The sequence below is a fragment of the Phodopus roborovskii genome, unplaced genomic scaffold (assembly GCF_943737965.1).
Source record: "Phodopus roborovskii unplaced genomic scaffold, PHOROB, whole genome shotgun sequence".
In the NCBI taxonomy this organism is placed as follows: domain Eukaryota; kingdom Metazoa; phylum Chordata; class Mammalia; order Rodentia; family Cricetidae; genus Phodopus; species Phodopus roborovskii.
In genome coordinates this window covers 5,254,802-5,543,159 of record NW_026125489.1, presented here as the reverse complement: position 1 = coordinate 5,543,159, position 288,358 = coordinate 5,254,802, and the positions used below count along the sequence as shown (strand labels likewise).

Sequence of the window (288,358 nt, the reverse complement as noted above, 5' to 3'; positions counted from 1 at the left end):
AACATTGGTTCTATTTAAAGAACCATTCTAGATATGGGTTGAAGATTTCCTGAAAACAAGAGGCTAAGTCTTAAGCTTCCCCCCCAAAAAAGTATTTTATTTACGCTTGGAGAATTTCATTTGTGTATATAATGTATTATGATTACATATACCCTTCCTTTCTCCTGTTCCATCTCCCATAAGACCCCCCTCCCTCAACACATCCTGCTTCCAACTTCATGTCCTTTATTTTACAATCATATTCATGTCTCCTGTTGCAAACACTTAGTGCTGTCACATATATAGGAGTGTGGGGCCATCCACTGGAGCTCAGGAAGCCTACCAGTGGCCATCTTTCCTCTCCCAGCACCAACTGCCACTATCTCCTCAGCTAGGGAAGGGACCTTCATCTACCCTGGATTTAACTTTATCTTATGTGCATTGGTGTGAAGGTGTCAGATTCCCCTGGAACTGGAGTAATAGACAGTTGTGAGCTGCCATGTGGTTGCTGGGAACTGAACCCAGGTCCTCTGGAAAAACAGTCAGTGCTCTTAACCGCTGAGCCATGCTGCTATGAGGTCATGAGTGGCCAGCCATGCCATGTCTCTTCTTTCTTCCACTCTACGTTCTTTCTGTCCCTGCTTCTGTGACGTCTTCTGAGCCTTGCACAGATGTCCCCTTGGGGGCTGGGTACTCACGGCCCCTTAATTTCAGCCCCTTGATGAGTTATCAATCCCTGCGATAATCACTGCCCACTTCGAAAGAAAGCTTCTCTTATCTATGGCTATAAACATAAACGTGTAGAGGCAGCTTGACAGCATGCTTCTTTTTCAAAGTAACAGTAGTAGATGTTCACACACATACACACCCAAGCCCAAGCCCTATGCCTCCTCCTGAACCACAGGATTTGACCAAGTTTACACACCAGAAAGATTGCTTGCAGAGGTAGAGAAGCCCTATTTCTATTCCCAAAATCTCAGTGGAAACTTCCTAACACGCTTTACTTCTATTACCTGATCAGAAACATATTTGAAAGGCACACCAGTCACAATTTAAACCAAACAGTCAGTTTGGCAGAAAACTAGAATCACCTGGGAAGAGAGCCTCAGATCAGGTTGGCCTGTGGGTGTCTTGAGGGCCAAGGTGGATTGTATTTACTGAGGTGGTACACTCACCCATTGTGGTCCTCAACCACATAAAGTAGAAAAGGCCAACCGAATGCTAGGCATTGGTGCATATTCTCTCTCTCTCTCTCTCTCTCTCTCTCTCTCTCTCTCTCTCTCTCTCTCTCCCTCCCTCCTCTCTTCCTCCCTCCCTCTCTTCCTTCTTCCCTCCCTTTCCCCAGCCTCTCTCTGCTTTTGGATACGATATGACTACCTGCTTCAAACCCTTGCCTTAATGTCCCTGACAGGATGGAATGTAATGTGGAATTTTAAGTCCCTTTGTCCTCTGGGTTGCTTCTATCAAAGTATGTTGTCACAGTAACAGAAATAAAACTAGGACCACCAAGGCGGCACACACCAATACACCGAGGAGATCGAGGCGCACAGGGAGACACCTCCTGGCCCTGGGGAAAGGTTGGGTTTTTTGTTTGTTTGTTTGTTTTGAGATAGGGTTTCTCTGCAGCTTTGGAGCCTGTCCTGGAACTCGCTCTGTACACCAGGCTGGCCTCGAACTCACAGAGATCCGCCTACCTCTGCCTCCTGAGTGCTGGGATTAAAGGCATGCGCCAGCACCACCCGGCTCCTGGGAAAAGGGTTTAAACATCATAGTGAAGTATTTGTAAACGGGTGAGACTGACAGCTTCGCTCTTTTTTTTTCAGGGTTGACAAAGGCAAGAGCAATCATTAAAGTCTTATTTCTTATTTGTCTTATACAAAATGAAAACGTTAGAACATTTTCCTTAAAGGTATTTCTTTAGAGTATGCTTCTGGGGAACAGACACCATGTATCAAAACAATTAGAAAAGCATATAACATGTTTATATAGACTTACACATTTCCATCTTTTATGTTTTAAGTCACTCAACTCTACTCTAAATAGAAGAAATGGTGCTGAGATGTTTAATGAAAATCACAAAGGCCCAGCATGGACAAAGCCCTGCGTTTGATTGCTACCAAGGCATACAGCTGGGCACTATGGTATGCCCCTGTAAGCACTTAAGAGGTAGATGGAGGAGAATGAGAAACTGAAGGTCGTCCTTAGCTACAGTGACTTCCAGGGCAGCCAAGCCTACCTGAGACCCCACATAACGCCACCACCCTCCAAAACAAAAGGAGGAAGCCACAAAGGAATCGGAATCTTGGTAAATGGTACTGAATAGCTACTTTGCCAACAATGGGACTTGTCAGCACCGGTCCCCTAATAGTGACACCCCTCTCCCAACATTCCTGCCTGCCCACCACCTCCAGCTAGATAACTACCCCACCACTGTGGAAGGTGAAAGCAGGTGTTTGCTATATAAGGATACTATAAATGATTATTTTACCCAGAGTCCCCTAATCCAAAGAGCATATTTATATTCATTAATTAGCTTATTTATATTCATGCGGGGGAGACATTTGTCGTGGACAGACTTTGTTCCTTTGTCTGCTTTTCCTCCTGTGACGGATGGACAGTTGCTGACTCGAGTTCCTGGTTTTTAGACTTGGCCTTTAAAGCTCAATCCTGGGTGCTTGTCACTGGGAAAACACGGCTCTTCTGCTGGCTTGTAAAACTGTGCTTTATATGGCCCGTGCTGCGCTATGCTCTGTTGTTGCTACGCCTAGACTCGCCAGGGTTCATCCCAATGAGTATCTAGCCTATAATCTCACTGGGGTGGCAGCCAGCACTGTTAAAAAGCAGATGACAGGAAGCCACGCTGCCTTCTCAACCTCCTAACAAGGGTTCTCCCTGATTATTTTGCATCCATGTTTATCATTTGCCAGGACGAGTCAAGTTCCTTTACACCTGTTTAGGTCAAAACCAAGAGAAAATATTAAAAAAAAAAAAGAAAGAAAGAAAGAAAGACAACTTCCCTGCAAGGGTAATAATGACACAGTGAAAGGGAAAACAAATACAAATGTCTTATACATGATTTTTACTCTATTGGGGGGTTATAATACAATTTCAGAAGCCACACCCATACAACCTGACCAACGTGACTGCCTAAACAGACGCTGAACAAGAACACCAGCATGAGACATGCTAAAGTGAAGGAGGGACCTCAGTCCTCCACAAAGAACCACAGGGACTAAGGAATGCTGAGAGAGGGAGACACAGCCTTGCCCAGGGACGAGACCCGGTGCCCCATGCCAAATCGGCCTTGACAACATCCATACAAGTAACACCGTACAGCCTGAGCAGGTTGTATTTAGCAAATATATATCAACAACCAATGGAAAAGGCAGAGGCCACGGATTTGAAAGCGAGCAAGAAGAAGTAAATGGGAGGTTTGGGACAGAGGAAAGGGATTTAAAAAAAAAAAAAAACTTTAAGATTTTAGAATAGTGTGATGTTTTTAGAAAAGTTACGAAGACAGTTCAGAGGGTTCTCAGCCAACCTGTACTCATTTCCCTCTAGTGTGAGCATCCTTAATGTGCCACATTTGTCCCACCACAGAAGCCAGCCAGGCTTACTGTATTTCTGTTCAGTACATTACTATTTCCCAAATAAAGCCCATGATTTGTTTGGATTTCCTTAGCTTAATCCTGCTGACCTTCCTTGTTTTAAGATCTCACCCCTAGTGTCACGGGGTCAACCTGTCCTTGGCTTCTCTTGGCTGTGATGTTTTTCTTGGATCACCCTTCCTAGTGATTGCCTGAGCCTGTGTTTCTCACGATTGCGCAGGATCCATGAGTGAAGGGTGTTGACCACAGAAGCCAAGTACCATTCTCGTCACACGTGATGACAGACCTGTACAATGAACGTGTGTGACTCATCATAACCGCTGATTACTGCACACGTCAGCTCTGATCTGTGAGCTGAGGTGGCGTTGCCCAGGACTTCTCACGGGATGCTACTTTCCCCACATCTTCCCGACGCTGCCTTCTTCGGTAAGAAAGTTCCATGTGTGGCCCACATGTAAAGAGGGTATCATGTTTGAACTCTTCGAGGGGAGGGCACCAACACAAACTGTTTGCATTCGTCTGCATAGAAGAGTGGTTCTTTCTCCCAATACTTAGTCAATAATCAATTATTTATTCATGTCCTTACGGAGATCTATTTTATTCTTTGCCGTGTAATTATGCACTGCCGTCTTAATTATTTTGTTGCTCCAATTATTTAGGCATGCCATAGGAGCCCTGCCCATGGATCCCTTTGACAAAGCCCCCTTCTGTATTTCTTAGTAATTCTTAATTCTTTGCTACTAAAGGCGGATCTAGATCCGCCTTTAGTATATATATATATATATATATATATATATATATATATGTATATACTGTATATATATATATAGTATATATACACACACACATATATATACACATATATGTATATATATTTTGCTTCAGTCTTAGAGTCAGCCCTTTCTCTGAAGATCCCCAGTTCTTTCAATCTAGAGAACTCAAAACTGATTGGTTTATGTTTTAAATTTGACCTAAACCCTGGTTTGTTTGTTTTTCAACTTTGTGCAAGGAAGTCCCACTTTACTTAAGGAGTTTATTAAGACTCAGGAACCTTTGGGACAGGTGAAGTGTAACTCAGTGACATCGAACTTGTCTGCTGTATCAGTTACTGTTCTGTTGCTGTGAGAAAACACTATGACCGTGCAACTTACAAAAGGAAAAGTTCTAGAATTTGTACTAGTCTATGTACTAGCATGTAGACTAAGTTAAGCCATCATCTACTTGTTGTTTACTAAATCCAGTCCCTGAATAAGAATCCGTATTTTACAAAGTTATGCACTTCCTGGACTCGTTCAGTCCCGTTTTCTGCTCGGGCCTTTGGCTGCTTGAGAATATAGGTCTTTCCTCTTCTACTGACACAGCCATCTGCGAACCTCTCCTGGGGTAATTCGCTGAGCTGTGGCATCACTGGGGCCCAAGCTAACCGGACCCAGCATTTCTCTGTAAACATTAGAGTCCACGCTCCATAGAGGAGGTGGAGCTGACATGGCTATATTTACAGGAAAGTACAGAGGGTAACATCAATGAGACAGGCTACAGCCTAGAGTCAGAGAGCCTGTCATCAGAGAGCCTGCCAGAGAGCCTGTCCTCAGAGAGCCTGCCAGAGAGCCTGCCATCAGAGAGCCTGCCATCAGAGAGCCTGTCATCAGAGAGCCTGTCCTCAGAGAGCCTGTCCTCAGAGAGCCTGCCAGAGAGCCTGTCATCAGAGAGCCTGCCTTCAAATCATGACCACCACAACTTTTAGCTGGGAAGTTGCCCAGATTATTCAACTCCCAGCCTTGTTTTTACACAAATGGTTTAATTACGGCTATGGCCCAGGTATAGGCGTCATGAAAGTGATTGAGCTAATTAATATAATGGGCTTCTGAGTGCCTGCCAGAAAGTAAGTCCATAAACGTCAACGGTTACTCTTTCGCTATAGATGACATGCTTGACACCCAGAGAGGCCATGCAATTTTAATTAACTGGTTTAACTAACTAGCTGATTAAGACCCGTCTCTCACTATGGGTGTCCATCTCTAGTCTGTAGGGTATATAAAGATGTGTTAGTCTCTCAACTTAATGAGTTCAATACGCGCACAGCACACCGGGAAGAATGCTTTCGTTGTAGGAGGTAGGATAAAATCCCACAGCTGCTCCTTACAGCTACTTACTCAGCCAGGTGTCAGGGTATTTTTATTACTGACTCAGTTGTAGACTTCATCCAAAAGGACACCGTGTCCACCTACAGGGACAAGCTATATTGTAAGTCTTCATTTCAAGGTCCCCATGAAAGAAAAATAAAAACCGAGTCCTCAGCATGACCACAATTCTTTCATTTTTCTCTTGCCAAAGAGGAAAATACTGTACCAGACAAGGGATATAAATGAGGCTAAATTAAAACCTGCTCTGGGCCCATCTTTGCAGAATTATAAAAATCTATTGAAATTAACAGGAAGTACTCTCAGATGTCACAGAAGTGTTGCTGGTACACTGTGACCTCATCAAAGAAAGCCCTTTTCAGCAAATGACAGAGTATCAGCCCAATGTGTCCAAACAGCATTGCCAATAATTAGTCACAGCTTGCCATCCCTACATCCGGCCCCTCCTGGTGTGAGCATCACTGCAGACATCAACAGCTTAGTTCTAAGGAAGCTGGGAGCAATAAGATGCTGTATTAACACAATCAAACACTAAACTGAATGCAACGCTTTAATTGTGACCCATTAGTTAGCAGTCATGCACAGGGGTGGGAAAAGCATCGGCAAAGGTCGTCCGGGGTCTTTGAGGATTGCACTCAAGTCACCAGTTTCCTACAGTAAGCACTTTTGCCCACCAGGCCAGCCCTCAGCTGTCACGGAGAGCTTCGTGTAAGCATCCTATCTCAGTGTTTTATAAGTGCTGTGTGATTTTAGTACCATGCAACCCAGATGACTTTATGTTCTGCTCGGTCACTAAAAATAGCTGTGTCTGGGTTGGTACAAATTGCCTGATTATAAAGTATGTTCTTGAAGCTTTTGTATTTTTATTATTTATTTAGGTTTTTCATTTTTGTATTTTTTTTTTTTTTTAGTTAAGGCCACAGACAGCCCAAGCTACCCCTAAATCAAATGTGTAACCTTCCTGCCTCTGCCTCCCAGTGTCTGTGGGGGGTGCATGGAGGGAAGGATAAGCCTAACAGTGCACGTCTGTATTTGTGTGGAGGAGGAAAGAACACAGGCAACCCAGTAAAGAACCCCCTCCTGCTCCTCAAAGCCAGCCCAGAAATCTGTTTCCTCTTGTTCAAACTGACTTCGAGGACAATTACGTGGCAGAAGAAAGGTCGAAGGGGAGGAAGGAAGAGGAAGAGGAGGAGAAAGAAGAAACTCTCCCCAAACATTTCAGCAAGGTAGCATTCATAAAATAAATATCGCCTGCTCTATACCAGGCACTGGTGTAGGTACTAGGACTTGGAAGAGGTGCCAGCTACCAAACATACTTTCTTCCCGCTTCATTCTGAGACGGGGTCTCACTGTATAGCCCAGGCTTGCCTTGGAACTCTTGGTCCTCATTTCTTAGCCATCCAAGTAATGAGATTACAAGCATACTACCCTTGGGGGTGGGGACAACATGCTAAATGTTTGTATCAATGTATCAAATTAAAGCTTCAAAACAACAACGACAACAAAGCCAAGGGAAGTTATAGGCGACATTGAAACGCCACCTCATGTGAGTGATCAAGTTAGAGTAGATGGAGAACCCATTCATTGTTTCAAAGGTAAACCCATTCAATCTTCGGATGAAATGAGCAAAGAGGGGAGGGTCCACCTCTGAGGCACGCCTTGCACTTAGAAAAAAACATCATACTTGCAACATGGTTGCTTTCCGGGACCCCAGGCGTAAAGCTAGGCTGGGCACCTTTGAATTTATGTTCCCGTCCAGGACAACTTTCATTTCTTTTTAAAGAATTTTTAAATATTTACTTCCAGAATTTGGCTCTCTCCTTCTACCCCAGAGGACACAGTCACATTGTTAGACTTGGTGGCACGCAGCTTTTACCCACTGGGCTTCCGGACAGGCCCTGGATCTGAGAAATCATAATCCGGAGAGGGATGTAGAAAGGGATCAAAAGGCAGAAAACGCCTGGCCAGTAAGCTTTGGATCAGGCAATTTAACAAGCTGATCTGTTTTGCATAACATCTGAGAGCAAGATGAATCGGCTTGCACCAAAATGACAGTTGAAGAAAGCACTTGCTGCTCTCCAAAACGCAAGACTAAAAATTTGATTTCTGGGGCTCAGATCGCAGGCAGAAAAAAAATATACAGGAATAAAAATGCATTTAGGAAAACAGCCAGCACCAAATGAACATCATCTCCAAGTACCATCAGGTGACCCCCTCCTCTAGAGGGAAATCTTTCCAACAACTAAAACCCACCCATGACTGACAGCTGTCCAGTTCACTACAAGAATGGGAGTCGGGGGACGTTTCCACGTGCTAATGTCTTTGAGAAGACTAAGATAGCTTAGAGGGGTGCAGCTGTGGGTGATTAGGTCTTTGGACTGTTTCTGTTCGTTTAAATGTATCACAGAGAGCTTTAAACTGAAGGGGGTAATCTTCTATTCATAGGCATCTTAATTTTAAACACACACACACACACACACACACGTAAGCACACACACACACACACACACACACACACAAGTCACAGAGCTCACCTCCAAGGGAACAAAAGATAATTTATCTTGGAACCGAATATGAGCAACCCTTGCGCAGGTATACATATTCAGGTTGCCCCAAATGCCATGTTCTGATATGGAAACAGTTTCATGAAGCTTTTATAATTATAAAACAAAAGAGAAATCACAGATCAAGGCACTGTTCCTTGGTGGGAACAGGGCCATCCCTGCTGTGGGGACCAAGGCACTGTTCCTTGGTGGGAACAGGGCCATCCCTGCTGTGGGGACCAAGGCACTGTTCATTGGTGGGAACAGGGCCATCCCCTGCTGTGGCTTTCAGTCGCTATCTCTCTACTTTCTCAGCTTCCGGGGTTGGTGAAAGCTTGTGGTCAGTTAACATACCCCAAAGGTTCCATGAGATTGACAGTCCCAAAGATGCTAGGTCACACACAGAGGTTTGCAAGAGGTCATCAAAGGACCTGAGATAACCCAGTTATTGAGCTCTGAATCTGTGGCTCCCCCGCACCCAGCTTCCCCAAATCCCCAAATTCCAATCAGGCTTGTGCAATCTCCACCAAAGGTATTTGTTGGTTTGTTTGCTTTTTCTGGAAAATTCAGTTGATACCAGCATTAATTTGTCATACGTGACAAATCCACTCACTCTTAAGTCTAAGTCAAACTTGAATTCCTAACTCAGCAAATAGGTTTCCAGGGGTCCACTGAAGCTTCACTGTTGGGCGTGCTCATAAGAAAGCCTGGAGTTTCATTAGATTTTCAAATGAATCATAACTTAAAATCTATAGTCACAGGTAACATCTTGTCCTTAGCTATACAAAAGTTTGACATTTTCTCTTTGTGTGAGTAAGCGTAAGGTCACATGCTGTCTCCCTGGCTCTACTACACATGTGAACTACAATGTTATACATGTGTAAGTTCATGCCCATGGCAGGTGCACACACACTATGAATAAATTTAAAATACACGGAGATGTGTATGTCATACAGAAGCACCATAGTTCATTTTACAACAATTAGCAGGTGCCCCATGACTGAACATACCTTGAAAGTAGAGGCTATGTTCCATTGGTCTCTTACTAGAATCACCTTGTCCGGCATAGATTAGTTGTTCAACAAAATAATTGTTGAAACAAATTTCCATCCAGTAGACTCACGCTAATCGCATATCTTTAAGGGGAAAAAATTGTTCATGGTACTTGAGAACCTGGGTTTTGGAAATTCAACCCTGAACTTTATTGAAATGTGGTCATAAAATATACTCTGGTCCCATCTTTTCTCCCACAAGTTTCATGATTTCATTTTCTTTACTGCTGAATAAAAATTCGCTGCACACGTGGATGGTGTTTTTATTGCCCACTCATTATCGGATTGACATATAGTCTGGTCCCATTTCCTAACCATGGTGAAATAGGCTGGGTGGTAACCCCAGCCCAGAAAGCCAAACATGCATTGTAATTTCTTCCTCATATGTGGATCGCAGCTTACATTTTTAACTTGGAATGGCTGTAGGCCTCCCTGATAAAGATGGACCGTAGGTGGTAGTTGGGGAGATAGCTTGAGGAGAGGATGGTAGAACATACAAGACAGGCAAGTATAGAGAAGGAATACCGTGGGTGGCAAGGTTTCAGTGGGGATGAGAAACGGGGGGAGGGGCATGGCTTAACCAAAACTAAGGATATATGGAGAAGTCATATGGAAACCTACTACTTAGTAAAATAGTTTTAAAATATGTTTTTAAAAATAGTTTGGACATAGGTGGATAATACTAACCCCAGAAGTCATTGGCTTATTAAATGAAAACATCTCTAGGAGTTTTTGATCAAGAAGGCCCCAAAGGCCTCCGACACAATACGGGTCATAGCTCTTGGTTATCAGACCTCAATATAGCCAGACTATATCGCTGAAGACACCACACCCTAAGAGGGATCGGGCTGGAATTGAGCTGGGGTTTCCTCGCTGCTGGCTAGCTTACATGAGGCCAGAAGTTACTACTGAGGAAGCCAGAGGGTAGAGTCATCAGATGCAGGGAGTCACGCTCCAATATTACCCTCTGGGCAACGAGTGCGCCGGCGCAAGAGCGCATGCCTGCTGTGGGAACAATCCGTGCATTCTGATTGGATCGGAGGCCTGCTTCTCAGGAAGCGCATTGCAAGTGAGTCAAAGGCCTGCGGCTGGTGAAGTCATCCGCCCTAGGAGTGAACCTGCCATTTATGTTTTGCATGAAGACAAACTGCCTTCTAAATATCTATTTTTCTGCCCATAGAGCAGTTCCGCCCTCAGCCTTGGCCAGCAAAGGACTGGTCTAGCGAGTGCTCAGCCCCCAAGATAACACCCATATCACCCTTTGTGATGTGGGGGGACATCCAGGAAGATGGAAAATGAACAACGAAAGAGAGGGATTATAGGGGGAAGGGCAATGGAACACTGTCCTCTGGGCATCGACATGACCGTTACATTCATGAACTTCCACAGCTGCAGTTGTCTTCACAGGGCCCGAACACGATCGGACCTATAAATATTTCAACCACAGATACGGGGGGTGGGGGTGGGGGGGTCATGGGTCTCAGTCCCGCTGTGGAGAGCTACTGGCGGGTGATGGCTGTGAGATTAGAGGGAGTTGCCTTCAGTGAGTCACCCCAGATGCAGTGGGTAGCTTCGTGCCCATGCCCAAACCCACACACAAGAGGTGAGTTATCCCTGATCCGGTGGGTGGCCTCACACCCATACCCACACAAGGAGACCCTGGCTAGAGTCAGTGGGTCACAAAGCCACAAGAAAATGACAGAAAAGAAAGCAAAAACTATACGATGGTGGCAGACGTTCTGTTGAGGAAGGTAGTGATAGAAGACAGGCCAGCAGGTTGGGTATGACCAGGAAGTAATGTGCCCATGAAATTGCCAAAGGATAAAATAATTAAAAAAAAAAAAAAAAAAAGGAAATGCATTCTGTGAAGTTCGTTCACTCAATATGTTTCCCTGAGAAATATACTCAGAGTGGAGAGGAGCTTGGAGATCTGCCACATAATCAGCATCCATGGTCCAGAAGTCAATTTTCAGTATGTGAATTCTATGTAAAAGTTAACAGCAGACCCTGACTTCTAATGAGGTCTGACAGTAGGGAGAACAAGATCCCCCAAGAAGGAACTCCTCTGCAAAGAAAAATGACCCTTATTTCAGGAAGTTCCCAGCCTCTGCTCCGGCTCTCGCCTCAAACCTCAAACCCCTTCTCTGAGACAGCACAAAGAATACAACATAAAGAAATGTAACCTATTTTATTAAATCTATACCAAAATTTAAAAATGATGGGAGGGAACTTGAATTGGTAGTTCAGTCTCCTAATTCAAAAGGCAAGAAGGCAGAGGCTTAAGGAAATTGTCCAATCCATGGTTCAACTAACTGAATGAGATCAGAAGTTTAAAAATAATTCGAAGGGTCTACTTCCCCATGGCATTTGCATTACTATTACACAACACACCAGAAAATTCTTTTTCCAGTGGCAACTTTTTAAGAACGCTCGTCTATTTCTTTTCACAAGACACATTCAAGTCAGGGTCCCCTCCTTCTCACCCCAAAGAGGTGCAGGAGGGCTTCTGCAAGATGATGCTTCTCCTTTTGAGACACATGGGTTCCCGGGTTGTACGTAACCTTTTCGTCTGCTCAGGATCTCACGCATCAATAGAAAAGAATGATTTCGGGTTTTGTAAACCAGAAAATTCAGACTGATGCCCCAATAACTACACCAGGTTTGGCAAACATTCCACCAGAATTCACAAAGAGATCTCGAGATGGAGGAGGTGTAGAAGGGCAATCTCGAGATGGAGGAGGTGTGGAAGGGCAAGAGCGAGTGGAAAGAGAAGCACCTTTTGACAGCTCAGGGTAGGGATGGGAAATGCACGTGTTCCGCCATGCTGTGGACTGCAGATCCTTGTTGACTAAACGAATGAGCAGAAATGCAGAGGCTGGACATGACAAAGATGTGTGATTTGGATCAGAGCCACAGGTGAAGGGGGGGTTTATGATGCGTAGGATAATTACACCAGTCTAACACAGAACACATCATTGAGGAGGCATCAGAAGCCTCAGTGTGGTGGCTCATCTCTGTAACACTAGCTCTCGTTAGGCAAAGGCGCGTGAGGATCGAAGTGCGCCCAGGGTCAACCGGCTCTGCATAAATGAGATTGAAGCCAGCCAGGATTTACTTAGCAAGATGCTGTCTCAAAAGAAGGAAGAAGAAAACTGTAGGGAGACAGCTAGTACCCTGTTCTGAATTCTCACCGTGCCTGCTCTGTTGACTCCCACTACACAGGACTGTGAATGGGTTTTGCTCATCTGTCTGTTCCTCTAAGAGGCAAATTCTGCTTTGAGGGAGAGGACGCGGTCTCCATTTTTCTGGTCAAAATTTAGCACAAGGAACAGACCAACAAGGTGCCAATAAAGCTACTAACTGCGTGAAACAATCAGTATGTGTTATCTTGTTATATTGCTCACAAAACTGAATGTCATAACATGACACCCTGATGCCAAGCTAAATGCTGCCAAGTTCATCTTGAAGATAACAGAGTATCAGTTAAAATATCTGACATGATCTAAATGAGGAGATCAAAACACCGAAGCCGTAGCGAAGGTAAGAGCCGGAGGGTAGGGGGGGCGGGAAAAGGAAAGGGCTTGGACGTGGCTGCTGCTCCTCTCATCCACGTGTGCCCTGAAACCCACTGGCCCTCTGCTTCTATTGATCTGTCTCCAGCTGCTGTCTACACCATTAAAATATCTGTGTCCGCTTTGAGTGCAAAGTGCTTTTGACCTTTACCTTCCACAGCTAGACCTTTCGGCCCCTGGAGTGCTGCCATTGGGGGTATGTTCACACCGCCTTCCCCTGTATCTTTGAAGTCTGACAAGCACACCATGATGTGACTCGGAGAGAAACAGGAAAGCGCCCTGCCTCTTACCTTGACGACTTCCATCAATCCTGTCAGCAAATGCATCAACGAATATGGACAAAGCATGTAAACAGACCGTGTCTTAGGAGGAGAAACCCGAATGTTCCAACACGAATTCAACTTGAAATTTTGAAGAGGAAAAAAGACATAGGTGGTTAGTAGGGGAATTGTTCTTAGAGACCCTTGAGTGAAGGGGTGATTGTTTTCCTTGTTGGTATTTTAGCTGGTATAGTTCTTTTTGTAGTGCTTGGGATTAAACCTAGAGCCGTAGGCAGGCTAAAGAAGAGCTCCATCTGTCTCCTTGACCATTCTTCACTCTTTATTTTGAGACGGGTCCACTGAATCCCCCAGCCTAGCCTTGGACTCACTCTACAGCCTAGTTAAGTCTTAAATGAGAGATCCTCTGACTTCAGGCTTAAACCTGTATAATAGCTTCTTCTTTGTCCTTTATGAGAAGTATTTCCAAGGACAACAACCATATGCGAACACAACGAGCTCTATCCAAAGTTCCAGCTCAAAGGAGACCATCGGCCTCACCTCAAGCATGTTTACCTTTGAGGTTAACGGTCTTCCTAGCTCTGCATTCTGAGAAAGCAAAGGAGCCTTTCTTAGTGAAACCACCCTGAGTCAGCCAGCGTTCGGTCACACGGAGACTTAGGTGCTTGAGACCGAACTCAACTTCCTTTTCAGATTTACTTATTTTATTGTGTGTGTTATGTGGGTGTTTCCCCTGCATGTCTATACGTGGACCACATGTGTGCCAGACAGCCTCGGAGGTCAGAAGAGGGCATAGGATTCCCATCCAGACCTACAGACCTCTATGGTTAGTTAGTGACAAGCTCCATTTGCTGACCCCGCCCCCCCCAGACAGGCTTTATTTGTGCAAGAAAGAAATCACCACAGATTCCCCTCAAGCTGGAGTTATGGATCGTTGTGAACCATAATGCGGGTGCTGGGGACCAAACTCAGGTCCTCAGCAAGGGCAACAAGGGCTCTTAATTGTGGGACCGTCTCCAGTCCCTGCGTTACACTTTTTATGAGTTAATAATATGAAGATCTTGTAAAGTGAAAGAGGCATTAGTGGATTAGAAATACAGTGTCTTTGTTTCTGATTGGGAGCATCGTGACAGCCCTTTCCTCTGACTATGCTGTAGATGGTTGTGACTGGGTTACCTGGCATGCCAGTACCCCATACTCAGGGTTTAGTGGGGTGGCCTTAAAGGTCTGGATCATTTAAAGTTTAGTTTGGGATGTTGTTTTGTGCTGTTTCATTGGCTACTTGTCTGTTAAATGATTAAGACCAAAGCAATGCCTTAACCCTTTACAAATGATTAAGGACAGTTGAGCGTCTGCTCCTTGGAGGTTACTTGAGGCTTTGAAGGAGCCCCTGGTTCCCTTAGCTTTTGAACCAGTTGTCCCATATGCTGTGGTAAAAGCTGCCGGTGTGATTCCCTTTGAAGCCGTGAGGACATCCTTCTATGCTGACCCTCTTCTCTGCAGGCTGCACACTGGTTAGAGTCTAGTTGGTGAGATCTCTGTGGCCTCTGACCAGGAGGGGAAGGGATGCACCTTAGCTGTAAGATGCTCTGAGAAATATCCCAATAAATAGCGGATCTGGAGAGAGGGGCAAGAATCCCAGCCCTGATCTCATCCGCATCCACACTGGTCTCCAAGTTTAGTTGTGGAACATGCAGAAGGTTGGCTGCACCGTTTGGAAGAAAAGCTTGGGCATGGGACATCTGGCCATTAGCTAGGCAATGGTGTGGAAGCATCAATTGTCAATTGCTTGTTATCTTTCTCTGACCATTACCTGAAACTGTGTGGTTACATCAGATAGAACCCGTTATCTTTTTCCCTTTAAGAGTCAGAGTTCACACACCGGGAATAAGCAGAGCATACTATACTCTATTCCAGAGTTTCTTTGATTATTGATAACTACGATCCCAGAGCTTACTGGCAATGGGAGTAACATGTTCTCTTCAATTCTAGGCATGCCTTAGCTAGCGATGGCTAAGCTTCTCGACTGTCGAGTCAGGACCTACAGTCGCCTTGATTGGTGAAAATCAAGTTTTACTCTCATCCACCCCCATGCAAACACACATGAAACATACTATTGGCTCTGTCAGATATAGCTGTAACTTTTTTATAAGGACCCAGAGCTATTAGAGCACTGAGAAAGACAGAGTAATGCAGAGAGCAACCAGAGAGCAACAAATAAGCATAGCCACGCCTTTTGGGTTACCATAAACTTAGCAGCCTAGACCACTCCCCCAAAGCTGAGTGTGCTGCTGTACCTCATCAGACACCGTCTTTCAACAGAGCACCCATAGTTTACCTGCAGCTGGACCTTCTTCAATTGTTGGTTCTACAGTCAATGTAGAAACTACCTTTTCCTGATGTTCCCCTCTAAAGGGCTCTAGGTCAGTGCTAACTGAGGACAAAAGTTAAGTCCAAGTTATTACTCTCTCAAGGTCTGTTAGGAAGAATGACTGACAGCTACTCATCAGGTTCCAGGGCCCCTCCCTCTCTACTCTGCTTGCTGTCCAACTCTTATTCCCAACTTCTGGCTTTGCTGCTTAGCAGAGGCCTCAGGTCCACCCCTGGGAGCCTCACTGCAGATCTACAGAGGCACATAGAATCAGTAACTTCCCCAGACTTCCATGACTCTCCTCCTGAAGGTCTGTCTCCAGGGAGAGCCTCATTTCTATTGGACAGCATTATTTTGACATCTAAGATTAATTCCCTCAAAGCAGAGATCTTTGTTCCTAAGATGTTTCCTAGAATCTATTAAAAAAAAAAAATAATAACTAAGAGTCATCATTGGCCTCAGAGCCAAAGTTTTTTTTTTTTTTCTTTTTTAGAGATGGAAAGATAGCTCATTTGGCAGAATGCTTGGCTGTACAACCACATGTGTAGGAAGATAAAACCTACAAGGCAGAGAGATGGCCAGATGACCTAGCTACACATATGAACCTGCGTTTGACCCCCAACACTCATGTGAAAAGCTAGGCACAGAGGCACACTTGTGATGTGAACACTGAAGGGTAAAAGCACATGTGGACTGGATCATACCAGGTTAGCCAATCAACAAGCTCTAGGTTCAGTGAGAGATGCTGTCTCCAAAACTAAGGTGGAGAACATTAAAAAAGACTCCAGATGCCAACCTCTGGCCTTCATATGCATATGCACATGTGTACATATACCTGTGCACACACATGAACACACACACACACACACACACACACACACACACACACACAGAGGGGTGGGGGAGAGAGAGGCTGGGAACGTAGCTCACCTGATGGGTATTTCCCCGAATGCATGAAGACCTGCGTTCAGTCCCCAGCATTGCATCAAACAAAGTGAGATGGAGAATTCATGTTATCCCTGCGTCAGGAGTTCCGGCCGTGCTAACCCTGCGTCAGGAGTTCCGGCCGTGCTATCCCAGCATCAGGAGTTCCGGTCATGTTATCCCTGCGTCAGGAGTTCCGGCCGTGCTAACCCTGCGTCAGGAGTTCCGGCCGTGCTATCCCAGCATCAGGAGTTCCGGTCATGTTATCCCTGTGTCAGGAGTTCCAGCCGTGCTAACCCTGCATCAGGAGTTCCGGCCGTGCTATCCCAGCAGGACCCTCAGAAGTTCAAGGTCATCCTCAGCCACACAGCAGGCTGGATGAGAGCCTGTCACACGTAGGTGAAATTTCACTTACTTTACATTTAATAAGAAAACAAATCAGGAAATGTATTCATTAGCACATTTCTGAACTTCAGCTGCTTGCGTCCAATGGATTCTTCACACAAAAAAGAACCGTGGACAATTCGGGACTGCATACAGCTCTCATGCTGGGCCCTTCCCAATGGTAGGACAAGATCAGACGATCTGGATTTTATTCAAAAACAAAACAAAACAAACAAACAGCAACAACAAAAACAAAAACAACTAAGTCAAGATCTAAGATACCTATTAAGTTAAAAAGCAATTGCTCTTTGAGATGAATCTCCAAACAGGACTGTATTTCTTTTGTTTGTTGCTATATTTAGACATAACCTAGTTTTGGAAACATTGAAGTCAAGGAGATTAGAAAGGCCTATTTTGAATAAAATTTATTTGTGAGCTTCACGTGTAAAATTAACCAGTATGCAGTGAGAAGCTGTTGTTCTGGGACAACATTTAGAGGCCTCCTGGAGTTAAGTCCCTCCAAGGTATCCATGCCCGTATATGCAATCAAGGAAGACATTCAACACAAACCTCTGGCCTTCACACACACAGACACACACACACAGACACACACACGCAAGCATGCATACATACATGCATACAAAGCACAGACATACATGGAAAAAACAAAATCAATAAAATTAATCATTGCACACACATTAATAAGAAAATAAAAAAATGATAAGATGCAGCTTCCTGATGGAGGAGACAACCTAGGATATATACATTAAGTTAAATTCAAGCAATATATGTAAGCAGTCAGGAAACACAAGTTCTATTGCTACACTGAAGATAGGAGGAAGTTAAATCAGCACGGGTGAGGGCGGGGCTTCTGAAGCCCCACCCCTCTCTGGGGAGCTGGTGTCCACTGGTGGTTCCTGGCAAGGGGAGTCGCTTTTCTTTAGGGATGTGAGACCTGGGAGGCTGGCTGCCCATGCTTCAAGTAGACAGCCCCTCACCCATGCGCATTCATGAAACACTGAATGGATTCAATGCCATTAAATTACACGCAGGGAGAACCAGAGAGAGAGAGAGACTGATATAGGGAGAGAGGGAGGGAAGAAAGGAGGGAGAGGAGGAGGAAGGATGAGAGGGAGGGAGTGTGAAGGGGGCTGGGGGAGGGAGGGAAGGAAGGAGGAAAACAGAGAGACAGAGAAACAGAGAGAATATGAAGTTGGGAGGGAAAATCGGGGGATGGGGGCGAATTAGATCCAAACACATTATATAAAAGTAAAAGTAGGAAGAAAGCTAGCGAGATGGCTCAGCAGGTGGCACGATGGCCTGAAGCTACACCGTGGTAGAAAGGACCAGCTGCCCGAACCATCTTCTGACCTCTACCTGTAGTCCCAGACAAAGGGTGGGTCCTGCGATTGTTTACATGGGAGAATTACCACCACGCTATTGGCTCCTGGGCAGGATTCAGTAGAGGGAGAAAGCAGCGAAGTTGCTGGAAGCACATGACTGAGCCGATGGAGGGGACAGGACCCGGTGCACGGGTCAGGGTCCAACTTCATGTAAGCACCCACGGTGACGGGAAAGGCGCCGGTGGGTGGGAGATGTGGTGGCAATGTGGGGGTGTATGTATGTACAATCTGCTTTTAGCTCTCGCACCCCAAACGGAACGAACTTACCAGCACTAACTCCTACTACAGTTGCCTTGGATTTATAGCCGAAGTTTAGCCACTCGCTCGGCAGTCTTGCTGGCACACTATCTATCATTAGCTCCACAGCCTCCCATCTCCCTCGGTGCCCGCCCCTTTAGTGTGGCCTTTAAGAACATCAGTCAGGTCGCATTCCTTGTGTGTGTTTACAACTCCCCAAGGGCTCGCTATCTTGCACAGTGTGCAAGTCAAACCCCTCAGGAAAACGTGAAGCCCTTTCATCCTCACTGTTGCCCCTGGCCTCAACCTCCTCTCCTACCTTGTCTCCTTAGCCCTACTTCAGCCCCGTCGGCCTTCTCTAGCTCCCTTGACGATCCCTGGCACGATCCCACCGTAGGGGCGCCTCGCCTGTGCCATTCACCCCGAAGTATCTGAACAGCTGGTCTCTCTCCCCTGTCAGGCCCTGAAAAGAAACACTCAGCGAGGCTTCCCCTAGCCCCGCTGCCTGAAACTGCAACCCCTATCCTTCACACTGAATTTTTCCTGCTCCAATTCTCTCTGCAATGCTCGCAGCTACCGAGCACGTTAATTCATCTTCTTAAGCTGTCATCATAACAGAATGCAACGAGTTTGCATCTTGGCTGTGTGCAGCACAAAGTCAGCACAACCAGGAAATGAAAAGAGTAGACACAGGTTTATTAGCCCTTCAGAACAAAGGGGTTTTATACGGGAAGCCTATCACGTGTGCTTGGAAAAGCGCTTAGTGCGGGACAGACACAAACCTGAGCATGCTCAGTTTAAGATAGGCATCACTGAGCATGCTCGGCTTAAGATGATGGCTCAAGGACCGATGACAAGAACACTTCTGCCATGTTTAGTTTGTATCACAAAGGTGGCTGGCAGGAGGCTTCCGGCTACTCTTAGCTTCTTTGCCCCAAAAGGCTTTACCTGCAGCCAAATTAAAGGACGTTTTAAAGATGTTAACGTAGGGGTACTTGGTTCTACCTTGTTGAGTTGATTGCTATCATCTTGTTTATTGGTACGCTTCCCTAAGAGGTAGGTTCTAGAACAGCTGGGACTATTGTCTACTTGAGGTTACTGCTATTTCCAAGAGCCCGGAATAGCGTCTACTCATGAGAAGTCGTATTTATTGACTGAAATCGTACACGATGATTCTGTTTCATAGACTAAGAAATCGACTCATAAAAGCACCGACACCGGGCTGAGGAGATAGAGCTATAAAATGCTTGCCTTGAAAGCATGAAAACCAACATTTATCCAACAAAAGCCGCCTGGTGGGGTGGAGCACACTAGCAACCCCAGCACCAGAGACTCCCTGGGGATCCCGGGCTCACTGGCGGGACAGTTCATTTGTTCAGCCACTTTCCAGTGTAGTGTCAGGACACTGTCCTTTATTAGGAGTTACAATCTTCGCAGCTGATAGCTTCTGGTGGGGTGGTGGGTGGAGAGGCTCTTGCTGGTGAACCTGTAATGGTGGCCACATCCCCTTTGGGTGTGGCTTCAGGTGGCCAGAAGCGGAAAGAGGGAAGAGGTGTGTGTGTGTGTGTGTGTGTGTGTGTGTGTGTGTGTGTGTGTGTGTGGTCTTGTTTGTGCAGTCTCTTTCTCTTGGGTCAGCTGATCCGATAGGAAGGGCAGAGAAGCGCTCCCACGGTTCTTATTATTATCTGTGTTGTGTTCCCCAGTAAAGGCCCACTTATCATTTACCTTGGGTCTAGTGAAATCATTACATCCTCTCCTTAAGGTGGGGAAGGGCTCAGGGTTTTCTTCTTTGGGGGAGGTCACAGGGGTAGGGGGTGGACCTTGGAGGACTTGGAAGTGAGTGTGATCGGCGTGCACTATGTGGAATTCCCAGATAATCAATGAAAACATTATGTTGAGGAAAAGAAAAATTAGATTCTGCATGAATGCCTCCTCTACAACTGTATGAGTCAGCTACAAAGAACAAATAGAACAAATACTTTCCCACCAATTGGCCCTACTGATATATTTGATTGCTATTTCATATTTACAGAACCACATTAGAATATTACACAAAGATGCTAACCACAACATCATATGCATAAGAAAAAGGTAGGAACTCCTAAGTGTCCATCGACAGGAAACTGATTAAATGAATTCACTGGCATTCAGAGCCCCGAGGATTTCAGTAGACATGAAGGAGGGTACGGCAGATCCACAGTCCTAATTTACAAATCCTGTCTCCAAGAATATGGCCCATATTTCTTACCTACCCAGGGCACCAAACCAAACAACACCTAGAAACTAAAGGATTTGCTTGGGGTTTTTGTTTTGTTTTGTTTTGTTTGTTTTTAACTTGGTGGTGAAGCCTGACCAATCTCAAACCCATTTGGCAGCAAATACCAACATGAGAACACATAAAGACCCACTCTATCTTATTTAGAATAAACAATAGTCACTGCCTTAGGTATAAGCAAAAATTAATGATTTTAATTACAGGGTGTCCCTCAAGTCCCCTAGTAGGGCTATGTGATATTGCTAATACCCCTGTATTATTACCCTGAAACTCTATTCATTAAGCAGAAGAAGATAAACAATCCTGGATGTATCATGATCTGACATCAATAATTTTAAAAGATATTCTGGGAGCTCTAGAGGTAAGCCAGCGGTTAAGAGCACTGGCTGCTTTCCCAAAGGACACAACTTCAATTCCCAGAACTCACTTGGCAGTTCACAAGTATCCATCAGTGACTCTGATTTCAGGTCACCCAGTATCCTCTCTGGCCCCCGCATGCAATCAGTGCACAGATATACATGCAGCCAAATCCCCCATCACAGAAAATCAGAAAATGAAAGGATATACTTGTACATGCTCTGGAAATCTGAAGGGAGCATGTGTGTTTATACTGAAAGAACTGACCGTGGTTACTTCTAAGTATGAGAATAGAAGGAAGTACAAAACTGTTCTCAGAGGAAGCAAATCCTCTCCTGGCGCCCAGGAGCCCTCAGTCTTTCTCTGCAGTGCTGTCCGTGAGATGGTTTGGCTCCAAAAAGCTGGCATCCCTGCGTCTCGACTAGAGTTAATGCCTTAGAGTGAGGGGCTTAAAGTCATCTTAAGTCAACAGGAAATCAACGGTCATACTAGGCAGTATCCTGGGTATATGAAACCTCAAAGCCCACCCCCACAGTGACACACTTTCTCCAAAAAGGCCATACCCATTCCAGCAAAGCCATACCTCCTAATAGCACCACGCCCTATGAGATTATGGGGGCCAATTACATTCAAACTATCACACTTGGATTGTAGTTATGTTTTGGCGGGACCCAACTTTCTACATGGACTTAGGTTCTCACGGCAAGCCCTTTATCAGCTGAGATAGTTCAGCCTCATAATATGTATTTCTTAGATAATATACCTACATGATGCCATAAGTCTGGGACACATTATATCTCATCCATCAGAAATCTAAGACCAGAGAGAGCCAAAAAGTCCTCCTGCTTTGTGGGTAGGGAACAAGACCTAGGTGCAAGTGAGGTTTGCCCACTGCGGTGGCTCCAGTGAGTGGTCCCATAGGCTACTATATTTAAATGTGGGGTCCCCAGTTGGGGAAACATTTGGGAAGGACTAGGGGGTGAGACCTTATTGAAGAGGTGTGTCCCTGGTGGCAGGCGTTGAGGTTTCAAAAGACTCATGCCATTTCCATATTCTCTCTCTCTCTCCCTTACAGTTCTGTTCCCAGATGTGAGCTCTCAGCTGCTGCTGTAACACCATGCCTGCCTGCCTGCCTGATGCCATGATCCCTGCACGGTGGTCATGGACTCCCTCTCTGAAACCGTAAGCCTCAAATAAACCTTTTCTTCTGTAAGTTGTCTTTGTCCTGGTGTCTTACCACCCCGGTAGAAAAGTAGCCAACATATACGTATAAATGTGTATGAATGAATCATCTAGGTATGTTATCTAAGAAATACATATTTTGGGGTTGAGCTATCTCAGATGGTAAAAGGCTTGTGGTGAGAACCTAAGTTTGATACTCTAGTGTCCATGTAAAAAGTTGGGTACTGAAAAACACAACGATACTCCCAGCATTGGGATAGGATGTTTCCTGGAGCTCACTGGCCGGCTAGTTTACCTGAATTGTCAAGCTACAAGTTCAGTGAGATCCTTTTCCCCAAAAGTAGGTGGAAAGTAGTTGAAAAAGATGCCCAACACCAACCTTAAGCTTCCACACACATATGCATGTGCATGAACACAGGTGCACACACACACATACACAAATGTACTCATACACGCACAATGACAGACTATAATTTGACAAGTCATCTGTGGCAACCTTAATAAGCCACTAGCGGATGGCAACGTTGCTGGTTGACCAGATCACTGAGCCATACACAGTGACTGAGGCAACGGTGAAGCCACTTGGCTAAAGTAAACACATTTGAGGTTTTAAATGATTAAATATTTACTTTATAATAGTAAAACACCACTCAAGGTTTTCTTGGTGATGCAATACATTGCTGTGGAGTATCTTGAAAGCAAGCTCAGACACAGTCATTAGAGGGGTTTGTCCACTGTTAAGGCAAGAGACTCTGGTTCCACCATTAATCTTTAGACCAACTGAGTGCATCCATATGCTAACTCCCTAAAGTATTACCTACGAGTTCTACTTGAAGCTAGGCTTGGCACCTCCGAAGCAAGCATAACATCAGCCCAGAATCCATCCACACAAAACATTTCATGAGCAATGTAAACTTTACAGAAACATTTTGAGCCGTAGATAACCCATTTTCCAAGAGTAAAAGGGTATTAACCAACAGAATGTGGCTCTTGTGGCCCTTGGGAAGGAGCTAGGCTTTCATTTATGTCTGTTCAGAGTTAAGTAGGCAGATGGGTTTTCAATGAATAATTCATTATAATGGAACTGGGGTTTTCTAAAGTGAGTTGTGTATAGCACTCAAAGATCCATGGTGAGTTTATTTGAGGCCCTGCCTACATTAGTGGCCAGTCTCTGATAAATTTGATAGTGTTTAGTCTACATTAGGGATAATTTTAGAACTACTCTCACGTCAGATACTTTCCAATTACACTTTCAAACTAAAAACCACATCAGAAGACTGAGTTGGGTGGAACATTAATTACTTTCCATGTGCCCTAACCCTGCCGGTTCTGTGACCTCTCCCCGGCTCGCTTTGGGAAGGTAGGACAGGAGAGCCAAGCTGTCTTGAAAAATTATTGAACGAAAAGGGGGTGTTTTTAAATTTTTGAGTTATAATTCACCCAAAAGACATGAAGCTCTTGTTTTTTGTTTGTTTGTTTTTGTTTTTTTTCCAGCTCTCATGTACCATGTGATAGCAGACAAAAAATAAGTTATCTATAAGGAAAGGATTTTCAAGAAGGATAAGTAGGATAAGTAAATGTTTCCTATGGCTTCGTCTGCAATGCAGACTTTTTCTTCTTCCTTCTATCCCTCAGCTGAGTCTCCACCCTGAGCATTTCCCAGAGCAGGAAGTTCCCGAGGGCCCCTGGATATCTGTGGTAGCCCAATGGAGTCTGCCTAGAGAGCACAACCCTGTCCGTGAGGCATGGGGGGAAATAAGGGCTGTGGGGTGTGTAGTGTGAAATGTTCACCCTTTATGTTCACAGGAATTGATGGGCTTTTAAAACTCAGAGTAACTAGATCAAAGAAAGGTTTATCGGAACTAATCAGGCAACGATCTGTTAAACTAGGCTCTAGAGCAAAGACTACTCAACACTTCGGAGCCTCCCAGCTAAGCAGTGGAGACGTGGAGAACATGTCCACACATATCATGCGCTTAGGTCTGTAGATTTCTCTCGTTCACTCCAGGCTTTCTTCACTGACCTCACACCTCACCATTCAGCCCCCACACTGAGTGGATCCACTGAGCGGGTTTATACGGCGCTTCCTCTCAGCGTGTCGAGCTGTTTATTGCACGCATATAACTCACAATGGGGCCCCACTAAGATTCTATTTAAAAGGAAGATATGTTGGTGTGTTGGGCACTGCAGAACCTGTTAGGGAAGCGGGAGGCAGAACATGTGAAGAGGAGGCATGCATGCATGCAAAAGAGAACGGGCAAAGGAGGCTGCTTGCTGCTGTGTAGCCCTTGTGCCTTCAGTCCAGCAAATGATCCTGCTTCCTCAGCTTCCTGTGTAGCTAGAAAGACCAGCGTGCACCACTGAGCCTAGCTGGGTCTTCATTTTGCTTCCTTTTGTAAAATATTTGTCTATTTATTGGTTGGTTCTCGCCTTCCACCATGCAAGTCCTCGGTATTGAACTTAGACCCTCAGTCTTGGCAAGTGCTTCTACACTCATAGCCTTTGGGAGACTTTTCTGCCTTTGGGATGAGGCAACGTGTATGCTAATTAAAGATCCCAGTGAGCTCTCCTCAGTTGTCACCAGGTGAGGACACTATGGGAAGACAGCAGCTTAAACAAAAAAAGTTTTCCCAGAGCCCAGGAGGGCTGGAGCCATGGCTGCCTTTTTTCTTCCCTCCCTCCCTTCTTCTGTCCCTCCCTCCTTCTCTCCCTCCCTCCCTCCCTCCCTTCCTTCCTCCTGCCTCTGATTTCAAGCCGAGGGCAGCACTTACTTGTCCCTGGTTCCCCTGTGCCTAAGCTTGGCATTATTACACCCCCCACAACAGGCAGCTCACAACTGCCTATGGCTCCGGCTCTGGAGACCCTGGCCTCTGAAGGTACTTCCTTCACATGGTGCCCGTTGTGTGGTGTTTTGATCGCATCCTGACAATAAAGCCTGACAGGGAGGTGAGGACAGAGCTAGCCACTAGCTGACCAACTCAACCATAGAGATTTTGGAGGACCGAGGATAGATGGGAGACAGGAAGTAGGAAGGCGAGGTGTGGAAAGGATTTAGGCCCTTTTGGATGCTGACAGCTGAAATATCTTAGCATACTGGAGTAGACTAGGCACTGAAGTTTTGCCGGCGGTGTGACTAGGGGATGTCCATGAACATCAGGCCCACCCTACTGAACAGACAGCGTCTTCATCGATATTCGCCTCTGTGTTTATGTTCCTCTGTCTTTAGCAGCACTGGTCAGAACATTAGCTCTGTCCCTGCCCTCTCTCATGTATATTATCCACTAGAGAAAGTGACACTATAAATTCATAATCACCGGTATCTATAGGCCACTCATTCTGAAGCAATAGCATGTCCACCTACCCTCCAATGGAAAATATCCAAAATTATTCCACCAAAAAAATTTTTTTGAAATGCTTCTACTCTTCTCAAGTCTCCCCCCTTGTCACCCCCGGAAGAGTTTTCTTTCTACTAAAGAGGTAAAAGGTTACCACCTGCCATACAGGGAACGGAGCCCCAGAAGGTGGCAAACCTTGTACCTCGAGCCTCCAGAATCAGGAGAAATCGAGTCACCAAGGCTGCAATAATTGCTGCATTCATCCTGGTAAATCCACATAAATGCTCGCATTTGCCCACCAACTGTCGGTCTTTCTTTCCTCTGTTGTTACCACGTAGACCACTCCCATGTTTTGGGTCTCATCTTCCTGCCCAACTTTCTTCTCACATAGCTATAGCAAACATCTGGCCTTTATCTCCTACAGTCAGTATCCTTCCTGCCTTGACTCTTCCAATCGCCTTAGCCATCTCCAAACATCTCTGCCGTTTAATTTAATGATTGCCTTGTTTAATCTCATATGCTCCCTCGTAATTTCTTCTCTTTCCGCTTGCTTTATAGCCAGATTGAGTAGAAACAAACATGCAAGCAGAACTTTATAAAGGTGTCTTAATTTCCTCCCATCAACTACAAGTCGATGTATTCTCATTTTCCCCTTATCACCTGACTTGTCAGGATAGACAAGGACTCTTATACAAGGAATTTGTGGTGCGCGCGCATGCGTGCTAATATTCTCTGTGTGAGTTGTCATCTCTCTTGACCACTCTGAGAATGTTCTTTCCCTTGCTTTCAGACGTCTGTCTGCACCCGTTTTTCTCCCTGAAGTCCCGGTTGCTTTTCTCTTAGATTTTATGCTTATCCTTCCCTTTTTATTAGGTAAATTTGAAGCACCTCGAAGTTCCGTCCAGAGCTTTCACCTTTTCTCCCATGATTGTTTCGATGCCGTTGCTTGTTATCAAGCCTATGGCATCTTCCCCTGCCCACAAAGGAAAATATTTAATGCCGTACAAATTCACCACCACCCATTTTAGCTTTGTTGCCTCTCTCCCGTAACTCGGCCATATTGGTTCTGTGATCTTAAAATCGACTGCTGTGGCGTTTTTTTCTGAAGACTGCTCTTCACGGCCCACAAATAACCCTTCGCTTCCTCCAACGTTCTTCTATTTATATCTCACCCCCGAAATCCACTTATCACCTCCTGAAAGCTCATTGCACTTTTGCGTCTTATGCCATCATTGTCTCGGTAGCAGCCGGGGAAGAGCAGTAGGCATTCCTTTTATTCTTACCCTGAAAATCAAAATGATTTCCACACAGCAAATGACCACCAAGCTTTATGAGTCAGACTGCAGTGAATTTATTTACTTTTTGGCAGCCACGTGTGAGCCTTTATTATTATTTTATGGGGTCCTGTGGTCAGGCTGACCCTACTAAATGCAAACTGCTTTCCTTGAACAGAATCGCATTCATAATTCTATATACACTCCAGCTGAGCACCCTTCATCCCTCCAAACTTCTTTTCAGAGAAGAACCTGTGATGCCTCTGGTTTTTTTTTTTAAATAGTTCCTACAGATATCCAAATGAATCATTCTATACTCATGTTTGTTGAGGATCCCATGCTACAGAAGTACAATGACATTGGGAAACCATCAAAATGGCATTTAAAAAAATATGAAATGTTTCTTAAGTCCTATTGATTGAACGGAGCACAACTCTGACTGGTGTGTCTTTTGGTGTCATTTCTGGACACCTAATCCCTGGATCAACCCGTTGGTGGACTTGTGTAGGAAAGCTTTACTGGAAGGTGGTGGAAAGATGGCGGTCCTCGGTGGAGTAAAAGGGCCACTGGGAGGTGTATGTGGCTCCGGCCCTTTCAGCAATTCCCGTTCCCTGCGCTTCTTCCCCAAGAAGTGAAGGGTCTTACCCACACCCCACTGCACTTTGGCGAGATTCAGGATGTTCTCCCCAAGCGACGTGAGGCCAAGTAAATGTGAGATGACCTCCCTGAAGCCGTTAGCCAGAGCAAATCCCTCTCTTCTGTGATCCCTGTCACAGACACCAAAGTAGCTAAAGGCTTTCAAAACAAGGCTTCTTTTATTTTTCCTCACATTTTCTAAGCAGCATGGTCCTTCAGCTAACAAGCTCTCAAAACGGACAATGCTAAGGTGACACTGGAGTGTCTCAGACAAAAAATGGCCTTGAGAGAGGCTGCAAGCCTGCCCTTTCATGCAGTCTTTAAGATCTGCAATAACAAGAGAAACTATGACAGGCTCTGGGCAGCTATTCGCACAGTTGGTGCCTTTGGTAACTGGTGGTTTGTTTTTACCGCCCCCGCCCCTGTGGGATTATGAAAACTGAGATTTCATCACAATGGCAGAACATTTAAGGCAGGAGTGGCAGAGTGAGGAAAAAGCCAAAGAAGGTGAGCATCCAAGCAAGCCTACAGGAAAGGAACTTTCCACAGGGCCTTCACCATGAATCTTCCTCCCGGAAGCAGATCGCACAGGCTGTCCAAATTAGGAAGTGTTTCCAGATCACACAGGCCGTCCAAACCTATTGGAACCTTAGAAAGAACCAGGAAAAGCCTTGGAGGCGTCAGAGACTTCCTCAGATACAAGGTGCATCATAGAGGAATAAGAATTAAAGTCTGAAAGGTGCATAGGAGAGAACGGTCACTTAAATGAAATCGGATCATAAATGTAGGTGAATGTACATGTATGTACATAATTAGAAGCGTTTAATGACAAGTGACAGCACCGTTTTTAATTCTGTGCTAACCCATTAAAAAACAAAAAGGAATACATATTTTAACCTAACAATAGAAATGCATCATTCAGTCCATGACTGTGGTGATCTCTTGCTTGTACAAATAAAGGCTGTCTGAAGGTCAGAGAATGGAGCGTGCCACTAAGTAACCATAGAGGTCTGGAGGTCTGTAGGACAGACAGGAAGTGAGGTAGCCGTGCAGAAACAGGATATAAGCAGGAGAAACAGGAACTCGCCCTCGTCTGCAGAAACGCGAAGGTGTGGCTGTATTTTGCTCCTCTGGTCACTCGGCATTTTTCTCTATACCTGACTCCTCCAGGTTTTTATTATGTAGACCGACTAAGAACTCCATTTACACGTGACAATCCAGGAGACTGGTGGCTACAAAAAAAAAAAAAAAAAAAAAAAAAAAAAAAAAACCTGGGCTCTAAAGTCATATTTCAATCAAATTTCGCCTTCACTGTTTGCTGCCCATGACTTGGTCACATCGTTAATTTCCCTGAATCTTAGATTCTCCCAGTAAGGCCCTGGCTCTTGGGGTGTTGACCATGTTTAACAAATGGAACACACTTCTGTTGTTAGGGAGAGACAGTGATAGTTCTTCCCGAATGTCATATGGCCCCGTAGCTACTGGAAAACGAACGCTACTTAAATGTTTAATTTCACGTCAAACTAGCCTGACTGCGGTTTTTTTGTTTGTTTGTTTGTTTGTTTTTTGTTTGCTGACTTGCTGATATTTGTAGTTGGCTGAATTTTGTGTTGTATGGAAAGTACCTGTGTCCCTGAACATTAAAATCGGTCTTCCAAAGCACACCTTGTACATCAATGCTTCAGGAAAAACCCCTCATAAATGTTACCAGATCTGACCGATACCTGAGACTCATGGTACTAAGGAAACTCATGCATAATTTATTACCAAGTCTAAACATTTAGTAGTTAATATTTGTTTAGTTTGCATAGGTGTGTGGCATTTTTCTAAGTACCTTAGAGTGCAATTAAAGTTGTGATTTCAGCCTCCTAGAGGCCTTTCAGCTACCCGTTTGGTGAGTTGTGTATATTTAAAAGGTACAGTTAGATAGCTTTTGCTATCTGAGAGAGCACCTCCTAAGCGACAGTGATTTGTGCTTCACCGTCAAGTTTTCCTCCGGTCACTCTGGATTCTTTTGTCCTCCTTGGGTGACTGACAACCTTGGGGTGTTCATGATACACCAGTTCACAATTTCTGAAATTTTACTAAAGGGATTTCATAAAATGTACTTTTTAACCTATCTTGTTTATAATAAAGTTATTTTGAGAGCCAAACATATTGTTGCATGTATCAATAATTAATTTCCCTTATTGCAGAGTAGTATTTGATTGCATTGGTAAATATGCCATAAATTTGTTTATTTAGCTGCCAGTTTATGGAATTTGTGTTGTATCTCCTTTGGGACTACAATGATTAATATAGCCATGAACATTTGAGAAAGGGTCTTCTTGCTGATCCTGAATCCATGGCTGCTTTGACTAAACTGACTAGTTAGCAAACACCCATATTTTGCTTTGTTTTGGTACAGAGTCTATGTAGCTCTGGCTGGCTGGGAACTTTGCTCTGTAAACCAGGCTGGCCTCAAATTTACAGATATCTACATAACCCTGCCCCCTGAGTGCTGGAATTACATGTATGTGTGGCAAGGCTTCTTATCACAGTAACAGGAAAAGATGTGTACATCACAAGGTATCTTGCAACAGGGAGAAAAAAGAAGATATTATCTTCTTCCAGATATCTGCACATTGAACTTGCCCTGTGGTTCTGAATCTTTGCCCTGAAGCTGAAATTAGTTAAGATTGCAACCTGGCTCTCCTTATCCATCCATACCCTCTGCTACACACTGCATACTGCACTTCCTGATTGCATGTATGACTTACTATCTATCTGCACCTGCTGGCGACTAAAGTTCCGTTAGTCACACTTTGTGACCTTTATTCATTGACAAGTTCCAGTACCAAAGGCACAGCTTTCTGGTACATAGGAGACATTTTATGATAAATGAATAATGATGCATGCATCCTACTTGGCACATTGTGTAACACATACATGAAAGTACTTATTTAATGTTAGTCTAAAAAACAGGGTGAGAATAGCTTTGATACTGATATGAAGCGAGGCATGACAGCTGCCACAGGTCCTAAAGTCAGATGACAGTGATGCAGGCAGACACTAGCCAGGACCAGCTTTAGAGATTGTATTTATAGTGGGGAGATAGATAGATAGATAAATAGATAGATAGATAGACAGACAGACAGACAGACAGACAGAAATCTATACACAAATCTACTCTGTAGAGAGTGCTGGATATCATTTCGCAGGTCTGCCTTCCTTTATTATCTTTGTTTCTTTTATATGTAATTACTTGACTTCACTTGACCTTTCTACAAAGGGCCGGCTTTGGACCTTTCATCTCTATGTCTGTGAAGTGAGCTCTCCTACAGACTCTATAAATAAATGTGAAGCTTGTAGCTGAATAGTGGAAACAGATCATTAAATCGGTCCTGTCTCCCTTGGAGGCTGCATCTAGTGGAAGTCTCCAGTTGTCACCCACTGAGGAATAAAGGCACAAAGTTCCTCTGTGTAGATGACAAGGCACCTGTAGGAAGGATCAACATGGTTTCCAGCCTTCAAACCTCAGTCTCTGCAGCTGGAATAGGACTGACAGGAAGACTGTCTCTTGACTGAGTGTGGTCCAGCAACCTGGGATGCTGAGGCAGGTAGATTGCTTGAGTCCAGGAATTTGAAGGTAGCCTGAGCAACACAGCAAAATCGTATTCAAATTGTAATCAAACAAACACAAAACACATGAGCAAATGAAAACCCGGGCTCTTTGCTTGGGAACTACAGGTGTAACGCCACTATATGACATGTGTTCCACCCGTCTGTCTTCTTTCACCCAAGTGGCTTTTGTAATGTGTCTGTCTGGCTGTGATTTCACAGAACCTTGATAAATGTTTCTCAGGGGTGAGCTGGGAATGCGACTAAGTGACAAGGTACTGCCTGGCATGCGTAAGAACCCCAGATTCCAATAAAAATGAAGTATAGCACAGAAACAAAAGGCGATAGATCTCTAACTTAAGTCAATCAATTTTATAATGAACTTAACCAGATGTCTTCACAGAGAGATTCTGAGAAATGCCATCTGCTGGTGTAACTCTGAATATCCAATAAGATGTGTGGTATGCAGCTTTTCATAACTCTCCAGTGATGGAAACCCTCAGTAAAAGAGTCCCTGAAAGGCCGGTTTTGTTTATTTAACGAAGAATTACTAAATAACTACTGGGAACAAGACCTGTTGGTATACAGGATACACACAGTCATTGTCCTTGGAGTACTAAACACCTATCTGGAAAGTCACAAGTGAAAGTTGGTGAATATAAGAAAAAATAGAATAAAGGATGTCATTCATAACATTTAAGAGAGGGTTGTGTTTAGTAAGATGGACTTTAAGAGAAACGAATGTGTTTCATGAATACATTTTATGTTTCTAATGTACTGTGTCCACGGTGCTGTCTTGACAATACAGGAAAATACAGATGCATAAAACATGAGCCTTGCTTTAATAAGTTCTCTAACTGAGCTAAAGATCAATAGGAAGAAAATGAACCAAACAACATAAGCTACAATAAAATTATTTATTGTAAGTTTGAGTGGCTCAGTTGCCCATTAAAATGCTATATCTCAAGATCTATAGATTCCCACTGCTTCTGAGAAATCCTCTCCCAATGCCTAATTGCCACTGCTTGCCTGACTTTCCTAGGGTTAACTCACTCTGCCTTATAGGAAAGTGATTTGTGTGCATTTCTGGTTGAGCTAAACTATCAGCTTTGTCTTCTATACAGGGCTGGGAATGTAGCTCAGTGGAAAAGTATTTGTGTAGCATCTTCAAGGAGGGTTTTCATATGCTCCCAAGAACCACAAACATACTTTGACCTACAGATCCCTACATATTTGGATTCTTTGCAGTCAGTTTGGAGCCAGCAGTTAAATTGGTTAAGAGTTAAAGAAAAACAAACAAACAACAACAAACTTTACCAGCATATTGATTGGTTGAATACTGTCACCGACTGCCTTTTACTCTGGGCATCTTGAGCCTTGATTTTCTTGTATAGAAAACAAATTACACTACCATTATCTACTTAATTATGTTATTGTTTTAGCATGAGAATTTTTTCCAGTACAAATAGTGATAGAAGACATTTAAAAGACCTCCTTAGCCAGACCGACAACTTACCGTAGATTGAAGCCAAAGGACAGCGAGATGAGAGACATAATGGACAGGTGCTCGGATGTGATGGGAAGGCATCAGATAAAGCTAGAGAAGAAAGGATGAAGCAATTGTTTCCAGGCGAGATTGTCTTGTCACTAATGATCAATGGGAACTAGGAGACTGAGACAGAGTCCCAGGGATGTCAATGGAGTGGTCAACAGGAACTAAGCAGGATGAAGTAGTCCAAAGGATATCGGTGATAGCCGTATAAAATGATGAAGTTGTAAATATGCACTGATTTCGTCAGGGATGCATATTGATAAACAGTTCATCCATTGTGCTTGGGCCTGGATAGGTGGAGAGCCAAGGCAGAAGTTACAGTGTTATGTTCAAGACTGGTTAGTTGGCTGGACGTGGCTGTGCATTCCTATAATCCCAGAATTTTGGAGGTATTGGCAGGAGGATCAGGAGTTCAAACTCATCCTCAGTTATCAATACATAGTAAGCTCAAAGCTAGCTTGGGTTACATGAGAACTTCTCTCAAAAACAAAACAAAACAAACAAACAAACAAACAAACAAAGACAGGTGCCAGCAAGACAGCTAGGTGAGTAAAGGTGTGTGGCACTAGGGTTAATAAGCCACGGTCAATCCCCAGGCCCGGTGTGGTAGAAGAAGAGAAATTCCTCTGATTTCCACACCCAAGCCTGAACACCTGCACTCATGGATGCCAGCCCACACAGTTCACAGAAACACGCCAATACATGGATGTAATTTAAAAGACATTTAACTCTGACTCAAACAATTAAAAGATAAAAACAAACAGCTGAAGATTAATTACCCTGGACTGTAACTGCCCCTTGCACAATTCAAGATGGCCTGAGACCATCTAGGAATCACGAAGTTCCAGTTAAAGTCATGTGACCATCCCACCCTGTCCAGTTAAAGTCATGTGACCATCCCACCCCCGTCCTTCCTCATTCATGACAACCAGGCGAGATGCATCCTTAAACATCTCAATTAAAAGTCTGAACTTTGTTTTCCCAATTGAAAAAAATGCTAAAGAATCAATATTGATTCTTTATACTAGGGGTTTAGCTTCTAGGCTAGTCTGCAAAAAAGTCACCCAGGCACAATATACCGATATATTACAAATTAATTTCTAAGACACACAATCTGTTCATAATTTCAGAATCCCAAATTCCTAAAAATTGAGCCGACCTGATGCATGCCTTTAACACCAGCACTCAGTTGGCAGAGGCAGGCGGAGAGTTTGAAGCCAGCCTGGGCTACAGAGCGAGTTCCAGGGCAGCCCAGCAGTTAGAGAAACCTTGCCTCGTAAAACAAAACAAAACAAAATTGAGCCATCAGGTTTTTGTCGTTGTCTGGGAGCTTTCTGGTTGTGTGTTTGTTTGTTTTACTCGCCCATATACCCTAATCTGGTCCCACACTCACTCTGTTTGCCTCCGCCCTCCCAGTGCTAGGAATATGCACATCCGACGCCAGCCTACATTGATCCCCCGGGGATCTACATTTAGGCAGCCCCTCTCGGGCAATCATGAGATTCGTGATGCCCCCCCTGTACACAGATGTCTTAGTTCACAGATGTACAGGATGCCAACCCTGCACCCATCTTGCACAGCGCTGAAGCCACCTCTCCGTCTTATTCAAAGCAAAGCCAGCGAGGCAAAATGATTTCCATTCTCAGATGGCTAGGGTTTGAGAATAGTTGTCGTAGTCAGTAGACTCTGTTTTGACTCCCCCCCCCCCCAGAGGTCATTCATTTGTTCCTTTTGTTTTCCAATCATAGTCTGAAGGTCCATTTACTGTGTGCCTCTCATGCTCAAAATCTTCTGCTAGCCTCTGAGGAAACCCAAAAAGCACACATTTAATTCCACTCTTAATTAACTAAAATCTAATTGGGCGTAAAGATGAAGCATTAGGAAATTAAATTACTGTACAAGTTTCATACACACAGAAGTTCTCGTCAGCATGCATGACTGACTGCGGATTGAGTTATGAGTGTAGAAAATATAGGGGTTAGAGTAGACTTAAGGGGTCTCAGAAGGCTTCAAAGTAGGTAGAGTTTAGGACCGAGTGCCCATTTGTTTTCCAGAGACTACGTGGTACCCTAGCCACTTAAGGAGGAAAGACATGGTTCCTGGCCTCCAGGAGTGAGGCTGGCGATGACAGCAAGGGCGAGAAATAATTGGGCGGGGTCCTAGTGGCATGTGGGGGGACAATGCAATTGAGGTACCCGAAGCACACAATGTACGTAGAACACAATCTTCTAAATTAGTCCTTTTACTTTTAAGGTTAATGATATAAACACATCACTTCCATCCTCCAAACCCTGCCAGGCGACCCTTCTTTTCTCTCTTCCAAATTCACGGCCTCTTTTCTCATTAATTGTTGTTAAACACACATATATGTAATGTATAGATTCCCGAATATAATCTGCTTAGATTATATAAAGCTATTTGTATGCATTTTCAGGGTTGACTTGATCTGGCCTTGGATAACCAATTAAGTGTGTTTTTCTTGGGGGAATATTGTTTTTTCCATTCTCTGCATCTCTTAGTTGTTTGTAGCTCTTTGTCCGGGTTGAGGCCTTTGCGCTTTGCCCTGTCCATTTTAGCATGTCTATTGTTGTTGCCCCTGCTCAACTCATGTTTAGGAAGTCATGTTTGGGACATTACCAGAGCGCACAGTCTCATAACAAACATCCTGATCCTCATCGCCACCCGTAGACTGTAGTCACAGCCATCAGCAGTGGCCCTAATTAGAAACCAGATTCCTCATAAACAGGTGTATCATATGGAACAGTCAAGTGTGTTAGGGACTTAGAGGAACACTTCATTCAAATCAAGGAAGCATTCAGCCTAGAAGACATTACTGTCTCAGACATATATACACCAACCTGCTGTACCCAATTCCATTTTTTTTTTCTAAATGCACTACTGAGTTAAAAGACACAGCTTAACAGTAAGACATTAATAAAGGTTGATTTCAATACCCCACTTTCTGCAATAGACAGGTCAGGTGAACATAAACAGAGAAACATTAGAATCCATTGACATTGTTACATATCAAATGGATTTAACAGATATCTACAGAACAGTCTATCCAAGCCCTAAGCAAAACGCTGTCTACTCTTGGCACACAGAAGCTTTTCTAAAATAGTCCACATCCTGAGACACAAAACAAATCTTTACAAATCCAAAAAGATTGACCACAAAGAAGTAAAGCTTGAGATTAACAGTGAACAAATCTCTAGCAAGTACATAAGCACATGGGGATTAAGAAATTCATTACTAAATGATGGATGGCTCCAAGAAAACATTCAAACAATAGAAATTTTTCTGGAACTAAATGAAAATGGAAACACAACAAAACCTCTGGAACGCATTGAAAGTAGTCCTAGGAGGGCTATTTGTAGCTCCGAGTGCCTGCATTAAAAATAATCAGAGAGAGCACAAGAAATGATCTCCTAATGCAACTAAAATATGTGGGAAAAATAAGAGCAAACCAAATCCCAACCCAGCCATCAGCAATAATAAAAATCAGGGCAGAAACCAATGAAATACGAAGAAGACAATACAAAGAATAAAAGAAGAATGAGAGCTGACCCTTTGAGAAGATAAACATGACCAACAGGCCCTTTGCCCAGCTAGCCAAAAGAAAGAAATGAACAGAATCAGATACGAGCAGGGAAACATTACAGTAGGCATGGAAGACATTCGCGATATTATAAAGGAACACTTCAAAACCCCCTACTGCACTCTTGGAAAACCTACAAGAAATGGGTAATTTTCTAGCCAACCCACTAAAATTAAGCCAAGAAGAAGTTAGCAACTTAAATAGACCTATAGCAGAGGAGGAGTTTGAAATAGTAATTAAAAAAAAAAAAAATCCAAGCCCAGAAAAATTTACAGAAGAATTCTAACAGAGCTTCAAAGATCTACAGATAATCCTTCTTAAACGTCTTAAAGTATGGCACTTATGAACCACAACAATAACCAGCATGGCAAGATAACTCTAAGGGCGCAGCAGGGGCACCCATAGCTTGGTGGTCACCAACAGCCCTGTGATTGAACTTAAGACCCACACAACAAGAAGGAGTCACACCCGGCACTGAAGCCTAGACGACTCCCGAGGGTAAGTGAACTCAGGGGTCTTGGAAGAGAACCTACAACCACTGCTTCATTAAAACAGCATGGTCCTGTCTACATTCTAAACAATTGTCCTCATACCCACAAATAAATGTAGTCCTCCTCCCCAAGCGAGGAAACTTATCTTTGCAACAAGACGGAGACCTTTATGGAAAAGTACAACCAGTCAAAATGTACGGAAGTGGAACCTAGGCGCCATGACTACATCTACAAAACCTCCTCACCTAATGTTCAGAGATCATTGTGGAAGGCATGGGGCTCATAGGAGCCAAAGGACCCACCAGGGAGCTTGCTGTGAGTTGCGTCTCCTAGGTATGGTGGTAGATGCTATGCTCATAAAGTCTCGGCAAATGACTGCCCAAAGATGAGCTGAACGAAGGCAGACAATAGGCATGCTAAAGTTGACGTGGGAAGCCTGTGAGGCTTCATCCCTACACGAAGCACTGCAGGCAGCAGGGGATGCTAAGAGAGGAATAGTCTTCCCCAGGGAAGAGCACAGGAATGGTAGCCAAGATCAAGTGACAATCCATAAAAACATGCAAGTAACATTGTACAGACTGAGCCCAGTATATTTGTGGATCAGGAAAACGTGTACAGACCTATGTGTATAGAGCAACCGTTAATGAAAAAAAAAAAAAAAAAGAGGCCATGAATTTGCAAAAGGGCAAGGAGAGGTTTGGGGACGGGGACTCTCAAAAACAAGAGAAATTTAACCAAGAAGTTGTTTCCCAGCCCTTGAACCCCTCGGGTAAATGAACTGTGCAAAAGGCTTAGATTGTGCGCAGTAACTGAACTGGTGAAGGTTCACTGTTAAAGGCCGGATGAGAGGTAATGTAACCACACACTTACACACTGCGATTTCCCAGAGTGCTGTGGTCCTTAGCACTGGAGACAAGGCTGTTAGTGGGGGAGTTGTTGTGAGAAAGCTCGAGATGGCTCTGGATAGAGGGTCTGATCCTGCCCAGGAAATCTACACAGAGAGAGGAAGGGCCAAATACTGGGGAAGGCACGAGACTGGTGTGGGGAACACCTCTAACTTTCACAGCTTGTGAAGCTACTGAAGACCACGGCTGCATAGGGCCGCTCAGGAGACGAAATGATCTACAGAAGAACCAAAGTGAGGCTATTGATCGCCCAGGGACCAGAAGAAACCCAGCAAATCCCCATCTTCGCAGAGCAGGCATCTGCATGAACAAAAGACAGCGGAGATGCAGCCCTAGTCACTATCAGCTGTGCATACAATGTGAAACCACAGAGCCAAGCAAGCCTTAGCTGACTGCCTACCCTCTCTCTGTTCACCCCATTTCCCTTAGGCCCAGCAGATGCCCCCTCCTAGGGCAGGCCCCGGCTGGTGGAGCTGTGACAATTAAACTGACTATGAAGTTCTGTTAATGAATTGAAACAACTCTCACCAAGAGTCACTGGGGAATTTTAATTCTCTGAGAGCGACCAGAAAAGATATGCCTTTCTCCATCTCCATTCAAGATGCAAAAGAAAAAAAGAAAAAACCCTCAATTTTCACATAAGCAGAGAATGAGCCCATGTCAGATGAATTGAGGTCACTAATGAGAAGGACACTGATGCTGGCCCAGCGGCGCTGGAGAAACCCGGTATTTACAGATACTCTTAACCGTAGGATGAGGGGAGACTAGACATGCTAGCAACCAACTAGCTACGGCCTGAACAGGACAACAAGCTAAGATTGTGTGTTTTGTTTTGTACTGTTTGCTTACTTTCTGTAATGAAACCAATTGCAGCTCAGTCAGACACAAATATAAACGTGAGCCTCACAGGTGTTAGCACCATCACAATCCACGGTAATGACCAATGGCATACTTCCCCCAGATATTAACTCTTCTCTGCCTGGGTCTGCATGGGTCTCTCTCTCTCTCTCTCTCTCTCTCTCTCTCTCTCTCTCTCTCTCTCTCTCTCTCTCTCTGGTGTGTGTGTGTGTGTGTGTGTGTGTGTGTGTGTGTGTCTGGTTATGCCTGTCATGGTGTGCATGTGTAAGACCCACGGAGGGTGTGGACCCTCACGCCCCGACTCAGGAAAGGCGCCCCCCCCCAAATCACTCACGAGAAGCGGTCTTGATGCAAAAGCATGGTCTTTTATATTCCAGTGCACTGGGGTCCACAGCCATACTCCGCGTGGGGTACAGGGCTGGGAACCCTGGATACAGGGTTCAGACGGCTTTTATAGGGTTACAACAAAGCCCGCACATTACAAACCAATCATCTCAATAGTCCAGTGTGGACCAATCAATTTGAACTATCCAAGCCTGTGCATTGCCCAGGAAGTCCGCATTCGCTGGGGCTCCTGGGTAGTGTGGCACGGCTCATTTCCTGTTCTCATTCACTCACAGGTGCAGTCAGTAACCCCACTCTGTCTTAAAACAGTCAAGAATGACCTTTTGCCTATTTACTGCTAGCGGGCAGAGTCTAGGGAAAACTGGGCTAAATTTTTCGATCCTTACACATGTACCACCCCACACGTACGTGGAGGTCAGAGGTCAGAATCAGTTCTCCCTTTGGTCCTCTAGGTGGGCTCCAGCATTTAAACTCAGGTCTGTAGGATTTTGTGGCAAATGCCTTTACCCACTGAGCCGTCTTAGCAGCCTTACTGTTTACTAAGGAAAGGGGAAACAAAAACCCTTTCTTCCCATACACAGGAAATAAAAGTAAGGTTGCATTTTTATCACGATGTGTAGGATGAGGCAGCTCAACATCCTGGGTACGAATTTCCAGGCTCTGGGAGGTTGAACGTGGCTTTTTCTAATGAGTTAGCACTGCAGATTTGGTGGCCAAGTGTGAGACAGAGGCTGGTGTGAATCTGTCAGAAAAAATCTTATTTCACTTTGGGGAAAGGAGAAAGAAGGTGTGGACGAAGGAATTGCAAAACCAGGCAATCTGGGAAGGCAAGAATCCAGGGCAGGCCAGTCTCCAAAACCAGGATTAGGGGTGAGCTCCAGGCACAGAAAGCAGCCTGGCTAGGAGGAGGGGTAAGGGCCAGTGTGATCTGCTACACTTTTTGTTGGAAAGGAAAGGTAGAATTTGCTTGTTTTACTCTGGAGCCTGGATTTATTCTGTATTTTTCCAAGTGACCTAAGAACTTTGCTTTAAGAAAAACCAGGACCCTATCCCCTTGACCACAGCTTGAGTGCCCATTTAGTTTAATCTGGTAATTGACAGGAAACGGAGAGAACAAAGTAACCTACTGTGGGTATTGTTCTCTGTGATTGAAGATGAGCAAATGCTTTGACACAATTCTGTCTGGTTTCTCAGCACTGTGGAGGCCACAGCAGCCGCTCTGTCTCTTCTTGACTTAAGGTCAGGGAGTTCAAACCCACTATTTATTGTTCTCTCAAGGTCAAACAACAGAATGTTTGGCCTCAGGTGTGACTATTGTGTGTCTTGCCCTGACAAGAGAGTATTCAGACTAAGGAGTAACTAATAGAAGTGTTACCTTGACAACAGGATATTTATTTAGGGTGTGGTTACTTGATGGCTTGGGTATTGAGAAGGTTTTATGCGTGCTTGTTCTTTGTATCTTGGTAGGGAAGTCTTTTGCCCCCCCTTTGATTGGGTGTCTAAGAGCTTTGAATAATAAACTTGGGGCTGATCCTGCTCTTCACCAGGTGTCCTTCTGACTCTCTTTCCTCTTTCTTTCCTCAACCCACACCTCTCCTCTCAGGTAAGACTGGACAGGTCAGCCGGGCCGGACAGACTGGCCGCTCAACGTGGGAAGCACACAGCACCAGTAGTCTATACACACCGGTACTCCTTTGCCAGGAATTCTAAAATTATGTACCTTTTTGTGACAGTGAATTCCAAGGGACACAGTGATTACTTAAGAATGCAATAGACACTGTTTTCCTTGGCCAAATAAGAGGTGTTTATTTTTTTCTCTCTCTCTCTCTCTAACAAGCAAAACGGTTGCCATAGCCAAAAAGGGCCTTTGTGCCTTTGTCTATTAAAACCGTTCCGTGACCCAGAGTTTTTACTGGCTGCCATAGATCGATGAACAAGGCCACAAAGAGTTAACTGTTGGTTGCTATTATGGTCTGGCATCCTCCTAAATCTAACCCTGGAACTGGGCAGCTGACTAAGCAGTACTGCTCCCTGATACCCCCTCCCCCAAGCTAAAACAAACAGAGGCAAATATGTACATCCAAAGGAAACCATTTCTCCTAACAAGACTGTGGGACAGCAGCCAGAAGAACAGAAAGCTATCCCACAAGATGAGCAGACACGACAGACCCCGTCCAGCAGACTGCCGGGTGGAAGTCCCTTTAAATCGGGATTGTTGCTAACACAGAAGACCCTGAGACCAGAGTAAGAAAAAAAATGACAATGAAAATCATCCTCCTCCTCTCACAGAAAAGGAGTCAGATTCGCTTCATACACAGGGATTTTAAAGACCTTTAAAGAGGAGCAAAGGGCATGCCCTACCTATGGTTTCAGAGGAAATTCCTCAAAATCACAGGTACAAGGTCCCTTGGAAGCCAGCTGGGTGGGAGGGCGGCCTAGACAGCTGGGTCACAAGCTTCAGGCCAGCCTGTGACAGTGAGACCCTCTCCCTAAATAAAACAAAGCAAAAGAGAAGGAAAGAACAGGAAATCTCTTGTTCGTGTTTATATACTTGCTTTCAAAAATCAGCACATGTTAACACAAAAAATACACTGTGCTTTGGAGGTTGTTGTTGTTTTGGGTGTGTGTGTTGAGGTGTGTGTGTGTGTGTGTGTGTGTGTGTGTGTGTCTGGGTAAGTGTGTTGTGATGTGTGTGTTGAGATGTATGTGTTGATGTGTGTCGAGATGTGTGTGTGTGTGTCAGGGTATGTGCGTTGTGGTGTGTGTGTTGCGTGTGCTGTTTGTGTGTTGAGGTGTGTGTTGGGGTATGTGCATTGTGGTGTGTTTTGAGGTATGTGTGTTAGTGTGAGTATGTGTTGAGTTGTGTTGTGTGTATGTGTGTGAGGGTGTATGTGGTGTGGTGTGTGTATTGGGGTATGTGTGTTGGGATGTATGTGTTAGTGTATTGTTGAGGTGTGTGTGTGTCAGGGTATGTGTGTGTTGTGTTAGTGTGTGTATGTGTTGAGGTGTGTGTGTTGTGTTAGTGTGTGTATGTGTTGAGGTGTGTGTGTTAGTGTGTGTGTGTTTGTCTCAGTGTGTGTGTGTTGAGGTAGTGTGTTGTGTGTGTTGTGGTGTGTGTGTTGGAGTATGTGTGTTGTGTTGTGTATGTGTTGGGGTGTGTGTGTGTGTATTGTATGAAGATGGGTGCCTGTACCCATGAACGCACATGTGGGCTCCAGTGTGGGGTGCACGTGTTGTTCATCAATCCCCTTCTTATTGTCTAGCCATGGGCCTGTCACAGAACTGGGAGTTTGCTGTGTAGGACTGGCTGGCAGGTAGGGAGCTCTTCACCCAAAGCTGAGGTTACAGGCACTTGCAGCTCTGCCCAGACTTCGTGTGGTGCTGGGATTTGAACTCAGCTCCTCATGCTTGCAGAGCAAATACTCTTACCCACAGAGTTACCTCCCTAAATGTTATTTTCAATCCTTCATCTCCCATGCACAATGAGGATTATTTTACTTACTTTAACTAAAACCTTAGAACCGCCTTATAGTTAATATTTGTTTTGATTTTTTTCATTGCTAAAATTTTTTATAAATAATGTCCTAGAGCTTATATTTGCCAGGTACTGGTCTTGTACTTCATGAACATTAAAGAAAAAAGTTAAAAGCACACGCTTTGATTCTTAATTACATATACCAATAGATGATATCAGAACTACACAGACACATCACACCCGGAACTGCCAGTACAGGCAGGCCCAGCTTCCTCTGGTGTGAAAATTGTACTCAGTCAGTAGAAGCCATACTTTAGCGTCTGAATTCTGAGGTTTGCCCGGGGCTAGTTATCTGCACTATAACGTACCTTTCAGAGATGCCAAACGGCACCGGGAAGCTGCAGCAGCCAGTAGCTGCACAGCTGGAGGAGGAAGAATCCATCCAACAGCAAGCACCGTCACTCAACTTCCACGTTGTGTGGGTCCTGTTTGGTAAACTCATTCTCCACTCACAATGTTTTCTACTCATCCTGGATTTATCAGACCCCAACTACCTCCTAACTCCAGGAGCACCAATGTGTCTGTGGAACAAACAACGTTTTGCTTTCATTCGGGTTGTTAGAATAAATAAATGATGCAAAGGGGTGGTGACCCACCTCTATTTATTTATTTATTTATTTATTTATTTATTTATTTATTTATAGACAGGGTTTCTCTGTGTAGTTTTGGAGCCTGTCCTGGAACTCACTCTGTACACCAGGCTGGCCTCGAACTCACAGAGATCCGCCTGTCTCTGCCTCCCGAGTGCTGGGATTAACGGCGTGCGCCAATGGCCAGCTGACCCATCTCTCTTATACTCACTTCATCTTGGAAGAAAACCATAAGCACAAAGACTTAACTGTGAGCTGTGAGTTCCCCCCCCCCCCACTTCTCTCTCTCAGCTCCCTGGGACTTCAGCAGTTCGTATGTGTTCACATGTTAGAAACTTGACCCCCAACATGGAGGTATCATGAGGCGAGCTTTGATGACTGCACTTGAAGAAGTGATCTCTGCGTCTCTCTGTCTCTGTCTGTCTGTCTCTCTCCCTCTAAGGTCTCTCCTGCTCACACAGTCTAGGCCCTAAAACCAGAGAATGACACCACTCACCTTAGCCTGCGTCTTGTCTCATCTGCTAAGCAGTCAATCCCCCAACAGACAGGCCCGTAGGCCAATCTCAGTCTTCCTTACCACACAGCCCAATGAAAACCAAGCACCACCGGAATGTTCGTGAAAACCACAATATTTAGGAGATCTTATTCTGAATTCTCAGCTGACTGTTCAACAATAGATATTTGTAGTAAGGCCAAAGGCCTTCACTAGAGGGTCATTCAAAACAGCATTCTGTACCCGCTTTGAATTCTTTTCAGTACGTACTCGGAAGAAGAAATGCTAGATTTTATGGCAATCATACCTTTCATCAACAGTTGCTGTTCTCTGGGGTTTATAATGGCCATCTTAAAGGGATGTGACTTTGTATCCATAGTTCTAACTTGTGTTTCCCTAGTGATGGGTGATGTTAAACGTGTGTGTGTGTGTGTGTGTGTTTGTGTGTGTTTGTGTGTGTGTCTGTATGTTTGTGTGTGTGTGAGAGAGTGTGTGAGTGTGTGTGTGTCTGTGTGTTTGTGAGAGTGTGTGTGAGTGTGTGTGTGAGTGTGTATGGTGTGTGTATGGTGTGTGAGTGTGTGTGTGTGAGAGAGAGAGTGTGTGAGTGTGTATGGTGTGTGAGTGTGTGTGTGAGTGTGTATGGTGTATGAGTGTGTGTGTGAGTGTGTGTGTGTCTGTGTGTTTGTGAGAGTGTGTGTGAGTGTGTATGGTGTGTGAGTGTGTATGGTGTGTGAGTGTGTGTGTGAGTGTGTATGGTGTGTGTGTGTGTGAGTGTGTGTGTGTGTGTGTGTGTGTGTGTGCTTTTTGGCCATTCTATGTCCCATCAAGCCTTGGCTTACATTTGAACGGGATGGTTTCATTTGTTGTTTTCCTTTTGTTGTTGTTGTGTTGTTTAGAGACAGTCTCTCACATAGCCCAGGCTAGCGTCACCACTCTAACCCACTCATCTCAGCTTCCTATGCGGGGTAGGTTATAGACGTGTCTCAGCATACTTTGCGGGGTAGTTCACTTGTTTGTTCTCGTCCTGTTGTTGAATTTTAGGTATTTTCTACCCATTTTTCTATCTTAATCTTTTACCAGTCTCGCAATTGTAGAGTCCCCTCTCATTTGTGTTTGTGCCTCGTTACTCTGTACCGAACAGGACACCTTCCCCTCCGTGATGGTCTTAGGAGCCTGCTTAAATGTGTTCAGGCACTGGGGATGCTGCTCAGTGGCTGAGTGCATCCCGATCTCACTCAGAGCCCACCACATCTGAAAGTGCTATCCTCATTCCATTTGTCTGTATTTCTGCCTTTATGCTAGGGTAACACCATTTCCTGTCGGTAGTTAAGTTTTGAAATAAGAAAGGAAACAAAGAGAAAAAGCATTCTATTCAAATTTTTGAGAAAGTTTTGTTTTCCCACATATTACCTATTTTTGACACATACAAGAACCTGACTTATATGCCAACTATATTAATTAACATTTCTCTAATTTGGCCTTTAAATGAGAGAGTACAATCATTTCATTTTTTTTCTTGCCATTGTCATTAAATTATTTATTCAGCCCTCATTTAATATATGATGCAGACTGTAAATTCAAAGAGACAAAAAAAAAAAAAAAAACCAAAAGACCAAAAAGCCCCATTTTTCTATATCCTCACATTTCAGGAATCAAATAATTACAATGCAATTCGTTGCCCTATAATTACGGGTATGATTGTGTAAGAATGCTTTAGGAATATAGAAAAGGAAACGTGCTGAAGGATGCGAGGGATATGGAAACAATTAGTTCCCCTGGGCGTGTGGGGGTGGGAGAGAGGAGGGTGCTTGCAACATTTCTGAAAGAGGGAACCAGCTTGTCAAAAAGGGGCGTAAGGGCAGGGCGACCAGTTGTGAGCAGATGATTGAAAAGGTTGAGAGACAGAATTGCTGGGACCAAGGAGAGATTGAGCTGTGTCTACAGAGGGAATCAAGCACTGGACTATCAAGGTTGGTAAGAAGGATTTCAAGCAATTGACTAGCTGAAGGGTTGAAAACTGGAAGAGAGATAACATCGCCAGGGGCACTGCTCTATGAAAGATAGTTCCACAGAAACACCAGCCAGTCCGCCATGGAAGTCTGACAGCAAGAGAGGCTGAGTCAAATTATCACCGTGGAACAGACTCCAGGCAGGAGACCTGGGTGATCTAGTCAACACACCTGTGTGATGACAGTGTAGGGGAGTTTGCAGAGAAGGGCAAATGGAAGGTGGCACCCAGATTTCCAGATTAGGAGGTGGGTGCCGATGTCATTACCTGAGATGACAGCATGAAGAAGTGTCATTATGCTTATGACATACTGAACTTGAGGTGCCTGTGGAGCACTCGAGTCAAGCCTTAGCACAAGATGATAACCCCACAGGGTGTGGATACCTTACCCCTCATCAAGGAGACTGCAATAGCCAGAGACCAGTACAGAAAACTACAACCAGTCCAAAATGCAGAGTTGTGGGTATGAGTCCCAATAGATCCACCTACAAAACACTCCGTGCCTAAGACCCACAGAATACTGAGGAATAAGGGGCAGAAAGATTTTAAGAGACAGAAGATGAGGGAGTTTGCTCTAAGACCATGTCTCCCAGCACTAAACCCATAAAATCTCACCAGCATGGCTGCCCAAACATGATCTGAACAAGGACAATAACATGCCAAACTGGGCAGATGAAAGGCTACCAGGCCTCAACCCTACACAAAGAACTACAGTTAACTAGGAGAGGCTGGGAGCTGAAGGAATAGTCTTCTCCAGGGATGAGCACGCCAATTGGCTGCCCAGCACCAAATGATCATCCTTGAAAACATACGTAGGATTAGCATTATACAGACAGAGCAGGATATATTTACAATATATGAACATCCCTATATGCATAAATAACTCATGAAAAAAAAGAGGCCATGGGTTAGAAATCGAGCAAGGAGGGGAAGGAGGGGGTATGTGGGACTCTCTAAAAGGAAGAGAGGGAAAGGAGAAACGATGTAACCATGATCTCAAAAGTAGCGATAAATAAAGAAATAAATAACAAGATGTCCCAGGCAAGAACATTTTATAGCTAACATTCAAACTAAAAACAAGGTAAACAATGTAACAGCATATGATAAGGGGAGGCGTGTGACCCGTTCCCAATTCCAGAGTTGGTGTAACAAGTACTTTAAGCCACAGACATTGGAGAGCCACCAAATGCACTCAGAAGCCTTCCTAGTTTCCTGACGTGAGAGCTGCCACCCCTCAACACAGTTCACAGTTGCAGAGTATCAGAAGCAGGAGAGCCACTCTGACTTCTGCCCGCCCTTCTCCCCAAAGCAGTCTGTTCTCTGACTCCCTTGAAGCAAGTCCTAAGGCCCACAGTCCACAGTGCCTTTGCTAAGTCAAAATGAAAGAAACGACTTAAAGAAAGGCATGGAGGGAAACCATGAGCATACCTTGTTAAGTACCTCCCACTTGCTACCATCGTGGCATACACCCTCGTTGTCCCTCCCCCTGGGCTATCGTCCAACTGTATTCATCCCTCAGACAGCACAGAGCCACATACAATCTCTGGCTCTAAGCCTCTTCGTTTACACAGATTATTTTGTCACTTGAAAGTTACATTGATAAACTTGTATGTTTTTATATGTTGTGTGTGTGTGTGGGGGGGTGTCTACATGTACTCATATATATCCCATGCATGATGGTACCTGTGGAGGAAGCCAGAAAGATGGTGTCATGTCCGCTTGAAACACCATGTAGGTGCTGGGGACTGAACCTGGGTCCCTCTACAAGAGCAGCCCATGCTCTTAACTGCTGAGCCATGTCTCGAGCTCTCCTTTTTTCTCCTTTGTCTGCCAAAATAAGGACCGAGTCCATGGACTGCAGAGACAGAACTTCTCTCCCTAGCAATGGTCCACAGGGAGGAGAAATGACATCTTCATGCATCCCTTAGTTCAGGGCTGAGACCTCTGTCACAATCAGATGGACAAAGCATCAAATTCTGCTCAAGTCTTTCATGGAGTGGGAGAACTCATGAGGCAATAAAGACCCAAAGAAGTGTAATTTTTATGGTGAATGGGATGGGGAGAAGTGGTGGGCATGCAGAGTCTTGGGGTTAATGGGATCCATGCTCGAATGGTAATAAACAGGGAAAAAGCATGCCAGGTCCCAACTGGGTAAATTCACTCACCCCTGGGTCTCCGGAGACAATGGCTCCCTCTGCTTTCCACATCTGCTTTCCACACATCCCTCTTTGATTTTGTGGCCTAAGGCAGAAGTTCTCACCCTTCCTAATGCTGTGACCCTTCAATACTGTTCCTCACGTGCCATTCCCATTACTACTTCACAACTATGATTTTGCTACTGTTGGGAATCGTAATGTAAATATCTGATATGCAGGATGTATTTTCATTATTACAAATTGACCTAAAGGGGTTGCGACCCAAAGGTTGAGAAGCCCTGGCCTGAGTAGACAAGGCCAGCTAGAAGATGAATTTGCCTTCCTTTTCTATGTCCTCAATGCCAAGGGACTGTATTTTGGGAAGCATGTCCCAAACATCCCCCAGCTCTCTCAGGGGGAAAGCCACCACTGTGAAGATTGCTCAAGCCTGCGGAAGCAGGGAAATCTGAGTTTTTTTTTTTTAATCTCCTATTTTTTCTTTAAAAAACAAACAAACAAACAAAAACCAAAACAACTTAACCTCTTCACCAAAGAGTTGTATCTCGTCCCTTGTAGTTGGACTTTCTTTGGACTGCCAGCTCCCAAATAATGACACAGAGACTTCTTATCATTGTGAAAGCTAGGCCTTAGCTTAGGCTTGTTCCCAACTAGCTCTTATAACTTAAATTAACCCGTTGTATTAATCTATGTTCTACCATGTGGCTGGCTACCTCTCCTCCATACTGTACCTATGATGCTCCCCTCTTCACCCCTTGCTGGTGAATTCTGCCTCTCGTCTTCCTAGAATTCCTATCTCTGCCCGGAAGTCCTGCCGGCCTCTCCTGATTTCTCCTGCCTTTCTTTTGGCTATTCAGCTCTTTATTAAGCCAGTGAGAGGGTATTTTAGCGGAGACGTTGTCACAGTATACAAAAAGGTTATCCCGCAGTCTCACCCACATTTGTGCATATCTTATTTCATGTGTAAATAGACAGTTTCCTCTTGCTAATCAGCTCTTCTTTCCTGGTTCTGTGTAGAGACGAGAGCTGTCTTCAATATGCTGAAATGCAGCATGAGTTGCTTTGTCCCTTTTGTCGTTAGCTGTGTTTTGAATAGAATGAGTGTCAGGTGTGGATCTCATATCACGGAGTAGGCTTTAATCCAATCAGAAAATGGAGAATTGGTCCCATCACATTAGTGCCAAAATTGCAGCATGACAGGTCACTGTTTCAGGTCACAGGTTTGTAGTAAGGAGGCACGGATGTGGCCTTCCCCTCCTGTAGTGTGCAGAATAACTTTCAGTGCCATGAACTCTAGTCATTTCTATGCTTGTCTGTAGCTATATTAGGACAATTGCTCCAAAATCTAACTACACAGTTATTGTAAACAGTCTCACGTTTTATTCAAAAGCAGGATCGTATGCTCCCCGGTCTGGCTGTTGTGATGTTAGTAAGATACCTGCTTTTAAAAAAACAAATCTGTAATACACCTGGGTAATTGCCTTTATTCTCCTCTAAGTGGCTTAACTTTTGGAAAGCTAGCCTGGGGACCACCTTCTCCCCCTATGCACTAATAGGGTACCTATAAATGAGACCTCATACAAAACCATCAACTTACAGGAAACATTAAGATATGTTTTGAATTTTTTTATGACTTAATTATACAGGTCTCAAGCCGTAACTTTGTAGTTGTTATCATGTGGCAGTGTCATTAAAAATGAACATATAACCTCTACTTTATGGTGGCGGGTGGCTCCTAACGTGTTATCTTCCTAGGCAGACAGTGGAATCTGCCTCATCAAATGTTCAGGCACTCATGGTGACTTGGTGAATGGGTAGCAGGAATAATGCTTTAGCTTTTCATCGCAAATGATCTCATGTACTGTTACTGGGGAGGCAGGTAAGCATTCCTATTTAACTGCGAAGGATGCTACCACACCTATTTAATTGAGAAGGATGCTGAGATGTAAAAGGGCTTACGCTCTTCCTGCTTTCTCTTTTCTCTCAATTAATTTTCACAATAAAGCAAATACTTCTCCTTTATCTGACTTTCAATCCCAGAATTGTTTTGACAGTGTCTCAACAGAAAACAGAAGCCATAACAAATGGAGATTCTGAGTGAAGGAAGCTTGTCCAATGGGAAGTAGACAACTGAGTCAAATAGTAAGGTGCCTGCTTAAGTTTTAGAGAATTGTGCACATTTTCAAAGATTATGATTTGGAAAGGCATGTTGCCAAATTTGGTGTCTGTCAAAGATTACCATAAAGACAAAACAGCAAAACTGGAAAAAAAATCATCTTCTCTAAACATTTTTTAAAGATTACAACTTAGATTCAAGAGAAAAACTAGTTAGGTAATAGGATATCTAATAACAAAAACTCAAAAACCCATGTAGTGTTAGTGAGTTTGTTAAATAATGCATAGCCAGCATGGCAGATAAAATTCGCCCTGGAAAATGGAGGAGGCTGTCTCTAAAATCAGTTTGTCTCACCAGACAATGCTCATGTGAAATGAGAAAAACTGAGTCAAGTCTATTGAAAAGTTTGGAAGGGAGGACCCATCCTCTTAAACTTTATGCTCTGGTGATGGATAGCAACAATGATGCTAAAAGTACCACCTCCACCTGCATCTTTGTTAGAGGTGATGAACTTAACGAACACAACCGAAGAAGTGGCTTCATTGGTCTGAGTTAACAGGACTGAACTAAATCAAAAGAGTTCTACCAAGCAGTAAAAGTATGTTAAAGTGGTTGTGTCTTGTCAACATGTCTAGTATAGTTGCAAATGGGAAGGTAAATGAGAGAGACTCATAAAATTAATAGAAGATGACATAATTGCCTGAAATCATACTTAATAAGTATCATAGCATCGTATAGCAATGTATGCCCTAAAGCATTAAAAGTGGGTATTATGCAAATCACCAAGACAGCCTTTCTGAGGTCAAGAGGTTAATGATGGTCAGTTCCAGGAATTCCTGTATTAATGCTGCCTGTGGTGACATCACTTTTTGAGAAGACAGCAAAGTCGGGTCCAAATCAGAAGAAGGTTTTGTGGCTTGGTTTATGTCGCCACATATGAAAGCGTCCCAGAAGTCGATGACGAAAACTGCTTACAGACTTAGCACTTTTAGTGGATTTAACTACTCCTTTGAGTTAAAATGGGTCTTCAAGGTGAAAAAGCAACTCTATCAACACAGTGTTTCAAATCAAATCAGTATTCTAAATGAAACTGAATTCGTGGCAAGCTTGGGTTAAGGCAGACTGTTTTATACATTTCAACAGGTTTGCCAAAGACAGCCCTATGAACAGTAAAAAACAAACAAGAAAACCTTTTTAAGAAAATGGATACAAGAATTTGAAACATATTTCAAGATTGCTGAGAAAATAATACTTTGGTATAAACATGACTCCATATTTTCTGTTACTGTAAACATCTTACTGGCCAGTTTTCATAGAATGATCGTAGATGCTAAAGAAACATTTGGCCATGTCTCTGTACCGGGCTTTCACAGGCCCTGTTTTCCCAGAGATAAATATTAACTACAACATCACTTTCAGTAGCACTTACATTTGTGAGAAACCATTTTCAAGAGTGAAGCAGGCTGGGGAGATGGCTCCCTGGGTTCAATTCCCAACACACACATGACAGACCACACATGTAACTCCAGTTCCAGGGGACTTAACACCCTCTTTCAGACATTCATGCAGGCTAAACACAAGTGCACAGAGAGAGGGGAGGGGAGGGGAGGGGGAGGGAGAGGGAGAGAGAGAGAGAGAGAGAGAGAAGCTACTTAGAAGGAAATAAGAAGCAAAATATGTGGTGAGCGCCTCTAGAACCAACCGAGAGCTGCAGCTACCTCCCTCAGTCTTAGAGTGATGCTTCAGTTTCTCAAATACAATGTCAAATGGCCCAGCAGTGTTTTTGTAATTTAATTAAAATAATTACATCATTATCCCCTCCTCCCTCCTATGGTCCCCACGCCATACCCCCTCATACCCTCCCAAATTCACTGCCTTCTATTTTTAAAACTATTTTTGTTACATATACATAAAAAAATAAAAATACAAATACAACATGCTGAGTCTGTTCAGTAGTGGCTGATATATGTTTCCAGGACTGACCACTGTATTGCAAAACCAGTCAGGAGCCCACTAGCTTAATTCTGCCATCTGTCTTTTTTATATTTTATTTTTTTAAAAATCAAAAGAAAGCATTACTTTTTTATTATCTGGACATGTCAATTTTCTTGATGTTATTGATTTTAAAACTTGGTACCTCCTGTCCAGAAGCACCTGGTCAACACAAAACAAACTCCATGTTTTTATTTTGTTTTGTGGTGGGCTTTTTTTTTTTTTTTTTTTTTTTTTTTGGGTCTTACTGGTTTTTTGTTTATTTTTTTCATCTTGTGAGATAGTTTTGGAAAGAGAAAGACATAAATTGGGTGCGTAGGTAGGGAGTGGGTAGGAACTGGAAGAGATTGGGGAAGGGAAAATATGATCAAAACACATTGGATGAAGAAATGTTTTAAAGAGAAACAGGAGCGAGGCTGTGGTAGCACACGCCTTTAATCCCAGCACTCAGAAGGCAGAGGCAGGTGAAGCTTTGTGAGTTTGAGGCCAGCCTGGTCTACAAGAGCTAGTTCCAGGACAGCCTCCAAAGCCCTGTCTGGGGGAGAGAGAGAGAGAGAGAGAGAGAGAGAGAGAGAGAGAGAGAGAGAGAGAGAGAGAGAGAGAGACAGGAAGAAAGAAACTTAAGAAAGAAACTTAAGAAAGAAAGTAACCGGGAGACTTGCTGGACATTTTAAAGACTCAGTGTGGCAATAAACAACTAAGATTATGACATGAGGATATTGTTGCTCATCTGCAGTGGCAGAAATGACAAATATCACATAAGGGACTGTCTTCTTCAAATCTCATTAGTGTTGTGTACTTAATGTGTGACCCAAGACATTTCTTTTTGCCGAACTCTTAAACCTTTATTTATTTTTATTATGTGTGAGTGTTTTGACACTTTGAGTCATTTTATCACTTTGTTTCTTCAGCATAATGATACTATTAGATTCCCCTAGAACCACGGCCTATCCAGTCTCGGGATCTTGGCCATTTATCAGTGTCAGGTGTTGGTCTCATCTCACAGAGTAGGCTTAATCCAATCAGAAAATGGAGAATTGGTCCCATCACATTGGTGCCAAAATTGCAGCATGACAGGTCACTGTTTCAGGTCACAGGTTTGTAGTAAGGAGGTGTGCAGAATAACTTTCAGTGCCATGAACTCTAGTCATCAGTGAGCTCCAGCTCAGCATGTCCAGGTTCAAGGACATTTGTAAATATTCTGTTAAGCATGATCAGGTTGTGGAGAGCAGTCAATAATCTTGGCTTTCAATGGGGTCCCTTTAGCCAACAACACAACAAGATGCAACTCATTCCCAGCACTGGGGGTTTTACTGACCCATATAGCTGTTTAGTTAGGGTGTTGTCTAACTTATTGTTTGCTGATTATGTTTACATTCCTCTCCTCCATGTATGTATTTTAGGAAGCTTCTACAACTGTAGGTTTCATATGGCTTTCAAACAGCCTTTAGCGTTAGTTGTCCTCCCAGGTCCCCTCCTTTACCCTTCTCTCCCATCCATTCCCTTTCCCCTTTAGTCCTTCTAGGTTCCTCCTCGTCTCTCCATAATGGTATATTCTATTTTTCCGTCACACCACTTCCCCTCAAGTTACCATCAGAATGAAAGGGTTAACACCAGCTCCATACTTCAGTTGTCTCTGAGCTCTGCAGGACGCTGTTGGGTTTCCTTTTCTCTCAGGGTCTAGACATTTGAAGTTACCCAGTTGGGCATTTCGTGGAACATGCTAAGTGTGCACTTGGCCCAGGGTTTTCTCATGAGCGCACTGGGCTAAGGCATACTGCATGTGGGGTGTGCCTTTTACAGTTCACCCTACAAGCACACAGGCTGTTAGTATATTTTACCCTGATGGCATTAACCATGATCATTTATTTACAGTGGTGACGTCTGCCAGGTTTGTGCAGGGCAAGTTGTTTTTCATTTTGTCAATAGTAAATATTTTAAGAGGACCCCTGATATATTAAGGGAAATAAAGTTATTGGGGCTTTCTTTCTTTTATAAAAAACAATTCTTAACATTAAGTCATTTAGTAAACAGAGTTATATAAGTATCGTGGGCAGAGTGATGAGATTATATGAAAAGCATCCAAACATAGTCTCTCCCAAATGAATAGTCTTCAGACAGGAGAGGAAGGCTCTGTCTTAGTAAGGGTTTCTATTGCTGTGAAGAGACACCATGGCCATGCAATTCTTATAAAGGAAAACATTTAATTGGGGCTGGCTTACAGTTCAGAGGTTTAGTCTGTTATCCTCATGGCAGAAAGTAAGGCAGCATGCAGGCAGACATGGTGCTGGAGAAGCAGCCGAGAGTCCTTACATCTTGACTCACAGGCAACAGAAAGTGGTCTGAGACACTGGGTGGTGTCTTGAGCATATATGTGACCTCAAAGCCCACCTCCACAGTGACACACTTCCTCCAAGAAGTACACATCTACTCCAGCAAGGTCATACCTCCTAATAGTGCCACTTCCTATGGGGCTCATTTTCTTTCAAACACTGCAGGTGCCTAGACCTTCTATGTACAATATGCAATGAACAAATTAAGCAAGGGCCTCTCATTTCCTGATTCCTGTATAATTTGAATTTAGTTGCTCTTAGGAGTAACATATGTAGTAAGTAAGAAAGGCATTTAATTTTAGGTCCATCTATAAGAATAATAATAATGAGGATGATAATGATAACAACCCCCACTTTGAATTACAAAAGCAAAACTCCCTTCTCTTCCTATAAATCCATTCAAAGTAAGAAAGTAGGGACGTTCTGCTGATTTGCAGGGCAAATTTCTAGGGAAGACTGCTGAACCATGTTAACATGGGACTGTGCTGTGGCAGGCAACAATTAGGTTATAGAGGAAACTTGGAGTAACTCCTTAAAGGGTTAATTCACTAATCTTGCTAATGCTTCTGATTTTAATAGTGCCAAGTGTCCTATGTCAGAAAAAGATTGGGAACGGATGGGAAAATATCAAAAGCAATTTCACCCCTGAAGATAAAAGACTCTTCAACTTTTTCATTAAGGCTCTGGACCACTGGATTTTATTCATTTATAATATACCATGGCCCCGTACTACTTTGCAACTGAAAATAAATCAGGCAGGAAAAGTTTTATTAGAAATCCAATTTCATAACCATCTAATGCTGTACTCAAAAAATGAAATGAAGAGAAGATCCATGTTAAACTTAGCTCAACAAAACATGGTCATTGAAACATCTAAAGGGCAATATTAAAAGGTACCTGTACTACAAGAAATGCTTGAAAGGGGGAGTTTAAGCTCATCTAAGTCCCAGAACAGTTTCAGAGCTTGTGATGAGTGTCTGGGCCATAGAAGTGACTCCAGATCTGTTTCATCTTGACTTAAGGTCAGAGAGTTCAAGCCCATATTGCTCCTTCCAGGTTAAAATCCACAGGATGTTTGGCCTAAGATGTGGCTATTGTATGTCTTGCCTTCACAACAGGACATCTGCCATAAAGTGTAGCTAATAGATTCTTACCTTGGCAATGGGATATTTGGTTTAGGGTGTGGTTACTTGATGTTTTGGGTATTGAGACGGTTATAATGCTTGCTTGTTCTTTGTATCTTGGTAAGGAAGGCCTTTTACCTTTCCTCCTTTTGATTGGGGTATGTAAGAGCTTTGTGTAATAAACTTGGGGCTGGTCCTGGTATTCATCAGGTGCCCTCCGAATTCTTGTCTAATTCTTTCCTCAATCAACACTACTCATTCCAAGCACGGAGCAGATTAGTCTCCTGGACCAGACTGATGAGTGTGAATGTTTAGACAAAACATGCACAGTAACACACTCACCCTTCAGAGGTTCACAGCTTAATCACACAAAATTTAAGAAGGAATTGAATTATAATTTAAAATCCTGACCCATTAAAAGTTGTTTTTGTTTTGTGTTTAGTTTTATTTTATGTGAATGGGTGTTTTGGCTCTTTGTATGTTTATGTACCATGTTAGTGCATTGCCCGTGGAGGCCAGAAGAGAGATTTGGATCCCCTGAAACTGGGAGTTACAGACCATTGTGAACCACCATGTGGGTGCTGGGAATTGAACCATGGTCCTCTGGAAGAGCCATTGATCCAGCATTTTATAATGAGAGGGCTGAAGGGGGACTGAGATAAAACTAACATCTAATCAGTTTTAAAAAGAACATTAAAATGATGGATGAAGAATGGTGGAATTTCACTAAAACATTTGAAACATTGCCAAAACGATCTAAAGTGAAATGGTCAAAGGGAGGAAATACCTTTAAAAATGGTTCTCCACACCGAAGACAGGAAACACTGAGGCTTGGCCAGGCTTACGGAGCACGGTCCTGTGGTGCCTGAAGATCAGAGTGCAAGGCTAGCCACAGTAGTCAGCCACAGAGGCCAGGCAGTGGCGGTGCACACCTTCAATCCCAGCACTAGAGATGAATATAAGGCGGGAGGAGACAGGGATACAGTGTATTGAGTCATGTTGAGGACAGGATCGCCCCAGCCTTGGTAGAGAACTTGGTAAGAACTCTCTGGTAGCTTGGCTGCTTTGCTTTTCTGATCTTCACGTTGAACTCCAATATCTGTCTTTGGGTTTTTATTTTTCCTGCTACAGGGTTCTTCTCTGGGGAATGCTAGGCTCCTTTATCTCTCCAGCACCTGGGCTACCCCCTTCTCTCCACTCACTAAGGATAAGGGCCTGGATTCCACCTGTAACGCCAAAGGAGCTGCTCAGAGCATAGCTATACAGGTTGTTCGGTCTTAAATAGAAGGCAAACATCAGAACACGACACAAAGCAGTTTAGCAGGAACCAGATACCCGTCCTGTTGCAAAAGTTAAAAAAAAATAAAATAAGCAAAACCAATATTTAACAAATGTTACCCTCGAAGAAGCACATTTATTATTCTGAAGACATTTAAATTAATGTAAGATCGCCAAAATATATTTTACTATAAGCATCTGCTGGGTTTTTTTTAAGTTTAGCATTTAATTCAGTGGCTGTGTTCTGTTTTTCTTTAGTTTTCCACATGCCCTTAATTTTGTGCAGTTATTAAAACACTGCAACAGTAAAGGTAAATTTGTGGCTGTGTTGGAGGAAAGACCTTGTGTAAATTTGTGAAAGGACTCATGTTAGTTTACATAGTGCATGTACTTAATGTTTTGGAGACTTTTATTTTTTGGAGTAGTAAAATCCTAGATTCAAAATAAGTCTTGTGTGACAGACAATGGCGCGTTTAGAGGTAACCAAAGAAAAAGAAAAGTGGTTCTCCAGCTGCTCAGAGGAAACTTCCAACCATTCTTGTGTACTCATTGTGTCTTTAAGACTCCAACACCAAGGTAGAGTTAACTTCTTTCCATCGCGGGACTGGGAGGTCCGCCACCTCGAGAACACCTGTGTCTGCAAAGTTTCTTTTCCGGAGGTCAAAGGCAGTTTTCCTCCTGGCGCCTGCCCTTCGCGTGGCTTCTCCCAGCAGCCTGACGCCATGTGACAGCCCCTAACACCTGTACAGCCTCCAGCTCACAGCGCCCCCATCCTCCTCGCCAGGTACCGACCAGGCCAGCGGGAGGTCACGATCTCGGAGCAAGCCGGGCTCGGCCGACAGGGGAGGGGCTGAGCCTGGGCCGGAGCCGCAGCCCGAGCCCGCGCAGCCTGATTATCACATGACTCGACGGCGGTAGCGGTGGCAGCGGGAGCGGCGGGTCCGCGGGCTCGCCGGGTGGGCTCAGTTCCGCGCACGCAGGAGCCGGGCGCAGGGGGCGGGGAAGGGACCCGCCGCAGCCGCCGCCCGCCAGCCGCTCCCGGGGCTCTCGCCGGCCCTCCCTAGCCGCCCGCCCGCTCCATGTCGCCCGGTTGCGGAAGTGTCGCCGGGAGAGGTGGCGGCGGCGGCGGCGGCGGCAGCAGGGAGCACGGGAGGCCAGGGCTCGCCCCGCTGCGGCACTGAGCTCCGGGAGCCGCGCGCTCCGGCGGCCCGGCTGGCTCCCCGTGCGCCCCGCACCCGCCGCAGCCTGCATGCCCCGCGCCGCGCCCCGGCCGGCCGCCGCCTCCTGCTCGCCCAGCGGCTGCCCGGCGCCAGAGTAATATGCTCACTCGGGTGAAATCTGCCGTGGCCAATTTCATGGGCGGCATCATGGCTGGCAGCTCCGGCTCCGAGCACGGCGGCAGCGGCTGCGGTGGCTCGGACCTGCCCCTGCGCTTCCCGTACGGCCGGCCGGAGTTCCTCGGGCTGTCACAGGATGAGGTGGAGTGCAGCGCGGACCACATCGCCCGCCCCATCCTCATCCTCAAGGAGACCCGGCGGCTGCCCTGGGCCACCGGCTACGCAGAGTGAGTGCACCCGCGCCCCGCTCTCCTCGCCGCCCTTCCCCGCACCGCTCCACCCCTTCCTCTCCCAGCTGCGGGGCTCTCGGGCTCTCCACCGGCTCCGGCCTCCAGGCCTCGGCGAGAACCTCTCCACTTCCACTGACTCGTTCCCTTCCCCCCTGCTTTCCCCCAACCCCGGGGTATGGATGGGTTCTCCGGGCCGGGCGGCGGGGGGCAGAGCCGATGGATGGATGGTAGCGGCGCAGGACCGTGGGAACGCTGAGGTCGGGCTGGTCTTCTAACGAGGGGGTCTGGGACACTTGGGAGGAGGGAAAGCGGGCGAAACAGCTTTGCTGAAGTTGCAAGGTAGTGGGAAGACCCGGTCATCCGTGCCCACCCTCGATAGAATAAAATAAAATAAATCCTGTGCCCCCGCGCGAAGAGTTTGCGAGGCCGAGGCTCGCACGATGTGTGCCCCGAGGCGGCCGGCTCGGTGCGCGTGACCACGCTCGGCAAGGTCTTTGCCCGAGTCCCTGGGGCTTCCGAGCAGGTAGTGAACGCCGCTCGACCCGGTAAAAGCCACTACGGTCCCCCCCCCCCCAATCCTTGGGGGAGGTAGAAACTTACTCCGGGCGTCAAATACAGCATTGTAGTAATCAGCTTTTGCGATTAAGCGAGCTCCGGAGTGATTTGCTATTTTAAAAACCGACCGAGTCGGGCTACAGGCCGGCCGTGGGGCGCGGGGGGAAGGGTTCCTTGCCATTCCCCGACCCTGCGGCCACTTCTCCATTGACCATTAAAACCCGTCTTGTGAGTGGTGCGGCGAGTAGTGTTTCCCCTGCCCATTCGCTACTGTTCAGCCTTGTGGAACTGGCAGGCTAGGAAGGGTGGGGGATTTAGACCAGAACCCCGAGGTTAGTGACTGCGGACCCCAGAGCACTCCGAGCCCGGTGTTCGGCTCGCCTGCCCCCCTTTCCATGACAGCTCCCCACCCCTTATAATCTTGGCCATTCCCAACCGATGCACGACTTCTCCCTCTGATTGGTCCATCCGGGAACCAATCCATTTCCCCTATGCCTGGGCGCCTCGGTGCTGGCTGACCCGGTTCTGGTGGCCCGGATACCCCCCCCCCTGCGCCCCAGCAGACGTGGTTCCCCACGAGCCGGGTTCCGGCGCAGGAAGTAGGTGGCTTGCGAGGCAATCTGCCTCGCGTCTTGACTTCTTTTTCCTCCCGCGTCATCGCTGCGGTCGTGACTCCACGCGCTTGTGTACAAATGGGGATTGACGACTGGCGTGTGGAGAGAGGAGCGCGGAGACTGGGTGCTCGGGGTGGGTGGGTGTATGACATGACGGCAGGCAAGCATGAAAGCAGCCGGGCAGCAAGGAGGAACACAAAAGCCCGTACCCTCCTCCGAGAGGAAGCCAGTGGGGGCAAACCTAAAGGTCCTGCGAATTCACGCCAGCAGCACTTTGCCTTGGGGGTGGGGGGAGTTTAAAAGCCCATCTAGGTCCTTTGCAAGGTCAGACGCCACTGGAGAGGAACAGTCCGGTAATTGTGTACGTGGCGGTTTGAGGCCAGTGGCTTGGTGGAGCGTGGCAGAGGCACTGGGAAATGGTGAGATTACCAGAGATTGGGGGCGTGGGGAGAGTCCTGCTGACAGTGGGAACTACCAGGGCACCACGAAGGGGAAACTTACAGAAGTATGAAGAAGGGGGAAGAAAGGCATTTTCAGTGAAAAGGAGAAGGAGGATGCTGGATGTCTCTACCCCCCAACACACACACACACACACACACACACACACACACACACCCTACCTACTAAGCCTCCCTGAGAGGGAGTGTCTGATCCTACACACACACACACACACACACACACACACACACACACACACCCTACCTACTAAGCCTCCCTGAGAGGGAGTGTCTGATCCTAGGCTAGAACATGAGAGATTATTTCACTCCAAGGCTGAAAAGGCTACCATCAAAGCCTTTACCTTTTAAATCTATTCCCACAGGTACTCCTGAGTACCTGCTAATTCCCACAAAGATCTTCAAGAATGAGTTGGCTCCTCCCACCCCACCCCATGGCCCTCCGTGTTGGGGATGCATGCTTTTCCAAAGGTTTGGGTGTACCTCTGCACACTTCCGTGTCCCTCCTCCCCACACAGGGTCCCACTCTGTAATCTGGAGCATTTTCACAAAGCACCGCATCAGCGACATCTTTCCAGCTCGGTGTTGGTGGAATTCCGTTGTCCTGGCTGCTCTCACCTTTAAACAGGTTCTCTCTACGTGTCCTGAACTTCCCAGACTTCCTGATCTGCCTTCTCAGCCTCCCGGGAGACTGCGTTCTTCTACACTGTGTTATAGTATTCATTATGTTTATATAATGCTGGGCATTCTGTAGCATGTTCAAGTTCATATTAGGTCATCTAAGTATCACAATAGTCATACCGTTTCTGCTTTATAGTTGAGAACACAGGTATGAAATTGGTTAAGCGACTTGCCCATAGTTAATACACTCTGTATCTGAACCCAGAGGGTCCAACTCCGGGGTCCATGACACCAAACTCCCCATCTACAGTTTCCAGGTATGAGGCATCCATCTGACCCAGGACATGCCGTTAGCAATGTCACCAACATCTCTCTCTCTCCTGGTGCCTACTTTCACCAGGTACAATAATGCGCCACATTGTTATTCGAACCTTTGCCATTTTTCTTTTTAATTAGTATATTATCATACAATTTATAAATAAATATATTAAAATTTTTTCTTATAACTTTTCAAGAATGCATCCTAAGTGATTAAAAATGGCAGAAACACGGAAGGAAGAAGGGACTGGGGTTATGATCAGAAGTTGTCTTTTCCTAGAGGAGGAACTGGAGGCAGAAATCTCTTCTCTTCGTTCTAGACCGTTCCTGATAGGGATACAGTAGGTGGGGAAATTATTTAAATGGTGGAAATAGGAAGAATGCCTTTGAACCAAGTCCTTTGATTCTGTCTCTTAATTTTGAAGTTAGGCGGAGTGGAAGAGCCTGTAATCCCAGCCATTGGGAGGCTGAAACAGGATGTTCTTAGCTACTGGGGAAGCTAAGGTAAGAGAATCTCAAGATACACAGCATATCTGACGTAGAGTGAGTTCAAGGCCAGGCTGGCCAACTTAGTGCAACTATGTCTCATAATAAAAAGTGGGAAGAAGGCTAGAGATATGTGTATATATATGTGTGTGTGTGTGTGTGTGTATACACACACACAATCATAATCATGTATACATACACACATGTACATTTCACTGGAAGAAGAAAGCGTCTAGTTCCAAGATTTCCAGGAGTGAACGCGGTCACCCCGTGACGGGGAGGTTGGGGAAGGGGCTTGAGCTGTAGTGTTGATGCCCCACCATTTTGGATGGTAGAAGATGGTGTGTTTTTATCATTTTACTAGCAATGCCTTTTAAGAACAGATAGTCTCTGTGTGGCTGAATTAGAGAATCAGCTGTAAACAATCCCTGCAGTCCTGGGGATACTGAGACTCAGGACCCTCTTCCATTTCGGAACTGTGTCAATGGGGTTTTCTGCTTCCTCGAAGAGTTTCTTGTTGGCGCGGGGAGAGGTTCTCAACCTGTGGGTCCATATCAGATCCCCTGCATGTCAGACATTTACATCACAGTTCCTAACAGAAGCAAAATGACAGCTATGAAGTTGCAACGAAGTGATGTTATGGTTGGGGTCAGCACAACATGAGGAACCATCTCAAAGGGTTGCAGCGTTAGAAGCGCTGCAAAATAGACGATACCTTTTTAAAAGCATGCACAAGCAAGTTCCATTTTGAGTCTTGGCTTTGAAATCACTGACTGAGCCTGTGAGGTCTATCCAGAGAGAGCGTCACCGTCTGACCCAGAGACTATGGGGACAGCCACTTCCTACCATTCCACAAGTCCAAATGCCACAAAGGTAGACCTAGTGGTACAGGGACCTGAGGTCAGCTCACGGTTTTAATAGGTTATGATCTTTTTTTAAACTTTAAAATAAAAAGCTCTGTCTACTAACTTCTACTGTTCAGGCAGACTCAGACAGGCAGGCAATAATGGAGTTTTTGCTTAAGTGCCAAAGAATGAGCCAGTGTTTTTTGAGAAACACTACTTTGTGTATTAAGTGTCATTTAAGTTTTACTAATGATACATTTTCAATAATAATAGTATAATCTTGCATGTAAGTAACTGAATGTCTTTCCTTTGTTATATATTTTCTGATAAAGGCACCATTGGGTATGGGTAAACAAAAAATCTAATCTTAAACATCACTCTGAGAGCCTTTGTTAAATGTGCACTAGGTAATTTCTTTGAGTCTCATGGAGTTAGCCCTGAACTGTGAACTGAGACCAACTCACAGGTGTTTGAATGTGTTTTGGAATCTGTAGGCCGCCTCACTCCATCTCTCGGTGACGTCACTAAATGTCAGCTGCCAACAAATAGCTTTAGTTGGCCATGCCCTAGTAATGACAAAGAAACCATTTCTTTGCGGAAGCTCTGAAGTCTCCCAGCCTCCCTGCTCCCTCCCCCCCCCCACCCCTTTTCCATTCTGGCCTCTCCCCCTCACACTCTCCCTTCTTTCACACACCTTTTTGTGGAGCTCCTGCTTCAGAACTTCCTGTTCGACCTTTGAAGCTGTGGACGACCGAAGGCTCTCTTTCCACTTGCGGTTGAGAAGGGATGAGATGAAGGATCGGGTGGGGTGCCCAGTGAACCGCCCTGTCATAGCATTTACCTGCAGGTGATCCAGGAGTCCCAGGAGCTGAAGACCTTTCCTCTGCCTCAGGGGTAACTTTCAGAAGGCTTTAATTTTCCAGCTTCCAAGATGGCATAACTGTGGCAGGCACTTTTGTAGACAAAAGCATCACCTTCCCTCCAAAGACTCCAGTGCTTTCTGGAACTGGGTTTAGCCATTCTGACAGCTGTATTTACCTGTGGTAGGACTCTGTTTGGGTAGGCAATAGCATGCCTGATATGATGCTACCACACCCGGGTTTCTGGTTTTTGCGATGGCAACTCCATCTGTTACCTTAACCCTGCATGGCGGGATGGTTTCCTTGAAACACACATTGCTCAAGACAGTTGTCTTTGTGTTCAGTAGAAAAGTAGTTTTTAAGTGTCTTGACTTTTTTAATTTGCCTAATCTAAAGAGAGATTTAGCCTTTTTCACTCTTGACACCACACCCTCTTTTGAGAGACATGAACATTGCTCATCTGCTTTTGTTATTTCCCAATGATGACATCATTGCCCTCCTACTGTGTAGCCGGCACTGGTCCCATGCTAGGTCTGGCATGTAATAAGACATAGTCATCAATAGTCATCACCCTGTAGTCTGCATGATAGCATAGCCCAACCCCCACTGCTCCCCCTGCCCTTTGTGAACCATCTCTGAAGTGACATCAAGGACTATCAGGTTTAAAGACATCACAAGGGTGGGAGTTTCTTTCTTGTGATTTCACTTTATGCCGCTGAGCAATTTTGAATCTCACTACTTATGACGCATGAGGGAAGCAAACTATTTCCCCCCCCAAACAGTTTGTGATTAGCTCTGTTCCCAAATGTCCCAAGACCTTTCCACATACCCACTGTAAAGAAACATGCTCTTGACATTCTGTTGCAATATAGCATTTAGGCTCAACTCGGATGGCTGGACTGATGATGGCTGAGGAGCTGAGTGAGGGGTCAGTGGACAGAGAGTCACGGAACTGGCAAGACCTAGCAGGATTATTGCTAGAAACAGATTAATTTGTCTTTCAGAGGTCAGGGATGGAAGCTCGATCTGGTAGCAAGGCTGAAGGGTACCTCCTAAACGTCCTTTGCAGGATTCTTGCCAAGACCACATAGGATGGGAGTGAAGGCCAGGAACGAAAAGAACTTAGAGGAGTGATTTTTCAACCCATAGGTCACAAGCCCTTTGGGGGTCGAACTGAGGGTATCACCTGAAACCATCAGAAAACATAGATGCTAACATTAGTATTCCTAATAGTGCAAAATTGCAGTTATGAACTAGTGACGGAAATAACTTTATGGTTGAGGAACTGTACCAAAGGGTGACAGAGTTAAGAAGGCTGAGGACCACTGACTTAGAGAACCCTAATTAAAGCCTGCCTCATCAAGTAGAGTGTTTGTCACCCCCTTGCAAATGGGGGAAGCTGAGAGATTGGGAAGAGATGCAGTTAAGTATCCATGTTTTGATTCTGGTTTGTAGCATTGCCTCTGTGACCTTTTGTTGTTACTGAGTCCCACACTGGCTGCGGAGGGAATGCAGAGTGTGTAAAAGATGCAGGATAAACCTAATTACATAAACCGACGCTGAGGGTAACGGTTGAGGAGCGTTTCCTAAGTGGTTCCTTCAGTAGTTTTACCGGATTTCTAATCTATCACAGACACTTTGAAAATAGCAAGAGGGTAGCTTTTGATTTGCTTGGCCCATTTCCATATCCCCCCCCCAATACCTTTTTAGATGATTAATGTTTTCTCGGTGTGGTAGTTATGTACTGAGGTGTTCCCGTGTGCGTGCGCCGTATACTGTATTTTCCATGTGAATTTAATTAAGTGCATGGCGCGCGGGGTAGGGGGTGGGGGTGGGGACAGGTGGAGCCCATTAAAAAACTCAGTGGTTTTTTTTACGTGGCAGACTTCTTAAGACCCAGTTCTCACTCCCAACTCTTGTGGTTTTGACCTGCCTTATAAATGTTTCTTTTCTCTCTGTTTGTAAATCATGAACATTCCTTAACACGCCACCCACCTCTAAAAAAAGAAAATAAAACTATTAAAAATACAACTGTAAGACACGTCATCAAAAAGTTCAATTTAGATATAATTTACTGAAAACTACAAAAAAACAAAGTGAAATTGTAAAGCCAGGAACTTGTTAATACCTGAGATAGATTTAGACTTACTCTAAGAAATGACGTGGCTGGCTTGCACCTGCCTTTGGAGGCATCGTCATGGGTGTGTTGAAATCCTCTACAAGTTGGTATCCAGAGTGATGGCTGACCCCTCCCGATGGAAGGGTTTGCATTAAAGAATCACTAGTGGACATTCCATCTGCGATTTACATTCATGCTAAAAGCATGTATTCTGGTCCTCTAATTATTTTCTTTCTTTCCTTTTTTTTTTTTTTTTTTTTTTTTTTGTTTTTTTTGTTTTTGGGCATGGGTTTCTCTGTATTGCTTTGGAGCCTGTCCTCGAACTTGCTCTGTAGACCAGGCTGACCTTGAACTCACAGAGATCCGCCTGCCTCTGCCCCCCCCCCATGCTGGGATTAAAGGCATGCGTGGCTCTAATTATTTTCTTAAGGACAACTTCTAGATGTGGAGAGCTTGGGTAGAAGCCACGCACCTTCGCGATTCGTGTTATCGGACTGGCTGTGGCGAACCTGTAGTCAGCACTGTGTGACGGGGGCTGATTTAGCAGTGAGCCTTTGATGTTTGCCAGTCAGCAGAGAGATGGGAAGCACTTCATTAAAACTTAAGCCTGGTGGGACTAAATAGTCATGTATATGTTTATACCCTCTATCATATCGTGGCTATTTGAATTATTATTCTTTCTAACCGATATAGTTTTCTCCACTCTTTGGAGTTAAGAGCATTTTATATACTAAGGGCATTACCCTTTAGCCTGTTATATTGCAACTTTTTTTTATATAGTCATGGAATTAGTTACTTTTCTAATTCATGAGACAAAAATAGAAACAACTCGAGGAAGGAATGATTCGCTGTACAGGTCCAGGGGCAGGGTCAGTCTGGCAGGTGGGGATGTTATAGCTTGAGGTAGCTGTCACATTGCATCTCCAGTCAGGAAGCAGACAGAGAAATGCCGTGCTCAGCTAGCTTCCTTCTTTTTACTTAGACTGGGGACCCAGTCCAGGAAGGGATGGTGCCCACATTTAGGGTGGATTTTCCCACCTCTGTTAACCTAATCTAGATAATCCCTGACAAACAAGCCTAGCAATTTCTTTCTGTGGTGATTCTGAATCCTACCAAGTTGACAAGATTAAACACCATGTTCAACATCTAACTATATTTTTTCCCTCTACATTGCCAAGTTTAATTTCTGTGTGGTCACATTTAAACTCTGTTACAGCTTCTACTTAGTATCATTTCAAAATTTTGGAGTACGATAATAACCATTTTAGCTTTTTAGCTATTCAGTATCCTTGGTTATAAGTCAGAAGTACAGCCTTTAGGGAAGGATAGAGAGTTATAGAGAAGGCGGCTTTATAGTCTTTCCTAGTCAGTGTTCTGTTGCTGTGAAGAGACACCGTGACCGTGGCAATTCTTATAAACCAGAACATTTAATTGGGCCTGGCTTACAGTTCAGCGGTTTAGTTTGTTATTGTCACGGCGGGAAGCATGGCAGCGTGCAGGCAGACACGGTGCTGGAGAAGGAGCTGAGAGCCCAACATCTCGATGCACAGGCAACAGGAAGTGGTCTGGGACACTGGGTGTGGATTGAGCAAAGGCCACCTCTACAGTGACCCACTTACTCCAGCATGGCAACACACTAGATTTCCTTATTTACTTCAGACTTGTATTTGCAGATCAGAAAGTAAATTGGCCTCATTTTTATGCATTTTCAAGTCATTATCACTGAACGGTGAACTTTTAGAAGCATGGTAATACCATCGATGGCTGAGTTTTCAAAAATCAGTCATTTGTGCAGCTGCTTGCACTAGAGCCTTTTCCAACACAAATAGTGCCTGAAAGAAATATTGTGTTTGTGTCTGAATGTCCCTGGTACCCTGCCTGATAACTCAGGGTACTGTTCATACTATATATTTCAGTCTGTCTTGCACTGGCCATGGAAACTAAAGTCAGGCACGTCCAACTTTTTGACACTGCGACACAACGTTGTTATCTAAAAGTTTGTGCTCTAGAACCATGCCACCGAGTTACAAATAACAGCAATAATATTAACAACATACAAAAATCTCAGTTTCATACTGGGTACCATTCATAGCACCTCTAGTGGTCAGGTGGCCTGTGGGCCACAGGTTGGACACACTTAGACCATCCTTTTTATCATTTCTCTCCAGCCTTGGATGGCTAGACTTGGAATTCATGTGGTTTGAAGGTTTGTCCAAATGTCTAATACACATTAATAAAGGCATCGTGGCCCTTAAGACAGAGGTAAAGCTTGGTATGGGTGTGCATCACTACTTGCTATTTTACCCATCTCTGTTTTCTATGCAGTTCTAGGCTAATGAGAAACAAAAGTCACTGGATATCTAATCTGTTTTATAAAACTGAAGTTCACTTTATCTGTAACCTCTTTTTAAGTCTTCCAAGGTCTGCACCATTTCCCTCCATTAGCTACGGGTTCAATTTGATGAACCTCTTATACTAGTTTTTGGATTTGTGCGTGCAAGTTTCCTTAGTGCATTTCTTGAACCCGTTCAAGTCTGAGATTTGGTAGCCACTGTTTCTGTCTCACTCATCACCTTGAAAAGAAGGAAAAGGGCTTGTTTCTCAGTATTCTGCATAAGCTTTCACGCTTTCCACTTGCTAGAAGAAATTAAGGTCAGCGGATGATAGTGCTTGTGCTCTTTCGTTAAACGAGAGTTTTACAAGTGTGGTTGGATGGCTGACATCAGCACTCAGAAAAGTCACTGAAACTTTCTGCAGTACACCACTGAGGAGCCAGCAGTCGGGTGACTTGCCAGTTGGCTCTTGTCTCCGTGTGTGTGGCCTGGGTTTTGTTCTTAGATGGGCGTCTCAGCTGTGATGTGGGTCACCTTTCTGATCTCTGGAGTGGAGGACTTCTCCAGGGTTCACAGAGATAGCTCCTATTTCACTTGATCATAGTTCTAGCCTCAGTTTTTCTTACAAGATGGAGGGACTGGGCTGGAGAGATGGCGCAGCCATTTAAGTGTAGGCTCACAACCAGAGCTAAAACGGAAGGATTGGATTGGATTAGTAGTTCCCAAACTTTCCATTTTGTAACCTTATTCCTAAAATACCGAGGGAACCAACATAGGATTGTTTTCTTTTTTGCAAGAGGACATTTAATCTTATTGTCAGCTATCACCAACATATTGGTTCTATTTTAAAGCCAGAAGTATAAAGGCGTGTGATCTTAAGACACAAGAACAGTTTTTAAATCAAGTACTTACAGTTTTATAAAATACTGTGAAACTGCCAGTGTTTTTCTATTTTTTTTTATAGAGCCATAAAACCAGGCATTAATTATCTTGGAGAATGCCAAGGCCCTTTCCACCCCTGAGCTCTGAGTCCCTGGAGTGAGACTAAGAACAAAACGTATTGCCCCAGTGAGACAGCTGCCTCTTTTGTTGTGATATCCCCCAGACTTTATTATAAAAACTTAAAAAAAAGAAAAGAAAGATAGGACCTCGCTCTGTCATCCTGGCAGACTCCCAATAGAAATCAGGCTGACCTGGAAGTCGGCAGAGATCTGCCTACTTCTGCTACCCAACTAAAGGTGTGCATGGCCAGGATTAGTCTCTTATAAAAAGTTTGAAACTTGCAGAGAAATTGAAGGCACTGTGTGCCAGGAACCACATCCCCACCATCTAGATTCTGTGATCACAGCTTGGCTGTATTTGGTTTGTGGTGTAGTTGCCTGTGCCGTCAGTGAGTCCATCCTTGAAGCATTGCATATGTATTTTCCTTAGGTGGCTTTATGTTATTCTTTCTATAGTAATTAAAAGACTTGGGGAAACCATTAACCGCAGGGACCTTTATGTCAGGGGGACACCCTGTGTTGGATTCTGTGTCATTGGCATACTGCCAGTGCCTCCTCATCTGTGTGATCCCCTGGAACTGTAGGTTACAGACAGTTGTGGGCTGCCATGTGGGTGCTGGGAATTGAACCTGGGTCCTCTGGAAGAGCAGCCAGTGCTCTTAACCGCTGAGCCATCTCTCCAGCCCCCATCCTCCATCCTTAAACCTTCTATGTCTTAGCATTCATGTCATTGAGAGCTTTACATAAGGTAGACTTGGAAAGTGCCTCTTTGTGTTGCTCTTGTTGAATTGTGCATCATGAGCGATTCGTTTGAAATTGGAATCGCTCTTCCAGGCCGGTCACGTGATTGTTATCCTATGAGCATTCAGGCTCCTGGATGGCGCCTACACAGTGCTCAGGATCAGTCAAGGCGTCTTGGTCTGGGACATCTTGGTTAAGAAGTTTATGTACCTACCTGCTCAGTGGCTCTTCTTGCGTAGGCAAGCCAATTGTGTTTTTCTGGCATATAGCTAGATCCAGAGTATTTTCTTACACTCTCTGACTTAATTTTCTCTAAGTCGGTAGTTCTCAACCTTCATAATCCTTGAATACATGCTGTTTTTTATTATGGAAAGAATAACAAAGTAAAGGAAAATATAAAGACTAAGGAAAAATTATATGCATTAATTCAAGGATGTATCGAATTCCTCCTGCTGTGATCACCCCCACCCCACAACCATTAAATTATTTTCATTACTGCGTCATAACTGTAATTTTGCCACTGTTATGAAAAATAATCTAGATATTTTTTGGAGATAGAGGTTTGCCTAAGGGGTTGCAGCCCACAGCTTGAGAACCTCTGCTCTAAATGGCTGTATAATTTGAATACTTGGATGTGTTTTCTGCGTATGGATTTTATGATTTCTTAATAGAATGAAGATAATAATAGTAATAATGCTCATAATTCTGTGGTTATGGATGGGTGCTAAGGGCTAACGATAAACATCTTTATCTTTAATGAACGAGGATTGCAGCATCTGTCTCTCTGTGTCTCTGTCTCTCTCACCAAAATAAATAGAAATAAAAGAATAAAACGAAGGCTGAAGAGAACTCCGGCTGTCTCAATATCCCATGCTGTCTTTCTGTTCTGGTGCTGGTTGCTGAGTCATGGACACTGACCTAGCACTATGTGGAGTCATTTGTTAAGAAAAGAATATCCTGGGTCAGGACTTGGCTCAGTGGATAAAGTTTGATGGCCTGAATTCCATCCCCAGGTCTCACACAGTGGAAGAAGAGAATGATTTCTACAAATTATTGTCTGGAGCACACACCCATGCTCCGTGGCCCACATGAACACAGACACAGGATGAATAAAACCTAGCTAAGCAGCGACAACATAAGGCATCTTACTCTTGTGGACCAATTGCGGTGAAAAGCAGTTTGATGTTTTCGCTTCCCAGGGGGACACTAACAAGGCCTAATCTTCAGGTGGCTTTAAATTGGATAAGGGGAAAAAAATGAACACATCCCATTTTGAATAAAATTATGTTTTTCAAGCACTTCAAAATAATTTCATTGAATATAGCAATTTTCCTTAGTTATGCTTAACTTTCCTGGTATATGTGCATTCCTAAGCATAGCAGTCTGGGACTGGTCAAATTACCATATTTTTCTTGACTAGAAAAGGCTTTTTTTGGTAATGTAATGTCTTTGGAAGAGCGGTAAGCCTTGAAACCAATCTGTCCACTCTTATGTGGCGCCTTAAGAAATGGGTCACACACTACTTTGGGGATGTGCTCCGGAATTCTCAAGAGCGGGACTGAAATTATAAGTCAGATTTTAGGAAAACCGTTTTAACTTCTGGAAAAACTATCTGGGTTGTTAATTAAGTAGACACGTTTTAAAGGGTGTGTGTCCCAGGTCAGTGATTTAGCGAACAAGACTAGAAGCATCGAGTATGGCGTCCTCAGCACTGTTTGCCCACAGATAACCTTATGCTTTGCCATCAGTGACTTGCACAAGCCAGACCTTATGGAACCTTGCTGGTGTAATTAATTAATCATGGCAGGGCTGTGGGCAGACAGAGAGATCAATTACTTGGTGAGCTGAGAGAGCCAAAGTGGCTTTGTACGCTGTCCTTTTAGGGAGATGATAAATAGACTTTTAAGCATATATATATATATATATATATATATATATATATGCCTTTCTACCATGTGACCTTTCCCATATTAAGTATAGGAGAGGGGATTTCAAATGACAAATTTATTGTTTTTAAAAAATGAAAATGTAGCAGTTATTGGAGTAACTTTGTGTTTAAATGAAGTGATCTGCTCTGGTATACCATTAGGCATTGGGTGTGGTTTGGAAACAGCAGGTACTGATACATTGTGTTCAGTCAAAGCTGGGGTGGAGATGTTGAGGAGAAAGCTGGTTGGAGGTAGAGTGAATGTCCATAGCTGTAAGAAGATTTGAATCTGGGACAGGCGTTCCAGCCTGGAAAGGAAGCTGGTAGCTGTACAGACAGACAGAACTCTGGCTCTTTTTCCCCAACCTAAAAGAGAAAAGTTAGTACAGTATTTGGCTGTAAATGAGTAGCCTGTGAGGATGTGAACTCCGAATGTACAACTTTACCGGTCCTTAGGGCAGTGTTCCTCCATGATGCAGGAGGTGGAACAGAGCCAGAGGTCGACTAGATGGCTCCTGGCAACCGCTCCCTGCTTTATTTAATGGCTGGAAGCCACCCAAGGCCAGGCTGTCCTGTTGCTAGATCCAGGTGTCCAGAGCTAGCCCGGCTGGTACTTCAGTGTGGCCACAAATAGGAAGGAGAGGAGAATTGGCAAGCTGGACTATGACAGCTGCCGTTTTTTATTTATTTATTTAAAACAGTGCTCGTATGGGGGTGGGGGGTGGTTCACAGCCCATACTTGCAGTCCTGCCCAATCCCCTCCTGCCCCGAGGCATCAGGTGAGAACTGATGGAGGCCACCTGAAGCCAGCCTTCGCACTTGACATCCTGTAGAGCCCCCACAATTATGGCCTGCCTTTTATCCTGGGTGCCACTGGGGCCTGTGTCTTAGCTTCCCATCTGCGAGACAAAGTGCTCAAGATAAATCAACTCATTTTAGGAAGTTTCAGGCAAAGCCGGCTGGCATCTGGCCTGGGTGGCATATAGTGTGGATGGCAGAGGGGGATGTGTCTTCAGGGGCTGCACTGGTGACTGGACCACCTTCACTGGGCCGGGCTTTCTGGCCCCCTCCGCCCCCCCCCCCACCAATAGCACCACACGAGTTCTGGAATCCTAAAAGAGCTTGTTTCCTAACCTCTAACCCTTATAGGCTGTTGTCATTGTATCATCACGGTGGTTTTAAGATTCCTTAGGGAAGATTCCCATTGCGAGCTGCACTTTGTAAACATTGAGCTTCCTCCACTGGGGAGAAAAAGATACCCAGACGCATCCGAGCTCTTAGGGTTCATGAAGACCAACACGGCGACTACCATGGAGTGTTCTGTCTCAGCCCAAAGCAAAGTGCTTGCCGCTGTTTCAGGGAAGTCCCCCAGGCCCCAGTAGACTATGGCCTAACCCCTTAGTATGGCCTAGTGTGACCTGTCCTTGTCATTCCAGAGTTAGACCCCAGCTGGAATCTACTGGCAGGGCGGGATTTTGCACATACACCTGAGGACTCCCCACCCCCTTCCCAATCCCTCCCTCACTTCACACCCACACACCCACACACACCCACACACACACACACACACACACACACACACACACACGGGTATGCTTAGGTCAGTGTCAAGATCACTGTGTTTAGAATTTACATTCTCAACATCTCCCTCAAGCACATTGTTCCAAAACGTCTCCAATGTTCTGTTCCTTGTTGAAAAAGTGCTTCATAATGGTGTTATTTTCTTGGCTTCCACAATGCTGCCAAGTTGCCTGATAGGCCCTGATGCTCGTCGGCTTTAGATTTAATTAAACTCGTGCTGAGAATAATATTTTTCTAGCAGAGTTCAACCATGGGGCAGACGTCTCTCTTGTAAAATTTTCTATCATTTACTACCTACAAATGAGAAGAACTTACAAATATCTTTAGAAGTCTACTACTAGCCCCTCAACGAGGAGGAAAGATCAATTAGTCAGGAACTTATGAGTAGTTTTTTAATGTGGGTATACTTTTCTTACTGGAGAAATGATAGGTTCGTTGTAGGTATGTCAAATTCTTATGAACATCATAAACTACATAATTATACATAAATATTATGATAATGTTTTTGCATCTCAGTGTGCATGTATTTATGAAGGGAGATAATCCTCCAGACTCAGTGGCTTCTCTTTTTTAAAAAGTATTTACTTTTGTATTTTATGTATATGGGTGTTTTGTCTGCATGTACCTCTGCACATCAGAAGAGAGCATCGGATCCCGTGGAACTACAGTTGTAGATGGTTGTGAGCCACCATGTAGGTGCTAGGAATTGAACTCAGGACCTCTGGGAGAGCAGCCAGTGTTCTTAACTTCTCAGTCATCCCTCTGTCTAGCCCCTTGGTGCTTTTCTTAACTGTAAAACGAATATCATACAAGTATCATATTCTTTTGGTTTCCTTCTTTCTTTTTGAGATAAGTTCAGTGTGCAGAGTGACCTGGCTTGAACTGGTTATAGTCCAAGCTGGTGTGTTTGTGAGGTTTCTCCACCTCTATCTGTTGAACACTGGATTACAGGCGTGAGCCACCACACCTGGTCTCATCTATCATTTTAATAACTCCAAGTAGTCTCTTGTTATAACATGTCTTTCCCCTTAGTATAGGCAGATTTCCGTATTGAAAACAGCTCTGGTAACAGGGATGTATCACAAAGGTAGAACATTTTAGTAACATATATGAAGCTCTCAGTTTGATTTCCAGCAATAGGCACTCAGCACGTATGTGTGCATGTGTGTGCATGCGTACCTTTTAAAAACCATAATGTGAAAACTGAGAGGGTTTTTGTTTTTGTTTGTTTTTCAATGAAAACTATCCAAATGTGAGTTTTAAGAAATGTCAGATGTTTTGTCTGAAATTCCTTTAGCAATGTGATGATTTGCAAAGATGCACCTACTGAATGAGGGAATATTACTTCACTTTGTCATTTAGGTTTAAGTTTGGTATTTCAGATAAATATTCTTTAAGGACCAATTTAGGCCTACCTGGATGATTCTTCAACACTAAAGGAACATCTTGACAATATAAAGTGATGTCATTTGTTCTTATTGTTTTATTTTTTAAAGACCAGCCATAGCTATTATTCATATGAAACACACATACACACACACACACACACACACACACACACACACAGATAGATAGATAGATAGATAGATAGATAGATAGATAGATATATCCCTCCCGTGCTTGCCACGATGTCAGTACACTGATGATCAAATGTAAACCTGATCTACTGGGAACATAATATAGTTCTCTTCATAGTACATGAAGGGAACGTCAACATTGTTCTACAGGCTTACTTAAAACTATTAAATGTTCAGCTCCTGGGTATAAATTACCACAGTCCCTGGGGGTTTCAGATTCCCGTGGCAACTGATGTAGTTTGCAGAATGGCTTGGTGTGTTCTGCACACGCACTGCCCTGTGTCCTGTGACATACAACAGATATTGTTGGTGAAATACAACACATAGCGAACCCATGACAGACCGAAGTACAGATTCCAGCAAAGTCCAGCTTGATGAACTAATGAATGTTATTGGGGTTCCTGACAGGAGTTTGGATGAGGGGTTACGTTAGGAGCAGAAATGACTCAAAGACAGCTACTTCACCAAGGCCTACCCCAGCCTGCATGTGTCTGAACATGTTGAAGAGTGTTCTTTCTAAGCGATTCTGGTCTAATTGTCTTCCAGCCCAGCTGGTGTCTGCTTCTTCCAGGTCTGGGCTTACAGTCTTTCTTGCAGCTCAGTTTCTGTCATCTGAGGGAGCTGAGCTTTTATAGCCCACTCTGGTAGGGCGGGGCCTAGTGAATCTGGTCAGTTTCAGGGACTTCCTGAAGCTGTTTTGGGTTGTTTACCTTCCAGTTTGAGGAGTGTCCTGAAGGATGGAATGTTGTAATCTCAAGGAAGCTGTTACCCAACACCCTGTGGGGAGAAGGAGAAACCAAACTTATCTAGCTTTCCTACCCTTTGACTGGTGGGAAGTAGGTGAGAACTATGGACAAACCCTTCTAGAGAAAGTAGGCTTCTTGGTATGTGGGAGTTAGTAGCTGACTGAGAAGTGTGTCTTGTTATCAAATTCAGAAACTATTGAAGTTTCTGCAGGTGTCAGCCCTTTCCTCACTCTCTCTCCCATTCAAGTTTGTTTTTCTTTTTTTTTTTAATTGTTCCTATACAGTATTCTTGTTATATGGCTTAACAAAAATATCTGGAAGAGCATGTAACAATTTCTCTTTATCTCTGGCTACCTTCTATGGCTTCAATTACCCATTGCCAACTACACTCTGAAAATAGTAAATGGGAAAATCCAGAAATAAGCTATTTATTAATTTTAAATTAATGTACCTTTCAGAATAATGTGATAGAATCTAGGGCTACCTTCTCACTGTGTACAAGTCATTTCTTTGTCCAGTGCATCCATACTGTATGCTACTCACCTGTCCTGAATGGACAGTATCAAAGTGCTTGTATTCAAGGATTTCTTAGGTATCAGCCTAAACCTATGTCCCGATGTCCGCATCATTCACCACTCTTCATCTCATGAATAGGCATCATATCATCTCACGACCAAAGATGTGTGAGTATCATACAATAGCCTGTTCTGAAAAATACCACTTAACCTAGCTTATATTGCCTTTATCTCACTACTGGTAATTGTTATTAATCTTTTACTATGCCTAGTTTTGAAATTGAGCTTTATCAAGGATATATATGAGTAGATGGAGGAAATGTAGACAGAGAGGAGTTAGGCTGTGTCTGCAAGTGGAGGCATCCTCTGAGGCCGTGGAACATCCCTGAAGAGGATGGAGGATGACTATATCAGACTGCCTGCTCATTAGTCCACACACACAAGTTGAAACACTGTTGAATTAGGTACAGGGTGGTTGCATTCATGCTAACGCTTACAGGTTGTGTCTGTTACAACAGCTCAAAGCTGTCCACTATGCCCTCCCTCTTCATCTAAGCCTGTACCTATAGATATGAACAAACTAAGACAAGGAGATTCTGGATTAAAGTGAGACAACTCCTAGCTCTCATGTTGGCATTCTTTAGAAGCTGATCCTAAATACTTTCATATGTGTTGGTGATGCCTAATGCTATTTAATGTATTTAGAAATCAAAACATTTTTAAATATTTATAAATTCGCTTAATAAACATGACCATTTTATTTTGTTCTGCTTGTGTGTGTGTGTGTTTTATGTTTTAAATGGTTTTTTGGACTGTATAACTAGCCTGGTCTAGCACTTGTTAGGTAGTACAAGCTAGCCGTGAAGTCATGATCTTCCTGTCTTAGGAAACATTCTTAATTAAATGTTAATTCTAAATTAATAATACATTCACTAATAAATGAAATGTGAAGCAAAGATGGACCTAGTTTGTCCCTTGAGAGGTTTGGAGATCTCTAAGGTTCCCGAGATCCTCCCCTGGGAACTGCTAACATGACATTTACTACTTGGAGTTGTCATACCCTTTCAATGTACTTCTTGAACTATATTTTAGAGATAGAAAAAGTACTGCTGTAAAAAAGGAAGTTAACAGTCAGAAGCAATTCTCCCACTTCTGATAGGAAGACAAATTCAGATACTCACTTTTTTGCCCTCTTGGTGGGGGGGGGGTCTTTTGTCCCTTGGGTACTTGTCTTCTGAGGCCTTGTGTGGCAAATATATCTGAGCTGTTTAAGAATGTTAAATGGTTGTGTGAGGTTAGTACTATCTATCCATCTTTAATGATTAAAGCGATTGGACCAGCATTCATTAGTGGGAAATGAGTACACATCTTCAGGCACCGTGGGCTTTTTCCATTCCCAGATTACTCATTGTGGTATTCCTCTGTTTCCTTCTAAGCATTATCACAGTGATTCTGTGTTCCTGTGTGCCAAGGGCAGACGATGCAGAGCTCTTAGCCTTAGGGGCTCACACTCTAGTTGGGAAGACAGATACCTGTGCACAGCAGTGCAGAAGACGGTCGGTCTGCTGCTGTGAAGAGCATGATGGTAGTGTAAGGAGCTAACCTGGGGTCATGATGGCATTGTAAGGAGCTAACCTGGGGTCATGATGGTAGTGTAAGGAGCTAACCTGGGGTCATGATGGCAGTGTAAGGAGCTAACCAGGGGTCATGATGGTAGTGTAAGGAGCTAACCTGGGGTCATGATGGCATTGTAAGGAGCTAACCAGGGGTCATGATGGTAGTGTAAGGAGCTAACCTGGGGTCATGATGGCATTGTAAGGAGCTAACCAGGGGTCATGATGGTAGTGTAAGGAGCTAACCAGGGGTCATGATGGCAGTGTAAGGAGCTAACCTGGGGTCATGATGGCAGTGTAAGGAGCTAACCAGGGGTCATGATGGCATTGTAAGGAGCTAACCTGGGGTCATGATGGCAGTGTAAGGAGCTAACCAGGGGTCATGATGGTAGTGTAAGGAGCTAACCTGGGGTCATGATGACAGTATAAGGAGCTAACCTGGGGTCATCTCAGCTCACCCTCTCTCCAGTGAATGGCCACAGCAAAACAGTCCACATCTCAGTCCTCAGCTTCATCCTAAATTAGGTGGTTGCCTCAGCCGCTTCCAGATGAACTTTAGAAAAAAGTTTGAGAAGTCTCCGGTGACTTTTAAACTGGTGTATCGTTTGTATAAACTCCGTGGTTTGCTTTTCCTCCTCCTATGCTGGATCTTAAATACAGGTTTTGAAGGGTCTGCTGGCCACACGTTGCATCGTGATGAGAGGCGGGTGTAAACTGAAAACCTAGTTACTCCTGGTACAATGATGTATATTTCTCCAGCAGTAATAAAGAGCCAGCTACGGGGTATTGGTAACTAGCAATCTCACTTAGGGCCGTAGTCTGCCCCTCTCTGCCCTGTGCAGCACTGTAGGGAAATGCACCAAGTGGTACCTAGAACACTGTCGGAGCATAGCAAAACGTTAATAAAAGTGTACCCTGCTTTAGAAGGACTTAGTTGCATGAATTCCCACCTCGAACTTGGGGGTGATGTTGCTGTTAGTGTTTTGTTCAAGAAAGATGATTGGATGACTGGGAATTAACTGAAAGGGGGCTGCTTCAAATTTTTATCAGTGAAACAGGGAACAGAATGTTGGTAATGATGGACCGTGAGTTCCATACCAAAGTAGCCATCTTTCGAACATGATCCACCTCTAGCCAGATGGTATTTTGCCGGTATCTGGGTAAGGCCTACTGAAAGTTGGGAGAGGGAAAAAAAAAGGTTGAAATACCTTACTGATCTTTCTTGGGAAAAAAAAAAATGGAGCTCATGAATATTGTAAATTCAGTCTCCATTGGTAATCCCAAAATATGCATGGGTTAGGTGACCCAGTGTGTCTCCCTAGCTCTCGGGATTGTGCGGTCACTGGGTGTAAGTCTATGCCCTCCTCCTCTGGCAGTTAAATTGCTGTGGACAGCAGCTGTGCTCGATGTAATTTTAATCAATATCTTTGCTTTCATGCGGCCCCAAAGCCACCCTGTCACTGCACGCTCCCAGCATCTCTAACTTAGAAGGACACATCTCCCTTGTGATTTGATTTGGAGATTCACGGAAGTCAAATTACGTTTTTTTTTAAAGTACCAGGAAACGTAATGTGGCAGTGCGTGACATGCTTTAAACTGTTCACAGTTGTTATCCAGATCTGTGTTGGGTCTGTGGACTTCAGCTACTGGGCATGGTGTTCTCCCGAAGTGAAAGATAACTCTTGGGCCGTCCAGTGGCCAGCAGCAAACATCCGTACGTCTTTAAAGGTCCTTGGGAGCAAGCGACTGAGATGAGCGGTCTGGACTCTGCTGACATGAGCTTTCTCTCTAATGTGCTTTGGCTGCCACTACGTCCTTGGTTGGCTTTGATCTCAGTGCCTTTGCTCTTTCTGTGTCTGGGTCACCATCCGTTTCCACGATGGGCTCTTCCGATCGGAAACAGTGTGCCCACAGAGAAAACATATGCTTGGTGTTTGAGCATAAATAAATACCCTTCCCTGAATATTTTTATTATTATCTCCTCCCAGAGCAAAGGCTTACCTTAATTTCTCTTTTGTATTAGGAAAGTTAGGGATTCTGTTCCTCTTTTTAAATGAGTACATAATTGGTTAGGTCTTCCAAGAAGGAAGGTTATCTCTCTTCCATTCTATGGCATTCAGATTTTTCAGACTGTACTTTGACACAGACATCAAAAACAAAAGAGAATAAAATGGTTCCAGTAATAAGGCGTCTGCTGTCAGTTTATTTTTAAAGAGACTAGCGTGTGGTTAACCCTGCCCACATTTAGTCTGTGATACTGGGGTAGTGGGTATCAGTAACACCTGGGCTGCTTCAGCATCAGGTTAATTCTGTTTTCAGATGATTGATATTTTTAACCTTCCACTGAGTGTGTGGTTCTGAAGGATAAACTAGAACACATTCCCAATCTTCGGGGGTCCACAGGCTGGGAAGGGAGATGTCACTGTTACACCCGCTCTGTTCTGCACCACAGGGAAGACGAGAGACACCACTTGTGGGTCCCAAAGATGTCATTAGTTCGCCATCTAAGTGGATCACTGATTGATCAGGGCTGCAGGACAGGGACTCAGAGCCTTGTTTCTCCTGACAGCCCCGAGCAGGGGCAGAAGTGGGATTTAGCAGCACAAAAATCACAAACATTTGTTGCCAAGTTACAACTTTCACCAGCCAGGATTTAGAGATTGGGGGCTCCTTTCTGGCTTCTTGTCCCGTATTTTGTTGCAACGATGAGAAATGTAAGATTAAAGGGGCCACACTGAAGAGTGGGCCAATTGCTTTCTGCTTGACCTTGGAGGCTTCCCACACCTCTTCCTCACTATCGGTTCACACCTGCCTCGCTTGCTCGCCCACACTCCCGTGTGAGTTCTCTTCCTGTCCACACCGGGGCCTCTTTGAGGCTGCCTTGCCCTGTGGACTGGAGAGATGCGGTAACAGAAATGTCGACACACATACGTCCTCGCGTACACACATGCATTCATGAATACTTGCTTGCATGTTTCACATCCATGTTTGGTATTCTAGCGCCTGGAGTCTTTCTTTCTATTGCTTTTCTTAACACGCTGTTAGGTTGCTTTCCCTTTCCCTGGGCTGCTAGGAAACTCCCCGAGGTAGCTCTTTTTGTTACCCCTGCCTCCCCCGCTGGATCTGAGGCTGGAACTGAGCATCAGTGAAGTCAGCAAGCGCTGGAGAGGAGGCCAGAGGGGTGCATGATTGGAAGGGAGGAGAGGGGTGAGTTGCAGAAGCATGGGAAAGTCTCAAGCATGGTTGTCCCTCGGGCTCATGAAGGGAAAAGCTCTCCAGACGTCACGTTCATATTCAGATGGCTGTCCTCAGACCTCCCCCTTCTGGGACTTCCAGTGACTCCTTTCTCTGGATTCTTTCTCTGACCCTCTCATCATACCCCCTTTCTTCTCAAATTGCCCTGAACTATGCCTCCCCTGAGCTCTCTAGTCCCTCCCTCTTTTCTGCGATTCTCTGTTAGCTCTGCATTCCCCTTGAACTCCGAATATCTCTTTTGTGTTCTGTGTTCTCCTGGGTGTGTCCCCTCATGGTCATGTCTACTCGAGTCTGAATTTACATTTGTTTGAAGCATGGGTGTAAGGCGCAGGGGTTGTAGAGGATGTGGTTGCCCTCCCCCTGCCCGTGGGTCTTTTATGAGCTGATGGCTTTTGACAGTAGCAGGTGGAAACAGTTGGGAAGCACGGAGGTCACCTGCACCGATACCTAGGAACAGCTGGGAACAAATCTGCTTTGAGTTTCTAGAGCCATGCTGGCCTATTAATAAAATTCTGTTCCGCAGGCATTCTGGGAGCAAAGATATGTTTCCTTCTTGTCCGATTATGTTTGGTGGATGCTTTCTTGGCCAGTTGCCACACCCATAGTTAATATGTAGCCGTTGCCACATGTTAACTAAACAAAAAACTAATTGAGTTACCTTCTGTGGCACCATTGGTAGTAATTTAACCAGTGTTCATCCGTGGTTCAAGCTCTGACACAACCCTGGGTAATCACTGCTGCTCCTCCGCTATGTCAACCTTCCATGCCCACATTCGTCGTCACTGCTAACCTCCCCCTGCTTCAACTGCAGTGACCCTCTGCATTGTACACACTCTGGCCTAGAAGGACATGCAAGGCACGCAGTCACCTGGGAAATGAAGGGATTGCAGTTTGTAACTTTATGTCAGCCAGCCCGTGAGCTGAGACTATGAATAGTTCTCTTGTCAATCAATACATTGACATTGTCTCGCTTTTTTTTAGAAGTAGGTCTTTACTATGGGATCTGTATTTCTAATGAAAACCCTTTTCCTGGGATTACCATTTTGTTGCATTGCAGACTCATAAGCCTTGTGGTTTGAAATGGGTATCATTCTTCCCTTTTTCTAACTGGAAGAAGGAAACGCATGAATCCCTCCAAAATTTAATAGGGGTTACTCACAAGACCTGAGGAAGACTTGGGACTTGACAGGGACCACATCTCACCATGGTCTGTGAAAGCAATCCAGCTGAGAAAGCATCAGAAACGCCTGTGTGCTTAGAGGAATAATCCAGCATGTACATATACACGGGTGGATGTCGGCCCGATTTGTTTTGGTTTGGGAGAGATGAGACTATGCCTTTGTTCAGCCAGAATTTGTCTTAAGGATTATTTTATTATGTATATGTCTGTGTGTGGATATGGTCACAGGAGTACCGATGTCCTTCGAGGCCAGAATTGGAGTTAGCAGAACTGAAGTGCTGTAAGCTGCCTGCCATGGGAGCTGGGAGCCAAACTCGGGTCCTCTGTAAGCCCTTGTTCTGAAGTGCTGAGCCTCCCTCCAGCTCCCTGTTGAGCCAATGGTTGTGAGACTGCTGACTTCATGCTGGGTACCATGATGGATGGTGTGAGTGCAGCAGAGAAGTGTGGTCCGGTCCTTCCAGATTTCACAGTCAACGCTGAGGCCTGAAGGGGAGGAGTGGTGGTGTATGAGCCATGTTGTCTCTGAAAATGAAAACCAGTGTGCAAAGGCTTAGAAGTACACAAATGCTGGTGCTGGGAGACGAAGCTGAGGAGGAGCCAGAATTCGATAGAGACGAATGGCCTGACATCCAGAGAGAACTTCTCGCCTGAACTCGTTAAGTAGTTCTGGCCAGCACACTTGGGCCATTAAGGCCAGTCGTCGAATTGCACAAGTTGACAAATGTTTGAGTGTCGTGTTGCCTAAGAAACCTGCCTGAGGGAGGCAATAAGGAGACCTTATCCCAGGAGAGGATGCTGATGAGAAATTCAGATCACATAGAGAAGATCCTGCGTCTAGAATCAGACAATCCACTGACCTATGAGAAGGTGCCTTGTGAGGTGGGCTAGGGTGGGGAGACAGTGACCCTTGGCTTCCTGTGCTGTGTCCTCGGCTTTGGGGAACCTGGCATAGTATAGCTACTCAAATACTTCTGCCATTTAAGTATTTTTATTTTGAATCTTTATTTAAAAGCTTTAAGCTAATAGATGTTTTATTGGGAGACAGAGAGAGAGAGAGAGAGAGAGAGAGAGAGAGAGCTAGCATTTGCAACTTGGAATCCACAGCCGTGTTGGCTGCTCTGTGGACCTTCCGATGTCATCCCACATCCCACCTGAGGATGCTTATTAGCTCCCCACTTCCAGTACAAGCTCCTCGCATCATCTGGTTGCTGCTGGTGCCCAGCGGTGTAGCAGGGCTGCTGTTAAGAGAGTGGTGGCCAGTGCCAGTGTCAGGAGGCAGATGGTGGCCATTTTCATTAACATTCCGTGTCCCTAAGCAGCCACAAGCCCTTCATTCATGGGATGGCTCCGTTTGTTAGGAGTAGGCCTGCATCAAGCGCTGGGAGTCAAAGGGACATGAGCATCACTGGAATCTTTTAAAAACTGTCATTGCAGACGTCAGCTTTCTGAACCCAGTGTACTAAGTTATATTAATTTCCTGCGTGTCTCTCATAAGGGTGGAAATGAAGAGAATTAGCAAAGGATTGGTGTCCTTTTCTCCTTGAGTGGCTTCCGGTGACACCTGCCCTGGACTGTTCCCTGAGGGTTCCTTTGATGGGCTGAGAATTTGCAGCTTGTACAGATTGCTCCCCAATTTAAAAAAGGATATGTGTCCTAAGCTGAAGGATATAAATTCAGTGTAATTTTTGTGCTGTGTTTTACTTCGTGATGGTCACAGCACTTGGCACGCGTGCTGTTTGCTCCTTGGCGTCCTTCCCTTCTCAGTCCTTTGCCTCTGCCATACACTTCCTTCCAGTTGCCCAGGCCAAATTCCTTCCAAGCACTAGCGTTCTGCTTCACACGGGTCATCTGTGAAGAGCGGCTTTTCTGCCCTCTCACCTGCCCCTTTCCCGCTTAGCTCTCTTCCCAGAGGGACCATCCCTGAATCCCAGGGTCCATCCCACACCCCCCCCCCAATATCTCCTGACTCTTCGCAAAGACATTTACAATTACAATTTTCAGTTCTAACGGGGTCCCAATTGTAATACCTCGGTTAGTTTTACTTCTGTTTTCAAATACGATCCTTCACTGCCAACTGCCAGGTGACACTTCCCACCCACAGGGAGCTCTGAGCGAGTGGGGGAAGCAGAGGCCAGGATGCCGGGTGTGTGTGTGAGAGAGAGAGAGAGAAAGAGTGTGTGTGTGTGTGTGTGAGTGTGTGTGTGAGTGTGTGAGTGGGGGGGCGGTGCCAGGGAGACCTGGGTTTGGTATGTTCAAGGGCCAGCAGGAAGGACATGTGCGTGTGGCTGGAGAGAGGAGGGTGCTGGGAGAAACAGGATGGAAGAGACCAGGAGCCGAGGTGGAGAGGGGCAGTCCGTGTTGGACAGAAGATGGAAACCCATTGTTTTCGAATGGTGTTTTTGGTCACTGTAGGGGATAAAATTCTACCTGGCTGGAGCAAAACTAGGGAGAGAAGTTGGGTACCACTGCATGACCTCTGATAAATGACGACACTGGCTTGTTCACTGTAACAGCACAGGAGGGTGTGCGGAAATGAAAGGCTTCTGGATGCATCGGGACAGGTGGATGGAAGGGTTTTAAACATACGAGGGAGGAGGAGTTGGGTGACTGTATGTTACCTGAGACTCTTGATGGACAGCAGACCGCTTTCAGTAGGAAGACATGGAACCTGGGTGCTCTTGCAGGGACGGACTCTGATGCTCATTGGCTCGTTTCCACCCGATGGTTAGTGTGTTTCCATCAACCGTGCTCCAGGGGTGGCTGTCACTCACCAGGTACTCGGGATGACTAAACAGGTAGGAGAGATGATGCATCCTAAAGTTGAGAAAATGTGATCTAGAACTTACTCCTGATAGCACTTCACGGTGGGGAAATCAGGGCAGTGATCAGGATTGTATGAGGTCCTGAGGGCAAGGCTTTCACGGTGACATTCATGACTTCCTACGAGACCCACTCTGGTCCACCTACATGTCTTCCCATGTGATATATCCTCTGCCTTGCTGTGATGGAGCAATTGAGCCCACACCCAATGCCGAGAATATGCTGCTGGAACGTTCTTGGGTTCTTAATTTCCACAACAGAGAGCCAAATAAGCCTCTTTTTAAAAATTAATTTACTGGCCGGCGTATTTTGCTATAGCAACATAAGCTTAGCCAGCGGGCGAGGTGAGTAGTTGTTTGTAACAGTTTAGCAGCTACCCATTCTGAAAGTTCCTTCAGAGCAAGGCTATGGTTGTTTGTTGCTTTTTTCCAACAACTCTAGCAGGGAGGGAGATGGCTTAGAAATCCATTGCTCCAGGTGGAGTCACCACGGCCCAGAGACACACCACACTTCTGGCTGAAAAGCCAGCACTCCAATACTGGAACCCCGCCCAAGCTTTATACCCTTCCTAAGTTGTTTTTCTCTACTTGAATACAATCAAGAGTCCAGATAGTCAGAAAAAAAAAAATGCTTCTTTAGATAGGTTTGTTTTTGTTGAGACAGGGTCTCTCTGTGGCTTTGGGGGCTGTCCTGGAACTAACTCTTGTAGCCCAGGTTGGCCTTGAACTCACAGAGATCCACATGCCTCTGCCTCCTGAATGCTGGGACTAAAGGCGAGCGCCACCATCACCTGGCTAGATAGTTTTTTGATGAAATAACAAGCAAAACTTACTTCCTCTTAGATATGCATGATTGTGAACGAGCCAATTCAGTAAGCAGATTGACCTCTGCTTGTCCTCAGAATTTATATTCCTCTCTCGATTTACATTTTAAAACAAATGGAATGTTAATTTCTTTTCTGCCTTGAGCCTTTTTTTTTTTTAATGATCTTAATTGGTGTTGCTCTCATAACCTCAGAGGCTAGTTTTAACGTCTTTAGCCCTCTGTCCTGTTAGAATGAGAGGAAATGCTGTGAGGACAGTGATGAGGATGAGAGGCATCACTTGGATGGATGCTTGTTGCAAGGCACATGCTTTCTTCTTCCCCAGGCCTGAAATGGAAGAGCACACTGCTACTGCTGGCTGGTCACATGTGTCCGGCAAGGACACTCGCGATGACCGTTTGTGTCTCCCGATCTAATCTCTTGTCAAAATTCTCCAGGTTACACACACACACACACAGAGCTCACTCTGGGTCAACACAAGAGATTGGATCGGGATATATTTGTGTTGACATTTTAGGCGCTGAGTGTCAGATCAAGTGCTCGACTTGATTCTGGATCTAAGGTGGCAGGTGTGTGTGTGTGTGTGTGTGTGTGTGTGTGTGTGTGTGTGCCTACAGCAAACCTGTGGACAAGCCAAGGCCCCGAGGACCCAAAGCCAGCCCCAGGTCATCAGAAGAGCATGCAGGTTTTTGGTTTTTTGTTTGTTTGTTTGTCCTGTTTTGTTTTTTGAGATGGGTTTTTGTTTTTTGGGTTTTTGTTCTGTTTTTTTGAGACAGGGTTTCTCTGTAGCTTTGGAGCCTGTCCTGGAACTCGCTCTGTAGACCACACTGGCCTGGAACTCACAGAGATCCACCTGCCTCTGCCTCCTGAGGGCTGGGACAAAAGGCATGTGCCACCAGCGCCCAGCCAGCATGCAAGTTTGGTTGGCAGACCTGCACACAAGTCTGGACACGCCGTTCTCTGATGACCCTAGGCAGTTCATTCGTTTTGCTAGAATGCCAGTTTCCCCGTCTACAACAGGAGGGTGATGATCCCCAACTCGCAAGACTCGTGGTGACGAAGTGACAGGTAAAGGGCCTGTTCTCCCTGCAGTACATGTTGGTGTCCAGTGAATGGAGACTCTCCTCTTTGTCTTCTCCTGTTGGCAAGCATCCAGACTGCCTGTCTTGGGCGGAGGAGGAAGCGAGTTTTGAAGGAATGAGGTCCAGCCTTTCAAAGGGGAAAAGGGTTGTTAGTTGCCAAGTGCAGGCAGGGCTGAGAACTTGAAGGTGGCCTGTTGGCTGTAACCCTCTCAGGGGAAGTGGGGGGGGGGGGAAGTCGTGCTTTTTCTCAGAGCACTCAGCCCTCTTCGCACCTAACAGGCCGCCCTTTTGGTCCACTGCCCTAGACACGTTAGCGTTCTGCGCCGTTCCGTATTCGTTTTATTCAAAGCAGGAGCAGAAGCAGTGGACCCCTTTGCCTTCCACATCTGACTGCATTTGTGCAACAGATGGAAGCTGGGGGTCTGCTGCACCTAATTCCCATTATCCCCATGCCCTACTTTTAATAAACACACTGTGCAGGGACTCTGGCCACGGCTGTTTTTTCCTCTCTCTCTGGTTTCCCTTGTATTGTTACTTTTCTTTTTCTGTCCCCTTGGGGTCGTTGTAACGGACAAGTAGATTAGCGTATTTCTGAATAGCCTTTCCTGTGTGGAGAAACACAGTTTACATTCTCTGTACATTCCATTGGTGACCCACTTTATGTTCATGTCCGAGGCATTTTCTTCACTGGAGGGGAGTGGGGGTGGGGGGGATAAGCATCTGCCTCGTGGTGCTCACATGTCTAGCTAAGATTTTGAAAACCAGTTTTGTGGCTGTGTAAACATGGATTGCAAGTCATTTAGCCATTTAAACTGCAGCGCCGTTTCTTTTGAGCATCCCAGCACTGGACGTGGTACAGAGATTCATCTCAGAAATGCTCTGTGCGTGGAACCCTGTCCCCAGATGCCCCCGCTACGGTAGCTTATTTGCGAGCCTGACCATGTCTGTTCACTTGCCTACCTTTGTGGCGACATATATTTTGATAAACTCTAGTGTCAAAGCAGGATGCATTTTGAGGCTTTTCTGGGAGCAGGTGTAATGTAATAATAACCTGTGCCCACAGTCACAGGAACCTTTGAGACTTGGGGACGTTGTCTTACCAGCTGAGATAGCCTGATCTCATCATCAGCCGATTTGATTTCTGCTCATCTTGAAGTTCATCAAATCTAAGCCACTGATCATCCTCTGCCTACCTTCATTTAAGTTTGTACACTTGTGTGCGTTTGCTAGTTCAGACAGATGTCGGAGCCATGGTTTTAATTACAGGTCCTGGTCGATCACATGGTGCTTATCCCAGAAGGCTTTGGGTTGCACAGCACTTAGATTTCCTCCCCTGGTGCTCTGCAGCGGTTGAAGCTAACATATGCCATATCACCACTTACCTCCAATTAGTACAGGCATCTACAGATACCATCTCCTAGGATATGAAGACAAAGTGCATGCACGGAATGCACCCTTACAGCGTGAAGCCAATCCATCACTTTGACACGCTGTTGGGTTTCCTTTCCCCTGCTTATTAAGTATACCGAGGCCTTCTGTTATCTGTTTGTGCTAGAGCTGGTCTAACTGACTCCACCTCACCCACCTTCTCTGTATAGACAGGTAAATGCTCACCTGAAGGAACAGTTCTCCCCGCAGCCTTCTACTCACTGAAGTCAGACACCGACTGCAAACTTTCCTTGTCCCTCTTGTGTGATGGCCATCTCACTGTGTGCTCTGTGTTGCCTCGTTTGGATGTCATGACATTTGCGCCTTGCACATTGGGATCAGCTTTACTGATCTGGTGGCCGCGTTGTCCCACCATGGCCCACGATCTATCCTGGGGCCATTGTCCCTGACATCCTTGAACATCTCTTTGCTGGTTCCAGTTTGAGGCTCACCAACCGCTGTTCTTTTTCTCGCCTCAGGGCAGGGGGTTATTTATTCCCCAATCCCCTGCTTCCCGTTGGTGTGATGGATTGTGTGTGTAATCCCTGCACTTGCGAGGCTGGTGCAGAAAGAGCAAGGTGTGGAAGTCTTTACTGCAAGTTTGAGGCCAGCCTGAACTATATGAGATGCTAATTGGGATAAAACAAACCAAACAAAAGCCCTGGTTCCTTTTGAGGGGAACAATTCATTGCCAAAACCTGGTACTAGCCAGATGTGGTGGTATACACCTTTCATCCCAGCACTTGAGAGGCAGAGGCAGGGGGATCACTAACCCAACTTCTTGGGGATGCTTGGGAGTATTGCTGCATAAGCAAGGCCTGCCATAGCTATTGAGCTACCGAGATGGAAAATATTTCTTGTAAAGTGGGTAGGTTCGGATTGATTTTTTCCCCCAAGAAATCAATATTTCATATACTAAGATATCAGTTTTGTACATATTACTGCTTTATATATATGGAGGAAAGGAAGGCATGGCTAAGTTCATTTCGATACAGAGCTCATGCTGACGCTAATGGGTGATGACGGATCACTCCAACTTCTCAGAGTATAGGTCATTGCAATCTCTTTTTCATCCCTTAACAAGAGAGGCAATTCTTTTTGCCTTTGTTCTAGCTGATTGGAGCTCTGTCAGCAAAGTTTCTGTCCTTCCTCGTCTCAGAGTACAACATGTACATTCCTACGTTGGTGTGTGTATGTATGTGTGTGTGTGTGTGTGTGTGTGTGTGTGAGTGAGTATGCGTGTGTGTGTGCCTGTGCGTGTGTGTGCGTGTGTGTATGCATGTGTACCTGTGTCTGTGTGTGTGTGTATGCATGTGTGTGCCTCTGTTTGTGTGTATGCATGTGTGTGTGCATGTGTACCTGTGTGTGTGTGTGTGTGTGTATATATGCAAGTGTGTGCCTGTGTGTGTATATACATGTGTGTGCCTCTCTGTGTGTGTATGCATGTGTGTGTATGCATGTGTGTGTCTGTATGAGTGTGTGTGTGTGTGTATGCATGTGTGTGTCTGTATGAGTGTGTGTGTGTGTGTGTGTGTGTGTGTGTGTGTGCATGCCTGTGCTGTAGTGTAGGCACACAGGTTTGTGCATGCAAAGACCAGAGGGAGATGTCAGGCATCTCTATCACACTCTGCCTATTTTAGCAGAATCCCTGGCTACATCTCCAGCCTCATGTGGAGTTTTTAAGTCTCATTTTCTTCTGCTGTCAGAGAAACTGGAAATGGTGGGTAGTCTCCGTTCCCTGTCTGACTAGAGCTGAAACCCAGGAGAAAGTTCTTACACCTTCATGGTTGACACCCGGCCCTCGGCTCTAGCTCCCTTTGCTGTTGTTTATTTGTGGGGTTTTTGTTGTTGCTTTGCCAAAATCAGTTTTCTTCCCCAATATCCTTTTTCTGCTCTTCCCTTCAAATTTTACAAAAGCACTGGAGAGTACACAAGGGTGGAAGGAAGTCTTAGAATCCAGACTGGGGGTATTTCTGGCCCGCGCATCTGCTTGACTTCTTGGTGCTTTGTCTTTAGCCAGTTCCCTGCTCTCCGTCTCTCCGTGGAGTTTCTCCGTGGACAGCCCCCCCCCATCTCCATGCTAATCTTAAAGCAGTCAAGAGGCTCTCAGACTGGGGGCATCTAAAGAGAGGAGTGTGGCTGCTTCCGCTGGGGAGACCTTGGAACTCTGTGACTTCTGAGATGTGGTGTCCGTGAGGCTGGGTCCACTGGGCAGATCTGGTCTGCTTCTGTGTCACTCCGGATGGAATCGATGATGCTCTTCAGTGTTGCCACACAGCCCAAGTTGTCCATGATGGACTGCATGATTGCTGCCTTTAAAAAAAAACAAACCAGTAATTTAGTTGCGCCCGAGGCACCTCTTTGGGAAGCCGTTGTAAAATACTTAAGCTAGTAGGATTTGTCTGCCACACTTGATGTACCTTACTGGTCGCGGGAGGTAGGCCAAGGTGGCTGTCTCTGTGGTTGGTGCTTCTGATCATCAAAACATGCAGTATAATGCAGTCCTCAATGGATTCACTTCCACCATCATTCTCTCTCTCTCTCTCTCTCTCTCTCTCTCTCTCTCTCTCTCTCTCTCTCTCAGCAGTAGTAAGCATCACAGCCAAGCGCCTAACCAATCACACTCACCAATGCTAGCATTGGGTCTTGGGTGTGGATTGTCTCCATAGTCTTCAAACCACACCTGGGTCAGCATTGTGGGCACAAAGAGCTGAATCTCAGGGCTAAGTGACTTGGCCAAAGGCCCCAGCTCACATGACTCTGAACCTCGGAAGCTTGGGGGGGCACCCCATTAGTGCTTCGATGCCTGCTACAGTGTTGAAGGGGGACAGCCTGTGTGTCCTGGGGCTGTGAGCTGTGTCTGGGAAAATGATCTAATGTTGGATGGTCGCAAACATACAAGACAAAGAGTCTCTGTAGAGGGGGCCCATCCTGTTCCTGCAGGCACTTAGAAGATAACCACTCAGAGACTTAATATATATTTACAATTGTTTGGCTAATGGCTTAGGCTTATTAGCGACTAACCTTTCTACCAGTCTGTGTATCGCCACATTGCTGTAAATTACCGGTGATGCCCTGACATATCGCCTCCCTGGTGTCTACATGGCATCGCCTCACTTTCTTCTCCCTGTCTCTTTGTTTGGCGTTCCCACTTAGCTAATTCTGCCTATCCATCGGCTGAAACAGCTTTGTTCATCAACCAATAAAAACAATGCATATTCACGGCATACTTCCCACGTCAAGTCTCTGATCTGTAAATTCTATGGGTCTCAACCCCTTTGGGGTCCCAAACAACCCTTTCACAGGGGTAGCCTAAGACCATCGGAAAACACAGGTATTTACATTGCCATACATAACAGTAGCAAGTCACAGTTACGAAGCAGCAAAAAAATAATTTAATGGTTGGGATCAGCACAGCATGAGGAACTGTATTGAAGGGTCGCAGTTAGGAAGGGTGAGAACCACTCACTGCTCTAAAGTAAGCAAACCATGCTCCAGTCAGATTATCCGTCATTGGTTTCTGCTTTGCCGTCCAAGTCTATTCAAACCTTAGAGGCTCAGGTCTGAGATTGTCACTGGGAGGACTTGCCTTCACCTTGTGCTTGTCTCCTGCGGCTGTAAGGGTGCGTGGCATCCAGGGCTCCAAGTGTGCCTGGAGCATAGTCTCCTTCAGCTCGAACCCACCTGTCCTGTCCAGGGTGTCACACCACTGTACCTTACAGCCTCTAAGTAGTCATTAATTGGCCATCACATTAGGAAGGGTTTTCTTTAGTTGTCAGGAATGTGTCTCACTTGCAAAACGTCTATGCTCTTGGAATCGTACTCGGTTGCCTTAACAATAGTGTCTTCATCCGCTTGCTCTTTATAGACGGAGTCTATAAAGATGTCTTTAATTTGGAAGTAAGTGCTACTGGCAGTTCTCAACAGCACGAAAAATACAATCTCACCCAAAAGGCCTCTGTTGCCCGAGGCACAAACTGCCAGTTTCTTCTTTGGCTGGCGGCAGGTTTCGTATGTGAAGTGGCAAGCTTTTTATGAAACTAGACAGCGAGTCCCATCATTAATGATTCGCAGTCTTTCTCCTTCTAATTCAAGAACTTTAAAAATAGAAACACAAGAGCTAAGTGGGTTCAATGGCTCATAATTGCCATTGCTTCGTTATAAATGTAAACCCACCTCCTGAGGGTTTTGTAAAAGTGGCGTTGGAGATTTGGCTGGTACCCACTGGGACATATGGTACCAGTGAATTCATTGTGTAGCTGAGGCCTGGAAGGCACATCCCCACGGGACTGGAATCTTTGCTCTATTCTGAGTGAGCTGCATCGTAAGAAAAGGACACCAGTTTATGTGGAAATAGAAATGAATGACCCTGACATTCTAGCCTCCAAATTCTCTCACTCTCGTCTGTATTGAGGTGGTGGTGATAGGAAGGCCACCATGTTTGCTGAGGATGAGGTCTGGGGGGAGCGGGAACGTACCATTATAGCATATGGAGATAGAGATGAGTAGGAGGGATGAGGATGCTCATATTTCATATTTGCTCTTGGACACAGAAACAGAATTGCTGAGGTTGATGTGGCCATTCAGAAGGGATGCTTTGAAGCCAGAAACACAAGGAATTAATCTGGTACTTTCTCTCCTGTGGTACCCAGCATTTTCATTCCCTGGTTGTGAGGATTAGGAGACGGTTTAAGGGCATGCCCAAGACATGCAGATGATGCTTGGGACACATTGGCACATACATACACACATGCACACCTCCCTAGCCCACACACACACAGACACAGGCACGCACACACACAATCACACCTCGGTAGCACGTGCATGCATGCATGCATACCTCGCTAACCTTTTCCATGCATAGCTTCCCTCTTATTCTAAGGAAGAAATGTGTATTCAGGGAAATTGGGTGTAGCTAGGTGGCAGAATGAGAGCAGCTGCCGCAGCCTGGGTGCTTAGGGAAGCAGAAATGCGTCTCTTCAGTCTGGAGGCTGACAGGCAGAAACACGGTGGCCCCCTGTGGCAGGGACGCTGATCTCATTCATGAGCTATATTTCTCCCTCGCTCCCTTTGTCCCTCCATCCCTCCTCCTCTTCTTAGAAGAATAATCTGACCTCCCCCAAAGGCCCATTTCTCATGCCTAATGCCATGATCTTGGGGCTTAGGGTCGTTACAGGATTAGGACGGACATAAACGTCCTCGTCCAGCCCCTGGGTTTCCAGTATCCCTCTCATGGCAATTGTGATGCTTTTTACAAAACTGTGGAGCAGTGTGTGGTTCTAGAGGGTATTGGAGCGGTCTGTGCTGCATCTGTTTAATTGAATAAAGACTATCCTGTTGGTCTAGATACCTGAATCGTTGAACAGGAGTGTGAATTGCTGTCCGTGTCCTTTCCCAGCCTCACACACTGGCTGTGACTACAGTGTACCCAATGGCCATGCACAACCCTGACCACTCAGAAGTCAAGAGGCACCTAGGGGCCCTGCATTATTACTCTTCTGTCACTTGGGTAAAACGCCATGATCCAGGCAACTTTCCGAAGAAAGGGTTTATTTGGGCTTAGGCTTTCAGAGGGGTAGGAGTCTTGTCTCTGTCACCACAGAAGCATGACAGCCAGCAACGGACAAGGTGGCTGGAGCAGCAGCTGAGGGCTCACGTCTCTGACCACAAACAGGAAGGAGAGAGAGCCACCTGGAAATGGCGCCAAGCCTTTAAGCTCTCAGAATCCGTCCCTTGTCATGTGCCTTCCCCCAACAAGTCCACACCTTGGAAGCTCCCCTGCTCAAGGCCACCAACTCGGGAAACCCAGCATTCAAATGCTGGAGACTGAGGGGGACATTTCTCATCAAAACCGCTTCAGCCTGTTTGTGTCGCAGACCGTTTCTCTTTCAGCGGCAGGCGGGCTCTCTTCCCTTTGGCTTGCCTCGTGTGGTGAGTGAGCTACACAGATGGATCACAGACTTGAATGTGTGTGAACTAACCCAGAAGATTCCCGTGTAGCCACAGGTGGAAGGTCGGAGCTTGTGTGAGTCATCAATAGTACATTCTAGGAGGTTGTTTGGCAAAATGTGGGTTGGTCGTTACCAAATAAATGTCTACCTCTATCTGGCTGCTGTTGTGAAGTTTTTTCTTTTTTTTCTTTTTTTTCCCAATCTTGCCCATTTTCTAAATTTGGAAAAATCTGTGTTCGCGCTCTGAAGAAGATAGTCTCTTAGCAACACGTCAGGACTAAGGCACAAGCTAAAATTCTTGCTATGATTTGTGTATGTTTTCAAGTATTTTGAAAATCACCCTCTAAGTAAGCCTACACCTTCTTATAAGATTGTTTACAACATTTGATAAATTTAACTTAAAAAAAAAGAATGGCGATTTTTACACACACACACACACACACACACACACACACACACACACACACACAGTACAGTTTTGCCCACTTGGAGAACATATGTGGGCATTGATCATTAAAAATTAATTATTAAAAGTATCTTCCTGAATGACTTCCTGCTCCACACTTAATTAACTTAGAAGCCATTGCTTCTCAAGCCAATGGGCTGTTTTAAAAAGGGAAACAAGAGTTCACCTTCACTTTATGCACATACAGTAGCCCTTGCCCATCTGCAGACCAGGCAAGGCAGGAGAGTCGACTGCTCTGGTTAAGGGTGGACGTGGTCTTAGTCCCTGCTCAGCTGGTCGGTGCCAGCAGAGGAGAGAGCCTCAGTGGCTGGACACCCTGTCCCCAGGCATGTGGCCACTTTAGAAGGCCACCACCTCCCTGCACACAGTAGGCTTTGCCTCCTTCTACCTCTCCACCGAGTCTCTGCCTGTACCAGGCTCGCCTCCTCTCCCCTTTACCATCACAGCTTCACAGGGAGCTCCGGCATTACTGGGCCAGAAGCTCTGCTTGGTTGCTTGAGTCTTGAGAGAGAATCTGCTTTATCACCTGACGTTTTGGGGGTTCAGCCTCAACGGTCACTGGCTGATTCCCTCACCAGGGTTTCCCTGGTCTTTGTTGAGAACCCATGGGGACCCAGGTTTGCCCATGGTCGCAGCATCGGGGGCTGGAGTCAGGATAAGCCATCTCCCTCCCTCTCCACCCCACCGCCTCACTCTGTTGCCCTGGTGAGCTCCAAATTCCTAAGCTTAAGTTACCTTCTGTTCTAGCCTCCTGAGTGTCCCCAAGAGCTGGCCAGGGCTCCTGACTGAAAACTTTGCAGGGAGCAAGCACGTGCTTGATAAGATGGCATGCATTGTATGTCCTTAGCCCAAGGTTCCCATGACTATGTTTGTCAAATAGTTCACAAAAAAAATTACCTGTCTAGAAGATTTAGGATTAACCTTGCTTTTAAATCCAGTGGTATCACTTAAACTAACCACACAGATGCTACTTAATTAAGGTTGTTAATAGATGTAGCATGAAATGCAGAATGACAAGCTTTATTCAGAAATGGAAGGTGTATATATATGTGTGTGTGTGTGTGTGTGTGTGTGTGTGTGTAATATACAATGGAAGGTATAATATATATATATATATATATATATATATATATATATATATTTGAAGAATTGATGGGGAATAAAAATGCTGGCAATTATTCTATACTTGGAAGCCATCACTGGAATAATAATCAGTACGTCACATCATATGAAGTCACTAAGTCACTGATGAAAGAGTGGACATTGCTTGTTCACAGTCCTTTCTGGTTGACATAGGTATGACTTTTCCTGGACCAGTGGCTCCCAGACTTTGATGGACTTGAGAAGAACCTATAGGGTTTGTTAAGCTACCATCTATTGACGTGGTCAAAGGTGGGAGAGTAGGATTTGATTTTCTGTCCTAGCCCTTGTTGGTGTCATTGGTCTAACTAAGCACTGCACCTTGGGGACCAACTGTCTTTTGTCCTTGGCCTTCCCGACATAGGAACTTAGAAGATTGAGCAGGGGTATTAATCAGATTATTCATTCTTAGTCATCTTTCCCAAATGGGGTTGCATGTTTAAAAAAAAAAATCACGTTAAGGAGACGTCCTTAATTCTTCCTGTGAGTTGTGGCTTATTCTCCCTTCCATAGAGAGTAGACATTTAATTCTTCATGTCCACCGAGCCATCCCTAGGTCCTGCTGGTCAGGGAGGACACACTGTGGAACTGCGGAGGATGGCATCACCATAACAAAGAGGGAACAGAGTTCTTCATAGTTTCTTCTTCCTTCTTAAGACCCTGTGCTGTCTTCTCACTCTGAAAATGGGAATGAATGACTGGAAAAAGTAACTAAAGTCATCAAAGGTCACAAGATCAAACGAGTAAAAACAATCAGGCATGTGTACTTACTTTTAAAAAGTTGCTAAGTGTGCTTCCATAGAAATTGAACTCTTACATATTGTGATGATTTGTTTGGAGGCTCAATCTATTTTCAAGGCAATGTATATGATTAGATTGAAGCTTATTGATAAACTTTTCAAGTGGAGTAGGTATCCTAGTTGGCTCTAACTATCAACTTGAGACAGCCTGGAAAGGGATTGCCCAGATCTGGTAGTCCTACAGTCATGTCTGTGGGGGTCATCTTGACCATTAATTGATGTTGTGGGGCCCTGTTCACTCTAGATAGCATATGATCCTGGGTTGTTTAAAAAAGCTATGCACCTCAGAGTGAGCCAGCAAGCAGGATCCCTCCGTGGTCTCTGCTCCAAGCTCCTGCTTGAGTTCCTGCCTATAGACCAAACATCTTGGATCTGTTAGCATGACACTCTGGTGCTATAAATTTCCTTTGGGAAGTACTTGCTCAGATGGCTTCAGCTGATTTGAACTGGCTAACCCTACCTCAGAGTTCTTGAAGGAAAATAGGGAGAAACCTTAAGCAGCTGTGATTACAGTGACCGTACGTCAGCCGTGTTATCTGCAGGGATGTTGAGCCAAGTGACTTCTGAAATCTGTGACAAAAGCAAGGAACTGGAAACGTATCCAGTGAGTGCCTCTGGTTAATGGATACTTCCGGCTTTGTGGGTTCATAATGTTTCTGTCATAATTGTATTGTTTAAAATATATGCATAGGCCACTCTCCATATCTGACCCAACAGCCTACCGTTTGCCATCCAGCTCTTAGCAAGCTTCCCCTTCCCACAGTGATGCAGAGGACCAACCCCAGGGCCTCGTGCTTGGCTAAGCTTGTACTCCACAGTGAGCTACACCCCCAGCCCAGCCCAAGCTGCTTCGCTAGTTGGTGGCGATGAGCAGGTTCCCAGGAAGGTGAATGTGGAAGAATGGTTAAGAATTGGGCTTGACGTGTGAGAACTTCCCTCCGTCTGTCACATTCTGCTAATAAAAGCAAACACAAGCCCAGCCCAGATTCCTGGGAGGGAAGAGAATTTCTCCACTAATGATAGATAGATAGTGTGCAAGATAGAAGGAGTTTCCAGTGTCTGACTTTGAACACACACACACACACGTATGTATGTATGTATGTTGGTTTATAATACTTTGTAATCTAACAAATAAAGCTTGTCTGAAGATCAGAGTGCAGAGCTAGCCACACTAGTCAGCCATAGACACCAGGCAGTGGCATTACCAGCATTTTCCCGTCAGCCTGGTCTCAGAGCTGTGTCAGCCCCAAAATAACACATGGAGACTCTATTAGTTACAAAGCTGTTGGCCAATGGCTAGAGCTTCTTACTGGCTAGCTTTGTCTTAATTATTAACTCATTTCCATCCATCTGAGTATTTCTACATGGTCTCATCTTACCGAGAATGCCAGACTCACAAGTACTCTCCTCCTGAGATCACATCTCTTCTCCTAAATCTCCCAGAACCCCCCCTTGTCTCCTAGTCCCGCCTATTTTGCTTTCCTATTGGCCATCAATACTTTATTCATTAACCAATAAGGGAAACTTATTTATAGAATAACGTCTCCCATCATAGTGGTGGCACACACCTTTAATCCCAGCATTCGGGAGACAGAGGCAGGTGGATTTCTGTGAGTTCAAGGCCAGCCTGGTCTACACGAGATTGATCCAGTCTAAAAGAGAAACGGTGCCAAGTGTTATTGTCTCACACCTTAATCCCAGTTATAGCGAGTCACACACCTTTAATCCCAGCGCTAGGGAGATGGAGACAGGAGTGATATGGCTGGGCAGAGAGAGGAACACAAGATGTGTTGAAACAGGAGCTCATAGCACTCAGTCTGAGGAGTCATAGGGACATGATCACCCCTTTGGTCTAAGAATTCAGTAGTAGGTAAAAGGTCTCTCTTGTGTCTGCCTCCTTTACTTTTTCTGACCTTTCAGCATTTACCCTGATATCTGACTCTGGGTTTTTATTAAGACCTATTAGAACTTGTGCTACAGTATGTATATATGTATGTATGTATAGTTGAATCCCATTGTTTGATAATTACTTTGATAGTTCTGAAGTCAGACGTATTTCACTGTTGATGGTATTTTATTATTATTGGCTAGGGTCCAATGATAAGTGTTATTCCTGGTTTTATACAAATTTGGATACAGCAATTTGTGTGTGTGTGTTGAGTTTAATTTCCTTTAAGATGTCTTTAATTCTTTTAAACCTGAAGGTCCGAGGATGCATCTCAGAGATGAATCCTAAAGCTTAATCCCTAGTACCAGGAGAAAAAGAAAAACCAAACATGTCCTTGTGGGACATGAATATAGCTCAGTTGTTAGATGCTTACCTGCCATGCACAAGGCACTGAGTCTGATCTCAGCACTACATAAATTAGTCCTTGTTGCACACACCTGTAACCCTAGCACTCAAAGAAGCAAAGGCAAGGGATCAGCTGTTCAAGATCATCTTTCACTACGCAGAGAGTTTGAGGGTAACCTGGACTGCATGACCCAAAAAGAAGACATTCTTTTAATCGTGATTCAACACTAAAACAAGAAGTTTCTGTATGTGGAGAAGACACATGTACGATGTGGAAAGAGGAAGTTCTCTCAGGGGAGCAGAATGACCTCAGCTTCTCTCTTTTTTGTTGAAGGAAGGAGAGAGGAAGACAGAGAAGACAATCGACCAAGAGCTCTATGAAAGGGGAAGTAGGTCAACAAGCTGTATTTCAGAGTTATAGTGGAAGCATTGCTTTTCAGATGACAAATTGCACACCCCAGAGTAGGGTAATTGGTGGGTTCATTCAAAAAGGACAAAAGGAGTGGCAGAGCAATACTGGGCCGGCACGTTCCAGTTTATAAGTTGCCAGGGCTCTTATGGAGGGGTAGAAGACACCAGTTTACCAAACGTCCTGCTGGCCTGGAACTGTTGTAGCATCATGTTTGCCGGTGATCTGTGATTTAACTGAGGAAAAGTTTAGTTTAGGCAGCTAGGAAATGCTGACTAAAAGTTTGAAGCCTTTGAGAAGCTTCTAAAACTTTCCTGAAAGGCTAATAAAGAGATCAAGGTCATGGACATTTGCTATGAAAAACAGTTATTGCTGTAAAACTTGCACAATTGTTGATGGCTAGAAAAGTTGTTGTGATTTAAGGTATAGAACACTTCCAAAGAAAGAATTCTCCCCAAATATGTTCATGTATATGTATGCATGAGCACATATCCAACGTCTGTTTGTCTATCATTCTATCTATCTCTCTCTTAAGCTAAATTTAAGAAGTAATTCAAAATTGATGGAAAAATATGTCCCATAGCCCCTCAAAACATATCTCAAATATAAGTTCTTATTTTATATGTGTAGGTATAGGCAGTTTGCCTCTGTGTGTGTGTGTGTGTGTGTGTGTGTGGGTGGGTGGGTGGGTGGGTGGGTGGGTGTGTGTGTAACACATAATTGCTGTAGTTCTCAGAAGTGGATTCTATGAGACTGAAGTTATGGTTGTGGGCTGCCATGAGTGCTGGGAATCAAACTTGGGTCCTCTGCAAGAGCAGCAAGTGCTCTTAACCAGGAGGCCAACTCCAAAACCAGAACCCACAAAATATAAGTTCTTAATGACTTTCATGGATGAGTATCCAAAGGGGCAAACTCGTGGGAATGTGATGTGATCTACTGCAGTTCTGCCTAGATAGCTGAGCTTTGCTACTCTTTGTGACGCTTCAGTCACAGAGATATGACTCTGTTATGTGGAAAGCCTTCTGATGTGACACGAGGTGACAATGTGCCAGTCTCAAAGATGGCACACAGGGTGAACTAGTTGGATGGTGGGGAGCACCCCCAAACAGAAGATTATCATTGACTACTTGGATGGTGGGAGCACTCCCAAGCAATAGAACATCAGATGGGAAAAGATGGACGTCAGTGTCTAGCTTGAAGTGATTTAGCAGAGTCAAAATGGGGCATGCGAAGAAGTGTCATGAATATGTTAGGCGGTGTATTTTTATGTAGGTATGTGACTGATGCATAACAAACTTATGTAAAAGCTCTTTAAATAATTACTGTTGTAAGTGACAGGGACACATGGCATCACAGTTTCCTTGGCAGCCTTTTCTCTTAGCTGTGTGAAAACTGGTGGCTCATCATGAAATGGCTTGTGTCTTAGACAGGATAAATGTGACAAGCGTGGAACCTGAAGTTGCTGCTTTCCCAGAGTCCCTAGTCTAGGCAGTCCAGGTTCCAGTAAAGCCATACGTCTTCCTAGAGAGCATGAAGAAAACCATGCTATCATCGCCTTCTTAGGAAACTAGTTTCTGCTTTGCAAACAGCACGCCTTGGTTTTAGACTCATTTTCTTGTTATTTTGTGTATGTTGTATAGCTTTTATGAGTGTAACCAGTGAAAGATTTTACAGTAAACTGGTGCTTCATTTAAAGTCTGTCCTACTCTCAGGAGCCACTTAAAACCCTGGTTGTGTGTGTGTGCGCGACACAACAGACAGCACATGTCCAAGAACCATTTTTTAAATAAACAATTCTCTATAGAGTTCATAGCAGAAGTACAGATGTCTTCAATACCAGCCTCCTTTATAGTCTCTCAGTCACCTACTTTTCTTATAGCTAGTGCACTTAACACACATGCTTATCGCCCAAAGCCTTGGTTCTCATGGATGTTCAGCCCTGGTGTTGTCCGTCAAACAGGCCTGGAGGATGTACAGTGGCATGGCTGCACTGGATACAGTCTCGTATTAATCCTGCCCCACCCCCTGCCTCCCATCTCACCCCCACACCACCACCGGGATCTTAGATCAGTTCAGTGTCTCACGCCCTGTCCCCCGGACAGCACCTCAGCCGTATTTCTGGCTTGGATGGGAACTGACGGGTAGCCAGACTGGTCTTTCTGTCCCTTTGCCCTCTTCCCCAGCACTCTGTGAGTCAGCACGCTAGTCTGCCTTCTCTCACTGTGGTCAAGCACCCATGCATGACAAGCAACTCCTTAAAATTTGCCTTGTGGTTTCACAGATAGCCCATAGTCCTGTGACCCTGTTACTATGGGGCCTAGGGTAAAGTAGAACAGCATGGTAGAATCCCCAAAGCAAAGAAGAGAAAGACAGAGATAAAGAGAAAGATTAGTGAAGAAAAAACAAGAGCGAACCCCTAAAGGCCCGCTTACTTCAAGTAAGTTGTGCCTCCTAAGTGTTCATCACCTCATCATAGCACATCTCATTGGGATTGAAACTCATCCGGAGGTCCATAGGATTCTCCAGGTCCTTGCTTCTAAACATCGCTGTGGTGGGCCAAAGGAGTCTTTGTGGGACATTGCAGATTCAAACTGTGACATTTAGTTACCCCCTTTCTGAATGCCAGAATGACCCTCTTCCTTATCAAATAAAAACCACATGGTAACCTGTGTTAGAAGTTCTTGAACACACACCTCTTTCTGTACCTTTATGTTTGTGTAAATGCAGCCCTGAAGACTGGGACTGTGTGTCACCTCTGGGAGTATCTTGAGTAAATGGGTAGGAATTTTGTGAATTTGCTGTTTCATTTGCTTATTCTGGTAATACCCTATGGGCAGCAGCATTAGGAAAGTAGGATTCTGAGCTCTGATACCTACTTCTGTGCTGGGCTGTAGGTGTTTTCCCACAGCGGCTGTATGCTACCAGGGCTCCAGTGAAGTGTCCTTGCTCGTTGCTTAAAAGCAATACAATAAATACGGTAAACTGAGAACACGTCGTTGGGTGTGGTGGCACACACCTGTTGCGTTAGTTACTTTTCTTGTTTCTTTGACAAAATACCTGGAAAATGCAATGTCGGGAAGGAAGGGTTCTTCTGACTCTTGTCCCCCATGGGCAGCAGTGGGAGGCATGGTGGCTGAAACTTGTCCAATTGCAGCACAGTTAGGAGCAGAGAGGCAAGTGCTGGTGCCCTGAGCCCTCCCTCCCTCCTCCTCATTCAGTCCAGGACGTCAGCCCCTAGAATGATACCCCTGCAAGCACGGTGAGTCTTCCCACCTCTCTAGAACCATCTAGACGGTTGACTCGGGTGATCTTAAAATCCACTCAGTTGGTCGTCAATAGTAACAATCACACCCATAGTGTGGACCACTTGGGAGGTAGAGCCAGGAAATCACGAGTTACAGGTGAACCCTTTCTATATAGTGAGTCCATATGTATGTATGCATGCATGTATGTATGTATGCTTGCATGTATGTATGTATCAAGACAATAACAGTAACAATCAGAATAATAGTAGCTATGTTTCTAATTACGCAGCTGCAATCAGATACTAAACTGAAAGTAATTTGTGTTAGCCCCCTTGCCTTTGATAGCATAGCACACAAAGGTTTGGAACATAAACAAAGCAGGCACCATCTCCAGTCCTAAGAGCTGACACTCATGAATGTCACCCAGACACTGACACGGGACAGCAGAAGCTAACTGAGGTGTTAAGGACTACAGAAATAGTGTCCATAGGTAAAATAATGTCACACTTGGAAGAAAGATCGACTGCGGTGTTTGCTATGCCTTCAAGCGGCCTTTTTGGAAAGGCCATTTTAACTCACCTTAATCTGTAGGTACAGAATCGTCATTACGATGCTCTGTTAATTCTGATCCCTATAATGCGATCTGTGTGTGACCTCAGAGAAGTGTTACAGCTTTGAAACTTCCTTTTTTCCCTTTTTGTAAACTCAGTATACACAGGTCAGAGAACAGAATGGCACAGGTTTCCAAATTATTGTGGTATATCAAAGCATGTGAGCTTTATTTCATGTTTTAAATTTTCTCATTTGGGGATTTGCAAGCCTTGTAAAAATAGTGTTTTTCCAGGGCTTCCTATTGTCGGCATCCCATGTGATCATAGCACAGTGGCCATTGCACCTGTAGTAGGCAGAATTGTAAGTTGACCCCATGGTTCCTGGTGTACCTGTGACATGTAACCTCCTTCCCTGGCTAGACCAGCACACCGATTATGTGACTTGGCTTTTGCGAGTGTAGCCAGGACCCCAGTCAATTTTTGAGTGATTTGATGGGAGGCTGTTGAGCCGGGATGTAGCTCAGTTGGTAAAATGCTTGCCAGAGGACCTGAGTTCCATTCTTAATGCCCATATTAAAGGCCAGGGATGGTAAGTGCATGTCACTTTAAGTTCATGGTGATTCATGGTATGGATACAGAAAACGAAAGCACAGTGCTGTTGCTGGTATTTCTTGTCCCACCAGGTCCTGCCACCCTTGAACCACAAATAAACACACAAAGACTTAGGTTAATTATTAAACTGTTGGCCGATGGCTAGGGCTTCTTACTGGCTAGCTCTGTCTTAGTTATTAACCCATTTCTATTATCTATGTATTCCCACATGGTCTTATCTTACTGGAGAAGGGTTTGAACCTGTTACTCCTTTGGCGACTACATAGTGTCTCTTTTCGGGCGCCTCTTTGCCAACCTTTCCCAGAATTCTCCTTGTCTCCTAGTCCTGCCTATCCTCCTGCCTCTATTGGCTAAACAGTGTTTTATTCATCAACCAATAAGAGGAACATATGTACAGAAGGACACCCTCCTCAAGTCAACATGACAAGTTTTTTTTTTTTTTTTTTGGAATAACTTTTATCATTTGAGAATTTAATACGTGTATTCAATAGATCTTGACCATATTCGTCCCCAATCCTCCCTCTCCCTTCTGACTGTCCACACATATCTCTAAGGCAGCCTCCTCCCCCCTTCATGACTTCGTCTTAGAGCCCGCTGAGTGCATTGGTGCTGGAATGTTGACTCGCCTTTGTTGGTAACTGTAGCTTCAGTGAGTTCATGAATATAAGGACCATACCATGTCCAAAGACAGTGTTCCATGGCCTCCAGCTCTTACATTCTTTCTGTCCCCTCTTCTCTGATGTCCCCTGACTTGGGAGGAGGATGGATGCAGATGTTCCCTTATTGTCATCACGCTAACCTCTTGTATGTCTTTGCATTAGCTGCTGCCCACATGTGGGAAAGACTGCTCTAGCCAAGGTTGGGGTTGGCACTAATGTACGCACAGGAACGTTAAATGGCCATTTAGCAAAACTGCCTTAGTAAGTCTCTTCCCTGCAAAGACTTATGACTTCCGTGGGCTTTTGTCCAGGCTCACAGTGTGGGACATGAATCCCCTCCTGTGGAATAGGCCTCGAGTCCAATCAAAGCGCAGTTGGTTAGCCTGTAACGGTCATTCCACTATTGTGACAGATGTACTTGGAAGGTCAGCGTTGGGGTATTGAGGATTTACCTCTAGGCAACACCATTGGCGACTCCCTCCAGTCTCCAGTGGCCTGCTTAGCACCATCCAGCCCTATGAAAGCTAGTCAGCAAGGAGGAATCTTCCAGGCCAACTGCAGCTTCATTTCTCTGTCCTACAACAAAACTGGATTCTATATTCAGCGACAGAGTCTTACCATTCCCTTCTGGTAGGCAACCAAAAGCAGTGACAATCACCTGTGTTGTCTTGGTGTCCTATTTGGCCTCCCTGACCATAACTCATAACTCATATCTCTTGCCTGGAGCTGAGATTTTCATTTAACGACCCAAGTCTTGTTGGGGGAAATATTGTTTGCCCATGAAGGATGCCTGTATTAAAAACTCATTTTTATTGTATTTTTGTCTGACAGAATAGTGGATTTCCAAAGGGTTTTTCCCTACATCCTTAGTTTTGGTTAATCTGTACCTATACCCACCTCTTCCCTTCCCCAAGCCCCCACTCCCACCCATGCTTATGAAGTGGACCGAGGTAGGAAAGGCCAACTATCTAACTATCATATGTTACTGATTTACCTAGAGCGTTACTTGTTCAGCCTATTTGACGAGCATGACCTCACTTGCTGCCTGAAGCAGAGGGACCTGGGGGGACAGCTGAGACAGTGAGCCACCTCCCTTCACTACCGCAGTCTGCCACGCAGGTTTCCATGCAGCCTTTCTTGCTTGCCCACCCCACCTTGCGGTTTTAGAGAATAAAACAAAAACACAGCCTTTTAAGAGCTGTCCTGGCTTCGGTCCCTGGTCGTTGGTGTCAGGGTGCTTATTCCAGAAACATCCCCACAACACTTAACCCTTTAACTCCCAGGGTCCACACACACACACACATACACACACACACACACACTCACACACTGATATCACTGGTGTTCCTCTATCTGCTGACTCTTCAGACCACTTTCCCTCCCCATCTCCACCTGGGATGCACTGACTTGTGGCAGGACCAGCGTAACATATTTATAGACTCGCGTTCCTCTGTGGCTCCATTGTCACGGCCCCTCAAGGTCATGATGCCCCTTTGTCTGTGGGCTCGATCTCTGCCACAAAGCGCCCTTAGCCCGTGCAGGAACGCTCCAGCGGAACCCTGAGAGTCTAAGACATGATCTCTTGCCCTTTGTCCCCTTTTCTCCTAGTTACACAGCATCCCTCCAGCTATCTAGAAGAGATGAAAACTGAGAAAATGCTTCCTGGAAGCTCAAATGTGCCAGCTTTGGGTGGCTGTTTTGGAGCCTGGGCAGATGTTTTGAATGCTCAAACTGCCAAGCACTGGCATGGCCGCCTTACTCTGGGCGCCTCCAGTTCGCAGGCGGCAAGGTGGGGGGGGGGGGCACCGGACACACCAGGAGGTCCCCACGAGCAGAACCTTGGCCTTCTTGTTCCTGGTATGTCGTCCTTACTGTCGGTGGATTAGTCTATTCACGTGTTTTTGCCATATGCTCCTGTTAGAGATTGGGGGTGGTGTTTGGGTGCTGTTTCGATGGAATTTATTATCCTAAGCCCAGAAATGCTCAGACTGTACTCTGCTGATCCTCCAATTCCACTACAAGACCTGGTATCAGTTTTTGTTATGAGAAACTTCTGGTGCATCTGGAGCCCAAACCTCGGTCATGTGTAGGACTGTTGTACCCATCAACCGGACAGCAGCCACCTAGAGCCGGAGGCAGGGGAATGGGAACCTGTACTGCCAGGAATCATGGATCCTGCCTCAGGAGATCCAGCCACCAGTGGCTGGGCGTGGCTCACCTGCTTAAAACAATGGCTCAGCAGAAACTCCACCTTCTTTAAGAGAGGAGCTGGGGGGAGGGGGGGCTGAGACTGGAATCCTTTAGTGTCTTTGCTTTTGGTTTGCAAGCCTGGGTGGACATTGATAGTAAAATGTGAGCTAGGGTTGTGGATTGGGTAAGGATTGGATCAGGAAAATGATTATGTTAAGGAGATAGAGGTAGTTGGAGTGAGGGAAGAGGAATGGGTGATGTCAGGGTTGGGCCACAGAGAGTAAGCACAAAGAGAATAAGTGTGTGTCTAGATGTGTACATATTTAAAGGACTTACTACAAGGAACCGGACTGTGCCTTTGAGGGCTGGATTCACAAGTTCAAATCCCACACGCCAACAAAACGATGGGGATCCGATGCATCAGGCATGGATGTAGCATTTATATGCTGGTCAGAAGACTGAATGGGATCTCCTGGGCTGCAATTGTAGATGGTTACAGGCAGCTATGTGGGTGCTGGGTACCAAACCTGAGTCCTTTGGAAGAGCCGCCGGTGCTCTTAACCAGTGAGCCATGTCTCCAGCCCAGAAAGCTGTTATTTGTTGTTGTTTCTTTTATCTCACAGATCGCTTCAAAGAGTTGTTTTCATATTCCCCCCCCCCATAACCATTATCTTAAATCAGATCTTGAAACTACAACTTCCGGCCTCCAGCCTCCCTGGAGACACTGAATCTGTAGTGTTCCTCAAAACCTAGCATCATGTGCTGAAGTTACTTCCGCCTTTGGTAAAAGCTAATATTAGCAAAAGTGGTATCAAATGGAAACCGGCTGCTTCAGAACGCGCCACCAGCCCGTGGTTTATTGTCTCCTCCTGAGGTTTCCCCCTCAGAATCCCCACTAGAGGAGCCTTTCCATTTTTGACTGAATGCCACACTTTGACAGCAGTCTAAGAAGGAAATAATTTTGCTCGCTTGAGTACAGATAGCATTTTAAGAAATAAAGTAGTTAGTCTGGTGTAGTGACTGACGCAGGCCCGTAGTCCCAGCATCGCAGGCAGGGGAGCTGAGGCAGGAGGATCGCTGTAAGTTTGAAGCCAGCCTGGGCTGTAAGACAAGCCCGCGTCCTCAAAGGGAGGAGTCAGACTCTTAAGGAGGACAGAAAGGGGTACAAGAAAGGACAAAATGCCATCTGGCCTCGTGAAGCTTATATGGAGGAAGTGCACTGGGAAGCTGGAATATTTGGGTCGTGTAGCAAACGCGTGAGCCTGCTCAGTGCCCACGTCTGTCCTAGGGGCTGAACTGCAGTAGGACTGAAGGATGAACTCTTTCTAGAAGGTCTTGGTACCACTGGGATGGATTCATGGGGAGAAGCGAGACAGAGAGGGGTACATTGAGGTGGGGTCCCCCCCGTGGAGGGGAACCCAGCATGAACCGAGGTAAGGGATGTGACAGTCCCTGCAATGGCAGTTAAGGACCTGTCCGTCAATGGAGGGAGAGGGAGGAGGGCGGTGACTCAACGTGGGCTCTGATAGCTTAGCCAAGACTGTTCAGTGCTGCACATGTGGGCGACCGCCATTCCCTACGGTTCCTCACTGAGTCAGGACGCGGCAGTGTCTCCTAGTCCTACAGATGGTGCTGGCACTCACAAACACCGCCCAGAATAGCAGGCTGCTCGCACGGCATGTGTCCTGGAAGATGCAGCCAAGAACACACCTCCATAATGACCAACTCCAATTGAGCCTAGACTCTATTTCTTGATGTAGGAAAAGCGTACAAAGCCTGGGCCAGGCAACATGGTTTGTTTGTTTTGGAGGTGATGAGGTAGCAAGAAGGAAAACCAGCAAAGATGCATTTGTAGAATCATTTGTTCAAGATGGGCAGAAGAAGGGATCCGTGTCCTGTATTGAAAAGAAAGCTTTGGCATGTGGGGGAGTGTGGGGAGTTGTAGGTGGCAATTACATCATTGGAATTGGCACCGACAGCAACTGGGTACCACTTGGGAGCTAGTCGCTGAGTAGCGAGCGTGTTGAGTGTCTAAGCAGTCCTTGCCGCGTGATTTCTGCCACATAGCATGCAGTCTCCATCTGAAGCATCAAGTGGTGGTGAGCTCAGGATGGAGTGGGTCCCTGCTGCCTGGGCAGTCGGTGTCGGCCCTTGGGGCTGCTCCTAACGCTGAGCAGCTGAGATGTTTCTGTCACTGTTCCTTCAGGACACATCTCCTATGCATTTCCTGAGTTGAGCGTGTCTGTGAAGTGTGGTGTTTAAGAACTTTGGGGGTCATCTTAATCACTGACTCTTTACTTTTTCTCCTCTTCTTGTGGGTGTCCAAAAGCACCATGTGTATCATTCAGCTGGTGACTTGATTTGTCCAGTCTTTTCATTATTTCATCCCTATTTTATTGACTAGGCTTGTAAAAAAAAAAAAAAGGTCGTCAGCTCTTGACCCATGGGGCAGGGACTCACTATCTTCCTCAGCTCCCTCTCAACGTGGATATGAGAAGCTTCTGTGTTCACATCACAGGTCATGAGCCTTGGGCAAAAGCAGAGTAACAGAACGGGCCTTTGACGGGACAGTAGCCAGTTTGGGCACATGTGGTTGTGGGACTGCTCAGGGCATACTGCGGTTGTGTTCTGTGTTAGCGTGCTCTACGCCAGGGTACTATGCAGTAAGACTATCAGAAGCTTCTTAGAGACTAGCGTAGTCTACCCCTCCCTAATTTCTTACTTAATGCTCTTCAGTGCCATGCGACTACGGACTGTCAACCTGACACGATCTAGCATCACCTTGGGGACAGACCCGTCACCGTGTCTGAAAGGGAGTTTCTGGGTTGGGTTAATTGGTAGCCCTTAAATGTGAGTGTCTCTGTGCCATGGGCTGGGGTTGGGCGTTCATCTCTCCCAGCTTCTTAACTGTGAATGCGATGTAACAGCCGCCTCGACTTCTCTGCCACAATGAACTGTCAGGCGGAATAAGCCCTCTCTCACTTAAGTTACTCCCCGCCAGCTGTTTAGTCAGATCAAGAAGAAAAGTAACTATCAATGGGTCACAGGTCCTCACGCTGTTGGAATGAAGGAGAGAACCATGGCAGGTGACCTGACTCTTTCTGGACCAACCAGCTGCTGTTTTACAGGGGTTTTGTGTTTTGTGTTTTTTTTTTTTTTCTTTTTTAAATCTTAGGTTCTCATTTCACCTCCTCAGTTTTCATCTGCTCTTTTCTCTCTGAAGAAACTTCACTTTAAGATCTCAGTATTTATTCCCTATGTTAATTATAAATTAATTATAAATTCCCCAACAGCAGAAAGAGTCCTCCTTTGACCATATTCTAATGATCTGGGTACAGTACTGACATGTGAATTAAAAAAAAATGATAATAAAATGGTTTTAAAAATCATATTGTCTATATTAAATACATACAATAAACGTGAATTTTTTTTAATGAAATGATGATATCTTCATGTCCTAGTTAGGGTTTCTGTTGCTGTGATGAAACACCGCAACTAAAAGCAGCTTGGGGAGGAAAGGGTTGATTCGGCTCACACTTCCACATCTCTGTTCATCACTGAAGGAAGTCAGGACAGGAGCTCAAGCAGGGCAGGAACTTGGAGGCAGGAGCTGATGCAGAGGCCATGGAGGGTGCTGCTTACTGGCTTGCTCCTCATGGCTTGTTCAACCTGCTTTCTGATAGAACCCAGGGATGGCAACATCCACTGTGGGCTGGCCCGCCCCCATCAATCACTAATTAAGAAAATGCCTTACATCTGGATCTCATGGAGGCATTTTGTCAGTTGAGGCTCCTTACCGTCAGATAACTGTAGCTGTATTAAGTTGACAGGAAACTAGCCAGGGTTTAACAAAGGGCCCAGCCTTGAAGCCTTGTCTTTACTGTCTGTATGATGTTTGTAGTCTGCAGTTTCTCTTGATTTCTTTGGTGTCTGTTTTGAAACTGGTTCTTGCTGTGTAGCCTAAGAGCTCATGGTCCTTGTCCTGTCCCCTCCTCCCCATGCTGGGATTACAGGGCCCGGGTGTCAGCCACCCTGCCTGCCTTTCCTTCCTTCGAGGTAGGTTCTGTGCCGTTCTAGCATCCGGAACAACCTTTTAAGATCTGAGCAGTCTTGCTGGTTTCCATAGCAACATTGACTTTTCTTCTCATTAGAATTGTGGAGAATTGTCTAGTCATAGCACCTGACCTTTATGAACGCACTCCTGTTTTAGAATTGTGTGCCCCATAGCCCTGTTTCTTGCGACCTTCCAGCTTGAGTTTTAGCTCTCACTGACTATGTGACCTAAGATGTTTCCTCTGAACCAGGCAGCGAGCCACTCTGAAGCTTGCATTTATGAACTCTGCCTGAGATAGCCCATCCACTTAGGGTCAGGGCAGCCACCTCTGCCCTAGCCCCTGTCTGTGAGGACTCAGCTTTGGCCATTAGGGCTCTTCCCTATGTATGGAGGGCAGGCATCGGGATGTGACATTGGGGCAGTTGAGGTAAACTGTAACTTGAGAACTCTTTCTCTGTTCTGGAATGTTCCTCCCTTTCCTCGGCTCTCACCTGGTAGAAACTCAAGGGTGGATATTTAGAAGTTGCAGGATCCAGGATGGTGACGGCCAATGGCAAGGCATGTCGACATGCTTCAGTTAACATAAAGCACACAAGCTGTGTTCATGCTATTTTGAAGACGACATCGTCTACTTGAAGCGTGTGTACGTGAGAGTGCTTCTCACTTGGATCTTGGACTTTTCTAAAGCAGAAATACCTGCTGACCTAGGAAATGGTTCTTCACTCAGCCTTGGCCCGGTTCCTAGGCCGCAAACCTTGGGAACAGCTCAGAAAGGCTGTGACATCAGTCAGCCGGAGTACACGCTTCCTATATTTGGCTCAAAGCATTTTATAGACAGCTTGACATCCAGCAGCCGCAGTGAGCTGGAACCCCCCACCCCACCCCATTTCTGGTTCGTGAAATATCTTTCAAATTTGTCTGATGACAGGATGCCAAAGACTTAGTCCACCGCATCCTGGCTCGGTGTCTTTAAGTAAACATCATTGTCTTTCACGGTTACTCCTGCCCACGGCTGTTGTCGCCCCTCTGTAGTGGCCAGCACCTTGCTTGGGACGCAGTGATGGTCTGGTTTCCAAATTGTCATTCTCTGCATGTGTGTGTGCGTGTGCGTGTTGCTCCGGTCTTGGTCCCATCAAACTGTGTGACATTTACGGTGCCAGAGACCACGGTTTTGCTGTTTGTCTGTAATTCTTATGTAGGCCGGTAAGAAGCCAACATACTTAGAATTTGCTGAACGCTGAGAGAGTTGATGAGGTTCGTGCCAAACATGGAGAAGGGGAAAGGCAGAGCCCGTAGCCAGGAGGAGGTGCTCACTCCGGGCTCCGGCCTGCTACTTAGTGGCTGTATAATCTCGGACAGATCTTTCGATCCGTGTTCCCTCCGGCTGCCTTTTGTTCAAGCTGAGGATGATTTCTGGGCCTACTGAGCGGAGATTATGTAATGAGCAGCTGTGGATTATTTGGAGGGTGAAAGTCCTTGGTGCTGCACAGTTGGGTGCCTCGTTGTCCTTTGGTGGCATTGCCATGGGGTTATCCACCCATGACTAGCAGAGAATAGACAGTACCGAAGGGCCTGGAGCTTGACCACAGAGCCGGTGCCTGGCACCAGAGCGTGGGATGTAATGGAGGTCACACAGATGCCTGTACCAAGTCCCTTGTGACCCACATTAACACGTGACACGGACTGTTGTTTACTCTCACTAACTGCTGTCCCATTCTCCCATTACTACTCGAGGGCCCGTGCCGTTCTGGGAAGGCTGCCAGGCCACAGTGACCTGGACTGAAATACAAGCCCTAACTTCACTGCAAAACTGGTGTATGGCCTTAGAGACATTTCACATATTGTTTACTTCCTTGTTATAGAATATAGTTGAAAACAAAGCATTTCTTGTCAATTATGTAGGGGTAAGATGGAAACTTTGTGTGTGTGTGTGTGTGTATATATATATATATAAAGTATATGTAGAAAAGAGTGTTTGAAGTAAAAGTTGGAATAATCTGTCAAGTAACCGAAAAACCTCCTTTCACACTTATGAACTGTGGTAATATATTTTTGCCAAATACTTCACCACTTAGGAATGCAATGATTTATATATGGATTTGTACAACCATTTGTTAATTTCCATATGTCCTTATTGATTGGTATTTGCTATCAGTGAAGAAACACACTGTGTTTACATACTGATTGCCAAAATGTATGCAAGTATAATTGTCCTTTTTAATCCAGAGAAGTCATTTGTGGAAGATACAAAATACCACGTAAAGAGATTAAACTAGGAAACTTGCCTCCAGCTGACACTGTCTGAGTAGGCTGTCTGTTGATATCAGTTGGTTTAAAAACTGCACCAAAATTTTAATACAAGTCGTTTAGTAAAATAGATATCATCACATTTTATCTCTCATTTATGTCATAATTAAATATTAAAAGAAAGTTTAGAATCAAGAACATTACTTGTCTTTGTTTCCCCGTGACTTGAAAGTTAAGAGGAACATCTGGAGCCGTGGATATGCCCTGAATCCCTCAAGACTCCTCTCTTGATAGCATTGTGTTCTGGCGTAGCGTTCAACACTGTACCATTTCCATGTCTTATTTTACAAACTAAGATGGCTCCCTTGTATATACAAGGTTTCAGCTGGGATAAAACATCACTGCAGTTGTGTTCTTTCAATTAACACGGTTAGACCTTGTCTCGGAAATTCTAACGACTTTGCAGGAGCCACAGATTTAAGTTCAGAGAGAAACATTTGGCAAGAAACAAAATTCCGCATTGATTCCCAAGGATCCAAATTTTAAAAGCGTGGCAAGAATTCATAAGAGGTTTCTGTATATCTTGGTGATTGATATTAAGGTCTGTGATCCATATGGTAAAAGATATAGCTTCCTAAATTCCTCTCCCCGAGCCCCTACCCCATAATCAACACGCTGACTCTGAATTTGTCTTTGTCAGTTGGGTAATTTCTACTTTTTGACTGCTGTAAACAGCGCTGCCATGAGCATTCATGTGTGTGGACATGCATGTACAAGTTTTGTGTGTGGACGCAATGCTTCTGGTCTTTGTGGGAAGGTACCGGGTATGGAACTGATGGATGCTATGGTCCAAGCTGGCAGTGTAAAGGATTTGTAAAAGCTGAGCAGCGATTATCTGAGGGGAGAGCTGGAGACGGCAATGGTCTATACACATGGCCCATCAGTGTGAAAGCCTTGCAGTGGCAAAATAAATTGAAAACAGCCACGGTGTGTTGGAAGAAAACTGTCAAAGACTAGAATCTGAGTATGCCTTCTCCAGGCTGTGAGAGAGGCAGGAGAGTTGGTGTGGGACAACCGATAAGGGGTTTTTACGAACAGACCGCTTCACAGGCGTCGCCTAAGACAGTTGAAAACACAGATATTTACATTATGATTCATAACAGTAAAATTACAGTTATGAAGTAGCAACGAGAATGATTTTGTGGTTGGGGGTCATCGCAGCACGAGGAACTGTATTAGGTCACAGCATTAGGAAGGCTGAGAGACACTGATGCCAAGGTAACAACTTTAGGTTTTACCCTAAGTGCACCGGGAAGGAAGCCATTGAAAGGGCCATGAAGGAAGTCTCACTTCTGTGGCAAGTCACGATGTCTGCAGGCCTTTTATGTGGTGGGACTTGAGAGGACAGCAGAACAGACGGGAGGAGGCAGTTAAGAAAGAAGCATGGAGGCCATGTGGTGTAGTGGTCACACACAGACTCTGCAGTCATGGCGTGTCTGTCTCTCTGGGACCGTGGGCAGCTTACTCGGCTTCTTTGGGTCTCCTTTTGAACCTCTGTCAAATGAGGCCGTTAGATGCCCTTTGAGTTCCTAAGGCTGGGTGAACATGTCTGTTACTCTGTTTTGTTTTGTTTTCCCACTGTGACAATTAGCTGAGCGAAGCTAGTTAAAGGGACAGCGTTTCCTTGGGCTCCTAGTTTCAGAAGGTTTGGTCCATGGTCACTTAATGCATTGCTTTGGGCCTGATGCAGGTCGCCTTGATTGGCAGCATGTGGTGGGACAAAGCCTCAGACCCTCACGATGGACAGTAAACAGAGGAGAGAGAGGGAGAGCGAGATACTGACACAGGACCGCCCTTCCAGGGTATACCTGTGGTGACCTACATCCTTCAGGCAACACCGCTTTTCTAATAACCCTTCGGCTGCGATGCCATCAATAGATGCATCCTCATGATGCAATCCAAGAATGCAGTAGCGTCCTTGCAGTCCAGCAGCAGCAACAGCTGGGGACCAAGCTTTCACCATATGAGCCTTTTAGTGACCACTTCATAGCCAAACCACAGTGTATAAAGCATTTGAAACAGATGTTGGCACTAATTAAATGTGCCAGACTAACACAGAAGTAGACTACTTTAAAGCCATGACTCTGGTACCCTAAAACAATGTGATAAACATATTTAAAAAGCAGTAAAAATAAGAAATACAATAGAAACCACACTAGGAGAAAGTCAAAGAAGACGATGGTTTTCACGTCACGATACCCCATGCATTGGTTCCCTGCTAAGAGAAGGCTATAAAACAGTTGATGTTTGACAGTACCACAGTCCGTTAAGGTGGTGCTTGGCCGATGTCAGCCTCATTAGTTGAAATCCAGCCGTGGGTTGATTTTTGTCTTTAGTCTAGAGGAGATGCACATGTAGAACCTGTTGTTGCACGTCCAGGTTCCTCTGCCAGAGCAGTGGGAGTACAGCCAGAGTCAGGAAGTGCCTCAGACACCCAGACCTCCCGCTATGCAAATGTAGGCGCTACCTGTTCCTGGGTGGGAAATCCATCATGCATCCGTCATTTTTAGGCTCTGTGAAGAAGGTACAGGCCAGTGGAGGATAGCCATGCTTTCACCCCCCCCCCTCTCTCTCTCTCTCTCTCTCTCTTCCTCTCTCTCCTGCTGCTCCTGTCCCCAGAGGCTGGACTCCCCTCTCCCTTTCCCCCCCTTTCTCATTCACTTTCCCCCAATTTAAAACAAAAACAAAAAAAACCCTCTGGCTCTGTGGCGCAATGGATAGCGCATTGGACTTGTAGACAAAATCCCCTCCACCCAAGCTCTGTTACATGTCATCTTTCTCTCACATGCCACTTTTTGAAATGACAGCACCGGTGGCATTTTTAAAAAAGCCGCTTTGGGGTCCTGGTTTCCATACACTTCACAGCCTTTGGTAACCAGCGCTCACACTCACTACTTCTCAGAGCCCCTGCAGTCCTGAAAGATGTTGTTAGGCATGGTAAGAAAGTGAGGCTGTGGTGGCAAAATAAAAACAGAGCAAAGCCAAGCCCTGAAGCCACCCTGAGATGTGACATCTGCATCCATCCAGTTTAGGGGTGCCCCCCCCCCGCTGTGCTGGATAGTTTTAAGTCAGCTTGACACAGCTAGCTAGAGTCTTCGGAGAGGAAGGAACCATAACTAAGAAAAATGCTTCCTTAAGACCGGACTGTGGGCAAGCCTGTAGGGCGTTTTCTTAATTAGCGATGGATGGGGGAGGGCCCAGCCCATGGTGGGTGGTGCCATCCCTAGCCTGGTGGTCTTGACACCTGGTTGCTACACTGCTTTGCATGAGGCCCTGGCGCTGACAGATGAACATAGAAACTGGGGTTAATGCAGGTGGATGGTTCTAGAAAAGCCCTCGTGTCCCGTGATGGGGTGGATTATTTGTGAGTTTTTTATCAGGAACTTGGGTGCTGGGAGCCTTGGGAAGAGAACATCTCAGTTGCACTAATGAGAAGTGTGATGCTCGTTATCCGTATCTGGGACTATTCCTAATCTCCGTCAAATTAGAAAACATCCCAGAATCTTTTCCAGCCTCAAAATCAAACCTGCTGATTCCCCCTCCAAACCCCCCCTTTCTCAGTGTCCCTTTCATTCCCTCTGCCTGTGCCTGTGGGACAGAGCAGCTCTGCAGTGTGGGGGGGGGGGTGTGACTCTATTCAACAAGCAGATGGAAAATGTCCCCGTCCAGTTTCCAGTGAGTGACACTACCCACTTCATATGTGTGCTTTGTCTCACAGAAGGTAAACGCGATGGACGCTAGGCTGAGGATTCACCTCTGTCATCAGCAGTTTAACCATTTGGTACTTTTGAGAGAGCAACTCTGAGTAAGACTGGTTAGGGAATAAATTATTCCCTGTCTGTGAATAATGCCGTTCAAAACTACACTTGCTATTACTTAAACAGTTAAATATATGAACGTTCCCATCATAGAATTGTTGATGGATTTTAGAGTTTTGAGACATCCTTGGGGCTTATGATGATGTGCTACCTTAGAGGACAAACGCCTTCAGGTGGGGGGAAGAATTTCTACTACAGCATTTCAAAAAGATTGCTGTGACATGTTTTAAGCTAGACACTAAAATATAAATTGGTGCCTCGCTGCCTGGTCTCTGCCTTTCAAATGTGGGAAATGATTGACGTCATGACAATTGACTTTTCATGGCGCAGTTTCTAGGGTGACTATTCTGTGACTCGTATTTACTAAATAAAACATTACAGTATCTGGGTTCCTTTACTGCTTCCCTGTTTATTTCTTCGGGGAAGGCAGCATCTTGTACATATTTATAAAGGCTGTACTCCAGGCTCAGGAAGGCTTTTCATATTTCTTTTTATTCTGAGTTCCTTTTTATTTTTTTTTCCCATTTCCAAAATGATACTTTGAAAAGACAGCATCTTCAAAAGAGTCATAAAAGCTATCCATCATTAATGCTTCTGTAAGCCTGGAAGGAATGGAGTGGCTTGGAAACATCCAAGTCAGGTTTGCCCCTCTGAGACATCCACAGTCATTTAGGTCAGAGGCTAATATGTGGGCCAGGGACCTAATGTTTATTGGTCTGTGCCAGAACCTTCCACTCTGGTCTCATCTGCCGTCTAATAACTGACCACTCTCTGTGGCCACAAGAGCCCTGACTGCCACCTCTCCTAGACCAGCCGCCACCTCATATCCTCACCCCGGCCGCCTGCCTTCTTTTACCGGATTCTGTAGGCTGGCATGGTTCCGCCTCCTCTTTCACCCCCCCCCCCCACTTGGCCCTCCTTCGCTTTTGCTTCTCGCCCACCTTTGGGGTAGGAGACCCCAGGGTAGAATTTCCCGGCAGTCCAGCCGGCCATCTCTCGGAAGGCTGAAAGCCACCCTGAGGTGCCGAGACCAGGGTTGTTATGTCAGTGTGCTTTGTTCGATTCACAAAATGTTTTCAAAATCTCCAGTTTTTATCCCCCATAACATGGAGCCTCGGCTCTCCGTGAAATGCCAAGAGACTTGGCAAGTTGGCGCCGCATTGCCATAATCAGCTGAGTGTAGGTTGTCCTCCTTACAAGGGCTCGTGCTCTCTCTCCATCCTGCCTCAAGCAACACTTTGCCCTAGATCCACACTCTGACCCAGGACAGCCACCTACTGCTTCCTTCTCTCGAGGGGTCGTTTCCTCTCACCTCGTTCTTCACAGCCACGCTGCTTTTCTCCTGGCAACAGAAGCTCTGATTTCCTCTGAGTGAATGGGGGAGCCAGACTTTCACTTTAATTTGTGAATATGCCAAAGGCATCCTGTAAGGGAGAAGGGAAAGCGGCTTCGAAAAGGCAGCAGTAAGTCAGCTGTCCGGGAGGCCACCCTTAACTGGCTCCTGTGGAATCCAAGTTAAAGCTTACAGCGGCTTTAAAGAAGGTGTTATATCACCTGGTTACAGCCCTGTGACTTGAGGCTTGTAATTTGTGGCAGTGTGTAATGTGTTAGCAGGCATTTGCTTGAGGGACCGACCGCCTTGTACCGGGTTCTTTGCCATGGCTCCGACTAATCCTCATAAGCCCGGAGAGATGAGGTCTTAGGTCATTCCAGCCCCAACAAGAGAAGGAAGGTCTGTAACCTACTTTGCCAGAAGGAGTAAGGTGGGATTTCAGTGGCGTCTGGTTTGATTTTTAAGTTGATGTTGTTCTCAATAAACCACACTGCCTGTCATAGTAAGTAAGTTTTCCCCGTCTTCTCCTCCATGGTGTTGAGCTGGTTGAAGAGAGGCCAAACTTAGTTTCCCTTTTTCACTTGGAAAAATGGAAGTGTAGCCTCTATTCTTCCCTTTTGCAAGATGTTTAGGAATATGCATTAAAGCTATGTGCCTGGAAGTGCTGGGTAATTGGTAACACTAACAGCTCCAAGAGAGGCTGTGGCTACAGTCCCTCCCATTCAGCCAACCTGAGTTACGCCCCGTAATTCTAACAGCCCTGTGATTTCTATAGCCAGGAAACCGAGGCGGTAACTAATTAGACTTCGTAGCAGTGGGTTGGAGAAGGAGTCGTGTCCCTCAGAAGGCAGTGATTCTACTGAAGACTTAATCTTTATCAGGAAGGAGGCTGGTGTGCTGAAGTCTGCTAAGCCTTGCAACAGTAAGTGGCCTCAACCGCACGAGGCAGGAGGGTAGTGCGTGATGACCAGCATCGTCACCCTGAGACCTTGGACAAGTCAGTTTCTGTGGCTCAGTTTGCTTGTCCGAAGGATAACCTTGGGAAGAGCCGTTTCCAAAGCCCCAGCTCCGATTTTCCATAGTCGTCGATTAAATGGCAGGGAGCCGTGTGTTTATTTTCCTAGCTTCTTGATTTCCATGCAGTTTATCAAGGCCTTTAGCTGCTTCCTAGGGAGCACTTCCTTTCAAAGTTCTCTTCAGCATTCCTTCCCCACCTCTCCAGAAAAACACACAGCTACGGTCTCCCAGCACCTGCCTCTTGGACTCATAATTTCCCCCTCTATTTGCTGATGCCTTGTTTGTTTACTTTTGAGTCAGTGCTTCTGACTTCTGAATGTCCTTCCAGAACTGAAAGATTAGCCTAAGAGGAGAGGGCAGCCAGAAGGCTGCCACACAGCAGTGGGTCATCCCTCTCACTGATGGATTCAGGACCGTCCCTTGGGACTCTCTACCTGGTGGCAAGCTCAGGCATCCCACGATAGATAGATAGCTGTGTCCCTCGTTCTGGTGGTGTACTTCCTAACTTCAGATCTCCGGATGCAAAGCATCCAAGGCGGTGTTTGTGGTTTTTCCACGAGACAGTGCCCCTGCAAATCTGAGGGAGGAATCAGGCCATGCCCTGGGCTGGCTGGTGTGAGTGAGCAGCTGTTCAGAGCTCAGATGCTGGGCAGCAGATGTGAAAGGATCATTTTCTGTCATTTGCTGAGACGTTAACTTCCTCCCAAATGGGGCCAGTGCTGTTATTAACGATAATGCACCATGCTGTTTAAAATGCAAGGCGCTGCATGGTCCCTCTGCCAAATACCAGTCCTAACAGGATGGTTTTACCTGGGAGCTGGGAGAGGAGCTGAAATGTGAGTAGATTAGCGTTCCCCAAAATGAGTTGCAAAGCTGTGTCCCTGGGTGTGGAGACCTGACCTTTCACGCTGGGTGCCAGATCCCCACCCTGCGGCTCTCTGGACGAATGTAAATGAGGAACTGAAAATCGAGGATCGGATCACATGCTTCCTAGAGCCTTGTTCCCTGATCAGCCACTTCCTGACGACTCCCCTCACTCACACAAATGCCATCTGTGTTTCTCTGGAAGCTCCCTAAGTGTGCCCATGTATGCACTTCACATATTTCCTGTGGTGGCATATTATTTAGGATTTAATAAAGCTTGCTTGGGGTTTCAGGATGCAAAGCTAGCCACAAGCTTTAGGGGTCAGACAATGGTGATACACATTTTTAAGCCCAGCAGCCACGCTAGCTAGCCATAGAAGCTAGGCCATGGTGGCACACACCTTTAATCCCAGGACTCAAAAGACAGAGGCACGTGGGTCTCTCTGTGAGTCCAAGGCCACCCAGCTCTACACAAGATTGAATCAGTCTAAAAGAGGATTAGAGCTCAGGCTGCATTCTGAGATTAGTCTCCAGCCACGCTGAGGAGAGGCAGCAGTCTTAAGACTTGGAGGAAAGCTCATGGAGACAGGATCAGCCTGAGGTAGAGGTAAGAGCTAGTGGCCAACTACTTTGCTTCTCTGATCTTCAGCTTGAAGCTTGAACTACAATATCTGTCTCTGGGTCTTTTATTAATTGTGTTACAATTTCCTGTTGCAGTTCATGTCAGCTACTTGTTACTAAGTTAGCTACTAATTTCATAGGCTTTTAGTTTATTCATATCTGCATTTTTTATTCATATCTGCATATAACTAGAGGGAAACATTGGGAAATTCATGTCACCTTTTTTACATGTAAAAAATTAGAGGTGTCAAAAGGCAGAATCACAACAAATTTAGTTTAGTTATAGATATAATTTGCTCTTATTTGATTCATCAGCTGGAACAGCCTCCATTCCAAAAAGTGAAGTGGACATTCCCTTGAGATGGCTGTAGAACTGTGGGGTTTTCAGGGCAGGGACAAGGAAACAACAATAGAAAATCCTGGCTGACTCTGGAGACTCAATTCCCACAGGCTTAAAGCAAAAGGGACCCCCTTGGCACACTGATATGGTGGGCCAGGACCTTTTGGGTTGTGTAACATAAGATATCTGGCATAAGTGACTATTTGGGTTTGGTCTTGTTTGTTGGGTTTCATCACAAGAATCCAAAACAGTGACACCTGTAGACAATTTCTGTTTCACCTAGTCCCAAATAAACACACCGAGGCTTCTATTAATTATAAACTGTTAGGCCGATGGCTAAGGCTCCTTATTGGCTATCTGTCTCTTAATTATTAGCCCATTTCTATTAATCTATATATCTCTATGTGGTCCTGCTTACTGGAGAATATCCTAGCATCCTATCTTCCCAGTAGCTACATGGCCTCCAAGACACCCTGTGTTCCTCTCCTAGAACTCTCCTAGTCTGGTAGCCCAGTCTAAAGTTCCTGCCTGGCTACATCCTGCCTGTCCACTGGCAAAACAGCTTTATTCATCATCCAGTAAGAGAAACATATTTACAGCATTCAGAAGGACCTTCCCCGTCAGACATTTACCACCCCACCCCACCCCTGTAAATTTTCTTTAACAGGGAAAAGGATGTAATAAAATGTTTATAGCAGGTTTTAAATTATATTCTCTTTACAGCTCTATGAAATAAAAACAAAAGTCCTCATATCAGCCCATCATGACTGTCATTCATCAGAGTCTATCCGTGTGTGTGTGTGAGACGGAGAAACAGAGACGGATGGGGGTTGTAATTAAAAATCCTTTATTTTGTCAAGCACCACTTACGTCCCAAAGGTCATATATATAGCTGGGGCCCTCCCCCAGTCAGTGAGTGATAAAGTCCAATTTACCCACCCACACCCCTCCCCCAGCGCTCAGGGAGATTTAAATGGGACCCTTTGACCCTTTCATTTCCCTTTCAATTGAGTGAGACCCAATTTTTTTTTTTTTTTTTTTTTTTTTTTTTTTTTAATGACTATAAGTCTTAGGGGACAACTTTTAAGCTGTTAGCAGATCTAACAGGACACTTTGAAATGATGGTTTTACTGATGATTTCTGCCATGTAGGTCCGGGGGACACCCAGGAGATGGCACATTTGTAGTTGGGTGCTGAAAAGTAAACGTTTGGAGAGTTGTAGAGTTAGTTATGGAAAATGCACAAAGTGGAGACTCCACAGGCAGCCATCCAGCAATTAACCAAGCCAGCTGTTCAAGAAACTAGGGGAAAGCCTGGGCATCTCTGAAGGTGCCTGTGAGTATAGTAGCAAGACCTATGCATTTGAATCTATGTAGCACTGTGGCCACAGTTTCTGGGCAGCACAGAGATTCAGGGGAACCAAGTTCTAACTCTGGGCTCCTGTCCATGCTGGAATCAGATCACTCTGGGTCTTTTTGCCGTGATAAGACATGCCTACCTTTGCCCACTGCTGCGGCATAGTCCTGTGTGTGTGTCTGACTGCTGGTATGCTCCATTTCTGCCCTTCTTCAGCCTCGGGCCCAGTAGTTTGTTGGGCATATTCTTATCGCGGTTAAATAAGGATCAGGATAAACAAATAGGCCGAATAGATGTTTATTCAGGGAGAAATAACTTACAACCCAGACAGATGAACACCAGGAAATTCAACCCGATGCTCTCCTGTCCAAGTCACTCCAGCAGGAGAGCTTTTCCCGGTTCTCTCTCCCAACTCCTTCCACAGGTCACTTCCGCCCATGGCTCCACCCCCCAATGGGCGTGGTCAGCGCCACAGAAGGACTATCTCACTACATATTCTGTTTTCATCTATGTGGCCTTCGACCTGCAGCTCCACCAGCCTCTTTCTCTCCGGGAGCAGTGTTTTGCATGACGGACAGTTGCATTAGGTAGTTACCCCAACAGTTCTGATAGCTGGAAACCCACAGCACGGGATTTACCCCACAGGAACCTCAACGGTTGTGTGAAACATCTGACACCTGGCCCCATAGCCGGAGGCCTGCTCTATGGCTGGTAGGAACGGTGTGTTCTTTCTGTGTAGTGAACGCATCGACAGCATCCTTAACACAGTGGCTTTACATGAGTCCTCATTGGCCTTTTTAGTACCTGGTTTAGAGGCCATTACTGCACTAGTTAAGCCAGCGCTCTGTCCTTCCAGTAGGGGGTGAGGTCTAGGAACCTCAGGACCATGTCTCAGCCCTTATGAGGTCTTCTCTTTTATTTAAAGCACTCTTTTGTCAAGCCTTACCTTCTAGAAGAACGATGAATGTTTCTTTCTGAGGGATACGGAATAAATTAGGATGTACATTATTCCAGCATCTGTCAGGAATAAAGCCCCAGAGTGCTGTGTGTGGTGTTAACCATGTCCTCACAGCCCCTACAGCTCAGGCATTCATAGATGGTTATAAAACTGGGCCGAGGTGGTACATGCTAACTTGTCCTCATCCTAAGGTAGAGACACTACGCTGAAGGTTAACTTGTCAAGGTCATCTTTGCCCCTATCCTGGCTCCAACTTATTAGAAATGTAAGATGGATTTGCTGAACGGACAGGGCCGTTGCAATGTTCAGCATTGATTTTGAAGATTTTCTAGACTCTTTTCGTACAACCAAACTGGATTTTAGGAAGAATTCGGATCCTCCGGGGCATGTGGGAGAGGACATCTCTAAGGCCTTTGCCAGAACAATCTCATCTTCTGGGGGGGGGGGGGGAATTGTCAGCTCTTGTACGCTCTATATACCTGCCAGAACAAAGCAGCAACTGTTCTCAACTTCTCTTTAAACATTTCAAACATGCAGAAATATTTATAAAACTGTTCACCTGCACTCAAGATGCCGGCCGTAAACCCCAGTAAATTCTGTCCTTTACTTTGGTTATGATGTCTCAGCACAGCAAAAGTAATGAAGGGTGTTGTGCTGTATGGGTCATGTTGCACTCTCTCAGAGGGCCTGAACTGAGTATAATGTCTGCAGCCCCCCTTAGAAGGTCTGTTCGTCTCCATTAAATTCCCAAGCAATCTAGGAGGCCATGAGCCCCTTTGTACCATCTGCCCCTGAGTTAGTTAACACCTGTGCTTTGTTTTCCGTCAATCTAGTTTCGTGGTGGAGGGTTTCATGATTGTCTACTTAAACATTCTTTGTTCTCTGTAGCTTTTTTCTCTATATCTTAGTTCATGTTGCTATAACAAAGTAACATTAGTTTAAAAACAAAAACACAAAAGCTTTTTTTTTTTTTCCAGTCAGTTGTGCTGGCCCAAAATTTTAATCCCAGCACTCAGGAGGCAGAGGCAGATGGATCTCTGAGTTCCAGGCCACCCTGGTGCACAGAGGGAGTTCCAGAACAGCCGGGGCTCTTACACAGAGAAACTCTGTCTTGAAAAAACAGAAACAGCTCATTTCTCAGCATTCTGGGGAGCTGTAAGTTTGAGAGAAGGTAACTAGCGTGGTCATGGTCTGGGGACCCTCTGTGAGGTTGTGTATAGTTGGTTCCTAGAGCAGTCATGATCTTCGTTCTTTGTTTTTAAGATTCTAACAATTACCCTTTCCTGTCTGCAAACACTCCCAAGTACCTCTCCCCTCTCTCCTTCCAATTCATGCCCTATTTTTCACTATTGTTAATGCATGCACACGTATTTGTATACATTCATAAATACAGCCTGCTGAGTACATAGGTTATTGCATTACGTTTCCAGGTCTGAACCTTTGACCCTGGGCAATTGGTGTGCTCTTCCCTGGGGAGGGCCAGCCCTCCCCACTCCCAACTGTACTCGGTTGCCTGAGTTCTCTGTGTGAGGGTCACGGTCACAACCTTGAGTCCCTCCTTCCTGACTGTGTAAGGTTGTTGGACTCTAGCGTGGTCGGGTCCCTGTGAGGACCTTCCAGCTGGCTGCTACAGTTGACTTGTAGCATTGTCAAGTCCCTGCAGGGAATGTCCTGCTTGGAGATTTCTCACTGAGTTCCCACCTTTAGGAAAGGTAGCTGAGTTGTTCTGGGGTCTCTGTTTGGGAGCACTCACTAATCCTGTTCACTCTTCTGTGTCCTAATCACCTCTCCTCCTCCTCCCCCTGAAGATCGGAGCATGCCAGGCGGTCCCTTTGTACCGAGCTACAGCCCCACCTACCCACTTCCTTTCCTACCCCTTTTTTTCTGTTTTCAGGCGGTTTCCCCTGTGGCCTGTCTGGCCATGAACTCATTCTCTGCCTCTCTCTCTCCTCTGTGTGGCTGGGGCCACAGCTCCTTGCCCCTGCGCTGCAGGGCTTTGGTTTTGCTTTTTGGCCTTTTGGCTCTCTTTGAGGGGGCTACCCCACCCAACCTCCCCTTCCCCAAGTAAATCACACACTGAGTCTTCTTATTACTTCTGAATGCCCAGCCGTAGCTTGTCTTGTTTCTAGCAAGCTTTTCTTATGGTAAGTTATCCTGTCTACCTTTTGGCTTTTTCCTTTTCTTCAGTATTCTTACTTTCACTCTTCTCTGTGGCTGTCTGGATGGCTGCCCTCCCCCCCCCCCCATCACCCTCTCCTTGTCCTCTCTGGCTCCTCTTCCTTATCTATCCTCTCTGCCTGCCGGCTGGCCTATCCTTTCTCCTGCCTCGCTATTGGCCGTTCAGCTCTTTATTATTAGGACCACCAGGTGTTTTAGACAGGAACAGTAGCACAGAGTGACACAAAGCAGCATAAACAAAGGTCACATACCTTACTATTCCCCAGTACCACACCTGGCGTCAGCCCCACTTGACGACATCACATTGGGGTTAGGATTTTAGTGTATGAACCTCGGTTAGTGACAAACATTCACTCCATAGCAGTTTAATAACCAGGGCAGAACTACAGATCTTCTTTTAATTGCTTTCAGAGCAAGTAGCCAGTGGGGTACTTGGCTCTAATGGTCGCAGCTTAGTTCGATTTTTGTTTTTAATCTCTCCTTTTAACTATCACTCGATTTAGAGATTTTCCTCCATGCAAAAAGCCATTTTATGCGTTTGCTCCTAATGTTTAAATTGTCTCATATCAAAACACATACTTTGTCCTTCTGCGATAATCTCTTATCTCTGAGAGTTGGGGTTTTGGTTTTTTTTGGTTTTTTTTTTTTTTTTTTTTTTTTTTTGCCTTGCAAACTCTGACTCACTTTGCCTTCAGACTCACTTTGTCTTTCCGACCTGGTTTCTTTCACCTGGTGAGAAATGGTGTTTGATAGTGCTCCCTGCGGAGGGGCTTGCTTCCAGGTGCTTAGATTGGATCAAGTTATGAACTATTTGTGTTTCAACAGTTGAGTCCACGTTGGGGTTTGTAATTTGAATTTAAAGTTGCAATGTTTTTCTTAACTTGTCCTATACTAAACAAATGGGTGTTAGTTTCTATGTCCTTGTAACATATGCACAAGACCTTTCTCACTTGTCCTATACTTAATAAATGGGTGTTAGTTTCTATGTCCTAGGAACACATGTGCAGTGAGCGGATTTTCCTGCAGTGAGACAGCAAACTGCTGAGCAGATTTTAAGACTTTTTTCCCACCGTTCTTTCCTTTTTTTTTTTTTTTTTTTTTTTTTTTTTAGCTTTTGCCCTGTATTGTTTAGAACTTATGTATAACCTGTTTCGTGAGATTAGCAACTTGATATGTAGTTACTAAAATACACATACATAGAGAAGTTTGGTGTCTATTATTTTTTTCTGCCTCATCCCTCCCACTTCTTTGCCCCTTGGGGGGGGGGCTGCGTCCATTAATTCCAATCTATTATTCAATATTTTATGTATTTTTTCTTGTTTTCTCAAACAAAAGACAGCGCAATATTGCCTTTTTATTATTTGATTGTATCCTGGAGATGACCTTAGTAATATAGAGTTTTAAACAAAACAAGAAGTGTTTATGAAATATGTGCTAACATCTGTTCATCGGAGCTTAAGTCCGAGCTTCAGATAATAACGTGAAAGTTTGGTAAATTGTCAGGGAGTCATTTCCCTACAAAGCGCACGACTTGCCTTTAAGAAAAGTTGATGCAGCTTAGTGTATCCAGCACGTTCAAATTTGAAAACCATTCTATACAACAGAGGCTGAAATTAGCATTGCATGCTCTTCTATGGAAAAGGTGTCATAGGTTACATTTGTAAGCATTTATAGGGTATCGTGTTAATGCAGTGTCTAAGCAAGCCTATCAGTGAGTCAACCACTGCCCTACACTTGTTTTGGCCAAACTGTTGATGAAATAAATCAGGGATCTTATTCACCAATGTTTTTCTGTAACCCTTTTCAGGAATATATTAGTAAGTTAGGAAGCATTGTTCAAATATGAGATGAAGGAATCTTGTATTATTTTCATTACTCGGGAATTAATTAAGTTGTACTTTTTGTTAGCATTAAGAAGGATATGCTGTTATCAGTATTCAAAACTATGCAATTTGGAAACATAATAAAAATCAAAAGTGCACTTCCTCATGCTCTCTTTATGAAAATTCTTCCTCCTGACTTCCTCTCTTATGCTTCTGGATCTGCTATTAAGATTGTCTCTGCAATTGAGAGCCCGTTTATTATGACAGCCCGGACTCTGGAACAATGAGGCCCTGTTTTAATCTCTAGACTGAAATGTGGCACAGATGGTAAACAGTTACCTCACTTCGAGTCTGCGGAATTTCCAGTGGCTTCCAAGACTACTGTAAGTTCTGTTTCTCAGGGCCATGGGTGTTGACCTGTGTTCCACAGTTGGTAAATTTTTAGCCAGTGAACTTCTCATGTCTCTTAGTGGTGAGCCTCGGTAATCATTTTTCTACACGAGGTTAACATTTATTTGTAGGCTACAGCTTACTATGTAATCTTCAGAATAAATCATGATTAGTCCAATTGTTAAACCTATTCAGGGACAGAGTATCTGAGAACAGCGGTTCCCAGATATGTCCCCCGCTGCCTTCCTCTGGCATTCAGTTAAATTAGGCTATTCTTGGTTTCTTGATTGTAATTCTTTGTGCTAGCTCCTCTTTGTTGCCGTGGCCAAACATGCCTGACAGGAAACAAGGTTAAGAGTAGGTTTATTTGGGCTCATAGTTCAAAGTCATTGACCATACTGCCTGTTATGGGGAGGAAAGTGTAGGGTGTGGTCCGTGGTGCTGGTCAAGAAACAGGGAAAAGGGGGGATGCTGTGAGCCTGGATCCTCCCCTCTAAGGGGGATGCTGTGAGCCTGGATCCTCCCTTCTAAGGGAGATGCTGTGTGCCTGGATCCTCCCTTCTGCCTGTTTTGTTCTTCCTCTGGAAAATCCTACAATGACATACCCAGGAGTTTACCTCTTAAGTGACTAGTTAAGAATGGAGATTAGTGTCACATGCTTTTACCACTTTACACAGAATTTTATCTATGGAGGTTTAGGCTTTTTGAAGGGTTTTAATTCTTTTTTTGTTTGTTTTTTATTTATAAACTTCATTATAGAGAAGCTTACAAACAAATCACACACCAAAATTAACCAGACCAAAGCCAAAGTCTGTACATTTTGGTGTGTGTGTGTGTGTGTGTGTGTGTGTGTGTGTGTGTGAAGTCTATGTGTACTTCCATACAGTTAGAAAGCCGTTTGAAACAGAAGCTATGTGGCTTCGTGTTGGATTTTGTACTTGCGCTATGCATTTATCCACCATCAAAACCAAAAAACGTCCCTGACAGACTTAAAACTAGAAAAACAATTCGCTCTATGCACTCTTTGACAGCTCCTGTCCATTAATTACCTGCACTCAGTCCTTCCTGGTCACCCAGTGTTTGGTCACCCAGGGTTACCTTCGCTGCGTGTTGTACAGAACCCACATGTGCATGTTTGCATATATGCATTGATTATTAGACAGACCCTGCATGCTAGGGAGAATGTGCAGGGTTTTTCTTTTGTGTGACTTTGCTTAATACACACTCTAAACCCATCCACCTGCCTGGACATTTTGTGGTTACATTTTTCTTTAGATACCAACAGTATTCATTTTTAAAATGTTACCAAATCTTCATTATCCATTCCTCCACTGATGCACAGTTCTTGGCTATAATGGACAGAGGAGCATTGAACATTGAATTCTGAGTTGCTGTTTCTCCCCTGAAGTTCACAGCTGTCTGAATGCTCTTGGGTATCAAGGGCCATGCTGGTCTTTAGTCCGGTAAGATTCCATCCCTGCCTCCGTAATGCTGATGGTTTGATAGTCATGGTACAAGTGAACATACACCAAGAATTGAGTACAGTTAGATCCTCCGCATGGGACTGGCAGCCACAAATGGGGACTCTATTATAGGATTTTGGGGACACTCAGCTATTCCAAATACACATGAGTCTTGGGAACAACCAGAACTTGGATTGTTTCTAGTCTATAGCCTTCTATTGTATACTCTGCCTTGGTCCTCTTCTCTGCTGCCCGTGGCTCTCCTTACTCCGCTTTTCCCCACCTTTATTTTTATTTAGTTAGTTTATTTTTAGGTAGGGTCTCTCAATGTGACTCAAGCCGGTCTTGAAATTGTGATCCTCCTGCCTCAGCTTCCTGGTTGTTGGGATCACAGGTGTGCACAGGTGTGCATGCTTTCTCCATTCTGTTCACCTTCCCTTCATTTCCCATAGGAAAAAAACACTAACCAACTCAAGTTGGCAAGTGGCCTTCACTAGGCTAATCAGTGGCCACTGAACAACTCTCTGTGGACAAGAAAGAAGCAATGTCTAGAAGAAAGAATCTAGGCACAAAAACCATATCTCTGCCAGGCCTGTGCATGTTTTTCCTTCCGTTCACCTAGATAGTAGCATACTTCAGAGCTAACAGAACCAAGTTTTTAAAGATTAATTTGCCCAGTTCATTTCACTAACAAGTGACAGAGCTGGACCACCAGTCCATAGCGCTACTGTACCTGTACCCTGCATTGTTTAAGAACAGTGCTAAGAGAGCATTGTGAAATAGCCTTACACAGAGCGCTTACAGTTAGTATAGTTTACCTTTCTGTCGCTAGCTACTAAAGATGTGTGGTAAATAGCCTATAAAGAGAAGAAGGTGGCTGCTCTGGCATGCACCTTTAGTACTAACACTCAGGAGAGAGAGGTAGGCAGATCTCTGGGGATTTAAAGCCAGCCTGGTCTACAGAGCAGGTCCTAGAACAGCCAGAGCTACGCAGAGAGACCCTATCTCCCCAAAAAACTAAGAGACAGGGAGAGAAGATGAGGTAGATTTGGTTGATTCTATTGGCTTGTGGCTTTGGAAGTTTCTGTCCATGATCAGTTGGCTCTTTCTTCAGGCCGGTAGCAAAGCAACACCACGTAGCCGGCGCATGTGACAAAACAAACTACTCACCTTACAAGAATAGAGCTAAGACGAGACAAGAGCCATGCTCCCACAGTCACTGCTGAGAACAGACTTCCAAAGATCTAGGCCCAACCCCGGGCCCCCCAACGGTGTCCCCAAGAACACCAAGCTTTTGTGGACGGGGCTTTGGGGAGCAGTCAGTATCCAAACTCTAGACGCCAGACAGATCCCGGCACGCAGAGCAAAAGTCACATGATACAGAATCCGCAGGAGGAGCATGGAGCGGTCCTTAAACCACAGGCAGGTCTGTTGTGACCAGAGATAAAGAGTATGACCCAAGCAGTAGGGAAAGCAAGGACCCCAGTGAGGGAGATTGCTGTGGAGAAAATGAAGGAATTTAAATCATACCCTAAAATCGCCAAGCGTCAGTTCAGTGGAAGGTGAGTCTGAGAGAGACCATGGGAACATTCGTGGTTGAGAAAGGTCACTGTGGTCACGTACCCAAGGAAGGCAGCAACCGCGTGGTTAACTATAGACATCAGTGCCTGGAGCGTGTGACGAGGCTCTCGTCCCACACCTGGAGGTGTGGGAATGGGTGACATCACTCACAGCAATGAAGCAGAACCTGCAGGCTGAGAAAGGAGGTGTGGGCGCAAGTTGGGGAGCAGCTAGGAATGCGTGAGTCTTCCTGGTCCTTGGTGCAAGCACAATCAGGCTGTGCTGGAATTGTACGGTGGACCTAAAAAGAAAAGAAAGTCAGCACAGGCTTGAGCGGCTTGGATGCTGTGATGATACAGGGGTTCTGAAGCTGTCTAGACCGGCAGTCAAGACACCCAACCCCCCACTGCACCCCAGAGATCCACACCGGAGATGTGAACTTGGCTTCATTGCTTGGCAGAAGTACTCAGTGTCTGGATTCCAAGCTAAGCCTGGGGAGTCGAGACAATCTCCAAGGGATAGTTTGTTTAGGGAGAAGAGAAGCAAGCCAAACTCAGAGCTCCAGGAAATAAATAAGTTGCTCAGGAGGCTCATCTTTTACACCCCACATAGTTGAAGAGAAGAAGTCTAACTCAACCAAATCTCTAATTTCCTGAGACCTACTGTGGTGTGTTAGATATGGCTTACTAGGTGGCAGAGAAATTCCTCAACAAAATGATAAGAATCTGTGTCATTTGGAAAGTTTTAGCTCTGAAAGCAGTTTAGGCTTTAGACTGAGTACGGGAGAGGATAGCATGGTATTGGGCGGGCAGGCAGACTGCACAGCTGGAGAAAAGATCTTTAGAGGCATTTTATTCAACACACAGATGCCCGGGAGTCTCTGAACGGAGATAAGCCACCTGCTGCTTATTTCCAGAGACCCGGATTCCCATAAAAGGAGTTCATTGTTTTGCTGGGTAGCTTTAGGTTGATAATATCAGCAAATGCCTGTCTCTGACTTCTCGGTCTCCCTTCGGCCCTTGAAATCCCTCTGCCCACGGTTCTTTATGTTTTAAGGCCGACTCCACGGTGAGGTGCCTCAGGCCCTGACCTCTCTCAGGGTGTGCTGCTTGAGATACTGGGAGTTGATTCTGCATGTCTTTCTCCCAAGTTCATTTTATGCTGAAGGTCGTTGTAATGAAATACAGTTTTTCTTTGGGCAGTGGACTTGTTTCCCTTGAATTTGGGTTAACTAAAAGTTATGAGAGGCCATGATCTTTGGACTGGCCAGGTTACCTGAGGCTAAACGGACCAGTTAAAATGATGTGGACCCATGCTAAGCACCTAGGGATCAAACTGAGAGTTGGAGAAGCATAAAAATGCCTAAATAAGAAATTGGCGGCAGCCAATTTGGTTGGACCCTGCCAACAAGAGTGGGTATGGTAAGACATCCCTTCAGTTTTAACCCTTAAAATGATAGACAGTAACCTAACTTTAACCCATCCCTGTTTAGGTTGTTTATTGTACTCTTCCTAATCTTAGTTGGGACCCTTCATAATTTGTGACTCACTTCATAAAAGCCAGGTCAACCAATTAAATCAATTTCATGACATTTTGCTTTTTGAGGCAACGTAAGAAATCCCACTGAGAACATTGTAAGCTTTAGCAAACACGTCGACAGCTCTAGAACCCATTTGCTCTCATGGTGTGTCATGACAAAATTGAGTTCATTTGTTCAAGACATTCATAGATTAGCTTTTTAATTTTGCTAACTGAGCTGCGCTGTTAGATCCTATTGAGCGTTCAGCTGAAGTGCTTACTACCAGCATGCTTGTTTTTAAGCACACTTTCCCATTGGTTTATGTAAAATAAAAGGGAACCTAGGAAGGCCTCCAGGGGTCTCAGAGTTTAAAGTGTTCTGTTCTTCCCCTTTTCCACTGAGGAGACTTGGATTGTCACCTGAGTTTTACCCAGGGTCTGGGGACAAAGCGAGAAATGTTGGGTCAGATAAGGACCTTTTCCAAGGGGCCTCTGGGTGCTTTGTTTAGGATTCTAGCCTGAAGACAACAAGCTTTCTCCCGCAGCGGTGAAGATTTCTCCAAGGCACATTACTTTCAGATTGTGTGTGTGTGTGTGTGTGTGTGTGTGTGTGTGTGTGTGTGTGTGTGTGTAAACAACAAAAAGCAAAGACTATAAAGTCCCAAGAAGGGCATTAGTTACTGCTCCTCTGGTGCATTTTGTAGTGATATTGTTGGTTCTGATGATGTTTGGAGCACAGAGGATCCCAGTGAGCTGTCACAAGCCCTCCTCCAGCTCCCTGGGTTCTAGCAGCAGCTGCTTAGCCCACCTCAAGAGCATCATTTGTCTTTGTCTTAGCATGTGTTGGCATTACAGTATATCACTTACAAAAAAAACCAATCTCAGTTGCTGTGAGAAAATGCCAGAATGGCTTGTGTAAGTCTTGCCTCTGAATTATTTTGCATATAACCCTAATGTATTGAATAAATATAACGGAATTGTTCACATGTCTAGGGCAGTACACTTTAGCCAAGTCATACATAGGAAACCCTTTTAAGTAGCTGTTTTCCAGCATTCAGCCAGCTACTTCCTTAGAAGGGAAACACTAGTGGGTTTTTTTCCATCTTTCTGGTGAGAAACTGAGGCCTAGGAACATAAAGGAACTTGCTGAAGGTCACCCAGCTACCAAGTGGCAGGCCCGGGACTCAAACCAAGGGAGACTGTCTCTACTCACTCTGCTTTAATTTTTTTATATTATACTAAATCACAAGCTTCCATCAAAGCCTGTCTGCCCACTGGCTGCTTCCATTCTGTGTTTAGTTGTCATGGTCTTCACACGAGTGTATACATGCCTATCCATGAAGTATGTTCAGCAGGCAGCATGAAGCCAGAGGTCACCTTCTGGTGTCCTTTCTTAAGAAATGTGCCCTTCGGCTATTTTTTTTTTAAAACAAAATCTCTCACAGCAGGGTGGTGGTAGTGCACACCTTTAATTCCAGTACTCAGGAGGCAGAGGCTGGTGGATCTCTGTGAGTTTAAGGCCATCCTGGTCTACAGAGTGAATTCCAGGACAGCTAGGGCTACAGAGAAACCCTGTCTCAGACCTAGATCTCCTTGGTTAGGCAGACAAGGCTTGCTAGCCAACAATCCCTAGAAGTCCCCTCTCCCCTCTTCTCCCCTCCTCTCCCCTCCCCTCACCCCTACCCATCTCCACCTCCCCAGTCCGGGAACTAGAAGTACCTGGGATCCAAACTTGACTCCCAGTGTTTACTCAGAGTCATCTCCCCAGCTCATTAAGGTTATTTTCTTAAGCAAGAATTAAGAAATGCAAGGCATAACACCATGAATACATGTGATCTTATCTGGCCATGGAAACTAAGCAGGGTTAGGCCTGGTTGGTTCTTGGGTGGGAGACCCTTCTCACTGCCAAATAATGATGCTGCATGGCAGTATGGTACGGCCTCTCTATATTTGTGTAATATTTATAAGAAAAATAGCAGAATTCCATATAGACAGATACTTTCTTTATTCAACAGCGAGACTAGCAACACACAAGATTTACCCAAGGTTGTATTGTGGGATTTGTGAAGGATATGCCAATAGATGTAGGGAAAGAGAATTCCTTACCCACTGCTGGTGGAGTGCAAACTGCACAGCCATGATGCAAATCTGTATGAATTTGTGTTCCTCACAAAATCAAAAATAGAACAGGCACATGAGCTAGCTATCTCACTGTCGAACATGTATCATACCACAAAAACAAAAAAAACAAAAAAAAAAGAGGCTTGTACATTCATTGTAGCATTTCTCACAGTAACAGGAAAATGGACTCAGCCCTGATGTCTGTCCTCGAGTGCATGCACGCTGAAAACCTGATGTGTGTGTGTGCACGTGCACGTGCACGTGTGTGTACACACGCGCACAATTGGGTCTTACCCTGCTCTGAAGGAAAGTGGTGAAATTTGCAAGGAAATGGGTGGGTGTGGAAAGCACACGGAGTGAAGTAGCACGGACTACATTCTCATAAGCAGATCCTCACTGTGATGGTCCTGGGTTCGCAGAAGTGTGGGAGTGCGAACCTGGGAAGCAGAATGTGAGCAGGAGAAGGAGGTGCTGAGGGAAGACAATAGGGTGTGGTGGCGTGAAGACAGGAGGCAGTGGAGGGCTGTGACTCTGCAGCGGGCAGGGTGGGGAGGAGGGAGGCAACAGAAAGAACCAGGGAAAGAATTGCTCCAGCATGCGCTCTCATGGCTGGGGGTGTACGAGCTTCATTGGTCTAGCACCCGATTCCAGGGCCTCACACCCTAAGTTCCACGCCTAGTAAAGGGTGGGGGTGGAGGGGACAACGACTACGGGACAAGCAAGCAAAGCACTATGGTAACTAATAGCATCATCAGCTTCAGAATACCAAATGTTACCAGCAATAAAAATGTCAAGAATGAAACCTAAAACTTTGCATGATAATTTTTAAAATATTTTTAAGGCATTGAGGGGAGGAGAGATGGAGCTCACTGATAGAGCAATGGCCTAATGCGTGGCTAACCCTGAGTTTAATCCCAGATAGTGGGGGGGGGTGTAGAAGGGTGTGTTCAGATTGGTCATTTAACATAAGCCTAGACGTGCTTGAGAAAACTGAGTCTCAGCTCAAGACTTGCCTTCATCAGGCTGACTGGCCTGTGGGCATGTCTGCTGGCATTTTCTCCATTGCTAATGGATAGGGGGGGCCCAGCCCACCGTGGGTGGTGCAGTCCCTAGGCAGGGGGGGCCTGGACTGTGTTAGAGAGATAGCAGTGTTCTCCAGGGCCTTAGCTTCGGTTCCTGCCTCCAGGTTCCTGCTGTGAGTTATTGCAGGCACTTCCCTAAATTATGGGCTGTAAAGTGTCAGCCAAAACAAACCCTCCTGTCCCCAAGCTGCTTTGGGTCTAAGTTTCATCACTGCAACAGAAAGGCAAACTAGAGTGGTATGTATGACTCGACGTCTACTGTGATTACAGTGTCTTTACAGTTCAGTTTTACATTTTACTGATTTCAACGTTCAATCTGTTTTTAAAAGTTACTTTTCTCACAAAGGGAGATCTTTCTGAAAACATACTATATTACTTTATGGTGGGTTTCGTTTGTTTGTTTGTTTGTTTTTTAATTGTCTGTGGAATCAAACAGCTGTCTATGAGTAACACTGTACTTAATCTCCAGAAGAGATTTTATTTGTGTTTTAACTTGGAATCCTCACATCCTTTTGGATAGGCCCTGTGTACCCTCCACCTCCCAGTTGCTCTAGCATTTGACCAAGCCCAAAACCTCCCCCTTTAAATACAGAAGTTAGATATTGATGGTATCAATACCTTGCCTTGAGGATAATTAAAAAGAAACACTAAAGGCAGCTTTGTAATGGTTGTTTTTTTCTAAGCTAAAGTTTATATCTGAACAACCAAGGTGAAGAGAATACCAATCGATGTGAGGTCTATAGACAACATCATGTCTTCTGATTTTCAGTGTGGGTTTTTTAGTCCTAGTCATGTAATTATACTGATGAATGTAATAGGAACTAAACATCTCTTCAGATCCTGGTAGCAAAGTTCCTCACCTTCTCGTCACCTGCATTTTGGTCCACTTTGGTTCTGTGACATTGTTGGTGTTCAACTGTGTGTGGTCTACAAAAGACAATTTTAGAGAAAACAGATAGTATTACCTAATAGGCTCGGGAGTGGGCTCACACTTTCTGTGAAAAGTCCCCAAAGTAAATAACGTGGAACTGTTGGGACATCAGAGTCTGTCCTAGCAATGCGAAGGACTGCCACAGTCATGGCTCAGTGAACAGTGTGGATGTGTTCCAATGAAATGTTATCTGTGCACATGAAATTGGGATTTTCTGTGCTTTGACCATGACCTGACTAAGCCAGGGTTAGGTTGAACTCGTCTAGCATTGCCTTTGCTGTATCTTAGAACTTTCGTCGATTGACCTGGAGGTGCTTTCCGTTATCTCGTCTTGAAGAACTGTGCAAGCCTAAGCCTCATTCCTTTCCACACCTCAGTGCTCTGGTGATGGCTGTCAAGTAGACACCAGGAAAGAGCGGCCCTCACCTGAAGAGTTGCCTCCCTCTGATTGGTCTGTGGACTTGTCTGTGGGACATTTTCTGGAGTGGTAATCGATGTAGGAGGGCCCAGCCCATGTAGAGTGGTACCATCCCTAGGCGGTTGGGCCTGGGCCATATAAGAACAGTGACTGACTACGTGCCTGAGAGCAAGTCACTAAACAGCGTCCCCCGGGGCCCCTGTCTCTGCTCCTGCGTAAGTCCCTGCCTTGGCTTCACTGGGTGATGAACTGTTACCAGGAAATGTAAGTAGAAATAAACTTCCTCCTTCCCGGGTTGGTTTTGGTTAATATATATCACAGAACAAAGACCAAACCGGAACACCTGTCTGTCCGCTTTGCCGCCTTGGAACTAGGCGTCACCATCTTGTTCCCTTCCCGTCCATGGATCCATTCTGCCAGACTTTCCAGGACTTCTGAGTTCACATGCCACCTCTGGACACCCTTTCCCTTCCACCCAGAGCCTGTGCTTGGCGCATGACCTCTGTGTCACTTGGACAGAGAGATCCTTTCCCCAATGTTTTTACCTCTGCTCCCATCTTCCCTCATCCAACATGAGGCTTCTAGAATGCTCTCCTAGAGCTGCTGTTAGCCTAGTGAGCCTTCGTTGAAGGAAGCAATCTTCATGTCCTCCCAGGGGGCTCTGTAGGGTGAGGTCCCTGGAGAATTGCGTGTTTCAGTCCTGAGGCAGTTTTCCTCACCAAGCCTGTAGTTACAGCCCATGGTTAGTGCACGCCCAGGCTACCTAATCGAAACTTCATCTCATGCTCTGTTTTCTCAGACTACTCGTCTGCCTGGGACATTTTAACTTTTCTCTACATATTGGTTCCCTTCTTCATTCAGTAAGGCTGAATTCACGAGCCACCTCATCTTTCTGTAGCTCTTTTTATCAATCTCTCTCCTCTGCATTCTTGGAACTTTTACTATGGACACCTCAACTCTAGACTGTAGAGTCAGTCTGAGAGAGTTTGCAATAGGCTCTCTCTGTCTCTGTCTCTCTCTCTGTCTCTCTCTCTGTCTCTCTCTCTCTCTCTCTCTCTCTCTCTCTCTCTCTCTCTGTGTGTGTGTGTGTGTGAAATCATATGTTGGAACCTAAACCAATGTGGAACTATTGGAAGTGGAACCTTCCTCGGGTCATTAGGGGATTAAGATGGACCTCATGGGAGTAAGATTAATCGTCTGATAAAAAGAGGCTCAAGAGCTAGTCTTTGTTTCTCTGTCCCTTCTGCCATGTAAGGTTACATACAGCAAGAACGTTGTCACCCACGAGTCTGAGATGGACCCAGGGTACGTTGTCTTCTTTCTTTCCCCTGCACTTGAGCGGCTGTCCAGGGGACACCACCAGTCCCTGGGAGCCCTTCCCCCTGGCCATCTTCAGTGTTGCTGAGGGCTGTTATCAAAGCACAGATCAGGCTCCTTGGCCAAAGCAAGGCTTCCCAGCACCCAGGGACAGGAGTTTGTCCTCTCCCTGGGAGTTCAGGGGTAAGGAATACCTTGGCTTCCTGCTGTGGCCTGTCTGGGTGGTGAGTCCCCACTTCAGACAGCCCTACAAGCAGGGACCACGAGGGTACCTAGAGAAGAGACCGTTCGTAATAGGCAGCTATATTTGATCTCTCATAAATGATTCATTTCCCCCGGACAGCAATTTTCAGCCCGCCTCTCAATTATATATGAGTCAGCAATATATTTTACTTCACCTGCTGTCCTGTACAAATACCACTTCCTTACCCGCCGTGATTACTTCCTGCTGAGAAGTGCTATCACACCAAGTATAATTTTTAGTTTAAACCACCCAGGCTTCATATCCCTTTAAAAACAAAGTCAGTTCTGCAGCTCTTCTAGGTGTTGGGGTGGGGAGGTGTGGTTGTAAACTTTCTAAATTGAACAGGCAGTAATTCTCCTTCATTGTTTTTTCTTCTCCTGTCTGGATTTAAATTCTAAGTTAAAAATTACCCAGTTCTTCAGATAAATAAAATCCTCTTGTCCATCACTTACCTTAGCAACTCGGGATCATGAAAAGCAGCTGAGGGCATGAGGCGTAGAGCGGTCACTTGCACACGCTCTGTCCCTCGTTGACCCCATGGTCCCTCTAAGAGGTGCTGGTGCCTCACAGGGTTGACCGGACTTGATCAGAGGATGCGGAGAAGAGTCGCTTACTCCCCGTGAAATGCTGGCCACATATTGAAGGTGAAACAGTGGGAATTTGAGAGGCTGGCGGTGGAGTTCAGAGGTAAAAACATGTGGTCCTGGAATCAGTGCCCAACATTGCCAGGCAGGAGGGGAGCAGTTACCCGGCATGTGTTGCTCTTCTAGAGGACCCAGGTTCGAATCTTGGCACACATGGTGGGTCACAACTATAAAACCTAATTCCATGGGATCCAATACCCTCTCTGGCCTCTTCATGCACCTGGTACATTTAACATACATATAAGCAAAACACTAAAAAAAAAAAAAAAAAAAAAAAAAAAAGTTTGTTAATCTTGTAAAGAAAAAAAAGCGTTGTTTGTTTTTTGGTGAGTCCTTTATCAACTGGGTAACCCTGAAATGTCTGACTAGGACGGTATTATAGTCTTCCCATCAGATTGACATTTCAGACTTTTTAACATTTCCCTGGGTTATTCAAGAGCTGATTCAACATGAAAGGGCAAAGTAAGGCCACCAATAGTTGTCCTTTCGCAGCTCGGCGGCTCCAATGAGTCAGTGCTGAGCAGACCTCCAAACCATGCGCCACCAGGAATAGATTCCCAATGGGGAAAGGCGGCCGAGAGCCGAGGCCAAGGGAAGAGCTCAGGACTGGCAAGTGTGTTCACAGCTGTGCTGTTTTTAACTGTGCGACCTCACGTAGGTCATGTCATCCAGGGACCTAGATTTCTCACGCGTAAGGCAAGGTTTGGGGGACCTCTTGGCAGAACCAGGTCAGCTTCAGAGTTTCGCACCCATAAAAGGAGGCTGCATTTAAAGGGGATGATGATTTCCGATTCCATGATCTAAGTAATTATAGTAGTTTTGCGGACTCCTGGAAGCCGGCAGTGGCTAATGAGTCAGACTTGGTAGGAGCTGTTGTTATTTTAAAACAAAGCAACAAAGGACGTCTACAGCACAAGGTTAGGCATTAATGGTGGAGGAACACCAGGTTCTGGAAATGGTAGCTGAGCCTTGCCCAGAAGGTGCTCCGAGAGACTTGTCGTTGGCATGAACTGCTTTCCCAGACGGTCTTCCATTTCACCATTGTCTAGGAAATGTGCTAGTTTGGGAAATCGTGGTGGCAGAGCATTGCCTTTCAGTAAATAACACCCTGCAAACGTACCACTTGGCAAGTCATTACTGGTTACAGGCTATTCCCTACCTAGTTTGCCCGCCGCCTACCTTGCTCCTCTGAGGTCAGAATCATGTACCTAGGGAACTGTCCTGAGATACAGTCCTACCTAGCTGGGACGGAGCATGAATGTCTCTTGGCCAGGCAAGTCTGAGCTGCCTGGGCCGCCTCCTTCCCTGGGGTCTTAGTGGGACTCCTCTGCGGTTAGAGAAGCAGGCAGGAAGCTGCCCTTGCTCTGAGTACTAGACCAGCACAGGCCTACGCTGTGTTTCCCTGAAGTCCAGCTTGGCTAGTCACAGACTGTCTGATGCCCCCGTGGTGCACAGCCCAAGAGTTGAGATGGGGTCTGAGTAGACGGCATCTTTATCCCCTGGTGAACTTCCCTGTTTCACTTAGGATCAGTTACTGGACTTTGGCGGTCAGTGTGGCGCTGTTAATCATCACCCTGTAGGTCACCTAACCGTGTGTGTCCAGAAATGTCCCTTTTTAGAGGAGAGAGTAACATCAGCACGCCTTCTCTCCCAACCCCTCCACAGCACGTGCAATCAACTGCCAGGCCCGTTTGACCCGAGAAAGGCCAGGAGGGACACGAGTCTCCTTATTATCCCCCGGAAGGCGATATTGAAATGTTATAAGCAAAATTTGGTTTGAAATTTTTTTAATTAAAAAGAGAGAACGTTGCAGTGTATGACATGAGTAAAAGCAGATGCTGCTTTATGAAAGCGGCTGAAATGAAAATTTTCGGTAACACTGTTAAGAACAATGAATGGTTTTGATGAACACAAAACTTTGAAATAGAGTACATGGTAGGTGACTGGCCTGGCCTTTGTCTTAGAACGTGCAGATAAGTAATCACAAATGGTAATGTTATTTTCTTTTTCACGCCTGGATTGTCAGGCTTGCCAGCAAATGGTTTTACCCATTGAGCCATCGCGCCAACCCAAAAATGGTATTTTTTTTTTTTAATCAAATGATACTTCTGGAGTCAGGAAAAAAAGATAAAAAGCTTGCCAAGGCAAAGGTACCCATTTCTGATTCCATGGATGTTGGGAGTGAACTTTTTGTAAGGCAACACTATGGTTCATTAAGAGAGAGATGTCTGCAGGGTCAGAAATGGTCCTGTGTGTGCAAGACTTACCGGTCAGCAAAGGACTGAAGTTCACGTGTAAGGGTGGGTGCAACTCAAAGGAAAGTCACAGGATATGAACTCTGTAATTATTTCATTTCTTAAAAGTGCTTAGACATCAAAAAACAATTAAAAAGTATGACGTTGTGTGCGGCAGCTCCTACAATCTGTGGATTTGCCAGAAGATTGTCTCAAATCCCCTGCCTGAGATCGTACAATACTCCGAGCTCTGTGTGTGTGTGTGTGTGTGTGTGTGTGTGTGTGTGTGTGTGTGTGTGCAGGATTAAAGGGAGCTCTTTCTCAGGAAATCTCCTTCAACCACTGCTCACTATGACAGAGGTGCTGACAGGCAGAGTTGAGTCTGCAGATACCTGGACTTGGGTAAAGGTACACGAACAATGGAGCATGTTTTCCTAAAACATTCGGATCCTGTTGACATTAGAAACTAGAACAAAGCACTGCCCGCACTCTTGGGAACCTTCTGGTGTGTCAATGTGCAGGAGCAGTAACCCTCATAAGCCCAGCGGCAGCATGAGCATGAGCAAGGGAGGAATGCGCTGCCAGCCACCTTTGACCCAGTCACCTCACCGGCTGGGGTATAGAGAGGTAGGGTTCTGTCTTCCCTCTGACCGTAAGATGTACGTGCTGTAAATTACTGCCGTGTTCTTTGACTTTGCCCTTTATCACTTGGGGAAATGGAACAGAATTCCCCGAGCTACCCTGTCTGTGATGTAATTGCCAAACAGTTCAGGCCCTGAAGGGGTGGTTGCTTCCCGGGGCTGCCGTCCCTAACAGACGGCTGCAGAGGCAGCTGTGATCTGCATGCACGCAGGACTCCCTCGGTGGGTGTGTCAGAGGTTGCTAATGTTACCAGTCCCTCTCTCAACAGCTCAGCTTCCTCGGGGCATGAAACATGGAGGCCATGGGCCCACTCACTGCATCAGGTCGTTGGATGCCAGCTGTGGTGTCCCTTGCGATAGATAGGGGCTGAGCGCTCAGCTTTCCCAGAAACCACCGTCTGACCAGCCTTTTCTGGCCTCTTCTTCTTCTGCAGAGTCATCAATGCCGGGAAGAGCACACACAATGAGGACCAAGCCAGCTGCGAGGTGCTCACCGTCAAGAAGAAAGCGGGGACCATGACTTCCACCCCGAACAGAAACTCCAAGCGGAGGTCGTCCCTTCCCAACGGGGAAGGGCTGCAGCTAAAGGAGAACTCGGTAAGCACGGCTCTGCCAGTCTCTGGTAGTCACCTACCCTAGCCCCCCCCCCCAGTGTGCCAGGGCTCTGCCCAGGTGGGAACAGCTGCATGCGGAAAGGTAGTTGCAGACTCAGTGAAGCCATGAGAAACGGGGGCATCACAGGGTCCCTGCTGAAGGTGACCTGTTAGGTGAGCCGCCCTCTGTGTTTTAACCAAGTAGACAACAACAGCGCTGTAAATAGTTTTTTTTTTTTTTTAAGGAGCCAATATATGTGATCTCTGGTGGTTTCAAAGAAACCTTTTTTTAAATTTTCATTTATGTATTTATTTATTTATTGTGGAGGAAGTGACCTGAAACCTTCTGCAAGTATGGGAGAAACCCCAGCTCTTGGCCCAGAGCCCAGCTACGACTCTGACCCCTTCTCCGTCCTTCTACTTGACCGGTTGGAGCCTGTTCCTAAAATTCCTCCAAGTTAATATTTGTTTTAGTTGGCCAGAGGCCCTTGCAGCCTGTGGGATGGCCTGGCAGACCAAATGCCCTCCTGGTGACAAGCCCCAGGGTACATCCCTTCTCCAGTGTCTGGAGAACAAAGCAGATCCCCCCTGAAGGTCTGCAGGAGCCCTGTGGAGAAGGATGGAGCTGCCCTCAGCCCTGGGGGTCAGCACATTGTTCTGCCCTGTGGAGAATCAGCCTGTGGAACAATCAGGAAGCTTTAAATGAGATGGCCCAAATGTGATTGTTTGTCCTAAGAATCAATAGGTTTTTTTTTTTTTTTTTTAAATATAAAACATGTAGAATTTAAAAAGATCTAGGGGTTCCTTCTTAGCCTAGAAAATAGTGTCTTGTTTCATTTAGGCTCAGAGAATAGTCAGTTTATAGTTTATAACTACAGTGTATGGTTGGGAACACAGAGACCTCTGGAGTTCTTGGAGCTTGTTTCAGATGAAGGAAGCATGAGATGGGTTCTTTCCCAGAGAACCCAAGTTAGGTCTTCACTGAAGGGGACAATAACGGTTACATGGCCAGCTCTGCAGCAAGATGGTGCAGGCCGTCTAAGGCTCGCTGGCTCATTGGCGTTGAGATACTTTCTTTCGTATTCTCTTAGCCTTTGGGTTTCTGTAACTCCCAAGTGGTAGAAGGAAACTGGTGGCCATTGTGAAATCTAATACTGGTCTGTGGAAATTTTTTGAGCCAGTGGTTGCTGAAGAAATCCTTACTATAAGGCTGGAGAGATGGCTCAGTGGTTAAGAACACTGGCTGTTCTTCCAGAGGACCCGGGTTCGGGTCCCAGCACCTAATGGCAGCTCACAGCTGCCTGTAACTCCAGTGCCAGGGGAACCGACACCCTGCTCTGGCCTCCGTGGGTACTGCGTATGTGCGGTGCACATATATACTCATACACATAAAAGAAAATATGTCTTAATCCTGATGACACGTTAATTAATGACGGTCCCCTCTTCAGTCACTGTGTGTACGGCTCACTGGATTTTGTGAGTACTCCCTTGTGAAGGGGAGGGGCCTATGAAGTTCTTTCCCTCACTCCAACTTGATGGGACATTTGTGATAATGGAGCCAGTTGGTGGTGGTATTTCTCTAACTACCCCACTCCTCCATAGGGACAGTGGGCACAGGAATTGTGCTCTTGGGGAGGAACCCGGGGCCTCCCAGTGATGCTTGTCCTCAAGGAGGGACCATGGAGGAACGACTGGCCATCCATTTCTTTCCTCTGTTGCTTTATAATTGTAGTCTAAAGTAGGTAACGGGACATTTACCATCTTAGCCGTTTGAAGTACACAGTTTAGTGGCAGTAAGTACGTTTGTGCAACCATCGCCACGATCCACCTCTGGAACTTTGTCAACTTCTCAGAAAGATGTTTCCCAAAGCGGCGGCGGCACACGCCTTTTATCCCAGCACTGGGGAGGCAGAGGCAGAGGCAGAGGCAGGTGGGTCTCTGTGAGTTTAAGGCCAGCCTGGTCTGCAGAGAGAGTTTAGGACAGACAAGGCTATGCAGAGAAATCCTGTCTCAGAGAGAGAGAGAGAGAGAGAGAGAGAGAGAGAGGTGGACACCGATTCCCCCTTCTGCCTGCCTTTCCTTGAGCCCTTGGGAGTCACCAGTATTTTCTCTCTCCATGAGTTTGACCACTCTAGGTACCTAAAATAAGGAGAATTCTGCAATATTTTGTCTGTTGTATCGGCCCTATTTTAGGATGCGGGATAACGTCTTTGGGCTGTAATGTGAGTCACCTCTGAAGGCTGAATAACTTTTCCCGCCTAAGCACCCTGCGCCTCTTATTCACCCCTCACCCGCGATGGACACGGGTGTTGTGCACAAACCCTTCAAAAGGGTGTGTCTACTCCCACTGCTTTTGTGTGTCCACCGAGCAGCATAATTTCTGGGTTCTGTCCTAGCTCTGTTTATTTTTCTTTTTTTTAACTGACAGTTTTGTTTTCCAATGGCTACAGCATTTTGCCTTCCCACCAACAATGCTGTAAGGTTCCAGCTCCTCGCCTTTGCCTGAACTCATTATTTTCTTTTTCCTTTTTTTTTCTTGGTAATAGCCATCCCAACGCATATGTGGCGGTAGCTCATTGCAGTTTTCAGTAATGATTAGTGGTGCTATATTTCAAACCTTATCATGTTATTTGTGTAGGCATATGCACTGTGTGTGTGTGTGTGTGTGTGTGTGTGTGTGTGTGTATGAGAGAGAGAGAGAGAGAGAGAAAGGGGGTATGAGAGAGGGGCCGGGTGCCCACAGAGGCTGTAAGTGGGACATCAGATCCCTCGCAGTGTTTATAAGGCCTGTGAGATGGATGCCAGAGCCTGAATTCCAGGCTCCAGATAAAGCAGAAAGCCAGCTCTCCATCCCCATGACACTGTGTTTCTGTGTGCTTATTGGCCCTTTATACATTATATGTGTGTATACATATATATATGTATACACACACATATATATATATATATATATCTAAAACATACATTCATTAGAGAGTATCTATTTGAGTCCATCACACATTTTTTTTAATTGTGTCTCCTGTTTTGCTATTGTTGGAGCTGCTCTCTAAAAGCCTGCAAGCCATGATGACAGCAGTCACTGAGTACACACGGTGTACCAAGATTGAAATGTTGGGGAGTCTTCGGGAGTCACAGAGACAAAAACAATTAACCATGAGACATTTACACTTACCGAAAAGACGCGGTTAAACATGGAGTGTAGCCATGGTGACACACGCCTTTAAGCCCAGCATTTGGAAGACAGAGGCAGGCACAGTTCTCTGAATTCCAGGCTAGCCTGGTCTAGACAAGTTCCAGGACAGCCAGGGCTGTACAGAGGAAACAAAACGAAACAGGTGGTGAAGACTGACACTGGGAAGAAGGTGGCATTGGGGACCGTAGACAGGACACGTAGCAGGGTGGCCGTGGAAGACACCCTGCGGGTGGGCGGTTTGATACGGAAGAAAGCGTGCCAACAACATGGGCCATTGCGGAACCTGGATAGGAGAGCAGGCCTGGGTCCTCGTGAATGAGAACATGGAAGAGCTTTGCAGGAGAGTGTGATTCAGCATCAGGCAGGACCACAAAGGTGACCTTTGGGACTTTGGCTTGTACGCCCACTGCAGGCTTTACTAGCTCAAGATGCTGGACACAATGGTTTGGAAAGATCCAAGGTCCCCCGCCCCCACATCCCACCTGCCATTTAGAAAACATCCCTTAAGAGTCAAACGCACTCACCTATAATAGCCCTTTGGGGGGGGCAGGGGAGACCAGCACAGTTGGAAGCTGTAGATAATTACGACATATTACATGCATCAAAAACAAAAAAGCTGGAAGGAAGGAAGGATGGTGATCGTACAGGACCCACAGCCAAAAACCATCAGTGGGAGATAAACGAGGCTGACTCTGCCTGTTCCCCTGTGACTCCCTCCCTTCAGCCTCCAGACATATGGATCACAGCTGAGCCCTGGGGTAAGAGGAGCTCTGTGCAGCTCCCCTCCTGCCAGAGCTGGAGGAAAGAGAATCAAATCACTGCACTGAGATGGTTTAAGGAAGATAAGAAACCTGGCTCGTATGGAAGCCATTGGTGGGTCGGTGGAGCTAAAGAAAAGTAAATAGGAGGGAGTAGAATGTGGTGGTAGATTATATTCCTGCCGTGCATTTGTCATGCCTCTCTGGCCCTGAGTTCAATCCCCAGTGAAATAGAAAGAAGAAATAGAAAGAATTAAAGCTGTGCTTCTCCACCTGTGGGTTGAAACCCCTTTGGGAGTCGAGTGACCCTTTCACAGGAGTTGCATGTCGGATACCCTACCTATCAGATGCTTACATTATGATTCATAACAGTAGCCAAATTAGTTATGAAGTAGCAGCAAAACAAAATATTATGGCTGGGGTGATCACAACACGAGGAGCTGTGTTAAAGGGTCGCAGCCTTAGGAAGGTTGAGAACCGCTGGTTAAAGGAAGGTGCATTTCTAGACACAGGTTGCAAGGGAGGCCCCTGAGCCAGAGCATGCGCACTCGGGAAAGGAACATAATCCAAATGATGGTAGTGGTGAGTTGTTAGGGTCTGCGCCTGGGCCCTGGCCGTCTTAACAAATTAGGGGAAGTCATTCATCCTCAGTAGGCCAATTAAAGGGACAAAGTCATGGTGGAAAGGCAGGAGACTGTTCCGTGTGGCCACGTCAGGAACCATGAGGTCGGTGGCTAGTCGCCGACAAGCCTTCCTTCAGTTCATCTTTGGTGTCCGGACCTGAAGTTTAGGGCTAAACAGATGGTCCTGGCCATCATTTAGCACCATCATCTCAGCTTCAGCATCCCCTGCAAGTGGTCCGACCAGTTGCAGCATCCTATGAAATCTCTTCCTCGGAGACAGGCTTCCGCTCTGGCTGGCACAAGGGTTTCACTTTTTTTCCCTTCTCCCAGAGTGAGATTCCTGAGGAAATTTATATTCCTTTCGGTACTTTGTCTCAATAATTAGGTCGTTGACAGAGTGTCTCTTTAGAACGGCCTCGCTCCTGCCAGGACAATTACAGTCAGACAGGAACAGCAAGCATCAGATCTGACATTTATCAGATGTCATAATGAGAAGGGACTTGGTCCGAATGATTTTAGCCCTGACAAGATGAATTAGGACGATTGTGGTCAAGAGGATGGCAGGATGACAGCTAGGAGGGATTCATACGCAGCAGGTGAGAAATGAAGAGACCTAAGATGTGACAGAGATTAACGTGAAGGGACAGCCGGAAGAGAAAGAGTAGCCCGGGTGACCAGACCCCCGACTGCGGGCCCAAGGGTGGCGGCGACTTCCGGTAGTGTGACTGGAGGGTGAGGAGTATACACACAGTACCCTGCCAGGTGGGAATGTTCTCCAGGAAGTTAGAAAGGTTGGCAGCTCACAAGCAAGCCTAGGGAGTTTAGGTTTCAGGAAGTTACGAGTTCAAAGCCTAGAGCTTAAATGTCAATGTATACCCAGAAAGAGTATGAAACCGAGAGAAGAGAGCAGACGGAAACAGGTCCTAAATAATCCAAGAAGAGTCGGGCGCTGGTGACGCATGCCTTTAGTCCCCGCCCTTGGGAGGCAGAGGCAGGCGGATCTCTGTGCGTTCGAGGCCAGCTTGGTCTACAAAGTGAGTTCCAGGGCAGGCTCCAAAGCTACACAGAGAAACCCTCTCTCAAAAAACAACAACAACAACAACAATAATAATAACCCAAGAAGAAAGGTGTCTGAGTTGCTTTCCTATTGCCATGACCCAGGCAAATTATAAAAGAAGGCATTTAATTGGGCGGGCACGGCTCCAAAGGGCAAGTCCGTGATCATCACGGCAGGGAGTGTGGTACAGGCCGAGGCACGGTGCTGGAGTCATAGTTGAGCCCACGTCTCCTCCACAAGCATGCGGCAGAGAGACCTAACTGGGAATGGTGTGTGACATCTGCGACCTCAGTTCCCACCCCGGTGACACAACTTCCCCAACAAGACCTCACCTCCTAATCCTTCCCACACAGTTCCACCAACTGGGGACCGAGTTTTCAAAGCTCTGGGGCTATGGAGGTCGTTCTCATGATAGCCACCACAAAAGAAGAATTGTTAAAGAAAGAGGTTATTGTGGCATAGGTCTCACAGAGGTCAAGGAGGTCGGGATGGGAAAGTGGACATATTATAAGCCAAAAACGGAACAAGACTAATGACAACTTCATCGTCTCGCATGCAGAGTGTGAGCAACATGCTGAACTGCAGAGGCGTCTGAGTCGGACATCAGAAGTCACGGAAGCCGTGCTTCGAAAAAAGAGACCTACATTAGGAAGCTGAAAATATTAACAGTTTGAAGAAAAGCAAGGGGCTAAATATCATTAAGTTGGATTGCTCTATGATAGGTGTAGGTTTCGTTTTATTTGTCAATGAACAGTTTGAAGATACACTTCGTAAGAAATAAGTAAAACTTTTCTTTAGAGAAGAAAAAAGAAGAAATAAGAAAAGAAGAGGAGGAGGAGGAGAAGTTTCACATGTGATCTCAGCCAAAAGGCCAGGAAGCAGTGTCTGTCCATGGAAAAGATTGTGAGGGGAAGGGCGCGGTCCATCACAAAGGGGGGGCTCATACCTGGACCACACTTGTGTGCAGTGTGCATAGGAAAGGCTGTAAAGCTCCCCCAAAGGGCAGATGGGCAAGAGCTCCTCCTCTGCAGTGTGCAGCCTCTTAATGTCCCTGCCTCCAATTACTGCTCTCTGAACCCAGTGTGGGTATCTGGGAGAGACTGGGATCTGAAAACACCAGCGTTGCCAGGGACGCTTCTGAAGATCCACTTGAGGAGAGATGCTACAGACATCTTCGTGGCGTTGAGAATAAGGTGCAGCCTCTCGCCCACGACCGAAAGCATCTCGCTTAACTAGGCTGTGGTTCAAAGAAATAAGCCGTGTTTTGGGTTTTCTTCACTGTGATCTGAAAGGTTGTAGAGAGCTCTTATCTATCATGGAGAGCTCCAGTGTGGATAAACATAGACTTCCCAAGAGCTTTTGCTTGGCAGCCCCCAAGTGTTTAATCCCAGAAATGAGATTTAAAAAGAAAAAAAAAAAAAGTGATCCTACCAGATTGCCTTCCAGAGGAGGAAGAAGTTACCCTTGTGGGCATCTTCAAACCTCAGAGTGACGAAGTACATGCCTGGCTGGGCACGGTGACACATCCTCTGCACTGGGAGGCAAATCAGCTGGATCTGTGGTGTTGAGGCCAGCCTGGTCTACATAGCAAGTTTCAGGCCAGTCGGGGCTATGCAGGGAGAACCTGTCTCCAAAAAAGGAAATAAAAAAAAAAAAATACATGGCTTTATTATAATGCTTGGAATGTTTCAGGGTATCCCATCACTAGATCTCCCTCTCCCTCTCTTCTCTCTCTCTCTCTCTCTCTCTCTCTCTCTCTCTCTCTCTCTCTCTCTCTCTCTCACACACACACACACACACACACAGTACTCCTTGTTTGAAGTGAGGGCTATTTTGAGCTTGAGACTTCCGTTGGTGGCACATGCACTCTAATACCATTTCCTTAATAACACCCTTATGTTGTTTAATTTGGGGAAAGAATGTGGTTTCGGTGTCCGTTAGTTCAGTGTCTAATTACAATAACAGGAGATGGCTGTGTCGGCATCCGGGCAGAGTCCATCAGCGGGGGAGACGAGAGAGAGAGCCCATTATCTTTCTCAGCAGAGGACAGGGCAGCAGTGGGAATTCAAGGCATGCAGGAGCATAATCCGAGAGAAGAGGGAGAAGGCGCAGAAGACAGGGCTATTTAACTCTTAACTGCAGGTTGCCATTCTTTCCATCGCTCTCTCTAACAGCTCTCCCAGCCACAGGACATTCGGATAAAAGTCACTGCTGGTCCCGCAGCTCTAGCTCTTTGGGAGTTCTTGGTACGGTGATGTAGTTCGGAAAACAACAGGAATGGCCTTCAAGTCACTGCTACTCTTCCCTTCCTGTTGTGAGCATGTCCAGAAAGTGTAAACTTTCTGTTCATCTGCTAAGACCTTCTTTTCCTTGAGGCAGGAGGGCAGTGGTTTGAGACTCTCCACCTACTAATCCCAGAGACAGGAACTCTGGGCACTGAAGCAGAGTGTTGCCTTGACGAGCAGGCGTTAGAGGACCAGTGTCTGTGATTGGAAAGGTACCAGGCCAGTGCCTGCTCTGGTTCTCTGGAGCCCAGGTCTGAGGTGAGGAACCTGTAGTGTCTGAGAACTCATCCAGACTGAGTTTCTCAGCAGTGCCCCTGTAGACGAATTTGGGGAGGGGGGGAAGCTCTTAAAAATGGCACTCATTTATTATGAAAGCTAGTCCTTAGCTTAGGCTTGTTTCTAACTAGCTCTTTTAACTTATCCCATCATTCATCTGCGTTCTTCCACACATTCGTTACTTAATCTCCATTTGGTTCAGCTTGCTCCTTCCCATCTGGCTGGCGACCCAGCCTTCCCTCTTCCCAGAGCTCTGTCTTTCTAGAACTTCCTGCTACATCTCCTGCCTAGCTATTGGCCGTTTAGCTTTTTTACTAAACCAATCAGAGCGGCACATCTTAATGGCGTACAAAAAGATTATCCCACACCAAGCCCCACCCCTCCTCCCTCACCACCCCCCCCCCCATGGCAAATCTTACAGCTGCAGGAAACTATATAGTACTTACTGGGAGCTTTTCCTCACTATCTCATGACAAAGAATAGCATCCTCGAGGGCGGAGATAGGAAAACCTAGATTATTTACCCCGGTGGAAAAGTAAGCATGTCAAGGCCTTAAGCGTACAGCAGGAGAGTGTGAGCCTGAGAGATTGACTTGCATGGACTCATTCATTGGTCCTAACCTCTGTTACTGTGAGGGTCTGGTCGGAGCCTGCGGGTTGAGAAAGCCCCACGGGTACAAGAGCTTACCCAGGGCTCAGAGTGGTTGAGCTGGCATTTTGAAAACTGGCTGGACACATTACAGAAATCAAGCCACACAGAGCATTAGGCAGAGTGTAATCTCTTGAAGAGCTGTTTGTAAAAGCAACTGGAATTTCATCCAAAGTGGGGATGCAGATCTTCATGCCCCAGGTACACCTTCCATGCTGTGGGCATGGCCTTGTCCCAGACAAGGCAGGGAAAAGACAAATATCAAAAGTGCAGACTACCGGCATCCAGAGAGACGCCACCTTCCCTTAGGACAGCTATTTCCCGACTAGTCACTCGCTCAACCATCTGTTAAAAAGCAGGATTTTTGGAATGTATCCCTATGTGTTTTATTTTTTAATTTATTGACACATAATCATACTATTGTGTATTCATATGGAATATAATTATTTTCCAGTCTTAGCAATTAATACGTTTTTCATTATGAAAGGCAACATTTTGAAACACTAACAACTGTTAGGTCCTATTATTTATACACCAGGCCCTCTTCTGAGTGGGTTTGTTTTTGTATGTATGTATGTATGTAGTGACCCACAGTTTTGTGACAAGCAAAGACTTCTTACTATTACCAGCTAGTGTGTGAGAGCCCATCTCATCAATAACAGCAGCAAGTACAAGTCCATACTCCAACTGTCTCTTGGCATGTTTCTGTTCTGAGCCACATACGATGGTTGTCAGTCAGGTGTGATTAGAGGGAGCATCATTACTAGGATCATGTGGACATGTTCTTGAGGGGTTCTGTTTTCTGCCAGCCGTTTCTTATAGGAAAATTCTAACTCTGTGGGGGATAATTTCGTTTAATTTTCGGTAATGTCACCCTCTGCTCCACATTTAGTTGGGGAGGACACAGGGTCAATCACGTTGTCCCAGGGTTGTCCCATTTCCTGCCACAAGAGGGCGCCAGTCTCTGGGAAGTAGGAGAACTTGAGTTTTTTTGTTTTGTTTTGTTTTGTTTCTACCTGAAAATAGGAGAGGATTTACAGTGTTTCTTTCCCATGCTGGTTAATTGTTCTGACTCCCCTTGTGTGCTCCTTGGGGAGAGCAGCCTGGAGGAGAGGAGCGGAGAGCTGTAGGAACTTTTAGAACTCTGAGTGAGGGAAAAGACACACCTCTCTCTCTAAGCTGTGTAAACAGTGCAGGCTCACCCTGGGATTTGCTTCCTGCCTTGCATACCGAGCCTGCCCCCTCATTCTTTGACATCACCCCATAGAGGTGGGCACCTCATCACCTCCCCACTGTGCTCACTGGGTTTTTTTCTGTGTCTGAGCATTGACAAGGAGGCCAGTGCGCACGCTTCCTGTTCCATGGATAATTTCATTTAGAGCAGTTTTATTTTTGTTTAAAAAGAACCAAGGACAATTTCAAGCTTAAAAAAAAAAATCCATTAAGTTCTAACTTTACAGACTAATGGAGGAAAGAAAATATTTCTTTAAAAAATATGGATTTTTAGAATTCCCATTTGTCGCTTTCTGGAATGTTCTGTTATTAAGCAATAAATATATTCCTTTAGTTTTTGTTTGTGTGGTACTGAGACTTGAAGATTAGGCCACCTCATCTATGCCAGACCAGTAATTTACTATTGAGCCAAACCTGCCTTTCCTTAGAAGGCAGGTGTGGTTGTGCATGTATGTAGTTACATACAAGACTGATTGTTGTTTTTAAATGAAATAATCCAGTATGTAACTTAAATCTTTTATTTTTAAAAAATATTTTACTTACTTTATTTAAATGCATATATATATATATTTTTAAATTCCTAAGTGATCTTTACCAATTCCACAGTTTCATATGTCAGAAAAGGGCTTCGTTCTGTTTGGGCGGGCCTGGTTTTTCAGGGTGAGACTTTTATACGAGTAGCAGTAACATTTTCACAGACTACCAAGAATGTGATGTGGGGCCTCAGCCAAGCAACTGACCATCAGGTGACAGCCCAGGACACATTGCTGGGAAACAGGAAGTAACTTGACACGAGGCAAGCCATGCCGACCTCCGAAAGCTAACACGCTAATGGAAAATTAGGGAGGCCTCTCAGATCTCTGTGATGATGGGAAGTTTGAAGAACTAGGTTCAAATCCTGCCTCTTCTACCACATTCCGGCAGCATTGCTGGATCTGCCTGTGCCCAGATTTCATCGCTGATAAGAGTGAGGTAAGAGTAAGCACTTTCTGGTCAGCCTTAGTGAGATTCCTAGGGGTTCAAATGATGTCCTGTGAACTGAGGCTTCCCCAAGGGCAGTTGACTGAGGAAGAATGGAGTCGCATAGTGGCGTTAGAGGAGCGTCCCATTGTGACAGGATCCACAGCGCGGTGCCCGTGTATGCCGCTGGGCCTCCCTTCTGCCCAGTGCCCCCCTGACAGGAGTACTGATAGGGTAGTGTATCTGGATGTTTCTCTCCCACCCTCCAGTTCCCGAATAACCACTCGGAGGCTTGATATTAACTATAGGTGTCTGGCCGGTGGCTCAGGCTTACTATTTGCTAGCTCCTACATGTAAATTGACCCATTTCTATTAACCCGCGTATCACCACGTGGCCACGGTGCTGCCTCGTTTTCCACGTGTCTTGCTTCCTTGGCAGCTGCTGGCGTCCTTCCAACTTCTCCTTTCTTCTCCCTGTATCTCCACTTAGATTTCCACCTGGCTCTATTCTGCCTGGCTATTGGCCACGTCAGCTTCTTTATTAACCAATGGTAATGAAACATATTCACAGCATAGAGAAAGACATCCCACAGCTCCGATGTTTTGTTTCTTCTGTGTGATGGGCACAGCACTTATATTTATTGTTTTCACTACTACGTGGTTCAACTCTCTTTTTTTTCTTTGGGTGCATGGTTTTATTGATTGTAACATGTAACATGTCTAGTCACGGTCATCAGGGCCCACCACAAATAGCTGTGTGTCCTTTCATCGTCGCTCCTGGAGTGGTCCACACATTTCACGTGCCATGTACTCCAACAGCACCAGACGGCCTGTCTTCTGAACTCAACTGGGCTGTGCATCCTCCTCCGGGGTGTCAACATCACAACTCGGGAACGGAACGCTGGTATTCTCATCCTCAGCTCTTGGCTGAGTGACCAGCGCAGAAGCTGACACTCTCAGGGAAGGCTGTGTGGCTCGTCTCCAACCCTCGCTATCCATGCTTCAGTTCTACCCCTCTCCTTTATTTGTCCTTTGCTTTTGTGTAAGGAGATGGGTGCTGAGAGAAATTAAGAAATGAAGCCTCCCGCTGGGCGTGGTGGGTACAGGCTGTGGATGCTGGGAAACCAGTGGTGTGCATAACCACTGAGCCATCTTTCCGGCCCGTGATTATGTTTTTTAAAGGCAGTGAGTTAATAACAAAACAGGGCTGGCAAGATAGCTCAGCAAGTAGAAGTGCTTGCCATTCAAGCCTCACAGCATGAGATCCATCTCCTGTAAAAAGCTAGAGGCAGTGGTCTTTAATCCCAGCACCCTTGTGGCAAAGTGAGGGGAAAAAATCACTTAGAAGTTCACAGGCCAGCAAACACACGCACGTGCGCACACACACACACACACACACACACACACACACAGTCACACAACACAGCAAACACAAGGGAGGCCCTGCTCCAACAAGGCAGAAGGAGAGAACCAACTCCCAAAAATTGTCCTCTGGCCTCCACATACACACTGTGGCATCTGTGCGCCTGTACACTCATGTTTGGGTGCGTGTGCGCGCGCACACACACACTCACACACACACATACACACCCTCACACACACATACACACACTCACACACACACACACTTACACACACTCACACACATACACACACTCACACACACATACACTCACACACATATACTCTCACACACTCACTCACACACACACCACACACACATATACACTCATTCACACTCACACACATTCACACACTCACACCATATACTCTCACACTCACTCACACACACACACACACTCACACACACACTCACACACACACACACTCACACACACATTCACACACTCACACCATATACTCTCACACTCACTCACACACACATTCACACACTCACACACATTCACACACTCACACCATATACTCTCACACTCACTCACACACACATTCACACACTCACACACACACAAAAGTAAGAACCTCTTTTAAAAAGTGAAAGTACATAGGCATATCAAGGGGATTAATTATGTCAATGTGATTCTTAAAAAATAGCTATTTATGAAGTGACATTATGCCTCATTAATGTAGCAAAAAAAAAATGAGAACTTGGGTGTGGATTTGGTTACATCTGTAACTTCAAAGCATTTGGAAGTATTTGGAAAGGCAGTGCTGTTGGGTCCTTGGAGGGGAGAAGGTTCTGCTGAGACCATCATTGCCCTGTAGCCCTAACAGGAAATTCTAAACTTGGAAGATTTGTGAAAAATAGAGGTTCATTGCCTCTTTGAATTCTGTTCATTGATGCCCTAAATTGAGACGCAAAAAGCCTGGCCATTCTTTTTTGGTGCCGGCACCTGGTTTATTTTGCATTTTTCTTTCCCTGTTTTACCTGCCTTAGGTTCCAGAATGCTACGTAAACACATCACCCTTTCTTTTCCATGGCTGCAGCTCTTGTCACAGAAGCTGACAGGCATGGCTACCCAGATGCCATGAAACCAGCCTAACATGAAGCCCAAAGGCAGATTGGTAGAGCCTTTGTGGCTTCCCCAGCAAGGCTGCCGAGGCCCACGCTCTTCTGACTTCTGTACCCATCATCCTGGGCCTATAGATTTCAGCCTCGTTTGTCTGTTTGCAAGGGGCTAACTCTGCTTCCGGGTACTGATCCTGAGACCCAAGCAGGAACTGGGAAGGGTGGGGCGGGGGAGAAATAGGGCCGCAAGGCAGTCTGGGAGCTGTCACCGTCCGGGTCACCCGTAAGGAGAAGGTAGAGCAAACACCGGATGAGTCCCGACTCCCTAATTGGTATTAGGTATTCCCCGTGCCCAGGCTGGCGGGCCTCATCACCTCCAAGTCCCCATCATGTTTCCCCCACTTTCCCAGCCACACTGATCTGTGTGTGCACTCCAGAACATGGAGAGTCTGCCCCTCATTTGCCAGAGAACTGAAGGCGTAAAGGACTCACCAAGGTCGTGTTGTGATGGTAGCGACAACAGCTGCCCCTGTGTGTGTGTGTGTGTGTGTGTGTGTGTGTGTGTGTGTGTGTGTGTGCACTTGGTACATTACACATAGTTGTCACTCAGCATACATTGCTTATAGTCCCCTTAACTCCTCCCCCATAGGGTGAATATCACCCTCAGTTCCTATCAGGAAATCACGGCAATAAGACACACACTTTGCACTGCCAGGCCATTGCCTGACCCAGCCATGGCTGAACCGGGGGCTGGGGGGGTACTAGCCCCCACCCAGGTAATCTGTGTGGAAACGGTGTTAGCATCCAAACCCCTGACCCTTAAGGCATTTCCTTTCCACTTCGCTGGGTTCTGAGTTCAATTTCTAACTATTCTTCGGCTATCCGATGCTTTTAGTGTCTGTGTTTCTGCCTGGGTTTGATTGAGTTCGTTTTGGGGACACAGGCTGCTAGCAGGAACCTTCAAATTCTCTCAGTCTTTCACAGTAAAGCTTGAGTGACAGCATCTCCATGGACGGCCTTTTGTGACTCTTGGGCTGAAGGCCGAAACACTTTGAGTAGACATCCGTGCCTCCTCCGCATGGCTCTCCGTCCTCATGCCGCCTCTGGGCCACGCGGCTGCGGTATGGTGTCCTGCTTGCCGCCTCTGGGCCACGCGGCTGCGGTATGGTGTCCTGCTTGCCGCGTGTGTGCTTTCTGCCACTGGGTCTCTGCACCTGCTGCTGTTTTTGTCTAGGGTTGCGTCCCCTCCCTTTCTTACTCACAGACTTCTCAGACGCCCTCAGCCCGAGCCTCACAACCCCAAGAACCTCTTCCTGTAGCCCTGGCCTCCTGTTGATTTGAGTGATTTCGCACTGGATTATTAAAACACCTTTTTTGTTTGTGTTTTTCAAGACATTTCTCTGTCTAACAGCCCCAGCTTTCCTGCTGTCCTGGAACTCGCTCTGTTGACCAAGTTGGCCTTGTGCTCACAGAGATCCGCCTGCCTCTGTCTCTCCAGTGCTGGGAAAAAGGCGTGCGCCACCATGCCCAGCATGTCCGGTACACTTTATGACCAATCTTCTATTACTGCTGCTAAAGTGCCTGTCGTTTGCATCTTACGCTTGTGTATTCTAGCGGCGTTTGGAGACAGGGTCTCAACTCGTCTCCTCGTTCATGCCAGCATTCCCGGTGCTAGGGTCGCAGGTGTCTACCACAGTGCCTAGCTCGCACGTGTAATTTAGACGTACGGTTTCTAAAAGTGCTCATCTGAAAGAACTGAGAACCCTGGCAGAGGGCGGGGGAGATGGGTGGGGTAAAGTGTTGGTTGTGCAAGCGCGAAGACCTGTGTTCAGATCCCCAGCGCTCACATAAAAGCTGGCTGTGGCCTCGGTGTGCCCATGACCCCAGTGCTGGAGACATGGAGACAGGCCCTTCTGCTCAACCCGCTTGGCTAAAGAGTGAGCTCTGGGTCCCTGCCATCTTGAGTGAAAGAGCCTGTCTCCAAACCTCCAGCCGATGGAGCTGCAGAGATGGCTCAGCAGTTACGAGTGTGTCCTGCTCTAGCGTTCTGCTCCCAACACCCAGTTCAGGCACCTAACATCTGTTTGTGAGTGCACCTCCCAGGGGATCTGGTGCTGGCGGCCTTTAGACAACAACACTCACTCGCACAACAGACACAAGGCATGATTAATCAAAAACCGATCATTTGGAAAAAATACGAAGATGGGCATCAGTAGAAGAGGTGTGTCAGTCTCTGGCTCCCACATGCAGTCCCGTGTGTGAGTTCTCTCACACTCAAACACACACCCATAGAGAGAGAGAGAGAGAGAGAGAGAGAGAGAGAGAGAGAGAGAGAGAGAGAGAGACCCTAGCATGAACTAAACCCCTGATAGAGGAAGGAATACAAACTGCACATAGATGATGTCAGTTGCATATTGTGTGGACTGGGCTAGGCTTCTGGGTTAGCCAGGAAGCATGTTTTAAGAATTCGGGATGTAGAACAGGGAAGAAGGGGCGGTTGTCTGGGGTAAGGGCATCGATGGAGGAGACCTCACTCCTTTAGGAAGGCGCTTTCTCCGGACTCCAGGGCCAAGCCTAGTCTGGGATTGCAACTTCTGAGAGGTGAGAGATTAAACGTTAAAGCCGAATGCCCGCTGTAGGTCTCACCTTTCTATGGAATTTCCTCCCAAGTCCTAGGCGCCTAATTAGAGCCGCATCCTTTGCAACAAGGGGTGACCTAGTTAGCGGTTCATGGTTAGACCTCCTGGGACCACTTCATCCCACATCCCATGGGTGTGGCTAGCATCACTGGCTTTCCTGAGGGCCCTTCTCTCCGCATTCGCACCGTGTTTGAGGCCATTATTTTCAGACCAGACTGGATTGTGCGTGGGCTGGCAGAGGCCACCACCCGGAGTTCTCATGTCTCTCCTGTCGCCCTCTCTCCCTTCCCCCAGGAGTCGGAGGGCATCTCCTGCCACTACTGGTCTCTGTTTGACGGCCACGCAGGCTCGGGGGCCGCCGTGGTGGCGTCGCGCCAGCTACAGCACCACATCACACAGCAGCTGCAGGACATCGTGGAGATCCTGAAGAACTCCGCCATCCTTCCCCCAACCTGCCTAGGGGAGGAGCCGGAGAGCACGCCGGCCCACGGCAGGACCCTAACGCGCGCAGCCTCGCTGCGTGGAGGTGTGGGGGCCCCCGGCTCGCCCAGCACACCACCCACGCGCTTCTTCACTGAAAGGAAGATCCCACATGAGTGTTTGGTCATCGGGGCCCTGGAGAGCGCCTTCAAGGAAATGGTGCGTACCCTGGACCACTGGGGCAGCTCCGTCCAAAGCTTTCTTGCTAGGACAGTGTCTGTGAATTGCCCGTGCAAGGTCTTCTTGCCTGCTCCCTAGTGCTCATCTCTAGTCTACAACAAGGCTTCTTTAAAAAGTCACAGCAAGATACAGTTTCTGGAGTGACTGCCAGCAGGAATTAAGATCGGGAGAGAGGGCGAGCATTCTGGTTTTTAGATGTATGCCTTATCCGTTCTGTTCATAGGACTCCTATTGACACCAGCTGGTGTCAACTTAATTGGAATGTGAGCGTGGCTACCATTTGTTTTACACACGCGGGAAGTCCAGGTGTTTAGGAAACCATGTTCAGTAAAACACTCTCAGAGTGAGTACCCTTCCTTTAAAAATGAGTGCAGACCGGCCTGGCACGTGCAGCTAATCCCAGCATTTGGAGGCAAAGCCAGGTGGATATCTATGAGTTTGAAGCCATCCTGGTTTATGTGTCCAGTTCCAGGACGGCCAAGGCTCCACAATGAATTAGCTGGGCGGTGGTAGGGCAAGCCTTTAATCCTAGCACTTGGGAGGCAGAGGCAAATGGATCTCTGTGAGTTTTAAGCCAGCCTGGTCTACAGGGGAAGTTGCGAGACAGACAGGCTCCAAAGCTACACAGAGAAACCCTGTCTCAGAAAACAAACAAGCCAAAACAAAACAAGCGGATGTAATTCGTTCTGTTCAGCCAGTGGTGCCTGGAGAGCAGCTGAAGGAGGAAAGAGGCCCACATGGCTTTTGGTTTTCCAGGGCCTGGACTCCGTTATGCTTTGCTGTCTGGGTGGGTCTGGTCAAGGAGCATGTACCCTGGCAGAGCGACATTTACTGTCCCTCTGCCTTGCTGTCCCAATGCCCGCAGGCTAGACATGATACTATATACCATGTGGCAACCCAACCTCCCAGCTCTGACGTCACCTTTTACTTAGGCAGGTGTTGTGGTTCCAAAGGTTTTCTCCCTGAGCACTAGCCTGTGTATGGATAGAAAGCATGGACTACTTAAGGTTTGGAAGGACTTGAGGGGGGCCAAAAGGCAGAGTTTTTAGAACCTGAAGATCAGAATATGATGGTGGGAAGCCGTTCGGTGAAGCCTGCGTGGCTGGAGCACCTCACCTGATGTGAGGATCTACCTTCACCATCCAGGACCTTAAGACTTCACTCTAGGGCTGGAGAGATGGCTCCAAGGGCCTGAGTTCAATTCCCAGCAACCACATGGTGGCTCACAACCATCTGTAATAAGATCTGGCGCCCTCTTCTGGCCAGCAGGGATACATGTAGACAGAACTCTGTACACATAATAAATAAATCTTAAAAAAAAAAAAAGACTTCACTGTACATGCCCTAGTCAGAGGAGAAAAGCAAACATAGTTCCTTATTTATTTATAAGGAACCAAGTTCATATATTTCATATATTAATACCTCAAATTTACTCAAATTTACCTGTTAGTCCAGCTCACCCCTTCTTGCTGGGTTTTCATGTCTCTGATTAGTGAGGAGTTTAAAATGCACCTCCTCTGGAAGAGACGATTTAGGGAAAAAACCAGGAGTCGAAGTAGAAAAGTTTGACTCCTACAGAGTTGGCACAAAACTGTCCCTCTGGTTGGTGTAGAGGTTCTGGTGTCGGTGACTACAACCAGATACCAGTGGTGCACGGGACTCTGATCGTTTAACAGAAGTAACAGCTCAACAGTGACCTCTCAGAAAACAGGGACAGGGTGGGCATAGGGATTTTCGTTTCCATCCACGGTTGCTGGCAATGCAATCTTTTGCCTGGAACTGCTGTATTCTCAACTTCGCCCACTAGAGGGCAGTGTCACATTGATGACAGTCTCCCTAGGAACAGCAGCCCTTGAAGTGTGCAGCTTATTAAAACGTGTAAGAGGAGTCCAAGGTTTGTCTTTTCAGCAGCCTGAAATTTCTTGTGAAAACAGTTGTGCATGTGCATGTGCACTGTGTGTGTGTGTGTAAACAGATGTCACTTTTTTGCAGTCCATTCAGTCAGTAAATATTTGCTGAGAAACTACTCTCCGTCAGGCTTGAATGGCAGTAGAACATAGAATAAAAATAGAAAAAGTCAGATATTGAACAAGTGAAATGAGAGAGAGTTGGGGGAGAGAAGGAAGAGTTAGGTTTGAGCTCGAACTCTCGAGGCAGGCTGAGCAGTGTTGGGGGGGGCGCTCTGGTAGCTCTGAGACGCTGAGGCTCGCGCCAGCTCCTGGGAATAAACGGTAAGTGCATTATCTAATTAGAGGGACAGTTATTGCTCCCATCACCTTAGCATGTGACACAGATATCCTGGGGTTCGTCTCCTGGCCAGATGATTGACAGGCTGAGCTGGATTTTCGCCCAAGGGAGTAGACAGTAGTATATATAATGTTCTGTGTTTGGAGCAGATCAGACAAGAGCCCTCAGGGGGCCTAAGGAAGTGCAGCTGTATTGTCTCCCGTTCTGCTACTCCCCAGGGAGACAGGAGGGTGCCCATTCCTCGGTATCGTTAAAGGCTATTAATTCCTGTAGCGATGCGCCACACATGTCTCAGTTATTTTTATGTTCTAAATAATGTCAAAGGAAGTAACACAATGATGGCAGCAGTCCAGCATATATTTGGAAACCCCAAGCCGGAACAAGGAACACCTGTCTCTAGGGCACATAGGTGGTTTTCACAAAATGTATACTAACGAGGAGGAGGAGCATGGTTTGAACAAGAGGCGGTGAAGGCAATTCTAGCAGGTGCTCTATGCTCCTGAGACTGTTTCTTTTCGTCTTTGATGCTTGGGTTGCCTGCACGGGGTGAGGTGTGTGGGGAAGGGGACCTCTGGCCACTGGCATGCAATGCTATCAAGGACATGGTTAGCCCTACAACTCCTTTGTTGTATCATGTCTTGGCTCGGACTTCCACTGGGAAGGCCATGGAGTCAGTGCCCCCTGTTTCCACTGTGGGAAACAAACTCTGGTCCTCCTAAAGGAAGATCTCAGAAGCCCAGCCACTGACTGCTTGGGATGAGCGTCAGAACTCTCAGCCTAGAAATGATGCCAGGACCCTCAATTAGTAGCCTAATAGTTACTGTCGACTCCTGTAAAATCCATTCTCTTCCCTGCTTCTCCTGGTAGCCAGGTTTTAGGGGGATTTTCTGTCTCAAAGCAAAATTTGGGGAGTTTCTGTTTTGTTTTTTGAAATACTAAACACAACCAACTTCTTTATATCCAATGTTGTGGGTTCAAGTCCAATTGCCAGCAATGATTTTCTAACAGTACTTGGCTTAGTCAGCTTGGTTGTTTCCTGGCCAGTATGACAGGTGTGAATGAGATAAATGTTCTGTTTTCTAGTTTTACCCCCCCCCCAAATGTTTAGGTTAATAGACAACACTTCAGACTCGTTGAGGAAGCCAATTCCCTGACTGGATTAACTGTTGAATGAAAATCAAGTCAGCACCGATGGGTTGGTTTTCAACTCACCGGCTACAGGATTGAACTCAGGATGAATCCAAGAGAATCTCCAAGTCATCGCCTACTTCCTCTCAGTATTTGTTAGGTAGCTAGCTGGACAGGTGTTGTTGGGCGTGGAGGCCATTGACAATGGACCCCTCCCTCGTGGCTGATCTGGACCCTCCCTGCCATTTCCCTGGTAACCCTGGAAAGGGGAAAAACCAAGATTGGCCCCCGTTTTATTTTAACTTATCGCATACAAAGATGCAGCTCCTTTCTTGTGGCCTGAAGCCTGGAATCCACCTCTAACCCTGCATGGAGACCTGACATTCTCATCAGTTCAGAATATTAGAACGCTACATCCCTTGTCTCCTTCCATAACGGTTAACCCAACCACGGGAGACCTGATCTCCCTGAGGACTTGCTAAGGCTGTGGGAGGAACTGGTTGGCCACTTAATTAAATGTACTGAAGGAGAGCCTTTCCCGGGGTACAGGGCCTTAAGGAGCGCCCACCATACACCCTGCTCCCTCTTGTGTTCCTTCTTTCTCCCTTTAGCCTGGGTATATTTCCCTGACTCAGGCTCTCCTCACTCTTCGATGGCCCTTCTCTCCTCCGCATGGAGCTGTTTGCCAGCCTTGAACCCTCACTCAAAGAGGCAAAGAGGCGTGGGTTTCTCTCTTTCCTCTTCCCCGTTTGCCAAGATTTACAGCTTGCTTGCTCTCAGAGCCAAAAAAACAAACGGTCCTGGAGTTTCCTTCTTCATAATGTGTTTCTAAGTTCTTTTATTGAGGAGACTAAGAACCCAGGAGGGCACTCGGGAGACAGAGGCAGGGGGATCTCTGCGGGTTCGAGGCCAGCCTGGTCTACAGAGCGAGTTCCAGGACAGGCTCCAAAGCCACAGAGAAACCCTGTCTTGAAAAACAAAAACAAAAGAACCCAATGGGACCCCAGTTTTCCCAGTATCAGTGAGTGTATAAGAAGAGTATCCCAGCAGCGTTTTGTAAGGGAGAGAATAGCATTTCTATTTTGAGGTTTATTTATTTTTATTTTGTGTGTATGGGTGTTTTGCCTGCATGGGTGTCTATGTACCGAATGTGTGCAGCCTCCAAAAAGCTGTGGGATCCCCCTTGAGACTGGAGTTTCAGATGGTTGAAACCCACTGTGTGGGGCCTGGGAATTGAACGGGGTCCTCTGGAAGAGCGGTCAGTGCTCTTAAGTACTGAGCCATGTCTTCGGCCCCAAAACGGGCACTATTTTAACTTGTAAAACTACATCTTCTATGACTGGCAAATGGCTGGGTGTTGGAGAAGCATATAAAAGCATGAGAATGAATGCTAAGGTTATTACTACTTTGTGAGTTCTAGAATTTCAATTAGCATATTCATGCCAGGTTTATAAGGTAAGCTGCCCTATTGAAGATTGGTTTTATTTAGTCTTTGTTTTTATTGTGACAGGAAGTTCTTTTAGGAAGGGATGGGTCTGGGCCTGGGATCCCACAGCAGTCGGCAGATGGCGATATCGCACAGTACTGGTTTTTAAAAAAAAAAATTTCCCTCCCTTTTGAAACTCATTGCCTAGCTGGCAGATGGCCTTGTTCTCGGAATAAACCAAGAAGAGACCCGGATACTAAAGCCGTGCAGAATCTTATTATTTGTGACTGACACTATTAGCAGTATGCTCAGAACTATATTATAACCCAGGCAGGGAGAGCTGCCAGGTATATTAAAACTGCTCCACGCTGGCTTTCTTCTGCTGACCAATAGTGCCTTCTTTTCTCATCCTGGAATTGATGAGTAACAAAGACTAAGCCTGGAGTTGCTTGTCTCTGAGACTTGCAAATCGAATTACAGACAACCATTCTGGGTAATAAATATTTTTTTTCCCTGTCAAGTGAGTCACATTTTACACACATCTTCTGTATTCCCACGCCCTGCAACAACAACCACCAAAGAAAAAAATAAAGAAGAAAGAAAGAAAGAAAGAAAGAAAGAAAGAAAGAAAGAAGCAAATAAACCCTCATATCCAAAGAATTGGCTCTTTGATTCGGAGATGAGCCTTACCGGAATGTGCTGTGTAAGCAGTTGCAATACCAAATCACTCGGCTTCCCTTGGTAGAATGTTGCCTTTGAGGGGGCCTCAGGACACTGGATTGAGCAGGCCAGTCAGGGAAGGGAGTCAGTGCCACCATCCATCCGAATTTAGACCGCACTCGGAAGGAGTGATGGTACAAAAATGGTGTACTAGTAATTCACTCTAGGTGTGTATCTTTGAGTCCACTGGCAGCTAAGATGGAAAGATAGTCCTTGACTTGCTTAGCACCCAGCAGTAGACAGCTTTCCTCAAGATCAAGATTATATTGGCTTATGGGAAGAAGGAAAAAAAAAAAAAAAAAAAAAACCTGAAACTTGAGGGCTTAAAAAAAAATAGTCGACATTGTGATTTTTTTTTTTAATACCTAATGTGTAAATGGATTAGGGTAATTTGAAAGATTGAGGATTTTGAAGGGGAAAGGCAGTTAATTCCATGGTAAATGTATCTTTATTGACTGCATTTATCATGTTTAATCTCATAGTAAAAGAGCCACCCAGATGGTTCTTTAATATCCCTGTCAGTATAAGATTTTCTGACTCTTTTAGGAAGAGTAGGTGGTGTATGTACGTAGCAAAAATAAATGTGCTATTTTGGCTTCTAGGGAGGAGGGGAACGGAGCAATTATTTTTAGAGTCTGTTCTAGTTGTGCTCGGTTTTAGAAGAAATAGAAGAGCGTGTGCTTGTGTCAGTGAATACTTCAGGGGGGTGAACCCTGCAGAAATGTGCCTTTCAAATGCTGCTGATAGTGCTGTCAGAGGGGACATGTTTGTAATTACTGCGTGTGCACATGTGTGATTTCCTCACGGGCATGGGGGATGGGCTGGTCAGAGCATGCATGTGGGAGCAGGATTTCTTGCATTACAAAACCGTGTGTGTGTGTGTGTGTGTGTGTGTGTGTGTGTGTGTAAGAGAGCGTACGCACCATGCCGTTAATTTATATTAAGGCCTGAGCTGAGTAAACTAACCCAGAATGTCTGTCCCCGGCATTAAAAGTAAATATGAGCTCTGCTGCTGTAACCGAGCATCTTCTTGAATGCTATCTTGATTCCCTCCTCCAAGGATTCAATAAATTTAAAACCAGACATTCTTACATTAGAAGCCATAATAAGTAATGTCCACGCCAACGACCCAGAATAAATTTATTTACCTCTATCCCTAGGAAATCCTTTGCCATGACCAGCCCTTTAACACGGACTCTCTGTACTACAGGGGTCCGTCCTCGCCCTCTCCCCCGCCCACCTCTCTTGGATTGCACTAATAATTCACTTAAGCCAGTCGAACATCATTCACATTCCAGTCCCTACGCAGCATACAAACTCTTGGATGCTTAAGGAATTTTTAATAAATAGTGCCTTTCATTCAGGCTTTTGCATTCAAACAAATATGGATCTCAGCTATGAAGGGGTAGTTTCTGTAGCTAGAATGCTCTTCAGTATAGTAAAGGCAGTAATGTTGGATGTGGACTTGGATATATCAGTTTATATCTTTATTATGTATTAAACCGGCAAATACTTATTGTATCTAAAGTGTACCTGTATTTTAGTTTTTTGTGGCAAGAAATTAACAAATCTATCCATGAAAGGATTCTTTGCGTTCTAGAAATGAAACAGAAAAGCCAGGGTTTCCTGATGGCTTCTCTCTCCCCCTCCCAGCTCCCATGTCCCTCCAATCATTTCAACTTGAGCTTCCTGCCATCAGTGCACGGGATGGCATAACACTTTCTCCTGTCCCCTGGCAGCCAGCTGCAAGGAGAGTTCTGGCCACATTGGTGTCTCAGGGCACATCTGCCTGGTAAACAGTGAATTTGTCCATTTCTCCTGTCATTGGTAAATGGTGAGAAGATGTTTGGAAATCCAGACATTTTTTAACATGTTTTTCTTCAGTAATAGACACTTAACTAAACCAGTGTTTACCTGGCCTGATACAGATGTTGAGGGGCTGAAAGGAACAAAAATGGTCACTGCTCTCAACTGTGAACTCCCCACACTGGAGGGGGGGCGTCCTGTGGCTGAGCCCCACCCTCTCCACACCTCCTAATTTAATCCTCTTAGTCGTCCTAAGAAAACGTTTATGTAAGTAAACGTTAAAATGCAGTATAGTCCTCAGAACCCTTCTCACGCTTGACCCTCTGCAACCTTTGAAACTACTGTCAGCCCACAGAGGCTCCTCGGTTCTCTTAAATTCACATACACACACACACACACACGCACACGCACGCACACACATGCGCGCGCACACACACACACCTTCCCATGGCTCCTCAGCTCCTTCCCTATTTCATTTCCTGTACATTGGTTTCTCCAACCTGACTTAGAATGTTTTTTTTTTTTTTTTCTACTTTTTTTTTTTAATGCAAGTCTTGTTATATAGCCCTTACCAGCCTGGACACATAGATAGCCCTTCCGCCCTCCATGCTCCTGCACGCCAGGGTTGCAGGCCTGTGCATCCAAATCCATCTTCTGCCTTCTCGCTAAGCAGTGGCTGCTCCATTCTGTGCCCTCAGCTTGGGCAACTCTTGGCGTTTGCTCTCTTGCCATCTCCGACACCTGGAGGACAGCCATTGTGGTCCAGTCCAGTTCGCTGAAGCAGCTAACCCCCGTACCCCTCAGAACAGCCGGGACACCATTTCTCCCTCTTGTAACTTTTACCCCACCCACCTTCCCCCTCACTCTGCCTCAGCAGTGGGTGGATCCCAGTGTAGAAAGAACACACAACTCCTGTTTCCCCAAAGACATAGCATCCGGCTCTTTGAGAAACCCTGAATTGATGTTGTCTATAACAGAAACGTTGGTCTGATTTTACCTTTTCTAAGGGTGCCTCATTACAGGGCAGGTGATACAGGGTTTGGGAAGAGAGCCGGTGTTAGAGTCTGCTCTCTGTCCAGGTAAATATGGGCCATGTCCCTGCTGCATCCGAACACTGTAGTTAGCGATGGCGCTCCTGAGGCTCCCCCCCGGTGATGAAGATTGGACATGCGTGGCGCTTAGCTCTCCGCCTGATGTAAAGCGTCTGTGGTCTGCTCCAGTGTTGGGAGTCTGTCCCACTGTGAACTGTGGCTACAAGGATGCATTCAGACGCATCTGTGTCGAACAGCAGACAGTTCATTAAGTCGCCTCTTTTTATCGGGCTATTAAAGAACTACTTATTCTAGGCTCTGCATTAAAAACAGAGTTTATGTTCAGGTACTTGGCATTCCTAACCTTATTCTGTGTCCACACGACCACTCAGTCAACCCCCGCGCAGACTAGCTTTCCCATAAGCTGTGGTGTCTGTCCGTTAACTCGGATTTACGTCTTCCTCTTCCCATATTTGCCGGACGTGTCTGTGTGTGGCCCTTTGGTTTCTGTCTCTGGCCTGCAGTGGCTCTGGTATTTTGTGTCATGTTCTCCAGTGAAGCCCATTAGGTCAGTGATTCTCAACCTATGAGTAGTGCTTCCCCATTGGAGGGGGGGGGGTCAAACGACACTTTCACAGGGGTCACGTATGTGATATCCTGCATATCAGGCATTTACAGTACAATTCATGACAGTAGCAACATTACAGTTATAAGTAGCGAAGAAATAATGTTATGCTGGCGGTCCCCGCACATGAGGAACTGGGTTAAAGGACTGCAGCGTGAGGAAGGTTGAGACCCACTGCGTTGGGTTCTGAGGATTGCCTGTCCTTCTGGAAGCACATGCAGACTTGGGGACTATACCAAGTGAAGGGAGGGAGGGTTCCTTCGGTGCCAAATCCCGCACAGTCACACGACTTTCCTTTCTTCTCCAGGACCTTCAGATAGAGCGAGAGAGAAGTTCGTACAATATATCTGGCGGCTGCACGGCCCTCATTGTGGTTTGCCTTTTGGGGAAGCTGTATGTGGCGAACGCTGGGGACAGCAGGTAAGCAAATTAGCTCCCCGGTTCTTCCAAACTTGCATACCCAGGGCCTCTGACAGTGTCTGCCTGCTCTGTAAGAATTAAGCGAGTGGGAAGAAAGTTACTGCCTTTAGGGTTAAACGTGAGAGGAACTAGTTTCCTGCACCCTAGCAGAAAGCATTTGGTTGTTTGGTTGGTGTTTTTGAGACAGGGTTTCTCTGTGTGTAGCCCTGGTTGTTCCGGAACTCATTCTATAGACCAGGCTGGCCTGTAACGCAGAGATCCACCTGCCTCTGCCTCCCGTTAAAGCCTAGAAATGCATTTAAGAACAATGTGATTGCTATTGGAGGGTTAGAGTATGTGACTTGTTCATTGCCACAGCTTGTGTGCCACTAGAGTTCATCTAAAACCAGGAGCGCTCAGGTGTGTTTTGGGGCCTTGGCACTGGTTTAGCAGAGTCAGGGTATTGGTGAGCAGTGAAGGAGAGAGGGGGCCTGGATGGAGTGCGGTCCTGGCACGTTCCCCGGCTCAGGCTCACTGCGGCTCCCCACAGTGTCTTGGCATCTGTCTCCCAGGAGCCCAGAAGCTTCTCCTTGTATATACATGCCCTTGGGGGCTGTGTGTGTGTGTGGCTGTGTGCGTGCGTGTGTGTGTCTGTGTGTGTGCGTGCATGCGTGTGTGTGGCTGTATGTGTGTGCGTGTGTGTGCGTGCGTGTGGCATATGTGCGTGTGTGTCTGTGTGTGCATGCGTGTGCACGTGCGTGTGCGTGTGTGTGTGCGTGCGTGCGTGTGTGTGTCTGTGTGTGTGCGTGCATGTGTGCGTGTGTCTGTGTGCCTGCGTGTGTGTGGCTGTATGTGTGCCTGCGTGTGTGTGGCTGTATGTGTGCCTGCGTGTGTGTGGCTGTATGTGTGCCTGCGTGTGTGTGCGTGCGTGCGTGTGGCATATGTGCGTGTGTGTCTGTGTGTGTGTGCGTGTGTGCACGTGCGTGTGAGTGTGTTGTGTGCTGTGAGTGTGTGCGTGTGAGTGTGTGCGTGTGTGTGTGTGCGTGTGTGTGCGTTCGTGCGTGTGGCATATGTGTGTGTGTCTGTGTGTGCACGTGCGTGTGAGTGTGTGCGTGCGTGCGTGTTTGTGCGTGCATGTCCTTTTGCCTAGCATTGCCAAAGAGGGAGAGACACTTGTTCTCAAACCACCGTAAGTAAATGGCCCTTCTTTCACAGCGACGTGTCTTCAGTGTCAGTGCAGCTGACTGTAACGGGACCCTTCCCTAAAGAGTGACTGTTGTGAAAATGACTAACGTTCTGGGGTTTTCCCTGGCAATGGCTGCTGCCTTGGGATTCAGTCATTCCTGTAGGCCCTGGGTCACTGATCTTCACTCCTGCCTCCTCAGTCCTTCTCATGTTCCCAGCCCACCTCCCCCAGACACACACATACACGTGCACACACTCACATGCACTCACACACGTGTGCGCGCACACACACTCACACACGCACTCACACATGAATGCACACACTCACACACGTGTGCACACACATACGCAGGTACGCTCACACACACATTCGCACACGCGCACTCTCACACATACTCACACATGCACACACACTCACACACACTCTTACACACCCGCACTCATGTGCATGCGCACACACGCGCGCGCGTGCCTTCCCCTCCCTGTCACCTGATGGCTCCATCGCTGGTGCCCTGTAGTTTGGAAGACTAACCCTCTTGATGCAATGAAGAAATTTCACTCTCCCCTTTCCCATTTGCAAAGAGGAGACCTAGGTGAGCACTCTCTATCCCTCTTCTGGAAGTAAGGCAGCTTACCCTGACCTTCGCCGCCCCCAAGAATGAAGAGCTTAGAAAACTAAGGAGAAGGACTGGAAAGCCCAGGAAACAGCTCACAGGGTTTAAAGGTTAGGGCTTTGAAAGGTCCATTTATTTTGATTGTGTGGATTTTCGGTTTGACACACATGCTACCTCAGGTGTGTGTGTGAAATTTTGCCCAGTAAATGGCTGGATATTTAAGCTAGGGTTTATACCTTGTCTCCTACTCCCCTGTGCCCAGTGAGTTTCACCAGCTCAGATGTCCCAACAATGGATGAAAGAATGAATGGGAGCCAGCCAGGGTTCAGTGGAGTGGCCCAGGAAGGCGCTAGCCACCTCAGCCTTAAAGGGACAGAGCACGGAGGACCACTAGGCCAGAGCTACAGGAAGCCTGGAAGACATGCCCTTTCTCCCTCCCATGTCTTACTGGGTTTCTCATTGGTTGAGCCCACAAGCCAGCAAGCAGGTATCGCTGGGATTGCATCCATGGAGGTGAGCAATCCTGGCACACTCAGAGTCAAGGCTGGGACCAATGGGAAGCCGTCAGCATGCTGTCCCTTCCTCGTCCACGGCATACCCAAGAGTTTTCCAGCTTCTGCACAGAACTCGGTGGCTCGTAAACGGCCACGAGGTGCAGATGGTGGCCTCTTCACTTCTAGACCCTAAGCTTGCTGAGCGATGGTGAGTAGAGGGGATGGCTCCTTTCTGCTCGCAGAGAGTCTGGGCACATGAGTCAGCCTCCTGCTCACACTCCTCTTCCTTTACTTCTCATTCCCAGTCTGTTTGAGTCTGCTTTCCCTAGTCCTAGGCACTAAGGAAGTGACTGAATGACAGTCCAGGCCACAGCCCACCCCACACCACCCCGAGTCCCCTCCAGATGACCTCAGGTTCAGAAGTTAACTCCAGGTCGGCGTCTGGGATATCTTTAGTTCAGATCATCCTTTTTCAAAACTGTATCTCCTTCCTGGTGTCTTGGCTGTCTTTTTTAATACGGTCTGTTCTGGGAGCCAGGCTCCTTAGGCCACCCTTAGCCATGCGATAGCTTGTGTATCCTAGAAACTCCCTGCCCAGAGACCTTCCAGTTTCCAGTGTTTCTCTTCTGGGCTTTTCCCATTTTTACCCCAAGTACCAGTCTCCAGACTTGGTCTCCACACGCGTTAATATAATTGGCATTGGACTACGTGACACCTAGAACTTATGGCGTGCTAAAGGTTAACCTGGGGGAGTGACGCCCTCAGAAAGCAAAGTCATGCTACTTTAGCCAGTCTCTGTGACATCTCTTAGAGCTCTGTGACATCTTCCTTGGAGCCTGCTGTTAAATTTTTAATTTCACCAAGGCCCTGTTTTGCCAAGTGCCCATAAAAAATATGTTTTACATTTATTTCTAATTTTAAAAGCCTAATAAATACCCATTTTCTTAAATAAAGTTGTGCTGCACAGAATAGAAATTACCCTGCAACCCAGGAAGCTTAAATTATATTTGTGGAACTCAGACCCCAGTGTCCAAGTACAAAGTTGGGGTTTTATAGCTAATTGCTTGGGTTTGGTTCCCACATGTGGATCGTAATTCATAAAGAAGCCTAGAGCAATAGGAACTGGTTATTTTATTAAGCCAGCCAAATGATCATCTGTGTAGGATGTAAGATGTTACTCCCCGCTCTTTCATGAATGGTAGAGAGTGATGTCATCTTAGACCACCATTGCCTACTTTATTTACTAATGATATATTGTGAGCATTTCAGTTTAAAAACATTGCTATTCTCAAGAAGGAACTCCTGGGAAGTCACCTTCATAGCTATGAAACTCTAAGTTATTATTTGTCAACAAGCGGTCAGGAATCCAAAGACTCAGGTAAAGAAAAGAAAAATGATTAGAGCTGACAGAAAATTCTAGCAGCACTGCCCTGATTAATTAAGTGCTAATTTTTTCATTGTTAGTTAATAACTGTCATATGTTTATGCTTTTAAGTCTTGACAGTTTTCAGGGTGAAAATAAATCTTCGTTGTGCATCCGCTACGCTGTAATTACTTACAGAGTAACAACGAGAGACGCTTTGGTTTGATTAAGAAGCTGCTCGTGGTCAAGGGCTGTTTCGGGGGCCACTTATCTGGGCGTCGCCTGATTTACCATGTGTGTGCTCTGGGGTTGGTCTTCAGGAAAAGCTGCTGGTGGTGTCTGTGGTTTACCAGGGTTTGACTCCATAGTCATTTTTTCTGTATGGTCGGGTGACTCATCCACAGAGGCCTGGTCCGCCCAGGAGACCGACTTCCCTTCCCTGGTTAGCTGAGCTCACCAGCATCCAGAAACATACAGCCACTGCAGGGTACTCGGTTGCTTGGCTTCTCCTTCGTCAGTTCGACCCCTCGGGATCTTGAGGGACTGACTAGCAGGGAAGGAGATGGTGGGTAGAGTCCTCCCTTTAAGCCAGAATGAACCAGGAACATGGAAATGCCATTCAAAGCAGTGTGCGTGCTATCACACACACACACACACACACACACACACACACACACACACACACACGGTTGTGTGCAAGCCATCAGCTCTTGGGGGTCACGCTGCTCTTCCGTTCAGGAAGGTGCCTTCTTTCCTTCCATCTTAGATGGTTTCATTTTGTTTCTAGAGAATTCAGGCGCCGAGGAAGCCGAGGCATGCCTGCTTATTTCAAACAGTGTTCAGCAACTGGGAGGAGGTGAACTCATTCAGGTTAAAAGGAAGGCATTTAAGAATCACTAACGACCTGATTTCTGCTCTCACAAGAATTGTAGGAACAGCATCAGTGAGCCCAGCTAAGCAAACGCCAGGTGCTTGTTTTATACCAGGGTCGTGTTTAATTCCTGTCAGTAACAGACAGGACTCGGAACTGGTAATGTAGGATTCGTGCAGTTTATAAGAAGCAACTTTCCCAAGGTCCCCAGCTACGGAGGAGCAGAGTTGCCATGACACCCAAGCCTGGAGTAAAAGAACCAGGTTGTCAGGGACCCCACCCATCTATCCATCTGTGCTAAGACTTGTTTTAACATCATTAATGAGAGTTTCTAGTTAACAGTTTTCCTCCAAATAGGGAGGAAACACACTTTATAACCAGTGACGTCTCAGAGTTTACCCGGAATGACTTATGTGTATAAGGGTAGCTACATTTAGAAGCCGGTGTTTGTTGTTTGTTTGTTTGGACTGAGTCTATATAGCTCAGGCTTGCCTTGTCCTCCACATTGTCCTATCCCTGCTTTCTGAGTGCTGGGATTATGATAATCATTTATTACCAACCCTAACTCTTAAAGAGACTGATGTAAATGGGTCTCGTCTGCCTTAGTTACTTTTCTGTCACCGTGCTAAGACACCGTGACCAAGGCAACTTGTAAAGGAGTTTATGTGGGAGGGTTTGCAGAGTTAACGTCCGTGGCCATCATGACAGGGAGCTTGAGAGCATGGCATCAGGCAGCCAAGATGCTGGAGTAGTAACTGAAAGCTCCCATACAAATCCATAGCCAGGAGGCAGAGATAGCAAATTCAGATTGATGTGAGTCTTTGGAAAACTCAAAGCCCAGCCCGGTGACCCAACCTCCTTCAACAAGGCCACACCTCCTAATCTTCCCCAAACAGTGGCACCAACTGGGCACCAAATATGCGAACAGATGAGCCTGGGGTGGGAGTGGGGGCCATTCTCATCCAAATCACCCCAGCCACCAAGCAAATACCTTTGAGTGACCCAGCCCGTTCCTTTATAATGAGCATAGAATTTTTTATTTAAAATTGGTTTTTCGAGACAGGGTTTCTCTGTATTGCTTAGATGATTTTCAAAATAAGGACTGTCGACTTCTCGAGGTCGCAGAGTTTTGAGGCCATCTTAAGCGGAACATTTTTACTTTTGAAGCTACTCCGTGGAAAACAATGTAAGCTGCCTCTGGATCCCTCTATGCGATCTTTACATTTAGCATTTGTCCTACAGAGTCAGACTTCCATCCAGTTGTGCTTATTCCTTAGAGTGAGTGTCTCCCAGACTCTGCAAATGACCCCGGAGACTCCTGAGAACATGAGGTTACGTGCTTGAAATTCTCCTGGGAAAGGTGGAGAGGTCAAGGGTATGTTCACGAGTTAGCTCCATGTAAGATGGAGCAACCACTGGGCCAGGCGAATCCAGGCGCCTTGTGCAATGTTGCCAGGTGCTTTGAGCACAGTACAACTGTTTAAAAAAGAAAAGTCACGTGCCCAAAAAAAAAAAAAGCAATAATCTCATGGTGTGTGATTTTGTGTTAGCAGCATCCATAGCTACCCTCACCGTGCTGCCAAGGGACACGGTTTGGACGCGTCGTTCTGACCGCCCCTTGGACGTTCGGCCAGGATGCTGCCCTCCCTTGGCTCGTTCCTAGTTTGTAGAATTTTCGCGCTCAAGTTAAAGCTTTCTCTGTTGGGTCAGAGGCGAATTCCTCTAGCAAGTCTGCCCTTTCTTGAGGATAGGAGCTAGATATTAAACAAGACTTACATTTTAAATTCAAAACCAATTACACATCTGTGCGTCTTCTCTCGAAGGCCTCTCCCCTCTGCTGATGGAAAGATAATGAAACATTATGTAATGGCCTGGGGGGAGGGGGCCCTGGGGACCATAAATGACTGCTCGGTCCTTTTTTATGGGCCCGCATTTCACCAGTGGCTGCTGGCTGCTGCAGCCCCTTCACAGAGCCCCTTGTCACTCATAAGTGCTTCATCTGTCCACACCTGCCAGGGAGCTGTCACTTTCAAAGGAGCCTTTCTCTGAGTCCAGAAATACACCTGATCCATCCCTTTCCACTGGCTGCTTTAAGTCTCCTATACCTCTCATTTTCTTTGACAAAAAAATAAAAAAATAAAAACAAAACGAAACAAGAAACCCAAAAAACAAACAAACAAAACAAAACAACGCACAGAACCGTTCTCCACTGTGGAAGTTAAATATTCCATTTCTGCCTTCTTAACCTCTTCAGTGTATACCTTAGCACTGCCCCGAACCTGTAGAATGGACTAGGAGGAAGAAATAATCTAATCAGATGATCACAAGTGCACACACAGAGACAGCTGTCCCCCCTTCCTGTCAGTCACATCCCTGTGGGCCACACAAAGGGCCCCTGTAGAGAGACGCCTCCCCTCAGCTTGCGCTTCCCCCAGCCAGCAGCAGAAGCACCTGTTCTAGCTCCATCGTAGACGCCCTGCATCAGAAGCAAGTCCTCCAGAGGATGTGGGTGGCTGCTCAGGGTTGAGAAGCAAGACTCACCGGGCTGGGCATGGTTGGTGCACAGCCTTCTTAATCCCAGCATCTGGGAGGCTGAGGCAGAAACAGCACGCGTTCGGGAGCGACCTGGGCTCCAGACAAGGCGTCTCAAGGAGAAAGAATGAATCTCTGCTCTATAGTCTACTCTGGGCATCTGCGAGAGTAAGGAGGGGACACTGAGTCCTCGGGGTTGTAGAAGGACAGTTCCTCCTGGCTTAAGGGTGAGGCATGGAATTTGGTAGACACACACGCACACACACACACACACACGCGCACACACACGCGCACACACACACACACGCACACACACGCACACACACACACGCACACACACACGCACGCACACACGCACGCACACGCACACACTCACACACACACGCACACACGCACGCACACGCACGCACGCACGCACACACACACACACACACGCACACTGCCACACAGCACACGCAGGACCCTTGTTCCCGCCTCCTCTCCAAGGTACTGCAATCTGAGCTGGAAGGGCGAGCCCACATCTCCATCCTGTGGCTTGGGGTCTCTTTGTAACGGCCTGACGATATCCTAGTGGGATTAGAGTGAGGGGTACCCCCAGCGCACCCCTGAGAAAACACTGCTGAGGCCTTAGCGCCCCGCCCCCAGCCAAGCTGTGATTTTACTTTTCCCTTGACCTGCCAGGAGTTCTCGCTCTCGGTATTTGCAGAGGAGGAGGAGTGTCTGCTTGTGAAAGTGTTAGCATGAAGTTACTGAGGTGACCTTTTCTGTCCCTGGCCCCAGGGTTAGACAGATTAGAGCCAAAGGGGAATTTTATTAAAGCAAAAGATCATGAATTTTCTGCTTCTGGGCTATGCCAGACCGCACCAAGATTAAGACGAACTGGCAAGACTCCAGAGGGCTGTGGTGCCGGAGAGGGTTGGTTTAATCTAAGCAGGTGAAACGGACCCATAGTCAAGGTAATGTGTGACCTTGTTCCGTCCTCAGGAAGTGGGGGCCAAAGAATGAGGGAGGAGGAGACAGATTCTCGGTGGCTCGCTTGAAAATGCCTTTGAGCAGACAGCAAAGTCAGTTTGGTCGGCGATGTGGGGGAGACACCAGAGTGTCATGAGCTTTCTCAGTCTGTGTGAATGAGGTACAAACGTCACTGCCATCCATCTGTCAGGTAGGGTAAGGATGGAAATAACAGACCCCAAATTTCACTGACTTAAAAATGCAGTGGCCTTCTCAACACTTGGGAGGGAGAGGGATCGCTGTGAGTTCAAAGCCAGCCTGGTCTACGGAGCAATTTCCAGGATAGGATCCAAGGCTACAGAGAAACTGTGTCTCAAAAAACCAAAAAGAAATCTAGAGGCCTTGATCCGGGGACTTGAGCTGAAAAAGCCTGCCACGTTACCATTCTGAGGCTTTGGGGGACACGTGCACCAGTCAGACTGAAGAGAATGAGCACAGAGGACCATCCAAGGAAGTCTGGGAGGGGTTCGCACCCGTTCAGCGTGCAGTACCTTGGCTGGAACCTAGTTCGTGCTTATACTGAGAAGGCTGACAGGAAGTGTTTGTGAACTGTGTACCCAGGCCCTAAGGCAGCATTTCTCAACCTGGGGGCCATTGGGGGCCAGACAACCCTTTCACAGGGGTTGAATATTACGATTCACAACGATAGCAAAATTACAGTTATGAAGTAACAACAAAAATAATTTTACGGTTGGGGGGGGGGGGTCCGCACAACGTAAGGACTTTATGAAAGGGTCGCAGCGTTAGGGAGATTGAGGTGCACTGCCCAAGGGGGTGGCCTTCATCGGAGAGTTAGGGATGTGTGTGGACCGCCACTGAGCACTAAGCAGGGGTCACGTGGAGTTGTTAGTATTGGTGCCTCTCTTCGGTTGTAAAACGCTCCAATAAACAGCGTGCCAAATGTCTGTAGAGAACATTCCCTGGAGAAGGCAATCTTACTTCATACTGCAGATTACGGCCTCCAGGCAGGGTGTGGCTGTGGGGGGACTTTGACACCCTTTGTTCTCTTGAGACACAGTTGTCATGGTAAGGTCAGAGAACTGTTCAGTTGAATAGTGTAGTCTCTTATCTGCTCTAGAACCACAACTTCTGATATTTTTTAATGAGCTCATTTTTTTAATGTCATCTTTAGTAGAGTTGAAAGCGCTATAAGGAATGGATCGTTTATTAATATTCAGGACTCCATCTGAAGTTCACTTGTAATCACCCTGCACGGTTTGCACTGGAAGACGGCTCAGTCAGTCAGAAGTGCTCAGTCATGAGGATCTGAATCTGGTTCTCCTGAACCCACATCAAAAGCCAGGAGAGGGTAGGGCATACCTGTAATCACAGGCAGACCTTTGGAACATTCTGGCTAAATACCTAACTGAATCGATGAGCTCATGTTAAGTGAGAGATGCTGTCTGTCTCAAAAAAGTCAGAGAGCTGTTGAGGAAGTCAGTCAGTGCTGACTTTTAGCCTTACTTTTAGCATGTGTGCACACAAAGAAATATGTACATACACACACACACACATAAAACCAACTTGTACAATTCTTTGTGCATTTGTTAGGATCCGCAGCATGAAGACCAGACATAAGCTGAGCAAAATTCAACAAATATTTATGAGCCAGGCATCTGCCGAGCACTGTGCTGGGGAACCAGTGTGTGTTATTATTACCCAGGGACACTGGGCTCTGTCTTCCTACACTGACAGCACAGGATGCAGGCAAGCATCCACTAACGATACTGCAGTAAGCAGATGCAGGTAATTTCAGAGACAGAAAAAGCTCTGGGGTTTTCATGAAAGGAGCCAGTCAAGAATGTTTGTCATGTTCTTATCCCTAGTGGTGGGTATCGCACTGTAGATTACTGCCGAGGTCAGAATATACTGTGACAAATTCTGCAGGTAGTTGTCTTTGCTATATTATTCTGCAGTGTCATTGTGGTTATGAATAGTGATTGCAGGCTAGGTTGGCATTTTGGGTCATTCCGTGGTACCGATACTTTGGTGAAACCATACTTGTTTCTGTAAATGTAACCTTCGTTGATGTGGCATCAGCAGGAAGTAGCACGTGGTGGCCTTAAATGGTTGGTGGTGAGGTTTTTGATACCTGATGAACTGCCCTTCCTAGTTGGTGTGCGCGGTTTTCAGATAATTGCTTGCTCTAGGAAGTTATCTGGAGACCCTGGGCCTCTGACCTTCAACTTGGTCCTTCTTTACAGAAGAAAGGCACCAAACTCCAGGAGCAAGTGGGGATTGGCTATTAGCAGCTAGCAGGCAGGAAGAAAGTCTGAAAGAAGCCTTTATAAGTGAACTGGTGTGGCGGGGATAAAGTACAGGAAGACAGGAAAGTCTAAAGGCTGGAGCATGGAGAAGTTGGTCCTCAGCCCTGCAGACAGCATCCTGCCTCACTGTGCGTGGAAGACACTAGTTTCTACTCCTTAGGCCATACAGGTTAGCAATAATACCCACAAACCCCAGGAAAATGGCACATGCCTCAACCCTGTCACTCACTTACCAGATACAGACCTGCCCCATGCCCTGTGTTTGGCATAGGCAAGGGAAGGACACCACCTAAGCAAGCCTAAGCTCTTACAGTAGGTCTGGAAATGGGGATAAACACAGTGGTAAAATGATGGGTTGCGGGATGGAGGTGATTTCTAAAGAGAAAAGCCAAAGGACTAACTATGCCAAGAGGTACAGATTGCGGTTTCACTTGGGGCAGGAGGAAAGGTTACCCCCACTCCCCCCCCCCCCCGGGGATAACTGAAGGAGGCGGGCCCCAGCCAATCCTAGCATCTTGGGGCGGGGGAATCAGGTGATCAGAGAGCAATGGACCAGGTTAAGATATAAGTTAATGAGTTAATTCCATTTCAAATGTGCTTGTGTGCCTCCTACATATAACCTGGAATCTACATATCTGGGTAACAATGATCACAAAAGCCCTGCTTGTCACGTGTGAGAGGAAGGCATATAACATGTGAAATCAGCTCAGCATTCTCTGCTAACTGGATGCATTTGACATGTGATGCATATAACATGTGAAATCAGCTCAGCATTCTCTGCTAACTGGATGCATTTGAAATGCTCATTCCAAAACACCTTCTTGCTGTGTGCTAAGTGCTTTGTAAATCATACTTACGAGTAGTGATTATCAGGATACAAGTTTTAAAATTTTGTCTGATGTACATCAACTGGTGTTTTGCCTGCCCGTGTATCTGTGTGAGGGAGTTGGATCCCCGGGCACTTATGAGCTGCCATGTGGTTGCTGGGAATTGAACCTAGGTCCTCTAGAAGAACAGACAATGCTCTTAACTGCTGAGTCATCTCTCCAGCTGCAATGTATGTTCTTCTTTTGCATCTACTACGACGAGAAAAGTTTGCCCCTTTAATGTGTCCTAGTTTACAATAAGTGTGATATGTGAAGTCACATCAGTTTTGCATTATAGAAGAAATGGCTTGAAATGGAAGGGGCCGCATGGCCTCCTGAGCTGGTGTCAAGTGTATGTTATGAACTTTTTAAATTGCCTTTCACAGCTGCGGAGGCAATCCAGTGTAGAATATCACACAGCCAATATTACTGCCAAGTATTAGTGCTGGCCCCTAGAACTCTATTCTTACCTTATTGGATCTGGGCAGCTTCCTGAAAAAGTCAGACCACACCAGTGTGCATGAACCAGCGCACACGTGTCTCCAGATAGTTTACGATGATAATTTAGGTACTTTGGGGGCATATTGGGCATACTGTAATACTCTTTCCAGCTCTCGGGTTTCGTGAATTATTTTTTTAAAATTCCAATGTGTGTCACTAAGTAACCCTGGAAGTGTGATTTCTGTAAAGCGCTTTAATCCAGACACACAGACATCACCATCACCACCAGGTGGTTCACAGCCACAAAGCTGTCTTTTTGTGCTTAATGTTTTGTCTTGCTTGGGGCTGGTATTTGTTTCTTTGTCTTGAACAATTTAGCTGTGCGGTCAAGGTCACTAATTCCTAAGGAGCTCATGCATGGAAGAAGCCTCCTGCCCAGAGCTCCCCCAACCCTCTGTCCTGCTAGGCTTCATCGCTCCGCTCACGATAGACCCTTTCCCTGTCTCTAGCAGTGGCAATATCGGCACAACAGAAAGTGCAGAGCTATGACACCACACCCCACACACACACACACTCACACACACATTACATACACACACACCACACACACACACACTCACATACACATTACATACACACACCACACACACACACACTCACATACACATTACATACACACACACACCACATACACTCACGCACACCACATACACTCACACACACTCACACACATACACACACATACATACACACTACATACACACACCACATACACACACACACTCACACACACACACACTCACACATACACACACACCACATACACTCACACACACACACTCACACACACATACATACACACTACATACACACACACACCACATACACTCACACACACACACACACACATACATACACACTACATACACACACACACCACATACACTCACACACACACTCACACACATACATACACATTACATACACACACCACATACACTCACACACACACACTCACACACATACATACACACTACATACACACACCACATACACTCACACACACACTCACACACATACATACACATAACATACACCACATACATGCACACACACATACATACACACTACATACACACACCACATACACTCACGCACACCACATACACTCACACACACTCACACACATACACACACACATACACCACATACACTCACACACACACACTCACACACACATACATACACACTACACACACACACCACATACACTCACACACACATACATACACATTACATACACACACACACCACATACACTCACGCACACCACATACACTCACACACACTCACACACATACATACACACACACATACACCACATACACTCACACACACACACTCACACACACATACATACACACTACACACACACACCACATACACTCACACACACATACATACACATTACATACACACACACACCACATACACTCACGCACACCACATACACTCACACACACTCACACACATACATACACACACACATACACCACATACACTCACACACACACACTCACACACACATACATACACACTACATACACACACACACCACATATACTCACACACACATACATACACACTACATACACACACACCACATACACTCACACACACATACATACACTCACACACACATACACCACATACACTCACACACACACTCACACACACATACATACACACCACACACACACTCACACACATACATACACACCACATACACTCACACACACTCACACACACCACATACACACTCACACACACCACACACACACACACTCTCACACACACACCACATACATACACACATACATACACTCTCACACACACACACACTCTCACACACACACTCTCTCTCACACACACTTACCCGGGCGATTATCAGGCTTGTCTTTGAATACTGGATTCATGCTGGTGGTCCCAGTGGGTCTCCCTGTTTGATCCATCTGTCTTCTTGCTTTTCTGTGCCCAGGGTTTTGTGTAGCTAGCTTCTGGTTTAGTTTATATTGGTTTTCGGTTTTGTTTGTTTGTTCTTATCTTTGGCTTTTCTGATTTTTCTGTTACGTTCTTCGTGTCAAGGTCCTTTTTCCAAATGTCCATCAGAAACCTCGGGGTGAATAGGTCATCACTTGTAAGACGCGGCTAGCCTGATATACACTCCCTGGACTCTTTATTTACAGCAGAGGCCCGGCATGGTCGTGGACTAGAGCACTGCGGGGAAGCAGGTGCATGGTCAAACTGGGTTCTGGTTCTGGCCTCGGGCACTTGTATTGCCCCGTGACCCTGAACAAAGTGCCCAGCACCCCTCCCCTTCTCTGTCAGTACAAGAAAGACAATAGAGACCTTATCTAGGATAAGTGTATCTGAGTGAGCTGCTACAGGACAGCCATGTTTGTATGTCACAGCCACCGCTGTTCCTCTGAAAGGAATGCAGGGTGTCCCTTACCTCCCCAGACAAGCATCGACTTCCCGCCACAGAATCTGATGTCCAGAGCCTCTCAGAATCGATGATGTCACACCAGGCTGTACCTTCTTGGCAGCAGAGGTGTAATTGCATTAAGCCAGGTGTTAATTACTGTTTTGCTATGTTACCAGCAGGCAGTCTCCTGGACCAGCCAGCACTCTGTAGGAATTTTCATGCTCACTATGCTGCAAATGTCCAGTGGTACTTGGCAGAGAGAAACTACATTTGCAGTTTTTCCTAACATATCCACGTGTAGTATGAGTACACACATATATAAAAATGTACAGCCGGCTTGTGCAGAATATGTCCCGGGATGCGCCTAAAAGAAATAAGACAATGCTCTTGAAAAGCCAGACAAACTCCAGCCCTCTGTTCCCTCAGCATCCTGTTTCACAGGCTTCGCACCCTGCTGTATTCAGTTTCAGGGATACGAGGACATCTTGTGCTAGCATGGCTGAAACAGCCTACCCATCATCATGTCTGTCCCCGCGTATCTTCATCTGCCCCTTCCAGCTCCTTCACGGTAGCCTCTGTGACCTCCCCCACCTTACACAATGACCTCTCTGCCTCCCCCTGACTGGTTCCCTCTGTGTCCAGGGTTTTCTGTCCACACCTGCACTCTCTAGCTAAACTCTCAGGACAGGCTCCCGTGTGTCCATTTTGCCGGGACGCACTGAGAAGCTGAAGAGCTGTTCTGCACCTGGTTTTCTCTCCCTCCGGGGCATGGAGACCGTCTTCCACTGCCCCGTATACATCAGGCACACAGTGAGAGAATGTGAGTACACCGTGTGCGTGTGCCATCTAAGTAAAATGGCCATGAGGTGGCACAGGGCAAGGAACACCAAGTGTTCCAGCAACTGCCAGAAGCCCTGAGCTGCACGCATGGACAACCTTTATACCCGTCTGGACAGCCTCCGTGGCAGATGGAAACACAGTAGCTACAGAACTTGCGAAGGTCTTTTGGGGGTGGGGTAGCAGTCTTTGTCAACTGCTCTCTCCCTCTCCTGTTACTCCCTGTCCTCAGTTCCCATGAGACAATACCAGACCGGGCACCCAAATCTCCCAGGACTAAACTGCAGCTGCCCATTCTGAGCTGTGTCTGTCCCTGAAACGCACCTTAGGATGGCACCCAGAAAATTCAACCTAAGCATTCCTTCGGGGTCTTTGCTGCCTCCCCAGGGCAATCCATCCCAGTCAAGCCCCCATTCGCTGCTGGAGCCTTCTGTGTGCCGGGGCTCAGGGCCTGCCTTCTCTGACCTTCTCCCACATCAACATAATTAGGTCTCTCTCCTGTCTTCCCTACTGGGCACCAACTCATTTGGGACAGGAATCAAATCTTGCTTTATATCTCCTCGGAGCTCTTCCAAAAGTAGGCTCAACTCCTCTCAAAATCGCCTGTGACTAGTATTTGTCCCTGAGAAGTCTGTGACACTGTTGATACCATGCCAGGCTCGTCCTTGGCCTTAAGAGAGCTTGGGCAAGTCGGTGCCCTTCCACTTGAGACAACACTACCAGGAAATGGTGCACAAGAGCCTGCCATGGTACCGAGATGGCTGATTCCTTCGAACCCCACCTCCCAGACTGCCCTGACACACACCCTGTCATTTCGGGCTCCACAGTCCACCTGGAAGACAATGTTTTTTTGTTCCCTCCGTCCCATCCCCTTTGGCCTAACACCATCTCTCTCTGGATTTCAGCAGATGCTCTGCCACTCCCTCCCCAGCTCTGTCAGAGGCCACTCTGGCTTCTACCCACAAGAATAACATTGGAGGAAAAAATAAAAGATAAGCCCCTACCCCAAATCCTCCAGAACTGGTTGTTGAGCTCATCTGAACTCTTTAAAGAACTTGCAAGATTCTCCCAACTGCTCCCAGCCCCCTTTCCAGTCTCTCTCTCCCTCCTGCCTTTGAGCTACCACACAGGGCTTACCCAGCTGCTCACACAAACTGCTGGCCCCTTACTGTTCTGCCCACACAAACAGCACCCCCTTCGGCTTCCTTGGGGCTCTCCCACCTCTCTCCGGCCTCAGGGTCTCCTCACTGACACCCACTAGCGCTTACAGAGTCTTTGCCAGGAGAACGAGAATGAGGAGAGAAAGGCCGGAGGAGTCGTAATTTGATGGGTAAAATTGTTGGTGTGGCTGGTGCTTCATTGCACTCAGGGTCACGTGGATCTAGTTGGAGTCAGTTTTTTAAGGTTCAAAATTTCTAATTGCTCGGAAGGCTGAGCCTTCCGTGTGCACAAAATGTTTCTGCTCACTGTAGCTATTGCCCAATGTCTCAGACGGGTTAGCTTCAGATTGGCGGCGTGGCTGTCTAGCGTCTGCAGCCGTGGTCTCCACTCACCAATTTAGGGCATGCCTAAATTCGCAGCACATGTTTCTCCTCGGCAATGTAGGACATAAGCCAAGGGACTTTGGTGTCCCCCGACAGTGCCTCTCTCCACATGCTGGCCCCAGAGTAAGTGCTCTCTCTGGGTACACACTCTCTTTTCCTTCTGGGTCACGGCCATTTGTTCTAATTTCGATATTTTTGTCCCTGGTAATTGTCTCAATGGAAATTCACCGGTTCACCATCTCCAGAATTACAGAAGTAAGACTCCTTAGCTTCAGAGCATGCATTGCAAGCCTCCCTGTGGATGTCTGAGACCTGGGTCCTACAGGGCCTTGCATATTCCAGAATTTTCCGATGCTTCATGCCTATGAGAAATATTAGTTCATAAGTTGGGCACAGTACAAGATAACGGAGATTAAATAAATTTTAATGGCACACTTTCCAATAAGCATTATTTAAAACTTTTGAGTTGTTTCTGGAATTTTCCATGTAACGTTTTGAAGTGTGACTGACCTTGGGTGTCCGAAATGACATAGAAGGCGGACAGCTGTATTAGACTTTACAAAGGATTGGGAGACAGTGTGCTCACCAGTAGCTAGCGTGAGGCAGAAGCCAGTGGAAGCTAAAGAAAAGGAAGCAGCCAGGCTGGCCTCCCCAGGAGGGAACATAATGCATCTGTGGCATTCCTCAGTTGCGGATCCTCCGAAAGTTGTTCTGACGGCTCAAGAAAAACAGGGCGTGTGGGTGAGAAGTGACCGTCGACCATGAGCAGGGTGGGGCGTAGAGAACGATTGGAGAAACCCGGGGTAAGTCAGAGCACAGCTTTCCATCTGGCCCAGCACTGACCTCACCCCTCACCCCCCCCCCAGCTTCTTCACCCCGGAAGTGAAACGTTGGCAGTAATGCGATTAAAAGGCCGAAGGATCTCTGTGAAGACATGTCATCTACCTCCTCTCTGCATTGTACACCTCTCACTAATGTTTAACGGTCTGTGATGGGTTTTGGAGTCACTGTAGTGATTTCAACTTTCTGTATTTGACAAATGTTCTGTCTAATTATCCGCCGGGAGCAAAGGAGCCATGGGAAAATGAGCCGAGAACTGGGGAGAGGTTGTACCAATCTGTGTTATACCTTCGCCTGCTTTGTCAAGTGCGGAACAATTAGTCTCACCTTCAAGAGCACCCTGGAAGCAGGTGAAACCAACCGCTGCTCCCGCTCATGCCAAGGTCAATCCTGGGTTGCCGCTTCATCCACTGAATCTCTGTAGTGGGCCAAGCAGCAGGCAGCCCTGTTTAATGGAGGAGGAAGGTTGGGTGCCATCTCTCCACCTAGGTCCCCCTGTCAGATCCCACGCAGCTGGGCAACAGAGTACCGTGGATGGATTCGTAGACCTGAACTGACTTCTTGCCTGACCTGGGAGGTAGTGTGCACTTGAGCTCAAGTAGCCTCATCCCTGCCTGGGAGCTTCAGGAGCCTTGTTTAAGGACTGGTGTGGCTGCTGTTCATATGCAAAGTAAAGAGAATGTTTGTCACCTCGGGCTGCTAAAGAAAATTAAATAGCAAGTGTCCTTTTAAAAGACAAAACAAAACCTCATGTTGTTTTGGTTTGGGTTTTGTTTGCCCTTCCAGTAAGAGGAACAGTTGATTTATTTATTTTTTTTTTTTTTAGTCCAAAAGTGTCTCCAGCCTCCAGGCCAGCTTTTCCCCTCCTTGCCATCTGTGTCTTTTTCCTCATCTCTATCTTATGATGTCTCTGTTGTCACATATAGCACATACATTTTGTACATGTAGCATGTATGTGTGTGTGTGGTCACATATAACACACATATACATACATGTGTACATATATACATATATGTGTATGTATATACACACACACACACAGCAGGAGATATGATTATAAGTGCAAGAACACTTAGCCTCTAGTGTAGTCTGCAGCAGAATGACAGGCCTGGCCTCTGTGCTTCCAGGCTGGTTTTGTGACTTCCTGAGCATGCCACAGAAGTTTGGCCAGCAGGAGCTCAGCAGGTGGTAGGAATCTCCTGTCTGCTGAGCCCCTGTTGCTTGTTTGCTTCATGCACACACAGCTTTAGCTCCACAGTACCTAGTTCCTCTGGCCAATTCTTTCTGGGCGAGTCCCTCGAGGCAAGCACACCTACCAAACATGACCACACCACAGAGCCCAACGGCCAACCTGAAACCCCCCACCTGACCACCACCCATGATAGGAGCCCTCCAGGGTTTCTCTGATGAGTCAAACACTGCTGGGGACAGGGACTGATTCTCTAAAACAGTGGCCCAGAGTCTGTGGCACACTGCGGGTCGGTGCAGTCAGGGCAGGAACTGTGCAGTAGGGGACGACCTGGGCCCACACGGTAGGCTTTGCCTGCTTGGGTCTCTGAGCCAGTTACAGTACCGGGTCCCAGAGGCAAGGTCCCTGTGCCAGGAGCCAAGCCCATTACTTCATGCCAGACTGCAGTCATCTCTCTTCCCTACGGACCAGAGCCGTGACCAAAATGAAGACTACCCACAGACGCGGTGGCCCTTGGAGGAGATGCTCTCATCCACCCTTTACATGGTAGTAAGCATGCCTTCTCAGCAGCTTGTCTCTCGTGACTCACAAAATGCCCAGGTGCGTGTCCGTCTTTTAGGGGACTTCTCCGCCCCCTGTGTGGACACGGTGAGAAGCATGAGATAGGCATGTTCGCCAGGAATGTTCTGGCCTAACTGTGGAAGCCAAACCAACTTTAGCACAAAAATTCAAGTGTTCAGGGTAGGAGTATTTTTAATTCAAATAAGTTCATGTAATTTTTACTTTATTTGTGTCATGTTTATTCTAGAAAATGCAAATAGGCAAACAGGAGAAATCTATACTCTTACCCCTCTCAAATTCCTAGTAAAAGTTTGAGGTCTATCTTTCTAGTCTTTTTTTTTTCACACATAAACCACTCCAAGAAATCGTATTCCACATACTGTTTTAGAACTAATTTGTCCCTTCCTCTATAAGTAACAGGTTACATGGGAAAATAATGGAGCATGCAGAAAAGGCATAAAATTCTGCTAGTTTGTTCTTCCATGATCATGATATTCTTAGGCCCTGGGTTTTGGCCCTTGCCACCTTTTGTGATGTTGGCTGCACATTGTTTCTCTACTGTTACCTCTGCCCGCTATACTGTTGGCTGCTGCCAGATAATTTGTTTGTGTGACCGAGTCTTTACTTCCCCTTCTGTGTTCTTTCTAGTTCTTTTGATTTGAAGAGAGCATTAGCTATTGTGTTTGCACTGTACATAAGCTCGAAGTCATTGGGACCTGAGTCAGGTGTAGGGCACACGAGCCAGTCAAGGATGATACTGAGGCGAAGTCAAGAGGACGAGTCTTGAGTTTTTTACAGAAAAAGGATGGTTGGTTGTCTAGATCGAACAGGTGAGATTATTGTATGAACAGCTCGTGTTCACTAGGTAAAGCATAGGACACCCAGGCTTGTCACAGGCTGACCTTTAAAACCGTTAGCTGGCTGCAATGTTTTTCCTTTAAAAGATGCCTGCTATGAGACAAAACATGAGTTCCTGCTTGACTAGACTCCCCGCTGCATCTGATTATCTCCAGGATTCTTGGAGACTGGGGACCAGGTGGGCAGCACACTTCCCTTTCCTCGAACCCAGCTCAGCTTTCTGTGACTGGGCTGAGACCCCCCCCCCCCGTGTTTAGGGGCTGTAAGTAAAATCCTGAAGCCCTACGGCATGGCTGGTCATATGGTTAGAGTTGGTGTCTACCCCCAGAACTAGTGTCGGTCTTTTGGGAATTTCTTATGGGAAAAACAATTTTCAAGAAGTCTTCTGAGTCATTCCCATACCTTCACATTGCAGAGAGCAGTTTCCTTAGCTGTCAAGTTTCCTGGCTCTGTAAAATCTTCCCCCAGTTAAGTTACACATATGGGGGGCACAGAGGGAGGGGGAGAGAGAGAGAAAAGGAGAGAGGCTTTTCTCCAGTGTTTAAAGATTTACATAAAATTAGCCAGTGTGGAGACTACGGCAGTGTGTGAGCATGTAGGTGGAAAGACAAAGCATAGGTACAACACTGATTATGTTAACAAGCTGAGTTTGGGGGCCAGTTCTCCAGAAATATGCATTGTAGCTCATCTTTCAATTCCTTAGATTTGTGAAAACAATTTAACCACAAATAAACACACACACATTGTCGATGCGGAAACGCCACACACTCAGGGACCTCCCTTTGGTGAGGATGCTGTAGGCAGAGACGAGTCTCTCACACATGCTGCATTTGTGAGATCCCTGGGAACTTCGAGGCCACCAGACCTCAAGGCAAAAATAGAAACCCTTCAAAGGCTCTGGAGCTTCCAAGAATTGTTCATGTGTGAACACAATGAAGATGCCGTGTCCCTGTGGCAGAGGCCTCATGGCTACAACACAGGCTTCTGAGTGCCTCCTGCCGAGCACAAGAGAGTGTGAGCTTTCTCATTAGTCTCTGAAAAATGGGACTCTGTGTGTGTGTGTGTGTGTGTGTGTGTGTGTGTGTGTAGGCATGAAGGCCAGAGGTCAATGTTGGTTCTCTTTCTCACTCTCTATCCTTAGTTTTTTAGACTCTAATTGAACCTGGAGCCCACTTGCCAGTTGGCTAGCCTGACTGGATAACAAGTCCCCGGAATCCACCATCTCTGCCTACAGAGAGCATTGAGCATTGAGATGACAGATGGGGCTGGGGATTCAAAATCAGCTTATCGTGCTTGCATTTACCAGCTTGAGCCATCCTTTGACGCCGTTTTGTTATGTTTTTAAATTGTTTTTTGTGGTAGTGTTGGGAGATGAACCCAGGGCTTTGCATGTGATTGGTAAGCATTCTACCACTGAGCCACACCCCCCCATGCCAGATATGATTATAATTAGGATGCTTCCGGATAGTAGGATTTAGAGGGTTAGTTTGTTGCTACTGTTAAGAACTTAGCACTAAGCACTTCCGGGTAGCCTTCTGAAGGGCGGGCAACTATCTTTCACTCTGTAACAGGTGTCTTTATGATGCTCCTGTTGAGGCTTCCTTATGAGACCGCTTTGAATCTCCTGGATGGAGGTTGTAAAAATTTGCACGTAGAAGCCTCCATCTGCTTTCCTCCCTTGTGGGGTTTGTGGGTGACCCTGACTCTGCCAACCAGGATGGGGTAGTTAAGAGCCTCTCCTTCTGTGGAGTGTTGGACTTTAATGGCTGATGTTAACTGGTCGAGAGGTAAATTGGAATAAGCCCATGCAGGTTGGGGCGGTGTCGTGGGAGGGAGACACTTCAGTGATGCAGTCATGTGGCCACCCTTGCAGCTTCAACCTTGACCCCCTGAGAAGCTCTTGAGACAAGATCTAGGATGGCGTGTTCAGGTTTGATTTCCTAGCCTGTGTTTCTTCCCGTGAATTTACATCTTCGTTGGTTTTCTTTCTCTCTCTTCGTTCTTGTGAAACATACCAGTGTGAGTTTATCCATGGTGTGATCCCTCTCCCATGGAAGCTGAGTGGGGCATACATAAACCTAGCAAAAGCGGGAAGGTTTTTTGTTTATTTTTTTAATCTTAATCTTATCAAAAGCCAAATTTGGTTTTGTTGGATAATGCCCTTCTGTCTCGTAGTGTCCTCACAGAAATAATTCAGGAGCACAGCCCACCTTTATCAGAGAGAGAGGATGTGTATGGATTAAGGGGTGTGGCATCTCGTAGCCAGACAGTGTCCACTGGTATCAAGGTCTTTGCACAGGACCTCACTTTGGAGATTCTGTGATCAGGTGGTTCCCCCTTCTCCCCCCACCTCACTTCCATCTGGATCCATCATAGCATAAGTGTCTGTATGAACTCTGGAAGAAATCTGCCTTTTCTTCTCTAAGCGCTTGGGGAGACTCTTCTTGGCTGACATCACGGTCTCCTGGTTTAAAAGGGATTCTAGTTTAGAAGTCTTAAGTTCTCCCGCCCCCTTCCTTTCAACTCTGCAGCTCACAAAGGCAATGGCTGTCACCGGTTCTTGTCGGCTTGTTTCTCAGGAGTTTGCCTTTGAAAGGGCTTTGTTAGTTCTGAAAGGAGTTTAGTTTCTTCTATTTCATTTTGCAGGATGAGGGATGGAAACAGGCCATTGTGCACGCTAGGTAAACACTCCGCCTTAGAGTCCAGTGCAGCGGTGCTCAGGATCTCCACCTTTCGCTATTTCCCTTCCCAGCACCATGCAGTTAGCACCCACTGAGGTCCAGTTAGCACCCACTGAGGTCCAGTTAGCACCCACTGAGGTCCAGTTACCACCCACTGAGATCCGGTTAGGACCCACTGAGGTCCGGTTAGCACCCACTGAGATCTGGTTAGCACCCACTGAGATCCGGTTAATACCCACTGAGATCCGGTTGGTGTCCACTGAGATCCGGTTGGTGCCCACTGAGATCCGGTTGGTGTCCACTGAGATCCGGTTGGTGTCCACTGAGATCCGGTTGGTGCCCACTGAGATCCGGTTGGTGTCCACTGAGATCCAGGTGCCCACTGAGATCCGGTTGGTGTCCACTGAGATCCAGGTGCCCACTGAGATCCGGTTGGTGCCCACTGAGATCCGGTTGGTGTCCACTGAGATCCAGGTGCCCACTGAGATCCGGTTGGTGCCCACTGAGATCCGGTTGGTGTCCACTGAGATCCAGGTGCCCACATTCTCTTTCCCTCCTTTCCTTTACTTGCCCTGTCCATCAAATGTCACCAGGTCACCAGCCTCAATATTCCCTAGTGTGACCCCCTTGTTAATAGATGAGTCCACCCTTTTCAGGATTTCACGCCATACATTTATATTCATAAGTATATTTCACAAAACACTCTACTATTTAAAAAGCCACCTTATTGGTATGCAAGACATATATTATCTGCATATGGAATCTAAAATACAGTTAAGGAAGATGACATCATACTCTACCACAAAGCCTGAGATCTCAGCCTTCCAGCTGACATCAAAAAGGCCTTCTTTCATCAGGACCCATCTAGTCCCTCGAGGAAAGACTTCAACTATTCCAGCCCCTCGATGTGGATCCTCTGACCCAAGCCCTGACACCTCACAGAACTAAAAGAACCCATTGCCACCACCTCCAAAGGACAGCCTCAAGCCTCCTCTGCTTCCTGGACACCCTTGCCACAGAAGCATTCACATCTGCCTTGTACCTCTGAAGGCCTTAGTTCTGTGAACGCTTTCCCCGATTTTAATCTGTTTGGTTTTAGCTGACCTACCTCCCGTTCTTCATTGCCAACCAAAGATCCTGAATGCCTTAGATGGTTTCTAAAGTTCAAGTCGATCCTGCACCTGTAGCCTTCATTTAGGGAGAGACGAAAGCCCTGGGGGAAGGATCGGGAAGGACAGGACTTGGTGTCTCTGACTCCACACACCACAGTGGCTGCAGATTTTCTAACCATGCACAAACCTGTGTTTAGTGATCTACACCAATGGTTTTCCCAGTCGGGTGTCAAGTCTGCCCTTTGTAGCTTGCATACTCCACTGTCATCTGTGTTGAAAACTGGACATGACTTTGAATATGTCTCTCCCCTTTCTCTTATATCCCTCCTAGCATGGTGACCATCCCCTTTTTGAGGGGTTTTGGAGCCCCTGAGAAGTCATCTGTAGAGGGGGGGGGGTTAACCCTCTTACTTGCAGCATGTTCTCTCTCTGTAATGTTTCCGTCTGTCCTGGCCTCTAGTTTAACTTCCAGCCATTTGCTCACACACTTGTCCCGACCGAGAAAATAGAAAATAAAATGTTTATGCATTGTCATCCATCAATAATACACCTCCGCTCTCCAGCATCCACTTAGTCTCTCCGTCAGTCACTTCCATTTTTCAGATAAGACTAAAGAAGGTCATGTGCGTGGTCCCTGCCATGTCTGTAAGGACACATCTATTCTCCGCCTTACCTTGTGAATGTTTTCGTTACGTTGGCATTACATGTATCCTTGGCCAGTTTCTCGTTAGAAGTAATGGGGTCTTCAGACAGCCCCCCACACTAGTGTTCTGAGTGATTGTTCATGGGGAAAATAAATTGTCTAGAACATATTTCTTCACTAGTAAATGTCAAAGAGGCTCCGGTGTGTGAAGCCTTCCCCCCTAGGAAAGTATCAGGACAACAACATCCTTCAGAGATAAACGGAAACTCAGCCTGGCTTCTGGAAAGTCAAGGAAGGAGTAAAAATCTGTGAAGCTGAGGCATGGAAACTCTTAATTTTCAGATTTGGCCCTGCTTGCCAAAACCAAGAAGTAAAACCGGGAAGTGGCACACGTGATGGGCGGTAAATTCAGTCCTTAACCGCATTGCAGGAGCCTGTCAGACTGAGGCGGCCGAGGACCTGTCTATACAGTTTCGTCTAAATTGAAATCAGACCCACAGTATAGGCCTAGAATCGCCCATTTGCCTCTTTCTCCTCACCCTGGTGATAGAGTTGTCTCAGAGACAGCAGATACATACCTGAAATGAGTGAAGACAAGAACATCCCCAGGCTTCGCATCAGCACCTCACCGGTGGTAGCAGGCGCAGGCGCACGCGCACCTGAGCCCTCTGCCCTGACAGGCCCTAAGAGAGTAGTCCAAATGAAGGAAGCAGAAGAGGAGAGAGGAAGGACATCCTGGCTTCTCCCAGGCAGCCCATCCCCTCTGGTCCTTTCTACTTCTACATCTCAGAAAAGACCGTTCAGCCAGAGAGCAGCCCAGTAGACTCTGTTCCCCCAAGGGGGAACAACCTTGATTTCTCATCCCATGAGGCTTCAAGAATAGGAGACAGGGTTCCAGAGAGCGAGACCCACTGTGTTAGCCAAGACTCAACCAAGCGTGTGGATCCCTGACTCTGACGCCCCGTGGGAGGAGGGTGGAGAGCTGTTAGGATCCATCCTTCCCCGTCCCAAGTGGCAGCCGTCATATCCTGCCTGCTCTCGCTCTCGATAAGGATGCCTGTTAGTATGCCGAATGCTCAGAGAGAGAGAGACACTGTCTTGGTGTGTAAAGAAGAGTTTGCCAGGATTCTGTCCTTCCTCGTTCTCACAAAGGGTGGTTCTGGGCTGTGTTTTTCTCCTTTTTTGCTACCTGCATTTCCTGGAATATGTTTCAAGCCCATAATTTTTTGTTGTTGTTTTTTGGTTTTGTCCGTTTCCTTTTGCGACAGTCTGTCTGTGTAACTCTGTCTGTCCTGGAACTCACTATGGAGACCAGCCTGGCTTCAAATTCACTGAGATCCGCCGCCTCTGCTCTGCCTCCCAAGTGCTGAGATCAAAGGCTTGCGCCACCACACCAACCTGGTAAACCTGGTTTTATCCACCGCACAGAAATGAATATTCCCAAATCGTTTTCTAGCCTTGACCTCATTCCTGGGCACCAGCTCCATCTTTCCTACTGTGCATTTACAAGCCTAGCCCTGTCCCTGGCTCCAGCCTCATGGTCTGAGTAACACTTGCCCAGAGTACACCGTCCCCCCCCGCCCCCCCCCCCCGCAGCCTGGCCAGCCTTCCCTGCCCCTGTGGTGCATGGCATCACCTTCCAGCTGAGGATTAACATGTCCTGAGGCTTTTTCTTCTTCACCTCCCACACTGAGGAAGGAAGTTACATATGTTATCTCTTAGGGATTTTTATTTTTCCAGACATACTCTTGTCTCATTTCTCATTAGGAGTCTTCAAGAACCTTGGGTGAATTATGGGTTGAGTAGATCTCCACATATGAATGGAAACAACAGTAGAGATCATCATACTGCATCATTATTAGAGTTCTAAGGAAGAACACTGAATGGGGTTGGGTGTTACATATACATACACATATACACATACACATACATATACATACACACATACATATGCATATACACATACATATACATATGCATATACATCTATGTAAGCCCCAGCTATGGGCAATTGTCTGAAAATCCTTAGAATTCTAAGCAATTGATTGTTCTGTTTGACTTTTACAAATGCGTTTCCTTCAGTGATTTGTTTGTTCAGCAATATTGGAAATTCTGTTTTGTTTATACAGATCTACTTGTTTAATTCAAAGAGAGAGAGGGGCTGTCTTTTTCACTGGGGGGGGGGTAGGGGCCAGGGCCGGGGTGGGGGGATGGGGGGGTGGGGCAGGTTGGAAGAAGCTCAGTCTCAGAGTGTCTAACCTATTTTCCCAACATAGTTCCTAGTTTGAAGTCATCTTTAGATTCTTGTTCCTGATTGCTTTCAACTCCACCTCAGCCGCCTCCCAACCCCAACTGAATGGGTCATGTCAGTGGATGAAGGGATGCTTCTTGGGGCTCTGCTAAGCCTGGGGGTGACCATCAGTAAACAGAAACAGAGGGGAGCCCAGCAGGTGTGGCTGGAGGCGGCAGCTGGTCTGTGTGGTCTGGCTGTGGGTGACAGGAGCCCTGCTAGGTGAGCATGTGCCTGTCTGCAGTGGGGACTTCCGGTATCTACTGTCAGCTGCAGGTGTTTAGACTAGACCTAATTATTTACCGATGTAGCTTAGCCATCAGGTAGCCAGCACAGTTCCTGATTTATTGTATCAGAGATAACAGCGAAAGACATCCAGAGATTCTTGTCATATGAATAGAGGCAGAACTGCTTCTTGTCCTTCTGAAGAATTACTGGGATGGACAGCCATGGCTCGTGTCGGATGTGGGATGTGTCGACCAAGAAACTCTTCTTCCATTTCCCACCACCTTACTAGGGCAAACTAAATAACATTTCCTATTGTTTGTGTCCCTCTGAGCACCAAGAACTAACTGGTCACCCACAGTTCTCTGCGAACAAAGCCATTTCAAACGTCAAACGTCAAACGTGTGGCCAAGGGTGCAGCCAGCCACCACCCCAGGCTAAAATGGCAGGGTTGCTTTAACACTTCTGGGAACATCTATTTTCCACCTTGGGCTGTTTTTATTTCTCTTCTTGGGGATTTGCCTGGCTGCTTCCGTCACATGGCCTTTGAAAAGTAAAGAGGCCAGAGACAGACACAAGTCTAAGAATGGCCTAACAAAGGCAGGTGTCACTGAAGATATTGCTTAGAATCTGCATGTGATACCTGCCTTTGACATTCACAGTCAGCTATTTGTAACCATAGGTTGAGAGGGCCGGATAAAGAGAGAGGAAGAGAAGGAGAGAGAGAGAGAGAGAGAGATCTGATTACTGATTATGAGGAGAAAAATATACTCACTGGGAAAGTGGTCAGGCACATTTGTGCTGGGGAACTGAGCAAGGCTGTGAGATCTAGGCACTGACCCTGGACTTGGGAAAAGGAGTCAGTACCCTTTGCCGCAAATGGGAACTAAAGCTTTTAAGTGTTCAGTGTACACACTGAAAGCATGTAGGCATGACTTTTCTGGTTTAAAACAGTGCCGAGTGAGAGCCCACCTTGATTTTCACAAGTAAAGTTAATTTGAACTCTGTAATCCTATATGAGAAAACCCACCAGTTGGGTATGTCAAACATAACCCCTTTGGGAAAACTGATTGGTGATTCTCCAAAAGTTTACGACTCAACAGATAACTCAAGCATGTGGCCATGAGAATGAACAACATATTCATAAACTCCGATACAAATGTGCATAGCCCCAAATGTCTATCAATAAGTGGTTAAGCAAAATGTGGCATAGCCTTATGATGGCTGCTCATTCAGGAGTGAGAAGGAATAAAACTGGGCTGCATCTGTCATATGGATACGCCTTGAAAACATACACTTGATGAATGGAACTGTTAATAAAAACCACATATTTGGACTGGAGAGCGGTTAAGAGCACTGGCTGCTCTTCCAGAGATCCTGAGTTCAATTCCCAGCACCCACATGGTGGCTCACAACCATCTGTAATGAGATCTGGTGTCCTCTTCTGGCCTGCAGGTGTCCATATGGAGCACTCATACATGAAATATATATATAAAAAAAAACCCACATATTACATGAGTCCATTTATATATCCTGTGTTCCCAATACATCAATCCATAGAGTCAGAAAGGAGATTCATGATTGGGCAGCGGGGAGAGGAATGAAGAGTGATTTCTAATTCCTGCAAAAACCAACGTCTTAGGGTTGGGATAAATAGGATAAAAATGTTCTAGAAATTATAAAATGGTGGTAGTCATTCAATCTTGTGAATACACAAACGTCTACTTTACCAGACGGATCCCATGGATTCAAACACAGCAAACTACTCCAAAGTTAACACACAGAGGGAGCCTTTGACTTTCTCAAATACTCACCACCAGGAAAACTGTAAGGCCACGAGGCGTCTTGCCCAGTCTGGAAAATTTTGGCTTTGCTTGTTGCTGCTATAGCAAAATGTTTGTACAAAGGAGCTGAATGGCGACATTGAGAAATTGTCCTGGGTGGTACAGACACAGTCTGGGTGGTTTGTGAAAAAGCAAGCAAGCATGGGACGTGGGCTTGCTTATTCCAGTATGACTGAACACTTATGTTCACTGCTCCAAAACGCTCCCCCCGCCCATTTCTTAGGGGCATGTTTGCTGAGGAGCTTGTGTGTTCGTTTTTTTTTTTTTTTTTTTTTTTATAAATCAGTCATCATAATTGCCCATTTCTTGAGTAGCCATTCTGAAAACATGGCTAGGACTAAACCCAAACCAGTTCTCAGCTCCTAGGATGGGTTTTTTTTTTTTTTTGTTTTGTTTTTTTGTTTTTTTGTTTTTTGTTTTTTGTTGTTTTTTTTTTTTTTTTCCTTCAGCTATTTTTGGAGCCTCTAATTAGCATGTGCAGCCTGGCTGTCCTCTGGCAGGGGCAACCCTGGCTTTTTCTGTCAGCTGCCCTGTTTTTCTCCCAGCAACAAATCCCCGGTATCTCTGAAGACATGGCCAGCCATTTCCGCCACACCGCTGCAAGGTCTGGTGCGTGCTTCCGGACTGGGTGGGTGCCCACCCCCACCCCCTTCCCTTGGAATTGATCTACAGCCGTCAAAGAGGGTTTTCCAAACAGTCTCTCTGTGTCACCTCGTACTGGCTTTCCCCCTCCATCCTGGAAACGTGGCGTTTAATGTTGCGTTTCAAATCACTTTTAGCTGAAACGTGTGTAATGGAATCAGGGCGTCCCATGAATACGCTTAACAGAGCCAGAGAGGCCTTGCGTTTGTGGTTCTGCCTTCCAAGGGGACTGGTGACATTGGTGAAATTATGTCTGGGCCCTGATGGCTAATGGATTCCTTGTCCCTTTTGATTTAAGGGAGGCACTCGGGGTGGTTTCTGAATTTGCTTTTATTTATTAGAATCTAAAGTGTGGTGATTACCACCGCCTGAGAAGGGGCAACTAAAACACCCAGGCATCTCCCTACCCACCAGGGCCGGGCTTCCTGCAGGTTAGGACTGATAGGCACACATCAGAGTCCCCAGATCCCACCCCTCCCTTCTGAGGCAAGGACACCCAGGCTCCCAGTTAGACACTTAAGTGGACCACATGAAGACATTCCGCTCTCCAGACCAAGGCTATCTCCATTCCAGCACACAGCCTCGTCACCAGCAGTCACCCACACACACCTGAGTTCCCCCCCCACCAAACACGGGGTTCATTGAGCTGGAAGGAGACTTGACCGTTAGCCTTAATCTCCAGCCTGTCATATGATGCTCTGGTACCTAAATGCATTGGAACTTCCTGTGTGAACTGCCAGAATGTACAGTCCAGCCGGGCCTTGTGGAGCAGACCTGTAAACCCAGCTACTCAGGAGGCTGAGGCAGAAGGGTTGCAAGTTCAGTGACAGCTTGGGGAACGGAGGAAGTTTAAGGCCATCCTGGGCAGCTTAGCAGGACCCTATCTCAAAACACATAAAAAAAAAAAAAAATGAACTTAAATTAAAATGGGCTGGAGTGTGGCTCAGTAGTAAAAGTTCTTGCCTAATTAATATCTGGGAGGGTCCTGCATCCGGTCCCCGGTAACGCCACCGCCACCATCACCGTCAAAAAGAAGAAGCAGTGTGGCTAAGGAGGGCTGCAAAGGTAGAACCTCCTCCAGCATGGCTGCATGGACACATGTTTAAGTGCACACGTGGGTGGGTTCCAGATGGGGGGCTGGAGGATTGCTTCGTGACTAGCAGTGTGACAGTGAAATTCTGTCCCAGCAGGATTCCTTCCCACTGCAGCCTTGCTGCATTTGGCCTTGCTGTCCAGCAACCCCCATGGGCAGAGAGGAGGAAGCCAGGCATGGCAAGCGGAAGCAATTTGGTTTGGATTGTAACCTCATGTCCGAGCCCATCCTTGTCCTCTGTTTTGCTTGGAGGGTTCCAGTGCCTCTTGTTCTGGACTCTTTAACCACCATTGCCTGCTTCTTGGGTCCAACAACCGGGCCATTTTGGATTCCTTTCCCATCCCCGCTCTGCAGAGAAATGGCTTCTAAGTTGGTAGTGAGCTCTCACCATCAGAGAGAGAACACGACAAAGCCTTGTCTTAAAGCTGACAAGCAGTGTCTTTATTAAGTGTTCCATGCCACACCTATTTGTAGAGTCATTTGATTGTGAGCTGGGGGGCAGGGACAGTGTATGACTTTAACTTGAGGAGCTAGGAGGTGACACTCTGGAATGTGCTCTGCTAACGGGCAGAACAGCAGCTCCTGGCCTTCAGGCTTGAGAGCCCAGCACAGGACCCCTGTATCTGCTCCCACTTGATTCCCCAGCCTCGCTCTCTATGAACTCTCGACTTGCTAGGGCTTCCTTTAATCTGAGGCTTCCATCTTGCTGCAGTTTATTAGGAGGTATGCATCAGTGAAGGTGACATCAAACTTGGTGGCACCGGGGAGGTGAGGGGCTGCGACCCCGTTGGTGGCCCCCTCAGTGCCACTGGGATGGGGCCTGAGTTGCCCCTGCAAATTATCCAAATCTGAGCATGTTCAAATCCTTCTGTGTAATCTTGTGACATCCCCTGTTGGCCTTGCACCCTACACTGTTTATAATATCTAAGTGCAAACAGTTACTATGCTTTATTGTTTAGAGAATTAATAATGACAAGAAAAGAATCTAGTACAGTATAGACATACCCCCCCCAAAAAAAAAAAAAAAAAAAGATTTTCTATCCACAGTTGACTGAATCTGTGGATACAGAACTTATGGATATAATGCAGGAAGCCAGCTGTGTATTGAGTTTTGCTTGCAAGGTGAATAGCTTCTAAGCCTTGGAAGTGTAATTTGCTGCCTCTCCACAACCTCCCCCTCCCATTCCCTGAGCAGTAGAGGTAAGCATGGGCAGGGGTAGTAGTGACTGGGTAGGAAAGTTGGTTTCTTGTGTTTTGCTGTATTAAAATTATCAAGGAAACTTCTCTGTGACCACTGGATAAATCCCTCCAGAGCTCTTAGATCCCCACCCAGAAAGGAATTTGAATCAGACCAGGACAACCCCCTAAGGTGCTAGGTCAGGAAAGTAGAACCCCTCTTGGCTAACACTGAGAGCCAGCCACAAGCAAATGAGCACAGTTGCCAGTTCTGAACCCACTCTTGTTGGGGGGGGGGGGTCTCCTAAACACAGAGATACAGGAAAGCACAGGCATTTCCAGGTTTGACCAGTTTATATTTTTATTACAAAATTTGCCTTGGAGTCTCTCAATCGACGCCTGCTGACGAATACTGTCTCATTTGAGTGATTTCAGATGGGCAGTTGGACCGCTGGACAGAGTCTGGGGCTGGCACTTGCAGCACCCAGCTTCCAGAAACTGATAGCTTTGGAACGTGAGTAAATATGAAGATGGACTCAGTAATATGTGTCAACTCTGAGCGCATACCTTCCTCTCTAACTTTACAAAGGAACACGTTCCCTGTTACAGTCCAGTATGTAAAGGGCAATTAGCCATCTAGCTAGCCCGTATCCATTCCTTGCAGCTCACTCAAATGGAATAATGTACTGTCAAGCTGCCAGGGGCCACTGTCGTCACCAATACTGTATTCATTAAAGTCCTGCAGGTGAGAGGGAGGGACAGAGCTGATCGTCAGCCTCACAGTCTTCCCCTGGCTGATTGCCAGCTGGTACAGAGTGCTGGCCACTAGCTGAAGGGATACTCAGAGGCCAGGGGCTCAGAACTAAAGGCTTCTGTCACTTTATCCGGCAGGGGCTGGGGTGGCAAAGGACTGAACTGATACAGAGAGGTACCCCAACTCCACCAAGCTCAGAGTGAGGAGCAGGCCCTTGACCAGTGCTCAGGGACCACTGTGCACCCACGTGGGCGCCAAGGCTGGGGCAAGGAGAGCCTTCCAGGGCAGGCACGCCTCCACAGTTGCCTGTGACTGGTCCAGAAGGCTCACATCTGAGGCTTTAGCCTAGATTGAGACTCGTGTGTGTGTGTGTGTGTGTGTGTGTAGATAGATGGATAGGTATGGAGACATGTGTACATAGCTTCTGCTGTCACAAGACTCAAGTATATACACGTTACTCAGCAACTCACTCTTCTTGCTTACTTCATTGGAGCTGCCTCTGGATCATAAAAAGCATACTTCATTATTAAAAAAAAAAAATGGCTGTGTGCAAACCAGTACATTGACCAGTTCCACTGATGTTCAGGCTGTTTCCAGTTTAGACCATGAGCAGTGACATCGGTGTTTGAATTCTTCTGTGTACCCTGTGCCTGGTCTTTGGGCCTTCTTTTACTGTATCGGCCAAAGTGAGCTGGCGGAACCATTGAGTGTGTAACTATTAACTTCACTAGTTCTTAGATATGTAGCCATTTGCGTGAATTGTGGGGCTGGCTGTTCTCCCCTCTTGGAGGATGGCTGTATAACAAACGTTGACCTCAGTGTGTGCATCAGGATTGCGTTGACTCTCACATGCGTTTTTCCTGGCGTGTTTCTCCCGTGTAGGAAATGTCTGTTGTGTATGCTGCACGATCCACTTCCTCTGGGGTTTACATTCTCTTGTTTTTCTTTCCTTTTGCTGGCCCATCGTGTGTCTTCTGGGGCTTCTGTCAGTCCTGCTTCAAGGGCAGGCATCACAGTCACACGGACACGAGATGTAACAGCACCGGCTGTCATCTCCCTATGAGAAATCGGATGACTGTTTGAGATGAACGTCCCAAATCCCTTTCTTGTTCCCTTTGGACTAGCTAGATGTTTTTCACTCGCAAGAGTAGTAAAAGGTGGGTGTTTTCCATTCTGAACGGTTACCTTCGATGGAAGACGTGGGACTTCCAGAATGTGTTCTCTAAATTCGTAATTCCCCGTGGAGTGGGTCACCTTTATCCTTTCGTGTGGCTACTGTTTGGGAAGGAAGGTATCTAAGCACTCTCCAGTTGACTCACAAGAACTGAATATCAAGCTGGGTCATTCATCACACCATAAACAACAGCCCATCTATATATACTGCAGTGAAAATAGATCTCAGCTGTGTCTGCGAGTGAAAAGCTGACCTCCACATCCGGGAACATGTTTAAGGACCATTCCCTCTGGAGAGGGAATGGCAATCTCTACAGATTTCTCACTTATTTCCACTGAATGGAAAAGGTAAATGGAGTATCACCTAAAATCTGGCCAGATTAATAGCCACGGACCCAGGCCTGGGGCTCTAGAGGGAACACGAGAGGCCGGGTTCTCCTTGGCCTTCATTGGGCCTCGGCTTTTGTCCCGTGACGTTTCCTTAGGGAGCACGCCCTGTGATAATAATGAAAGGAGACACAAACCCCCAGGCCCTGTGATGAGAGAACTTGGCTTCAGTCTGGGCGTCCTCTGCTTTGTGCACGGTTGAGCATGAGATTCGCACGTACTCACACCCACCCCGTGCGTGCGTCCCCTTTGAGATCTCTTCCCTTGTGTTGTCCTAAAGCACTGGAGACCAGCACTCTGGCATATTAATCCCAAGATCAGAGGGAGGGGAGGGAATGAGATCAAAGGAAAACCACACCCCGCCATTACACAGGAGGGGGCACTGGACGCTTGGCAGTCAAACACTTCAATCTGTGGGCGCCTCATAAAGGAAGAGTGTGTGTGCGTGTGTGTGCGCGTGCGTGCGTGTGTGCGCACGTGCGTGTGTGTGCGCGCGTGCGTGTGTGTGCGCGTGTGTGCGTGCATGCGTGCGTGCGTGTGCGTGTGTGTGCGTGTGTGTCTGAGTGCAGAGTGGAATTTGGATGTAATTGCCTACTCAAGGAAGTAATAGGCGAGGCTTACCGTAGCTGCACTGGGATGAATGCAGACACTCATGTGGAGTTTGAAATTTACAAATGTACCCATAAGGGACAGCTGGTGGCCTGGCTACTTTCTGACCCATGAGGAGATAACCCTGCCTCACTCCCCCTTTGTTGCGGGTTCCCAGCTCACACGCATCACCAGCGACTGAGGTGTTGGGAGTCAAGTGAGGAGCAGAGCGTGCTGCAGACTGGTTTGTTAAGGACGTTAGCCCTGCCTTTATCCCCCCTCCCAAGGTCCCCCTGGCTCAGGCGCTGCCTCTGCTGCATGTCCTGTCCTCATCGGTGTCTCTGGGTCAGGTGTCTCTCTGGGTGTAGAGGCAGGCTTGACTCAGGGAGGAAGTGCCCGCTGAGCATGCTCATGTGGGCTGGCCTGGACACCTTCAAGTCACTTCTCAGTGATGATACCCTTGTAGGAGGTCTGTCATCGTCTTGTAAAACCATTGGGAAGGTGTGTACAGATTTTTCTACCCTTTTATTATATTTTTCTCTTGTGTGTGTGTGTGTGTGTGTGTGTGTGTGTGTGGAACATACCATAGCACACAGGAAGAGGTCAAAGAACAAGTTTCTAGAGTCAGCACCAGGATTGGAGTTTGGATCATCAAGGTTGGAAGCAATCGCCCTTACCTGCTGGGCTGCGTCTCCCTGCTCAGCCTGATGACAATTAGTAATGTTCTCACAAAGCAAAAAAAAAAAAAATAGTTATAACGTTATGTCTGGGCACACCCACCCGAGTCCACATCACTGTCTGGGTACACAGTTGATTATCCCTTAGCTGGCAGACAACTGTGCCTGTCATCTGTCACATGCCAGGCACTGGGCACTAACACCCTCAGAAAGTGACCAAGCTCTGCCTGGAAAATAACCTCAGTGTAGTTAGAAACATCGCTGACACCAACAATTGCAGTGAGGGCTGTGGCAGGGAGAGGGGTCACAGTGATGCCTCGAACCCACCTTATCAACCAGGTGTGGTGACATGTGCCTACAGCCCCAGCACTTGAGACCAAAGCAAGATCGTTAAGTTGGAAGTTTACAATCTCACTGGGTAACACAGCAGGACCACACACATACTCACACACACACATACTCATACACACACGCTCTCACACACACATGCACACACATACTCACACACACACACATACTCATACACACACATACTCACACACACACACGCACACACACTGGTACCCACACACACTCACACAGACACACACTCACACACACACACACACACACACACACACACAGTGGAATAGAGTAAATGGAAGCGAAGGCTGGCAAGGGCCGGGGAAGTGAAGGATGGGGGGGGGTGTATGGGTAAAACCAGACAGGAGTCTGCTCTGATGTTCTGTAACGTAGCAGGATAAATATGCTTCAGGATGTTGCATATTCAGAATCACTATAGAAGTGATTGTGAGTAGGCCTGGTGTAGTGGCACATGCCTTTAATTTCCAGCATTGAGGAGGCAGAAGCAGGTGGGTCTCTGTGAGTTCAAAGCTAGCCTGATCTACATAGTGAGTTCCAGGACAACCAGGACTACAGAGAGAGACCCTGTCTTGAGAGAGAAAGAGAGAGAGAGGGAGGGAGGGAGGGAGGGAGGGAGGGAGGGAGGGAGGGAGGGAGAGAGAGAGGGCAATATCGTTATGAGTGTTCCCAACAGAAGGGGTAGGTGTTAGAACTAGTACATCTGCCAGTTAACCTGTAATCTTCACATATTGTTATAGATGTGAATTGTATCCCATAAATATACATATGTAATTGATTAATTAAAACACACACACACACTTGTACTCAAGGGTAAGAAGTGGGCAGAATTGGTGTCTTAGGGCTTCAGTTGCTGTAAAGAGACACCATGACCACAGCAACTTTTTTAAAAGAAAACACTGAATTTGAGTGGCTTACAGTTTCAGAGGTTTGGGCCACTGTCATCATGATGGGAAACATGGTGACGTGCGGGCTGGCACGGTGCTGGACAAGGAGGTGAGACTCCTACGCCTTGATCCGTGGGCAACAGGAAGTGAACTGCTACACTGCACAGAGGGAGCATAGGAGGCCTCAAAGCCCGCCCCCACAGTGACCCAACAAGCCACACCTCCAGTACCACCGCAACTGGCAGCAGGAAAAAACCAGGGAGAGTCTGGTGTCATACACAGGGTCTGATGGAACCCCAGACCAAGGCAGTGCTAGGAGTCAAGGACACACGGGATCAGGTGCAACTAAGGAGGGAGGTGGTAGGTCAGGGCACCTTCTGAGGCCTGTGGAGTGAGGGAGTCACTCCCGGGGAGGCTGCGGTCTACAGCTGGGCAGGAAATAGTGCCAGTCCCTGTGGCGGAGGATTCTGGGGGGCAGATTTTGTGGGGGACAGGGGAGGTGACACTGGTTACCGGTTTGGAATGTTTCTAAGTATGCAGTCCCATGAAATATCCACATGGATGTCTCTGTGAGCTGTTTCAAGACGGAAACAGCCTGCGCCCTCAGTATGTACGCGGACATTGATGCCATGTAGTCATTTGGCAGACGTCAAGGGTGCACTATTAGGGCCATCTCCACAGGCATGCAAACTGGTTGTCTTAGCTAGGGTTTCTATTGCCGTGAAGCGAGACCGTGACCATGGCAACTCTTAGAAAGGAAGACCCTTAATGAGGTGGCAGCTTACACTTGCAGAGGTTCAGTCATCATCATGGCAGGGAGCATAGTGGTGTGCAGCCAGACCTGGCATAGCTGAGAGGCCTAAAAGTGGGCTCGTTTGCAACAGGAAGTAGACTGAGGCACCGGGCATGACTTGAGCATATATGAGACGTCAAAGCCCGCCTCCACTGTGACACACTTCCTCCAACAAGACGGCCACACCGCCTAATACTGCCACTCCCTTTGGGGGACATTTTCTTTCAGGCCACCACTTTGGTAGTCATGCAGAACCCCACTATTAGAAGGACCCTTCATCTGTTTCAATGCCCTGAGCTTGCCATCTTGAAGTTTTCAGTTCTGTGTGTCTGGAAAGGTCTGAGCACAGGGCACTAGAAGCACCAAAGACCCAGAAAAGGCATTGCTCACCTGTCAGTCCTACAGCCTCGCTTTAGACATCTGCTTTGGGGAACTCTGCTCTCCTAGTACCTGAGAGGGCAGTAGCTCTAGGGTTGACCTTCTGGAATGTGTGACTTTAAGGAGCCTTAAGGTGGTAAGCGCGCAGTTTTCTAGACCCCGGGGTCTAGGAACTGTAGTCTAGGCCAGAAGTGTCTAGCTCCTAACATGCTTGTGAACAGCCTGGGAATCTAATTCTGATAATTCAATGACCGTTCTGGTAAGAAGGCTGGAGTAGAACCCGGGACCCTGCATTTCCTCCACGCTCCCAGGCAAGGCCAGTACTGCTGTCCACTGACACCTGGAGTCCCCAAGAGTCTAGCTTTGCACTGCCCAGGACGTTAGATGCCAGCCACATCAGACTTACTTAGATTAAATGGCATTATAAACATGGTTCCCGGGCTGCGGGTGTGCACGTAGGGCTGGGGGGGGCAGCCATGTTGGACTATGCAAAGAACGCTGCTGTGCTCACACAAGGTTCAGCTGGACAAACTGGGCCAGAGTGAAAACCGTTTCGTGTAGAGTTGGATGCTTGTCGCCAGGGCATTAAGGCAGTGGGTCCAGGTAGCAGCAAAAGAAAGAAACGTCATTCTTTGATAGCTGTAGAACTGAGTGTCTTGGAACAGTGATGACACCCCAACATGGCAAGGGATCCAGCCACGATGAGAGTGAGCCTGCCGGGCAGGTGGGTGGGAGGAAAGGACATCTTGCAGCCTGTCCGAGGTTGTCTTTCACAGAGGCTTTATGAGTTTGTCGGCTGCTGATGAGTTTTCTTTCCCCTTTCCAGGGCCATAATAATCAGAAATGGAGAAATCATCCCCATGTCTTCGGAGTTCACCCCTGAGACAGAGCGCCAGCGACTTCAGTACCTGGTAAGAGCCCTGTGCGTCTGGCAGGAGGGCAGTGGTGTTGGGAGTAGCATCAGGGCTGTTTGAGAGGAACACCTGCCGTGACATGACAGCATTGACACCACAGCCTAACGACATATGGTGTTAATTCCCCCCACCACACACACACACACACACACACACACACACCACACACACCACACACACACACACCACACACACCACACACACACACACCACACACACCACACACACACATCACACACACATCACACACACCACACACACACACCACACACCACCCACACACACACCACACACACACACCACACACACCACACACACACACCACACACGCCACACATGCCACAAACACACCACACACACACGCCACACACACCACACACACACACATGCCACACACATGCCACACACATGCCACACACACCACACAATGACACACACACACACCACACACACCACACACACACGCCACACACACCACACCACACACATACACACACACACACAACACACACACCACACCACACACATACACACACACACCACACACACACACGCCACACACACACACGCCACACACACACACACCTTCTGGATCACACTTCCTGACTCCGCGTGTGACAGATGCTGCACCTCCATGAATTTATCGTTGCGGCTAAGTTTTATCCCCTCTGCATCACACTGCACTCCGTATGTGCCCCTTCTAAGGTGGGTCAGTGGGTATAACACACGGGCCATTCTGGAAAATGGCCTGCAGCTCAGCCGAGCTCCTGCAGCTCTCACAGCCAGTCACGTTACCAGAAGAGGCCTCTTCCCATACATAGCAGCTGAGTTCCCAGATGACATGCCACAGCTTCACACTCAAACAGGATTCTCCCTGTAGACGATCACTCAGTTCCCCAATGTTGCAGAGTTAGAGTGTTGTGGAGTAGTGGGAGGCCTCAGGAGATTCATGCTGCCCTTACAATCCAAGTTTTATAAAAAGCAAAATGAAATTCTCTTCCTTGTCCCCAAACTCCAGAAACAAGAGACTGACATCAAAGTTGTAAGGATTCAGGCATTACGCTGGCCTGCCCCTGTCACCTGGTAGAAAGCACTAAGCAGTACCCTGGTCAGCCCAGGGTTCCATGGTTGCAGAGTCTGCAGGCAGGTGTAAAGGACCCTTTAAAAGAAAGAGCCCCGCCCACTTACACTCTCTTTCCTCTCTCTCTCCTGCTGCTCCCCTGGGGCAGACAGGACTTTCCTGTCTCCCTCTCCTCTTCTGTCCTCTCCATGTCTCTGCATCTCTTTACCTCCCCCCCACACACACACACACATACCCTTCCCTTTCTAATACAATTCTCACTAAGGTCTGTCTGCCTGGCGTGTTTGTCCCCGCCTCGGCCATCCTGGCCTGCCATTCAGTCTGCCAAGGTCCCCACTAAGTTTATCATAACAAAAGTAACTCGGGGCCCACTCCAAGTCCCAAGCTACTTGGGGGGCTAAAGTCTCTGGGCATCATCAGCACAGTGGCTGGAGGTCTGGGGAGGGAAATATTTTCCTGCTAGGATTTCTTTCAAGATAGTAAAACTCCCGTAGCGCTCAGCTCTCTGAACAGACTGGTCCTCGATGCTCACAAAGGCCTTCCCTGTGTGGCTCAGCAATGTAGATAGTCCAGGGGAGGGGTTATCAAGCACTTATCTTTTTTTTTTTTTTTTATTCTGCGTGGTGTGTGTGTGTGTGTGTGTGTACACAACTTGTGAGAGTCACCTTTATCCTCCTACCATGTGGGTTGCAGAGAGTGAACTCAGGACACCTAGCTTGGCAGGTGTGCCATCACTGGCAAGATTTGGTTCCTGTGGTTGACTTAACAGAGTAGCCCTGTGCCTTCACTCAGTTCCCCAGCGTTGCAGAGTTAGAGTGCTGTAGGCTCTAACTGTAAGACACCGCCGTCTACCGATTTGTGTTTTGTTTGGTTGGTTGTTTTAAGGGGTTTTAAGGGGTTATTGAGACAGCCCAGCCCAGCCACAGGCTTACAGTATCTCCTCTCTCCCCAACACCTCTTACACCAAAACACTCCAAGGAAAGCAAGTGGGTGGAGCAAGGGTTTTATCTTGAATGACAGTTCTAGTGTGTCTTGTGTGCTTCACTGCGAGGACATCAAAGCAGCAGGAGCTTGCCATCAATTATGGTCACGTGACATCCAGTCGGGGAACAGAGAGGGGTGATTGCTAGTGGTCCGGTTGGTCACTTTCTACATTTTATTTTGTCCATCAATAAAAGAAGGTCTTCCTACCTCAGCCACTCCCAGGCACGCCCATTTGTTTGTTTCCAAGTGGCTCTGGGTCCCACCAAGTTGACAGAGCGACCATCACAGCTTTTTCCAAGAACTGGGGCAGGAGGTGTGTAACCCTGATGTCTAATGCTGCTTTTCGGGGGTTTGTGGTAGAATGTTCTTGAAGTTACCAGTAGTGGATGGAGCTCGGCTTTTTTTCCTTTTTCTTTTTGTTCTCTGGGAAAGTGTAGAAGATGCTGACCCCAATCCCTGCTCTGCTATTCCCTAACTGGATAGATAGCTTTGTGCAGATCTCCTAACGGTTCTAGAACTCGATTCATCACCTGGGAAGTATATCGCTAGACAGGAAGGTCATCAAAGGCCTCTGCGATACAAAGGTCATTCCCAGGTGAGTTTATAACAGCTGGCCTCTCTGCCAGTCACCCAAGGCCATGAAAACGACCTTAGCCTAGACCTTGTCACATCTCCCTAAAGCCTTAGCTCTCTTCCTTCCGTGGAAAGAATTCAGATCCCCGCCCTCCTCTCTGACACCATCTTCCCCCTCCCCATTGGCTACTACTACCCATCATTCCCACCCCACCGTCTCCCCACCCCCCCCACCCCTTCAAGCCACTTCAGCCAGATCACCACCCTCTCTGTCAGCTCACACCACCATCTCTCTGACCTACACCCTTCTGGAAATTTACTGTTTAGACAACTCTTCCTGTCTGGGCCAGAAGAATTCCCCCTCATCCCTTGAGAAGCCAGCACAAGAGACACTTCTGGGAAGTGTCCCCAATCCCCCACCCCACCCCCACCCCCGGGCTGTCAACCCCAGGGCTGGTGCAGCAGTATGCAGAGGCTTGCTGCTTGCTTTCAGGGCATTTGTTTTGTTTGGTTTCTCGGATCTCTAGTTTCCTGTCCAGACTGAGTTCTGGAAGGTACGGTTCTTACCTTAGTCACCTCACCGCTGAACTCAGCCGGCACAGAGCGGACTTTGAATGGGCGCAGGTGAAAGGGTGCTGGGTCAGCAATAGACAGTGCTTTTGCCCCGCCCTCCTGGGCATCAACCGCAGGGTCCTCACCTCCTTCTTAGCAGCTCTGCCCCTCTGTGTCCACTGCAGTCCACTGCTGGAGGCAGTGGATGATAATAAAAAGTTAACCTCTTGTGCTTTTCATTTTTGGCTCTTCCTTCCTTCCTTCCTTCCTTCCTTCCTTCCTTCCTTTCTTTCTTTCTTTCTTTGAGTTTTTGAGACAGGGTTTCTCTGTAGCTTTGGAGCCTGTCCTGGAACTCGCTCTGTAGACCAGGCTGGCCTCGAACTCACAGAGATCCGCCTGCCTCTGCCTCCCAAGTGCTGGGATTAAAGGGGTGCTCCATCAATGCCCGTCGTGCTTTTAAATTTTTAAATAATGTAGTGAGCATGGGGCCCAGTTGTAAGGGAGGACAGGGATGGCCGGCGTTATGCAGGGACAGTAGGGACAAGATGGATGTGGCTGTCCCATGTCCACCAGTCCTGCCATGATCGTTAATCATTAATTATGGGGATGGGACCCTCACAAAATCTTGTGGGATCAGACAATGATATGCACAGGGTTCCTGTGTGTTGTTCAGTCCTCATTTGGCTCTTGTTTGATGAATTCAAATCTTGCTCCTTCAAACACGCCTTGGTCTATCTGGGTTGTTAAAACAGAACACCATCAAGTAGCTGTCTTAGAAAGAACAGAATTACATTTCTCACAACCAGAGGCTGTGGAGTCTGGGATAAAAAGCCCTGGGAGTCTCAGTGTCTAGTGAAGCCTCACATCCTGCTCCATAGACGGGCTTTTTTTTTCCCAATCAATTATGACAAAGTTGTTCTTGGAAGCCTCTTTGCCCCGTCCTTAAGCTACAATCATGGCCACACACACTGCCTTACCTCCCGGATGTCACCACACAGGGATTTGGCTCCAACATATGAAATCGGAAGTTGAATATAAATTCATTCTAAAGCAAAACCCTGCCAGCCCGAGAACCATTTTGCCCTGCTTTTCCTAGCACACACTTCTGATGTCGCTAAGATGAAGGGATACTTTGGCATCTGTCTTGACCAGTCAATGCGGATGCTATTAATCCACGAAATGGGGCCTAATGCTCAATTTCTGAAAGATGGGGTACCATCTTCTTAATCCCCCAGCAGATAGACATGAGGAGTGGACACAATCAGCATCTAAGCCACCCTGGGTGTCCAGCCTCTTGGAGATCCATTCAAGTTTAGGAGTAAGTGTTCCAAAATGGCCTCCTCTGGCTATAATAATCACATGGTGCGAATGTTTGTAGTGAAGCATTTGAGGCTAACAATAATATGCACAGTGTAACCCGTGAAATCATCCAACGAACTGAGTGAGGTGGCATACTTCTGTAATCGCAGCACTCAGGAGGCAGAGGCAGGAGGATCTCTGTCAGATCAAGGCCAGTCTGAGCTACATAATCAGACCCTGCCCCCAAAATAAATACATACATACATACATACATACATACATACATACATACAAGTCATCAATACATAATAAGGTGCTGGCTATCTCATTAATTTTATTGCATGGGCACTGAAAGGAAAAGTGGAAGTTGTGTGGATGTCATGCAGTCAAAAAAAAAAAAAAAAAAAAAATCATTAAACCCAACCATCGTCAGCCAGGGACCATCTGTGCACGAACCATCTTATGGTTTTAATTGCACATGCGTCTGCTGATATTTTGAAAATCCATTCCCCTGATGTAATTATGAACGGTTGGTGCAATGATAGTTGGAATATCCTTTTCCCTCGCGTGATCTAACCCAGTGATGGAAGTTCAGGCATCTTCTTCATTCTTAGGACAAATCAAATTTTGTGTTCATACCGTGTGAAGAAATATTTATGGTAGAATTATCGGAACATCTAGGCCCTCAGCTACTTGCTTTGGGTAGCCATCTGCAGCCTCAAGGCTCTCTGGCTTGGAGAAATGGATAATGGCTTTGAGGAGTGGGGAGGGTGGTCAGAGCCCTTTGTGATGCGCAGTGGAGAGGAATGTCCTTGGTGTGTACAGTCCGGATGCTTAGGGATTATAGAGCTGGAGGCAGATTGTAAAATGATGAATGCGTCAGGCACATGCATTTTGTTTGGTCTTGCATCCTGACCTCAGGGGCTCTTCACACAGCTCTTGGGTAACATGAACTTTTGTTTCACAGGTTCTCAGACGGAGGTGACTAATAGAGCAGGCTTGTGGGTTTGGTATGCTCACACAGAAATTGGCGGGTATATACATGCGTATGTATGCTGGAGGGATCAGCAACCCTGGGTTCTTACCCCAGCAGCAGGGAGACCTGATGAGCCTGTGGGCATGAAGAAGCCTCCTTCTTCCGTAGCTGGTTTGGAGAGGGATTTTGTTTGTTTGCAGGGTGGTTTTTAATGGATTGAAATAAATTCTTAAGGAAGTCTGTGAAGCTAATAATCCATGTTCTGAGAGAGTCAGAGTGTAGCCAGGTGAGAAGGATATTTCTAGATACTGGATATTTGTCAGCAGAATTGAGTGATCTGCGTCTATGGGCTCCAGGAAGTCACCCCCCACCTTTGCAGCTAGAAACGAATCATCTGCAGGGGACCTCAGCATCCCTGAGGTCTGAGAGAGGAGGCCCCCCTTCCATTCTGCCTAGATGTCTTTATAAACTCTGGTTTGATTACATTACGATATGCCGGTGCCCTCAAACCTTCCAGTAATGTGCTCTGCCCTTGCAGAGAGCTTGGTTTTAATAAAGGACAATGAGCAAAGGACTGAAGCGGGCCTCAGATACTCATTTGATACATGCAGGTGCAGCATTATCTGAGGTGGCTGTGGTATTTACGACCCACGCAGCCCCGCTCCAGCCTGGGCCCATTTCTCTGCCGTCTCTCTGGTGCTGGGCACGGAAGGCTTCCAGTGAAGGGTGTGGTGCCTCTGAGCTTCCTGAGATTTTTCACGCTCAGGAGTTATCCTCACAAAAGTAGTCCTTGAGGCTGAGCCTACTTTTAAGACTGGCAGCTCTAACGCTGTGGGTTGCAATCCCTTTGGAGGTTGGAAAACTTCCACAGGGATTGATTACCAGCCATCCTACACATCGGATACTTACATTACGATACATAACAGTGGCGAAATAAAAGTTATGAAGTCGCAACGCAAGTAATTTTCCGGTTGTGGGGTCCTCGCAGCATGAAGAACTGTATTAGAGGGCCGCAGCATCGGGAAGGTTGAGAACCATTGACCTGATGGGAAGTTCGGGTGTGGTCCTGAGTGAAAATGGCAGCTTCCCCCCTTCACCTTGCATCGGTGATTTGGCGTAGTAACCTCGGTTTGTTGCTGCTGCTGTTGTTACACAGCCTTCCCTCTGATTGTGCCATAGAAGAGTGAATGAGTTTGGGGAGACGGGAGGACACCACTCTAATTCCAGGGTCCTCGACTCTTTAACTCTGTCTCAGAAGAGTGCGTGTAAGTTCCGGATTTCCTAACTGCATGATGACAGGCTAAAAACTGCTGTAGCCTGTTTTTCTATTTCCCGGAGGTTCCGGGGACTACGTGAAAGCGGAGCTGTGAGCCTGTCTTGAAAACCACGTATGCCAAGCAGCATTTTATCAGTTGTCAATCCAGTAATGACGTACATATATATACAAACTCGGTCCTCGTCACTTTGAGATGTGAATCCGGGCGCGCGTGTGTCACAGCTGACGTGAGAGTGAGTAACAGTCGCCATCGTCCCCCTTGTTTGAGACTGGGCATCTGTTCTTTCTCCACTGCGTGTCGGGCAGTGAACCCTTGGGCTCCCAGGGACTCCCACCGCATCATCTCCCTGTGGGAACACTGGGCTCACAGATGCCGGTGTTAAGCATCTCGATTTTATATATGGGTTCTGGGAATTCAGGCGCACGTCCTCACACGAGTGGCACATGGTTTAAAAACACACTGAATCAACTCCGCAGCCTCATGTTGAGATCTTTATTCTTTAGTCTGACTGTGCAGTCCTGACTGCCTGGAACTGGCTATGTAGACGAGGCTAGCCTCTTGACAAATAGTCTCTCAGCCTCCCCGGAGCTGAGAGCAAAGATGTGGGTCATCATGCCTGGCCAAGAGTCCCTCATGGAAAAAAAAAATTAGCACATACATATTACCTGTGAAGTCAGCCATTTCACATTTTCCTCCCTCACCCCCAAACCAGAGCTAGCCTTAGCTCTGGAAAAGCCTTCTCATCCAACTATTGCATGACAGTCAGTGATCACCTGTGACCCGTCTGACATTACTCATTTCATTTCATCCTCAGATGTTCTATCATGATAAATCCTCTTGAACTGTACTGCATTCAATCTTCCTCTCATGGAAAAGAAGATCACTCAACTAGTTGTTGTTGTTGTTTTGTTTTTGTTTTTTCATTTTGACTTTGCTTGTTATGAGGAAACAAAACATTTCTGGTAGATAGTGACATTCTGTCTTTCAGTTATTTTGAGATGTTTGATTATATATATATATATATATATATATATATATATATATATATATATAATTTTTTTAATTAATCCCAAAGCCATAGTTGGACTTCCCAGAGCACCTGCCTGTGGTGGGATCTCCCGTCTTATTTGATACGTCATTGTCTTGACTCCCTGTATCCCGCTGATGGGAATGGAAACGGGAAGCCTCTTTCAGAAGGCGTTAGCAGCCACTCTGGATGCAGAACATGGCATGGCCCTGCTGCATTCTTAGAATTCTACCTCAGGGAGCCGTGTGCAAATGTTCATGCAAACAGTAGAGACCACAGAATGGGTGTCACGGTCAAACTCGTGCCCACGGGAAAGGGAGTGAGCGTGTAAACTCTGGCTTCATTCCAGCCTGACATGCTGTGTGGTGCAGAGAATGAAAACCGATTATAGCTATGTACACCGTGAAGGACGCCAATGACTTCCCCGCCCCCCCCCCAGAGTGCCGAGGATTGACCCTCCCCACCAACCTATGTACTCCGACTTAATTTGTGACTAAGGGAACTACAGGAAAGCACAAAAAACGGGGTTCAAGAGATGCCTTAGTTGGTAACACCACTTACTGAGCAAGCTTGAGGATCTGAGTTCAAATCAGGACCCACACCAAAAGCCGGGTGTGGTCACGTGTGCACCCACAGCCCCAGCACTGTGGGGAGATAAAAACAGAAGCATCGCTGGCATTCGGTGAGTGGCAGCCTAGCTCTAGTGTCAACCCTCTCTTGCCGGCAAGGTTCAGTCTCCACAGATCAAAGCGGGGAGAGGGAGAGCACCAAGTGTAGACAGACAAAGCACCTCATTTTTATTATCAAAGCAAGCAAAACGTGAGGTGATGTGTGGAGTGAAGGAATACGCCTGCCATTGCATCTTAGGGCTGTCGCCTTTGGTCATGAGAAAAGGACCAAGTACATTGCCCCCAGGCCTTTGCCTTTCCCACAGCGATCTTGTGGACATGCCAGGGCATTCCCTTTGTGCCCTTGCTTTCAAGTGCATTCACTTTTCATAGTTTATGCAATTCTTTCGGGAAGCCCACCTTGTGGGGAGACCATTCCCTTCTGCGCGCTTTCTCAACCGTAGTTCCCAGTAGGTTCAGAGCTTTCTTACACCGGCTCCCACAGATAAAGGAAGGAATGGTAAAAGAAACAGGTCATTGTCCTCTGGCCTCCACATAGGCACATGCATACACACATGTCCATGCATCACACACACACACAGGGCACACAAATGTAAGCTCAAAAACAGCCAAAACCAGTTTAGAAGTCGGGACACTGTTTCCCTGTGTGTGGATTTATAATTACAGAGGAAGGGGTCCCTAAGGGGCTGGGAACATTTCTTTTTCAAGTGCTAGCTACATAGGTATGTTCCACTTGTGGAAGATTATCACCCCGTAAATATGTAAACCCTTCACAATATATATTATACCTCACTGAAATGCTGTAGGTACTGCGTCTGTTATCCAGCCACATGTTATGTTTTTTAGGAAGAGCTTTTCAGCATCCCTCAGGAAGCCCACACACCCTGTCCCCTCTTTGCTCTGCACCATTCTCCCTTAGGGACAGCTCTCAGGCTCCTCCGGAGAGCTCTTCTCCGCCTTCTTCCATACTTGGTCTGCCCCGGGGCAGGTGTTTTGCCTCCCCAGCCCTTCAGCTCCTTTCAGAGTCTCCCTGACATGGCCTTTCTCCACCATGGAGAGCCTACTGTCTCCTCTGAGCCTCTGGCTGTAATGAACATTGAGCTGGTGAAAGCCTTCCTCCCTCAATCTGCAGGGTCTCTGTGCTTAGGTTTTGAACACATGACTTGTGAAAGAGCTAGTATGCTTAAGCAAATGTCTTTGTCTGGATTCTGAGCCCCAAACCGGACACAGTATCCTTTTTGCTTGACCGCCACTCACTGGCCAGTTGGCTACAAAGTAGCAAAAGAAAATGGCATCCCACAGCCGAAGGAAAGGGGAAAGTAGATGTATTTCTAGCAGGCAGCTTCCGGTAGCCCCAGGACCCACTGGAAGCTAGCGTTCAGGACTTAACCTTAGGATATAACCTTGGGATCCCTGTTGCCTACTCTGCCTTCTATTTCTCCTCCCCTGCCAAAGTTGTCAAGAGTTCTGCTCAGCCCATAAAGGCATCCTCAGCACTGCGTGCTGGAGACAGACAGACCTATATGGATACTACATGGACGTTCCTAGCATGCATACATCTAAATAGCACCATCAAAGAGAGATAAAATATATTCACATATCAGATAAACATGGGATGTTCAGAGATTTTTGTTTGTGAATGGACATGGATCCTATATGCTTGACCCCCACCTTGGATTTGGTTCACATGTTTGCTTATTTTGTTTTGCTTTTGCTTTTGTTTTTGTTTGTTTGTTTGTTTGTTTTGTTTTTTGTTTGTTTTGAGACAGGGTTTCTTTGTATAGCCTTGGCTGTCCAAGAGCTCATGTATGTAGACCGGGCTAGCCTACAACTCACAAAGATTCCAAGTATTGGGAGTAAAGGCACGCACCACCGTGCCCAGCCTTGTCCACATAGTTAGCAAGTTAGCATACCTACGAAATGTACCTTGGGAAAAAAACAAACTGTAGTGATGTGTGCATATTTATGAACTGCCCAGATATGGGACGTGGAGTAATTATTCATGATTCTTTCAACTTAAGAGCCAGGAGGTCATTAAGTTTCATTGCTTGAAGCAGTCTAACAAATTCCCCATTTTACAGATTTTCAGTGTTGAAGGTTGTTGCTTCAAGTACTGAGGTTTAAAAACAAAAAATCCCTCATGGAACACTAGACTCCAAAATGCTGGTGGAAGCCATCCTTCCAGCAAACCAGGCCAGTACAAATGATGCCATTCCAAACAGTCATGACACTTGGGTGCTGGGCGGACTGGAAGAAGTTTCCAAATTCCCAGCTTGTTTGGCTGCTATGAATCTGCCAACTCTGCTGACCTCTCAGGAATTCACAGGTTCTCCATCCCCTCATGGGAGCCAGACCCCTCCCAATGACTTAAGGAAGTCAAATCATTAAAATAAGGCTCAGTGAAACTCTTGCAAGTACTTTAAAACATCACTTAAATTCCCAGTTCCCTTAAAGTCATAATTTTTAGAGGCTTTTGATTTTAATGAAGGAAAGCTGAGCAAAGGATTATGGGTCAGTGGTAAAGTACTTACTCATCATACTTACAAAAAAAAAAAAAAAGGAAATCTGTGTTCAGTGATAGACATACTCACCAATATCACCAATATAGAAGTTAAAAAGAAATTCTCAGATAACTTTTTTTTGCTTGCTTTTTTCCCCCTGAGACAGGGTTTCTCTGTGTATCCCTGGAACTCATTTTGTAGACCAGGCTAGCCTCAAACTCACAGAGATCTCTGCCTTCCAAGTGCTGGGATTAAAGGCGTGCATGACCAACACCTGGACAGATAACATTTTTATAATATGTTGACGACTTTGGACATATATACTTGTGCATAATGCCTATTATGTGTTAGTTTTTGTCAGAGAGACCAGCTAAGGAATGGTCTGATACTCCCATGTCTGTGGGCACTTTCTTAATTAATGACTGATGTGGGACAGGCCAGCCCACAGTGGGTGATGCCACCCTAGGCAGATGCTCCTGGGACGTATAAGAAAGCAAACTGAGTAAGCCCCTCAAACAGCGTTTGAGTTCCTCCCCAGCTGCCCTCAAGGACAGACTATGGGTTGAAAGGCAAGCAAACCCTCTCCCATCCAAGTTGCCTTTGGTCAGTGTTTTATCATGGCATCGGGAAGCAAACTAAGGTGAGACATAGATGCAAAGTGTCATGGTAATTATAAGAGATGACAACAAGCACAAGTCTCTGCCTATGAAACTCACGAGTTTATTTACTTATTTATTTTTTTACACATTGTAGGTTTTCTGTGTGACTTCGCCATCTTGTTTTTTCCCTAAACAGCTGTAACGAGAACCCCTTCCATACCAGCCTGGTCTCACAGCTGTGTCAGCCCCAAATAAACACACGGATGCTATATTGATTATGAAACTGCTGGCTGGTGGCTTGGCCTTCTTATTGACTAGCTCTGTCTTAATTATTACCCCATAACTACTAATCTATGCATTTCTACTTGGTCTTGGCTCACCAGAGAATGCCTTGTGCATCCTCTCTTCCCCAGGCTCACATCGAGGCTCCCTTCTGCCTACACTTCCCAGAATTCTCCTGGTCTGGTAGCCCCGCCTATCCTTCCCGCCTGCCCACTAGCCAAACAGTGCTTTATTCATCAGCCAATAAGAGAAACACATACACAGAAGGACAACACAGTCCCCCATCGAACAGCCATGTTTGCTCAGTTCTTTGAGCTGTGTTAGTTTAGCACCATTAACTCCAGATTCTCTGCGCAGTGCAACCAGAGTGAGCGTGCAAAGGTCTCTTTAGGAGGCGTTGACCAATATGGTGCAAGTGGTGACCATAACTAGCGGTGAGTAGTAAGCAGATGTCATGGGTACAGATGGACCGCTTATTACTCCACAGCAGACATGGCTGTGACCGAAAAGGCATCATGCCATAGGTACTGTGGCAATTACCAAAAGAGACAGAATAGTCACCACAGAGGCAGAGAAATCCAAGGGTGTGGCAAGAACATCAGTGTGAGATTCCATACACTATCTCCTCATAACCAAGATGCTCTCCCACACACATTTCAGTGTATGTGAAGTCGGAATAGATTACAGGTGCAGGCATAAATGAGTAGACCTATATAAAGAAGGAACAGCTTCCTCTGCCATCCCTTTGTGAGCTCCATTGTGAGGGCCCTGTACTGATAGATTGACAGGAAATAAGATAGAAATTTATCTAATACGGGTGTTATTCCACACACACGGTATGTCACATAAAGATGCATCACCTTATAAGAAAATAAGAGTCAAAGAAACACACAAGTGTGTACGCTTCTGCTTAGGTCTGGTAGAGAGTAGATGCATGGGGCTGGAGAGATGCTCAGTGATTACAAGCACTTATTGCACTTGTAGAAAATCCAGGTTTGGTTCCCAGCACCCACGCTGGGCATCTTACAACTGCCCGTCCGGTTCTGCCCTCTTTGGACACCCGGCACATGTATAATACATGTCCATTTTTGCAGGCGCCCTCACACGCACATAAAATAAAGAAAAAAATATTAAAGAACAGACAAGCATCCATGGGAGATGTGGGGTTTGATAGTGGGGTTATCGAATAGGAATAAACAAGGAAAACTTCACAAGACTTTTAAAAACAATTTGGAGATTGTTTATGTATTTTGAGTATGAGCCTGTGTGGAGGGCAGAGGTCATGGCCGTCCTGCTACCTTGTAGGATCCAGGGATTGAACTCAGGTTGCTGGGCCTCTGCCCACTGACCCCTCTCACTAGTTTGAAGGGTGTGTTTGTTTACCTTCTCCGGTGGTGCATCCCTTCACATGTAGGAGGGTGTCTCTGCAGTAGGAGTCTTACCACCTGACCTGCTATCGGTGAGAAGGGCCAAGGGAGAGACAGTTTGTGTTCTTGCCATCTTCTGAGTGTGCCAAGTTCTAGGATTGTGTGTCCGACCGTGGTGGTTGACCAGTGTCTAGGGGGAAATTCCTCCCGATGAAGAAACCATCCATCAATCTTCTTTAGATCCAACTGGCTCTGTGGAAAGAGTGAGTTGGGCAGGAACTAGTCGTGGCTAGCCGCATTCCTGGAGTAGGAGTCAGCTGGCTGTGGAAGACAGTCGCTAAGCTTTTGAGGTGTTGGCTATGCTGCGGTTGGTGAGGAGGCGCAGTGTCGATGATGCGTCATGAGACACAGGATGTGGTGAAAACCGTGAGCCTCCTGATTCTGAACAGGAACACAATGAGAGCTGTGGGATGCTTAATGCGAAACAGTTGCGGGCGAGTTTCAAGCAGCAGAAAGATGGCCCTTCATTGATAGTTAGGCTGCGGGCTTCTCAACCTGAGCATAGTGTGAAAGCCAAACACAGACAATAGAACCCACACTTCAAAGTTTAAATTCTGTTTTGTTTTGTTTTGAGATAGAAAACCACTATGTAGTTCAAATTGTGATCCCCCTGCCTCAGCCTCCTGTGCTAGGATTATAGGCACGAACCACAACCAGCTGAATTTTGAATTTCTACCTTTTTCTAAGCTACAAATGGGTGATTTCACCTCTCACAATGCTGGGCAGCAGTGTCGGCAAGCCCTAACTTCTGCCAATCATGAACTCACTGGGGTTATCAATGGAGACACAGTGTATATTGTGTTGCTACACTACAGTGTGCAGTGGGCTAGAACTGTTAAATGCACTTCAATCGGGTGTACCGAGGTTTGTAGCCATATCGTTATGTAGAGTATCTGAACTTTGCATATACATCCCATACTGCGTATAGACCAGACTGGGAAGATGGCTCAGTGAGTGAGAGCTCTTGCTCTACAAGCAGTCAGACCTAAGTTCAAGTCCTCAATACCCATGTAAAAAGCCAGGCATGACTACACATGTTTGTAGCCCCAACACTGATGGGAAGAGACAGATTCCCCCAGAGTTCTCTCTGTCCAGCCACCACCAAAGTGCTGTTCAGTGAGAGACCCTGCCTCAGGGCATTAAGGGAGAGTGACAGGAAGTCATTGCACACCTTGCCTGATCTCTGCATGGGCAAGCACAGGCATGTACCCCTGCATGCTTATGTACCAACAGCACACACATGATTTAATCTATATATCCAAATTGATAGATGGTAAAAAGCTCTCTTAAAGGAACTCTTCCAAAAAGAGTAAAATTTTATTTTGAAATGGTAAAAGACCATGGTATACGATTTAGGCGGCAGCCCTAGTTTTCTCCCTGAGGTGTGGAAGAGTGATGTCGCATCTAATAAATGTCCTTTTGGACGGGATGAAATAGAGCACTTTCCTGTTACCATTGGAGAGACTACAGCTTGTAGTCTCTCTGTGACAAGCTTTCAGTGGGGGGGGGGGGGGCAGGGGAGAACTCCTTGTCAGAAGTGGCTCAACTTTAGGCTCCCTTGGTCCTGGTGACTCGGACAGCTGTAGCAGCTCCAGGACATAGCAGGGTGTCTGAGGAGTTGCCAGCTAACCCAGGGACATCTGCGTCAACAAGCCATCTGGTAGACCTCCCCAGGTAAATGAATGCTGGCCGAAGTGGGCACAAGGGTAGCTGGCTAAAACCCCATCCAAGGCCCTGCTCACCCTTCTGTTAGGAAACAAAGTGCCTGGACCTCTGTGCACTCGCCCCTGAGGAAGAAGGGAGAGTTTGACTTTCTTACCCATTGCTGGGTTCATAGCTGATGACCTGGTCATAGAGGGCAGTATAAAAAAGCCCAAAAGTTATTTAATATAAATTGCATATGACATAGGACAAAGAGCCAAAGGAAAGCTGTGTCTTCTGAGGCTAGTCACATGTGTGTATACTTGGAGAATGTTCTACATGAATGCCTGTTACATGCAAAGGTCAGAAAAAGGCATTGACCTCCCTGGAACTGGAGTTATGGATGATTGGGAGGCCCCATGTGGGTGTTGGGAACCCAACCAGGGTCCTGTATGAGAGCAACAAGTGCTTTTAACTGCTGAGTCATCTCTCCAGGCCAGGCCCTGTTCCCTGTTTTTAAAATTGAGTTTGTGTCACAGGCTTTGTAGTACTGTTGAGTGAGATAAGGAGTCAAGTCCCACCTGGAGATAGGAAATGGACCAAACCTCCACCCTGATAGGGCCTCAGAGTTCCAGAAGAGGATGAGGGTACATGGAGACACTCCTGTTTATTAGCACTAAACTTAAACTTTTGTTCTTTAGTCTTTAGTTTTTTTTCATTTGTTTGTTTTATTGGGGTGGGGGAGGGGTTCCTTTCTTTGTTTGTTTGTTATTTAAGGCAGGTTTTCTCTGTGTATCCCTGCCTGTCCTGGGACTTGCCTCAAACACAAAGGGATCCCCTGTGTCTGCTCCCGAGTGTGTGCCATAACCGCCCAGCCCTATCCTTTGGTTTGGCGATCAGTGCTGATAGAAAATCCTAACTACACATTGGGCGTGGCTGCCACATGGGCACATCATTCATGTAGTCACACTGGGCCTTGTATTTAGTTTTATTCACAGCTATCCCTGTCTTGAATTTCTCTATACAGTCACTTTGTTCTGGGGCTCACAAATTAAGTAATGGTTCCTCCTGCCCTAAGACTTTTGTAAGGATGTGATAAGAGAATTCAGGAAGCATGGAGCATAAAAATCATTAAATGACCGGGCGGTGGTGGCGTACGCCTTTCATCGCAGCACTCGGGAGGCAAAGGCAGGCAGATCTTTGAGCACCAAAGCTACACAGAGAAACCCTGTCTCGAAAAAAAAGAAACAAACAAAAACTCATTAAATGGATATAAAAGTTGCCGTGTGTGTGTGTGTGTGTGTGTGTGTGTGTGTGTGTGTGTGTGCGCGCGCGCGTGCGCGATGGGTCATAGTGACTGTGTGGGGGTCAGAGGACAATTTCAGGTGTCATTTCTCCCCTTCTACCTTGTTTGAGACAGGGCCTACTCACCAGTTTATCTGGCTGGGATGCAGATTCCGAGGGTTCTCCTGTCCCTTAGCCTCCCGTCTCACCCTGGGAAAACTGGCATTGCCAACACACATTACTATGCCAGCTCTACATGGATTTAGGGACTTGAACTTGGGCCTTCATCCTCATGCATCAAGGACTTTACCTACTTAGCCTCCTCTCCAGCCCTAGTTATTTTTCATGAGCAAAGACAACCATGATGAGAATATTTAAGATATCTAATTAAGAAAATGTCAGTAATAATGTCACTGTAGAGACAATGAAACCAAGGCTCAGGGAATTAAATAACTCATTAAGATCACAAAATTAATGAATACAGAGCTCGATGGCTCCAATGCCTACTGGCCCTATTACATATTAGTTTCCTTCCTTCCCAGGGGAGCTTCTCTTCATGAACCCCCCCCCCAGTACTGGAGCTCCCCATTACCTATCAGAGTTCCTCAAAGCAGCCAGGGCTCCCACCAGATCCGGAGCCATTTGAGTCCCACTGGACAGGCAGGAAGACAAAAATCTCTTCACCCTCAGACCTCCTGCCTGTCTCGTTGGGAATGAGGCTATGGGAAATACCTGTTGTAGGTTGAACATCCCTAAAATCCCAAAATCTAAAACCAGAAATGCTCCCCAACCTGACAGTTTCTGAGTGTTGACATAATGCCTTAGGTGGAAAATTCCACCCTGGACCTCGAGTGACATGCTGCAGTCAGAGCACACACTGAAAACCCTGTATGAAATTGCCTTCAGACTGTGTGTAAGGTGTGTCTGAATCATAAATGAATTTAATGTAAACTTGGGTCCCATCCCTGGGATCTCGCATTATGTTTCTGGAAATATTCCAGTTGCGCCCCATCCCTCTCCTCAAAGACTTCCTGCCCTAAGCATTTCAGAGAGGGGATACTGAACTTGTACCAGTTAACGGAGGGTGTGGCCATCTGCTCTACCATGGGATCCCTTATGTTCCTGCAGTGGTTGGCCATGATGTACACTGCCCACTCATCCCCGATGTGAGGAGAGCAATCCACCATCACAGCGCTCTCATGCGGGAGTTGGGCAGGATGTGGGAAGGATCTAACACAGGTACCAGGGTTTGTAGCTTTGGCGGGGAAGTCAGAATGTGAGCAGTTCATCTCTTAGATAACTAGATTTGGATTTGGAGTATAACGGCGAGACTGCTGCCTCAAAGCAACCATGCATGTGGCTGTTTGTCCGGAGGCTTTTGTAATGTGAACAGAGATGTGCAGGGAATGGGAGAAGCCATCTGTTCTGGAATAGTCTAGCAAAAGACTACAGAGCAAACTGGAGGAGGGTGGGCCCAGCAGGAGTCTCCTGTCCAGTATCCAGCCCCACTGTGGGGGATCTGGCTGTCTCTTGGGTGTTCTGGAACCCCACATGCAGCTCTCAGAGGCAAATCCATGGGTACTGCTAAGAGAGGGCAGGGGGCAAGGGAGAGGTCAGAGTAAGCTCGCTGGCCTTCAGTCTAGCCAACATGTTTTCCAGAAGGTGGAAACCAAACTGCAAGGTCGACTTTGAAAAGCCTGTGCTCTCCCCCAAGCCATTAGCTATGCATGCCGTTGATTACAATTAACTTGTCAAATCCAACAGCAATAGCCCTTGGAAGTTTTTGTTTACTCATCTCTATTAGTGTTCAAATTCGGAAATGCATGTATTTACTTCCCTCAGAATGGGAGACAGTTTTCCTGGTTTTTGAACTAAGGCTTGTCTCAATTTGCAAAACATACTCAAGTTTTCTTTTGTCCTCTGAAATCTGTGTGTGGCTTTTTTTTTTTTTTTTCCTTTATTTATTTATTATTTTTTTTCTTTTTGCTCTTAGGCATTCATGCAGCCTCACTTGCTGGGAAATGAGTTCACACATTTGGAGTTTCCAAGGAGAGTGCAGAGGAAAGAACTTGGGAAGAAGATGCTGTACAGGGACTTTAATATGACAGGCTGGTAAGAGCACTCCTCACACCACCTGCCACCATATAAAGCCACCAATTCAAATGCAGCTGGGGCCCTGGGCTCTAGGTGGAGGACAGACAAGGGCCCACAGCCATGGAGGACCAATGCTCAGTCACGAACCTGACTAATTCCTTGATTCACATAACACAATCTTGTGGAGGCTTTTAAAATGTATTATGCTTTATATTTTTAGGGCGGGGCAATCAAAGAGATTAAAGGAATGTGACCTAGTAAGCCACGCTGGCTTGAGTTTGAATCACAACTCTTGATTTCCTGAATGAACAATGGTGGATAAACTAACCTGGGAGCCCATTTTTTTCCCATGGGTGAAGTGGAGAAACTTTGGGAAGCCTGGGAGAGATAAGCTGATTTCTTTAGAGGAGTCCCTCAGTATCCATAGAGGTTAATTAGCTAGCTACCAGTATAGAAATCTGAGGATGTCCGGTTTCCCTATAGGAAACGGCAGAGTGTTTGCATTTAGTCTCTATTTCAGGTCCTTGTAGACAAGTTAAAATGAGTAATACTCAGTGTAAATACTATATACTTGGTTGTTATATCATTTAGGAAATAGTGGCAAGAAAAATATCTGGGTATTTTCACTAGGTAGTTTCAAAAATGTATTTTCCGACTGCAGGTGATTGAACCCACACTTACAATGTGCTGGCTATGTTTCAGCACATTGAGGACGAGGTAATAACTCCTGACATGGTTGCCTTAGTCCCTAAACACACCTGCCCAAGCACCAAGGCCTTGGTCTACAGCTGAGCAGTTAGTGGACTATGCTGACTAAGACCCCATTCACGGGTAACAGGCAGGACGGTGGGTTACGGGACGGGAGGTTGGAGTGAGAAAACGCTGCCCGCCATGAGCTCTGCCGCCCTGAGACCCTTGGGAGGGGCCTCGAGCCAACCTGAGGGACACTGGAGGTTGAGACAATTTGCTCTTTTCTCGCCAGCACAGGCAGCAAATGTATTGTTAGCATCTCTTCTTCATGGTCGACAGTTGTAACAGGTGAGCGTGGCCCTTGGGTACAAGGACGATAGAGCCTGGGCCTCTGTTTGTCCTCTGGGACTTGTTTGTTTGTGTTTTTGTCTTTCGCTAGGCGAAGAAGCAGATCCCAGCCCCTTTCTTCCTCTCGGATGAAATCGGTAAACCATGACTGGGGAACCGTCTGCCCGCCCCCTGTTTCTGTAGACTAGGGTTTAAAGGCCACACGCCTGTTTGTTTCAGCAGTGTGGCTGCCTTCAAGTGCCATGGGATACTTACTGTGGGTTATGGAGCCCTCAGAGACCGTGTGGCTCAGAGAGCCCCAAAGATTTGTCCCAGCCCTAAAACGGGGTAGGAGTCAGAAGGGCTCCTGATATTTGCAGCTGTGGGTTTTTAAGCCCTGGAGTTATTGTCCTTACCTCCTCTGATTCACTTGAGTCCAGTCAGGAAAATGAGCATCTCTCATTAAAAATCAAGTGTAAGGTAAAGGTGACTGTGATTTGGAAATACATAGAGGGGTTGAGATGTCAGTGTTACAGAATTTGGAAATGCGGCAAGGAGGGTGATGAGTGTGTGCAGTTGTAAGCACGGGAAGGGGGGGGGTCCCTCTAAAGTGATGAGGTGGGAAATATCTAAACAGGAGAGAGATGATGGCAACAGGCCTAGCTTGGATCGAAGCAGACGTGGGAAGCCGGTAGCAATTTAGATTTACTGTGGGATGATAGAAGCAGCTCGTGTGTATTCCTGGGGACAATTAAATGGAAATGTTTTCAGGTCATATTAGGGAAGGTGAGGGGTAGACTCGGGGTACACAGAGGGAAAATGGGCATAGATAGGTATATATAGATACACATGATATATATAGAGTGTGTGGTCTCCCAACCTAGTAAAAACGAAAATGGACAGGAGACAAAATGGCATGGGTCTAAATCCAAGGAGTAAGTCAGAGCAGCTCTGGTGGTCCATTTAAATGTCTTCTCTGCTTTCGAGACATGACCAGTGTTTGTCACACAGAAGCAAGCAGCTGCAGGTATCACAGGATGAAGGAGGGTGGATTCCCCTGATGGTGAGGGGCCCGCCAACCCAAAGGGCAGGCTGAGGTTGCCTTGAAATATGTTGAGATTGAGACAAGGCTGTGTGCTTATTCTTTCCAGACCAGAAGTAGGAATTGATGGAAACCCTAAGAATCAATGCTGTGCCTCTGTTATTCTAGGAAGAGTGTCTTTGTGGCAGATACTTGTGTTAGTTAACTGGGGTGGAGAGGTAGCGTAATGTCTCTTTCTGGCTCTCAAGAAAGCACTTGGGAGGAAAGGTGTCATCACTTCGATGGACAAGACGCCTTCAGAGGCTGTAACTATTCACTCAAACTGGATGATAAGGTTAGGGGTTTATATTTTTTTTAAGGTTCCTTTTTTTCAGTCTCTTGAAACTATACTTAAATTTTTTTTTTTTTTGAGTGGCTCATATATCTTTCCCTTTAACAAGGCCAAAGTGCCTTCATTTTGTAATTTTTTAAAAGTGAGCTCCGGAACTCGATTCTGTCCGACTTCTTACGCACTTCACAGAGCAGTGGGTGGGGGTGGGCGGGCCCTTTGTTGGGCGTGGTTCAGAGAAACCCTTTCTCTGCCTTCCCCCTCTCCGAGTGTGTTAGTGTGGCACTGCAGGGAGCTCATGAGCTGCTTTTAATTGCGTGGGACTTCACTGAACACACTAAATAATTGAGTAGCCAGGACTGAGAATGGCTTCAGTCCGTCAGAATTTGAGTTGTTCCCGAGGTAATTGCCAGTGTGGCTGCTGACTTCCAGGCTTGGCTGTGAGCAGGATCTGTGGACGCTTCCTACCTGTTCTTTCTTTTGATTTGAAAATGAGACTGGGGGAGGCGTAGGGAAAAGCCCTTTCTATCCTTGTTAGATGAACGAATTTGTGACGTTTAAAACCCGTTTACACCACGGCCTGCGTAAATCCCACTTCCGCCCCACTAGGATAATCTTGTGCTTCACCCTCTAGCAAAGAGCTTCCGACCAAGAATTGGTTTGTTGCTGCTGATGTTTAGCTTGTTTGGTTGGTTTTTGTGGGGAGCTGTTGAAAAGGGGATCCCGCATAGGCTAAGCTGGCCTAGGACTTGCTGTGTAGCTAGAGATGGAAGCCAGGCCTTGTGTACCCTAAGGAAGTGTTCTGTCATGGTGCCCCAGGCTCAGGGGGAACTGAGACAGTTAGACAGCAGGGTGACACTTCTGATCGTTCCTGTCTCTTCCTCCCAAGTGTTGGGATTGTGGGTGTGTGACATCACCCCTGATTTTTACAGTCCTGAAGGTGGGAACTCAGGGCTTTATTTATACATGCCGGGTAAGCCCTCCACTAACTGAGCTCCAAGCCCTGGCCCCAGGAGTCACTCTGAGGTGTTTGAGAAGCTTTCTCGGCCATCTGTAAAGGAGAAAGGGTTGCAAGGTTAATTTACAAGAAGGCGGGAGCCTGTTTTGCAGCCTGTTTCTTTTCCCAGTGAAGCCTGACTGCTGAGCAATGGGAGGGTATCCTCTCCAGGATGCAAATGATTCCTTATCTGGCCAAGCCCTGTGTTTCTTGGCTCCCAAGGTAGCCTTGGGCTATGAACTCATTTCTCTGATTCGGCTAACATGCTCCTGTGCAGGTAAATCCTTGCAGGAAATGCTTGGTTGTGTAGATTTTTTTTTTTTTTTTTTTTTTTTTTTTGCTTCCACTATGGCTGGCTGTCAGGTTCTGGAGGAGCTGCAGGCCAAGCCCTGTGATGAAAGCTTTATCTAACCCTCAGATTTTACTATTAAAGTAGGCCAGTGTACTCAGTAGATTTCATAGGTAAAGAACCCTGAGGCGCAAAGGTTAACGTGCTCATGGTTGCGGGACTAGTATGAGAAAGGGGTAGTATGTGGTTGGAGACAGATGGCTTCAGGTGCGTACGACCATCTACTTCTTTGCCCTGCCAATGACAATATGGGCCCCCCTTGTTTCTAACTCTTCGCTCCAGCCAGTCAAGACCCAGAAGGATGTGTAGTGTGCTCAGCTTCTGTCGATACACAGTGTCAAACTACAGACTAGAACTCGAAGAACCTGGCTTCAAGACTCCTTCTTGGCTAATATGGCAGCCAAGGTCCCCCTAGGTCACTGGTTCTCAACCTTCCTAACACTGCAGCCCTTTGACACAGTTCCTCTTGTTGTGGTGACCCCCCCCCAACCGTAAAATTATTCCATTGCTATTTTGTAACTGCAATGTTGCATCACCAATTGGAATGTAAGTATCTGCCCACCCCTACAGGGTAAGAGCAGGTATCTTTACTCAGGTTTTGAGAGCTGACTGAAATGTAAGCAGTGCGTTGTAGCAGAGGTGCATGCCTTTGATCCCAGCACTCAGGAGGGAGAGCTCTGTGAGTTCGATGTCAACCTGGCTTACAGATCGAGTTCCAGGACAGCCAGAGCTACACAAAGAAACCTGCTTCCTCCCCCCCCCCCAAAAAGAAAGGAATGTAGTGGACCCGAATCACAGGGCTATCTCCTCAGCGGTCCTGAAAGAATGCGTCTCAGGAACTGCAAGGCGGTGACTTTTCTCACTCCCAGTGTGAGGCCCGTAGTCAAATTCAACTGAAATGCTTCCGCCTTTTCACCCAGAGCCCTGGAATGCTTTCGGGGATGGTGGGGTGGTTCCGCCGCATCCCCAAAGAACCCAGGCAGAGGGAACTGACGCCTCTCATTAGGGGAGCCCTGCGCCAGCATACTGTGGCTTGTCTGCAGCAGGGAGGAAGTGCAGGAGGGGATGTCAGCTCTGGGAAGCCTTGTCTCATAATTAAAGATGAGTCTGTTGCCTCCTGACAGGGACCCTTTCTCTCCCACCGTCTTGCTTTCTCGGAGACTGTGGAGCGGCTTGGCAGGCCCAGATTGTTTAGAGGACAAAAGGTTATTGTCACCAGGCCCATCATAATGAGATTGGTTGCTTCCCGGGCTCCCCGCCCCTCCCTCCCTCCCTCCCCCCTGTGCGATAGTTTGCTCTGCAGCTTGATTTACAAAGGCTTTGTCTGAGCACAGCAGCCCCAAGGGTGTCCCTGGTGTGGCCTTCCCTTGCTGCCCCCATCACCCACTCAGTTCTCACCTTCTGTGCCAGAGTCCCCAAGCTGCTACCTCTCCTTCCCCCCCTGGCCCTTTGTGTCAAGCTGCTCTTGCAGGATGTACCCCGAGCTGGCATTGTGTCAGCTGGAGAGCTCCGAGGCCCAACCCCGCAACCCTCTGAGCTGTCTTGGGCTGTAATTTGCTGGCAGGCATCCGTGTTACTAGCTTGAAACAACAGTTTCTCACAGCTGGCTCCGTGGCACCAGGTCCCTGCTCCTGGGACTGTGGCGATTTTGCTTTCTCATGTAAGGATCCGTGTTCTCCAGCCACATGGGGTGCCGGGCCCCGGATGACATTGGCGTGGGAGAGGGATGAGACCTCACCCCTGGCATCGGGCCAGGTTCTCCAGCAGCTGTTCTGGGGATGATGGGATTTGTAGAGAGGGCAAGGGTCAAAGAAGAAAAGTCCACCATGCAAATGTGAGATTTCTTCCAGATGGTTCTGGGCAGAAGCAGTGTATACCAGACTTCCTCCTTGAAGCAAAGCCCCCTAAGTTTCATGTTCACAATGGTTGAAAGGGCAGTGGAAGGGTGGGGGTAGGGGGTGGGGTAGCTGGCAGCATGAGGTCACATGGCTTATTGACATGTTTTGCTCTGCCGAAGCATCTCATTGGTAAAATGCCCATCGCTGCCAAACTCTGTGTCCAGAGGGGGCTTGGGTAAGGCTCTGCCCTTATGAGCTTCTGGCAGAGGTGGAATCCAGAGACATTATCCTTTTATTCTCATGTTTTGCAACCCTTAAACATCTAACAGTTCTATGTTAATGATGTGTCGGGATAATTTCCCCCTCCTCTGTTTCCTTAAAGCTGTGAGCAAATGGGGATTTTTTTTCCCACTGGGAAACAAAGTCTTTTTTTTTCCACTCAGCACTGCCTACTTCGATGAAAGCAAAGGAAATCTCTCCACTTTTCGGTGCTCTCAAACACAACATCCAGTACCCACATGGGACCTCTTAAACTTCAATTAGATGAAAAATAAATAAAATTAAAAATTAATTCACCAAGTCTCACTAGCCACATGTCATTTGCTCAGTGGCCACACCTGGCCAGTGGCCACTGAATTGGATCATGCAGAACAGAACATTTATATAATCCAGAAAGTTCCATTGGCCTGAGCTGTGGTCTCGATGATGGGAGTAAGAGCAAGGTTTTAGAGGGAGTGAACATCCCAACAGTGTAAGGCGTCTGAGCAGCTGAGCAGAGAGTTAGGCATGTGGCTTGGTGGCTAAAGTACTTGCCGACCATGTATGAAATCCTGGGTTTAATCTCTTGCACCATGTATACTGGGCACGGTGGTACATGTCTATAATGCCAGCTCTTGGGAGGTAGAAGGGGGATTAGAAATTCAAGATCATGGATGGATAGATTGATAGGTGTAATGGATACATGATAGATGGATAGATAGATGATAAAGATAGATGGATGGGTGGGTGGATATAGATGATAGGTGGATGGATGGATGGATGGATGGATGGATGGGTGGATGGGTGGGTGGGTGGGTGGGTGGATGATGGATGGGTGGGTGGGTGGGTGGATGGGTGGGTGGGTGGGTGGGTGGATGGATGGGTGGGTGGGTGGGTGGGTGGGTGGGTGGGTGGATGGATGGGTGGGTGGGTGGGTGGGTGGATGGATGGGTGGGTGGGTGGGTGGGTGGGTGGGTGGGTGGGTGGATGGGTGGGTGGGTGGGTGGATGATGGGTGGGTGGGTGGGTGGGTGGATGGGTGGGTGGGTGGGTGGATGGATGGATGGGTTGGTGGGTGGATGGATGGATGGATGGGTTGGTGGGTGGATGGATGGATGGATGGATGGATGGATGGATGGATGGATGGATGGGTGGGTGGGTGGGTGGGTGGATGGATGGATGGGTGGGTGGGTGGGTGGGTGGATGGGTGGGTGGGTGGGTGGGTGGGTGGGTGGGTGGATGGATGGGTGGATGGGTTGGTGGGTGGATGGATGGATGGATGGGTGGATGGATGGATGGATGGGTGGGTGGGTGGGTGGATGGGTGGATAGTAGGGAAAGCCAGAGAAGAGGCCCCCTGACTAAGGCAGCTGGGGGATGGGCTTCACTCCACCTTCAAATGTCCAGGGGCTTCTGTCAGGTGTTTAGGAATGACTAACTCATCCCCAGCTGTGCCTTTGTGTGCTACAGACCATGAAGGGAAGCCTAGCTCAGCAGCCCAAATCAGTAGCTTTCTCCCCTCCTCCCTCCCCCTCCTCCTCCCCCTCCCTCCTTCTCCCTTCCTCCCTCCCCTCTCCCTCTCCCTCTCCCTCCTCCTCCCCCTCCCTCCCTCTCCCTCCTCTTCTCCCTCTCCCTTCCTCCTTCCCTCTCCTCCTCCCCCTCCCTCCCTCTCCCTCCTCTCCTTCCCTCTCCCTCCTCCTCCCTCCCTCTCCCTCCTCCTCCCCTTCCCTCCCTCTCCCTCCTCTCCCTCCCTCTCCCTCCCTCTCCCTCCTCTCCCTCCCTCTCCCTTCCTCCCTCTCCCTCCTCCTCCCTCCCTCTCTTCCCTTTCCCTCTCTTAGCCTCTCCCCACCGCCCTCTAGGCTGCTACCAGATGTTGCTACTTTCCTTCTTGCTTTTTCTTTTACTTCTTGGGAAGTAGTTCAGACCCTGAAGATTGATTTAAAAAAAAAAAAAATAAGTTCATTTCCAAGACTTTTGGTCCCATTTCGGGTAACCTTTATCCACAGTCTACAGCCTAGAAGCCCAGCTCAGTCGTGAATGACCCAGCCCCACAGCCTTCTGCTTTTAACGATAAAAAGACCACATTTTCTGGAAAGAGAGTCCGGCTGGAGACAGTGTCGAGTGGATGTGTGGGGTCGCTGGGTCGAGTTGCACAAACACTGTAGCTGCAGCTTCTGTCTTCTCGATTATTGCTTTCTTCCTTGCCCTCCATCAGTACATACGGGTAGGTCACGGAGAGGGGAGTGAGCGCATGAGAAGGGCTCCATGCCAGCTCCAGAGTGGCACCCACATTTAATACAGATTGATTTATTGAATCAAGCCAGGAGCCCTGCTACAGGAACCGCAGGCTCTCTCCTCCCTCATACCACCTCATAAAGCTGCATTACTGACACAACTCATTAGCTTGCCTGCTGATCCCCAGGCAGCTTTTAAAGGGACACTGCCCTTCTCTGGGGCTTGAATTTATATGTTGGTCATGCCTGTGGGTCTAATTAAGTCAGCATTATCAGTCTTACTGAGAAAGCCTGCATTTTCTAGCAGCTTGACTCTGGACTCTGATGGAGTAATTGAAGAATTCAAACTCTACTTTTCCCCTTCCTTTTGCTCTGAGTCGCCCTTAACCCAGTCTTTGGAAAATTTGCTCACAGACGTCTCTGGCTGGTGTTTTTGGGGGTGTAGAAGGGTTTCTCAGTCCCGCTCTGTTGCAAACCCTGACATTTCTGTCGTGCCGTGGATGGTGCCGGGAAGCTTTTTAGACTCAACAGAGAAATGATCACATTTTAATTTTATAATTACTTCAGAAGAAAGCAAGCCTTTCCCTAGTGAAAGCTGGTATTCATTTCCTCCCAGCAACTTGTTTTCATAGTTTAACGATTATGGTCCATCTTGGCAGCCATCTGACAGCTGAGAGCAGTGTGGAAATCTTGCCTCTGCAGAGGTCGGGCATTGTCTCAGGGAACTTTTATCCCAAGCCACAGTAGACCTCAGGGTTTGAGGGTTATCTGGAGCCCAGATCGAGCCCCTCAAAGGCTCCTTGTTCACGTTCCAGGCAGGGAAGGGAGGCTGGAGCCACAGCGAGACAGGGTCAGTGCCATGTGGAGAGTGGCCTGTCCCTGGCTCACACAGCCACGATGATGAATGGTTATTTGCAATGTGCATGTTCTGCATCTTTTCAAGATCTGCAGCTCTTGCTGCGGGGGCAGCAGGGAAGAAAGCCATCCCCGCTGTGTGCAGCACATCTCCTGATAGTGACAAATGGCTCCCACTCCTGCCCCATGCAGGAGGCCGGGGGAAGCTGTGGGGTCTTAACAAATGGAGGCTAGCCAAGACTGGCAGGCTTTGTCAGGCCACTAGGAAGGGAAAGAGAAAAGACGCCCCACCATCTTGCTCCGTATTGATGGGGCACCCGTGTGCACACTCACACAGACCCTCGCCTCTCCTCTTCCATAGCAGGGTGTTTACCATTCCGAAAGTATCCGAGCTGCTTCCCAGCCTTCCTTTCTTCTCCTCGGAGTCACACCTCCTACTTAGGCTGCATCTGCTGGTCATTCCCCATGCATGCTAGCTGGGGCTGTGTAACACACGGTGCTCTCACAGCTTCAAAGCACCCGGAAGTTAGAGAATACCCAGACCTTCCAAAGTTTCTGTTGGAGCAGATGGGATCAGGGGCCCACTGCTCACATTGTGCAGATCTATATTGTACTCCTGTTACACATGAAACATTACATTAGGAAGAGGCGTGCTGAAGCCAGGCTACCTCGACGGCTCAGTTACCACTATGTGGCTTTTACACATCATGACACCACACTCAGTGGTGATTGCTCCATTTGTGATACCAGGCTAATTATAGTGCCAAAAAGGGGTTATATTATGAATTTACATGCCAGGTAGGTGCCCAGCAAAACTGTCTTGTACTAAGTACTGGAGAAGTATCTCGTTCTTTAATCATTACATATGTGTGTATTGTATATGTGTGTGTGTACTCGTGTGTGTATTGTGTGTGCTCCTGGTGTATTGTGCATGTGTGTATGTATGTATATGTATGTGTGCATGTGTATTGTGTATATGGGTATGTATGTGTATATAAGCTATATAGGACTAATAGATGGATCGGGGACTTATAACTGTGTTTCCCAAGGTAATGAGAAGCTAAAACCCAAAAAGGCAGCTTTGAGATGCAAACGTCAGAAACAGTGTCAGAGTATGTTGGCCAATTCTGGCTGGTAGCTCTGCCCACAGCACATCAGGTGAAGAGACAGGCTCCGCACAACTGAGGTGACATTGCACTGTTTGAGAAGGATGCTCAGTGCTGCCCAGACCCTCCTATCAACCCGTCTCTTCCTAGCACTGATTGGTCCATAGGATTCTTCAGACCTGCACCTGCTTCTAGGTCATTGATTCTGTACTTTCCTGAGCCATCCCTGTACCAGCAGGGACACCAAGCTCCGGCATGACTAAATCAAGGCCTCCCATTGGAAGGAGCTAACCACACAGGACTGTGTAGACTGGATTTACTGTGTAGAAATGTAGAACTTATTAACAAGGGTTTAAATGCAAGACCAGAAGCCGTCGGTTTTTTTTTTTTTTTTTTTTTTTTTTTTTTTGAGAGAGGAGGTTGCCTTTGTGCCAGCGACTTTGTTAGAAAATAAAGTCCTAGATCTGCACAGGGTCTCAAGAGGGCTGGTGCTACCAGAATGGATACTGTTTGCAAAGAAACCGCACAAGCAGAGGCCAAAGGGGTTAAGACAGAATGTGTGTTTTGGGAACTTAGAAGCCAGAGGTGATATTCAAAATGTTTTAATAATCAATGTGGAGAACATAGACTCGTCCTGTCGGATACAAGGGTCCCGGAAATCCCCTGCTGTGCTAGGCATTATTAAGCCTTTATTGACTATTGCATCCCGGGGACTCTGCAAAAGACAGGGAGTACAGGCAGGAGATGCACGGGGCCTAGGCAGTCATTTCACAGCCAGTGTGTAGTTCAGTGTCGCCCACAGTTAAATTGGTGCATGTCAGCGAGACATCATTGCGTTGCTAGCGGTAGTCCCACATAACGAACACGGAGGGTGTACCGCACAGGAGTGCGCACGGAGTGGCGCTCCCAGGAGAATAGTGTCACACTCTCTGGGGAAGTCTGAAAGCCATGCTGAAGGTGGGATGGGGCTGCATGGCTTTACATTTCCTCCCTTAAGAGCACTCTATCTCCGTAAAGGAGGGACAGCGAGACAGGGTCAGTGCCATGTGGAGAGTGGCACGCAGGGAAGAAACAACCTGGAGACGAAAATAAGGGCCAGCCTTCCGCCCGTCCACAGGACCCCTCGCAGGGAAATTCCAGGGAAGTACGTACCACAAATGCTCTGACAGATTTCCCAGGTCCTTCAACCGGCCTGCCAAGAACACATTCTTCATCCCCACCCCCACCCCTCCGGCTTTTATGGGCAATTGCTAAGGCTGTGTCCCTTCCCTGTGCCCACTAAGTTTCACAGTGAGAAGCTGATGCCTCAGGTTTGGAGATGTCAGGCATTGAAGTGCTCTCTCAGCGTGGTCAGGGAGCAGCTTCAGAGGCAATGGGACAGGGCGCTGACTTAAAACCCCTGAGAGCTGAGCTCTTCCCAGGCACCCGTCCACAGGGCTAGCAGATGGACCCTAAAAGACCTCATCCTGTCTCAGCGTCCTCTGAAGTTCAGAGCTATCCCTGTACCAGCGAAAGTAAGGTTCTGTGCCTTTCCTTGCTGAGGAACTAGCCTCGCTGGCAAGCTTGCTCTGGGGATCTGCTGTCTCCATCTTCCAAGGCTGCAATTACAAGGGAGCTGCCAGGTCCATTGTGCCTTATGTGGGTTTCTTGGGATCCACACTTGGCCCTTCACGTGTGTTCAGTAAGAGTTTCAACCAGTGAGCCATCTCCCCAACCCTGTGCGTGCATTTTCTCATTTGTGAAATGAAGATAAGCCCCACCCTCACTCCGTTACTGTAAGAACCATAGACGTAAAGAGTAGCATTGAGTGGAACAAAGTGAGGGTCCCCGAGTGTAGTTGTCCACCAACCTGGAAAGTGTTAAAGACAGAAAGTCGCTGTCTCCGCACCCTGACCTCTGGAATATTTTGGTTATCTTGACGCATGGGCCAGTAGTGTGTACTCCTCCTACCAATGAGGGTGGACATCCTCACTCAGACCCAGGCCTCTCCCCTATGAACCAGGATGATGTGGAACCCAAGGGATACGCGTCTGTCTCACTACACATTTCTGGAGTCTGGGATAGAACTACCTCGTCTGTTAAAAACAGAAGGTCGAGTATGTGTAGGCTTGTCCACAACGCTCATGGTTCTTGGACATCCAGCAGAGGACCTCAAAGAGGACTGGCTCACTCTGTGGGGTGCTGGTTCTCTGCCTGTGTGGTGTTATCGGGCAAGGGCACTGGATGTAACCCTAAGTGTGGCTTCTCCCAGAGCTATAGGGCTCTAAACTCCATGATACTGATTGATGCCTTGAGGCCGAGGAGAGAGAGAGAGAGAGAGAGAGAGAGAGAGAGAGAGAGAGAGAGAGAGAGAGAGAGACAGAGGCTTTGTGAGGGCTGAGGGCTGGCACCTAGCCTGTGCAGTGAGAATCTACCCTGTGACTAGAAATCTCTTGAGTTGTTTCTCCCTACCATTTGCGGCTATGTGGTCAGTTTTGGTCATCTGATTTTGTATATATTGACATGATGTCATACATAAAAGGCCCGTGTCAATGAAGTCCGTGTTTGTTTCAGAATGAATGGTCCCAGTGAAAGCTAAAATCACTCTCTGTTTGGTCATAAAAGCGAGGATCTGTGATTGAGGCCTGTGGGGAGAGTTAATGTTATCGATTAGAAAGACCGTGAAGCTCTCTTAGCCAAGTGCTAATGCACACCAAGAAAGCAGCGGATCAAAAACAATCTCCAAATCTGGAATTTCCCTACGAGTCAGTCCAAAAGATTTGTCCCGAAATAGCACGAGTTCTCTTACACACGATTGATTCTAATTTTCAGAAACGTACCCTGAGCCCTTTCATCTTCTACTCAAGGCCTTTCTGCTACTCAGGACGGGGCTGGCAGTCCGAAATGACCTTTGCTTTCTGTACCTAATTAGCTTCGGATTCCAGCGCCTGGGCCTAGCCCCCATAGATGCTAGTCAGCAAACATTAGGAATGAGTATGAAACCCACGGCTTTATCTGCTCAAAGCCTTAGCTCCTGGCTTGGGAGCTTATGAACCAGTTGTTTCTTTACCGAGGACTCGCTATGGGCGGGGACCCAGTCATAGACTTCAAAATCAGTTAGAATATGAAGGTAAGCATTTTCAGCAAAGCGAGCAGCATTGGGTAGAAAGAAAATGCTGATGTCTGTGTTGTATATAATAATAAATGTTGGCTTAATACATGCCTGTTTATACCAGAAGTAGAAAGATTGATATATATGTATGATATATATATATATATATATATATATATATATATGTTTTTTTTTTCCTCACTGACCCCTAGCCATAAAACCTCTCTTCTAATCCAGTCAACTCAACTTCTCAAGAGAATGTAGAAAGACCAGTAAGATAAAGCCTAGCTCTGGTTCTGTGTGTGTGTATGTGTGCACGCACAGCATATATGTACTCATACCTGTGAACGTTAGAGATTTATGTCAAATGCTGCCCTGTAGCCCTTACATTTTGAAACCGGGTCTCTTACTGAACCTGAAGCTTGCCTTTGGCTACACTGGCTGTCCGGTGAGCTCCAGAAACTCACCTGTCCCCCTATCCACCACCACCTAGTGCCAGGATAGCAGACATGTGCCTAACATACTGCAGTAGCCTAGTTTGCTTTTCTGTTGCTGGGATAAAACTACGACCCATTAGAGTCAGTCCACTATGGAGGGAAGTCAGGATAGGAACTCAAGGCAGGAACCCGGAGGCAGGAGCCGATGCGGAGGCCATGGAGGGCGCTGCTTACTGATTGCTCCCCGTGCTTGCTCAGCCTGCTTTCTTACAGAACCCAGGACCACCAGTCTAAGGATGGTCCCACACACCATGGGCCGGGCCCTCCCCCATCAGTAATTAATGGAGACGATGCTCCATAGACATATCCTCAGGCTAATCTGATTCCTCCACTGCTGTCCCCTCTTCCCATGTGACTCTAGCTTGTGTCGGGGTAACAAAAACTACCCAGCACATGCAACATGTACCTACCGTGCCATTCCCCGGCCCCTTCCATCATACATAGGCCTGCTGGGGACAAGAGGAGCATTTGAGCAAAAAAAAAAAAAAAAAAGTATGATTACCAATCCCCAAAACCCATGTGTCGATACTAATGGGTGAAGGAAAAGCAATGGGAATTTCCCCAGGGATTGTGGGTCGGCTTTGTCACCGGGGAGATTTCCTCCCTAGGACCAAACCTTAAACCCCGTTAGAGGACACTTTCGCTTTCCTGGAGAGACCAGGAGGCCCCTTTGGTGTGGCTGGGGTGGGGAAGGTGCTTACCTCCTCGCTTGGAACTTCAGTGTGCCTCAGTGATGTGGTTGCCAGCCCTGTTCATTCCTCTCGCCAAACACAAACCGTTTTCAGACAGCTCAAACTTGGTAATTTGTACCTGGGTCCGACAGAGATGCATCGAACTGCATGATGGATGGCCTAACACTCACGACTGGCTAATGTAAACGGCACTCCAGGGACCAAAATTAGAAAAGAACAGATTTCTGTAGGAAGCTTCAAATTGACCTCACCAAGGGTCACATAACTGAAAAGCTATTGAAAATTGTCCGAGGCACATGAATATAGGAAGCCAGTGAGTCAGACTATGGTACGCACAACTGAGATTTGAAGGTAACTCAGTCCTGCCAGGCAGTGCTGACCCTATAGCAGAGAAGCCGAACCAGGCCAAAACATAAAGGCTGGACTCCAGACTACCTGGAAAATACCAGGTATCTCTTAGTTCCCTCAAAGTCTGCCTAGGGACCCATCCTCCCCAACTCTGATAATAGTCTACTCTTGTTAAAGCTTTCTGCAGACTCCAGTGTTCCTGACTGTCTGGCCCCATCTTTCCAGCAAGCTAAGTTCCCACCCACTTGCAAGCTTAAGATACTTGTCTCAGGGTTCTCTCTGACACTTTGAAGCTGGGGGGGGAGGGGAAAGGCTCCCCAAAGATAACATTTGAAAAATAATAGTAGGACCTAAATACCGAATCTTATGTGACTATAAAGGAGGCCTGTGTGTGTGTCTCTCTGTATGTGTGTCAGTGTGTGCGTCTGTGTGTGTGTCTCTGTGTGCCTGTGTGTCTGTCTGTGTGTGTAGGTGTGTGAGCACATATGCGCCCTCACACACAGAGCCGGGAATGAGGGGGTGAGCTGGCTGCCTGCTAGCATCACGCCAGGAGCAGGAAGCAGCCTCCATTTCAGAGACTCTGTGGTCAGGCTCTGGGCTTGATGCTTTTTTGGAAATATAGACAGCTGGCAGAAAATAAGGAAGCATGAGGTGGCCCTGCTAGTCCCACATTGTTTTTTCCAGGAAGGAGTTACACAGAATGAGGGTGGGTCAGGCGGCCAGTCAGTGGAGAGCAGTATTGCTTAATTGGCGCATTGCCAAGCTCTGAGAGCCACTGCTGGCATTTGGGCTTCAAGCCTGGGTGATGTCTCCTCCTGGGCCTCGTGGGATGTGAGCTGCTGTTGGGACTTTGTTCTAGGAAGGCAGCAGAGAGGACCCTAAGGGCAAGCTGCTTCTTCCCACCACCCCTCCGTCCAAGCACCCTGGGCCTGGTGAAAAGTGACTGTGCCTAGGCTAAGACTATGCTGGGAAGAGACTGCATGTGGCTCTCTCCTCCTCCTAAAAGGGAAACCAGCCCCGTGATTCTCCCTTTAGATCGCTGTTTAGGTGGCAGGCATCCTTCTGAGGCCAGGGGCTTGTTTGGATAAAGGTACGTGCAGGCTTGTGTATCATTCACTGATTGACAGCAGAAAGGGCTTCAGTTGTTTTAAGGGTTCTGTTGCTTAACCAGATGGTGTCTCTATGGGCATGCATTGTTTTGCCTCTGGTGGCCTGTTCTGGTGTATCTGTTTTGTTTTTCAAGACAGGGTTTATCTGTAACTTGAAAGGCTGTCCTGGAACTCTCTCTGTAGACCAGGCTGGCCATAAACTCACCGAGATCCCCCTGTCCCCGACTCCCCAGTGCTGGGATTAAAGGCAAGTGCCACCACCGCCCAGCCTGGTGGCCAGTTCTTTCACTCCACATCTATATTGAAAGAATGAGGTTCCTGCGACTTTAACAGTCCCAACCCATGCAAGCATCCTCCCGAGTAGAGTATCCAGTTGAAGAGGCAAGTTCAGGCAGTCCAGGGACTTTTCCTGCGTTCACACAGCTAGTACACGGGAGGGCTGCAATATGACTTACTTCCAAACCACTGACTCTGAGCCTGGTTCACCACAGTGGGCTCTGCCGGGAGGGAGGAAGATCCAGGACGGAAGGTCCTCAGGGGAGGAGAGACATCCAAGGCGATGTCAAGAGGTTAGTGGAAGAATGTGACTCACTGGTGTGTGTCACTGGAGATCACGAGGCGACCGCAGATTCTGCCGTCCCCAAAGGGAAAGCTTGGTCCTTCAGTTCCCCCGAAGGGATCGCGTTCTCTTTAAACCACTTTGAAGCTCTGTTAAGGAAACCGGTTTAGGGACAGGAGCAGTTTTCCTGCCCCCCCCCCTTTTTTAGTGAAAGGTTGTAACTTAGGAGAAAAGGGGAGCGTGTGGGAAGTGCTCTGTGTGGGTAATGTCCACGTGTGAACTCTGGACTCCAGTTAAGGACTAGGGAGTTCAGTTGGTAAAGTTGGTGCTGCGTAAGGGTGAGGAACCACATCAGTTAAAATAGAGCCTCCGTTTTAATGCCAGGTCCGAGGAGGCAGAGATAGGTAGGAGCTCTGGGACTGGCTGGCTAGACGAACTGGTAAGCTTCAGGCGAGGGACCTTGTCTCAGAAAACAAAGTGGTTGAGCCCCGAGCAATGGCACTTTAGGATGCCCTCTGCCTCCACCCAGGAGCGCACAGCTCTGCACCCACTGGGACATGCATCCCCCACTCCCCCACACTCACACACATGTATCAGAGTGCATGGAAGCGGGTCCTCTGGCTGGGCAGGAAGGACCCCCCCAAAGACTAAGAAGAAGTCCATTCCCCCCTTGGCCTCCCCTCCCTCCGTCCCCTTCTCTCCGCTCCCTCCATCCCCTTCTCTCCCCTCTTGGGATTTCACATCTCTAAGTCCTTGCTAAAGCCATTATATCTGTAGGAAGACTGCAGATACACATCCCAGTGTATCTGAGTTACCGTGGAGGATTATGTATGTAAATGAATATAAACTGAAGTTAATATGGTGTCTTGGCAGAACTGCGATTTTTTTTTTTTTTAATGACCATCCCAAAGGGTATTTAGGAATTACCTGTAGAAAGTAGCCATTTGGAGATTCATAAATGGTGCTCTAATTACTTTGCAGCATCTATTAATATGTATAGGTAATGAAAGAGAACCTGGATTTTTTTTTATTAATTTATTTTTTTTCCCATTCCAATCCCAGTTCCCCCTCCCTTCCCTCCTCCTACTCCCCTCTCCCCCTCCTCCTATCGGCTCCTCAGAGAAGGTGAGGCCTCCCCTGGGAAGTTTACTAAGTCTGTCCCATCATCTAGTTGAGCAGGACCAAGGCGCCTTTCCACCCCCACACACCTGTGCCTAGGCTGAGCAAGGCATCTCTCCATATCGAATGGGCTTCACTGAGTCAGTCTGTGCATTAGAGTTAGATCTTGGACCCACTGCCAGTGACCTCATATATTGTCCCAGTCACACCATGGTTACCTATATTGAGGGAGTCTAGTTTGGTTTTATGCAGGTTCCCCATTTGTCAGACCTGAGTCAGCGATCTCTCACTAGCTCGGGTCAGCTGATTCTGTGGGTTTCCCCATCATGGTCTTGACTCCTTTGTTCATACTTTTCCTCCTCCCTCATTCGATTGCATTCCAGGAGCTGGGCCCATTGGTTAGTTGTGGATTTCTGCATCTGCTTCCATCTGTCTCTGGAAGAGGTTAGAACCTAGAATTTTAATATAAAGGGTGCTGCCAGTAGAGAATGTAGCTCTGATTTTTAGCCAGAGAAGAGTCCACTGAAAGCAAAGTGGATGGAAACACTAAGACAATGGAATGTCATCTTAGAGGGGACCTCACTAGCTGAAGGAGAAGGGCCGGGCTTTATTCATTCCCTGAGATGTTTAGCTAGTGTCTGGGTTCTGCCCACAGCGTACCTGCCTGCAAAGTTGTAAATATGAAGGGAAGGCAGAACCTGAGAAGGAAGTCACGGTCCTCATAGAACTAGTGTTCAGGACAGAGATGGAACATGCACTTAAACGAGGGGTGACTTTGCCAAGAAACCTTTTTAGATATTTCTCTTGTGGACCGGGGTCTATTTTGTGGGTTTGTGGGGTAGGTGTTGGTGATGGTGGTGTTGTTATTTTCACTCACGGTCTCAGTCTGTGACCGTAAAGCCCCTCATACACTGCCATGCATGTGCAGACACAGTGCAAAATTGTTTTGTTGCTCTTTTAAGAACAAGGTCCAAATCAACAGAATAATTTCATTCTTAATTAGACCACATCCCAGGAGCTTTCGCTTAAGATACGTGCCCATCTGGAGGATACTGACAGACCGGAAAGGCCACAGAGGGCCCTTGCCACAGTCTGTGTTGTTTGATTAATGACTACATTCAGTAATGGTGGTCTGAGTGGTGATGGATGTTCCCCAAGGTCCTGCAAAACATAGTTGAAAGAAACTAAGGAAGAGGAAACTCAGACAGTTCATTCCAAATGTATCCAGAGTAACAGGAAACATTGTTTGTTTGTTTGGTTGGTTTGGTTCCAGACAACATCTCTCTCTATGTAGCTCTCAACTCAATATGTGGACCCGGCTGGCCTTGAACTTACAGAAATCTGCCTGCCCCTGCCTCCAGATTGCTGGGATTAAAGGTGTTTGCCACTATGCCTGGCCTGAAACTATTAAAAAAAAACAACAACAACAACAACAACAAAGTTTATCTGAGGGTAATGCCTCTAAGGTAGGAAAAGCCAAGAATGTAGTAACCCCTAGAAGTCTTGCCTTCATTTCTCATCTCATAAATATTCACAAAAAAGTTGACCCAATGTAAGGGTGACCTAAGAGTCTTTCATTTGCTTTTTTAGTGTGCTGTCTTAGAACAAGTTCTTACTTGACTATAATCCCTGATCAGTTATACTTTGATCAAGCTGGTGAGTGATCTGGCTTTGAATGTTTTCTATTTATATAACAGAATCTTAGAATCTAGAGTAAAGGAATTAGTCCTGTGGCCACACATTTTTGGCTATAACATCAAAAAATCTTGGCTTGGTATTTTGGCACTGCAGAGTTCACCATCCTCCTTTTTCATCTGCCCTCAGTGAAGAAGGGGGTGGGGGGGCTGTGGACAAGCTGGGAACATGAGGGTTGTAATCTGAACAAGGGGATGCAGGGTAACACTAGACAGGGATGAGGCCTTTAACCAGCCTAGAGGTCTGAGGACATCTGTCATTGGAAGGGTGGGGATGAGCTGCCTTTTGTGATCACAGATGAAGTGGGCAGGGCTCAGACACAGGCATGAGGGCCCGGATGGTCACGTCACTATTTACCCTTCCTCCCTGTAGATTCCATTGGCCACCAGGATTTGTTCTCTTGCCACTCAGAAAGTGTCCTTCCCTCACTGGCCAAAAGTTCTCTTTTCCTCATCAAATCTTTGCTGGCTACCCCACTCAGAGCGGTCTCATTTCAGATTTATTGGCCAGAGGGAAAGAAGCATCCGCAAAGGTTAGCCCTGATAGCATACTTCATTGTTTCCTGGTTTAGAGCCATTCATCTTGGGAAAGTAATTTAATTCCCTGACTGGGGGGGGGGTCTCCAACAGCTTTTAGAAACTATATATAACGACCAAGCCCAGTATCTCCCCCAATACATTAATTCTTCTGGAGTCATTCTTAGCCCTAAATCTATACAGACTTTCATCTGGTTGCCAATTTTTAATTCTTGAAGGGTTTTTTGTTTGTTTGTTTGTTTGTTTGTTTGTTGTTTGGTTTTTGCTGCTGAGATTCAAAGTGAGACATCACTCATGCTAAGCGTGAGCTTTCCCAGAAAGCAATACTCCAGTCCCGGGCATTTCACGTCATTATTCAGACCCTCTAGCCATACGTGGAAGTCCACTTCTGCAAGAGCCATGCTTGAAACCCAGGAAGAGTGAGTGGGAGAAAGTGTTGTGCGTTCTCACGGAACGGCAACTGTGCTTGTTTTTCTCTGGAGGAAGAGAAAGGGTTCTAGTGAAAACCAACACCAGTGGGAACAGAACAAGTCTTCCTTTTCCCAAGGTTGTTCGTTTCTGTTTTTAATTCATCTTGAAATAGGCTCTCTTAGAGCCTAGGCTGGCTGGGACTACACTGTGTCCAAGGATGACCTTCCTGTCCCTTTGAACTTGCGATCCGCCCACTCCCACCTCGTATGGCTGCCATTACGGTTGTGCTTGGGCTTTTGCCAACTGAGCTACCCATCTAGTCCTTGCTTCTTCTGTCTTGGTTTTTTGTTCTAAGGATAGATTAATAAGCTAAAATATAGTGTTGAATTTGGCAGCAGCCTCGGTCCTGGGATAGCTCTCCAAAGGCAGTGTAGTGTGCCTGCCTTCCTGAGCTGTGTGACACGGACTCTGTGGTCCGGGTGGCCTTAATTGTGATCTGCTGTCTTCTGCCTCCTACCCAGTTCCAAACTCCCGTGCCAGCATCCAAAGGCTGCCGTTCCCTGTGTCTGATTTTTACTACATCAGCTCCGTGTCTAAGACTGTGTTATCGCCCACACAGCATCTTGAGCACCTGCTCATGCTTATTTGAGAGCCTTTCTCAGCCCATTCCCTCCCTCTCCTTCAAGACATGCATTCTCTCCTCTCATTAGTCAGACAGATGCGGGCCTTACGCCTAATTCCCCCCCAATGTAAGCTCACTGGAGCTAGGTCAACAGCGGCGTCAAACATGGCTATACATTAGAGTTTCCTTGGAAACTTTAAAAACAAAATGCCTGATGCCCAAGTCTCTTTTGCAGAGAGTCAGCTTTAATTGCTCCATGATGTGGCCTGGGCCTCAGGATGTTTTCACGTCCTGGCAGGTGGCTCATTATATAGCCAAGGTTGAGAACTGCTCAACACAGTTGATCCCTAGGCTAGGGCTAGACTCTAATAATAGCTTTATTTGTTTCCTCAAGTGGCTTATGTACCACCGTGTTTAAAATAGTTCATGTGAGTATATGAAACTTCAAAGTGGCTAATTTCCACTTTGTGTTAATTTGATAGGTTTAAGGGAAGGAAATACTGTGTTTGGTTTTTTGTTTGGTTTTTTTTCTTTGAAAATTCCATTTCTGGATTACTCTGGCTCACTTGCCGGGGACTGCAGTGTTTTTTTTTTTTTGTTCCTGCTCTTGGAGCAGGGCTGTGCTGGGTACTCAGCTCTATACATCTTGTCTGATCAGTGTGCAGACTGAGGTCCAGAGAATGCATCCATTCACTCAGTACTGTACCCAGGTGGATCCGACGGCAAAATTTCACCGATTCTCTGACCAGGGAAAGAATGGCATGTACAGATATTTCCCTGGACAACAGGGCGCACTGTCTTTCACCTCGGGGGCACACCCTTTTAAAACCTTTACGTTTTCAGCTTAGCACACAGTGAGTGACTTCCGGTAAGGCGTCTTTATCACATCACCGTACATCGTTCTCGGTGCCTTTCATCGGGGTTGCATGCTGTTATATATCAAGAGTGTCCATAAAGTTGATTTCACCTTCACTCTCCAGTTGCCTAAAGCACAGGTCTGGGAGGCCGTTTGATACATGGCATTCTAAACCTACCCTGCCCTATCTGTACTTATTTTTCCTAATAACTTTAGACTTTGTTTGGTTAGCAAAGTCCTGAGGTCTCCAGCACACATTCACTCTGGGGTGGGGAATGAGTAGTGCTGCCCGCCCCTCCCCCATTTTGCAGAAGGGGAAGGTGTTACACTAAAAGTTAATTACCTGCTAAATTCTGCTAATAGCTGCCCTTAATTGGGTCCTTAATGAGCAGAGGCTCGGTGCTGAGCCCTTTGTATGTTGTGCATCGACCTCCCTTTACAGACGAGGAAAACAAAAGCAGAAAGGTAACTCTGCTTTCGCCAAGGGGCATAGCTGCTGCCTGCCTGTGGTGTTTGCGTGTCTGTTTTTGAACTTGGCTTATGGGTAGATTTGGAACACACAACTTTGTTCTCATCTAGACATCTCGACAACTATGTCTGCCATAAACCAATGAAATATACAGCGTTTCTCTGTGTGGCAAATGGCTCTCTGAAAACTATTGCAAAACAATTTTCTGCCAACCTTGACTCTGATCCAGAGGTCAGATGGGCCCTGTATCATCCACCCCCAGCCATCCCAATAGAAGGTGTTTGATGTAAACATCCCCTGAAGGTGAGAAGTGGCTCTAGGAGGGTGTGCACTCTCCATTTACCCCGCCCCTGCCCCCGCCCCCAGCACTGCAAAAGGAGTCCAGCGGCTGCCTGCCTGAGAGATCACTCTGTTATCCCAGAGGCACTGGGAACAAAAGCCATCTCCCCTTCTCACTAATCATAAGTAGCTTTCTCCCACTTTAAGAGTACAAAGACTTGATATTCCCTGCCTTGTCAAAGTACACACACACACACACACACACACACACACACCTGAATGGAGAATGGAAAGTGACTACATAAACAAAGGCAGACAATGTTGTACAGTGATGGAAATCTCTAGGGAAAGGAGGTTCCTAGCAGCCTGAGGGTCATTAATTGAGTGCAAACCCATTTTAAAATGTTGTCTGTCTCCCTGCAGGGCATACAAAACCATTGAGGATGATGACTTGAAGTTTCCCCTTATATATGGAGAAGGCAAGAAGGTAGGTTCAAGTTCATCCCTGGAATGAGAGGAGGCGTCTGTAGCCCCTTGTACTTTTTATAGCCCGTGACAGGTAGTGTGCTCCGCTCAGCAGTTTGGGATTTTATAGCCATGACAACTTGAGCGAACATTGCATCCATCGTTCTTCAGGTCACCTGTCTCGAGGGTCCAGACTGTGGCAGGATTTGAGGGGTATGGGTAAGCAGTCAATTTTGTGAATTTACCATCCCTTTCCCTGCCCATTTAAGTCACTCTTTACAGGGTTAAACACAACCGCTTCCATATATGTCATCGTATTTTATAACTGACATAAGCTCAGAGGCAAGTCAAGCTGGCTGTGTTAGCTCGACTCAGTAGACAAGGCAGCTGGACCTGCACCAATAAAACGGCCCAGCAGAGAACAGCCCTGGTGTGGAACTCTGGCTTTCCACTATAGTTTGGTACCCTTCCTTCCCACCACCGACATTCTAGACTTTGCAAGCTGGCTTTCTTGCTTGCCCAAACAAAGGGATTCCGGAGAGTCATTGCAGTCACACTACAGCATCCAGAGCCCAGACTGAGGTAACAGAACCATCACTGGGTCTCAGCGCCCCTGTCAGAAGCAAACGTTGGATGACACGGTTGAACCCAAAACAGGCTGTAGACATGAGATGTGTGTGAGCAGATTTGAAGGAAGTCCTGAGATGAATAACCTTTGAACCCATACCCTACGAACACAACTCACTTCTATTCGCAGCTAAGAATTTCAATTAGAAGTGGACAGTGTGGCCACGAGAAGATTCTTCAAGTGAACTGTCTATCGGTATTAGATCATATTTATCCAGAAGAAATAACTCACAAGAGTATTAAAGCTGTGTGGCCCAGGCCTGCCCCTCCCAGTCCTGACCTTGATACATGGGTCAATACTGAGTAAGCTGTTGCTTATGTCCTGCGGGCTCTCCCGAACTGGGAAGTGGACTGCTGTCTTTCTTAGAAGGCGGTCAGCATGGAGATTTTTGTTGTTGCTTCTCAAAAATAATTTTTCGTTTGAAGAATTTCATATATGTCTATGATGAAACATGCTATCCATCATATCGGTCACTCCATTTCTTCCCCAGCGGCCCTCCATATCCTCCCCCAACATATACCACTCCCAACTTCGTGTCTTTTTGTTTTGATAACCAGCTTATAGTACCCAATCAGTGCTTCCCTTGAGTTCACGGCATGAGGCCATCCTCTGGGGCATAGGAAACATACCAATGGCCACACCCTCAAAAAAGAATGATTCTCCCTTCCCTAGCAATTTTAAACTGCAAATGAACGCCTCTCTGTGTGAGGGGTGGTGTGCGCCGAGCGACTCTCCCACCTATGCTGGGGTTTTAGTGGCCTTGGTCTTGTACAGGTAAGCACAGCTTCAACAATGAGATTTAAAAGATTTTGGTTAATTATAAAGTCCAGTTCACCAAAATATCCCAAAGCCTCTCAGTTGGCTCATGAAGGAGAGCAATCCTGTGAGAAGGGATGAGGAAATTCTGCCATTGTAGCCTGTTCTGCTTTGGAAAGCTACATGGTAGCCTGTTAGTGCTGTGGAAAGCTACATTGTAGCCTGGTGCTCTGTGGAAAGCTACATTGTAGCTTGTTACACTATCGAAAGCTACATTGTAGCTTGTTGAACTATAGAAAGCTACATTGTAGCCTGGTGCTTTATAGAAAGCTACACTGTAGCTTGTTGCACTATAGAAAGCTACATTGTAGGATGGTGCACTATAGAAAGCTACATTGTAGCATGGTGCACTATGGAAAGCTACATTGTAGCCTGGTGCGCTGTGGAAAAACCACCATATACGTCTCTACTCCACCCTGGAGAAAGTGGGTACACCATGCCTGTCTTAATTCTCCTTTGTTTCTTGGAGTTATAAAAGTTTTTTGTTGTTGTTTCCTCTTTGCAAACTCCTACTCAGGCATGTCAGTATATTTTCACTGCTGTTACTTTTTATTTCCAGAAATTCTTCTTGAATTCTTGTGGGTAACACCTGTATACATGTTCCGTCATTTCCAATAGCAATTTCATTCTTTGGTCTAAACATAGGCATGTGGTTTTTCCACACGGAGAAGCTGCTGTTACAGGGAAAAGGCAGAATGACCATGAGAGAGACTCAGAATGTACCCATTTCAAACTGAACACTCCTTAAGTAGACTGAGACCCGTCCACCTTCGCAGCCCAGCAGTGAGGGCTTCTGAAGTCTCTGTTCCCTGGTCCCTGGGTTTCACATCCCTCTCTATTTTTGTATAATACTTTGAATCAGGATCTTGTATGTCATGGGGCTCAGTGAAGATGGCTCGGTGGGTAAAGACAATTGCCACCAAACCTGGCAAACTGAGTTGTGTCCCTTCTGTATAGTAGGTGCTTTAGGAGACATTTAAGGTGACTGTGTAGATATTAATGCAGTATGTTAATTCCATAAACCATTATAAATAAGTTTAGAGAAAGCAGGAGGCTACAGCCTAGAAGTCTGGGCATAGACATGTTAGTGACATTTTATTCCTTTCCACCCGGAAAGAATTTGTAGGAATGTTGAGGTAGATCCTGGAGTCGCTAAAGATTTATTTTCTCCAGCCATAAAACTTAGTAGTTGAGATTTTCAAAGACAGAATCTGCCTCAGACTCGCTTCATCTTTTGTTATTGCCTCTGGTGTTGCCAAGGATGTAGTCAGCGTCCAGGGAATGCTTGCAAAGTGAGTGTGTGGGTGATTGGGCGGGTGGTTCGATGCTCTTGATTTAGTATGAACTGATTTCAGCAGCTGTAGATGACACATGTGTTATAGTTTATTTTCAGCTCTCTTCACTCCAGTCCCTGCAGAAGAACACTGAGGATAGACAGTAGGACAACCTAAGCTAAGCAGTGATTTTGATGAACCTGCCCTTCCTTCTTAATAGCGCACATCTCCCTTAACAGCCAGCAGCATAGATGGAGAAGCAACCGGAACTGAGGCAGGATGCTATCACTGTGCGGATCTCTGCTAACTCTGCTTATATTCCTAGGCCCGGGTAATGGCAACTATTGGAGTGACCAGGGGACTTGGGGACCATGACTTGAAGGTTCATGACTCCAACATCTACATAAAACCATTCCTGTCTTCAGCTCCAGAGGTACCACATGAAGTTTTTGTGTATATTCTGTACAATAACATATTTTGTGCATTATGCCTTCCCTGACCTCACCCCACATCCAAACAATGGCCAGCATGGGTTACATGTGCTAATGTCTCTCATGTCCCCCTCTTCTCCCTTCGACTGCCTGGATTCATACACTCACCATCTCCTATAGTGAGCCATGCCGACTCCTCCCACGGGTCACTATAGAGTGGCTCTTTCCAAAGGACTGTTCTGATTCCTCACATCTCAGTCTCCAGTGGCACCACGTGGCTTGGAGCACAGCCCAACTCCAGTCGCCATTTCAGGCTTGCTGTTTGATCTAAGTTTTTAATCAGATCTTTGTTCCCCTTCACAAACCAAGTGAACTCAGTTACTCTGTGTGGCCTTCGGTTTCTCATGCTTGTTTACGTCTAGTCTTGCCAGGAATGCCCCCCCTCCCCATCCACAGCATCCAATTCTCTCTGTGGTTTAGCTCAACTGTATCTCCTAAGGCAGTGCTTCTCAACATGCGGGTCCCAAACCCTTTGTCTCCAAAAACATTTACATTACGGTTCATAACAGTGGCAAAATTACAGTTATGGAATAGCAACAAAAATAATTTTATGTTTATGGAGATCAACACAACATAACATGAGAAACTGTATTAAAGGGTTGCAGCCTTAAGAAGGTTGAGAACCACTGGTCTAGGGACATCTTGATTTCTGTCCCTCAGAGGAAGTCATATCTTTGTCAACTCTTCATATTACACAAAGAAGAATTTTCTGAGGCGTTTTTGGTCAAGACTTGTAGATAAGCTGTTTTTTTATTTTATTTTTTTTAATTTACTCACTCCATTTTAGTTAATCAGAGGATTTGTGTCATTTGAAGAAGTTCATTAAAAAAATGTTTGTCATTTTGTCTATTTAAAAAAATCCAACAATATTTCCTACAATTCTGGATATCTTATGATATTATGTTGGTTTTCATGGTATATTATTTAGAAAAGATTTTGTTTCCCTGTTAAAGAAAAAAAAAAATCTAATAATAGAAAAATTAATTGTAGGCCAAGGATGCTGGCACAAGTGTGTAATCCTAGCACTTAAGAGACAGAAGCCTAAACATAACTAAAAGTTCCAGTCAGCCTAACCTGACTTGTTAGGTTACATAACAAGTTCTAAGCCAGCCGGAACTACATAGGGAGACAGTCCAGAAAGACAGTGGCACACACCTTTAGTACCAGCTCTTAAGAGGCAGAGGGAGATGAATCTCTGTGAGTTCAAGGCCAGCCTGGTCTATAGAGTTAGTTTCAAGCTAGCCAAGGCTAGATAACGACCCCCTATTCCAGAAAACAAGGAAACCAAATGTAATGACGGTTTAGGGATGGATTTTTCTCACACAGTAAACTCTGTTTTTGTTGTTGTTTTATGTTTTGTGAGTTTAGGCTTTGCTTTGTCATCTTTTTTTTTTTAATTTATTCTCTGAGAATTTCATATGTGCCCGTATATATTTTGATCAATTTCCCCCAATGCCCAGCCCCCCAGCCCCCCAACCCCCCCAGTCCCCGTTTCCATACTATATCCCCTCCCTTACTTCATTACTTCATGTCCTCCTCTTCTCTTCTCTCTCTCTCTCTCTCTCTCTTTTTTTTTTTTTTTTTTTTTTTTTTGGGTGAGGGAGGTGAGGGTAGGGTGGGGTTTTGAGACAGGGTTTTTCTGTGAAACAGTCCTGGCTGTCCTGGAACTCACTCTGTAGACCAGGCTGGCCTCGAACTCACAGAGATCCACCTGCCTCTGCCTCCCAAGCACTGGGACTAAAATGGTTCACCACCACCACCTGGCATGTTTCCTTTATTAGATAACCCACTGAGTCCCATTAGTGTTGCCCGGATGTACTTAGGTATTGGGTCATCTTCTAGGATGAACAGCATACCAGGGATCGTAACCCCTAAAGCAAAATGACTTTCTGTCCCCTAACATTCACCAGCTTCCCGGTAGCTCTTCAGCTAGGGATAGGGCCTCATGGGTATCTCCTCCAAGAAAAGTGTGGGGATAGGCTCCTTCCTACAAATGCTCACTCTTCTAGCCTCAGAGGAGGTTTCGGGAGAGATAACTTTAGTTCCCGATTTCTGGGGGAGAAGTCAGCAAGTCAGAAACCAGCATTGGTTGCCATACTGTGAAAAATGAGCTATTAAAGTGCCATGTTACACTGGAAATGTCCAGAATTTATATCCATAGTTCAATCTGGTTGTTCTGCCCTAGAATGGGTGCTGGGATTAGGAGAAAGTTGTATATTAGAGGTAGCAGTTCATTGCATACTCTACCACTGAGATATACTCCACACATACTACGGCCTAGTGTGTGCGGAGTATAGGAATTTGAGACAGGGGTCTGGTTGTATTGCCCAAGGTGGCTTCAAATTTATGATCCTCCTGGCTTGGACTCCCAACCAGCTAGGATTGTAGATGTGAGGCTCTACCTTACCCAGTGGTACCCAGTCTGCTGTCTACTTAGGAGCATCGTTCCACCCAGCCCCACACCCACATCTATACTGTAGAGAGTTCTTGATGGGCCCACTCACCTCTTATCAAAGGCTATGAGTGAGTTCCAGGCCCACTGTTTGCCCTTCAGACCATGTGCCGGGCTCCGTTATCCTCTGTGGGCACAGACAGTCAGCCAGGCCCAGTTCCTCTGTAGGACTCCGAACAAGGATAATTTGTTTTGATCTTGTTGGCATTGGGAGTTTCCAGGCATAAACATTAGGCGTGAAAGACATATTTCCCTATAGACTCTGGGGTTGTAGGTGAGGTTGCCTTAGTAAAATTGGTAGCAGCCCACATCCAGAGCCAACAGGTGTCTTCTTTCTGAGCTCCTGAAACTTGGCAAGGACCACAGATGGACAGAATGTCCAAAGTACCCTGCAGTTCCAAATCCCTCCACGCTGGCCAACATCAGGACCCGGGAATTATTGTTAAAACTGCTTCTCCACAGAGAAAAGTAATAAATTCTGAACCCTGAACTTTGTTTCCTTTGAACTCCACTGAGTACAGGGTTTGTAACTGGGCCCATAAAACCGTACTTTCCCCCTGGGGGTGGGGGGGGGGAGGCCTTCATCCCACGTGTTAAATGGCACCTTTGTGCTTTGTGGGAAGCCTCCCTGGGGATTGCAGGAAACACTAATTAAGCATTTTGCTCTTTCAGTAGCCTTAAGACTCCTTTCTCCGGCTCCCTCCCCCGTGCACACAGGCAGGTACTGCTGTGTGGTTGGAAGGACGGTGGCCTGCCTTAGCCAGCCACAGTGCTGCCCTTTGTCTTGCAGGCTCTGCAAAGGGCTTTCAGAATGGGGATCCGAGGGCCTGATTGTTGGCTGCTCAGTTTAGGTGTCAGAAACGGCTCTCTCATGTTTACCTGAAACTTTGTACCTTTCCAGTGTCTGTCTCCTCATCCAGCAGACTTAGGATTTTACAGGCAGCGTCTCATCCCTACCAGAGCAGTGATGTCAACAGTTATTGTGCCCGTGCTGTATACTAGGGCACTGGCATTTAGGAAAATACAGTAACTCCCCACGGTTTTACAATGGTCGTGTAGTAAACTGCACTTACAACCACATCTAATTAGTGACAGCTTAGGGTCAGAGCCACTCAACGGGTTCTAGGGCTCAGTAGAGGACACCTCTGTCTTTAACATGAACCCTTGCTCTTATTGCCTCAGTGGCTAGAGTTTCTCAGAGCAATACTGTTGACCTCAGACTAAAGCTGAAGAGGACGGCGTAGAGGGAAGGGTAATTGGGAACGACAGTAATGGCCTCTGTATGTAAACCTAGGCCAGACAGAACTGTGTAAAATACGATGGCGTGCCTGCAATTTAGCTTAATGGATGTGTAGTGTATATACCAAGATCTCCTGCACAAGATTAAATTTGTTATACATATTTTAAATGTTTCCAGATGGAGGGGCCTTCGCCCGAGTCAGGAGAAGGGGGAGGGTTCCATTAGAAGAGGAACAGTTTGAACCGACTACTGTAGAGGTTAGAACAGATAGAGAAGATACTCTGTGTCCTTGTGCCGCCCTCCCCCGCCCCCCAGTCTCAGTTCCTTAAGGCTAAAACCCTTTACTCAAGGGGATGGTGATAAAATCATACCCAAGAGAGAAATGGCTAGGCAGCTTCTGTTGGGATCCCAGAAAGGCAAGTTAATTTATTTAAGCCATCTAATGAAGAACTACAGGCTCCCTTCCTGTCTTCGTTACCTCCCCCTCCTCTCTCGAACCACCCCACCCTCCAGCCCTGTGACTTCGCCTTCCTCCGAATATTTGCCTGCTAAGCTTAGACTCTGCCAAGCATGGATTCTTTATTTCACATTTGGGTTCTAAATTTCAAATCCACTTCAGTCTGGTAGTTTTAAAGACTCCGGGCTGGGAGGGCGGGGGAGGAGGTGAAGAAATGCGATTTAATTCTAAGAAAAAGGGCTCAAAAACCTTCTTGGAAATTACCATTGTTCCCATTCATCACTGTAACTCCTAATTTGATTTGACGAATTAAATATAAATAAATCAAAACCATGTGGATCAAATTTATGTAAAAAATGCACAGGGGTTTAAAAATTAGAGAAGGGTTTTCTTCCTAGCCAAACACATCTTTGGTTTTGCTGAACACAAGGCACTGGAAAAATCTTGAGTTTGCCAAACCTGAGGAGCAGCCGCCAGGTTTCCTGAGCCTCCCTCAGACCTTCTGGGGTCTAAAGCAGAGATTTCTGGCCAAGACCCGAATTCCACAGGAGGCCCTGCCTCGGGAGCAGGGAGCTGCTAGCAGCAGGCTTGGGGGGAAGCGTGGGGGCCAGTTCACTCTCTGGTTGACGGCACCTGGCTTTCTTTGTGGGGCTGAGTGGGCTGCAGCCCCTCCCCGATGCTCTCCAGCCAGGTCTTCCTCCTGCCTAATTAGGAAGCTCAAGGCTACTCTGGGCCACAGCAACCATGCATGCAGATGGGAGAGGGTTTGTTAAGTCTGGGGCACTAGCGCCCAGGCCTCCCCATTGCCCTCTTTTCCAACAGACCTCCACCTCCAGCCAAGCACACACAGTGTGTCCTGTTTCCCAGACAGCTTGGCACAAGCCGAGGGCCTCAGCTCCCAGATGTTTCTGGGCTCTCCACTGCTTTGAGCCTGTGACAGGCCCAGTGGAGAGTCAGGGTTCCTAATTTCATCTTTCCTTTCCGCTGCCACTCCAAGGCTGTGGCCCAGTTTGGGCTCTTGGAAGAACAAGGCCTTTCTGTGTGGGGGCTCTCCTGCAGAGCCAACTCCCTCCCCCACGCCACCGGGGGTCCTGTCTCCTCGCTCGGCCATTCTCTCTCCCTGCTCCGTTCCTCTCTGGCTTTTAGGAGTCTGTCAGCTGTTTCTTATAACTCCAAGTCACTCGTTCAGGTCATTCCTGGGAAAGGTCTTTCTCTGTCTCTCTCTCTCTCTCTCTCTATCTATCTATCTATCTATCTATCTATCTATCTAGATAATATTCCTTTCCTTATCCAGTACAACCCTTTCCATAAAAGACAAAGAGCTTGAGTCTGAGATCCACCCCAACCTCCAGCATCACCCTGGGTGCCTCTCCATCGTGGGGCGTGGCGTGGACCGGTGGATTATGGGGAGGAACAAATTAGAGTATCAGTGATGTTGCTGGCATGAGGCCTGTCAGTAATGTTTCCTACCGGCTTCTCGAAGGCTGTTGCATACTTAGGCACGTCTTGTGACCTCTTTCACATTGAAAGGGAATGTGTTTGCAGGTACTGGTATTCCCCTAGCAAACACGGAGGGTATTTACGGCCCTTCCAATTACATTTTAACATCCATGGTCTCCTGATTCCTGGTGGCTTTTTGCGTGCCACGTTACAATGTCCGTTTAGGGAAAGCATGGTTTTCTATTGTGTGCTTCTGTGGTCTATTTATAAGGAAATAATTCTAGGCTACCATGAGAAGGGGAGGTGGCTGGGCCATGGCAAGGAAAGCGTACTATGATTACATGAGCACAGTCTAGAGAGGTGAATAATGTTTGTATGCCATGGATGTCTTCAAGTCTTCTAAAGGGGTAGTTATCTTCAGATGCTAGAGAGGGAAAAACTTTTTTTTCCCTAATGCACACTGGGCATGGTAGTACAGTCCTTTAATTCCAGTACTCAGGAGACAAAGGCAGGTGGACGTCTATGACTTGGAGGCCAGGCTGGTCTAAGCAGGAATTGCAGGGCAGCCAGGGCTATATATAGGTCTCAAAAAGGGGGGGCAGTGGGGGTCATGTCCCACAGGAATTAGAATTTGAGGCTGCTAAGAGGTAATACTAGCTAAAGAATCACTAGCTATCAGTCTTGTTGCTTGCTTCCTAAGGAACGGCAGCTCAGATAAAGGAGAGAAAGAGTAAGCAAGACGAGAAGGAAGCAAGAGGGTGCTCAGAGGGAAATGAAGCTTGCCCTAGAGAGTGGCTGTGTCTGCAAGATTCGGTAAAGGGCCTTTAGTATCATGAGGCTGATTACTACAGAGGCCCAGAGGTGGGCCTGAAGCAGCAAGGGCATGTCGGCTTGTGATGGAGGAGCTCTTGCAGGGGTAAGGAGCAGCAGACAGGGCAGTCCTTGGAGGCAGGAACGCTGCAGCCGTCAGGAAGAGAATTGGGGTTGAAAGCTAAAGGAGTCATATCCGGGAGGTTTTTGTTTTCCTGTAATAGAACGAGAACTCTCCTGATGCTTGATTCAATTTACAGAGTGAAACAAAGTTTTGTTTTAATTAGGCACAGGGACGGAGGTACGGTTCGTTGGTTAAAGGGACAATCCTGCCTTCCCATGGCATTGGCGTGTGGTTAGCATGTGTCAGGCCCTGGTATGATACTACTACTGTGCCCCCCCCCCACACACACACACACAGAGAGAGAGAGAGAGAGAGAGAGAGAGAGAGAGAGAGAGAGAGACATTTCGCTTTCTTGCCTGCAGAAAAAGAATTATTTCCATTGAAGAAGAAAAATGCTCTTATGCTTTTTCCTTCTGAGTTTTCTGAACCAGTTCTTAAAATGGACATGAAAGTGTAGGATCAGCATAACTTCCTAATTAGTAGAGATTGGGGTCAGGAATCCCAGGTAACCCTGAAAGCAGACAATGGACTTCTTCCTTCCCCCCAGCCCTGGCTGAGCTGACCCCGTAGACGGTTCTAGAATGTTCTTAGCCCCACTAAGAGATAACTTTCTTACTATTTACCAGCCAAGAGGCAGAAGCAGAAATGAGTGTAACACGTGGGCAAAGACCAAAGAGAAAATCCCAGATCGTTCAGTGTCCATCCTAAGGCAGATAGAGCAGTGCTCCTCAGCCTGTGGGTTTTGACCCCTTTGACAAACCTCTATTTCCAAAAATATTTACGTTACAATGTGTGGCGGTATCAGAATTACAGTTATGAAGTAACAATGAAAACAACTTTTTGGTTGGAGGGTCACCACAATGTGACAAACTGTGATACAGGGTCACCGCAGTAGGAAGGTTGAGAGCCATTGAGAGCGGGCTTGAGTTTTTCCCTGGCTGTCCTGGCACTCGCTCTGTAGACCAGGCTGGCCTCAAACTCACAGAGCTCCTCCTGCCTCTGCCTCCCGAGTGCTGGGATTAAAGGAGTGCACCACCACCGCTGCCTTTTTGCCTTTTGCTGACTGTAAACAACCCACTTTGGAAACTTCCCTTTAATGGTGTTTATGATTCTGCCATCCATAGACTGGGGTCCAGCTGGGTGGTTCCCCCCAGGATCCCTCCTGTGCTTCCATTCAAATGCTGATTGGCTGGCTCTGAAGACAAGGCTAGGCTGGAAGTCTAAGATGGTGGCTCAGCAGGCTGACAGTTAGTGCGGGCTCTCAGCTGAGTTTAGCTCAGGCCTGGCGGCAGCATGTGGTGAACCCAAATGGTCTTAGATGCTCCCAGCAGAGTGTCTCAAGAGCAAGCGATTGAAGGGTCCTAGGCAGCATCTCACAGCCTCAGAAGCGCTCGTTTCTGAAGTTCCATCCCATGCCACTGTAACATGTGGATGGATGGTAGAGGAAATCTCTGAGACCCGTGCATGGAACCACACCCCACTCTCCCCCCCCCCACATCCCCCACCATGAACTCTTGATAGGGTAATGGCCAGCCATCTATGAGGAGCAAACTAATACAAGTTGATGAGTTGGCTGTTTAGTGAATTAAGAAAGGAAATCTAATCTGCTGTGTAAAAGCAGATTCACAAAGAAGCTAATTAAGCTCAGCTATAGGGGACTTCGTCTCAGAGCAGGCCCTGTGAGTTCTGACAATGTAGCCTGTTCTAGATAGAAAGGAAAAGGCGAGGTTGCAGTCCAGGCACAACTTTGTATTTGTATAGTTCTCACAGGGAGGTTTACGATACAAGCTTCCAGCAATCTGTTAGGACTTTCTTGTTGGTTTTTGTTTGGTTTCGTTTGTTTATGGTTTTGAGACAGGGTTTCTCTGTGTAGCCCCCCTGGCTGTTCTAGGACTCACTCTGTAGACCAGATTGACCTCGAACTCAGAGATCCCACCTGCCCCTGCCTCCCAAATGCTAGGATTATTATCATCATCATTGTCATCATCCCTAATGAGCATTTACTTGAATATTTAAGTTTGTATTTATAATTGCTATTATTTCTTTCATTAAGAGTGAGAATTCCCAAAATTATGTAGCTGTTAGGTCTCACGAAGAGTGGGTTCCCTTATATTCAAAAGGATACTTTAAAAAAATTTTTTTTTTTTTTTGTGTGTGTGTGGCATAAAATAGTCTCAAACCAAGTAGAACTTGAGGACTGACACCACGTCCTCTGATCTACGTGTTCACATCATGGCATGCATACACCTTCATTCATGTGACATATACATAACATCATATACACACACAGAGAAGTTGTGAACACTCCAGGGCATGGGATATCTTCAGCGTTTCCAGAGTTGATCAATATTTTGACCTTAGAGTCTTGAGAATATAATACTTCACATAAATGCATAGTAAAGAAAACAGCAGAAGTAGGTTTAGGGCAGCTTCAGAAATTGTTAGCAATTCTGCCTCCCTCCAAACTGAAACTTACATGGCAGTCTCTTACGACATTCCAGTCAGCATGTCAAACATCAGTTTTTATAGTCGAGTATTATACTACCATGCAATCCAAAGATACACTAGTTTGACATTTACACGCTGAGGAACGACGGCACGAAAATACTGAAAATTAAGCCATTATGTTTGTACACGAGCAGAACACTCCACATGTATAGTTAACACAAACCCCGACGTTCATAGCACAGAATAGCGTCGAATCTGGGTTGTGGGGTTTCGGGCATTTTGAGTGGCGTGTGCGGTGTGATAGTGTCTATTGGGTAAGAGCACAGACTGTATGTTCAGGACTAAGGCTGCCGTGGAGTGACTCGATACAGGAGGGATGAGTATGCTGCAAAGCAATTTAGATTAATTAATTACAGGTCCAACTCTGGATGAGATTTGCAATGTTGTGCACTCCCAAACCGTTTATTGTTGCCAGATCGTTCACAACTTCGACATTTCGTTATGGGGTCGGTCGTGACCCACAGTTTAAGAAGTGCTGCGTTAAGTCTAGGGTGGTGACTGGGAATTTTCAGCTTTTAGAATTTTTTTTTTTTTTTTTTTTAGGAAGTCTCCCTCTGTACCCATGCTGGCCCCAAACTCCTATCCATCCTCCTGCCTCCGCATCGTAAATACCAGGATGACAGGCATGAGACACAACACCTGGCTCTCAGTAGAGAATTCTGAGCTGCACCATTGGCTATAACTTCAGGCTGTATTAACACTGTCAAATAGTGTAGCTGATTTTGAAGCTTTCGGGTCTATGAAGTCTTATCCACTCTCTAAGAGCCACGCCTTTGTTTTATCTGTGGACTTAGGAGACAGAAGAGATGAAAAACGCCTCAAGAGCATCTGTGGTACACTTCAAATGTGGAACTACCCACGGCCAAAACAAACAGCCAGGTCCTTTTGGGTCTTTTGAACAGCCAAAGTATTTGTGATGCTTAAGTGGATTCATTTTCAGCCAGTGCCCTGAAGTCTCATGGCCAGTCACGCCAAGGTTTAAAGCATCCTGTGACGGAGAGTCAGAAAATGCCTGTGCTCTGAACACGCCCGTGGGCCACTTCCTCCCAGCCTTCCATTGCAGAAAGGGAGCCTCTAGAGGCTGAAGAGGCAAGCCTATCCTTTGCCTTGCCCGGCAGAATCTCATCCTGCAACCAAACCAAATTAGGAAAAGCTCTCCAAGCAGTCCTGCCCCTCACCTCCAAGCACTGACCCTGCAATTCCCCCCACCCCCCCATGGCAGACCAGCGGGGTCCAACTTCTCCTCCCTAACACCTGCAGCCTGAGGAGTCAAGTACTCCCCCAGCCCAGCCTAGATTCCTAGCATCACTTCTTAGAATTGTAAAAAAGCCAAGTTATTTGGCTGAGGCAGGAGTGGGTCTGAAATCCATTCAGCCGCCGCCGTCAGGCGACATGAAGTGTAGGTCGAGTCTCTATAAAGAATTTGGATGCCGCCCCAGTGGCATGACACAGTGTCAGTCTCAAGACCATCTATTTGAGACGTATGAGCATGAGAAAAAAGGCTGGCTGCTGCTTCTGGTACAAGTTCAGGTTTCGGATTGGCTAGGATGAGACTTCATGCTTTTATTTCCCACCACCCCTTGGCGGTCTTTATCTTGCGAACTACCTCTGGCTCTCCTGGCAAAGACACTACGGGGAGTCTTAATTACTGTTACTGTGAATGAGACCTTTGGGTTTGGACCCCCGGTTCCCAGAGTACAGTTTCCCCCCAGCTGCTTATCCTTGGTGTTGCCACCTTGAGACCAGAGCCGTGATGATGACGACGTCCACTCAGGTAACCACACACACACACACACACACACATACTCTCTCTCTCTCTCTCTCTCGCTCTCGCTCTCTCTCTCTCCACCCCGTGGCCTTTATTACAGCTTGGTGAGAAGAGCAGAGACAACATAATTTGATTTTTTTTTTTTTCTTGACTGGTTTCCAGTTTCAAAAGAGAAATGATCACAGGGCTGTCTAGCTCAGTGGGCGCTGCTGCCTGCCCTGCTCGCGGCCCTGGGTGTGACCCTCAACACGGCCGTGCTGCACAGAACCGGCATGGCGCTGCACACCTGTGACCCAAGCTCTTAGGCTCATGAGGTTGAGGCAGGAATATCAAATATCAGAATCTCAAGGTCACCTTCAACTACATAGTGAGTTCGAGGCCAGCGTGGGCTACAGGAGGCCTACCTCAAATAAAGCCCCAAAGACTTGTGGGAAACAGTAGCTAGTAGCCACTGCCCTCTTCAAGCCACACAGTGCCGTGGGAGCTTGTCACCAGGAGGAAAAGGTGTGGCAGATTTGCTGAGATAATAAAGCCATAGATTCTGTGAAAGGTGCCAGGCTATGGTGGCTCACGTCACACCCCAGCACAAAAAGCCCAGAGAAAGCCAGGGAGCTGGGACAAGCGGGAAAGTTGACAGGTTCTTCTCTTAACGTAATTCAAGACGCCTAAGTCAGCCTGCTGCATTGTGATCTCTTAGCATGCCAGCAAAACATCAGTAACAGCAGTGCAAAGGTGGGGGAGGGGGACACGCAGCACGCAGACGCTGGAACAGCAGTCTACAGCTGAGCACGAAATGGAGGAGCTGTATGGAAGAGTCACAAGCTGCTGTGTCACGTGGATGTCACTGATGGTGACGGTAAGGGCGGCTCTAAATGCTGGAAAGCTAGAATCCTGTGAGCTGTCCGCACTTTGGTCCATCCAGGGCACATTAGCCGAGACTCTTGGTGTCCTCCTACTCATTTCCCTTGGCGTGCTGAGAGTTTCTTGAGCACAGGAAGAGGAAGTTCTCGTCTCCCGCTTCTGCATAAACAGCCCGTTGCACTTTGGTAACTATTTGAGCATGTCAGGGTCAGCAAGCTATGCCTGTTAGGTCACGCTGTGAAACTAGTGCCTTATGAAGGGGTCTGTAGTTAGATGATGACATCGGTCCCCGAGGCAGAGGAATCCATCAGCTCTGTCTAGCGGCAGTCGACACCCAGAGGTAGTAGTGGCCAGGAGACCACGAGTGAAGATCCCTCAGCTGTCCAGACTTGGTTGGTTTGGTTCAATTTGGAATCGCGATATTCAATGGTAGCATACAACTGCATTTGGGATTTGGATCTTTTACCTGGCTAACAGGATGAAGTGTAATATGAATAATATTCTCTACCGCTGCTGGACAGTGGCACTGGGATCACAGAACCTGGGCGCACACACAGTCACAGGAAAATTGCTCGGCTGTGACGTATCGAAGGTTACATGCACCAAGAGCCATCTTCAGCTTACCGTGCCTTCCATGTAATAATTCGCTGCTCAGGACACACCCCTTTCTGAAGTCAAAGAGCGTCTGTGTGTTCCTTAACACAAGGCTTCTTCTAGTTACTCCTCCCTCCCCTTCTTTGTAGGTTGGAACGAGGAGGCCAACCTTTGCGAGCACTCGGTGTGTTTTCTAGCCTCGGTCTCCCAAGGTGTTTTTTGCCTTGTAGCTCGCCCCATGGGTCTTCCAGATGTCGTAGCTCTGTCGAGCCTCCCAGCCCACTAGATTCATGTGAGGGTTCCAGGAACACGAAGAGTCATTTCAGGAAATGAGCAGAGGAACCTTGGGGTTGGGAGGGTTTCTGGTTGAGGAAGATCCATCCACAGCAGCCTTGGGGAGGGAAGGCCGTCCACCGAAGCCCTGGTTTCTGGCTTGCACACCGATCCAGTTTTCCTGAAAGCATTTTTGCAGAGTGTTCTGCATCATAGGTTAATGTACAAGACCGGAGCTGCAAGTGGAAAGTTGGCAAAGTCCTTTGGAAATTGGCTGAAGGGCAGGAAACAAAGGATAGAAGTAAGAAACCTAAAAGGCTGTTAATTGAGGAGTGCCTCGGGGAGCTACCGGCTTTGTATTATTTACTTAAAAATTGTGTGGAGAGTGGTATTGAAAGGGATTTCCATGCTGGTTAATCAAACCACATTAGTGAGCTGTGAGTGGAATGTGAACGGGATTGGTGAAGATTCCCATTGTTGACTGGCGAGATTGAAGGGCAGCATCTTCAAGCATGTTGGTGTGAGCCCACATGGTTCCACTGGCCAGATTTCTGTCAGATAACTGGGGCAGGCTAATTTAGACAGAAGGAATCAAACGGCCCCTTCTTGAACCAGCAAAAAAAAATTTTGAAGCCACGTGGGCACCCTGTATACATGGCAGATTCTGAACCGATATTATCTTCAGGCCTGGAAACATGTGTTTTAGGAAGGATGGGAAGTCGAATGGAAATTCCTCTTAACTACAGTGTAAGCCTCTCCCCTGACATGCTCCATCTCGGCAGAGCTCAGAGGATCACAGCACTTAGTGGTAAATCAGCCTCGGCGGGAAGCTAGCCAGCTCTCACTGAACACATTCCATTCTCAAGGACTTGGAGTTGGGAGCCCAGGAGTGACAGTTATTGCCCTTCCCAGAGTTTTAGGAAACTCATTGCACCCGGCATGACACGGTCCAGAGAGGCCTTGATTTCTAGGCCCAGGACTTCTGTGACCTTGCTACTCCAAGTGTGGTCCAAGTATTTGGCCCTCTGACATCACCCTGGGACTGTAGGTTCTCAAGGCCTATCTCCAAACTTAAGAAGCACCTGCTTGTGCTCAGGCTCCCTGGCTGACCGGTCCACACACTAACGTTTGAGGAAGCGTGGCTCCAGCACAGCCAGCAACCACAGAAAGTAAAGCAGAAGGGGTTGGTTACCTCCCATTGAGGGGAAAGAAGACATGAATGGCTTCAGGAAGGGGATCTGAGGGCTCAAGTTCTGCCTTTCTGGACCTAGCTGGCCCCGCCCCCCATCCCCACCCCCACCCCACTTGCTCAGAAGGCTCAGTGCTTCTCTAGAATGTCAGCCCAACCCTAAGTGAGCAGGCCTTTTGAGGGGCGAAATATATATATATATTCATACACACACACAGAGCATGCCTTTTGAGGGGGGAGTGTGTGTGTGTGTGTGTGTGTGTGTGTGTGTGTATACACACGTAAAAGCTGGTAGAGCATGCCACTGAGTGTTCTCCCCTGAGGGTGCCATCAGGTACTGAGCCATCAGCTAATTGTTACTGTCTCATCCTCAGGCCATAGGGGCTGGACCTGTGGCTTTTTACTTGAGCTCACCTACCGGGGCTCAGCATCCCTTTAGTTTCAGGCACCTCACACCAGGCTGTCTGCTAACCCATAGGACCTGTCTCTAAAGGATGTTACTGGCCTAGGCAAACCGTTCTAGGGCAAAGGCTGGATTTGAACCATCTGGTAGACCTCTTAGAATCCCATTACCTATACCTTATGAGATGGCCAGATGCCACCAGTGTGACCAGTGGGAAAGAACACCAGAGCAGCAGCTTATGCCACATTCTCTTTTCCTCTTCCCTCCACTAACTACCCCAGTGCTTTCTCCGGGCACACAAGGTAAAGGGATTGAGACAGGGGAAGTGGGTGAGTCATTAAATTGATGTTTGTCCTCAGTGCCTGAAGTAGTTTAAACTCGGAGAGTCTGCAGAATCAGGAAGGCATGGCTACCAAACCCCCAGACTCTGCCTCTCCATGCCCCCGCCGATCCTGTCCAAGTAGGGTGGGCATAGAACTGTGCTCGCTGGCTCACCCTAATGAGACTTGCATCTTAGTTCTTTCTAGTTTTCCAGAGATGCTCTGCCCTTTGCGAAGAGTTTCTTAGACAATTATTGAAATGTCACTGTCACTCAAGGTACAAGAGGAAAGAAGGTGTAAAACTTGTCTGACAGCGTGCTTTGGAAATGCAGCTTGAGCGCCCAGGTGGTGGTGACACACGCCTTTGATCCCAGCACTTGGGAGGCAGAGGCAGGTGGATCTCTGTGAGTTTGAGGCCAGCCTGGTCTACAGAGTGAGTTCCAGGACAGGCTCCAAAGCTACAGAGAAACCCTGTCTCAAACAAAGACACAAAGGAAAGGCAGTTTGAGCTTTCTTTCATCTTTTGTGACTTGCCCGGATTGGGGTTTGCCAACCCCAAGTGTAATACCAGAACCTCATCCTTACCTGGAGGGAGGGGGAGGGTTGTAACCCATTGCGCCTCAGAGGAAAGAATGACTTCAGAAACATTGTGAACTAAATAACGTATGTCTCCTTAACCCTTAATGAGTACATAGAGAACCATTTCGTAAATCCCAAATGAACTCATCTCTCCTACAGAATGTTCCATAAAATGAAAGAGCCTTTTTTTCTCTCTCTCTCTCTCTTTGTATTTAGAGCAGTTGGGAAAGGGTGTCTCATCATACATGCAGAGGAAGCTGGGCGGGCCAGCCTCGGGCTCTTCGTGGCTCACGCAAGGTCCACGTGCCGGCCGTCACTTCAGCTGTAGCTCAGGCATTAGATTGTCAACTCATGTCTTCCTTGTTAATTATTAAGCCCTCCTGGGCCCCATTCCCAGATGTGAATAGGCCTAAATGTCTGTAAGCAAGTCCCAGAAAGAGGCTGCCCACTCCACCAAGCTTGCTCGGGGATCAAGTACCTTGTAGTGCGTCTGTGAAAAATAATAGTAGGCCAGACATGAAAAAAGCAAGGAGTCAGAAGCCACTTGGTTAGAGACAAAAAACAACCAAAACACACCCACATACACACCATCTCCCCACCTGGCCCCTTCTCACATCGTCGTCTCCCTGTTTCCTTCAGGTAAGAGTCTACGATCTCTCCAAATATGAGCACGGAGCAGATGACGTGCTGATCCTGGCTACCGACGGCCTCTGGGATGTTTTGTCAAATGAAGAAGTAGCAGAGGCAATCACTCAGTTTCTTCCCAACTGTGACCCAGATGACCCTCACAGGTGGGTGAGTCCATGAGCACGGCACCCTCTCTCACCAGGACTCCTGCTTTATAGTGGGGCTGTAGGAATGTTTCAGTAACCAATCACAGGAGAGACTTCATATCCTGTGAGAGGCACTCCCGTGACCACATGAAAACCCTCCTTAAGTTGACCCAAGTACAGATGGCAGAGAACTTACTTAAAAGTTTACAAACAGGCTGAGGACACAGCCCATTCGGCAGAATGCTCACCTGTCATGCATGAGGCCCTGAATGGCTGGGTGGTACACCAAGCACATAGGATGTAAAAGAAAAGTTCAGGACCATCCTCAGCTGAGTAAGGAGTTTGGGGGCAACCTGGGCTGTGTGAAACCGCACTGGGAAAAAAAACAAAAAAAAAAAAAAAAAAGAGAGCGACATTTCTTTTTCACTAAGTTTTCTTTGTGAGGAGTAAGAGGGATTGAGGCGGGTGCCAGTATGTAATTCTGGTTTGCCTAGAACTCACTGTAGTAGCCCAAGGTATCCTCAAACTGGGAATGAGCCCCCTGCCTCCCCAAGCTTGCAGCCACAGCTACCACACCTTCTCCTCTGGCTCATATTCTTGATTAGGTTAATCTGGGTTTTGATCCCTGCTGATAAGAATCAAGACCAGCCCTTTCATGCATTGATCGTCCCTTAGGAGACTATTTCTTTCCAGAAGTTCAGAGGAAGGAGGCGGCGATTTCAGTAGAGTTTTCCTGTGTGGTATTACGCCAGGGTAAATATCACTAGCAGCCATACAAGACTCAAAGCCCTAGAAGAAAACCCCTGTAGAAGAAAGACATCTCCAGCTCCAACACCACGAAATGATTCAACCTGGGTAGAAGCCAGCAGAGCATCAGACAGTAGAGGCAGGCCTAGACTGAAGTGGTTAGCAAGACATGTAAATAAAAGCCTTAGCTTGCATCAGAACATTTGAAAACATGCTCAAGGCTGTGGCATGTGCTTTTAATCCCAGCACTCTGGAGGCAGAGGCAGGTGGATATCTAAACTGGAGGCCAGCCTGGTCTATAGAATGAGTTCCAGGTCAGCCAGGCTACACAGAGAAACTCTGTTTCCAAAAGCCAAAATCTGAAAGGAAAGAAAATATGATTAAGGAGGTAAGACTAGAAAGATTACTATGCAGATTTTTTAAATATGTAAATGAGGATCTGGATAGACGGCTCATCGGTTAACAGATCTTGCTGCTTGTGCAGAGGACCCAGGTTTGGTTCCCAGCACCCACATGGTGGCTCACAACTGGCTGTAACTCCAGTTCCAAGGAGTCCACCATCCTCTTCTAGCCTCCACAGGCTCCAAGCACACTCAAGGTGTGCATACATACATGCAGGAAAACACTCATGCACATGCAATTAAAAATACATCTTTAAAAATATATAAATGGAACTTCTAGGTTAATATATTTATACACACACTATAAGAGAAAGTAAAAATTCAGGTGGGTGTTGGTGGCACACGCCTTTGGTCCTGGGAGGCAGAGGCAGGCAGATCTCTGTGAGTTCAAGGCCAGCCTGGTCTACAGAGGGAGATCTAGGACAGGCTCCAAAGCCATAGAGAAACCCTGTCTCAAGAGGAAGGAAGGAAGGAAGGAAGGAAGGAAGGAAGGAAGGAAGGAAGGAAGGAAGGAAGGAAGGAAGGAAGGAAGGAAGGAAAGAAGGAAAGAAGGAAGGAAAGAAGGAAGGAAAGAAGGAAGGAAGAAAGAAAGATGATGTATGTACATATATATCCACACACACAAACGGTTGTGAGCCAATATGTGGGTGCTGGGAATTGAACTCTGGTCTCAGTGCTCTTAACCCACTGAGCCAGCTCTCCAGCCCTAAATAAGTACTTCTTAAGAAAGTAAACAACCTTGGATGCAGCCTCCTCAGAGATGCTTTGAAACAGATGTACACGGAAGTGGCCCTTAGAACTGTCTTCTTAGGAGCAGTAGACGCATCCAGAGACCTGCTTCTTCAACTGACTGAGCAAAGGGCTGTCAAAAACTGTCAACAAAGGAAATGAAAGCAAAGAAATTCCACACATAACAAAAACTGGAGAAACCCTGAAGAAAATTCTGAAGGGTGTATCATAGAAGAGAAAGGAAAGGTCCCAGATAAGAAGACCCAGGAAATCAAGTGGATTATTTAAACTGAAGCACAAGCAAATCCGTGGATGGGCACAGACACGCATTCTCTATGTAAAACACTAGCAAGGATAAAGTCCTTATGATTCACTGGGTTAAAGTAGCGTGTTGGCCAGGTATAGTGACACTGTGGCCTAAAATCTTAACTCTTGACATAGGAGATAGAAAAACCACAAGTTCAAGGACAGCCTAAGGTACATAGTGATCCCATCTCTAAAACAAACTCAACAACAACAAACAAAGCACATTAATTAGCAAAGGATAGTAATCAGCTTGAATAGCCTGTTTTTCTTTTCTGTTTGGGAACATGTTGAAAGTATTTAACGTGTAAACTTTAAGTAACATAGCAGTGCAATGCCTCCAGTTGATAGTGGGAAGAACCCCACATGGAATTGAGCCATATTTCTGACCATCTTATGCGTCAAGGAGAAAAATCACTACTGCAAACTAAAAATAACCTGGGTCTGGATAATATTGCTACATAGGAAAGTGTAAAGGCTAAATCTTGGCCATTTTTTTTTCCTGGTTCATGAGCTAAGCACAGATCAAGGCGCCGCTCACCTCGGATGTACCGTAAGTGACTGCCTTCCCTCAGCGTCATAACATAACTCAATCTAGAGCTTCCTCTGTGTCCTGGGGATCCCCAACCTTATGACATTTTGACCACAGGAAAAAAACCAAACAACAAAAACAAAGTCAAAAAGAAACCTGTAGCCTCAAAGACAGACATGTCTTCGTGACTTCGGCCTATACACTCCATATAGACATGTAGCTATGTAGCTCCTAGGGCTCTGCAAAGCCAGAGCCACCGAGCTGTCTGGCTGCACGTGTCCCTCCCATGTATATGCCCCACATTCCCTGCTCCAAATCCACAGTGCCTACATCAATAGTGGCATACAATGCTGGAAGTGAAATCTCCAAGGAAAGTCATAGGGGACAAACAAAGACTAAAAGGACAGCGTGTATACCAAAGGGATAAATTATAAAGCCACAACCTGATTCCCTCGAAGCATGTGACGTTAGAGAAACACAGGTCAAAACTGCATGGAATTCTCCTTGGCACTCACATAACAATGGAAGGCAGTCACAGAGGAACGAACGTGTGGTTCCACTCAGGTGGGACTCCCCTCGTAAGAGGTCCCAGAAGCGGGCACAAAGTGGACTCGATGGTTGCCAAGGGTTGGAAGGAGGGAAGCGTGGGAGGGGTTTGTAGAGTGATGAGTTGCAGTTTGAAAACTGGAGGGATCCCAAGAGATGGATGCTGGTGATAGCCAAAGGGCGATAGAGTGCACTTAGTACCACAGAAAAGCACTTTGGATATTAACTTTAAAAAGGTAGATACAGTCAAGCTTATGTGTATTTGTGATAATCAAATAAATAATAATAGTAAAATCAATTTTAAAAGGCAATAAAAATGAACAAAGTCCGTACACTTTCTGGAACATTAATACAAATGGGATTTGAATGAGAGTTACAAATCAGATGCAGCAACAATTAAAATAGAAGAAGCAATTATCAGCATTAGAACAACACAAAGGTACCATTTCAATCGATATTGAATCTATATATAGTACATTATAATAAAAAATATCAGATTTGGGGAGGCTGGAGAGATGGCTGAGCGGTTAAGAGCACTGGCCACACAGAGGACCTGGGGTTGAGTCCCAGCACCCACATGACAGCTCGAGACTGTAACTCCAGTCCCAGGGGGGTTTCCACACCCTCACACAGACACACATGCAGGATAATAAGACATTTAAGTCACATAAATAGCACTACATTTTCAAACATTTATTTATTTTTATTTTATGTGTAAGGGTGTTTATCTGCATTGGTGTATGTACGTGCAGTACCCACAGAAAGGGTCATCAGATCTCGTTGACCTGGAGTTACACAGGTTGTGAGCTGCCCTGAGGGGGCTGGCAATCAAATTCCATTCTCTGTAGTAACAGCAGCTGTTCTTAACTACTGGGCCATCTCAGCAGCCCAGTGGATTTGCATGAAGTCTGACCAGCTGGCTCTAAGGCAGGTGTAGAGAAACAAAGTTAAGAGTCATATTTTAACATTTACGTAGGCTGTACAAAGTCCTGCCCTGCTTGACATAAAACTAAGCATAGTTAATACAATAGGAAAAATTAAAATCACCCCCCCAACTCAAACAAACAAACAAAAACCCAGTAAGCCATAGTACAGTGAGACTTCTAAAAAGCAAAAATGAAAATAAATGAAACTTTCAGAAAACAGCGTAGGAGGTTATCCTTTGACCTTGGAGTTGGGAAAGATTTCTTAGAAAGCACAAAGGGGTCTTCGTTGCATTTGTCAAGACCAACAAGGGTCTGGAGAGATGGCTCAGCACTTGCGTACCTGCTGCTTCCAAGGGACTCGAGTTCCCCCAACACCTGTATCAGCGGTTCATAACCTGTCGCTCCAGCTCCAAGGAAATCCTATGTTCTCCTTTCCTCTCAAGTTCTCCCGTCCTCCGAGGACATGTGCACACACGTGACCTATACACCCTCATCCACATACACAAAAATAAAATAAATGAATCCTCTTTTAAGGCCAATGTTACTACATTAGCAATCACAAACTCTTCAAAAGAAACACCTTGTTTAACTGGAGGGGTCTTTATCCATTCTAGATGAAGGCCTCTTATAAAGCAATAAAACACAAGCCGGGGATATACCTCAGCTGGTAGAGTGCTCCCCTGGCATGAAAGGGGTCCTGCGTTCAGTTTAAAGAACTGCACGGTGAGTTAGTACATGCCTGTCGCCTTAGCCCTGGGGGAATAGATGCAGGGGGGTATTTGCCGTGGGCTGTAATTTTAACCTGGTAAAGCTGGGTTACATTCGTTTGTGCTGTGGAGTATTAAACTGTGTAAAGGTGTGTGACTTGTTTGTGCAGAATTTGCTAAACGATGTAAGGGTGTGTGTGTAATGATGTCTTGCATCTGTTTCACCTTGCCTGCCTAAGGCACCTGATTGGTCTAATAAAGAGCTGAACGGCCAATAGCTAGGCAGAAGACAGGCTGGGCGGGGCTGGCAGGCAGAGAGGATAAATAGGAGAATTCTAGGCTTGGGGGAGAAGAGCAAGAGAAAAAACAGGGAGGGGGCCTGTTGGGGGGGGGGGGAGCGGCAAGAAGCTTAGGCAGCAACCAAACAAGAGAAGCAGTTGGAAGTAAGATATTATAACAAATAATTTTGGAAGAAAAAACTGTACTAGGCTTTTCCTTTTGTGCTACCAACCAGCTCCCAAACTAGGATACAGCCTTTTTAGTTAGGAACGCTCAGTCTAGCTTATGCTCATTTCTGGCTAGCTCTTTGAACCTGTTTCTTTATCTACCTCCTATCTCGGGGCTTTTGACTCAGAAAAACATAATTAACAGTTCTTTCCCTGAGTTTCACTCTGTTATCCCTGCTCTTCGTTCTCACCCACATTCTGTATCCTACTTGTTAGCGTCTTCTCTGGTCTCCATGAAGCTCTGTAAAGCCACAAGTTAGCATTACAAGGCGCACTTGGCACGCCTTACGTTTCTCTAGGCTCTGGTTTCACTTACTAGCCCGTCTGTCTCCACGGCAACAAACGTGCCCACCCTGGCATTAGAACCTACAGACAGCTTGTGTGTGCCCAGGCAGAGTGGGCGCCCCAAGTTCAGGAGCTCTCTTCCAGGGACGGCAATTTAACAAAAGGATTTTTGGCTTTTCGTTTCTTTAGTTTGCCTCTCAAGAAAGACCAAGTCAAAGCTTGGTGGGAATGGGGGATTGGGAGAGGGGGAGTAAGTGGGTGAGACAGAATCTTGAAAAAAGGCTCGAAGAGTTAGGGGTGAAGCTAGTTAGAATGCTACCTGGTAGCATACACAAAGCCCCAAGCCCCCTCCCCCCTCCAATCCTCAGCACTCCCAGAACCCAGGCATGATGGTGCGCCCGTTATCCAGAACCCAGGCACGATGGTGCGCCCGTTATCCAGAACCCAGGCACGATGGTGCACCCGTTATCCTAACACTATAGGTGAAAGTCTAGGTGTGCTTTCAGGAGGACCCGAGGTCATCCATATCGAGTTGGAGGCCAGCCCGAGCTACCAAATAAAAAATAAGGGCGAGGTTATTGCTAAGAAACACTCTGGCTGTTTTTTTTTTTTTTTTTTTAACAATGTGGGGGTCATGTGTCAAGGCCTTCTACTCTACTCCCATTTACATTCCACTCACTTGGCTGATGCTCCAAAGGGCGGGTTGGGGGGAGCAAGGTTTGGCAGAAGGCTGGGAAAAAATCCGATGTAAAATGGACTCCTCTTCTGCCTACTCAGTTTCGAGTCCAGAGGAGGGTTACAGAAGCTTCCAGAAGCTGTCACTTGACTAAAGAGAATTTAGCCCAGAACCACGGATATTTAAAATCTTGAATTAAATGGGCTCGAGGCAGGCAGCAGAGTGGTGAGGTTGGAAAATGGGCGAGGGGGAAGGGAAGCCCAGCACTCTGGTTGTGCTAGCCTGGCAGCGTCCTCAGATCAGACTAGGTGTTGAGCGACCAGGCTTTCTGAATTTACGAGATTGCCGTCGCACACGTGCTTTGTAAGAATGGGGGAGGGTAGCCTGCGGCAATGAAACACGTGTCGCGTGTTCAAGAAGCGTGATCGGGAAAGGCTGCTGAGTTAACTGCGCTTGGACTGCGCTCCACCCTGTGATGCCGAGGCACCGAGGCCATATTGGGAAATCGGGGGGAACTTAACTCGTTTCATGGAATTCTGTAAAACGGCACGCTCTTGTGTGGCCTGTAAGCTGTCTCCCTGGGAAGGAGGGCCCCAGCCTTAGCCAGTCTCCTGAGAGGTGAATACTGAGTCAGGAACTCGGCTGGGAGCTGTTCAAGTCTTAGCCCCGGCACAAGTCCGAGGTGAGGGAGAGCCCAGTCCTTTTCCTTTCCCCATGAATGTAGCCCGGATCCCCAGGTTTGCTTCATGGAACCATGATGTAGAAGGAAGCGGCTGTGCAGGAGTCCGAGGGGGGCTGACCAAATGGGACCTGCCTGTTGGATCCATAAGGAGAAGGGGAAAGACTTCACTCCTGGTCTGGGAAAAGTCTGGGGGACCAGCGTTGTCCAGAAAGTCAGCAGGAAGCAGGGCCCCGGTTCACTAGTGACGGCAGGGGTCTGGGGTTTGTTTGTTGTGTGGCTTTTTCTCCCTTTCTTTGCTTCTGATAGCCGCTGGGAATTGCCAGCGTTGTTTTTTGACATCCTCCCCACAAAGAGGGGATATGCAATAGCTCTATTCCCTATGCTTTTAGAGGACAGGTGGTTAACACCGACCAGCTAACCACTGCCGACCTTCCCACCTTCTCCCAGGCATGGGGGAACCAGGTACAAATGGCCCTGTGCTCTGCTAAACCCCAGCCTTTCCTCTTCGAACTCTCTCCACAAAGAAACTAGAAAAAAGGCTGCTTTGTAGAGGGGCCAGACTCTGGGTGCAGTATGGCGTCTTGTTTGCTTATTTGTTTTGTTTTGTCTTTCCCTTCGTTTTTATTGGAGTTTGTCCTGAAGAGCTGTAGAACTGGCAGCCGACTCTCCTGTGGGGACGCAAAATGAACTGTTCACAGGAAGTGCCTCACGAACATTCTAGAGAGAGGTTGTCAAAGGTGGAAGGGCTTGGGCCGTACCAAACCCTTGTTCCTTGTAACTCTAGTCAGATTCTCAAACTTACAGACAATGCACTACTCATAGACGACCTCTAAGGTGTAAAACAATGAAGAATTGACTCCTCCCCTCTGCGAAGCTGGAGGTTTACCTGGTGGGGGGAAATGACTCAAAGTGGGAGCAAGTGTCCGAAGGATCTGGGGAAGCTTAACCATTTTGTCAGGGGGAACAAATTCTTAGTCAGTAAAGAGGAGGTGGGTGGGCGGGCAGAGGAAAGAGAAATGAACAAAACGTGAAAACAGGCCTTGAGAATTCACACTCCAGGTTGAGAGCTTTGCCTGCCGCATTCTTGCCGGAACACCGTGTCTGTAGAAACATTGTTTCCTACCCTGCTCCTAGCAGCTGTTACCCTGCGGTGCCACAGAGTATGTGTGCTCTCTGCAGATAGGAGGCCTGGCACATGCTAAACACCGTAGAGCAACATGCCCGACCCCGTCAAGAACCTTGCGGAGTCCTCGCATACCAGTGTGCAAAATCCCTCTCAAGGCGGGAGATGCCTTTTTGTTAAGGGTGTTCTCCCTCTGAGCTGTGGGCTTTGAGAAAGGAATGGTGAGGTTTGAGGTGAAACACCCCCACCAACGGCCTACGTCCTTAATAACGGAGATATTAAATGCCAGTTTCTATTGCCATGGTAATACTGAATTTATCTTGGCAGAAGACAAAAGTGGTCTTTTTAATCTTAAGTTGAGCTAATTTCTCAGCAGCACATTGCTTTCCAGAAACTATGCCTCAAACGAAAAAAGAGCCCCCCCCAGAAAAGACCCTTATTGATTTGCAGGTTTTAGGAACAAATTCTTGAGTGTTTGGTGTGGTACTTTGTAGACAAAAATCGGCATTTCTCTTGTGCACTGTTTAGCATAAAGATTGTGAGAGCCTGGAAGGAGGCTTGAGACCCTGGCTGCAGTGGCCATGGGCACTGCGTGGTTGTCCTGTGTACTGTTGGTTGGGCTGGCAGAGCGAAGCTGTTGGAGCACTCAGCTGTGTGGCAACGTCAGGGAATTTATTTCCAAGTCCTTCCCCGGGACAGGGAGCACTGGGAAGGGGAGGAGCAGGGTGGTTCCTCCTCCTGTCATTGACATTGTTGCTGTTGGGAATTAAAACATTCCCAAACTACTGAAGAAACCAAGGAGCCGGGGTGCTGGGAATGGACAGAGCCTAGCGGTGGATAGCAGGGGACAGGGGGTCCCCACTCTTCCACAGGGTGGGGTGCTCTCTCCAGCCAGAAGCCTTGTTCGAGTGTAGCTTCCTGGTCTTGGTTCTGAGAGGTGACCCAGCTCCCATGGGTTCAACTAACATATGTGCCGCCTCAAGGCTAATTACCACTTCTAAGCACCGCAAAGGCCACCTCCAAGCCAACCCTGGCCCTCTGTACTCACACCGTAGATCTCTGCCAATGTTCCAAAGCTGAGGAGTTTTTCTCCCTCTTAAATCTGAGACCTGCTCAGAATGCAAAGGGGCTCCTCTCTTACTGTATTGCTTGAGGGGGTGTGGACCAGCAGATGGAGGTTGCCTTTTATATGCAAATACTTGGTGGTCTCTGCTACAACTATTGCCTATGAAACACAAGACTCAGCGTCCACGTGGAGTTGATTGAGAGAGGGGAGAAAAGGGGGGGGGTAGCTGGTGGCCAACCGAAAGCAGGATAGAGAAAGCGAGCGCGCTTGGAGCTCTTGCTTTAAAAGGGGGCCTTGGGCATGCGTGCCCGAGCCCCCTGCTCCCTGCGCAGCTAGGTAAAGCTTGAGCAGCCAGGTAAAGAAGCCTGACCTAGTGATGACATGGCCATGAGCGCCCCGCCCATCGTCGGGGGCGGGGTCAGCAGACTGCTGGGCCCCAACACTTGGAACCCATTAATTGCCCAGTTCTTGCCCACCTGCCCTGCTTCTTAGAGGACCCCTTCTGCACCTTGTAAATGATTAGGGAAAGTTCCCACCCAGCCGTAGCTATTAATGGCTGGCAAGGGCCGTTAGCTTGAGGCCTGAAGTTGACTTTTTTGACAGTCCCCCTACTGATGCCAAGGTGGCAGCCTCGTGGGAAACAGCCTCGGTAAGAGGTAAACGACTTAAGGCAAAAGTTGCGGGAAGAAAAGCCTTTTGAAACCTAATGAGGGGAATGGTAGTTCACACTTCTTGGTCTCTGGCCGTGTGCAGGCCGCCATATTAGATGTTAACGGTAAGGAGAAGCGGGCCCCTAGAAGCTAAGGAACTTTCCCAGAGCCGTCCGTCTGGGTGGAGTGACAGCAAAACTGAAATCATGGTCTGCTAACCGCGGGAGAGGCGCTGGAAGAATTGCCAGATGCTTAGTTTACTGCCCTTTTTCCGTGTTCCCTGCCATCCCTGCTGTCCTTCCTCTGCTCCGCCCCCAGCCCCTCCCCCCTCCCCTCCTGGAGTCCAGCCCTTCCCTGGAAGCCACTTCTTTCTGCAGAACTTTGGCTGAAGCTTTCAAATATTGATCAACAATCTTAAAATTCAAAACTCCTCAAGTGGGGAGATTCTTGGCCTTGGAGAAAGTGAGCATTTCCTAAGACCACAGTTGCTGATGCTGCCCCCGGCAGGCAAGCATCTGTGAGAAGGCATTGGTAACTGCCTACAGCTGTTCCTCATCCAGCTTCCAGAACTGCCAGCCCCCTCAGCCTCAGCCAGCCAGGTCCCTGGGCCACATCTACCTCCTGTCTTGTCTTCAGTTCCCTCTGTCCTTTGTCTCTGGGCTGTGTTTTGTTTCGTGTTCGGGACATGCCCCTCAGCCTGGCACATGGATGCCCTTGTGTTCAGTCTCAGTACAGATTCTTCGTGCCCTCCTCTTGTATGGCCTCAAGCGTTTTCTCGTTGTCACTCAGCCCAGGTATCTGTCAACCTTGGAAAACCGATCAGAGCAAAGTTTGCCAAGGGGATTTCTTCTTACGCTAATTCTCAATGGAAAGCATCCTCGGATTGGTTTCATGCTTGGAGCAAATTGACTTTTGAATGTACAGAGATAGGTGTCCATCCACCAGCTTGGCACACTCCAGCGGCTGCAACAAAAACGTCGTCTCCGAGAGCCGAGTTCAGTCTCTTGAGGGACAGCTTCCTTACAAGGGCATAGTAGTTGGCTTTACTTCCAGTTAGGGTTTCCCATCCCATAAAAGGCATGTCAGGAAGCTGTCCAGAAAGCTCAGGTCCAAGTCTCAACTTGTAGAACACTGTGTATCCTAAAGAGCTTGTGTGAGGAGGAATTTCAAAGCACTGTTGAAGCTGAGTGAAGAGACGGCATGGGCAGAATATTATCCCAGAGTAGGATGGGGCTTGGGGTGTGTTCCTAAACTGCTCCCTCAGGTTGGGAGCCTGATCCTCCAAAACAGCATGTGGATACGGAGAGCATATATCCGACAAAATTAAGGCTCAATTAAGGCTAGGTAGGCCTAGTACGTGGGACAGCTAAGAAATAACCTTCATACTGCTGTTCTGACATGGGGATCTTAACACCCCCCCTCCCCAAATAAACCTAACTTTGCAAAGTACTGGAAAAACCCATAACACCTACACACACACTCTATTGCGTGAGAAATTATTCTGGAACACCGTGTAGGCTGAATCATTTATTGGGGAGGGAGTCACTTAACACCAAAAACATGACCACTGTGGGGATGCCCCCACCAATGACCAGGAAGTGAGAGCTGAGAGCTGAGGTCCAGAACCCCAGATCTAGCCCCCCCTAGGTCTGCACCTGTCCCAGACCCCAAAGAACGTGGCCAGTGCAACAGGTGCGGGCTGGGTGGGTATCTCACTACACAACACCCATACGGAAGACTGCTTTAAACCTCTGTGACCCTGGGTTTACATAATCAACAACTGATTCAGAAGAAAAGCTTGTGTCTTACCTTTAAATGCGCGTGGAGAAAAAGATGAGAGCCCCCCTCCCCTTACCCACTTCCCCGAGAGAACCTGGATGTGATAGGATGGTTTTGAAAGGAGTTGAACATGGGAAAATAGGATCAAAAGGTGGATTTCGGAGAGAAACGGGAAATCGGACAAACTCGACTAGAAGGACGTAGCTCCCTGAATCGATGGAGCAGTAAACTTGTAAAGGAAGCAAAGGCGTGAAGGACATCACACAGGAACAAAGTGGAACAATGGAAGATACTTAGGGCAGGGAAGTTAAATGACAGCCTCAGGGCTGGAGATGGCTCATCCTGTAAGGGCGCCTGCCACCAAGCCTGATGAACTTACTTGGATCCTTGGAGCCCACGTGAGGGGAGAGAATCCAAGGTGTTCCACCTCCATGTGCATACTGCAGCATGCACATTCACAAAAAAGTGCTTACACAGAGGACTAGCATTTGGTGACACGAGCTCCAGGGGATTGGAACCCTATTCTGGTGTGTGCACACACACATGCAAACATAAACACCTCTGTGGAAATAACATCTAATATACTGCACCTTGAAATGTGGCTACTCTAAGTTAAATCAAGATTTTCATTGTTTGAAGATGATGTAAGCTTCTCCTTGGAGCTTTGCTAAAGATTTCTGTCCTTCTAGAGCAGGAAACAATTCAGTGAAAAATGGACTGAGATGTGAAGTTAAGTGTTGGTTTGCTTACATGCCCAAATAATAATGGTGACTAGTAGATTAAAACCAAGGCAAACTAAAATACTCCCATTATATGAATGAAGGTGTTCTAATGACATTCTAGTTTTTTCTTGGGGATAAGGGCAGAGACCGTAAACTGCATATTAAAAATCGAGTAAGATTGCCAAAAACAAATCTCAATCACCTGTAGGGTGTGAATGTTTGAGAGCTGTTAATATGGGAAGCCACATAAAAAGCATAAATGGAAAGCACAAAATAAGCCTTCATGCATGTATGTGTATGTTACAGTGAAATTAAAAGGACAGATATAACTTTATAATGTAACTTAATGACTGAGGTTGGGTTTTAATTAGCCATGCACAAATGATACATGCCTGTGATCTCAGTACTGAGGCAGTTCAACTGAGTTCAAAGGCAACCTCTGGCCTGTAGGGCAAAGCCCTGTCCCCCAAACCAACAAAGACCGGAAGTCACAAAAGCTCAGGGCTATTGCCCCCTTGCCTATGTTCTGAACAATCTTGTCCTGGTCCCCAGCCGTTTCTCAATGACGGCTGGCCTGCTCAGGCCTGCTTGCCTCACAACCATGACCAGACAGCCTTCAAGAACTGTCTGGACTTGTGAGGGTTGGTTTTTCTGACTCTCTGAAACCTGTCTCCATGCCCACAGCTGTATTTCAAGATGTATCTACCCCAGATGAGGGAATCAACTCATGAAGTCAGCAAAGTTGCTTTTGTTACTCTTGCTCTTTTGGGGGAGACCCTTTTTGGCCGTCCTGGAACTCCTCTATAGACCAGGCTGCCCTAAAAAGCAGATCACCTGCCTCTGCCTCCTGGGATCTAAAGGTGTATTCCACCTCTGCCGTCAGGTGTTTCTGCATCTCCCAAGTGTAAGATGGTTGGTTGATCAGCAAAATAACAACCCATCACCCTAATGTTGCTGGTGGCAACATTGTTAAAGAATAACCTCTGGCAAGCCCGTTAGAGGTTGCTATCCTAAACGTGTATAGCGCAGGCCGTGGGGTAGTCATGGTCATGGGTTCTTCACCCCGAGGACTCCCTCATCTGTCATTCTATTAAATATTTGTACGTGTATGGGCATCTTGTCTGCATGAATGTGCTCCACATGCCTGCCTGGGGCCTATGGAGGACAAACCAGGGCGTCGGACCCACCGGAGCTGGAGTTCTCTATGGGTTATGAGTCATCATGTTGGGTACTGGGAACAGAACTACAGTTCTCGAGAGCAACAGGTGGTCTTCACTGTCCTCAGGACCACGCCCACCGCCCCCTCTTCCTCACTCAAGATGAGACTCTCGTGAGAACTAAGCGGGGAATGCAGTTAGGTGCTGCTCCTACCTACCCAACTTCCCATCCAACACAGAGACAGAATTCATTCTTCATCAAATACAATGTAGTATATGACACTGTTTGCCACCTGGGCTGTAAGAATAGACTTAATCATTAAAGGCTGCAGGACTTGGAATGTTCCAGACTTGAGCATGTGCTGAAACCCTTGTTCTTAAAAGCAAGTCTGCTGTAAACAGAGTGTGCTGTGTGTGTGCTCTTGGTTTGGAGAACACTTGGCATCTGTCCCCAGATCCCAAAGGTAATGAATGCTGAGGTACTGCAGGCAATGACAGGTCATACACGCCTTGTAAAAAGCCCATTGTCAGGCTTCCAGAAAGACATGCGTAGGGTGACATTTCTTTTCCTGGTGACTTATCAGAGTCTGCCTCTTAGCGGTTTAGGTTCCAAGCATGATTTAATCATGATACAGATTCCCTGTCAGAGCTGGGCTCACCTTCCCCAAACTTGACAAAACTGTTCTTCCAACCAGAATGCCAGTTGCCATTTATACACAGAAATACAGCTGAGGCTTTCAAAGCACAGAGTAGCACATTCTTCCCTGGTAGGCAAGCCTACTCTATGGGGGGGGGGGCATGTGATAATTGGCAGGAGCCTACTCTACAGAGGGGGACACGCGATAATAGGCAGGTGAATGCAAAGTCGGAAAAAGATGTATCAGTTGTTTCCTGTCCTAAGCTTTGAAAATCGTCCGCCACACACTAAGTCCAGCCTGGCAGGTGCCTTTGAAGTCTCCGCCGAAAGACTCTGCAGTGATTAGTACTGAGTTCGGAATCCGCCAGTGTCTCCGTTCATCTTTATGCCTCCCACTTGACAGGCCCACGTCCCCAAATTCCTTTCACTTTCTTTAGGGCTTAGCCTCTTTGCTAGCTTATCTTAAAGTTTGCCATTGACATCTCTATGAACAATCCTTTCAAATTCTTGAGCAATCCTCAATGCCCTTACGTGAACTATAGGAAAACCTCACACAGATGAATGCATAGAGAAAGTTGCCCGCACTGAGGCTTTACCAATCACCAGCACCCTACTCCACCTTCTGTGTTTTCTTATACGTAGTACCTTCAGTTTTCCTTATTTTTTTAACCCGCCTTTTCCCCCCCAAAAATCTAGCACAGCCATGAAGGGAAAACTTTGATACAAAAGGAAAGATAGCCTTTAAAAAAAAAAAAAAATTGAAGACAGAAGTTCTTGGTTTTTTGTTTTGTACTTTTTTAGCCAAGTACTGTTTGTCATGGAAAACTGGGCTGGTGAGAATCTTTCAGATAACTCCAAAACTGGTATTCTCTGGGATCCATTGCAATAAGTAACATGTGAAGTGTCTGAGCAATGGGATGATGTGGGAGATGATTGAAGATAGAACCATGTTCATCCACCTGAAAAATGGCAGGCCTCCCTCACACATGTGGGAGAAGTTAGCTCTGTCTGGCTTATAAATAAATAAAAATTGGAAAATGTACGGCCGTAGCGATGCCTCTTTCCCAGCCCCCCAGGCCTTGTATGTGCCCATGCTGCCCTGACGGTCTTAATCTGCTTCCCCCTGGCACAGGTACACACTGGCAGCGCAGGATCTGGTGATGCGAGCCCGAGGCGTCCTGAAGGACAGAGGATGGCGGATATCCAATGACCGACTGGGCTCAGGAGATGACATCTCTGTATACGTCATTCCTTTAATACATGGGAACAAACTGTCATGAGAGTAACCCGGGGCATGAGGAGGACAGAACTGGGGTGCCTCTAAGGAGGACGGAACTGGGGAGTGCCTGGGCTGGATTCCAGGTGATGCAGTTTCCTCCCAGCCCCGATGGGGAATTTGCTGCCAAAAGGCCTCTCTGGCTTTGCTTCAAGGTGACCCCCTTAGGTTTCCATTTCTTTAGTACTGGGTCTGAACACTGAATAAGAGCGAAATGCACAGCTGGGTTGTTAGATTTCTCCTGGTTTCTATTGTAGGGCTCTTAGGTGGCTAATTGCCTATTCGGGGCACGGGCATAAATTAGAATAGCAGGAGCAGCCATTTCAGGTGTAACTGGCAGAAGACCCCTTGGCCTGACAAGTGCCAGCTTCTGTCCAGGTCAGGAGCATTGAAAAGTTGGGGACCCTGCCCCTGAGTGAGCCACCCGTCTTGTAAGCTCCAGCTAGTTCAGGGGACTCTGCCTTGCCATGTCTCGTCCATCTTCTCGTCTCTGCTTGTTTCTGTGGACTCTTTGGTAATGATGGGGTGTGAGGCAGTTTTGTTTTTTCCTCTTGGACATTCCTTGAATCTTTCTTGTCCCCACTGGGACTTTCCAACTCATTGCTGGACAGTTTCCACATCAGACTAGCCCGATCTGGTTTGTCACGTGTTCTGTGTCCCGTACACGTGGGTAGTTGTCCAGAGCAATGCCCCGTGAGTTTGTTGGATAAGGGGAACCGATGTCTGCTTCAAAACGTGGGGTCTCGTTGGCCCCACGGTCCCCCTGTTACCTGAAGGGCTCTGCACATCTCGAGATTTTGCTGTGAGAGGTCGGCCTTTCCTTTCTAGACTGAGTGCTCTCACACCTAGTGTGTCCTGAAGATGCATAGGGAGCAGCAATCCAATACGGCAGCTTAGGAAGTTGTCCGTTAGCCGTACTTCACCATGGGATGGAGGCTTCCCAGCTCGCTGGTGGTTTTCCAACCCCCATGGGAAGTGTCAGTTCTGCTAAGAGTTGGCTCCTCCTCCTTCCTGTCAATGTTCCAGGGTAGATGGGCTGACATGTGAATAAAAGTGAATCTGAATGGGGGCTGGTCATGCTTGTGCTGTCTTACCCAGAGATCCGAGACCCCTTTCCCCCTGCATCACCCCCATTACTGAGTATGCCCCATGAGCATAGCACACACGTGGGGTCATGTCTGCCTCCTGCTTCCTTACTGGAAGGGGCAGCCAAGCAAAGTCCAGCTTAATCACCTGTCTCTTGGGCAGACTGCTGCTCTCCCCAGGGGCCCTCGGATTAACATCTGATGGCTTAGTCCTGTTCCTATAGCCTTCCAAGATGTCATCAACTTCATGTCACTCGACATTCTACCAATCCAGGAAAAAATTCCCCTAAAATGCGTGAGAGGCAATTCCAGTTCTTGTGTTTAAAGAGAATTCCTTCCCAGAGGAGAGCAGAGGAGCATATCCTCCAGGCTGACGAGTCGTCCGCATTCTAGAATTGTAGATACTTAAAGGCCTGGTGCCTTCCTCCTCAGGAACAGACTTCCCACTGTAGAAGCACAACCCAGTCCAGCAGGTGTCATGCTCTGTGCGCGCCTGAGAACTGGGTAGCTACGGTGGCAGGAGCATCTTCATCCGGCTGAGTACCCACCCTCCCCCTTCAGGGAGTCTTTACCACCCCAGATGTCTGGAGAGTGGTTTGCGGCAACCGCTTGCTTCCCTGGCAGAATGATGCTGTGGGAAACTACTGAGACATGTTCCGGGAGTGTGGTCCTCTTCCCACATCTGCCCAGGTCTTCAAAGTCAAGTACAAGCACGAAATGGGAAAGTCATGTTGTGTGGTAGGACCTGAGCCACCACCTTTTGGATCACCCCACGTTCCCAGCGCCTCTCATGATGTTGCTTTTCTGAGTTCCCAGGGTCTCCCCTTGACCACCCCCCCTCCCAGAGTCAGAACTTCGGAGTGTAAATATCTTATAGGTGTTGTGACAACACTCTCCCAATTCATTTACTGCCAAGGTGCACCTAAGGAAAACCAACCTGGAAAGTCCAAATTCAAACTCATCCCAAAACCTAGGGTCCTGCTGGTTTCAGTTGGCAGCATGTCCGGGAGTTCTGTTCAGGAGTGGGTGGAAAGATGGTAGTTGCAGGCTAAAGCCCCGTCTATGTGTTGTGGGCAAGAAAGACTACAAACGAGGTGAATAAGTCAAACGTGGGGTAAACAATGTGTTAACAACATGGCAGACCTGCCCAGCGCTGACATTGCTTTGTACATTGGGCTTGCTGTGTTTAAGGTTCACCCAGGCTCCAAGTCTCACCCTGTCCCAGAACAGTAATTGTCGATAACCCCAGGAGAATTCCTGAAAAGGTCAAAAGACACCACTCGGAATTGTGCAAGCTATTTCTATGTGCTTGGAAATCACATAGAAATCACTTACAGCTGGACCTGCATACCCTAATTGCCCCAGAGGAAGCCGTGTGTAATGGAAAGCGTTTGATTTGCTCATCTAGTCCTTATGGGTGTCTAGGGGGTTGTGTGGCTACTTCCCTTAATGAAAGGCTCTTTCAACCCTAAATCTTTGCTCAGCCGACCTGCCGCTGCTTTGTCTCATGGTGCCTCCCAAAAAGTGCGAACTCTGAAGTGGTTTTTACTAGGTGGTAACTAAAAGCTTTGTTCTTCTAAGGCAATGTCAGCAGCCAAAAGACAGGGAAAAGGGGCCTGCTGGGGTTGTGTAGACCCAGTGATTGTCCTTGTGGCAGAAGGGCGTGGTGACAATTGGGCTAAGCCAAAAACGCAGCTAACTGGAACAAGCTAGCGTCTCGGTTATTTCCACAGTATTCAACTTTGGAGGGTTTGGAGGGTTGGATTTTTAAAATTCCTAGCATCTCGCCTCCATGGGGCTTTGAAGTCAGCTGTGTCTTCCCAGTACACTTCTCTGCAAGTCCCTTTTTTGAGGGTACTCATAGATGGATACTGAGAAAGGATGAGCGTCCCCAGCCAATTTCACTCCAGACCTTGGCCATTTGGGTGGGGCAACTCGGCATCCCAAGGCCGCTAGTTTAGAACCCCTTTGGGAAAGTGTCTCTCTTAAAATCCCAGCTCTTCAGAAGACTGTCCCCTCCCTCGCCTCCTTCCTCATCAGCCTATCTGTGTTTACGAGGGGACAAGTGGCAGAAGCTTCTGCATGGGCTAGTTTTGAAGGTGTCACCCCTTAAATGAGGCAGGATCTGTTTTCAGAGTGTGTGTGTGTGTGTGTGTGTGTGTGTGTGTGTGTGTGTGTGTGTTGTGCAATGAGATTCAAATTTCAGTGACTTAGTGCTTCGGGGCCAGCTGGAGAAAGCAACGAAATTGTCTATGCAAGGGACAGACTGGCCTTAAGCCTACCAGAGCTAATGGGATAGTAGAGCAGCCTTGAGCCACGGGACAGAACTGTGTTCGGAGCTGGTCACTGCTGAGGGCCTGTGGACCACAGCCGCCTCTCTGAGCAAGCAAACTTTGGGTGCTATGTGTGGTATGTGTACACTGGAACTTTGAGAGGACACTACATGAGCAGCCTGGCTTACTGGCCTCTTCTGTGGCCCTGTGGCCCTCTGTCAGATGTGAACGCCGTCCAGGGGAGTGTAGTGCTCTAAATTCCCCCATGTTATCTGTGTAAATAGCTTCAGTTTTTCCCTTGTGTCTAGGTGAAGTGGGTGTTTGTGTAGCAACCAAGTAGATGGTGACGAAATAAGGCTGTGTATGCACTGTTCTCAACTGGAATGTGCCGAAGATGGAGAGGCCATGTTCTCCACTCTTCCCCTCATTGGACGAGTAGTTTTGTGTTTAGGGGGTCCCACGGTTGATTTGTCTTGCCTCTAACTTTGTTTCTGTGGAAACCTAGGGAAGCCCCCAGCAAGGATCATTTTTGTAAGAATGATTGTATGTCATGGTCTGGGTTTCCAAAAGTACTCCACGTACAGTGACTTGAGGAGAGGAGCCTTCCAGAGAATGGTTTCAGAACCGTGTACCTTTTCTGCTTTGTGATTGTGAAACAATTGACTTTTGTAAACCCCAAATGAACTGTTTAAACGGGGATCTATTTTGTGTGTTTCGAAACTTAGGTGCAATGTCCCCTGGAAAAAGCTCAACTGTGTATATGCTCATGGCATTTTAAATAAAGTACTATATATGTATATATAAATATGTATATAGGACGTCTTTAGCAATGTGTCTTTGTCTCGTGTTTGTGAAGTCTCTATGCAGTTTCTTTTGTCAGGGAGTGGGGTTAATGTGAGGTTGTCAACTGTGCAGACTCAAAATTCGGTCACCATGTTTCACGCATACATACACACACATACATGCACACATACATATTAACACTAAGGATTTCAGAAGGAAAAATGACTCACAGGCAGGCATTGGTGGCGCATGTCTTTAATCCCAGCACTTGAGAGGCAGAGGCAAGCGGACCTGAGTTCAAGGCCAGCCTGGTCTACAGAGTGAGTTCCAGGACAGGCTCCAAAACAGTACAGAGAAACCCTGTCTTGAAAGAAAAAAAAAAAAAAAAACCCAAGAGTAACTTTTTTCCAATTTAATATTCCTACATATTTTTAATCCCATTCACCCCACCTCTTCAGCTCCTCCCAGGCCTATGACTCCCCTCCATCCACACACATACCTTTATGCCTTTTAATTTACACTCCCCTTTTAAAAGTTTATTGCATGCAGGCAGAATACTGTGTGCCTACTCACCAGAGGAGAGCACCAGATCTCATTACGGTTGTGAGCCACTACGTGGTTGCTGGGAATTGAACCCAGGTCCTCTGGAAGAGCAGCCAGTGCTCCTAAGCTCCTAAGCACTGAACCACCCCCACACCCTTTTTTTTTTTTTCCCCAGTCTAGGCTGCACACATAGTGCCTGACCCTCCCCTGGAGCATTGGTTGATCTGTCGGAGGCCACACCCTTAAAATGGACTCTCCCTGACCCCAGAGCCACCAGCTATCCATATCACTCCTTACTTGGGTCAGGTGCTTGTGAACCCTTCCTCCTCCATACTAGAATGTTAACCGCTTGACCTTGTTCAAGCAGCCAAGCCACTGAGCATTTTGAGTACAGGCTTCTGGTCATGTCCAGAAGAAACTGCTTGGTCCTGTCCTCCCTGACCCCTGGTTCTTCCATCTTTGCTCTCCCTCTTCTGTGTTGGTCCCTGGGGGTGGGGGGGATTGGGGGGAGAGAGGTCTCATTTGTGGCTGAGTGCCCAGAGAGGTAGTCTGAGCTGAAAGCAGTATGAATTAAGACACACATTAGTCACAAAGCATTCTGAGCACTCAGACCTAAATCCAGGCAGCGCAGTGGTCCACGCCTGTAACTCCAGCCCTCAGGAAGGGACAGCTAAAGGTTAACCTCAGCTACATGGCAAGTTTAAGACTACCCTGGGCTACATAAAACTGTCTCTTAATAAAAAGTTGTAAGCTGTATCATCTTTAAAGTAACTTTGACAAGCGGAATAAAACATCAAAGAATGTTTCATTTTAGAATCAAGTGAAAAAGCAGTCTAACAGGTATTAACAAGATGTTAATCTGCTGAGGATGCTTAGCTAAGAGCTCATCAGATGTCAGAAAAAAATACCTATTGCTGAACTGTAACTTTTCTTCATATGTACGTACTTGTGAAATAGTTTATACAAACCAAACGGGTGAAGGTGATTCCTAAGTACCAGTCCTGGTACTTAGGAGGCTGAGAAGGAAGAAAATCGGAGGCTGAGAAGGAAAAATCGCAAGTTCTAGGCCAGTTTGAACTAGATGGCAAGACCCTGCCCCAAAGGGGGAGGGAAGGTGATAGCTGTAGAGCTGAGTTTGTGTGGTTTTAAAAAAATTCTCATCACAAAGCATGAGGACCTGGATTCAAATTCTCAATCCATATAAAACACAGCAACTCCTACAGTGAATCGAGAGGCTGAGCGAGGACTCCCCAGAGCTTGAGGACTGTCCACAGCACAGCAGAAAGTGACAATCGGCACCAGAAGTCATCCTGTGATCCATGTGTGCCTATATTCCCATACATGTCACAAGGGCATATCCACAAAGACAGCAAAATAAAATAACATTAACAACTAATACAAGTTATGAATTGCTTAGTCTTATAACTTCACATTTAATATTTTCAGGCCATAGTTAATTGCAGGTAACTGCAACTATACAAGAGGAATCTGCATAAAGAGAAACTATTGATTCACAAAAGTTTGTTTTTTTGTTTTTGTTTTTTTTTTTTTTTTTGGTTCTGGTTTTGAGATGGGCTGGTGGGGCCAAGGCTGTCCTTGAACTTGCTATGTAACAAAGAACTTGCTGTGTAACAAAGAATGACAGCTCTGGTCCTTCGGCTGTGCTGAGGTCATAGGCCTCTTTTCTCTGTGCCTGGGATGTGAGAAAATATAGGTTTCCACTCACGAAAGAACAGGGTTTAAACAG

At 46.6% G+C, this 288,358-nt stretch overlaps 1 protein-coding gene across 1 annotated transcript; it reads left to right on the top strand.

The window, feature by feature from the left end:
* The first annotated feature begins 57,841 nt into the window (after positions 1 to 57,841).
* Ppm1h (protein phosphatase, Mg2+/Mn2+ dependent 1H) lies at positions 57,842 to 282,421 on the top strand. Its single transcript, XM_051176161.1, has 10 exons — positions 57,842 to 58,086; positions 141,567 to 141,729; positions 158,159 to 158,503; positions 167,815 to 167,927; positions 206,394 to 206,478; positions 224,607 to 224,725; positions 247,436 to 247,499; positions 250,521 to 250,628; positions 266,344 to 266,495; positions 281,784 to 282,421. Exons 1-10 carry the CDS (start codon positions 57,842 to 57,844, stop codon positions 281,929 to 281,931), a joined length of 1,542 nt encoding a protein of 513 aa, XP_051032118.1. The 3' UTR covers positions 281,932 to 282,421.
* The last annotated feature ends 5,937 nt before the right edge of the window (positions 282,422 to 288,358 follow it).

What these genes read in the sequence shown, in the direction of transcription:
- Ppm1h (XM_051176161.1), top strand. Translation starts at nt 57,842, where the DNA reads ATGCTCACTCGGGTGAAATCTGCCGTGGCCAATTTCATGGGCGGCATC. An exon ending in TATATGGAGAAGGCAAGAAG is followed by an intron (nt 247,500 to 250,520) that starts GTAGGTTCAAGT and finishes TTATATTCCTAG; the next exon opens with GCCCGGGTAATGGCAACTAT. An exon ending in TCCTGTCTTCAGCTCCAGAG is followed by an intron (nt 250,629 to 266,343) that starts GTACCACATGAA and finishes TGTTTCCTTCAG; the next exon opens with GTAAGAGTCTACGATCTCTC.